The 205,793-nt window shown below is 38.5% G+C and overlaps 4 protein-coding genes across 9 annotated transcripts; 3 read left to right on the top strand and 1 right to left on the bottom strand.

Annotated features, from left to right (window-relative positions):
• The first annotated feature begins 12,014 nt into the window (after nt 1-12,014).
• On the top strand, nt 12,015-39,840 carry SLF2 (SMC5/6 complex localization factor 2). Of its 2 annotated transcripts, none has more exons than XM_034439958.3 (20): nt 12,015-12,238; nt 14,571-14,614; nt 16,687-17,264; nt 18,747-18,804; nt 21,033-21,862; nt 23,158-23,240; nt 24,878-24,982; nt 25,514-25,681; nt 25,767-25,869; nt 27,123-27,198; nt 27,956-28,115; nt 28,695-28,800; nt 29,139-29,315; nt 30,058-30,155; nt 30,263-30,347; nt 31,704-31,826; nt 33,081-33,158; nt 34,711-34,797; nt 36,921-36,989; nt 37,283-39,840. In XM_034439958.3, exons 1-20 carry the CDS (start codon nt 12,132-12,134, stop codon nt 37,316-37,318), a joined length of 3,171 nt encoding a protein of 1,056 aa, XP_034295849.2. In that variant the 5' UTR covers nt 12,015-12,131; the 3' UTR covers nt 37,319-39,840. The 2 variants fall into 2 exon arrangements, with proteins under 2 accessions (XP_034295849.2, XP_034295850.2); XM_034439959.3 differs by having other exon boundaries at nt 12,016-12,238; nt 16,687-17,156.
• Nucleotides 39,841-68,503: 28,663 nt separating this feature from the next.
• SEMA4G (semaphorin 4G) lies at nt 68,504-171,498 on the top strand. Of its 5 annotated transcripts, XM_060682936.2 has the most exons (17): nt 69,334-69,545; nt 107,722-107,807; nt 109,426-109,585; nt 116,151-116,395; nt 143,170-143,327; nt 147,456-147,518; nt 147,637-147,735; nt 153,688-153,781; nt 155,918-156,031; nt 156,332-156,498; nt 156,682-156,851; nt 160,319-160,463; nt 160,932-161,154; nt 162,006-162,121; nt 167,236-167,390; nt 169,613-169,674; nt 170,371-171,498. In XM_060682936.2, exons 4-17 carry the CDS (start codon nt 116,275-116,277, stop codon nt 171,216-171,218), a joined length of 2,535 nt encoding a protein of 844 aa, XP_060538919.1. In that variant the 5' UTR covers nt 69,334-69,545; nt 107,722-107,807; nt 109,426-109,585; nt 116,151-116,274; the 3' UTR covers nt 171,219-171,498. The 5 variants fall into 5 exon arrangements, with proteins under 5 accessions (XP_034295844.1, XP_034295845.1, XP_034295843.1 ...); XM_034439953.3 differs by lacking the exons at nt 69,334-69,545; nt 107,722-107,807 and adding an exon at nt 68,504-69,064; XM_034439954.3 differs by lacking the exons at nt 69,334-69,545; nt 107,722-107,807 and adding an exon at nt 68,737-69,064 and having other exon boundaries at nt 109,429-109,585.
• A 3,631-nt stretch (nt 171,499-175,129) lies between these two features.
• On the bottom strand, nt 175,130-178,248 carry MRPL43 (mitochondrial ribosomal protein L43). The gene is made up of 3 exons (XM_034439951.2): nt 178,115-178,248; nt 176,257-176,363; nt 175,130-175,606 (listed from the first exon to the last, which is right to left on the bottom strand). The coding sequence occupies exons 1-3, from the start codon at nt 178,243-178,245 to the stop codon at nt 175,380-175,382; spliced, it is 465 nt and encodes a 154-aa protein (XP_034295842.1). The 5' UTR covers nt 178,246-178,248; the 3' UTR covers nt 175,130-175,379.
• A 379-nt stretch (nt 178,249-178,627) lies between these two features.
• Nucleotides 178,628-184,900, top strand: TWNK (twinkle mtDNA helicase). Its single transcript, XM_034439950.3, has 5 exons — nt 178,628-180,414; nt 181,385-181,625; nt 182,875-182,982; nt 183,353-183,494; nt 183,617-184,900. Exons 1-5 carry the CDS (start codon nt 179,214-179,216, stop codon nt 183,944-183,946), a joined length of 2,022 nt encoding a protein of 673 aa, XP_034295841.2. The 5' UTR covers nt 178,628-179,213; the 3' UTR covers nt 183,947-184,900.
• Nucleotides 184,901-205,793: the final 20,893 nt, after the last annotated feature.

The raw sequence follows: 205,793 nt of genomic DNA, 5'->3' as shown, positions 1-205,793 counted from the left end.
GAGTTGGCCGCACAAGTTGTTGAAGATTCCTTTGGAATTTCTTTGGATCCAGACTTGGCAGCTCCTGTCCTCTGGCTAATGCCTGCCAGCCTAGATGTGCACATGGATAAGTATGTGTGTGTGTACACACACACAAATGTGTACGTACACACATACATACACCCATTGGTTGGATTAAAATAATTCCATCATTGGTTTACTGAAAATGTGAACGTGTACTAGCGCGCGCTCAAGACTTCCACACATACATGACTTTCGCTATGCGGCAAGGCTTGACTGAACAGCCTTTTGGGGCCTGCTCCCCTCCATCTCTGCTCTCCGGGGCAGCGGCTGCTTCTCTCCACACTGCTGGGAGAGCGTCTTGTGCAATTTAGCAGCTGTGAGCCATCGCTTTCCTCTAGGTCCCATCCAGAAAGCACTGCGGCTGAGAGAAACAGCATTCAACATGGCTGCTGCTTCTCTGTGCTGCAGCGCTTTCCGGATGGGACTTAGAGGAAAGTGGCTGCTCACAGCTGCTAAATTGCACAAGAAGCTCTCCCAGCAAGAGCAGCAGCGGAGAGAAGCAGCTGCCGACCCAGAGAGCACATGGAGCATCCCGTTGCGAACCGGTAGTAAAGATAAGTAGAACCCACCCCTGAATACACCCATGCATACACCCATGTGTATATATATTTCACGCACACATTGTAACCAGTAAAGTTTTGCTATTCTTAAATTCTCTGAGTCTCTATGTATTTGTTTTATGCCATTGAAAATGATTTCAATGTGGCTGTTTTCCAGGTCTGTGAGTATGGGTGAATAATCATAAGCTGAACCTGGGAACATACATGTAACACATGCTTTCCTAAAATGTAAAATTACTAGGAATTTTTCTGTAAATACATAGTGGGTGGGCTGCTTATGACTGGAGAAGCAGTCCTAAATGTATTTTGCTATCAAGACTTAATAGACTTTATAGATAAAAACAGCACTTTGAATTGTACTCAGAAGATCATAAAATCAGTACAGGATCTTGAGCACAAGATAAGAGGCTTTTGATGTTTATTTGCACATAACTGGGTCATCATTGTACCAATTGTAGCTTCCAGATGTTCTTCAAAGGCAGCTCCATCTAAAGCACATTACAGTGGTCTGCATTTGTGATGAGGAGGGCATGAGTTAGTTACAGTTCTAAAGTCCTCATGTACCAACTAGTGTACTGCCAAAGATGGGGGGGAAAACCCTGATTTTGCCTTCCTTCCGCTTACTGATCCAGCAGTACCTTTGAGTCCAGGAGGACCTCCAAATAATAGATTTCTCTTTTGAAAAGTAGCATAAAATATGAATCAGAGAAAGAAAAAAATGATGAGGTCATGGTGAACTTGTCCCCTCAGGCTCGTTTCTTCTTTCAATTCTCTCTGGGCATCTTTTTCTTCCATTGAAGAGAATCATGCCATTTCTCCCCAAAAATTTTTTCAGACTATTTTTTCCATCTAGGACAGTAGCAGAAAAATACTATCAGAATACTACTGTACTCTTTTCTTCCTCTCCAGACTGCAGTTTCCAGCAGCTGCTTTTCATTATTGAGGGTAGGAGGAAGAAAGCAGTGGAAAATAATCGAATTTTGTGGAAGATGGCCTTTGATTCCTAGACCAAAATCCTTGCGTTCTGATTCCTAAGGAGGCCCCTCAGCAGAAAACAGCAAAGTGATTTTTTTAAGAAAAAAGATCATACCCAGCTATTTAAAAAATCATTATGTTGCAGGCTGAGGAAGCCTCGAAAGGCTGAATAACATGTTACAGGTAATTGTAATTATAATAATTACAAACAACATTCTGCAAATCATTATGTTATGGGAAAAGTGATAAAGGCAAAGCTTTACAGGAAGTGTTTTACATGGAGCGTGATAGTCTGGCATTTTCTTCTTAATTACTCCTCTCCTCCCCTAAAGAACAACACTATTGGATTACAGCGTGTCATTAGATATATAGCTCTTTTATGAAATCATTTTAGTTCATTTTTTTCCAAATACAATCCAGCCTTTATATGAAAATAAGATGATTGCAACATAAAAGAGCCTTCACACACAGGAAGAAGAAATGATTGATCTTGTTTACTATCAGGATTATAAAGTTGGAACCTTTACAAGCAGCAGCAAGATGCAACGTGAAATTTGACAGTGTAATACTCTGTCAAGATCGTTTGTTATTTAATATTGCTGTATGCACTCTTTTCACTCTTACTGATTTTCTGAACAGAAGATTTTTTTCCCCATCTCTCTTTCCTGCCCCCATCTCCATTCCTTCTTAGCTTAACAGATGATTAAGAATTCTTAAGAACTGAAAAGATGGCTCATAACTTTGAGACATTTTGGAGACTCTTTATAAATGAATTGTCTGGTAGTGGAACCAGACTTATTTACTGCCAAAATGGCTAGCTCCCCCCACTCAACCCCCACCCTCTTCCGTTCTGGTCTGAGTTACAGTCAAGCTCTATATCTCAATCAAATTGGGCTGAATCCTAATTTCTGTGGGAAACCTCAGGATTTCTGCCAGTTCTTTGCCTTGCTACTGCCTACCCCATCACCATTTTCATTGATGTCTGCCTTTTCTTCCCACTTTCTAGCATTGCCAGTGTATTAACAAACTGATTCTAGCCAAGTTGGACTTCATTACATTTACAATGTGTTTTGACTTTTGTAATGTGCTTAATCTGTGATGCGGCTTTTGTAAACCATTCAAACAGAATTTGAACTGCTCCAAATGCTGTCGTGGAAGTTTTGGGGTTGGCCAGCTATTTAGAATGCTGTAGTTAGGGTCATACATACACGTATTAAATCCTAATGCAATTTGCTTAATTTGGACTGTGGCGGGTGAATCCAGTTTTGTGACTTACTCCATAAACCATGACTCATCACAGTATATGATCCTTGTCAGTATTATTAATGTGTATTAGTTGTGGGATCATTCTCACAGCCATATTAACATGCTTGAAGTAACAGAAAAAATATGATGGAATAATTTGTACTGCCTCAATGGCCAAGCTCAATTCTGCCTCAATAACAAGGCTTGTGAACCATGTTGTCTTACACCATTAACATGAAATAATTTAAGAAGAGTAGTTGGTAAATTCTCTTGGCTGTGTGTTTTCCTTGTTACAATGTCATTAGTTGGCAAGAAAAAAACAACCCTCCAATGCTTTCTTTAACATGTGGCTAAGAAGGGTTGGGTAAATATGGGCAGAGACATAATCCAATTTTCAAGTTGCCTAAATGACAGGTAACAAGAAGAAACCTGTTTATATACTGCATGGCTAGTGCTTTTCTTGAAGAACACAATTGGTAAGTGCTACAAGAATATGGCAGTACCAGTAATGAGAAGTCACAGCCAGCAGCATCCAGAAACAGTTCATGATATATACCGTATAAAATGTTGTTACAGTAGGCAAAATTGCCTGGCCACCAGCCCAACTAATAGAAGTATTAGAAAGTATAGTAATCCAAATTCCTTATCAGCAGAAGTAGCAGAAAGCTTGTAATATATGGGATAGAACAGCAGAGTCCAGCTGTCTTTCTCAGTTTACAGAAGCATTCTCTATAGACCCGTGATGGCGAATCTATGGCACCTGTGTCAGAGGTGGCATGCAGAGCCCTCTCTGTGGGCACGCATGGCGTTGCCAGCTGCTGTTCTAGGTTCCATTGCGCACATGCGCTCCAGCTGGCTCTGGCCAGCTGGTCTTCGCGCCTAGGTAGATGCATAAGGTAAAATAAGGAAAGGAGATCAAAAGTGATTCACAGTACATTCATTTTTTCTAAAATCCAAGAAGAAGGCATATTTGCATACACATAATGAATACATCCAAGGATTAGCTATTCTGGTTTTTTTAAAGAAGGTGTAATGTTCTCGTAAAAGAGTGATAAATTCCTCTTTATAAGTAACTCACACAATATTCACAAAGTTATTTCAGAGAGTTATGATCAGGCATTATGCAGGAAGATGCCACATATCTAGACTCTCTTTTGGCTTAGCCCAAAATGGCTATTGAGAAAATGCTCTGCAATTGGAGGAGATAAAGTATGCTCATATCAGCATCAAGTAATTAATGGAAGCTCCTGACCACATAATTTTCAATATTATCTATTGATTGTTTATATAGCAGTCTTCACCCTTAGTTCTCAGGCTCTTTGTAATGGTGAGTTCCCAGATTCAGGAGGTGGTTGTCTAAATAACCAGCTGAAAGCTCTTTCATTATCACTGAAAAATCTCACAACTTCTCCGATTCATAGAAAATAAATTAACAAGAAAGAAGTCTCCACCTTTGATGTACTTAGAGATATATTGATTGTAGATGGAAGCAGTATAGTTGCTGGTTTTTTGTATCTCATACTTTCCTTGTCAATAAATCTTGCTAAAGAGATTTAGTCTAATGGTATGCTTAGAACCATAAACATTGCTGGACATTCCTCCATCCAGGATCAAAGAACAGAAAAGCTGCAGTTTCATACAAAGCTACAAGTATAAGAGTGAGAAAATCTCCATCTTTACAGACAAATTAACTTATAGAAAGAAAAAATATCCACTTGCTAAGTCTTATTCTTCTAGAAGAATCTTATTTTCTGTGGTGGGATAGTCAAGAAATTAACACTCTCAGTACTCTACTCAGAAAAGAATCACTTTTGATTTGAGAAAGATGCAAAGACCCTGAATATGTTTCTCAAAGAGCAAGACAGTTCTTTTCTTTTTCACATTTCCTATTTTATTCTTCAACATCCAATTCACCAATTCACAACTATACACAGTCCACCTAGGATAAGACAAGACTGAGCATGTTTTCCCTTGGCAAAATCATTTTACCTCCTACATAACTGGCCTGATTTGTAAATACCTGGCCCACTTGAGTCTCCTGACCACTTTTTGATTATTTTAATTCTTCCATCTTGTTTTATCCTGTGCCTTCTGCCCTCTTTTTAGCTTTATTTTCTTCTACATAGTTACCATCCTTCTTTTCTCTTCTTTCACCTTTCTCCACCTTAAAGTTCAACTAATACAATTACTTTATGCTGTTGCCTCTTCTGTTCCTCAGCATTTTTTCTTATTTATTAGCAAGGAAATTTGGTGGTGGCTCCTAAGTTTGTGCACAGTACTGGCACAGTGCTAGATTGCCAGAGTCCATTGCTGGGCCCACGAGCTCCCTGAACTACAGCACCATTCTCTGCTTTTTTGATGGAACATGCTAGAAGTTGCCAGTTCTCTTGCCATGACAGCTTAAGAAGTATATATTACAGAGTTCTTTACTTTTTTTAAATGTTAATTTAATTTTCTAATTCCTTTTCCAGGTTTAACTTGTTTCACCAACTTTCCCTTTCCTTCTCCTCCTCAACACAATAAAATGATTGGATCAAATCCACTCACATTCAATTGCCAGTTGCCATCCTCTACCTCATAGTCATTGATCTGGCTATGGCTTCTTGTTGAATATTGCACCTATTCTTATATTTGATTTTATTATAAGCTTCCAGCAATTTATTTGGGAAACTAGCAATTGTATTTGATTAGTACTACTTAATTCATTCGTCAGTATTTTCTTGAGGAAATCAGTCACATTTCTCTACTTCAGTTATTCCCTTTATAGGTCACTCAAATCTCCAGGCGCCACCATTCTGAAAGTTTTCTCACTGTGCGGCATATATGAGAATCTGAATAGATCTTCCTTGACTCATTGTTAATATCTGCAGTGTGCATACAGAAGCAATCCATAGGAAACCAACATTCAGAAATTCTCACTTAAAATTTCTCCTTTCTTCCTGATCTTTACAACATTTAACAAAGACAGAGATCCCTCATCAGGACTTTTCTAGACTTGTTATTGTTATATTAAGCCTTCTTATGCATTACATCATAGACTTCCTTTAAGAGATCTCACTGCTAATTTGCAGCACTCATAGGTGGAGAAAGTTTTAAGAGTCATTAAAAAAATACCACTGGAACAGAAGGGCTACAGGTTATCTACCCAGAAAATAAAGGACAAAAAAGGGAAGGCAGAGAATACATACTGTGATACTTTCAAACATTTATTACCAGCAACAGCAAGTTTTGTGTAGTGGTTAAACTACCAACCTACAAACTAGGACACCATGAATTCTGGTCCTATCTTAGGCATGAAGGCAACTGGGTGACTTTGGGCCAGTCACACTCATTGCCTTTGGAAGAGGGCAATGGCAAACCACTTCTGAAATCTTAACATTTCAAGGACTTGTTCAGACAGTTGCCAGGAGTCAACACTGACTTGAAAATACAAAAACACAGAGAGAGAAATTCTAAGGCTTTATGCACTCAAGAATCATTTGAAGGATTTGTATTTTATGAAGGCTTTTTTAAAAATATAATATTAGAATGTCAAATTGAGCTTGACTTTACAATTACTGATCAGTTCAAGTTAGGTATGTTGCATTTTTTTAAAAAAAGAAATATTTTATTATAGATGGTGTTCAACATTTCAGAGCAGCAACTAAAATTATTAATAGAAGCATATTTATACAGTACTTATCCACTACTATCAGTTAAAACTACTAGTTTTCTCACACTAGAGGTGATATTGCTTTTCAGGCTTTCTTATTTATACATAGCTTAATACCACTCTCTAGTGGTTAAGCCAAGAGAAACAAAATGTATTACAGTACTTTTAAACAAAGTAAAACCACAAGTGACTTTCTCATGTTAACTAATGTTTTCTTCGCAAATTGACAAAATAAAATTAGTGTGCATATATCTTGTAGGAATAGGAATACTTAAGTATAGCTTTTTAACAAAAAGCTTTTTTTTTTTACAAAAGCTGTTTATAAAGCTTTTTTGCATGTAGTAACAATACCTAAACAGCCCTAGAGAGGAAACAAGCAAGGTAGTTTCACACATGCACAGTATACTATTAATAAGTATGTAGAACAAGCCATTTTATCTTTCACATGTAATGCTAATCAATAAATCCACAGTAAAAATGATGCTGCTAAGAAGGATCCCCTTAAAAACAAAGCTGCATTCTGCCATAGTTAACAGTTTTACAGTTGTTTCAAAATAAAAGCTCAAAACATTTTAGTTTTTATTTTAAATCCCCCACTGAAAATTATCCATTCAGCGCCAAACTAATGCATGAGTCACAGATTGTCCACTTCTGTCATAAAATACAGTTTTAATATATGTAGTGTAATGATTAGGGTCATATATTATGTTAAGTGAAAACCAAACAAAGTACGTGTCAGCCTCTATGACGCTTGCTTGCTATCGGCTGCCATAGTAACGGGGGGAGGGAAGTATAGGTATTTGAGCGGGGAAGCAAGCTGGTGGAGGTGTCTCATGATGTGACCGAAAAGGGAGGAAAAGGGAGGGATGCTCTCATCGTCTTCTGCGCAGCTGAATGGACTTGTTGACAGCCAGTGAAGATCAACGGTTCTGGCATACCAGATGGATGGGGCCATCTGAAGATGCACTTCACATGACACCATGGGGGGCTGGGGATTGGACATTTAGCCAGGGTCCTTGGGGAGAGGGATTTGGGAATACTTTCAATATGTAATTTTCGCACCTTATTTATTGTTTGTTTGTTTGTTTGTTTGTTTGTTTGTTTGTTTAAACTTCTATACTGCCCTTCTCCCGAAGGACTCAGGGCGGCGTACAGCCATATTAAAACAAACATATACTCACAAAATTTAAAAACAATTTAAAATAAATATATAAATTTGGCCCTTAAGTTAAAAGCTACAAAAACCCAATTTAAAATTCATTTTTTTAAGCCAGCCCGGCCTGTTGGAATAAAAGAGTCTTAAGGGCACAGCGAAAGGTACGTAGGTCGGGGATCATGCGAACTTCCAGGGGCAGTTCATTCCAGAGGGCAGGTGCCCCCACAGAGAAGGCTCTCCCCCTGGGTGTCGCCAGTCAACATTGTTTGGCCAACGGCACCCTGAAGAGTCGTATTGTGGGAGCGTATTGGCCGGTGGGAGGCTATCGGTGGCAGAAGGCGATCTCATATATACCCAGGTCCTAAGCCATGGAGCGCTTTAAAGGTGGTAACCAGCACCTTGAATCGCACCCAGAAGACCACCGGGAGCCAGTGCAGCTCATGCAGGAGAGGTGTTACATGGGTGCGCCGTGTCACCCCCATAATCACCCGCGCAGCCGCATTCTGGACCAGTTGGAGCCTCCGAGGGGAGCCCCATGTAGAGAGCATTACAGTAGTCCAGACGGGACGGGACGAGGCGTGAGTGACCGTGCGCAAGGCATCCCAGTCCAGAAAGGGACACAACTGGTGAATCAGGCGAACCTGATAGAAAGCTCCCCTGGCCACAGCCGTCATATGGTCTTCTAAAGTCAGCCGTGCATCCAGGAGAACACCCAAATTGCGAGCCCTCTCTGAGGGTGTCAAGATCTCGCCACCAATAGTCAGCGATGGAGCTAGCTGGCTATATCGGGACGCCAGAAACCACAGCCACTCAGATCTTGCGTTTCTTTCATTGCTATCAGTTCATACTCAATAATGAGTATGAACTGAGTAGTTTTACTACTACTTTAACTATTAGGCACCTAGAGTCATGTATGAGATGGGTGGCCATATAAAACAAACAAATGTCATTTGCTAATATGTCAGTTGGCTGTACATGTATTTATTTTTAATCAATATATGATCACCTTTGTAAATTATCAGATTGGACTCTCACTTAAATAGTGGCAGTGAAATGATACTAACAAAACATATTACAACTATAATTCAATGTGGGCAATATATAGTAGTTTGTTCTTTAGTTTATGGATTTAAAGTAACTAGAGTAGAATTTGTTGGTGGAGATTTTAAAGTTTTGTGCACATTTTTTGCTTGTGTAATATTTCCCTCCATAAATATTGGGAGTTAATATATTTGTTTAACACCCCTATTTGCAGCTCTGGTAATGTGACAAAAACACCATTGCAGGGCAAACTGTCTTTTGGAAATGTGTGAGATCATGATACCCACATGGGATGAAGTTTATGGTGTTTCAGCACAAAATTGCGTTCATCCAGGGGTGAAATGTAAAATTTGTTACTACCGGTTCTGTGGGCGTGGCTTGGTGGTGGCGGGTAATGTGACTGGGTGGGCATGGCCAACTTTTTTTAAAAAAACTTTTCAAAGCATTTTTTTCTACAACCTCTTCGGCCGAAGAGGTTGCAAAAAAATGCTTTGAAAAGCCTCTGCCGATCAGGCAACTCAGCTGGGATCATCAGAGGCTTTTCAAAGCATTTTTTTCTGCAATCTCTTCAGCTGAAGAGGTGGTAAAAAATGCTTTGAAAAGCTTCTGATGATCCCAGCTTAGCCGTACGATCATCAGAGGCTTTTTTTTTTTTAACTTTTAAAAGCATTTTTTCGGCGGAAGAGGTTGTAGAAAAAATGCTTTTAAAAGTAAAAATGATAGTGCGGCTCAGCTGGGCATGGTGGGGTGTGTGCAGGGATTTTTGCTACCGGTTCTCCGAACCACCTGCTGCCATCGCTACCGGAACAGGCGATCAGGTCTGAACCGGGAGCATTTCACCCCTGCTTTCATCAAATGAATCTTGACCACCCTCTTGGATGCCACTACTGGCCTACCTGCAGTATACAGTCAACCTAATTTTTTAAGAAGTAACTATTAGAGATTAATAAAGGAGAATATTATAAGTCAGGGTTGAAATGAGGGGCTCTTTGTGCTCTTTGAGCTTGGTTGTTTTCTTGCAGATATTTCATTGCCCAAACAGGTAACATCAGTGCACTGATATTAGAAATTAGTTGCCTCTTGCAGTAAAAAATTAGAATAATACTTGTTTTTTTAAAATCTTCTAAATTGAAATTAAGGTTTATAATATGTTATCTGGCAAATAAATATATAAGTTTGTTATTTTCAAACAGAGTAAGTGGGTCATTGAGATACCCGCAGGAAGTAAAAAGGAGTCTAATATTCTTATTACTGGCAAATAGCCTTTTAAAGCAGGGGAGGACAAGCTTTTTACATTCTACTTGAGGAGTAGAAGATGTACAGCCAGTTATTTCATTACGATGGCCAATTCATGATTGGCCCAATAAAATGCTGGATTTGTTTTCCCTAGTGCGAAGTAGCCAATTAACACACAATGAGGGAAACTGCAACCTGTTTATTCTGCACAGCACAAAGAGGTGTACTCTTGGGGACTTCATCACAAATCGAGAGCCTCCAGTTAGCATAGCTTTTATACATTTTTGGAAAACAAAGGTATATAAAATATTGTAATATTTGCAGGGCCATTTCTACAAATTAGCAAGCAATAGGCAACAAGCAGCAATGTATTCACATTCCTCTAGAGGTCCTTCTGTCCCTGCCTGATAAAGCTTCTAATTTAGTATGCAAACTTTCTAGCTAATTTATCTGCTACAAGAAAAGGGGAGTTTAGTGCATTCTAAGTTTATAATAAGAAGAGGGTCCAGTCTTGTTTCCATTGCTAGCCTCCTTCAGGATGGTTCAAGTTCTTTGATAAAGCTATCACAAAGCCTTCAAGGAATTTTAGGGCCAGGATGTGAGGCCCTGAAATGAGACGTTCTAAAGACAGAAAGTTTCTCAGCAAAATGGGGTTTCTGCAGCTAAAACTAGCTATATTAGTCCTACAATTACATCACTGCAGTGGGTAGAACTAGACTGTAGGCCCTTTTATGTGTTTTGAGTATTAAATTGGTAAAATACCCATTGTCCCTTTATATCCTTTAAAGTCTGGAAAAATTAGCCTGATGGACAGGGGTGTTGAGTATTTTTAACAGGTGAGGTTAGGCCTCCCCAATCTCCTAGAAATGCAAAAAGGGCCAAGACTTTTTATACCTATGCATTCCAGGGGAGTTCTAAAGCTATAAGTGCGGTAATGCAAGACTATATAAAGGCTGCACATTGTTACATACGTGGAAGCAAAGTCTTGTGTGGTTACGCGGGGCAAATTTGAATCTGTAATTCCTGCAGAGATAAATAATCTATTCTAGACTGCTAATCTAGCCAGCTATTTATTGTATTTCCATGCCACCCATGGCTGATGGCCACCCAGGGGATACGAAGCTGGACCTGAGATCATAACTGCTTGATTGAGAAAGGAGCCCATGGTATGCCCATTCAAGAACCACGCTGGGAGTCAGGTGGCCCTATAAATTTTAACATAAAAGTTTTTTGTGCCATCTCAGGCAACTGGATTAATTTAGGAATCCTTAAATTAGCATGTTGGGTGATAAAACTGTAGCCAGTGGCTGTCAATTCCTGTTACTGCTGCTATTCTGGTAATTTGGCAATAAATCTAATGACTCCTTGTGATTGCCCTGTTCTGCCGCTGTGCTTGCTATTTGGGATGGCACATTTACCCAACCTATAATTCAGGGTTGCGCTGCTGAGAGCCACAGAGGATGGACTTTGCAATACTTGAAAGATGGTTTTTGTAATACTGTGGCAGTGGCTAATTAACATGGGTTTTCTTGCATTTTAAATTTGCTTTTCAATTGTATTGCTGATAATTTCCCATAAGCCTTAACCAAGAAAAAAGCCTCCCTTTCCGAAACCAGGACTGGCAAGAGAGCATTTTCTTGTATTTTAAAAGTCCATCCTCTGTAGCTCTCACTGCTGAGAGGGAACAAAGCCCGTCTCGCCCCTCAATCGCTCCCCCTTCTCCCTCTCCCAACGCCGAGAGCGCGTGTACGCATGTGCGTGTTTTTTGTTTTTATTTTTGCCTTCTCCGGCGTGAATCTGAGAAGTCGGGCCGGCAGCGCGCGCTCTTCCGCCAGCCTATTGGAAGCGCTGCCACCGGAAAGCGCCAAGTTCTCCAACTTCAACCATTTGCCACTCCCGCTCCATAGAAACGCCCCGTTGAAAGCCAAGCCGGAGCTACGTAACGAGACGGAGTTCGAAGTTGGCTCGGAGTAACAACCAATCCGAAGAGCGCTCCGGCTTTTGGTGTTTTTTTATTCCTCGAGGTCGGCACGTGAACCGGAACGCCCTTCCTTGAGGTCGACCAATCCCGGTGCCGCCTCACGAACGCCACGCCCTCCTCCCCCCCCTCCCGCTCTCTCCCGCGGTGTTGTGCAATGGAGAAGCGAAAGCCCGGAAACTCTTACTCCGATCATCCCCGAAGCGGGCGGCTGTATTTGGAAACATGACCCAGAACTGTAATGGGAGCGACGGCTACACGCAATTTAGCGTTTCTGCGCGTTCTCCCAGCCAGCATCGCCAGTCGGTGGGCCGCGGGACCGCGGATACCAGGTACGTGCGAGTGACCGCTCCCCTTAAATAGCCCGCGAGGAGCTTGGGAAGCGGAAGGGTCAGCCGCGTTTCCAAAACTTGATGGGAGGGTGCTGATGCCGCGCTCGGGGAAGGGAACGTGTTGTTCGGTGGGTGCGTAATTCGCTCTGCCGGATAAAATGGACAAGATTCTTCTTAAAATGGGTCCTGGAGTGGCTTATGGGCTTCCCTCTAAAGCAGTGTTTCTCAACCTTGGTAGCTTGAAGATGGGTGGACTTCAACTCCCAGAATCCCCCAGCCAGCACTGCTGGCTGGGGGATTCTGGGAGTTGAAGTCCACCCATCTTCAAGCTACCAAGGTTGAGAAACACTGCTCTAAAGAAAAACGTCGTGTCGGAAATTTATTGCCTATCTTAATATCTTTTCATGTTATCTGACAGAATAAGATGTTCCAATCCTGAAAGAATGTGGGGTTGGGGGGAAGAGGGATAAAAACTTGGTTGGGATGATGCTTGCAAGGAATGGCTCTTTGCTTTTGCAGTTGGCCTTATCTGAGGAGAAACCATTTCTAGGGGAATAAATGGATAGTTGAAAGTTGAATACCAGCATTTATTTAGCGTATGGCAAATACATGGACTTATAGTGGTTCAAATATCAATGTCCAGTCAAGGACAGCAATAGGATAGCAACTAAAAGTAAGCACTGTTAGTATGTGGCCCCAGAAGTTTGCACATACTACAATCACCATATGGAAGAAGGGCAAGCAATGTGACCATAAAGGGGGAAAAATACAATATTTATTTCTAGGTCGTGTTCAAAATTCCTTTGTACTAAGTAGTTAAAAAGAAGTTCCATTTCTCACTATGTAGCACAAAAAGAAAATGGACTCTGGAAAAGAAGGTGCTCTCCTCCTGCAAAAGTATTGTGTTTCCTTTCTCTTTGGTTTGCCTTGAGATTATATGAAATATTTTCTGGATTTCAGAGGAGAAAAGGAATCCTTTTCACATTATGTAGCTAATCTGAAAATTGCCAAATATTGGATGATATTCTGAAAGGCAAACTTAATATTTTATAGTGCTTTAGAATTGACTGAGATATGAACAGGATGTCTGGGAAAGCTAGATGCTGAAATAAGGGTAGAAGGAAAATGCATTTTGGCATGATCAATGAGGAGAGTTTCCCAGGTTAGAGGAAGTTCAGAGGTGGGTTTTTTTTTTTTTTTTTTTTTACAGATTCAGAGCAGACTAAATCTTACCATAATAATTCTAAATTCTGTTATGATAAAAAGTATATTAATGGGAGGTAGAACCGCTGGACATAGCCACACAGCTTTTGGTATAACTTTGATGGTAGAATTTTGGCACTGTTGAAATGGAATGCCCTGCAAGTACTTCATTGGCACTATTAATATTTGAGGGAAATATAACCAATAAGGAGAGGACTGAAAGATACATTGATTCTTATTCTCAGGGAATTATTATATAGAAGAGCTAAGTTATAATAGGATTTGTCCGGTTTTGACTTAATGTAACAATATTTGATCCCGATCATGGATACACAACAGTTGAGAGACCAGCACATGTGGAGAAGCTAGGAAATGTTAAACATTTATACAGTACTTAAAAAAAAAAAGTGATTTATTCCTCATATCTTACCTTGTACATTTAGTTATTACGCCATAAACTCTCACTATGCTGCCAGGTAAAGCTTTGCTTTTTATTTTACACCTAGAACACAAACCTTTCTGTGAGGCTGTGCATATGTTGGTCCCTCAGCTGTCAAGCAGCTAGGAAACCACTAATCTGGAATATATCCTAAATTAAACTATTAGTGGCATTTAGAATATCTTCTTGTAATATAAGTTAGCATAGCATTTAAGCCATCTGATGAGGTGGGTTGTAATTAATACAGTTTAAGTCAGTTTAATTTTTGCTTAATACGTAGATTAGCAATAAAATAAATTATTATGATGGGTTATTAAAATCTTGTGTATTCCTAAAAATTTTATTCAGTTGTAAGCATGGAATCTCATATCACTGTTTTATTGTACAACGTTTTTTAGTGTGTGAGACAGTAGTAATGTTGCCATAATGTGATGTTCATTAGGAAAAGTGTCATTACTATACTTCAATTTTTACTATTGCTATTCTTACAACTGGTAGAAAGAAAACATTTTTAAAATTTGATAGAAACTCCGACTCAGGTATTGTTTGTTGACAATACATTTATATTAATAATGTAGCATCTAGGGTACATCTAGAAAGATCTGATTGAGAGAAAGAATTTACTGTATGTTTTAAAATGTCCTTTCTGAACATTGCTAAGTTTTTATTATGTTTGTTTTTTTATTATAGAAGCAAATGTATTACTGACTTTTTCAAACCAACTGTCAAACAAGGTAAGCAATGTTTCTTTTAATTTAGATATCTTTGTGGCTTTTTGTGTTGAGTGGCCTTTACATTTGATTTATATATAAATAAATGTATGTTAAAATTTTTATAAAGTTGTCCTCCAATGAAAAATCATATGCAGTTGTATACATTAACAAAATCAGAATTTCAAAAGTTGTGATTTAATGCGAGGAAATGTGATATATAGTGCCATGCTTCTTAGCTAGACAATGGAAGGGATAAAGTTCATAGCTAAAACAAATATGAAATATGGTAATGTTCTGTACTTGTTAATGAATGTTTACTGATTCATAGAGATTTTATGAACAACTGCATGTATCTCATAAAATGGACTAGAAATGAAGCCGGCTTAAGAAATATTTTTCCAGATTTAATCACTTTCCTTCACTTTGAGTGCTGTGATGTAGAGGTATTTGGTCTGGACTACTGTTATTATAGTCCCTTTTTGGTAGATTCTTCTGCTTCTCTCGTCCCAGGAATTACACGTTCCCCCTTTTGTGATCATATTTTCTGAGGACTGGTGAAAACAAATGATGGTTCTATTATTCTTCCTTAGTGGATCCGCTGACAATTGGGATGGAATTATGCTATTATATAGGCAGTTAAATTTCCAAATCTCAGTAACTTGAAGGAACTAAAACAATTTGGTAATAATAATGTATTGGAATAGCTGTCCCAAGATTGGAATATTACAATTACAACGTTTCTCCTTTAATCCACATTTCTTAATATTATCTACAACTGCCCTTGTCTTTGATCACTGACCATACTAGTTGAAGCTGATTGAATGTTGCCATCCAAAATAACAAGAGAAAATAAATTGCCTGAAAATAGGTCTACACTGATGGTAGTGTCCCTTATGTTTTTCCTATTGTTGAAATGCTGGGTTCTCTTACCTGCAAAGTATTTATTGGTATTACTGAGCAGTTAGTATTCTTACAGCTCAGTGATGGCTAACCTTTTTGCCATCGTGTGCCAGGAAAGGGGGGACCGCGGGGGGTGCGTGGCCACACTCATAATTCTATGCGCCCCATGCATGCGTGCATGATCCCCCCCTCGCTCCTGGCATGTGATGGCCCAGTAGGCCCGTTTTTCTTCCTCCCCAGGCTCCAGAGCCTTTCTAGGAGTCTGGGGAGGGCAAAAATGCCTTCCCCACCTCCACCCCCGCAAGGCCCTCCGGAGGCCAAAAACGGCCCGTTTGCCAACTTCTGGTGGGACTGGAAGGCCCATTTTTCTCCCCCCAGCCTCCAGAGCTTTTCTACGAACCTGGAAGTTGACAAACGGGCTGTTTTTGGCCCCAGAGGTCCTCCGGGGGGGTGGGGAAGGCCATTTTTGACCTCCCCAGGTCCTAGAAAGGTTCTGGAGCCTGGGGAGAGAGAAAAACAGGCCTTCCCCACCACCCCCTGAGGCCCTCTGGAGGCAGGAAACAGCCTGTTTCCCTACTTCTGATGGGCCGAGAAGGCCCAAAAATCAGCTGTGGAGCTGAGCTCGCGTGCCCACTGATATGGCACGCATGCCGTAGGTTCGCCATCACGGTTATAGCTGATACTTTTCTTGCTGTGAAATATAATTCAATTGTATGACTTAGACCAGGGCTGTCAAACCCGCGGGCCAGATGCATCACGTGCTGGTCATGCCCATGCCCGGTTTAGCAAAGGGGAAAAAAGTTGCGATATGTCACATGATAACAATGTGACAACACACGTTTGACACCCCTGACTTACACCGTAGGCAAACAACATTTTTTGACTCGAAGAACCCATTGCATGTTTTTGATTCTCTTGGAAAGATTTAATCTTACCTAAAGAGATTCCAAACAATGTTTTGGAAAGGATATTCCTCTCAAAAATCTAGTAGGTGGTGCAGTATTAACCTCTTGTTCAAATAATTTCACCCAAAGACATATATATTTCAATAAATATAAAAAAAATATTTAATTATCAATAGTCAGGGACTTATACTGGCCTTTGGAATATGACAATTGTGACATGCTTCATGAGATTCTAGAAATTGTGTATGATTAATCTGTTATTCATTTCTTTCACATGTATTAATGAAGATAGAACTGGGTTGTGCTCTCCAGAAAAAGGAAATGGACAAGCTGGACATACAGTGTCATGTGTAGACCATGTTAAAAAGAATACATCATCTTCAAAGCAAAATAGAAAGAAGAAATTGCCTTGTTCACCATCAGGCAGAAGCCCAATAATTGATGCTTTATTCCGAAAGGCTAAGTCAGAGAAAAACAACAGTTCAGAAAATGGTGTTTGCATGAAATTTAGTCATCCAAAACCTGTGGTTCGGAGACTGTTCATATCTAATGCCTTACCTGACGGTTCTTTCCTATTAAAAGATCATATTAACACAACAAATTTGGAAGGAAATGAGAACTATCCTGTTCAGACAAGAACACATTTAATAGATAATGATAGTAGACAACATAAAACAGAACATGAAGACCTAGACACAACCGGTTCAAGCTTGAATAAATGGTCTTCCACTTCAGGAAATAACAGTCTGAAGAGCCAGGTAACTCAGTGTCAAAAAACAATCTATTCCAGGTTGCCACAAGTCAGTCCAATTAGTTCTTCATCTCCGAAATCATTAGGAACTGTTGGCAGAAAGAGACAAAAGAAGGTGAAAAAAACTGCACCGTTGTTTCTGAAAATAAATCTTTAGAAATTATTTTTTTCTATTCATGTATATTTAAAGAATAATAACTGCAGAGCTTATTAATACAGGTAGTCCTTGACTTATAGCAACAACATTTAGGCCCATAGCGCTTTACAGCACTCTCTGGGATAGTTTTGCCGTATAGAAGCATTATTTGAATATTGCCTGCAACAATCTGGGTCCTCGTTTTACCAACCTTGGAAGGATAGAAGGTTGGGTCAACCTTGACCCCGTCAGGATTGAACTCTAGGCTGCACTTTAACCACTGCATCACCAGGGCTGAAACCGGTCACTTAGTTCAGAGTTATAGCAGATACTCCCCTCAAAATTACTTACCGCCTGGTTCCAAAATTATGGCCAATGTAGCGCCTCTGCAGTTGTTCACCCTTATGACTGGCTGTATAAATGCTGCAGCGCCCCCCACCCCATTTATTTCCTCCCTTTCTCCACCCCCACTGGGTCCCTGCAGGCCTTGGGTCTCCTTCCCACCTTCTCCTGCCCAACACCTTCCTCACCTTTTGAAGATCTCAGGAACTCGGGTTAGGGAAGAAGGATAGTTTGCTCCGTTCCTGGGCCACATGGTGTAATCCTGGAAGTACCCACCATGTTTTGGGCAGCCACATTGAATTGTGGGTACTCCAAAAGTAGCAGCTAATTCCAGGATTGCACCACACAGATCAGGAATGGAACAGCTTACTCTGCATGGCACAGTGCAGAAATGGCTGTCATTTTTTCTTTGACTTTAAAATAATTATCCTAATTTTATTAAGAAAGCGAGGGTTTAACCCAGTGTCCTAATGCAGGCTCTACTGCAGCTATGAGCTCATAGTTTCTTCTACAGCTCCTGGCCCTCAAAATCACAAATCCACCAGAAGAACTCTGCAATCTCCTTGTGAGGAGCAACCTTCTAGAGCTCAAGAGGGTGGTCTCTTGGCTTTTCCTTGTCTGGCTTAATGCCTGAGTGCTGGTCTTGGGCAAAATGTTGTCTCCACTCCTTTGAAGAGTCTTAACCTGCCATTTCCTCACCCAGAAGCCAAAAAAAGCTCTAAATGTTTATTAGGTTTTTAATTGTACTAAACCATAATGTAGTTGGGTTTTACATCACTGTGTTATGTGACAGTAGCAATTGTGACACAGGCTATCTTTAGCACAAATTCTGAACTTGGCCAATGTAATTATTTTCTGAGGAGAGAGGTGCTTCACTTTGATTGGTTTACTATAAATTGAAACTCCTTTCTACCTTTGAATCTGTTTAAATGTTTATCAGTTCTAAATTTATTACTTCTTCTAAGATGCTGTGATTCTGCAGGTGATATTTTAACTGCTTCAAATAAACAGTCATGGTACTGTTTAAGCCTGAAATGTCTGCTATACTGAAAAGATCTATATTCTGTAAAAGCTTACCTGTATATTCTAAAACCTTTTTCTGTATATTCTTATTTTAAGGGCATCAAAGATTTCTTAAGAAAAAATTCAAGCTCAGCTTCACTGGAATCTTCTTCAGGTACAAACAGCAACGTAAATGATGTAACATAAAATTTAAAAATATATATGCTATCTCATTACACCTTGGCTATTATTCAAATAAATTATATGGCCACCCCTCTTACAACAATGACTCAGGGCATCATATAAGAATTAAAGCAATGAGAACATCCATATGTAATCCACAAAGCCTGAAGTTAAAGGGAAAAAAACCCCTCATTCCAATCAAAGAATCCACATCAGAAGTAGATCTCACCTAACCACCAAATTTTAGGAGTAACAGCCAGGTCTTCAAAGCCTTGAGAAAGTTTAACACTGTCAGGACAATACAGTTTTTGGAGGGATGTTATTCCACAGGGCAGGTGCTGTCACAAAGAAGGCAACTCCTGGTTGCAATAGCATGGCACTGTGATGGAAAGAACCTGGAAGATGCTCTTTGCACAACTAGGGCTTTATAGGTGATAACCATCACCTTGAATTGCATTCAGATGGCTACTGAGAGTGCAGTTCATGAAACAGCAGTGCTATATAAATGTAGCAAGAAATGTCAAAACACGCCTGTGCTGCAGTTTTGTGGACCAGCTGCAGCTTCTGAATGCTTTTCAAGGGCAGCCCCATGTAAGATTTGTTTCAGAAATCCAGATGGAATATAACTAAGGTATGATTCACCATGACTAAGGCTTTTTTGGTTTGGGAATGGATGCAATTGTTGCACAAGATGAACCCACGCAAGGCTCCCCGCTCCCACCCACAGTTGCCACCTGTTCTTTAAATTGCCTATCAGATCAGCAGCTCCTGGCCCTCAAAGTCACATAAATTATATGCCAGGCAGAATTAAAGATGACAAGTCTCTGGAATCAGTGGGGGAAGGGGCTTTATATTCCGCAGCTATCCAGTCTTACTGGAGTTGAGACAAAGCCTTTTGTCCCCCACAGTCCTCGGGCACTGGGAAAGGTTCTTGGCAGCATTGCTTGGTTGGCCCATGGTGGAAATGTAAAACTGGGTATTATCAACATAGTAACCTCACCCAGCAGCTTCATGTAATATGTTAAGTAAGAGTGGGGAGAGGATAGATCCCTGAGGAGCTCCACAAAGCAGGGACCTCTAAGACTGACTGGAACCAGCCTTGAAGAACAGAGAAACAATATTAATATAGTGTCTCCTAATGCCCTGAGCCACCAAGAAAGATTCTGTGACTGATGGAAGGCCACTGTATTCCATTTGCAAAACAATTCTATACATAATTATTTGGAAGTAAATCCCATAGAATTAATTAATAAAAAAAGAAGGGCACTCTGTAGCAAGAGCTTCAATGTCATGCATGCCTTTTAGCTCCAAAATTCAGAGTTGCTTACATAACTTTTAAGCTATTATCTTGTTTACTATCCCATTATCTCTAGCTGACTGAACTTGCTAAAGGTCGTAATTTTAAAAACTGATACCTATTTTTCAGACTAAAAATATTTAAAATTATATTTTTGTGAAGATGTCATTTTAAATCCTAACTCCAAATTTATATATGCTATGAATGTTTAAAAAGCTACATTTATAAACCCAAGTATATTTACTTATTGCATTTTTGAACTGCCCATCTCACTCCTTGGGATGATTTCAGGTGGCTTACAGTATAATAGAAATATAGATTAAAACATATATTCATTGGTTCATCAGTTTCTTATATTTTTTGATGTTTCTAGTCTTCTTTTTACTCATTAAAAGAGCAAGAACTTACATACTTATAGAAGAGAATATATGTAGCTTAGGGTTGAACTGTGGAGTCCTTGGTGCTGTCTGAGCTTGGTTGTTTACTCAATTGGGTAATCTCTTCAGGGATTAGCATGTAAACAACCAAGCTCAGACAGCACCAAGGATTCCACAACATACAAACTTCTGACCTTGTAAGATATTGTTTTGTAACTCTCTTATCTCTCACATTTTTTGCTTAATCTTGAGCTATGAACTTTATTCATAGCTTAACATTTTTTAACATGCTATTCATAATTTATTAATTTCATAACAATAGTATTGAACTACTTTAGGGAAATAAATACAGTACCCAGTTCCTACAACATTTAATTTCCTGAGGTTGACCGCTTCAAAATGTATACTGCTTAACATTATACATTTTGTGTATGTGCATGCATACAAGAGGAGAGAATAATCACGTTCATTATTATTTTGACCATTTGAATAGTTAATAATGACAGGAATATACAGTGTAATCATCACTTTATTTTCATTTTACAGATGAGTCTTCTTCAGCACAAGCTTCGAAAAGTGTGTTTCGTTCAGGATTAAACTCTGATAAAACTATTGTTACAAAAAGCCAGCCCAGTCCAACAGCATATTCCAGTGCTACAACTTCATTTGGAATAGCTAACCATAAACATCCTAGAAAACGGAAAAAGATTTCATCAAAAACAAATGTGAAAAATTTACAGAATGTTCAGACGCTAAATAAACACAAACGTCGTAGTTCACGAATTTCCCATAGTACTAATTATTCAAAACACAGAATATCTGCTCACAAGAATTTCCAGCCAGCAGATATAGACTGGTCTAGCAGTAACTTGGCTATTTCAGTAGAAAAATCTGAAGCTGAAGAAAATGAAATTAAATCATATAAATACACTATAAGTAAAAATGACCAAATCCAAATTTCAGATACTAGCAAGAGGAAATTACAGACATCTACTCCTCTTATTTATTTAGAAACAAGAAGAAATAATGCTTCTACAGTTCCTTCAGAAAAAATTGCTGAGCCACTTGGATGTTCTTTGGGAGAGTGTGACAGTGTTGTCTCACTTGAAGATTATACTTGTGACACTATTCCTAATTCTTCATGTAATTTAAATAAATCTAACAATGAAGCGTATGAGTTAATTCAAAAATTAAAGAGCATTTCTGATAGTGATGCTGAGGCTTCTGATTGCAGTGTGGACAGTAGTGAAGAAGAGGCACTCATCCCTCTTGAAAAAATATTATACCAGAGTGTCAACCCAGCTGGAAAAAAGTCAGAAGAAGCTATGGATGAGGATGAAATAGCGAGCACAAATTCTACAACACATAATGCTTCTGTAAGTAATTGTCTTTGGTTAGAAAGTCTTATCTACTGCGATGACCATAGGTACAAATATCCTCAGGAAAACCAACTCTTTACTTGTACAGTTCCTAGCCCTACTTTTGTTGTTGTTAGTTGCGAAGTCGTGTCCGACCCATTGCGACCATGGACACCGTTCCTCCAGGCCTTCTTGTCCTCTACTATCCTCTGTTGTCCATTTAAGCTCATGCCTACTGCTTCAGTGACTCCGTATAGCCACCTCGTTCTCTGCTGTCTCCTTCTTCTTTTGCCGTCAATCTTTCTCAGCATTAGGCTCTTCTCCAGTGAGTCCTTTCTTCTCATTAGGTGGCCAAGGTATTTGAGTTAGCCCTATTTTTTAAAACTTTTAAATATTGGTATAATTTTACATGAAAAAAAATGCCAGAAAACCCTCATTATAATATGAAGATAGCATCTGTCTTTTTAATTGAATCTACTGTATATGCCGTATATTAGAAAGCCATTGCAAAAGGGAAGATATTTTCAAACACGAGTAGTTTTAGACATCTGAACATACAAAGTAATATTTGCCAGAAAATTGTTTCTCAATTGGTCTTGCTTGTGGTGAAAACTTTTGAAACTTTGTACTTGTACCTCATAGGAAAAAAAAAACCATATTGACTTATTCTTGTGATTAGCTCAGTCACTGTTTTTCAGTTAATAGGTTGCAGTCTATATGAGGACTTGTGACTAACAAACAATTTTTTTAAGAGATCATGTTTTTTCCCCTCTGATATTCCACTTATTACATTTGAGATACAGGTACTTCTTGATTTACAAACATTCATTTAGTGACGTTTAGTGAAGTTACAGTGGCATTGAAAAAAGTGACTTATGACTATTTTTCATGCTTATAATTATAAGCAGCATCCTTGTGGTCACAAGATCAAAATTTGGACACTGGCACATATTTAGGACAGCTGCAATGTCCCAGGGTCACTTGAACACCTTTTGTGAGCTGACAAGCAAAATCAGTGGGGAACCAGATTTGCATAATAACTGTCTAACTGAACAACTACAGTAATTCACTTAACAACTGTGGCAAGAAAGGTCGTAAAATGGGGCAAAACTCACTTAACAAATGTCTCACTTAACAACAGAAATTTTGGACTCAACTATCGTAAGTCCTTGACTTACGTAATTGATTTTCAGTGTGTCCTTCTAGCTCATTCAAGCGTTTTCTTGAATAAATATCTAATAAATGTGGATATTAAGTGTAATAGCTGTGATCTGAAAATATTTATATATGTTTTTCATGGACTTTTGCTTCAGCTTTCTAAAGCTTTTACTGAGCGTGGGGCCTCATACATGAATCATTTGGAGCATCTCCTGAAAGAGAAGGAAGAGTTAAGGAGGTATGCATACTTACCTTTCTGGTCCGTCCTCATTTATGCAATTACGTATTATTGTTTAGAACATATTTATAACTTGGCTGTTACTTGCATTTCATCTGCCTCTTGGCAAGTGAGCTAAGTTTTGCTTTTACATATATAATGAAAAAGTATTTAATTGTTAGATTAAAAAAGTTTTTTTAGAGGAAGGTGTAACTTGACTTCATGTAGGTATGAGAGAGCCTAGAAAGAGAGAAGAAAAACAGGGGCAAATGTAAAAACAGATAAATGTTGAAGGTTATTTTCAAGCAGACAGAGCAAGAGATAACCTTCCTCTTTATGGCTTTAGGACATTACAAAAGGGCAGTTAACAAATGTTTCCAACTTATTTCTTGGGACAGCTAATTAATGACTTAAAAAAAATAATAAAAGGACAGTAATAAAGATTTATCACTTGGGGGTGGAGGGCAGTGAAATTAGTAATAAACTAAAGCAAAGACTACCAGAATCTTAGTAGTAGTAATAAATAAAGTTTATAGGGTCCTGGGCATTCTGAGCCTGGTTGTTTGCAGACGTTTCATTACACAACTTGGTAACATCAGTGCTAATGAGGATGGGGTTGTAGCCCATACTCTCTGTTTATATGCAGTTCCCCGTTTATATACAGTAGCATGCCCTGCCAGTGTTAGTGATTATATGCTTTTTTTCCTTGTTATTCCTTGACTGGGATATTGTTTTCTGCTTGCTTGTTTGTCTGGTGTTAATCCCCGTCAAATCCCTCTCACTTGCACTGATGATATTACCTACTTGGTAATGAAACATCTGCATGCACACAACCAAGCTCAGAGAGCGCCAAGGACTCCCCAGTTCAACCCTGAGCTACATATATTATTCTATTTATTTATTATTTATTTATTTGTAAAATGTAATGGCTGCTCATCTTACCAGAGGATAACTGTCGCTGGTTTACAGTTATAAAAATATGTCTATACATACAATATATATACATTAAAACAAATTAAAACCAAACATTAAAATATAAGGACATGTGAGGAGGGGTGGTGGAGGGGGGGGTCTGTTGTTACTCAATCAACAACCTCCACTCTGCTATTCCCCCACTGGGCCCCCAAGCCAGCTGGCAGAGCCACGCTTTTAGGCCCTTACAAAAGGATATAGAAAGATTATCCATATCCCATCCATAAGGAAAGATGAGGTAATAGCTGCAGAAGTGATGTGTGAATAAAATAATGTTACGATTTGTTGTAGAAGCTGGTTAATGCAGTAATTTTCCCTTAAGAACAGTTTCCCAGTTTCTTTGTGTAGCCCACTCTCTCACCTTTCTATACTGAAAGTATCTCAGATTGTTTGTCCTACCACTTTAAAGCAGACAAGCCTGCTTTACTGTTTTCAGTAGAAAAGAACTGACGTTGAAATAAATCTTTCAGCACTTTTATTTTATTACCAGAAATGTCCTTACATCATGTTACAGTACATGCTTATAAATTAGATAGCCACATGGCTACCAGATTTTATTTTAAAATAAAATCAGGAGAAGTATCTTCGGTAATACTACTATCTTGCCATATAAACTTGCTGGAAAGTTTGTTTTTATAACCAGGGATCAAGATTCTTTTGAAAGAAATGTTATCTCTCTTTTTTAGGGTAGATGAATTAGAGAACCAATTACAGCACGTTAAAGAGATAGTTGGAATAAACTCTGAACCTGAAGATCAATCTACTGATGGTGAATTATCTGCTGAACATAGGTTGGTCCTCTGATTTCAGTTGCTAATTGCTTTCTCATGTTGTTACGGTTAGTTATATTCATACTGTTTGACATATTTATTAGTCATATTCATACTTTTTGTCATATTGACTTCTGTAATCTACTCCTTTTCTTAGCTTTCTAGTTATTTTAACGTTATACTTGTTTGGATACATTGTCATTTAGTATCTGTATTTATGTATCCTGCTCAGCCACGGTTTGATGTAATGTTTATCAACATCCTAAGCAAGATACATACATACATAAATACATAACTATGTTTTAATACAGTACATGAACTTAACATAACTCTGAGTTGCTCTGACTCCTAACGTTTTCCTCTTTTCATAGCAGCTGCTTTATAGGATATCCTAAAGTTAGCTAGAAAGGAGGTATAAAGGGATTGAACATGAGTTACATGCTGTTTAAATAAAAATCTCATCCAGGTCAATAAACTGAGGTGAATTAACATCCAAATTATTGTGCTTTAAATACTTTTTAGTGTATTTCCAGATATAATTTTGTCTTTCAGAGAATTTATAGAAAAATACTCATTCAGCCAGGATGCTATTCCCGACCAGCACCCTGGAGAAAACATATTTCAAATAGTGAATGCTGGGAAAATCTTCAGCCAGAATAATCTTGATTTGAGAAACTTTGGTTTTCATCCTCGAAATCTAATTGAAAATTATCTTCTTAGGTAAGAATGGATCCTTTAACATTTGAATGTATAGGCTAACTTTGAACATATCAGATCGAACCTTAATTTGTGGTTGTTTTTGCAGATCTGGAATAACACAGCAGCTTTTTGTAACTATTGAAGGCTTACTTGCATCTACTTACCATAATTCTCCTTGTCCCGTACCAATTTTAAAATGGATGTTTCAGGTACGTTATCTTTTATTTTGCCTTGGATGGATATAATTAAATACATAATGAGTATGAACTATCATTAGTTCACAACTTTAGCTTAGTTTTCTGCATTGCCTGTTTCCACTTTCTCATTCTTGACTGTTAGTTGGTAGAACTTGATCATTTGCCAAATACAGAAAAGTGGAGGTGGGTTTTTTAAACATTTTTATCCAGTATTCCTGCCATGTTGCGGTGTCAATAAGAATAGTATTAATGTATAGAATGAATATTCTCATTTCATTTTACTTCATTTAGAAAATAGTTATAAGATTATATTCAATAATGCTAAAAATTTATCTGACGTTTTGCATTTCACATTTTCAGTGTGCTTGCCTGTTGTTTTTCCCTTCTACTTCTTTAGGAGAATGTACTGTTTGTTTTTAACATGTTGGATGTAGGAATACCAAAAGTACTCCAGATCATTGGTTTTGTCTGAGAAGCTAGTCAGTTTAGTAATTATTTTATCCTTATTCCCACATCAAAAGGGGGTTCCATAAGGATATGTATAGCTTTTAGAAAAAGCTGTACTGCATTTGAACATAGTGTTTCAAGAAATCATTTGCTAAATTGTTTACAAATCACTATATTCTGTTATGAGGGATCAGGTGTCTCTTTTTTTTAAAAAAAATTAAAATACATTTGAAGATTTGAAGAATTATTAATGGCACAATGGCTGCAATAGACCTATGTACTCACAAAGGACAAAGTAAAAGTTGATACCAAACAACAAGTTTGCTTCTAGACAATACCACAAAATATCAATTTCAGAGAAAAAAAGGGTGATGTTTTGAGAAACACTGAATTCTCAAAAGCATACTAGTAAAATGTTCTTCTCAAACATGCGCAGCAAATTTAGAAGAAAAAATAATCTGTGAAGCATAGAACTGTCTTCCTTTCAAAAACCTCTAAAAAAGCAAAGACAGAACTTAGCTGGCTGGGAATGTTTCAGAGAAAATTTGCAGTCCTATTCCAGTGTTTCTCAACGTTGGCAAGTTGAAGATGGGTGGACTTCAACTCCCAGAATTCCACAGCTAACTTTGGTTGAGAAACACTGTCCTATTCTATTCTTCCAAAGAATTGGGGCAGGAGGAGGATCAGGTTGTAGCAGTTTCTTATGATACTCAAAGGCATCATGTTGCAATCCCAGTGTTACGAGCTGTTGTATTAGGTTCTAACTAAATCTGTAAAAAATGTTTTAATTTGCTAAATATGTTTTTTTTTTCAAACAGATGATGTCAATTCACTCAGATAGCACAGTTTCAAGAAAAATTTTGGATACGTTGATGCTATTAACAATTAGAAATTGTAAGTATTTGAATTAAAACTTGAGACTTTATAACCTTACTTGCTGCATAAATTATTCAAAAGAAACCTGATTAGATTCTGCTGTTACTTTAAACTGATTAAGATAAAAAAAAGTGATGTGAATTATAGGATTCCTATTCCAGATTGTGCCTTATAGCTTTACCAATATAATCAAAAGTATGTTAGTATATCTATATAGAAGCTGGAATTAAGTTGATGCAACTAATTGATAGCAAAACAGATTCAAGGAGGGGGCTTTAGAATATACAATTTAAAAGATATTCTGTGCAGATACAATATTTTCATCCATTTTCTCAGCTTTATAACATTGATTGTATCTCACCGGTTCAAAGTTGACTCAGCCTTCCATCCTTCCAAAGTCAGTAAAATGAGGATTCAGATTGTTGGGGGCAATATGACTCGGTAAGCCGCTTAGAGAGGGCTGGAAAGGACTGTGAAGCGGTACATAAGTCTAAGTGCTATTGTTATTCCTATTATAGATATTTGCCCTTCTGAATGTTATTATATAGAGCAGAAGTACAAGAACAATAGGAAGAATATGTAAAAAGTACAGTTTGGTTCAAGAAACATAACTGCTATAATTTCAAATGTATGTTGTAATCATATCACATTTGGTTATTTGTTAATTCTGTCTGCTTACTGAATAAAAAAATTACATGAATAAAAAAATTACATAGTTAAGTGAACTCCAGTTTCTCTAGCCTGAAGAGAAAATTATCATTTTTTATCTCTGCAGTTTCTGATAAGAATGACAAACAGAAGCCATGGATTCCATCATTATTTGATATAACAGCTGTGTTAATCAACATGGGTATTTCCTTCAGTGTGTTATTTCCTTTGCAACATTGTCAGCCTTGCTTTACTGAAAATGATATTATGAAAGTATTTAGCAAAAGGTAATAATCTGAAGTATGCAATCTTTAGGACCTGTCCAAAAATTTGTCACCAATTAATAATTTTTCATGTAAAGGGAAAATCTCTAATAATTTGGAATATTTCTATTAATTGCATTTAAGTAAATTAATTTTAATTAAATGTAAATGTGAATTAAGTCAGATTTAATTTGTGTCCTGGCCCACCCTACTTTTAGAAGTGGGTTTTCCAGCATGTCAGTCGAAGTCCAATTATGACCTTTGTGCTGAAAAAAAATCCCACTTTTGGTGTGTGTGCACACACACACAAAATTCCTCTTCTGTCGATGCAGCTCAGGCAAGACAAAAGGTTGAACAATCATGACTTAAGCCTTTGTTTTTGCGATTTTTCTAAAACTCAGATTGCCACGGGTCTGAAACTTGTTACAGTATGGTCCTCATCCCTACCACATTATGCAATAAAATTACTAGTTTTGAAATTTTAAAATACAGAATATTCTTTCTAGATTATCCCTTCATAATAGGTTACATGTGGGGATGAATATATGTAATTAAAAATATGTAATAAACTGTATGGAAACAAGTCTCTCTTTTTTTAACCAGGTCTGAAATGCATGTAACTGTGAATAAACAATCAAAAAGAGACATCTGTATAAACCCAACAGCTTTCTTTCTTATAATAGAGAGCAATCTTTGCAATATAGCAAAGGTAAGAATGGTGCTTTGTTTTTAAAAGTCCTCGGTTGAGTATAAGAATATGTCTTCTTAACTGAAAATCGTTAGTAGTAGCTGGAATTTTCCTTGCAAAAGTAGTTCAAGATGCACAGGAAAACATTTCTCTAAGACAGAGAAAATTAACAAGAATTTAATATAATAAAACGTGAAAGTTTTTGTTAAAAATCCTTTATATAATATATTGCTGCCTTTAAAAAGTTCACTAGAATCAAGGATACATTCAGAATGTACACACACAAATACTGCTTTTGAAATTGAAAATTAATATTGCTCAAAATATTTGAAGTCATTCTCTCTTTTTCTTTCCTTAAGTTTCTACGGCTGTGTATTAATGTGTGTCCAGAAGGTTACACAGACAGAGAAATATTTATATTGCTACTGCTATTATTTAAATTAAGTTTGGAAACGGAACTGAAGCAATTTCCACTAGTAGACTTGGAGTGCCTTATTATAAAATTGCTTGAAAGTGTCAGAAACTGGGATAACGAGGTAACTTAATTTGTGCTAATTTAATGCATTTTTAGAAGATCCAATTTTTAACATTATAAAAACTCTTAGTATCAATTAACCTTAGGGTTTCTTTAAATTACATGCTCTAATGCGTATGTATATACTGCCTGGTCACTTTGTGTTACCACAGTGGGCAAACCTGCCCAAAAGAAACAACAATTTATTTTTAGTAGTAAAAAATAATTTAGAAAGTGTTATGCAGACTGGATTTTTGTTTAATAACGAAAAAATCTAGAAATCAATAGAGATCTATAAAAGCTATAATTATTTTGATAGTCTGCAAAAGTGATGTTAAAAAAGTCTAAGGTAAAGGTTCCCCTTGCAAATACGTGCTATTTGTTCCCGACTCTAAAAAAGTCTCGTTTGATGTTAAGTGCAAATATAATCAGTGGGTTTAATTACGTTTTGTGGAACTGATATATCTAATAAAATATAGTTAAACCATTTACCAGTAACTGCTGTTAGATGCCTTAAATGGAAATATTTTTGCATAATGGGGGCATTTTAAGTTGTGGTGCTAATAGTCAACTTTTATCTTTTCAATAAATATGAAATATTAAGAAATATTAATGTTATAAGCCAATGCCTATAATCACATGCTATTAATAGTCTTTAAATATAATATTTATATGCATTGTCTAAGAATTGCATACACACTGATACTGAATTTAGCAATTGCTTTCAAATTCTATTAACAAATTTGTCTTTCTCTTTTAAAAAGATGTCCCAGTTATCCTTGGCAATAAGTTGTCTATCCAATCACCATCATAATCTGTTGTGGCTTGTTCAGTTTGTCCCCAATTGGACAACTCGTGGAAGGTAAACTTTAAGACAATACCACTTAGTATGCCTAACAGAATTAATGCCAAAAGCATCAAATTATAATTGCTCACATATTTATGTTTATGTTAACTTTATTCTTCTAGACAAATAAGACGACATCTTAGCTTGGTAATAATCTCAAAACTTCTTAAAAACCATGTGAAAATACCCAGTAGCCATGATCATCAGGTAGAGTATATATTCTTTCATTAGAACAATAGTTTGCTGGAGTTAAGACTTGTTTTCTCAGTGCAGGGAGTTTTTTAATTTCATTTTTTGAATTTGACTGTAAGTGCTTGCGTTGTTCTCCCCCCCCCCCTTTTTTTTTTTTTAATTTGATTTATATGCCGCCCTTCTCCGGAGGCTCAGGGTGGCGTACAATGCATTAAGCAATTCTCTTAAAGTCTTCTAGGAGTCTAACTCAGTTGCTTAAAAATGAGCATGTAGCCTTCTTGACATGCCATGGAGGTAGTTTATTTGGCCTTCTGGATGTTTTTTTTAACTTCCTAGGTTAGTCTGCAGCCCAGGGTTGAATCAGTGCATGGGTCTAATAAGCAGAGCATAAATTCACATTAGTAATCTCACCATCCTGCTAATTCATGTTCCTTCCATTTCTTTGTATGGATAAAAAAATTACTTCTCTTTCAATGGTGTGCAGCTTTCATGTACTTGAGAGCTGCACCCACTATTGCATAGCAAATTGAAAGTTACACCAGAAAATGGATGAGACATCATTTTATTTTTTATATTTTACATAATATATTTAATTTATATTCAATATTTGAATTTTCTAATCATTTAATTTCTCCTATCCTCAGTGTTATGGACTCCATTCTATATTCTGCAGCAAAATTCCTCCCCAAAGCTGCAGCTTATTATGCTATTATATAGAATGAGTGCAAGGTGTAAAAAGGCACAGCATTTAGAATGGGTCTCTGCAAAAGGCAGATATTATGGAGAAAGCCAAGTCAGCAATTTAGGCACACAAAATAATCAGGGAATAGATAGGGGAACTAGAGCTAGACAAAACAGTGGAAATGGTAGAAACAATGAGCAGAAAGTAAGCTAACAGAGGAAAATGTCAAGGACAGCTGTGCTAAGGGGGAGATAAGGTACCAAGTGGAACAGACATTGTCAGCTGCACCCAAATTTTTTGCTTGGCTAAATATGGCCCCAGCACTATATTTTTCATTCTTCTTTTATTTAAACTTGTAAACACAGTTTGTTCAAGGTTGATGTTTAAATTCTAATGTATCTTCTGGAGATTTTCAAAATTTAGATAAAGGGAAGTATAATCTTCATCTACTTTATTTCAATTCAGAACTGCTCATTTTGATATAGCTTGATTCCTCTTGCTGTGATAGTCCCTCCTATTTTATTCCTGGCATCAGGGTTTCAGAAGCTGCATGCATAAAGATTTTGAGAAAACTGCCTCCTACTCCTGCTGCTGCAGTGTTTTAGTTTCTAAAATGATTTAAGATAATTCTTCTCAAGGTTGAAAAAAACCCATAATGTGAACCATATTGCACTCTAATTCCCCAATAGATGTCACTACTGTGTAAGGAGCTAGTGAATATGAAACCTTCAGGTCTGTTAAAGAGGCTGTCAGAAACGTCAAGTCATCGTGATGGTATTACAGAGCCTTTTCTTTCTGAATCTGAGCACCAGGTAATATGTTTTTTTTAAGTAGGGTTAGACAAGATATACTATCTAAACTATATTTATGGTTATTGGTGATATAAGAGATGCTCATGTTTCATGAGGTCACATAACCAAGTTGCTATTCTATGTGCAGCAGAGTGAATATGAGTAATGTTAATGGACTCAATTTGAAAAAATTCCTTCGCTGAAAAGGAGTAATGTGTAAATGTTGATACTAAAAGCAAAGTTCTCTGATCTGATCGTGGTTAATCAAGAAGTTTCTTAGTTCCTCTTTTATTTACGGGAAAAGATTGCTTGGTGTGGAGGGGGGGAGTAAAAGATATATTGTTTAGTTCTGATTCTTGTAACCTTTTTTCTTTTACTTCAATAAAACCCGTTAAGAAAACTCTGTGTGATTCATGTTTGGGAAAAAGATTATTCTCCATTTGAGAACTTTGGCAACTGCCAAAGAGTCTGACATGCAAGTCCTAATGTGCAAGGAGCAGAGTGGCTGGCAATAGTGTGGGAACCCACAAGACGTATAGGGTTTTTTTTCTATGAATTCCTTCCTTTTTTTTTAATATAAACATACAGGTAATCCTTGACTTATGACCACTATTGAACCCAAAATTTCTGTTGCTAAGTAAGGCAGTTGTTAAGTGAGTTCCACCTCATTTTATGACTTTTTGCCACAGCTATTAAGCAAATCATTGCAGTTGTTAAGTAAATCATGCGGTTGTTAAGTGAATCTGGCTTCCCCCATTAACTTTGCTTATGGGAAGCCAGCTGGGAAAGTTAGAAATGATCAAATGACCCGGGACACTGCAACTGTCATAAATACATGCCAGTGGATAAGTACCTAAATTTTGATCACATGATCATGGAGATGCTGCAATGGTTACAAGCGTGAAAACTGGTCATAAGACACTTTTTTCAGTGCGGTTGTAACTTTGAACAATCACTAAAAGATTGGTAGTAAGTCGAGGATTACCTGTATTTTTTAAACATGTTTTAAGAACATAAATTTTCCTACACCATTTGCAGATGCTTGAGAGTTCGACATATAATGATACGTTTTCCCATACAATTGGCACTGATAACTTTCAAGTCTAATGCATGTTTAATGTGCAGTAAAAGAGAAATGTCTGGACTGTGTAAGCCTTATGAAGCACTTCAAAAGCTGAATTACCTAAAAAAAGCCTGGTGGGTTTCTTACCAAGAAACTTGGTAGCCTTTTAACTAACCATTTTTACTAAATGTTGCCTGCTTTTTTTTTTCTAGGCCTATTATCTGACTTATGTCCTCCTTCACTTGGTTAGGGAAGCTAGCAATTTTGAGCGTACAAGTTCCAATCAAAGAGTAAGTAATTTGCTCAAATTCTTTCATTAACATGTATGAGTTTTTTTTTTCCATCAACATACATGTACTGGGGGTTGAAAATCAATGAATTTTGACTAGTGTTCTATTATTCATATAAATAACAGATTCCCATTTCATACATGCTGCTATAATCTTTGATGATGAAGTTTCCATAGACAGTACTTTATTAAGTAAAAAATGACTTGTATAAAAGCTTTTTTATGAAAATTGGTGAAGATCCGGTTATGGATCTCCACCTAATACTGTATATGGAGTACTGAAAATATGGCCATAATTGCAACCCATTTTAGGACTTGAATTAAATTGCTTGTTGGGTTTTCTTCATACTTCCATAAAAATATAGTAGTGAAGTATCAGGCTGCAGTCACAGATCTTCTATTCTGTACTCCGTACTCACTAGCACTGATTATGTTACCTAGTTGTCTACAAACAAACAACCATGTTCAGAGAACACAAAAGGACCTCACAATTTCTAATGCAGCTATGGTAGCCTTGCAAATGATATGGCTGCTTTAATAATCCAAAAAGAAGTGCCTCTTAGATGCTTCCATATATTGGGTTATGTCCCTTTCAGATGTTTTTGGGAGCTCTGCTACTTGCTTTTCTCCAAGTCTGTTTGATTTCAGTTTTTAGGTAGAAGTTTTGGGAGAAATGATATTTCCTGTGGCTTGAAAAATTTAAATAATTTGACAGGAAATATTTACTGTTAATATTTATCAATATTATTTAGATTTATTTTTGCTTCCACTATGATGAAAAAGTTAGATATCATAAATGACTAACACCACAATATACTAGCTCAAACAGAAGACGCCTGCAGAAATTCTTGACTCCTTTCCTTATGTGGGCAGATAGGAACACAGTTCCAAAAGTAGTACATCCTATACTTTATGAGTAATATAAGAGAACTCAACTACAACGTCCAGTGTGATACATGCAAGTTAGTCCTCAACTTACAACCATTTGTTCAAAGTTACAACAGCACTGAAAAAAATGACTTATGACTGTTTTTCATACAATCATTGCAGCATCCCTGTGGTCACATGATCAAAACTCAGAGGCCTGGAAACTTACATGTATTTATGATGGTTACCGTGTCCTGGAGTCATGTGATCACTTTTTGCAACCTTCTGACAAGCAGAGTCAATGGGGAAGCCAGGTTCACTTACTAACTTAACAGCTGAGGTGATTCACATAACAACTGGCAAGGAAGGTTATAATTTCTTAGCAACAGAAAGTTTGAGCTCATTGTGGTTGTAAATTGAGGGTTACCTGTATTGGGGTAGACAGTTGTTTACCCAGCTGACTTCTAAGCCATTTAGGGTTGGGAATTTTTAGAAGTGGAAAGACAGAATAGAAATTCCTAAGTAATTTGTAATCATCTGTGACATGATTATATTGCAAAGCACTAAAAATGTGAAATATACTGCAGCTTTACAAATTTTGAACAAAATATTAATATTATTTACACTTATAAACTATAGCAACAATTGGTTGAAATAAGCTAACTAAATGTTTAATGTCCTTTTAGAAATGGCTGTTGAGACTCTGTAGCACCCTAGAAAAACATGTAAAGTGTGATATTAGGGAAGACGTCAGACTGTTTTACAGAACTAAGGTAAATTTGCATTTTCTTTTTTTTAATCCCGGAAGATATGCATTATAACCCAGAAGATATGCATTATAAGATATGCCTCTTATCTTTTAAAATTTCTCTTTACCATTATAACAGTTTACCTTGATCAGAGCAAACACATTCTTTGATTGTTCTTAACTGTGGGTTTTGAAGCCTTTGTACTAGTTCCTACTTTCTTAGGCATGACAGTAGAAATAAAAATCTAACGCATGAAGATGAAAAGTCTGGATATCCACAAGTAGGAAATTTTGTTTCTTTCTCGGATATCAAGTCTGGCTTCAGTCGATATTCAGAAAGTAAACAGTATATAACATGTATTTAGCGATATGTTTAGAATGTGTTATATTTGGAGGTGCCAGGAAGTTTTTCGCATTGGTTTTATGTTTTTTTTTTTTTTACTGGTTTTACTGTTTTAATATTGCTTGCAAGATTCCACAGATTATGCTATATAAAATGAGTGGTTATGTAAATCTTTCAAATAAATGTACATAAAATCTAAGAAGACAAGTTTGCAAATAGTTTCCTTCTATCTCATCCATATGAGAGAAAAAAAACACACCTTTGTATCAGAACATTGTGTTACTGGTTCCATTTATTAAGATATTAATGGAAAGGGTATTTAACAGAAATGTATCCAGAACATTAGAAGCAACACTTAATTTCACAAGGTACAGGAAGTCCTCAACTTAATGACAAGATATTGGAACCAGAGTTTCGCAATAAGTTACAACTTTAAGTAATAAAGTGTGACTGCATTGCTTAGTGATGGCAAGCTCTGCAATTCTGGTTGCCATTGTTAACCAAATCCCATTGTTATTAGGTAAGGCAACTTCCTGCTGGCTTGCTATGATCAAAGTCAATGAGGGAACTAGCAGGAAGTTTATTTATTTAATTTATTTATTTATTAATGGAACTTGTATGCTGCCCCATCTCCAATGGACTTGGGGCGGCTCACAACAATTAAAGCAAACAAACCATTAAAACAAAAATCCAGGTTAAAATTAACAAAGATTCAATAAAACCCAGTTAAAATTCTATTAAAACCCCCATCAGTCCAGGGCGGCCAGGTGAAATAGCCACGTTTTCAGGCCACGGCGGAAAGAGCAAAGGTCGGGGGCCACCCGGAGTTCCAGAGGGAGTTGATTCCAAAGGGTGGGTGCACCCACAGAGAAAGCTCTCTCCCTGGGGGTAGACAGCCGACACTGTCTGGCTGACAGCACCCTGAGTAGGCCCTCCCTGTGGGAACGCACAGGGCGATGGGAAGCTGTTGCTGGCTGCAGATGGTCTGCCAAATATCCCGGGCCTAAGCAAGTCCCAAGACAGATAAATGGCTGCTATTGGATGGAAGAGTGCCAGAATGCAGGGGAGGTACACAAGGATTTGGGGGAATGCATGAGAGGCACAACATGAGGCTGTGGGAAGGGATGCAGGAATGTAAGAGAGGGTTGGAGAAGGGTGTATGAGTGGGTGCGTGAGAGGTACAAGCCAGAGGATGGTGAGAAAAAGATGAGCAGGAAGGGTGCATGAATGGTTGGTGCAGCATGAACAAAGAGGGGCTGGAGAAAGATGGATGATGTGGCGAAGACTTACTCCAGCGATTTATGGTCTTCTATGCCAACTTTCTCATTAACTTTCTAGGGAGGTCAGCAGGAAGGATGCAAATGGCAATCATATGATCATGAGGCACTGTTAACAGGTCATAAGTGTGATTTGTTGCCAAGCACCCAGATCACAATCATGTGATCGCAGGGGTTCTGGGATGGCCAGAACACTGAGGACAGGTTGTAGCTGCCATTCATTCAGCACCATCCGTAGCTTTGAACAGCTACTGAATGAGTGGTCGCAGGTCAAGGTCTACCTGTAATTCATAATGCCAGCAACATTCTGTTAACTTGCAAGTGCTACTTTGCTTAAAGTCCTGGGCACAAGACTTGCCCTGCATTCTACTGTGGGATGGTTTGACTTTAAATTTGCAATAAAATTCTGTCCTTATTTCTTCCAAAGTAAGTCCTGTTATATTCCTAACCTACACTCCAAAGTAATGTAGGCCAGCAGCAATAATCATCACTTCATCTTCCAACCAATTCCTAATTTTCTGTCTCTAGGTAAAAGATTTAGTTGCTAGAACATACAGCAAATGGCAGCAAATGATACACAGTTCTCAGCTTATTCAGGTATGGTACAGTTATAATATATTTTCATATAGAATATTACATATTATCAGTTAATAATGGCATAGAAATAAAACTTTCTGGAAATAATTTTTTTGCCTCTTAAGAAGTAGACACAGTATAATAACTGGGGAATGGAGTAAAGGGATATGTAGTGTTGGATTTAGACCAATTAAGTTGATTTTAAAGCTGTGTTGGTAATGTCAATAATTTTCCACTAGTTAGTTTAGTATTTCAAATATATTTTAAATGTGTACATCTTTCCATCTAATTCCTTTGACAATCTTTTATTATAGGGTCAGATCCATGACTTTTGGGTCCCAGATACTTAAAAAATAGAGACTGGATGATCAAATGACCAACAAAATGAGTGGGAAGACTACACTATTGTCTAAGAAGAGGCATTCTTGTAAAGTGCACTTAACTCCCCCAATTACCTAATTGGGCAACTTTAGTAAACTATTTTTTAAAAGATCCATTTAACATTGAGAAAGTTGCTTCTTTCTACATGATAATAATATCTGATTTTTCTTAATTTAAATTGGACGAATACATTTTTAGAAAAATCAAGGTAGGATTATTTTGTCCTTTTTACAACAAATATGGTTCTTTCATTCCTACTGTGAAGCAGAATTTAAAAACCATCATTGGTGTTTGTTTTTAGTATTGAAAATGCTTCTCTGGGGACTTTACAATAGTATCAGTTATATGGATGTGACTTTTAACTTGCATTATTAGCATATCGAATATTAGCTTTTGAAATGGAAAGAAACAGTAATTTGATGGATGACACAAAAAATTACAGACCTATACAAATTGGAAAGCAAGTTGGAATTTATTCTGTTACGAGTTTATCTCCAAGTAAATTTGGATAGTCTGTAGCTTTATATTTATAATAAAGGGGTTAAGAAATCAGTCCTAGCAAGTCCATATTGTTCAAATGTTTAGGATTGCTGGTTGTTTTTACCTAACATTCAGGTATTCATAGATATCACATGCTAATAAATTGGTGCAATAATTTGGTCAATCTTTTTTATTAGAATTCCTCTGTTTATATCAGCAGTCCCCAACCTTTCCAGCTTGGCGGCCTGGTGCCACGGGTGCTTGTGCTTGCTTGCCCATGAAGCTCCACTTGCATGAGCAAGGGCGCTTGGTTTTGCTCGGGAAGCTCCAGTCAAGCACCGTCTGCTCTCGTGAGTGGAGCTTCACACACATGGACTTGCCCATTTATCCCACAGCCCAATTTTGAACGGGCCGTGGCCCAGGGGTTGGGTAACCCTAATTTATATAACTTTGGACTAAGTATATGTATTATTTTATGACATGAACATAAAATATATTGTCCATAAGTTTCAGTCTTAATATTAATATAAATATATGTGTGTGTGTGTAAATACCGTTTGTGTGCAGTTTTAAATCTGAAAACTTGCACTGCCATATCTGTAAATAAACAAAATTTTAGAAGCCATACAAATTAAATGCTTTAGAAATAGTATACATAAAATAGTTATATTTACATTTAAATCAAGGTACTCATGTCAAATAAAGAAATGGCAAAATAAATGGTATAATTTGCTATTATCTTAAATGTGCAATAAGCACCGATAAATCATTCAGGAATTTTATCTTTATTCAATAGATGGTGGTTTATGCCTCAGAAGTGTAAATCTGGTTCTGAATTTTAATGTTGAGAGTTTCATTAATTCCAATATAAAGTTTTAATGGAAAATGCTACTTTAGAAGGAATAAGTAAGGATATGTTGTTGTTGTTGTTGTTGTTGTTGTTATTCAGATGGGGTAGATTTTATTGTTTCTTCCTGCATTCTGTGCCTAGGGTACAAATAATTCCTGTGTGCAATTAGAAATAATTTCTGTTCTCATGAGATGCTGTACACTTCCTCTGCATTCTCTTGGCTGCAGCACCTTAGATTGCATTGAAGACTATTGTAGAAAGTGTAGTAACTGCCAAAAGGTGAATGCTTAGGAAGACAGCTATCCTAATAGAAACAGCCTGGTTATATCTGCATGATCATAAAGGCTTGGACAGAAACTTTTTTTCTTAAAATGTACTTTTGAATGACCTGTTGTGCCAAACTTTTAAAGAGAATACAGAAAATAACATTTCAGTCGCAATGTATATTGTGTATAGTATGTAATGTGTATATGTAATACACATGTACATTATGTATATTGTGTAATATCTATATATTATGTGAAGAAATATGATTTTATTTCTTTTTTATAGTTTTTCAAGAATGTTCAGATGAAACATCCAATTTAACCACTTTAAGTTCAAGAATAACATTTACATTAACATTGATTACATCTCTAAAATTTCACAGTAAATTGCAAACATGTCATCCTTAGTATATTCTAAAAAAACCAGATATAGTGAGGATAGAACCTCCCTTTTGCAAAAATAACATTTTAATTGTAGGGTCTTAATAGCATACGAGGCTAATTCATTCCTGTTGTTTATATGTGTTTATATTCTTAATTATTAAACAACAGGCATGTTAGTTCTTACAAACTCTGTAAGCGTAATCTCTCCAAAAAATGGTATTTATAGATCAGACTTCTCCAGCTATCCAAGTTCCTGGTATTCCTAATATTAAAATTCTGTTTTGTTTTGTCTTGAATGTGCATTTTTTTATTTAGGCTGCACAACCTAGTTTGAGATTTATACAGTATATGAATGTATTGCTTGAATGGAACTTAAGTTATAAAGTATTTAATTCTTGCTTTAACAAGGTGTGCGAACTAGGCTCTTATGTTTTTCACAAACCATGTATGTTCTAAGAAAAGTTAATCCAAAAAGTAGAGAACCATAAACCAATAAAAACACAATACATTAGCTATGGTTGTGCTTCAGTTTTCTTAACTTTGTTATCTTCATGTGTGTTGGACCTTAACTCCCATAATACTCATGTTATGAAAGACTAGTATAATATTCTGATTTCAAGTTAGAACTTATCTAAATAATACATTTAGGCTTTTGAACATAAAAATCAAAGAATAATTGTTGGACACTAATGCAAAATACTTCTAAAAGTTCAAAAGTACTGTTTTTTATAGGTATAATTGTATACTTTGTAATTGTACATAACATACTGAATCATAAATCAGCCAGGCATATTTTAGCTTAATGGATCCTGGACAAAGCTGAACAAGTAAATTGATTTAATGAGAGCGATGTTCCCAAACTTTCTTGGACTTTCCTGGGCATCCTTAGTATCTTTGTGGGACAGTTAGGACAATCACATTTATTAAGTACGGTAGTAACATAAACCCTAGGGTGCTGCAATGCAGTTTAGGAACTGCGCCAGTAAGATACCATGTTTCCCCGAAAATAAGACCCTGTCTTATATTTTTTTGAACCCCGAAATAAGTGCTTGGCCTTATTTTTGGGGAGGTCTTATTATTTTGGGGAGCAAGGAGCAAGATGGAGCTCCTCTTGACATTTTACCTGATTTCCAGCTCTGTCTTCCTAATCCTAACCAGAGGAAATGGCTGGAACTGGCTGCGCATGCGTTTCAATATTTTCAGGGAGGGCTTATTTTCAGGGAGGACTTATTTTAATGCATGTGCTCAAAAGCCCGATTGGGCTTTTAATCAGAGGATGTCTTATTTTCAGGGAAACAGGGTATGATTAAATTTAATCTTAATAGGTCCTATCAACAGCCCAAGTCAGCAATCAAATAAGAAAAATATAGCATTCTCTCACTCTGTTCCTTTTTCGAGGGCCTCTACATTATCACCAAAACCTTATGAGGACTCACACATAAGTCACTGGCATACATTCACCACCACCCCCAACCCCAAAGTTACTATTTGCTGTATCTAAAATGAAATAATTATGATAATATACCCACCTGCATTGGAAGGGTAATAACACTCACAGACTATTATTGACCTGCCTATAATAAGATCCAGTTTTTCAGTTTGGTTTCGGTTTAGTTTGGTTTATAATAAGATCCAGTTTAGTTTCCAGTTGGACATGCCTGGAAAGGGAAAACCTTTACCTTTATAATAAGATCTCAAGCTGGGAATCATTGATACCTGAACACCTGTAACATACTGTTACAGTAATCTAAAAAGTAAATTGTACATTTTGGGCCCAACCACCAAGATTGTAACAGAGTCAGCTACAAGATAAGCATTGATGATATTCTATAACTTTAAAATCCTGGCTGTTGCCCAGGCCTTGGGTAGAGTGTCCCAAGGAGCCCTATAGGTGATGATTGTGTCCAAGGGAGTGGGACACAGGATTTATTTGCTTGCTTTTTTTTTTTTTACTGTTTTCTTTATTTTTGATTTAAGCTGCCCAAATTTCAAATCAAATTTGTATTATAGCCATATACCAACATAGCTGCCAGAGTTGTTTTGGAGTCAGGCAGCCTCTCCATCTGATATTATGGAGACCAAGCTAATACAGAGAACAGTACTTCTCTAAATAATATACTACTGGAAGTATATAAATGAGGGTCTTTAATGGAGGCTATTCCTTCAATTCAGTACTCTCTCTTAGGCATATTTCCATTGTTGTTTTTATATAATAAGAGTTAAAATTAAGGAAAAGATTCATAAATTGAATACCGGAATATGTTAAAAAGCTATTGTGATCGAAGGATTTGTATCCAAGCATGCTGGCTGGGGAATTCTGGGAGTTGAGATCCACATATCTTAAAGTTGCCAAGGTTGAGAAACACTGTTTTAAATTGACCATAAATAGATCAGTATATGAATTCCAGCTACAAATGAGCTTTCTGGTAAGGCCATCTCTCTAAATATTGTACATTAAATTTCTTTTTGCTTAGCTTATTACTTTTTTAAAAAATTTAAACATGCCAGCAGTATATGCAAAATGAAATTTATTGCTGTTCTATTGAAGATTCCAAATTCAAGCGAGACTTTGGCAACCTGTCTTGATGGTTTTATTCCTTATTTCCATCTGATGCGCCTTTTTTCTGTTCATGTATTTGCAAATGTTAGTGCAACTTTAAATAATGTACATGAAACTACAATTCAGATTCTTATGCACCCTTGCTTAATATATTGATTGCAAAATGTGAATAATTTCCTTTCAGCCTCTCTTGAATCTAAACCTATAGAGCCAGAAAGTTTGCAAATGCATGGACAGAATTTATAGTGATGATTAGACCAGAATTCAGTGGATTTATCTAGCTATTAATATCAAAACTATTCTAGTTATTTCTTCTTAAAAAAAACCCTTATGGCTTTGAATTTTTCCCCCTGCATAATTATAGATGTCTCTTAATTATACAGCCAGTTAATTTTTATTTAATGCTGCTAGATATTTTGTTTTTACTAAGCAGTTTCTTGTTTGTGTTTGTACTGATGTAATATGTAATTAAAACTTTTTAAAACAAATGTACTATCAAGTCACTCTTGAAAGCTGGAAATAGCAATGTGCTGAAATTGAAATGGAAGAGGTTATGCTGTATCGTTATATAAGATAAGATTCAACGTTTTTAAAATTCTTTGTACTGGATTGTCAAAATTATGGAACATGAAACAATCACAAGTCCCCAAATTCATAAAAGTGAAACTGAGAACTTGGACTCAGCTTCTACTTGCCTCCAGAAGTTGTGGGTACTCCAACACTGGAGGCTTTTAAGAAGAGATTGGACAACCATTTGTCTGAAATGGTAGACGGTTTCCTGCCTGATCAGGGAGTTGGACTAGAAGACGTTCAGAGTCCCTTCCAGTTCTGTTAATCTATTATTCTGTTACTGTATAAGAACAGTTAGGAAGTTGGACAGGGTGTTCCTGATGGCCCAACTGTTCAGAGCTCAAATCTTGCTCTACTTTCTGAGATCTTTAAACTTTTGTTTTGCCTAGAGCACGGGTGTCAAACTTGCACCGTCACATTGCCATCACGTGATGTATTGTGACATTTTTCCCCATTCGCGGAGTTGGGGCGGGCATAGTCTGCACATGATGCATCCGGCCCGTGGGCTGCCAGTTTGACCCCCAGCCTAGAGCAACACAAAACCTTGTTTTGCCTGCACAACAGGTAGCCCACCAAGCATAGTGTGGCCCACCTTTTTTTAAAAAAGATAAATTTAGAACCATTGCAATTGCCAACTCCAGTGCTGGTGTGGCTCCACTAGCTACTGTATAAAACAACTCATCCGTGCAGCAATTATTTCTTGGTGGCCCAGAAAGATTTTTAATTTTCCAATGTGGCCGTTTCCCCTCTTGGTCTAGTGTATGCCCCCATGACACTGACTGAGCAGCATACAATAAAACCAACAATTAAAACATTATACAAAAGCCGTGTAACATAAATATATATATAAAAAAAGGAAATGAAAAGAAATGCATTGCAATATTATACATGATACAGCCAATGCATGGGCTCCCTATCGGCAGGGGATCCCCAGGCTTACTGAAAAAAACATGTTTTAAGAAATTTTTTGAAAAGTCAATAGAGTCTGAGCCAACCTCATTTTAAGGGGGATGATGTTCCACAAGGCGAGTCCCACAGCAGAAAAGACCTGTCTCCTGGATCCCATCAGATGGAAATCATTAGTGAATTGGAATCTGTAGCAAGTTCCTCCTACAAACCTGATGGGATACTGTACCTGATAGAATGTAATAGGGAGTGGCAGTTCCGAAATAACCTGGCCCCATGCCTTCTTGACCTTTAAAAGACAAACCCTTGGTTGCAAAGTTATTTTTTTCTTCACACTATGAATGGTCCCTAAGTGCGGACTACCTGTTACGTTAACTCTGTCTTTTGTAATTTATATTGTAATGTTCTAGTGTTGCACGTGAGGCGCCACCAGATGGTGGTATTGTTGATCTGTCACATTTTTCTTCTTTCCAACCCAAATGAACGCAGCAGATATTATGTAATTTCTAGGCTCCGTATTCTGTCCTTCACCTGTCTGTTAGCATGAGGACACACTAAATCATACAGTACTGGAGTAAATTGGATATGGGGAGAGAAGCCAGTTCAAGAAAGACTGAAAATGGGCCAGATTAGGTTGGGGGCTGCAGAAGAAGAAAAAAGTCTAGAAAATCTCCTGAGGGGAGATGGGACACAATTAAGCAGTACCTCAGAAGGTTGGTGTCTGCTCCATTCTAAGCTCTCCTCCCTTCTGTTTTTACATGCCTCAGGGCACAGCATATACAGTCTGCCTACTGCTTCCCAGTGCACACAAATACATGGATACCAATAGTGGGTTTCAAAACCTGGGGCTACTGGTTTGCTATTGGTAGTGCGTGGGTGCGCTCACTTTGTGAGTGTGCGGCACTTCTGTGCATGCACAGATTGTTCTTGATGATGTCTGGGTGGGTGGGTGGAGCTTCCCGCTGCCGCCACTACCAATTCGCGTGAACTGGGAGCAACCCACCACTGATGGATACTACAATAAAGATGTATACCCATGAAACATATTACTTCATTACAAAGAAGAAAATACAGTTTTCTATTCTATGATCACTGCTGGCAGGTGGTGGGAAGAATGCTGGAAGTTTTTACCTTGTGTTTTGTTCCAATCCAGTGGCATGTTGGAAAGAAACTACTTTGGGATTCTTTTTTTATTCATTTATTTATATCCTGCCTCTTATTATTTTCACAAATAACGCAAGGCTCTTATCCTTGATACCCATATCAAACTACTTTCCTCCTATTTTCCCCACAACAATCCTGTGAGGTGAGCTGGGCTGAGAGAGAGATACTGGCCTAAGGTTACCAACTTGTTTTCATGGCTAAAGCTGCACTTGAACTCACAGTCTTTTGCTTTCTAGCCTGGTGCCTTAACCACTAGACCAAATTATCTATCTATCCATCAACAAGATACATCTTGTAAACAGAACAGAATGAAACCAAATCACGGAGGGGGGGAGCAATACTGAATTTGAAAATGGGTCAGATCTTGCTAGAAGATGCAGAAAAAAACATTCTCCAAAGTTTCTTCAGTGTTGCTTATGAGAGAGTCAGTTGAATAGTGTTGGCAGCTGTTCTATCCTAAGTTCTCCACCCATAATCACACAATCCAAGGTCCAGGCAAGTTGGCCAGGGGGTACCACCCACTGAGACATCTTTCTATTTGTTTTTTAATTACTTTAATCTTGTTTATTTATTTTACCTTATCCAAAATGCTTGTTCCACAGTCCACTTGTTTTCTTACTAGAAGGATATTTCTTTTTTATGGATTTATTTTCAATTAGTTTTCATCCAGCCCATTATTACTAACAAACATTTCATGACATTAATATTTCCCTGACAGTAGATGAAAAGGCAAAAATGGACCCTTGCATATTGGTATTGGGGTATCCTAAATACCCTAATGAGCTTACCCAAAGGTTTCATTTAGGTGTTGAATAACATGGGATGTAAGAATGGATCCTGAGGAATATTGTGTACCAAAGTTCATAAACCAAACTTTTTATATCCAACTTCGCCACCTAAAACCAACTTCTGAAGAAGGATAGGAAGCATTTAGAAGCATTACTTTCTAAACATAAATCCCTATGAAGACGTGCAGAAGATTACGATGGTCAATGGTAATGAACACTGCTGAGAAAAGGACTGCTCCAGTCGTCTACTTCCCCACTCCACTAGACAGTTTAAAAATATCCTAGTGCAGAATCCAGAACTGAAACCAGAATGAGGGGTCCTTGAAGCTCTCTGAGCTTAGTTGTTTTCTTGCAGATGTTTCATGATCCAAATTAGATAACATCAGTGCTAGCTCATCAGTGCTAGCTCACTAGCACTTATGATGTTATCTAGTTTGGTAATGAAAACCCTGCAAGAAAACAAGTTCAGAGAGCACCAAAGACCCCTCATTTCCATAAACTATAAATATTCTCCTTTATTGAAACCAGAATGCAATAGATAACAGTTTAATCCAATTGATATCTGAATTAAAATGAAGGATTAAATAAATATATTAAGAATTTAAAACTTGGCAAAATAACTTTTTCTCAACTTCCTAAATGCTGGGAGAGTGTAGGCAAAGAGCATTTCTCCCGGGGTTATATTTCATAGCCTGGGAGCCATAAGGAAGGTGTTTTCTTGCAGAAGGGGCATTTCTGCTGAACTGAGTAACCAGGCAAGTACAAGGAGAGTCATCTTCAAATACAGCGGCTCCAGCATTTATGACTTAATCAATCAATCAATCTCAAAGCTTTGAACTCTGTCTGAGAGACAACTTGCAACCAGTGCAGTTTTTAAGTATAGGGATCATGTAATTCTTGTATCTTGCATTTGTCAACAACCTGGATGTTGCATTTGCACCAATTATAATTTCTGGACACTTTTTAAAAGTAAGTATGCTAACTGGGATTGCATCTCATAAAAGAGATTGGCCAGTAAGAACAGTGTTTGCAGTCAAAACTGCTTTATAGTGATTCCCTCTTTGTTTGCTTTATGTGCCTTCTTTGAGTTACTTCATGTACTTCAATTTGATTAGATGCTAAAGGCTGTCACTGCTTTCAATTCCTGAACTTTTTTTCTGCATTATGCTTTTCCTTAGAATTCAACTAGACCAGGAAGTTTGGCTTCTTTTCTAAATGCAATTCCCTAATCAAGTTGTTCTTTAAAAAAGATAAGCAGCAGTCTGAAGAAATCTTTGTGCAAATTGCTCTATTACTTTTATATATCTGCACACATATTTATACTGCATAAAACTAATCTCAAAAAAAATCTCTTGAGGTTTACCCAGAGTACATCTTGCTTACTTTTTTATGCCCTACCTCTAGTCCAGCCTCAGAGTAATTTAAGGATCATGTACACTTTGTTCAGAAGTCTAACTATTATTGAATCTTGTTATTTGTTCTTTTCCCTTTGACATCTGACAGGTAAAAGATTAATCCAGAAATGGATTGCTCTCAAATATTTCCGTTCATCCTTGTTCAACATTAACTTTGGTCCATTCTGATGTCTCTCTTAGTATCAGGAAGAGAATATAAAAGATCTGGAAAGCAACTTTAAATGTCTAGCCAAGTATCACTGCTTAGCTATCTTTTAACCTACTTCTATGCAAAATCCTGACAGTTTAGCTTGAGTTTTTGCCTCTATATAGCTGCAGTTAAAAGATTGGGGAATAATAGCTTGTTGTGCCCACAGTCTAATTCTCTGTATCTTTGTAGATGTCTACATAGTAATCACTGCTAAGCTTTAAACTAAGAATACACATCAGGAACCATGATCCATGCAGTATAAATGACTCAATGAAATTATAAGCTATTAATACTAAAAATTATTTTAATTAAAGTATCAATTCCTTATTTTAAATATAATTTATGAGTAATTAATGATAAACTGGAAAATCATGTTTTTAGTATTTTAGATCCTTTGTTTACTTATTTGCATTTTACTTTTTTATTCTTTTTACTTACTCTTTAACTTTCTTTGCTTATACTCTTCTCTAAAATGCCTAATTAAAAGAATAATAAAGAAACTGTCCACATAACCACCAGGAACAAGCTTTACCTGACAGATTCTTTACATTTTCAAGCTATATACAAATTATGAAACAATAGTGTTCTGTTTCTTATCCTCTCCAAAACCAACTAATTGTTCTAAGCCCACCATTTCCACCACAAAAAATTGCCCCCTTACATGCCCTATCATGTCAAGAGTGGCTCCTTCCTTAGCTTATTTGGCATAGGATTAAATTCTTTATTTTCTAGATACCTCTCAGTTCCACATTTTATAGAACATGCAGTAGTATAATAAAAATGCTGAGAAATCTAAACTCTAATCATTATTATTTCTGATACAGTTTCTTTAATATTTCCACCATGAGCACAAAATAACATCCACGATAGGCCCCAACCTATTTAGTCTTCACAGCAGCTCTGTATGTGTGAAAAAGGACAAAGAACAACTTTCAGATATCTGAATTTGGATGATTGATTGAACTAATTATTCTCCAGTGTAGAAGTATCTATTTTTGGAGAACAGATTTGTTCAGAGTGTGACATCATTTTCAAAAAGACTCTACCACATCAGTGGTTGTCTTAAACAATACATTAAGTCCTCAACGTACGACCACAACTGAGCCCAAAATTTCTGTTTCCTAAGTGAAACATTTGTTAAATGAGTTTTGTCCCGTTTTAGGATCTTTCTTGCCAGAGTTGTTAATTGAATCACTGCAGTTGTTAAATTAGTAACATGGTTGTTAAGTGAATCTGGCTTTCCCATTGACTTTGTTTGTCAGAAGATCACAAAAGGTGATCACATGATCCTAGGACACTGCAAGCTTCATAAATATGAGTCAGTTGCCAAACATCTGAATTTTGATCATGGGACCACAGGGGTGCTGCAATGGTCATAAGTGTGAAAAACAGTCATAAGTCATTTTTTTCAGTGCTGTTGTAACTTCACAGTCACTAAATAAACTGTTGTTAAATCGAGGACTACCTGTATTAACATACTCACATATATACATGTGATCTAAAGGCATGTGGCAATACCATATTTGATATGAGTGTTGTGACCTAGGCCCAAGTAGGTATTATCAGACGCAATCAGTTCTAAACAAACAGATTTTATTAGAACAGCTGAGAATTAACTCATTCTCAGCGTAGTCCAAACTAATTCAAAACAAATTCTTCATAACACAGTTCTTCGGCCTTATCACCAATCTTGGTCTACTTTGGCAACCTGCCAAAGGCTTTTATTGGCAAAAATTCAGAAGCAGGAGACGCCGACAAGAAATAAATGCAGCAAGACAAGAAACAAATATATCAATGTTGTTTTCCGACAAAGAGTCCAAGAGCAGTTGCTGATCTTTTAAGCCTTATGGGAGGGGCCAATCATCTCTTGGCCTTACTCCCGAGTCGTCCTTTTGCTTTAGCTGCTTGTGCCTGCTGGCAGCTCTTCTCATGCGTGCACTAGGAACAGGCTCCTGTTGCTCTGCCTCTCAACTTGGAAACCATACTGGCTTAGTCATTGCCTGGGCCAGCAAGAACTCTGTCTGTCAAGATGGTTCCTGGACATTATTTATTTATTTATTAAACTTATATGCCACTCATCTTGCAAGAGGTGACTCTAGGCCAGTGATGGCAAACCTCTAAGACACCGAGTGCCCAAACTGCATGTGCGCTATGCTGAAACTAAAAGGTGTGTGCACGTGTGCAAGCATGTGCATATGGGACAGGCATGAATGTGTGCATGCATGGACATGCGCAAATGTGTGTATGTATGGACATGTGTGAACATGCACATGTGCAGACATGCGCGGACATGCACATGTGCAGGCATGCATGGGCATGCACATGTGTGGACATGAACATGCGTGGACATGCATATGTGGACATGCACAGACATGCACATGTGCAAACATGCACAAACATGCGCATGCACAGACATTCACACATGTGCAGCAGAGACCTGAAGACCAGCTGGCTGGCAGGAGACAGGGCATCCTAAAACCAGCAGCGCAACAAGAGGTAAGATCTTTTTCTTTTGTGAGCTTCTATTTCATTGTTTGCAGAGAAACAGAAGCTCCCGAAAGAAACGCCACAGAGATCTGACCTGGGGAGACGGCGTGCGTGCCAGCAGAGAAGGCTCTGCATGCCACCTCTGGCACGCTTGCCATAGGTTCGTCATCATGGCTCTAGGCAATACATGGGCTACAGAGTGAAGCTGATCCTGCTAGCAAGCAGAGTGACCAGTGGTAAAATAACTAGGTGGTTCAGAAAAGTGGAAGAAATGGTCTGCTGAAGAAACTTGAGCACAGTCACAAAATAGACTTTTGAAATAGACCCTGAAACGATAAGATTTCCGAAGAAAATGTCTTATATTTGAATGAACACTTAGAAAAAAAGGATATCATCTTGCAAGAACTGGAAAAAAACAAGTATTGTTTGTTTGTTTCCTGTCTTTATTATTTTCACAAATAATTCAAGGTAACGAACATATCCAACACAACTTCCTCCTTTTATTTTCCCCAGAAGAGCAATTCTGTGAAGTGGATTCAGCTGAGAGAGAGAGAGTGACTGGCCCAAAATCATCCAGCTGGCTTTCATAGTAAAGGCAGGACTTGGACTCAACAGTCTCCTGCTGGTGCCTTAACCTGTATGCGAGTAATAAACTGACAGGAAGGTGGACATGAATGATTTGAGCAAAGCTGTGTGTCAACATCTTTGACCGGTAGCATTTGATTCTGATAGAAAACCAAATCCATAAGGATATCCTGTTGTTCAAAGATGGTGTACTTACTTATTCATGGGCACAATCTGCATTCAAGTCTTTTCTTGGCCTTGTTTCCAGTCTGATTTACAAGCCCGTAATTCTTTGCCAATCATGAAATGCAGCCACCTTGGAGATGGTGAAAGAGTTCCCTTTGTTTTGAGCAGTGCAGTGTAACAACATCAGTATTGCATTTCTGTTATAGGCTGGCTGAGAACAATTTTCCTTTGTATAGAACTCTGATCACATGTCATGGATCAGCAAGTAAAGGTGAGAAGAATAAAAATGCATCTCAGGTATCTCAGAGCAGTGTCCAGGAAAGGGTAAAAAGGAAATGGATTTCCCTTTGGAATTTTCTATTTTCTACAGTACCTTACTATGAAGAGTCTAGTTTAGCCTAGAAAGCAAAACATGTTTAGCAGAACGTGTTTAATTGAACATTCCTTCAATTCTGAGGAATCAAGGAAGTTTAATAAAGCTAATAAAAACAGGAAAATAGTTGTGGAAAATAATGATTTCTTACATCTAAAATGCATTTCTTTAGGAAATATTACATATAATCAAGCTACACAGACACATAAAGAAAGATGGAAAATCTAAAGAACTTCAGTGAGGATTTAATGAATGTTTCCAGGATGCTTAATCTAGTATATAATGTAGTATATATAATGGAATCTGATACATCTGGTATAGTTTTATTGCTGAACTTCAGAAGCAATAAAATGGATCTTCCAGGGACCCTACAAGATTTTTATGTGTCAGAGCTAGTGTAGTGATAAACCAAATCCGATAAAAATTGAAAATGTGGAAAAAAGTGAGAGAAATTGTATGTCAATAGTGCTATACTTTCTCAAATGTCCACTCTCATAAACATGAAATGGATCCAGTATGCACGGGAATCCAAAGACCAGGACTTCAGAATCCATTTAAAGTACAATCCTTAAATCCTTAAATCCTTAAATATAGAAGAAGTTGCTCACAGATTTCAGATTCACTGTGCTACCCAAGATTTTCCATTGAAAGCAAGCACTCAAAAGTTGGCAGACATTGCTCCCATTCTGAAATGCTATATCTACAAACTAAACTGTAAACCTTAGCTGTTTAAAACTGCTTAAACTCTATTTGTTAAATCAGAGAGAAAAAAGTTGTGGCATGGGTTGCACAGCCCACTCACTGCATAATTGCCCTCCCTACTGTTTTATTTTCTTATCTGCAGTCATTGCCCTTCTTTGCCTTACAAGTATGGATTTCACAATCTAAATTGTGAAAATCTGACTGACCAGATTATGCATCTCTTTGTTGTGTGTTGGACTTTTGTAGCTCAACTCTAAGAGCCCTATTGCAGAGTTCCAATGAAGGAAGTTAAAAAAGAATTTTCCAGTAACAGTAACTCTTAAAGGAAACTTATGTTGGCATCAGTTCTAATAAGATGTCACATATCACAAAGTGTATTTGGGGTTTTTCTTTTGTCTGCAAAGGATGCAAAACAAGCATGGAGTTAAAATATTACATTAGTTTGCTGGATACTATCATAGGAAATACTGTTCACTATCTTTATATTGGGGAAATTGCTTCTTTAACGGGGATTTGGTTCATCAAGATGTATAGATGTATATATGCATCAATTTATATTCTGACTTTTTCCCCGTTCAGTGCTCTGAGCAACCCTGGTGTGATGTTCAAATAGATGATTCCTAGTTCAACTGCTAGTTTACAAGATTTTATTTTGTAAATCAACAAACTCCATTTCTTGACAGTACAAAATCTTGAATAGAACCAGCTCTGCCCAGGCCTTGGCACTATTCCAAACTACTCTGTTGTAAAACAAGTTAAAAAACATGGGGGATGATTGCTGTTAAATTGTCTTGTGCTAGAAGTGACGCAGTAAAACAATGAATGGATTTAATAAAGTGGTTTCTCTGAAAGGAGTCTAGTGGATTTAATTGCAGCAATGCAAACAAGTAGGAGAGGGAGCAAACCTCCCCCGCAGATTCAAATAATGGTGTGTTGCAAGCTTGACAGCACAAGGTAGAAATGGTCTATTCCTGTAGTGCAAGGTAGGGCTGATAATAATTGCTATATTGTTCTACATTTGGAGGCAGCCAAAATAAAAGACTTCCTGGGCAAGATGTTAAAAAAAAAACCACAGCAGCATACCATAATGAATAACGTACTCAGTCATTTTCATATACTGATTAGGTTCATGCATTATACAGAAACCATTAGGTTGTTGTCGTTTGCTTAGTAATGTAAGAACCCAATCACTATTGTTTGTAAACTACAACATATGGTTTAGTGGCATTGGCCTATTCAATAAACTAGGATTAAAATAATAGCTTATCCAGATATATGAATTCAGCACTGAATTTCACAAATTTCTTCACTACTAACAATTTTTTAATAGTGGAATAGAAAGAAAGCAATAGTACTAAGATTTATATATCACTCTATAGTGTGCTTTCTCTCTGAGCAGTTTACAAATGTCAGTATATTGCCCCCAACTGGGTTTTCATTTTACCAACCTTGGAAGAATGGAAGGCCCATAGCTGTGGGCAGAGTTAGCCTGCAATACTGCATTCTAACTACTTTGCTACCTCTTTGTCCCAAACAGGACAATTAATAAATAGATTCATGCAAAGACAAGGATGAATTTTAAAGATTAAGAGCATATTGGAAAAGCAGCTTGTTCTCTTCTTAATATACAATTCTTCCCAGCCTAGTGCTCCTCAGTCATGTGGGATTTAACTTTCATCACATCAGTCTGGCTGTGTATTAGGGAAACTGAATTTTAATACATCTGGAAGATACACAGTTGAAGAAGGCTGCTGGACCTGATCTCAACAGAGACAGGAGTTTTTACAATTAGCTAAATTTATGGGGGGGGGATCTGCACTATTTAATTCTGCTTTGCACTTCACTGATAGGCAAGCACATCTGTGTATAACAGCAAAATCAGTCTTTCCAAAAGATTCTTGGTAATAAGTTTATACAAGGATTTAGGCTTGGAATGACTGCTGCAAAGATTATGGAATTAGAAAGAAAAAAACACATCAACAAAGTGAAATGATATGAAATTAGGAAGAAATACACATCTCAAATGAGGACAAACAATAATGTTGTCAAAGACCTGAGGAAACTGTAAATGTGATTGCTATGGAAGAGAAGGAAAGTAAGATAATTTATTTTATAGTACAAGTTTAGATAAATTCTAGAATGATTGCATACTAAAAGGAAATTATTGCACACTAAAAAGATACATTAGTAGTGAATAATTAAGTCTCCATAGTTAAGTGTACATAGTCACAGGAATATAATACACAGTTAACTAAAGCAGGAATAACAATGATTAGCAATTAAAGAATTAAATTCAACAAAACTAGAAGAGATAGCAGTGTTAAAAATAAATACCGAAACCACATTTAAAGCTAAATTTTAGCTAAAACAACTTTTAATGTTAACTTTAAAAAGACTGAGCAGCATGAAGATTTATCTCCTGCAGTGTAAAATTATAGTTAATTAAAAGCCATAGTAGCAAGAATGTTAATAATGTGTGGCTGTCATACCACTGCCTTTAAACAATTTTTTTTCTTTAAATAGAAACAAAGCAGAAATTCTATTTTCAAATAGAAATTTTGTTTAATAGTGAAACAAGATAATTAATACACTGATGAAAATAAATTGGACCCAATCCAGGGAAAGGTTAACAATCCAGGAAAATAAATGGGACTAATAATTCTATAAACCTTTCATAGCAGGTTTCATGTAAAAGTATGGCAATCTAGCAAAAATTGTAGGACTCTAGCATGATAGAGGTGCAAACTTTCAGATGTGAAATTTTGGGATCCAATCTGAGTTGGTCACCGGGACCAGAGATTTAGTCTTCCGAGCTTTCAGACTCATGCAACATTATCCTGGGTCATGTATGCTTGCCTTCATTTGTGTGAAATTTTAGTTTCTCAACAACATTGTAGACCTTACCATAATGTGCAGTTGACTATCATCAACATTTGAGAGTTTAAAATATGTATATATACACTAAGTTTAACATCATTAACTTTAATAAGTTGTCACTTTTTCCAACACCTGGTTTGGACCTGTGGTTTGGATTAACAATAATGAACATTAAAATCAGGATACATATATATGTTAACTTTAGTTAATATTATGTCTCATGTCTTTCTAGGCAAAAGCAAACTTAAATCTGCAATCAAGTATACATTCAAAGATATACTTCTACTCAGCGGAGAACTTACGAGCTGATCTCAATAGGAGTTGAAATCAGCACCTGCTCATAGTCTACACATAAAATTATGCTCAAAGAAGGATGTGCTACAAACATTTAGGCTCAAATGGCACCTGAGAGACATACACAGCCAGCTAGACTATTTCTTTCAGCAGAATGAACAGAGAGTAGAACATTTTTCTTTGTTCCAGATTTTTACACTGATCTGAGTTATACTATAATAAACATAGCAGTGGTAGCATTTCCATCACTACATAGTTGTCATAGACAGACAGACACAAAGATTTGTGAGTAACAGGCATTTTGTGACAACAGGCCCCTATGGTTATGTGATATTCAGAAACGGATCCAATAGGAATACATATGCTGCTTGTCTTTGTTTATATTTTTATATGTAATGCTTACTTTAAAATATATAAGAGTACCATTGCTCATGAAAAAGGAATGAGAGAAGGGTGTACCACTTACAGTAACATGTATTTTAATGAACCTAAATTGTTATCAGTTTTAACATCAGTTTGATCAACATTGTACATTATAATTTAAACAGTATCATAAACAAAGTGCTCCAAAGCCACCAAAGAATTTACAGTTTTGGGTCGTGAAGGAAATCCTCACTCAAAGTGATTAGTTGCCAGATTTCTTTTAAAGTGTTTTTTGTCCTCTGGCACAAATTGCCTAGATAATTTTAATTAAGAAAATGATAATTCTTTCCTTCTCTTCATAGATACTTTCATTCGTGGACTTGGGAAGGATGGAATAGGAATAAGGTGTAATTCCAAGATAGAAATTTAAAAAATCAATCCATCCCAAAGTGGACTCCACTTTTTCTGATCTGACAAGTCAGTAGGTCTTTATAATACTTTTGGTTCTTGTAGTTTGGTAAATCATCCTTTGACAATCTTGACTACTAGTCTTTAATTGACCATTGGGTTTACTTAACTTGGTTTAATAGTCTTGTACTTTGGTAATCTTTATCTGTTTATAAAGTTGTGATGGCAGAATTATTCTGATTATTACACAGTAATATGAAATGACGGCTGCCAGTTCTTTAGCTGGTGTTGGCTTTCATATGCATCAAGTTCTTCCCAAGAATTTAGGATGGCATGTATTGGCATAGTATATGTGCGGACCCAAGCAAGTCTTTTGAAATTGACAGATGGAAATTTGTCAAGGTGCAGATTTTCTAAGTGGTGTCCAAACTTTTTTGGCATGGCACATACCATGCTGATAACTACTGGGAACAACTATGGCTGATGTATTTCATAACCTTTCAGCTTCAATTTTGAAACTTTGAAATTTTTGTGATTTTCTCCAATTTTTTGTCTTCTGTTCTGCTATCTAGTATTGCCGCATCTATGATCCACACTTTCACTTTTTCAATCGCAGTTAAATCTGGTGTGTTGTGAGTCAAGAATTTATCAGTTTGTATTTGGAAATCTATTTTAATTTGCTCATTTTCAATTAATTTTTCAACTATCATATATGTTCCTATCAACTTTTCATGAGTGGCACTTGATAATCTTTACAGATATACCTATGAATCATTTTGGTGACTGTTTTGTTGTTGTTTATAATCAGTTTGTATGATCTTCTGGCATGAGCTGAATATATGATCTACTGTTTCTTCTGCTTCTTTGTATAATTTGCACTTTATTTGATGATTTTTCAATTCTTGCCTTGATTGCATTAGTTCAGAGGTTCCCAACCTTTTCTGTACCCCGCACCCCTAGAACACTTCTGATATACTCTTTCACCTTACAAAAGTAAATAATTATATGCATCTAATTATTCATATATACTATAATTTTGAAACTTCTAAACCCAAGTTTTCGCACCCCCTGGAATATTGTCTCGGACCCCCGGTTGGGAATCCCTGCATTAGTTTGAATAGCTTCCTCTTGAGAGCAGTCAAAATCAAAATTCCAGTTTCTTTTTTTTTTATTATTATTAAATGGGTTGATAGTCTGGCTCTTCCACTAAGAGCTGTCTGGAATGGGTGACCCTTCTGGTAGAATACACTACATCAACATAGCTCTTATCAGACCATCACAAGCCCTTTCCCTTGTAACTTCAAGGAGAGATTATTATTATTATTATTATTATTATTATTATTATTATTATGGTTGGTTGCACAATCAGATGTTTAAATTGGATTTGGCAAATGTCTATGGAGATTCTTAGTCATCCAGGTCATGGTTGTCCCAAAGGTCCTTTTTCAAGAGGCAACTGACTCTTTGAAAAACTTTCTGGTTTTTCTTTGAAGACATTTCAGTTCACATCCAAGAAGCTTCTTCAGCTCTGATTGGATGATGGAAAATGGAAGGATTTACCATATATTCCTTGCAGACAGCTGGTCATTTGCATTCTTTTTAGAGAGTCATTGAAGCCACTTGGAGGTTTATCTGTGTCCTCAGGGTTACCGGAGTAGTGCAAATATGTGTGGAAACTTCTTGGAACTGCTGCAAATTATTGAGAAAGACATCTATTGAGTCTTCCCCAATGACTGGGATGGACAGGTGTTTTTCTTTAATAATATTAAGGATAATGTCACAGGATGAAAGCTGTTCCAAGTAAAGCTGCTTTTTGTAATTGACTGATGGTCATTTTATCAATGGCAATGGTGTTCTAGTGATGCTACAAATATTTTGAATTGCTCCCCAGCTGCCTATTACTATTCCTACTACCTTTGCTTTCTTTTGTTTCAGTTATTATACTTTCTTAATATTATTTTTATTATTATTCATAAATCTGATTTACAATAGCATCTCTAAAATAACAGACTCATCTTAGATACATCAATGGGAGTCTTAGATCACAGATGTTCAATCTGTAGCCTGTATGCCATAGGGCAGGGGTGTCAAACTCATGGCCTCATCACGTGATATATGTGGACTTTTTCCCCTTCGCTAAATCAGGCGTGGGTGTGGCCAATGCGTGACGCATATGGCCCGAGGCCGAGAGTTTGACAGCCCTGCCATAGGGGATCTACTGGAGTGTGAGAGGCATAGTACCCAACATGCTGTTCAAAGGTTGGGTGGCCCCTATCACAATAAAACTTTCATCTTAGCCTTAGTTGTAGAAATGGCAATATTAATGCATAAGGCCAAATAGCATCATTTATAATATCTCCTCTAAATGATGGTTCACATAGGTGAGCTGTGTCACTGAGAGGACTGCAGATTTCTTGATTTTGTCTTACATTCACCCCAAGTTCTCATTTATTCAGTTACAGAGTATAACAATCTGAAGCTGCCTAAAGTTGTCTGGATTACATATCATAACCCAATCCTTCCTTCCTTCCTTAAACTGTTCCTGTATCAAAATTCATTGTATGAAACCAATTAGCCATAAAAATAAAAATCAATTACCTTGGGAGTCATCTATTTTTGAAATATAGCAGCTGGCAAAGAGAGAACACTTTACAATGTTCTTGTACATACAGCATGCCATCCTATATTACATGGAAAAATATTCTGCTCTAAAATCTGACTGTGGGTCAAAAGCATTGGTACAAGAAACAATAACCAGAGGCAGTGGAAGCAGGAAGAGCTGGCCTAGAAGAAAAGCCCATTTGTCTTCATTCCTGTCACCTGGAAGGCTGTGATTATCTGCTTGCAAAAATGGGGGTCATCTTTTCAAACTAGGGCAGTCCAGATTTGTTTGGACTTTAGGGCTCAGAAACCCCAGCAACTTGCCAGAGATTTTTGGAATTCAATACTGAACACAGCTGGGGGGGAGCTGCCATTTGGCGAAAGGTGAGTTTGGGCAGAAGTTAATACAGGAGGGGAAATAGGTGACCACAGCACACTGCAATATTTCCGGATGTAATATTCAGGAAAAGGATAAGAGATAAAACCTTATTGGTTCTTGGCAAATCTTGCTATACTAAGTGCAATTCCAGTCACATGAGGCTGGGGGGAGGGGGGGACAGAAAAAGGCAATTAAAATGACAGTGGGATCAGTTGGATCCCTTCCCCTTTAATGAAAGGTTACAATATCTGGAGCTTGAAAGAAAGCTTAAAAACAGTTGAGTAATGGGACCAAGATAGAGGTGAATATAATCATGCATATAAAGTGCCTGGAGAAATATTTCTCTATGTTTCAAGTAATACCCAACAGCAAGGTCATCCACTGATTCGAAGTAGCAGGAGATTCAAGGCAGGAAAAAAAAAAGCCCTTCTCCGTGTGCTGCACATAGTTGAACCCTGTACAGCGATATGATGATGGGTATAAATTGAGATGACTTTAAAAGAGGATCAAACAAATTCAAGGTGGCTAAAAGAATCAGCAATCTCAAATGGCAACGCTACCTGCTATTTCCAGAGTAGAGACTTATGAAAACCAATTGTTCGTTTCCAGCCTCTCAGTGAAAGAGAACAGTTGTTTTCACATATTAGATTGATCCCTATCAGCCATTTCCCCCAATAATTAGTTTTAGGTTTCTTTCCTGGTGAATTTTTAATCCTGAAAGGTTCAGTCATGATCCCTACTTGATCTTCAAGTGCTAATGTCTTCCAGAAAATTCCCTCATACTATATTGGGTTTTTTTAGAATAGAGTTTGGGATATTTTTCAAAGGAGTCTTTCTAAAACCACTCAAAATAGCATTCTCCCTTGGATTCACTTAACAAACCTAATGTTCAATGTGAATATTATTTTATATGTACAACAAGCCATCTTCTCAAGAGGCATTCAGCAAACTTCAATTTTATCAGTTCTTAGAAATGCTTGATTCCATGAAACACCACATTTCTTCTACTTTTGTCCATGATCATTTTTGAGTGCCTTTTAAAGGAGACCTTTAAAAAACCTTTCTGGTCTTATTTGCATAACATTGAATATCTAAGAAGACACTTTCAATCAAAGAAATGTTATACTATGTTTTGGTAATTAACTATTATTTATACAATCACTTAGCTATGTCATTTACATTTTAATAGACTTATTGATTTTAATTATAGTTGACTGCTGCACTACCTACGCTTTGTATTATTTGCCATGATTTATGGTTGAAACAATATATACATTTATTAATTCATGTTCAGTTAGCTTAGCATGTTCTCTAAAATAATGTATAAACATTTTGCCTGATTTAGGATAATTGTTATGTTCCTGTGTTGATAGATGTAATGCGATTAAAGCAGTGCTAGGATTCAAATAATTTAACAACCACTTCTCTGCCCTAATGATTTCTTCCAACAACCAGTTCACCAAGCTGCTCAGAAAGTTAACAAACGGTTCTCCCGAAGTGGTGTGAACTGGCTGAATCCCACCAGTGGATTAAAGTATGCAATAAGGAATCTACACCTCTTTGTAAATACCCCTCTTATTCTCTAAAATGAAAATTCTTTCTTGAAATCTCTCTTAAAGTACTTCTGGGATTTGCATCCACTCAGGGACTGGGCTGCTTCTTCTCCCTGTCTCCATGCCAGTAATCTCCAAAGTTTGAGAAATCTATTGGACTGATGCACAGATTTAAGAATCAGCAAGTCTTCTCTTCTGCCATCAACTTGCTAAGGATTCTTAGAAAACAACTTCATCCACAACACGAGAAATAATGGTACTAGCTTGTCTTCTAGAATAGATTTAAGAAACATAATTACAGTAGATACAGCATTGTACTCCTTGAATTCTTGAAAGATGCTTGCAAGTGTTAATATTATTGAACTTCATGGTAAAAATGATTTCTGTAGTGATGGAATATATTTTTTAAACTTAATGGAAAGAAGCCATTTTTCAGTCACTGACAGCCACATCCTCTATAGAAACAAATTCTGTGAGAATACCATGTTCCTGAGGAAATGTACCCTGCTAGTAAGGGAAATGAAACTTTAACAGTGCAATCCTGTATCTTTACCCTCAAGTAAATGTTGATTTTGTTGGCTTATCATGCAAAGACAAAATGAGGTTTGTTCAGTGGCTTATAAATCACTATGGTTTACAAAATCTGATTTATGATTTACATGCGCAAATCCAACCAAATGAGCTTTTTTAATAAACCATAGTTGTCTGAACCAGGAATCAACATGTTCTACAGTCTTAGATGATTTAAATAACTTTACTTTTGAATAGGCATGTATGAAATTGTATTTTCAGTTCTTTCTAATTTATTTATTTAATATTAAATTTATTTGCCACCCATCTTGCCATGGGGCCCCTCCAGGCAGCTTGCAACAGTAGAACGTAAAATTGTGAAAATGTAACTATGACAATAGTAAAACAAAGAAACAAAATAAATAATGCATTTTATGAATTATGAATTAAAAGATGGTTGGGTATGGAGTAGAATGTGCAGGGGGGAAGGTGGGATCTGCTATTAGTCTAATAACTACCTCCACTATTAGGGTTCCCCAGGCCAACCAGCAGAACCAAGTCTTCAAGCTCTTATGAAAGGACAGGATGGTACGGGCAGACTTCATTCCAGGGGTCAGGATGTTCCAAAGGGGTGGCACTAGGCAGAAAAGGCTCTTTGCTTGGATCCTGCTTGCCAGAATTCCTTAATTGACAGGATCTGCAGCAGGCCTCCTCTGCCAGCATGAATGGGATAGGCCTGTCCTACTAAGATGAGATGGCTCATCAAGTAAACTGGACCTATGCCATGGGGGTCATAGCCAACACCTTGAACTGCACTCAGAAGCAAACTGGCAGCCAGTGCAACTTGCAGAGCAGCAGTAACATGGGCCATTCTAGTGGTCCCAAAGACTGCTCTCACTGTAGCACTCTGCACTAGCTGAAGCTTCTGAATGTACTTCAGGGTAGCCCTATGTAGAGTGCCTTGCAGTAGTTCAGACAAGACGTGACTCAGACTAGTGACTGAATGCAAGGAGTCCTGATCAAGGAAACGCCACAGATGGCACACAAATTGAAGTGCACCTGTCTCTTGGTCATGCCTGGCACCTACTCGTTGAAAACTTGTTGCAAGTCTAGGAGAGCCCCTAAGTTGCAAACAGATCTAAACAGAGTAGTGCAATCCCACCCAAGACTAACAATCTCAAAGATTTGGATCTTGAAGCTCCATGCATGTCTAATGTCCTCTGTATTAGTGGCATTTGCTCTATATAACTGTATGTCCATTTCCCCCCAAATGATAAAAAATGACATCTTTTGACCTCATCTGATAAACCCTCCCTAGCTATTGAGCTACTGGATTTGGAAAATATCTAGCAATATACTGTTTTTTCCCATTTACTTTGTAAATTGCTTGCAATCAATATAAACTATTTGGCACTTTTGCCAATTAACTGGTTTTAAAAAAACAACTCATTGAAATAAATTGATAATACTCTGACATGACAGCAGAAATGTATTTCCATTATGCAACAATATTTTGCCTGTAATTTATCTACAACCCCTAAATGCGAATCCTTCTGAAGCCAATTTGGACTACTAAACTAAATTTTGCATACATTTTCATATATGTAACTCAGTCAATCTGAGCACTGTAATTTTAGCAAGATAAATATATCTGGAAATAAGTAGAGACACTGAAGGAACAATATTGAAATCACCATGGATTTCACTGAATTCATGAAAGGGCCTCCTTTGCAGGATGTCTTTCCTCTCTCAGAGGAAAGAATTTGTGATTCTGTAACTATCAGAATTCTAGATGGCTGTGATCTAAGGACAGTACACAAACTGTGAAATCCCCCCCTGCCTTGGGAAACATTGCTATTTATTTTGGGGGTGTACTGTGAAGATCATTCTGTGTCACATGCTATTTATTTGTTTGATTGCTTTAGAACATCCACAGTGTTCTTTTCCAGTAGAATAAATCCTACTGTGTAACATTCACAGATAGGGGTAAAAAAAACCTTACCCAGCTTCAGGAAGGCAGCCAGGTAATTTTGTTATTAGCTGGCTTCTATATAGCTGTCTGTCTATTGGCCTGCAGGAGGATTTTTTTTTAGTTCAAGAAAACAAACTGGTTTTTACATAAAGGGATTTTCATGCGCAATTAATTTACGTGCCTGACTACATCAAGCATTGTAGTCTGTGATGCAGAACTTCTGAGGCAGAGATTAGCTTCTTTAGTTATTTTTGCAATATTATTCTAATGGCGGGACCTCCTGTTCTACAATACTGGTCTTGTCTCATCAGAGAGCATGATTTACTTGCAGTGTTTGTTACAAACCACATTTATGGCAAAATGAGATCATACATGTAATGATGTCATGATTGAAATGATGCAAGTACGTAATTGTGTTAAAATGTCTGACACAAATACATAACTTACATGTGACATCATGATGCAATCATCATCATTTGCCTCTGTTCCCCACCGTGCAGCAGGTAGCTCTGGGCCCAAACTTGCTAATTTCCATTCCACATAAAACAGGAGTGAAGAAATTTAAGACAGATATTTTGTCTCTCTGTTACTATATAGCAGATTAAGTTTAGCTAGAAAATAAGTTGCTGCAGTAGTTATAGGCACCAAGCTAGAAACCAGAAGATTATAAAGCTGCCCGCAACTTCCCATAGTGGTTGTCACATACCTAAACTGTGAAGGGGTATGTATAAGTTGCAGATGGCCACAGATGGGCTGATGCAAACACCTCCCAAATCCCAACTGTACATTGTGTGGAGAGGCGCGTTCTGCATGCTGATTGTTTAATCTTACTTCCTGTTTTGTGCTTTGCTGTTTGAGTTCTCCCAGCCAGAACGTTAAAATTTGCAGATATATGAATGCAACAGCTATGCAACCATCTTTGAATGACAGATGCATATGTTCCCTCACATTCAGTGCTGGGGAAGTCTGCTCAGGTCACTATTAGACCTCTTGCAGTTTGCCTACCGAGCAAAGAGGTTGGCAGATGATACTGTCACTATGTCATTAGGCTACATCCTGCAACATTTTGAATCAATGGGGACCTATGCACAGGTCCTTTTTATGGACTCAGTGTTCAATACCATCATTCCAGAAATTCTCTACTCTAAATCAATACAGCTTACTGTACCTACTCATACTTTTAGGTGGATATTCAATTTTTTGACAGATAAGGAGCAACAGGTGAGGCTAGGGAAAATTACATCTAGTACCCGGGCAATAAGCACAGATTCCTCTCAGGGCTGTGTGCTCTCTTGGTTGCTCTTTTTTCTCTATACCAGTGATTGAACCTCAAGGGAACCTCTGTCAAAGTTCTGAAGTTTGCAGATGATTCACTGGCCTCATCTGAAATGGTGATGAGTCTGCAGATAGACATGAAGTTGAACAATTGGCCCTGTGCAGCCATAACAATCTAGAGCTGAATACTCTTAAAACTGTGGCTTGAGATGAGAGTGGATTTTTGGAGGAACCCTTCTATTTAACCACCTCTTACTATATTTGACAGCATAGTATCAGCAGTAGAATCCTTCAAATTTTGGGGTTCTATAATCCCCCAAGACTTGAAACAGACACTTAACATTAGAACCATCATTAAAAAGGCACAACAAAGACTGTTCTTCCTGCATCAACTCAGGAAATTCAGACTGCCCAGGGAGCTATTGATACAGTTTTACAAAGGAATTATTGAGTCTTGTCATTTGTACTTCTATAACTATCTGGTTTGATATAGCAACCAAGCAGAACAGATACAGACTCCAACAGATAGTGAAGACTGCAAAAAGAACAATGACAACTAGCCTGCCTTCCACAGAAGACCTGAATATTGTGAGGGTCAAAAGGAGGGCTGAGAAGATATCTGCAGACCCCTCACATCCTAGACATAAACCGCCTTGGGATGGTGCTACAAAGCATTGTAGACAAAGCAACTGGATACAGATACTCTTTTCCCCCCTCAGGCCATCACTCTTGCTGAATACCTAATTCTCACAGTGCTGTCTAATGTCTATGTGTATTTACCGATACTACCACATGGCTTTAGTATTATTATTTTTAATATCTTTCTCACTCCCCCCTCTTATTGGTATTATTATTATTATTATTATTATTATTATTATTATTATTATTATCTTCATCATCATCATCTTCATCATAATTCTGTTGCTTTGTATGTACACTGAGATTATAATCACACTAGGCCAAATAAAGTATTCAATTCAATACAATTCGCTCTCCAGGAGCCAATAAGCAAAGTCAATAGGGGAAGCTGGATACACAACTGCAATTACTCACCTAACAATGGTGGCACAAAAGATCATAAATTCAGGCATACCTCACTTAACAACTGCCTGTTTAGCCATTGTGGCCCCAGTTGGGATTTTCCAGACTACCTGTAGAAAAAAAGACCTACTCAGTTCTTCATTTCCTGACTGAAAAATAGGCTCTTTGTTGTTTATTAGTCATCTGTTAATTTGATCTGACCTGAAATCATTTTCCATGCAATGTGACCACTCAGTGACAGGAAGTATTTGGAATTACTGAAAGGTGCTTCGTTATACAGAAGCTTTCCCAAACCTTAAGTTTCAATAGTTTTGGTGGGTGAGTAATATTTTTCCTCAGCCCTGTTGGCAATTGAATTGTAGAATAACATCAACAAATACATACTTTTCTATATGTACATCCATATGTGCTGGGGAGTTTATTTTTGGAAATCTGATCATCCTAAAGCACACAAACTGCATTCGCTTGACCCTCTTTTAAAGAACTCAATATCCTCCTCTTTAGCGAAAGTTTCTCAGTTTGAATTAATAGTCATTTTACTTCCTTTAATCTGTGTTTAACTGTTTATATTTAACATTTCAATTGTTCACTACTTTAAGTGCCCTTGGGGCAGAAATTTAAGCACCATTGGATATAAATTAAATTAAACACACACACACCCCAACCATCATCACTTGAGTAAAATGTAGTTGGCTAGTTCGTTGTGTTGTGCAATACCGCCAATGACTGCAGAACAGTCAGGAAGGTGAATCAGAAAATCCTAGACACCTTCCGGATGCAGAGCATTGCCTCTTCCCTGCAAAAATTTTGTTGTAAATCATTGCTGAAGACGGAGGGAGTGACATGTAGCCTTCTGTTTGGAAAAGCCATTGGTTTAATTGGGGAAAAATACAGTTGAAGCTCTGTTTCTCTTGAGGGTAAAATGTAATTATAAAGTTCTGAACAAGAATATGCAGCTTCATATACATCAAAGAGTTAATTTCTTAAAGAATGCATCTAAAAGCTGATGGTGTGATTTCTGGTTTTCCAGGTACTGTGATGTGCGTTGGTAGCAGTTTTTTCCTCTGCCAAAACTCACCCACTTCCTTTCTGCACACAAATAAGTCAAGTACACTATGTGAATTCTAGGCTTCCAAGTACTTTAATTTTGTGCAGAAGGGAGCAAGAGGTTTAATGCTTTCTTTCTTTTCAATTTTCTGATGAAAAATGTCACCTCTTGACTTGCTCTTTGCTCAGAGTTGCCTTTTATAATACAATCTTTAGAAGCTAAATTAAACACGAGTGTGACCCAGGTCTCCTGTGACCCCCCCCCCCAGAACGCCCTTTTTGTGGCCTAGTGTTCCCATACTGTATATATTATGACTACCAAATGTAATAGGATAATGTACTCTGATACACCTAAAGAAACCTAGATCCAGAAAAAAAGATTGAATAGAATAAATTCTTTATTATGGTCATTGACCAGCAATAGACATACAATAAATTAAAAATAATACTGACATTAATGGTGAATATTAACATCCCTGTTATGAAAATACATGATCTCAAAATGTTAGGGTCACTCCCTAATTTACATGAGTGGGGAGCCGATAAGTATGTGGGTAAATGTATTTTTCTAATAATTGTTATAGATATCTCCCAAAAATTGGCCCCAGTTGACATCTATAATTCTGTAACCAATTTTTTTATTGTGGACATTGCAGCGACAAAGAATTTTGCCACTGCACACACGATAGCCGGGTTTGAGTCTTGGAGGAGAAAGCCTACATAAAAGTAATCTGCCCTCCCTGGCAATATCTCTAGTAAGGGGAGAATATATATTGACCTACATTCTCTGTATAACTCACAGGATGTGAGGGTGATCTGGCTGCGACATCTGTCACACCATTGATCGCCAGGGTTGATTCGGCTGATCTGGCTGGCTAGGTGGGTGTCCCCTTCCTCCCTCGCCGCTCCATGTGCGTCCCTCCCGAAGCTGCGCACTCAGTGGAAGAGGATGATCATCCCAGATAGAAGGAGTGTAGCAATCTTCTGTCAAGGGTATACAATAGCTGCGTTCCCCTGCTAGAACCTCCAAACAAAGATTGATAAAACATCTCTCATTACAGTTAGTCATCGGCTTCTCGCCATAATTGAGCCCAAAATTTATATTGCTAAGCAAAACAGTTGTTAAGTGAATTTTGCTGCATTTTACGACCTTTCTTGCCACAGTTGTTAAGGGAACCACTGCAGTTGTTGAGTTAGTAACACGGTTGTTAAGCGAATCTGCCTTCCCCATTGACTTTGCTTGTCAGAAGGTCGCAAAAGGAATCACGTGACCCTGGGACACTGCAACCATCATAAATATGAACCAGTTTTCAAGCATCTGAATTTTGATCACGTGATCATAGGGATGTTGTAATAGTCGTAAGTGTAAAAAATAGTCTTAAGTCACTTTTTCCAGTGTTGTTGTAACTTTAAACAGTCACTAAATGAATTCTTGTAAATCAAGGACTACCTATATGCAAAAATGCCTGCCTGTATTTTATGATGACCTGGACTTTCACCATAATGTCTTACCTTCTATTGTGTTGCAAATGTGTGGGTGGATGGAAAATCCCCTTCTGAACATGAAATCATTAACACCTGGTAAATGGGGAAATTAATCTGCTGCAAGTGATTTTGAATCTTTGGATCTCAGTGCATATGGCACAGAGCTCAGCACATAACTCATATGCTGGTAATCCTCTCCTCCAACACTCCTAGAGTGTCTAAAGTATTTTATAGAATCACTTAGAGCTCAATTGACTTTGAGGATCTTTTTTGTGGATTAAGAATTGTGAGCTCTTAACATATTCAGAAGGTTTGTAATTATAATTTTTAATTATTTTGTTTAAAATAATTTACTTTGTATCTTCCCAAAGTGAATTGTGGCACTAGAAAGAGGTTCTAGGGCTAAGAGATTTGGCTTGTTCATCAGATATGGCCTTATCCGAATTAGAAGATAAGGTAAAGGTAAAGGTTCCCCTTGCACATATATGCTAGTTGTTCCCGACTCTATGGGGCAGTGCTCGTCTTCGTTTCAAAGCCAAAGAGCCAGCGCTGTCCGAAGACGTCTCCGTGGTCATGTAGCCGGCATGACTAAACGCCAAAGGCACACAGAACGCTGCTACCTTCCTACCAAAGGTGGTCCCTATTTTTGTACTTGCATTTTTTTACATGCTTTCAAACTGCTAGGTTGGCAGAAGCTGGGATAAGTAACGGGAGCTCACCCCGTTACGCGGCACTAGGGATTCGAACCGCTGAACTGCCAACCTTTCAATCAACAAGCTCAGCATCTTAGCCACTGAGCCACCACATCCCTTGAATTAGAAGATAGGGGTATATTAATCCATGCCCTGATCACCACACAACTGGACAACTGAAATCGTAACTCCAACTTTGTATAGGGCTGCCTTTGAAGCTGATTCAGAAGCTACCCTTGATACAGAATGTAGTGATGGGCAGCCAATAAATTTAAACAAACGAATAATAGTGACCAGACCAGGGGTGAAATCCAGCAGGTTCTGAAAGGTTCTGGAGAACCAGTAGTGGAAATTTTGAGCAGTTCGGAGAACCGCCAAATACCACCTCTGGCTGGCCCCAGAATGGGGTGGGAATGGGGATTTTGCAATATCTTTCCCCCAGGAGTGGGGTGGGAATGGGGATTTTGCAGTATCCTTCCCCTGCCACGCCTCCCAAGCCACACCACGCCCACTAAGCCATGCCCACAGAACCGATAGTAAAAAAAAATTGGATTTCATCACTGGACCAGACTAACAGGGGAAAACCACAACTATAGAAAATCCCTACACACCTATGAGACACCTTTGTAAACACTACAGATTTCCTTTAAAGCCATATATGGCACAGCTCTCCCTCACGTAACAGATTGTGGGTTACAGTATGAATCTCCCTGATCTATGAGAGGAGGTGCTCAAGGCCCACCTTGGTGAGGTGAGGCGAGCAGACCTTCTCAGTGGTTGCCTATACAGTATGGAATATGCTGGTCCCAGAAACACATTGCTCCTGTCTCCTAGCATCGAAGCAAGGGCTAAAATTCTTCCTTTTAAGACAGTTTTATTGCCTAAGCCATGCTAGGGGGCAATTGTGCGGTTTGTTTTAAAATGTATTTATGATTGAATTTAATGGAGGCGATAGTGATGCTCCTTTGACATTGTACACCGCCCAAACCCTTTCTATTGGGCGGCGTAAAAATTGTTGGAATAAAACAAAGCAGAGAGAAAAAAAAATGCCTAACTCTAACGAAGTCTCCTCCGAATCCACGACCCGGAAGCTCGGGACCTTCGTTAAGGTTCGCCGCTAGCCTTCGGAGGGCAGCCGCCGTTGCCGCAGGAGCCCGCTAGATGGCGCCCCAGAGTCCTCCAGGGTTTTCATACCGGTTGCCCAGCTGCGGCTTCGCCTTGACGGGCCGCCGCTCACTCCGCACCGGCTCGGGTTGTGAGCGGCGGAGGAGCGGATCTGGGTCGAGCGGCGTGTGGGCCGAGAGGTAGACCTCCAGCTGCGGCCGGAGCTCAGGTGAGACAAGGGGGCTACTACCTCCTTGGCGGGTGAGGCGGAGCGGCGAAGCTCTGCGGTGGTGTGTTGCGCGCGTGTGTGGGTGTATAGTTGGAGGGATTTCGGAGTAAGAGGCGGGGGATGCGGAGAGTCCCCACGATATGCGCTGGTGTGTCGGCGGGGCGGAGTGTTGGGGGGGGGGGGCGCTGAGGTCTGCGATCTGGAGGTGGGCGGGTTTATACCTGGATGCAAGAAAAGGTCGGGGGCGGGGAAAAAAGCCGAGGAATATTGTAGATTTGGGGGGGGGGGTCCGCGCTAGTCACGTGTCACGATTAGGTGGTGGTGGGGATGTACGTCGGAACGTATGTGATGCTAGTCGGAGAAGACCCAAAGTATGGAATGTGCGTTTAAGACAAGGGATAAGCAGCCTGCTATTCTCCAGAGCCCAGGCTCTTTGGACTGCAACTCCTGTAAGCGCCAGCCAGCCCTGGCATTGTCAGAGGTAAGGAGGGTTATTCTGTACCTGGAGAGCCTCGGGTTGCTGTCTCCTTGCTGAAGACAAGAATAGGAAGGGAAATACCGTAGGAGGAACTGGAGCACTTGAGAGTTGGATGATATGTGGCTAATGTCCCCCCATGAGAAGGCACAACATTGACAAGACTTCCTGGGGAAAGGGGTCGCAGGCTAAGCTAGCAGTATATGAGCGGCAAGGGAATAAGCTGAGGCTGAGCCACTAGAGAGGCAGAATGTGGGACTCAGATACTAGATCTGAGTATGGCATTGGGTAAAACAAGAATGACACTGATTACTTAAGGGATAGACTTGTCCCGGGCATGGCAGCTCTTAGCATTACAGCTGAAGAAAAAAAAAACCGGCATACAGATAGAGCAGACTCCAAGAACAGAATAAAGTTGAGGCATGGATTGCATGGAAATCCAGCCAATGCATAGAAATAACTGAATCAGGAATCTATAGAAGGAGTTTGCACTACAGTTGATGCTTCTGCGCTGGAGAGCTTGACGAATTACAGAGGAGAGCAGTGGTCGGCAGAGTGACCAAATTACCCAAATATCAAAAAGCCTGTGCCTTGTGGAAGGTGTTTGTTTTGAAATACTATTTTGAAACTGAGGATGTGGAACTGCACTTTTCCGAAATCAGTTTTAAAAAAAAAAATCAGAAGGAAAAACTATCCTAAGTTCACTATTAGTCATTCATTAAGGCCTGCCAAAATGTGGCAAAGAGTTATATGCTCTTTTGTGAGATTTTGCTTCATCCTAATTTAGAGATTGCCCCAGCTGTTTTGTTTTTTGAAACTTGTAAAAATAAGTGTCTTGCATTTTGGTAAGAGCTGCGGCAGACTGAGTTGCTTCTTTAAAATATTAGAAACTTTATTAAGAAAGGGTTATCATTTTTACTGACATAATTAGAGGAAGTTGACAGTGATGTGTTTACTGTATATGCATCACCGGACAAATGTCACTTTACTTTCCCTACACAGGTGTGCATGGGTATGTTCATTGTTTATAGGCTAAACTATGACAGCCTGCCAGTGGATGCTTTCATTTGGAGTTCTGCACCAAACCTTAAATGGTTTCTTCCAGTTATGGTTCTAATGGATCTGATAATAGGGGGGTTTTCTCATTGGGTGTACCCACCTAATAAAATAAACACTTGAAATATTGTCATAAGTACATGGTTTTGTACTTACCTATTTAAAGCATTTATATGTTGGTCCTCATTTTAAAAAATCTGCACTGTTACATAACCTAATGAGGAAAACATCTTATGTGAAATGACCTTCAGATACTTAAAGAATAGGACAAACTGTCCTCTGAAGGCATAAGATGATATGAAAATTGGTAATGAACCCACCATTCCCTTTTAACTATGTAAGCTTCTGTGCTTACAATGAAGGTGGTTGAATGTCTGCTGCATAAACCTTTTTGTGATTTTTCAAAAGTGATTACTGTTGAATTTGCTTCCACAGAAAAGTGGATTTAGATTCTTACTATTTCATTTTATACTAATCAATATCCACAAATACATTTGTACTCTTTGACCCCAGTCACTAAAATTTCTGCCTATGCCAGTGATGTAGGATCCTGAATTGGTACATTTTTTTCTATCAGAAAGGTTACTAAAGTTAGTTTGTTGGGTTTACTTGATGGTTTATATCAGGGCTGTCAAACTCGCGGCCTGCGGGCCAGATGTGTCACACGCTGGCCATGCCCACGCCTGGTTTAGCGCAGGGGGAAAAAGTCTCGATATGTCATGTGACATCGCCGTGACGCCGTGGGTTTGACACCCCTGGTCTATATGTTTGTTTTTGAGGACAATGAATTGGAAAACTTCAGACTACTGCAGTTCTTTCACTAATATCAGCAGGAAGCTTGCAAGACACAAATAGGAATCCAGGACAAAGGAAGAAATGCATAAAATTACTACTAATGAAACTAATCTATTACGGCCAACTATGGAAAAGACAGATTATTTACTTCTGTTATTGTTGATTCTCTCTTTGTTCTTCCTTTTTAAGAACTGTCTCAAATGATATGCTAAATATTTTGCCTGTGCCTTACCAAACATATCCCCTATCTTGCCAGTTTTGCTGCAGGTCCTCTTCCTTCCTGTTGGCTGTGTATTAAACAAGTTTATGATGTAATGGATCTATTATCTTCCATTTGTGTAGAAGAAAGAGAAAAACACCTCATTTTCCCTCCTGTCTTTTTGTCTAAACTTGCAGTGCTGGGTTCTTGTGCAGTATTATCCTCCTTCTCTTACAAATCCATCTGAACCTTTTTCCTTTATAAATGTAATGGGTTCTTGTAATGGAGTGATTTATTTAGCCTTTTTTGGCAGACTGACTGTTGTAAGAAGAAACTACCAGAAGCACTCAGAATAATTGGTATAGTCATCTTTAAAGGTTTAGTAGTGAATAGTTGCATAAGCCCTAGCACCTTATTTTGGAGCACTGTATAGCAAAGATGTTCTACCAGTTTGGCAGTTTATGGCCTCTATTGCTATACAAACTGCCTTAAATATGATCTTCCAGTTACTCCAGGCATATCCTCTGAACTGGAACTAAATTGTCCACGAGTTCTTGGGTAAATTCATTATAGGATAGGAATACATAGTACCTTTCCTTATTTGACCGAACTGTAGCACAAACTTGCCTTGGCATTTTCTTTTTTCTGTTGTCTGCCACTAAAATCATCTTATCTGCAGTTCATGAGTACAGTTAAGTTGTCCTTGTTGTATAATTTAAAAGAGTATTTCCCCCTTATTCCAGCACCATCCAAGGGCAGCCCCAAGATTTTCCATTATCTTGGAATCATTAGTTAGCTGGCAGTGACTAGGTACAGAAATGTTGGGGGTAGGATAAGAAACAGGCAATAGAGAAAGCAATTTTAATGCTAGCATAGGTTGTTGTTTTTTTGCCATGTTAAGGATGGATAGTTACAAGCATACTAGATATTTGGAGAAGAGCACTCATTTTTGGCCAGTACGCAAGAAGGAGGGCATTTCTGCTTTATAATAACAAAGAGTATGACATATGCTGACTTGCAGTATTGAACACCTCCTGTTTTTGCATTTAGGGCAATACCACAGAATTGGGAGTATGACAAATCTTTCACCTTAGGGAATTGTTACAACTATCTTGTGAAACAAGGAAATTAGATAATTTTCCCTCAATAGCTAAGGGAGAGCAACTTATTTCTTTAGCAGTTAATTGAATGCTTGAACAAATGGATTCTAAGTTATATCCCTAAGAGAGATTGTTGCAATTCTTATTCCTTTTTTATATGTTTATATAAAACTGAATTTGATAGAAGTATTTATTCTATGAACATCATGTTTTAATTGTATATCAATAATGCAAGGACAGAAACACTATCTATCCAGGTATTTCCTTCTAAACAATTTTCTTCATCTAAAGTTAGAATATATATGTTGCAATCTTACCTCCAGTTACTTGGGAGTAAATTTCATTTAAGACAGTAAAACTTCTCAACAGACATGCAAAAATTAGCACTGTTCTCTCAATACGGTAGTATTGTTGCTTTAGAAAGACAGGAACTTGATTACTACTGAATAAGACTATTGATCCATCTAACCCAGTATTGGTAAAATGTCCAAATTGGTCTTTTGGGGTGTCCAGCCATACTTGGCATTCACCCAGATCTGAGCGTCCATGTTGGGGTATCAGTTAGGCCTACAGAGAGGAATATCTTTGTGGACTCCCCAAATTTAGCATCTTGAGTCTATAAGTCAGCTTCACTTTCCAGGCATGTCTCTCTCAGAATCAGCTGTAGAAAGCTGGAAGTGCTGTACCAGTTCTAGAACCTAAACACCATGGATCATTCCTGCTGGGAAGATAGATCCCATTATGACTTACCAAAACAGGCTCCAGAATAATCACCATGACATTCCTAAAATTTTGCTCAAAGATAAAACTAATTTAGACTCTATATTAATCCTAATCCCAATGTAGCCATTACAACATGCCTTCTGGTTCAGCCCTAAGATAATAAACATAATTCAGTCAAATCTGTTACATTCTACCTCTTCACAGGCAATCCAGTCAACCTGCACCCCTTTAACTTCTTAAGTGAATTGCAACATGAGAATCAAGAATCAATCACTGTTAGATTCTCATTTTACTATCTTAAATGAAATGTTTAAACAATGTTTAAAATTGATACCTAAAATTGTAATCTAAAGAGGGAAGTGCAAAAGAAAAGGGAGAAGTTCTTAGAGAAGTTCTTCCTAAGAAACTGTTTAATTGGCCCTCATCTTCCATGGCAGTTGATTTTTGAGGGCAGGAGTGGGTGAAGATAGGATGCTGGTTAGTATAGAAATCTACACTGCTGGTTTATCTCCAAGAGGCTGGAAAGACTTCCTCCTTTTTGTAGTTCTTCTCTTTGTTTTAAAGTTTAATACTTAGAGCAGTGTTTCTCAACCTTGGAAGCTTGAAGATGGGTGGACTTCAACTCCCAGAATCCCCCAGCCAGCGCTATCTTAGAGCATTTGACGGTTTCCCCTCCAATTGGTTCTTTCATTCCATTTCTCTATGGCCAAGACTGCTTGATGCCCTCTTTTCGTGACTTTCCATCTGTCTGAACCAATGACAAATTGAAGTTTTCTCACCCTGCAGGTCCTTTGGCAGACTGTGACAGCAGACTCTCACTTCTTTTTGGCTCTTTGTGGTTGGCTAAAAATGCTTGGATCCTGGGGTTCAAACTGCACCTGTTAACTGCAAGATCTGATAAGAGATGAAGGGGAGACAAAGAGGGGGGGTTGGGATTATCTAGGTCAGAGAGAGGAGTCTGAGCTCAAGTTTAGCATGGCTTCACTGTTATTTTCTATCATGGTGTTTCTGCCAAAAGCAAGATTCTTGGCTTATTTATCACCCTGACTGGCAGGGCTATTCAGGATTCAGGCAGGATCTTTTCTGGTAGTGAGTGGAGATGTTAGAATCTGAACTGACCTTCTGAATGCTGTTACTTCATAACTCGTTCTGCTATCTGAATGTCTACAAGGTTTCTTGCCAATAACCTCTGTCCAACCGATTCAGATTTTAATTGGTAACCCAGCAAAGGGTTCCAGTCTGAATAGGCTCCCCTATGGTTAATATTTGCTAAAATATAGATGGGAGATTTAATTATATCTCTCCATCATGTTACCTAATCCAGCCTAGAGGCTGTTTCTAAGAAATCCTTACTAGTAACACTGTAAATTTAAAAATCTATAAAAAAAGCGTACATATAGGCATTAATTTTTAAAGAAGATCAGTAATGATACAAGATTTTGACACAGAGTACTGAAGATTAGCCAACCTTTTGAAAACTCTAATGAATAGAAAAATATTTATAACTAATTTATTTATCCATAATTTTGTTCTTCTCTACACCTATTAATAATTATCTTGAAGCCATCTTCTTGTAATATAATCCTATTAGCTCTTCTACCAATTGTAATAGTAACATAAGTCAACAGGTTTGCAGATTGCTTCTAATAGCAGACTGAAATATGTTACCATATCATATGGACTAGTCAGCTTGGCACAATCTATAGTATTTGGCCCTGATCCTGAAGTTGATGAGAGTAAGTAGTCCAACATAGCTTAACAATATGAAATATCTGAGTGGGCTTAACTATTGGCATTGCTTTGGTCTTCATAATTCCTTCATTTTTTCATTTCCCTTGCACCCAGACTTTTCATCCAATTGGCTGTTGAAGATGCTTCAAATATATCACTTTCTCAAGTGCATTTTAAGGACCAGATTAACGTCAGTGCTAAATTATTTACAGTGCTTCCCTTTTTGATAAACTTTAAAGCAAAGTATAAATATACAAAATGCCGGGCATTTGCAATTTCTCATTATCACATTAGCTTTTTAACACTTCTGCCATAACACTTTTGTCATATCATTTCTTCCCACTTGCAAAATAACCGCACCCAGTATCTTTGGATTTTTCCAAAAAATCAGCTCAAACAACTGAAAAAACCGTATACAGTCCAATCAAAGAACCACCAAGACCATTCCCACCAACAGTGAAAGGGAAAGGCACTAGAATATACATTGAGCGCAAACTCACTCCCTACCAGCACTGATGATGTTACCTAGTTTGGGTAATGAAATGATTGGGGGGAAAAAACCCAAACAAGCTCAAAGAGACCAAGGAACCTTCATTTCCACACTGAGCTGCAAATATTTTGCTTTTCAGAGCCACATACAGCCATATATAAACACCAGCAGGAGTATAACTGGAAATCATAGAATCACATACTTAAAAAAGGGTAAAGGGTAAAGGAATCTCTGCAGATTTCACTCCACTAGCCATTACAGACTATTAGGGGCAGTGCTCATCTCCATTTCAAGGCTGTTGAGCCAGCGTTGTCGGAAGACATTTCCGTGGTCATGTAGCCAGCATCACATCATGGAGCATTGTTACCTCCCCACTGAAGTGGTACCTATTTATCTACTCGCATTTGCATGTTTCGAATTGCTAAATTGATAGGAGATGAGGCAGGAATAAGCGCTCACTCCATCATGCAGTGCTTGCGTATTGAACCTGGGGCTGTCAATGTTCTATCCAACAAGCCCAGCGACTTAACTATTGAGCCATCGTGCCAACTCATCATGCTGCTGCCACATTCTGCTCCAGGTTAAACCAAGATGTGCTCTTTTCATTTGAGGTATTCTGTTTCTGCTGAATTGTGACCAAACAGAAACATTGAAGGATAATTATATATAAATAATGAAATCCTACCCACTTGAAGTACTGAGTCCCCCAATGGTATGCTATTGAAAGATCAAGGGTAGACTTCAATAAAAAGAATTGCATGGCTATGCACTATAGAAAGGAAAGGAGCTTCTACTCTGCATTCTGAAAGAATTGTCATTCTATGAACTTAATTAGAAACTTCTGTAGAGGAAGATTCAACTGTGGTAACAGTGGAAGAATCAAACAATAATGAATATAGGAGATCTGTTACTATTCTCCAGGCCAATGTTCTCCATGTGTTCTTCTAAGAATAAAATCAAGAAGTAAAAAAAAAAAATCTGTTGTCATAATGGGTTAACCACACAAAGACTGGATAAATACCCATTTGATTACAGTTCAGAAGAAACGGCTATCATTATCTGGACTCTTGTCAGTCTGGTTTCAGACAAGGTTATAGGACCAAAAGAGTATCAATTGTGCTTGTGGATTAATTCTGGTGGGAGTGGGAGGAAGTAATACAGGTTGTTCTCCCTTACCAACATAAATGGGACCAGGAACTCATTTGCTAAGCAATGGAGTCATAAGTGCAACATCAAATGACTACAATGTTGGAGAGATCCCAAGCCAGAGAAAGAAGTCAAGCGAGGAATTCATCTGGAGTCATTATGTAGGCATAAGAGGGCATGGTCTGACATCCCCCACCCCCTTTGAATGCTGTGGATCCTTATCTAATCTGTCCCAGATGCAGACTGCTAGTCTGGGAAGATTTCTGTGTAATTAGTATGAGCAATAAAGTAGCTAATTGAACTCTTCACATCTGGATCTGGTTGTTTACATCTGACTGCAACAATTTACAATGGTAGTTACTGACTTCCACATTGACTTTGCTTGATGGAAGGCAGTAGTAAAGGTTATAAATGGTGATCACATGACCACAAGTTGCTACAATGTAATTGCAAGCTGGTTGTCAATTACCCAAATCACAATCACATGGCTGTAGGGATGTTGTAACGGTCACAGCTATGTGAGCCTAGGGTCCTTCTGGACTTGCAGCCCTTTTTTGAGGAACAAGTGACAATCATGACTTTTGCACTATTTGCCTTGTGTGCCAGTTGCACTTTTCTTGGACCGGGAAACTGTGCTCACTGTGAGTTGCACTTTAGTTATTTCCTAAATTGATTACTGCAGTGTACTGCACACAGTGCTGTTGTTGAGGAGCATTTGGAAGCTACAGCTGGTGCAGAATTTAGTGGTGTGAACAGTTATGAATGCACCTTGGTGTTCCATTGTTATAATTCTACTCAGGTAAGAATATCTGAACTGTTATTTTTAAGGGGAGTGCTTAAGGCAGCCAGGTTCAGTATTAGAAGGATGGGCCTTTATTAAAAGAAGCAACCTGTGACATCCAGATTGAGTACTCTCCATAGAGGTGGACATTAGCTCCTATGATTTCATGGCCAGCATCTCTATTGCTCAGAATTCTAAGAGTTAGTCTACATATCTAAAAGCTTAATTGCTACTTATAAATCAAAAACAAGTAAACAAAGTTCAGATTTGTCCATCCATAAGTTCTGAGAGAATTCAAATATAAAACTGTGGATTTTTGCAAGTAGAAATACGTTACATACCATAAAAACTACAGGAATAGGCATTTGTAGAGCTTATTGTTAATAACGTCAGGAAACTTTTCCAAACTAGAGATTCAAAAGAAGGAATGACTATCACATTGAATTTACACCTCTTACCCAAAAGTGTTACATTAAAGTCATGTATGAACCCAGCTTTTGTCAAGAACATGTGCCCTTTTTTAAAGCAGGGACTGTGCTTAATGTTTGCATATTTTATTTTATTATTTTATTTTATTGAGCTGTTCAATTTTCCCTAGGAACAATGGTTTTGAGTTGAGAAGTTCCCTTCAGTTTATGCCCGGAAAAACAACTCTGTGAATTAGTTTGGAATAAGAGACAAAATTATAGATCCAAATTCATCTAGGGAGTTTCCATAGTTGAGGCTGAATTTGAATAGGATGAGGATTGCAGTGACATAGTAATAATGCAAAGTGGACAGGCTTGATGCAAAATGTTCGTACTAGCAATTGTTTTGCTTGCCTTTTTTTTCCAACCTGTAGATAAGTTTATTATCCTCTGAGACAACTTGGTCTTATTGAGTGCACTGCCTTCCCAAATTGTACTGCTGGTAGTTTAGCAAGTATTGTCTACAAACACTGTAACATACAATCAAAAAATTGGGTCTTTAGTTGGAGCATCAGCCTAATAGGAATTTTAGTGGAAGAAAAGAAATGAATGGAGTGGAGTGGAATTTCTAAGTATGGATTCGTCATTTTAAAAAAACATAAAAATGAGAAATTGTTCTTAGTAGTGAAAGAATGGTAGTCCCCTCCCCACGTATTTAGACAAAAGCTTTACTTGTTGGTTATTTATTTATGCATGCAGATGTTTATCCTGACCCTGCATCACTGAGGATGGCTCATAACATTGTAAAAACATCATAATAAGACGCATTCATTAAAATAGGGAGGCAGAATCCATTGATAAAACAATCCTTAAATATATAAACTATTTAGCTAGTAGACATTGAAAAGAAACACCATCAAATGGTAAAAGACATCCAGATGGTTGGACCATCTGCTCCTTGTGCTGAGAGATCCATGGAATAGATTGTCATGAAAATCCTGTGAGATCATCATCAGAAGCATCAAAACATCCCTGCTGGATCAGACAAAAGTTTATCCAATGTAGCATTTTATGACACACCGAATTACATGGCAGCATTTGGGTGTATTTGGTATACCCACATGTATGGACAGAAGCTACTGTTGGTATGTAAGACATGCAGCTATCAACACTAACAGCCACCAGTAGGCTAATCTCTCACCCATTTGTCTAGTCTTCTTTTAAAATTAAATGGTGGTTTTCACCCCATCATAAATCAGGAAATTCCATAGTTTAACCCAAATTTTGTAAAGAAACAATAACTTAGATATTAACACTGTAAAAGATCCATGAAGCAGTGAGTTGTCTCCTGTCCAAAAAACCCTACTTTATGTTTCATGAATTTTTTGTCCCTGTAATATGGAGGAATACAACTACTTTCCTATGAATAAGTGCTAGGATCAGGTTCAAATGTTTCATTTTTTTTATACCTATGAAGCAAAATGATAGTTGTTTCATAGCTGTTTTAAATAATGGGGATATTATTTGGTGAAGAGGACAAGGGAAGGAAAAGTTACAATTCAGGACACTGTTATCCCTGTGTCACAACTTGTAAAAGGAATGTCCGGCCTGGCTCCCTTCAGGAGCCTTATTGCTTTGAATTTATTCAGAGTCCTGCAGCATCTGATGCATAGGGGTTACAGGGAGCACCCCACATGTGTGGCAGTGTGGAAAAGGTAAATGTAAAGCCAGTGGTGGGATTCAAGTAGTTTAACAACCGGTTCTCTGCCCTAATGATTTCTTCCAACAACCAGTTTGCCAAACTGCTCAGAAAGTTAACAACCGGTTCTCCCGAAGTGGTGCGAACTGGCTGAATCCCACCACTGCGTAAAGCCCACCTTCTTCATACTGCTGGTCTTTGAACCAGCTTCTCCATCGAAACCTGTTCTAAGTGGCTGCCCCAAAGAGATTAGTTTTCAATCACTGAAAATAGTCTTTCAAACCTGACTTCAGGTGAGGTCTTAAATCATAGGTTTTAGAAGTTTTGTTTCTGGGATGTGTCAGCAGCAATGCATTCAGCGTAGCTTTGAATGGAAAAAGAACTATACTTAACAGGAAGGGCTGGATAATGATTACCATAGCATCAAGGATGTAAACTGGTTAAATAATTTTTAGTTGATTAATATTCTGTGTCTAATCTATAATGGGTTATTCACTTTTGGATAATCCATTAGCTGAATTATCACACTTTAGTGATCTTGGCTCTGTCTCCTGTTAAGAGACAGGCAAGGTATAAATTCTTCCCCTTCCTTCAGAAGATACGTTATTTATAACAGCGTGGGATAATCCAGTGCCATTTTATCTGCTGAAAACATTGGGTTCCCTCTCTGCTGAGATACCAAAAAGTTTTTTTTAACCAGATTGTAATTTGGCAGTAATACGGCAGATGGGGGCAATTATTAAATATATGACTGAAAAAAATGTGAACCTATTGGAACCAATTAACTTTTTAAAAATTATTTTCTTTGTTTTCATTTTTAGTGATTCAAAATTCTTCTGTGATTTAAATGTCTTCAAGGATAACCTCATGTAGAACCTATTGCAATAATCTAATCGCAAGGTGACCAGGATATGAGTGATTTTCTGCAGGTCCTCCTAGTCAAGGAAAGGGCTCAACTGGCACACAAGATGAATCTATGCCAAGACCTTCTTGGCCATACTTGCCACATGCTCTTCAAGCTGCAAGTCCAGAAGGACTCCCAAGTTGTGTACCAGTTCAGCTCCATCCAAAACCAAAGGTGGTAATATTTCTGACTCAGGCAATCCAAACAGCCAGAGATACTCAGTATTATTTGCATTGAGTTGAATGTCTGCCCCATCTAGAAATGAACAACCTCCAGATACTGGGTCAATACATTGATAGCTTCACATGTGCCACTCAGGGTGGCAATGTAGAACTAGCTATCATCAGGATACTGATGATATCACAACTGGCATATGACCTCCCCAAGTGGTTTCATGTAGATGTTGAACAGGAGAGGGGCAAGTGTTAAACCCTAAAGTACCCCACTTCTGATGGGTTGCAGATGTGATCTCCCTGTCCCCCTATTAATACTGCCTGGAACCAATCACTGAGGAGGTGAACCACACTAGCCCAGTGCCTCCCATTCCTAATATCCACAGCCAGACCAGAAGAATACAGCAGTTGATAGTATTAAAAGTCACTAAATGATCAAAAAGCATCAGCTTCACCAAAGATCATCAGCAAACATGACCCATACAAATTCTCTATTGTATTGTGACCTGAAGCCACATTGAAATAGACCCAGATAATCCATTTCTCCTAAGAACTTCTGTAGCTGTTATCCAACCGTTTCCATAACCTTTATCAGAAAGGGAAGATTGGAAATTGGCTGATAATTCTCCAACAGTGAAAGGTCCAGCGATTATCTCTTGAGGGGGCATACCACTGCCTACTTCAATGCTGGTAAGACCATTTTGACTCTCAAAGAAATTGAAACATCACATAAACCCATTCTGTGGTCACCTCTCAGGCTGCTTTAATAATCCAGGAGGGCCAGGATCTCACAAAGAGGTGGGTGAATTAACAAACAAAAGGATATTGTTTACTTCCTCATAACAGAATCAAACTCAGTTGGGATAATATCAAAAGACTGTTCTGTGGGCAACTCATTAGAACTTTTCCAGTCAGAGTCCATCTCTGAGGGAATCTAACTGACTTTGTCTTCCAGATAGCATGAGAACTCCTCACTACAGCCCTGGGAATGGGCCTGAGGCGCAGGCCCCCGTGAGAGATAGCAGGTCACTCTAAACAGGGCCAGCAGAAAGTGCAAGGGTGGAGAAATAGAAACTTTTACCACCCTTATCACAATGTAGGCCTTAATATGTGCTCTTACTCATGTTTGATCAGATTAACTCTTTGGCTTTTTTCAGTTATACTCTATGCATTACTCTTGGTTTTTCATCCCTTGGAATTCTTCAGAAAACCAAGGAGCACCCTGAGTTTAGCACACAGAGAGAGACTGCATAGGAGCAATCTAGTCCAGGTCTTCCATCACATGCCTATTCCAGGCTCCAGCCAAGGTCTCAGGCAAAATGCTATAAAACTCTAAGGTCCCTCTGGGACCCAATAGAGTCCACCAATCACACTTAGATGTGTTTGAATGAAACAAGTAGTGTCAAAGTAACAGTATAGCCAATACATGAATAAATTACAATGGGTACAGATAATGAGCATCTTCTAAATGTGTTTGCAGTTGTGAGACTTCTATCTTTGTAATGACAGTACATTTGAGAATGGCTTGTAATTCCACAGGCAATTACAACTCCTAAGGCAAAAGTAGGTCTCTTATACTGTATAGTTTTCATTACAGCCTCTCTTAAGATGGAAGCATCTGTCTCATACAGAGGCTTTTATTATGTTTTTTTAATTATAGTGCAGGTCCCATCTTGGCCAATTTAATCTTTTGCGTTTCTCTGTCAAGAAAGATTCTCTTCTTTTGAAAATTTTGGATTAGTAACAGAATAAAATTTGAAAAGGAGAAATATATACCCAGTGGTGCTTGGTTATTGATGATTACTTATAATGGTGTATAAATATGGATCCAGGAGATCTCAAGGACCCATTTTTCCTCCGTCAATCCTGCCAGCTCCAAAAGCTGCTTTACTTGTATTTATTTAATTAATTAAAATTATAAGGCTTCCCAACTTTACAATAACTCTGGGCAACAAATAATAAAAAACAATAATAAAATACAGTTAAAACCCAGAAGTCTGGTAGGAGAGTGAACCATTAAAACACACACACACACACACAAACACACACATACACACACACATACACACACACACACATTCTAACACAAAACCTGGGAAAAGAGTTGTTTTTTAGGGTTCTTTTAAATATGGCCATGATAGGGGTTAGGCATATCTCAGGGATGGTGTTCCAGAGACCAGCGCTACAACGGTGAAGATATGCTTCCTAGGTCCCATCAGGTGTCATTGTTTAATGGGTGAGACCTGGGACATGCCAGCTCTGCCCAGTTATACAGCCAAAAACCACGAAAAAATTATATAGTCAAGAGCCACGAAAAACAGATGGCCTTTTAGATAATTAAGACTTGTATCACTTAAAATTAATAACCTGCACCTTGAATTGAACCCAGAAACTTATTTATAACTAGTGTGGCTCAGGAAGCAAAGGTGTTTGTCGTATATGCCAGCCCTCTCAGTTAAACCAGACAGGAAACAGGACTAGATGAACTAATTCTACTTCATTGTAAGACTACATTAACACAATCTTGTAAGTCTGAAGTCATAAACTTCCCACTGCCTTTTAACTGCTTGATCAATTTTGGTGGGTCCTTCCTTAAGTTTTTTTCTTTGACCATTAAGGTACTGAGCTCCTGCTTCTCTTGTCCTATTGCTTCCTAGACAGCATCTTTCCCCCTCTTTTTCCAAGGTCATTCACACATTTCATTACAGATGGGACTGACAAAGGCATGCTGGAAAAGTTGAAACTTCCAGAGCAGCCCCATGTAGGATGGATTGCAATAGTTCATATATGAAATGGCTGAGTATCTGAAAGGTCTCTGTAGGCGCTCAGTTGGAACAACAAGATGGGTTAATGCAAAGGCTTTTAATACTACAGCTACCACATGCTCCTCAAGTAGTAGCTCTGAGTCCAAAATGACCTCCAAGTTACACACTAGTACTGAAGAAGAAAGTGGAACCCCCCAGGATTAAGGATGAAATTTCCCTAACCACAAGGGATCCAAAGCCCATAGCCACTCGGTTTAGTGAAGATTAAGCTTTAGCCTGCTCCTCTCCATCCTATCCCCACAACCTTCAGACACTTTGAAAAGACCTTGACAACATTTATTTATTTATTTATTGGTTTGATTTATATGCCACCCTTCTCCGGAGACTCAGGGCGGCTTACAATGCGTTAAGCAATAGCCTTCGTACTTTTGTATATACCTGCTTAGTAGGGCTTTCGCCCCCCCTAAGCGGTGTTCTTTTTTATACAAAGTCAGTTTATTGCCCCCACAATCCTGGTCCTCATTTTACCTACCTCGAAAGGATGGAAGGCTGAGTCAACCTTGAGCCTGGTGAGATTTGAACTTGCAGTAATTGCAGGCAGCTGGTGCTATTTAACAGCACTTTAGTCTGCTGCGCCACCAAAGCTCTTTGCCTTGTTAACATTGCCTGGTTAATCCAAAATCAAGATGAATAATTTGGTATCATCTGCATGATCATAATCTGACATAAGACCCAGTGGCCTTATGTGAGACAGATGTTCAGAACTCTGATGTCCCACACCCTCCAGAGACGAGAACCCTGCAACATTGTACCTTCCAGTGGAAGGTACAATGGTTGGGGAATTCTGGCTTTGCTGATTGGGGAATTCTGGGAGTTGAAGTCCTCCAGACTTAAAGTTGCCAAGGTCGGAGACCCCTGATCTAGGGTACAGAAATCTAATATATACCACTTATGTAAAAGGATATTCCCAATTATATATGAGATTCACTGAAATAATGCTTCGAAAACACTTCATAAAATCGCCTGTAACTTTATATATTCCTAGTGTGACACCTTGTAATCAATAGTTGCTTACAGCGAAGTATGGATGGAGAAGCAATAAAATGTTTTATTTATTTCATTATGTAAGAAACTGCATATTTCAAACATTAAAAACTTGGGAAGTACTTCACTGTGAATTTTGTTTCATCTTATAAAATGTAATATCTCCAACAGAAAACAGATAGCTAAGCATAAAATGGGTGGTTTTGGATTTAAAATATATGTCGCACAAACATATGTAAGAAACACGTGTTTCAATAATAAGCTTTGTTTCAATATTCTTATAAACTAAGCTCCATAATGTTCTGACAGAGATTCTTTATTCAAGAAACGGTATGGGAGGGATGAAAACTTCACATTTCTTTCAGTGCAGAATTTAATATTGTAGCAACTTTAAGAAGACACAACTGCTAAGTTTAGTGAGATTCTGTTTGGTTGCAATGCATTTTTTAAAGTATTTTTTAGGAAATTTCAAAATGATAAGCTGGGGAAATATCAGGCTCTCGTTGTTTTGACTAGTATACAGTAATGTAATCCCTAGATTCTCCTACTATTATCTTCGCTCTGATTCACCAGCCATTATGGGCATCAGATACCACTGGAAAAGGTAGCACTTTACCTTCAGTGCTTCATATGCCCCACTGAAGCTTTATTCAACCTGATACCATCCAATTGCTTTGCCCTCCGATGCCTACTTCAGCCAGCCAGCATGCCCATTGTGGCTAATGACTATAGAAGTAGTTTAGTACATTTGGAGGGCACTAGGATGAAGAAGATGGTTAAGTCTAATTGTGATGCTAGAGGTTAAGCTGATACGGAGATGGAAGGCTGCTTTTGCTTTAGCTGTCAGCATGCTGCCAGAATTTGACCTACTTTCTGATGTCTCTGTCATTGTGCTCTGGCAGGTTCTACTTCCTAAGACTCAGTGATATATATTATTAAACTAACTTTACCTTGATGTGCTCCTTTTATGTATAATACTTCATTATTACATGCTAGACTGGTGGGACAAATGTTTCATATAAATCCCTGGATTTCTGGAGATTGAAATTCTATACAGCATCTGGTTTTCCAACAATACTAGATTTTACTCATTTTAAACTAAAATTAATTATTAATCTTCTGGTTAAAAAATTAAAAAGACACAGAAATCTTATACTGGCTGGGGTATTCATTGTTCCAGGAGAAAACTTCTCTTTCTTTCATGGATATTTTCTGAGCTTCATCCCTAACACTTTTCTCCTGAGTCATGGTTTTTGTCTTGTCATTATTTCTATCTCTTCTACTTAGAGGGTTCTTACGATAATAAAACGGAGAATCCTACCTTTTCTAGCTTCATTATACATAATGAAGAGGTTGCAAAAATGACTGTAAAGTAGGCAACATACTGCTGGCTAAATGTATGGCATGAAATGGCTTCTGGTTTGGTGTAACATAGAAATAAACTCCTTTAAATAATTGGGTATTGTTTCCAAGTAAATATGTGCGTTACATTTAGAATAGGTCTCCAATGCCTAAACCAGAGCTGTAATGCCAGCTTATTTGCTAAAGCATAAAAACCAGGTGTGTATGTGTGCAGTAATGTGTCAAGAAAAGGCTGCCCAAGGCCACGAGACAGAAAGTGCTATTGTATGTTTTCCCTAAGGACTTGTTCTTCCATATATTTTATTAACAAAACTCTGTGTAGTTGAACCTTTTGATGCTTCCCATTTTTGCATAGTTCAATTGCTAGTAATGGGGAAAAACTATGTAAACCATTAATACCTTGTCCCATAGCAGCTGGTAACGATGCACAAAGGCCTGCTTCAGTTTTCTCAAGTGATTTCTCCAAACGCTGTTGTGTTAGTTTCTAGAAACCCAATACTGTTTTTAAATGGATGATGGGACTCTTGGGATACTGAATCCAATGTCTTTCACTGTAAAGAAGCCAGATATGGAGCCCTCTCAAGATATTCTTCCCTTCTGCATATTTTAAATAGCCACCATAGTGCAGTTAGCAAACTTGTCAGTTCAGACAGAAATCTCTCACTTGAAATAAAATGTAAAGAAGGAAATGGCTTTTCAGAATTTTTCAGTCCGTCCGGGAACTTCTCAGGCATATTCTTGTTAACTTTGTGTTGAGTTGGCTTCCTGGATGTGTTTTTCCCATAGCTGTAGATTTTATTGGATGTTCCATTACACTCCCAGCTTCCAACCTAGTCAAGCATGCCTCCAATATGTATTCAGTTTAAAGAGACATGTAAGCAAAACCTTTGAACTTTATAACTTGGATTTTTGCGTGCTTTGCTAGCTCAGAGATTTGGTTAATGTTGTTTGGCTGATAGCTGATCTGCATCGTTAACATTCACATTGTACTTCTGTTTCAGTGGAGCACAAAATATGTTAATATGCAATTTGGCTAAAAAAGAGAAAAAGACTATAGTTTTTGGCATTGATATTGGCTTTAGAATTAATACTGATCAGGTCTGTTCTCTATCTAGTTAATCAGTTTGCTTCAAAAGACATATTTACTTTTAAAAGGACACTAATGTTTCAGTAATCTTTACATAACTCTTAAGACATAAGGGGATCGGTTTTCTAGATGAAAGTTAATTACGCAATCACTTGGCCTCTGGTCCAGTATTGTTTTCTCATATTTTCCTGTTTCTATCTTTTTATCTTATTTAAGGTTGTGTAAAGGAAAGAAAGACAGATTAATTAGCCAGTGCTTTTTGACTGATAATACTAGTACCCACAATGTGGAAAGGTCTCCCGGAATTTCTTGACACTTCTGGAATTAAGAAACATAAATCATTACTAAGATTGGAAAATTAAATTGTGGCTATTCCTTGAAATTTTGTTTGTCCTTACACCCCCTTATTTATTTTTAAGCACCATGCTATATACAATGTTTTTGTGCGGCTCTGTAATCAATCAGTCATCTCTCTGTCTATCAGCACTATGCTGTTTTTCAATCAAAAGTCCAATGTGCCTTACAGTAAGCAAAAATACAGTTAACAATGCATAGGGTGAAATAATACAGTGCATTAGAAACACTATGCTTAGCTAGTGAATAATCTGTGCAGTCATGGTTTACCTTTTCAGCAGGGATATCAAAAGAAAGACTATATTTTATGACTGTAGCTGCCAGATTTTGTTTTGGGTCTCTGCTGACACAGGTTTTGTTAATTTGCTTGCCAGGACAGAGTTAAAACATAAGAACCAGAAAAGTGGCTTTGTCCAGATGAAAAGAATTATTGAGTTTTCTTTTGGGAAGAGTTGTGTTAGGGAAGTGGATTCTTTGAGCCCTAATAAATGCTCTTAAAAGAAATAATTCATTCTTCAAAAGGAGGCAGAATAATAGGACAGGAGAATAACCTGAAGCATTTATGGAGGGAGTTAGATGTTGTATGTGCATATGAATTTATGATGCTCATAGACTACAGCTGGTGTTAGCAGGAATAATTGCTTGGCGTATGAGAAGGGTGTGTGTTTTAGGTTAATTATTTCAAGAATATAATTCCCTTCCTGCCCTTAGCTCTTCCCAGTAACTAACCTACATGTAACCTTCAGGGCAATTCCAATTTCCAGTAATTGTGTAATAACCTATGGAGAGGGGGAGTAGTGCGCAGTGACACTAAGTATCACTGCACTTTGGAGTAATATAACTAGAAACATAAGCTGAGGTTTTCTTTTCTTCTTTACTCCTTTACCAAGTAAGATAGGGACTTTCCAGTCTAAACCAAGACAAGTAGCTTACTTCCTGCCATTTCAATTCTCTGTGTTCACATTGTTAGCCAACATTAGCCCATTTTTTCATTTACAAAAAACATTTTTTTAAAATTTGTTCTCAGAGGCAAAATGCTGCTGATTGATCACCAGCAGTTGAGCATTTGGGAAGATGATACAATTGCAAGAGTGTCCAAGAGTAGACATTGTATTTTCACAGTCCCCTTGTTCAAGAAGAAGCCCAAGAACTGCCCTGCTGGCCCATTGTTGATCTTGCCCTCTATTCTGTTTTAAATGACAGAGAAAAGGAGCTTGCACTGATGTTGCTCTGCTCTTTGGTTAAACTTTAGTCAGTGTTTGCTTTTTGATAAGGGAGTGCTCTGGCCTGGTTCCTTTGGAAGTCAGAGCTAGCTGAGTGTTTTATCATCAGCCAATCACTTTCTATAGGAACAAACAAGTAGAGTAGCAAAGTTCAAAGCCTGTTTTCATTTTAGAGACCTAGTAACATTGGATGATTTTTAACGGCAAAGGGTGTGAGTGTGGCACACCCATGCAGTTTATATCAGTCTAGATATGCAAGGTACGTGGCAAATGCCATGATATTTTTTCATAGGTGATAAAGGTTTGCCAAATACAGTTTAGCCATTTTAATATGAATCTTAGAAACCATTTTCTCAAACTTAAAGAGATCTGTCTCTCTCTCTCTCTCTCTGTGTTCCTCCTCCCTCCAAATCTTAACATATTTTTGTTAATAGGCTAAGAATGCCAGGAGTTACAGTCCCATATTCAGTCCCTTACATTATGAGGTCAACAGGTTGCAAAAAGACATTTCAGCTTACATTTTCAGTTCCGCTGAGAAAGCAAACTACTTATGCGTACTAATAGAGAGATATATGATCCTTTAGCTGGGAGGAAAAAAGAAATAGATAACATGCAGAAAATAAAGTCGGAAATTTCCTAGGGCAGGAATGGGCAGAGTTCAGGCATGCTGGATTTACTTTTTTTGTTTAATAGAATCTGTAGTAGTAGCAGCCAAATCCAGAATAAAGACTCAGATGTGTTTTCAGCACTTCTTAATTTAGAACTTTGAAGGACAGTTCTAAAGAATTAAAGAATTAAAGTTGTAGCCTATCTATGAGGAAATCTACTCGTTCCCACTAAGTATAAGTATTATGGGTTCCAGTCAGAGGTGGTATTCAGCAGGTTGTGACCAGTTCTGGAGAATCGGTAGCAGAAATTTTGAGTAGTTTGGAGAACCGGTAGTAAAAATTCTGACTGGCCTCGCCCCCATCTATTCTCTGCCTCCCAAGTCCCAGCTGATTGGGAGGAAATGGGGATTTTGCAGTAACCTTCCCCTGGACTGGGGAGGGAATGGAGATTTTACAGTATCCTTCCCCCACCACGCCCACCAAGCCATGCCACGCCCACCAAGCCACACCCACAGAACCGGTAGTAAAAATTTTTGAAACCCACCACTGAATAGGAGTGAGAATAGGATTTGCTGCTTGTTTATTTGCAGCAGCTTGCCTTGCCAGTGAGGAGGAAACTACACTCCCATTCAAAACTATGAGTGCAAGAATTGCTTTAGATCCATATCAAGAATTATTATTGGTATTGGTGCCAATGTGGTAGCCATGTTCTTCGTTTGGAATGTTGACTTTTTAAATTTGGTTTTGCTTCAGGTCAGGTTATCCTTCCTTAGACAAAACTCAAGCTTGGAAATACAATACAAAAGATCTATAGTGTTGCTTTTATTAAATTCAATCATTTAAAATTTCCATTATTTCCTGGTCCTTAGTGCTTAGTGCTTTCCCCTAATGTTGGTCTCAAAGAGAAAAATCAAAATCCTAATGTCTTTGTTAAATAGTGCTTTGAATACCTCACCTAGTTTCCTTTGACATCTTCTGCAATCTGTCCTTCAGTCAGTCTGAGTAACAGTAGATTGCATTATGTTATATAGGCTTTCTTATTAAGGTTTTTTTCCAATTACCCTAGGGCCGTGATGGCGAACCTATGGCACACAGAGCCCTCTCTGTCGGCATGCGCACCAGCCAGCTGCTCTCTTCCAGGTTCCGGTGTGCACATGTACACATGTGTGCATGCTCATTTCAGCACTTGGTGCCGAAAAGGTTAACCATGACTGCCCTAGAGTTTGAATAGATTCTGGGCAGGCCAAAGACTGTTCTTTCATATGTGTTGCAGGTTACTGAAAACTCCATGAGGTCTGATAGCAGCAGCACCTGGGTACAGATTAACCTTTGTTTTTCCTTATGAGTTGAAAGAATGTCCTTTATGTCTCATAAAGAATTGCACATACCAAAGTTTAACTGTGCATGTACTTTCGCAACTAAAGGATAACTATTAACAAATGAGATCAGATTTAGATCATTCTTGTCTTTCCGGTTGCATTTCACAATTGACTCACACTTTTCACACAATTTTGGGCACAGTATAAATCACGGTACTCTTTTCAAAATGAGTATTGCACATTTGCTTCCTTTGTTTGCCCTTTTTAAGATAGGCAGCACATCACATCAAACCTGCACCTTGTTCCACTCTTGCATAGATAATTTTGGTTTCCCTTGGGATCCCTCTTTCCTTATTTTCTTATGTGTGATGAAAGCTCTATGTAGTGAACATACAGTCACATTTTTTAAAATAAAAATCATTTGAATCTTACGCTAGATACTTAGCCATCTGATCTATTTGGAAAAGAGACACCAAAAGGAAATACCATATTTCAAATTCTGAAGGGAGAAAATCTGAAAATACAGGAACATTTGGATCAATATGTGACAGAAATGTGACAATGCTTGTGCAAGTACAGGTTTAATCTTTATCTACTGCTTTTGATTGACATGATTCCTTTATATTGAATCTGACTATGTTCTGTTACCTTATGTAATAGAGACAGGGAATCAATGGCTTTTCAGTTGTTACTGAACTAAGGAAAGAGATTTGTGATACAGCTATCAGAATTACTGCCCCATCTCTTTTGTCAATTTCTTCATTGGCCACATTTCTTTTGTTTAAAATTGCTTTCAACATACTGTTTAGTGTAGTGGTTGAGTTGCTGAGGAACCAGGAGACTCTGAACTCTGTTTCCCCCTTAGGCATAGAAGCCAGCTGGGTGACTTTGGGCCAGTCACGCTTTGGGCCAGTCACGCTAAAAGTATGTATCTTGCCTTAGATTCATTTGTGATCCTGAGGAAAGATAATATTTTTAGCTTCCATATTGCATATTTATATTTCATTATATAATAACTTTTGGATGAATTATGAGGTATTGTTTGTTGAAAATGTAAAAAATGAAGACCAAATATGAATAACGGTATATTTGATTGAAGGATTCTTCAAGACTTTCTGATGATTTGTTAATTTTTCATCGGTGTTATTTTTTCTACTTGTAAATATCATAGAGCCAAAGACAGATGTACTTTAGTTTCATCAATGTGGCAGCTAACAACAGATATTGGCTTAATTACTTGTGTTGCACTATTCTATATCCTGGGGAAAAAGAACAATAAATCTGTGTTAAAATTAACTATAAAAGCTGTTGTATAATTTTTCCTGAAAATCTTTAATTCAAAAATAGTAAGTAAATAATCACAGATATATACCAATTTTATTACAAGCCTGCCATCCCAGTCCAAAAGATTTTGATTAATATAAAGCAGTTTAAGTGGGTAGAATACAATGCATGGATTGTTTCTATTGCTAGTTCTTAATTTTTAAAGACTTATACAAATTTAAAAATAATTCATTATTATAAAGGGGGTTCTAGGGCAACTCATCAAGTTTAAATTTGATTAAATTTCCCCAGCTTTTAAAAAACTTTCAAGAAAACCAGTTATATTCCATATAGAGTTTTGTGTAGCATTTCAATTTTTTTTCAGTGATATGGATATATGCTGCTTTTTTTAATGTTGTTTATGTTTTTGATTCTCATGAGTCTAAGAAGAAAATATTGCAGTTCTCTCATTTGAAATGGAACTGGAATTATTCTTCAGAATATTTTTAGCATTTACAAATTTTTCAGTATATAATCATCTCTCTTCTCATTCCTTGAATTAATTATATTTATTTTATACTGTATGCTTAAAATGTGAGTGTTCAAGGAGAATACTCTGGGAGAAGAAGAGAAGTATCTTGTACCTGGTGTTCTTTGGAATGCTGTGAAATTAAAACCTTGGATGGATCCAAATTATTTATTATTTTTAAAGGATCAGTTGATGGTATTTAAAACCTGTCATACCAACATTAAGGCTGCTCTGTTTTGAGTCAGGTGCTGTCTAGTGTAATCATTGTAGGCTTGCAATTAATTAAATTGTTCTGTGAAATCCCATATAGTGCTTCAGACTTCCAGAGAATCTGCAACTAGGAAGAGTTGGTTGATAGGATATTTATAGACATCCAGCACATGACAAGACTGAAGGACTCTTGGATGACACTGTATGAGGATGTTCAGCAACATTACTCTGTGTTTGTTTGGTAATATAGAATTCCTCACCTCCTCCCCCACTTTAGGTATATGTGTGTATAAAGATGATAGAGAGATGTACAGTATTTATCATGCTAGAGAGTAAAGCTTGAACTTTTAGCATCATTTTTATTTTTAAGAATTTTTTCTAGATCCCATATCACATGTAAGAGGCCTTCTTGAAGAACAAATTTGTTTGGAACGATGACTATCTAATCAGAAAAAAAATACAAAAGGAAACAGAGAGGTTAAGGTATTAATGATCTGTTGGGTGTCTGAAGGTTTTCTGTTTTGTTTGTGGTGGCTGGCTGTTCCCAGTAAGACCATCATTTTGTAAATATACATCTGCTTCTCCTGTGGCAGCAATTTCATGGGAACGTGCTCTCAAAAATTTCTAGTGGGTTCACTGTTCCCAAAGATAACCTACTATGAAATTACATATATATGTACTGTTGTATTTCACTTGGCTTTCTAGCTCTTGCTCAGAGAGTGGTGCCATCTGGTACACAATTCAGCTGTGGTCTTAGTTGCACCCTGGAATGAGAATGCGACAAAGACCTTTGATTGGATTGTGCCTCTGTGGACTGCCTGTGATTGTGGGTCCAATTGGGCTCCTTGGTTTACAGCAGGATGCAGGGAAATAAAAAGACATGGCCAACCGACCTCATGTATGACACTTTACTGGGACTTATTTTGTAGCGGTAAGCATGGCAAAGCATGCTTATTTCTTTGCTCTTATTGTGTCCATAGATCGCTGGCCAGCAGCTCTTTAGATCTACTAAAGGCATCTGTCAAATAAAGTCATCAACAGTCAGTTGCACACTGGGTTGTAGTATTGAGTGCAATAGAAGTACAGCATTGGTCGTGCTTGTGGATGAACTTTGGAGGGCTTGGAATGGGGGTGGTGGGGATCCTGGCTCTATCAATTATGGTATCTTGCTGGGTCTACTTTGCAGACTGGGGGCATTGTCTTTGGTAGCAGTCCTTTCTCCTTGACCAGTACCAGTCAGTGCTAGTAAGAGAAGAAAGGTTCAGCTCTAGGCCTCTACTATGTGGGGTGACTTTAGGACTTGGATCGCGCTCTCCTCTTATTTAATATGTATATTAAGCTTCTGGGAGAGGTCATCCACTGGCATAAGATTCAGTATTATCAGTGTGCTGATGGTACCCAATTATACATCTTTACACCATGTGGGGCAGGTGATGCTGTTCAAGTGCTGGTTTAGTGCTTGGAAGCTGTAAGAGCCTGGATGGGAAGAAACTGGCTGCAACTCAGTCCTAGTAAGAGAGAGTGGTTGTAGGTTTCTGTACCCCCAGGGTCAGGAGATATGAGATCTTTTACTCTGTATAGGATAACACTTTCTGCACATATGGTGTGCAGAAGATTGGTGTGCAATCTTCAACTCATGGCTGCTGCTGGAAGAGCAGGTGGCAGCCATGACCAGGGGAGGCCTTTGCACAAATTTATCTTGTGTGTCAATTGCACCCAATCACCATTCCTTAGACACCACCTGTTTTGGTTGCTGCAACACTCTACATGGGGTTGCCTTTAAAGGCCATCCAGAAGCTTTAACTGGTCCATTTTAAGTTCCCTGTGGTTCACCTGAGTAACACCATTGCTGTGTGAGCTGCACTGGTTTCCAGTTGCTTTCTCTATGCAATTCAAGATACTAATTATCACCTACATGGCAACAGTCAGGTTACTTGCTGGATCACCTGTCCCTGAGAATATCTGTCAATTCTACTAAAGTTAGATGGGTGGGCATGTTCCAGGTCCCCTCCCTTAAATGTTAACATCTGATGGGACTTGGAGGTGCCCTTTTGAGTGGCCACCCCAGCCCTCTGGAACAGCCTTCCATCTGAGATCCAAGAGTTCCCTTCCCTTTTAGCTTTCCAGAGTGCTGTAAAGATCCAGCTGTTCCCCTAAGCATTGGTCCAGGGTGGAGGTTGACCTGCAAGTATCATTGGTCTGCTGCCTGGAAGGAAAGTTATTTTTGTTTTTAGCTAATTTTTTATGGATTGTTGTGACCAACAAGAATCCTCATATGAGATAGATGGCTATATATGTCCTGTAAACAAATAAAAAAAAATGCTCCACATGAAGAACTATATACTTATTAGAGCTCTAATTATAGATAATGTGCTCTTTGGTTGGGGTAGTTTCTCTTATGTGGGAACAAGACTAGGCGTTCTGAGAGAGCCGCCAAATATTAATTGAAGTCTTACTTTGTATGTGCATTTTTTATTTAAAAAAAACAATGGTAACAGAATGAGACATGAGCTAGAACCCAAATGGTACTTTAAATATGCTTTTTAATTTGCTTTGATGTCTTTAACAAAATGTTTGTTTCAGGTTAAATAAAATTGGCAGCTACAGTAGCAACAGAAGCATACTATGTGTGCATGGCTTCCCAAAATGCTTTCGATAAGCACTTGCCATTTAAAGCTGTTTCCCTATCTGGGTTTTTTATTAATGTCATACAGCTTACCTGAAAGGAGGTAGGATGGTTTTTCCATTGGAGGGTTTCCCTGCTTTGGCTACAAAAATGAGTTTGGCTGAAATTTTTAACATATGCAGATACATGTAATCCTCAACTTGCAACTGTTTGTTTAGTGATTGTTCGAAGTTACAACGGCACTGAAAAAAGTGACTTATGACCACTTTTCACACTTATGACTCAGTAGTGAAATGTAAAATTTGTTACTACCGGTTCTGTGGGCGTGGCTTGGTGGGGAGGGTAATATGACTGAGTGGGCGTGGCCAACTTTTTTTGTTTGTTTTTTTTAACTTTTAAAACCATTTTTTCTGAAGAGGTTGTAAAAAAATGCTTTTAAAAGCCTCTGACGAGCCCAGCTGAGCCACACAATCATCAGAAGCTTTTTTTTTTACTTTTAAAAGCATTTTTTCAGCCAGAGGTTGTAGAAAAAATGCTTTTAAAAATAAAAAAAAGCCTCTGATGATTGCGCAGCTCAGCTGGGCAATGGGGGGGGCAGGGATTTTTGCTACCGGTTCTCCGAACCACCTACCTCCGGATCGCCTAGATCAGGTGATCCGGTCCGAACCGGGAGCATTTCACCCCTGTTATGACTGTTGCAGCATCCCCTTGGTCACATGATTTACATCCGGATGCTTGACATCTGGTTCATATTTATGACAGTTGCAGGGTCCCAGGATCAGGAGACCACCTTTTGTGACCTTCTGACAAGCAAAGTCAATGGGGAAGCCAGATTCACTTAACAACCTCATTACTAATTTAACAACTGCAATGATTCACTTAACAAATGTGGCAAAAAAAGTTGTAAAATGGGACAAAACTCACTTAAATTTCTCACTTAGCAACATGAATTCTGGGCTCAATTGTGGTAGTACGTCGAGGACTACCTGTAGTCTTCTGTAGTGATCTGTTGGAAAATAACTGTTTCAATTTTCCCTTTAGGAATGTTTTATGTTGCTTTGTTAAAAATGAATTGAGCAAGATGAATTGATGCCGTCAGAATGACCTATTTGAGTTAAAAATCTGGTTATGAAACAATGCATCTGATTGATGACTACTATACAGTAACTGAAATGCAGATGTAGTAATTATAGTGTTGGATTAGGAGGGGGATAGGAGTAGGAGGGGGATTAGGAGGTTCTGGTCCATTCTCAATCACAGAAGCAAATGGCCTTTTGATTGTTGTTATGCATAAATAGGGAGAGGGACTCTACATAAGCCATTTCCTATATAAATCAGGATATAAATCTAATAAATTCATTTATCTTGATATAAATCCCATTGAACTCAGTGGGACTATTACTGGAGTTGTAATCATTTTACATTGTGCCACTGTTAAGGTAAATATAATTAGTAATAAAACAAGTACATGTTTCTCATAACATATATTTTTAGTCCAAAGATCACACATTTGGATATTCTTTATTAATACATAAATAGATGCAGAACACAGTTTTATGGAATGATTGAATATAGGAGAAGAAAAAGATTTTTCAACAAATGGAATGGAAGTTGATATATTAATTAACATTTCACAGTCCATCTTTTCATCCTTAATGTTTCCTTTGCATGATGCGGCTGTGTACTGTTGTTGCTAAAGATATATGGCTTTGTTGCTGTCTTATTTTATAAACCAGGATGATTCAGGGAGCTGGTAAAAGAGACTGACCTGTAGACATATTGTTAATAACATGCCAAACCCTCATTTGTTAAGTGATAACTGATGGAATAAACCTCCTGGATGTCCTTGTTCTTTAAATCAGCAAGCAGAAACAGTTGTGTGTATTTTTTTTCCTTTAGAATTGCTCCCTATATTACATGGAGAGCTGTGTGTTTATGTTCAGTAGATTTTCTTCTTCTTCCCCTGTGGAATACTTGGATGTAGCTTTTCTCCATTGGACAGCATCTACCTCTGCTTTCTTCATGTTCTAAAAACAGTATTTTGGTTCATCACTTCCTAACGAGAGTAGATGTTAAGGAAGGCTTGATTTGCTCACTTCCCTTGCTTTTTGATACTGTCCTTTCAGCTAAGTAGGCAAAGCTTATGAAAAGGTGCCTGTGGCAATAGGATTAACTGCTGTGTTAAGAGAGGCCGATAATCAGATTTAGTTTTGGCATGTTGCCTATCAGTTTCCTATCATAAGTCCTATTGAATTACATAAGTATAAATTTAAGCTCATCTGGTTTGCACAGCTATTTGAGAAGTCCAAAACTGGCATGAAGACAGATGTTGCCATCTGCCTCAAGTGACAACAATGGTGGGGTGAGATGTGTGGCATTAAATTGGGTTAGGAAGAGTAATGCTGCTCTCAAGAAGTGAAGCATCATTTCAACTATGCATTAGATAACTTGATATCTTGGGACATTGATTAGGTACAAGGAGTCAGCAGTGTACTTGTGCAGCTTTCACTGTATTTTGTTTTCATTTACTCGTAAATAAAATATTGGCATATTTTAGAGTCGTAACAAATTTTCTTTATGAAGGCTCCTGATACATCCCACTCCCTGTTGATGTCACTAAGTAATGTGTATTAAACATAAATGCCTTATAGGAGAAATCTTTACACATACAATGTGCTTATGTTGGCTCAATGTGGGCCAAGATTCTATTTGATCACTATTCTAGTTCATACAAAGAATAGTGTGTATACATTTATACATGTGATTTATTTCCTCCTGTGGATAGGTAAACTCAAAAATAAAACTGTTTGCAGATTTGCATCATTTAAGTAATACGGGAGGGTTAGCTATAATCTCACATGATAAGAAATTTGGAATTAAAGATTGGGAGTCTGTTGGATGCTGCTGTGCTGCATAATACAGACTTAGTTTAGTTGTGGAATGGCATAATTTTCATGAATGGGAAGAGGTAATTTTTTAACTACCATATGGGAGAGCATTTCAAAGCTGATAAAATTGAAATAAATTCAGAAAATATTGTCTTTATCTGATTAAAAATACTTGAGTTGTCAAATAGAGACATCTGTTATTTCTTTGTTATGAAATATTGCTCTAGAATCTGTTGAATGTTACATAATTCATTACCAAATTTGCATAGTTTGCAACCAGTAGTAATGAGTTGCAAAAATTTCCAGGAGAGATTTGGCTTTGTATTCCAAGGAAAAAAAAGCTAAATCTGAGAAATGACTCTTTCAAAACTGCCACCTGCAGCTTTGTTTCTTTCCTGAAGCCAAATTTAGTCCAAAGTATTGTGTGTTAATTAACCTGCAATGGAGCAACCTGTGAGTTAGGAGGGGCTATTCCTATAAACCTCTCCTTTCCCGTTCAGCAGCTTCCTGTTTAACTTTTCAGACAATAGTTTCAGTTGATAATTTTGGCTGCTTTTACAGTTTATCTGAGAAATATTGGTCAGGTATGTTCGTTTCAGGTATGATATCATCATAAACATATTTTATAAGGAAAAACAACTGAAGGCCCCTCTGTCCAGTATTCTCTTTTCCCAATGAGTCATCACTTCCCTCTGAGAAGCCCTTAAGCAGGACTGAGGTAGAACAGTCTACGTTCTCTTTCTCCGCAATGAGTACTGTAATTACATGCATTCTGCCTCGAGTGATGTAAAGAACGAACATGAGGGAGAAATAAAGGCAATAGAAACCTGTGCGTGTGTGTTTGTGTGACTGGGGGGTGGGACCCCTCAAAATACTGGTTTCAATAAGGTTCTGGGTCAAATAGGAAGCTGGTGAACAACTGTATAGTATAATAAATCAAGAAAATGACTTGGAAGATCCAGAATAATCCAAGCAACACCGAAGAAAGATGAGATGCAACTAGTAAGTAGGAACACCTGCCACAAGAGTATCATTGCAATAGTGCAACTGACATTAACCAATACAACAACAATCTCCCCCACCAGAAATGTTTAGATTATAAAGTTATGAATTCCCATGAAATGAAAATGAAAAACTCTTGCTAACATTAATAAACAGTTGCAGAGCTAATCAATCATTGTTAAAAAAACTGAGCCTTCAAGTGGAAAAACCTGAGCGAATCCAAAAGCATGGAGACAAACGGGTTGGAACACAATAAAGAGCAGAAAGGACAATCAGGCTAAAAACAGCCATCTTCATCTTAACCATACTCAACTTGAGGCAATAGAGGACATTCAAGAATTACCGTATTTTTTGGAGTATAAGACGCACCTTTCCCCCCCTAAAAGGGGGTGAAAATTTACGTGGGTCTTATACACTGAATGTAGCCCCGCCCACCCACTGGTCCCCACCCTTTGGCAGCAGTTACCTTCTTGCAAGCAAACAGCAAGAAAAAACAGCTCCTTTCAGCTTCAGCACAGCCTAATTAGCACACGTTGATTGGATTGGCCTCCCAACTCTCAGCTGATTTGCTCTCAGCTGTTTTGTGCAGGGCTCTGCTGCTTGCTGCAAAGAGTTAAATTGCTGGAGCAGATTTTTTTTCCCTTGTGCTAATCAAGCTATGCTGAAAACGAAAATGAAAGTAAAGCAGGCTGTTTGCTGTTTGCTGCAACTAGGCAAAATTGCTCAGAGGCAGAGGCAGAGGGAGATTTCTTTTTCTTCTTTTCATCACCAAAAAAGGTAGGTGCATCTTATACTCTGGTGCATCTTATACTCTGGTGCGTCTTATACTCTGAAAAATACGGTAAGATATTTTGATACTGTTGACCATGTATTGCCCCCAAGAATCAGAAAACCTGATATTTTCAGCACAATAATTTTATCGAAGGACTGATCAGGAATGATAGTAATAAGGGGAAGAGAATAAATATAATCCATGATTAATCCCCAAGGGAATTCCCTTTAGGAAATCCCTGGCATTATAAGACTTTAACCACCAAGTGCATAGTCAGTAAATGTCAACCATCTCACAGGCTAAAAAAGCAAAGGAAACTTCAGGGACATCTTTTTTTACCGATTTATTGAAAATTCCATATGGGTATAGAACAGTAGTGGGTTGCCCCTGGTTCGGACCGATTCGCAAGAACCAGTAGTAAAACCGGTGGGAGGCTCCGCCCACTGACCCGGACATCATCATAGGTGATGTGCGCATGCAAATCGGTAGTAAAAGTAAGTAGAACCTACCCCTAGTACAGAATTGGAAAAGCCAATTCTAACAGTTTTGTGTGCAAACAGCATGGGAAAACCCTCCTTTCCCCCTTGGTCCTTCCACTGCCCATTTATCTAGCCAATCAGTACACTCGCTTTGTTTTGGGAACGGTCTCTCCTGCCTTCGACTTTCCCAGCCTACGGGTGCTGGATTTGTTTCAGGTTTCAAGTCGTCAGAATTTCATTCCTTCGCCCTCCCCAATATCTCCCACTGCATTCCAATGACTTCCCTCCCCCCTCTTGCTGTTACTGCCTGGTTGTGAGTGGGGTTGTGTAGTGACCCAACCCAACCCCATTACTGTGGTTCCTGACAGTAATGCTCAGGAATCATCATCCAAACAGCAGTAATTGGTGGTGAAGTATATCAAAGATACTGTACTCTCATTGTGAAAGAGCAGGGCAGAAATAAGGCACTGAGGTTTTAACCACTCATCATTCAGAACTCAAGATTGTGCTTTCTCGAGCTACCGTATCTGCTTGAAACCCTGATTGGTATGGATCTGGTTATAAAAAGGAAGCAAATGCAAACTGATAATTTGAACACGAAGATGGTTTCAGAGAGGGTTGCTTCAACGAAGGACAAAAAAAATTATACTTCAAGAGTCTTGAAAATTGTCAGTAGTTAAAGAACAATTCCCCAGTCAGATAAAACAAGACCGAAAAACAGGTAAAAGTGTAGGTGGCAGGGAGGAAAGGGATCAGCCAAAAGTGATAGTGTAAGAACAGTCCTGCCTAGTTTTTGGAATTTTTTCTCTGAGACAGGAGTGTATTGAAGTACTGTAGGAGTAGAAGACAGTTAAAAAAAAGGTGGAGGAGGAGAGCTGGTGGAAGAAAATAATGAACAGTGTTTGGCATTTTGTTAGAGAAGAATTCTCGTAATCCTTCAGCTGAAAGCACCTTCTCCAGCACAAGAGTAAATAGCACCAAAGAGCTGCTGAGTCCTGCCCTGAAAATGAATGGAGCATGAAAGAAGGCCTGCTTTGCTTCTGATGGGTGAGAAGAGGCATTTCCCAGACCTCTTTCTAGCCTTCTAACCAGACCTCTCCCTCTCTCTCTTTCTCCTCAGAATTGCAGATCTTCATGGTCGGTGTGGGGAGGCACATAGCATAGGTTTAGGCCCATCTTAAACCTGGATTGGAGTATTCCAATCCAGAGGAGTATTTTTGATATCAATGGTTTGACTACAGAAGTAAGATAAAGGAACAGCCATAGTAGATTCTATGGAACAGGAAGAGAGGGAGGCAAAGAAAGCAGAAAACCCCCTGAGAGATTTCTCTGAAAGTTTCTCTGAAAATGACTCACATATGAGATCCATGAATAATCACACAACATGCAGTACCTGTTAGGTGGAAGTTGAGATTGTATCCTGAATCTCAGTTCATTTATTTGTTTCATTTAAAAGCCTGTCTAGTATCGAAATATTGAGGAGGGGGACAGGAAAGCCCTTTGTTTTGATTATTTTCCCCACATCATATATCATTTACACATTTTCCTCATGATCCCTTAACTTGCTTTTTTTAAAAACTAAGAAATCCCAAGACTTTGCAGAATTTCTGTAGTCTGTCAATCAGTTTGGTTGTCGTATTATGACATATTTTTTCAGCATTCTTTCTCAGGTTGGTATAGTCCAAGATTGATTATGTTATAAATAGATACAAAGGCATTATGATATTGGAAGTTTTATTTTGGACTTCATTCCTAATTACCCTCAATGTGGAACTTTAGCTTTCTAAAGCAACTACACATTGAGTTGATTTTTTTTTCTTTAATTCCAAGATTCCTGCCTGACAATATCAGCACCAGTCCCTCAACGAATCTATGGTTAGCATTTTTGCCTCCTGCAGCATGGCAATAATTGGTTATATAAATTTTTAATTTTAACAGTAATTTATTCTTCTGTGCGGAAATATGCTTTTAGAGTTCTTTGTTGTCATTAGCGAATGTTACCATCTCCCTGCTCACATCTAATTCCATAACACTTATGAACTAGTAAACAAACGCTGGCTTCAGTAAAGCTCATGAAAGGGAGGGACGCTATTTACATTCTCCATTATGAGAACTTTCAATTTATTCTTGTTCTTGGCTTCCTATTCTTCATAAATTATTGATTCAGAAGATGAACTCTCTCTTATACCATGGCTACTTTGTTTGCTGATGTCTTTTTAAATGAGGTAGATCATCAAAGCAATTTCACATCTGAGCAGTTTTAAGAATCCTTTGATGGGCAGCATCGGGAATGGGCGGCTTGTTTGTTTTCAGCTTGTCAATTAGCTTTAAATGGAATTCCTTCTCTTGACACCATTCTTTCACTCAGCAGCTGAGATTCTGTTTCTAAAAATGTCTATTCAGGGAACAGAATCTTATCTTTTTTTTCTGCAGTGAAAACAAAAGGAAAGAATCCATTCAACTTCTCAGTCTCAAAATCCTTTCCCTTTCTATTATTATGCAATAGGTTAGCTGCTTCTACCAGCAGGTTCCCTGAATTGTGTTTACAGGCAGGACCTACAGAGTACAGTAGCTGTACACCAACTAAAAAAAACAAATGTTATGGTTTACCACAGTATATAAATCCGTCTCTTTAACAGTCTGTATTTTCAGCAGTAGAATATCATTGAACTTCAGTTCCAAGCAGCCCCATTATTACCATGGCTAATAATGATGGATGCCAGAAGTTATATTCTGACAACATCTGGAGGAACCCTAGTCCCCTGCCTTGGTTCTATGTAATGCTTATAGCCCATTTCTACTCATCTGAACAATCAAAAAACATAACTGGGCTTCTTCTCCAGAGGTTACTCTTCTCAAATACGAAACTGTTGGCCTCATTTGGCCACAGCAAGGAATTCATTCTTTGCTGATAGGAAACCAAAAATTGATGATACTTTGCTTTATAGTGCAATTATTTATGAGATGGTCCTTCCTTGATTCTGTTGCTTAGGCCAACAGTGCTATAATGACTTTCTGGACACAGTCATTTTTTAAAGTCCTAAATTGATGTAAAGAACTAAATATTGAAACAAATAAAAAGACCTTCACACTTTCTTCCAACCTTCGTCCATCTTCTTTATCATGGTCCACATTGGAGTAGCAATTGTCATCTATCTATTTTGACCATGCCTTCATGAATTATCTTCTATCAAGATAATTCCCACTGAGTAATCTGCTAGGGCTGCATGCCAGTGATAGGTAAATCATCCAACTGATATCTTACCACTTTTACTTTCTTTTTTGTTTCTGATCTTTGTTTCCTGTTTTCCCCTACACTATAAACTTTTGGGATTAACAGCTCTTGATGACATTCAGTACTATTATATATACTATCCTTTTAAATCATCTGATACATTTAACGTTTGCAGTAGTTGCAGTCTTCTGTAGAGCTATGTCCAGAAAGTGGTATTGAGAGATTGCTATTTGATAATGTGCTAGTTTTTGAACCAGGGTTCCATTTTGTCCCCATGCTATTGCTGAATATCTAAATGAAGGTACTGTTGGAAATCATTTGGAGTTTTTAAGAGTGGTGCCATCAATATACTGATGATGTCCAGTTCCTCTGTGTCATACCATCTAATTCCAAGGAAGCAATTAGTAATTATTTGTAAAGTTCAGATAATGTTGAAGGGCTAGAAGAGGGAAAACAAAAATAAATTAAGATCAGATAAAAGTACTGATGATCAATAAGAAACTGGACTTTGGGATGGAGGTTTAGACTTTTCAGGTAGGGATTGTACTTCCCTTAAAAGAGCAGGTTTATAGTCAGGAATAATGATTAGATCCTCAATTGTCACTGGAAGGCAGGTGGCAGCTATGGCAAGGAGCATATTTTTATAATTCCAGCTACTGTGCCAGCTTCTATTGTTCCTTGTTGGTTTGGAAATATATTCCTTTCTTGATCATATACCTTGTTGATACTTTAAAAAATGTCAGGAGCTAGCAAGATAGACAGTTAGCTGGTGCAAGATATGGGAATACCAGTGCTGAAGATTGGTTGCTTATTGTTTACTAGGCACAGTTTAAAATGTTCCTATGGACCTCTAAAGGGTTTAATGGTTTATAGCAAGCATGTCCAACCTGCGGCCCACAGGCTACGTGCAGCCCTGGACAGCTATTAATGTGACTCCACAAGATCATAAAGTAAACATTTAATGTTATTTATACACACACACACACATATATATATACACATTAATTATATATTTTATATGTGGCACAAGAAAATCCCTCTTCGCTCAATGAGGCCAGGCAAGCCAAAAAGTTGGACATGCCAGGTTTAGGGCCTAGCCTTTTGTATATCTATTAACCCTTTTGGTTCTAAGGTTTTCTGAAGGTTCCCCACTGTCAGAAACTTGTATATCTAGTATACAGGAAAAGGTCTTATCCTAGATTACTCCCAGGCTGTGGAATCCACTCCTCAGTAATTGCATTTGACTCCCACTCTTTCCTTTTGCCAGGCTTTTAATTGTTCATTGGTGACTACAATCATTTTTTATTATACAGTATTTATAAAAGCTTGTTTTAGTTTTCCACAGTTTGTTTCTGTTAGCTGAATGCTGAAATTGTCTGAAAAATTATAGTAGCCAATGAGTCAAGCCTTGGATTGCAGATTGCCTTGGGTTGCCTTAGAGAGCCAAGCTCAAAAGTATGCTTTTTTCATATTCTTCCCCTCTTATTTAATATGCCATCTATGCCATTGGATGAGAGCAATAGTGAAATCTTACTTGATTCTTTATACAAATTGAATTGCTTGAATCCAGATTTGAATTACATAACTTCTTAATCATTACTGTTAGGGTTTGACTAGATCACTCTATCTAATTCCTTTGCATATCAACTAGTTTATCACTTTTCACAAGTTAGTTTGGGGATCACCATATTGTAATAGTTATATTCTCATGACATTAGTTAAATGATAATTAATCTGTTACCATTTAGATGTATTGGTTTTACAATGTCCAGAATTCCTTTGGTCATGCTAGCCAGGAATTTCAAAAGTTGTCTTGGCAACACATCTGGAAGGCACCCAAATAGAAGTTTTCGTCTAGTACAACCTGCTTCTTATTTAAAGGCGGTGGGGGTTGGGTGAGGTTTGTCTTTTGCCTTTGGTTTCTTGAAAACATTAGAAAGAGAGTGAAGCTTTAGCAAATTTTTATCTAGAATTCTCTAGCGGTATATGTAACTTTAATAAGTTTGTTCATGACTGCTATATCACACCATTATGTAATCAAAAGCTTCAGCAAAGTTTTCTAGCTTTTAAGCTATGAATAACTTCTCAGCTTTTAGCTTGTTAATTAGAATTGCTTTAATATTGAAGAAAAAGATCTCTTTGCCATTTAAGTTTGCTTGCTTGGCTTTTTAATGAAATTTTAGCATTTTGCAAACAGTCATACTTTTTAAAGAAAGTTTTTCTAGTTCTGTCACATGGAAGACCAAACAGGGTCTTTCTATGACTCCAGTATTATGTCTTGTGCTTATTTAACTCAGGACATATAGAACCAAACACTTTTTATTTTCCACTTCACAGCTAAAAGCACCCCCACACACTTACATCTGCATATCTCTCTGTCCAGATTAGGTTCACACTGCAGAATAAATTGAGGCAGAGTGAATATCATGTACTGTATCTCCTTCTGCCTGATCTCTAAGATGCTACAGTTCCCACTGACTTACCATTCCAGAAAGGCAGTCTTCTGTCATCTCTTGGTGCCATTCCATTCAAGTGCCAGAGCTTCATTTAGTTCTCTTGTTTTGGGAGCTATCAGAGTGGTATATACAGTCCACTTTCCTTTAAGCATTCAGTGCAGAGAGATACCAATGTTTCAACAGTTCAGCCTCGCACGCGTGGTAAGAGGAGCTGCCCAGTGGGCATGCGCGCACCAGGAAACAAACTTTCAGTTTCGGGTGCTTGCATGCCCTGCCAGGTGACATGGCTCCATGTGCCACATATGGCACGTGTGCCATAGGTTCGCCATCACGGACTTACATATCACATCTGATTTGAAAAGAGTTACAGTTGCAGGGGGGAGCCCACCTCCAGCACTTCTCTGCCACCCCCTTGCCTCTTAGTGACCCCCTAAGTCATCCCTCTGCTCCCCAGGGGGCAGTATCGCCCACTTTGGGAACCACTGGTATAGAGCTTTAGATTACTTCCACCACCACCATCTTGGAAAAGGACAGCATTCCCGCCCCCTTTTTTAATACAATGTGCATACGGTCTGATGTTTCAATTACATTGACCAGTAGGAGGCATTGTGTGACTGTTTTTGTCCTTTTTGGAACTCCTCAGATGTGAGTAGATGTTATTTTATATACATTATATCATTGTTTGGGAAATTTACTTCTTTGAGGAATTTCTTCATGTTTTGAGAACCATATCTGGTTGTTTCTTACAAACCTTCATTTTGTGGTTTTCCACATTGCGTATACTATATTCTTTCAGAACAAAGTTTTCTTCTCTAGCTTGTTTGAGGGAGACTTGCATTGTATATTCTATTTTTTAAATTCACGACATCACACAAATACAGTACATGACATAAGGTGTGGATCTGTATCTACAGGAAGCAAACATCTACAACTAATGCATATGATAATAACATGGTAACACTGGTAACAATATATCACACTTCTCTCTGTATCCTGCTGCATTATAGTTCTTTTATTAAGATAGTACCCTGAGGCAGTCTGCTAAGAAACTACTTATAGTATACTTCCTGCATAACAAATACACTCTTCTTTTGTGCAGTCAGTATTTTTCTTGTGGATATGATTATATTGTTCAAATCAGATGCTTCCATATATTTTTGTTCATTTGGCAAGATTCTGATACATCTGCTTTCCATCTGGAATCCTTTTATAGCATAGTAGCATTTCTCAACCTTGACTACTTTAAGATGTTTCGGCTTCATATCCCAGAATTCCCCAGCCAGTATGCTATGAAGTCCACACATCTTGAAATAGCCAAGGTTGACAAATATTGGTGTAGAACTTCTCCAATAATCTATGCATTAAAGAATTGCCATAATTTAAGGGAAAAAATCGTAGTGTCTAAATTCTCTTTTCTTGGGTATTGCAAGTGAATCTTCAGTTCAATTTCCTTTAACTTTGCTCCTAACAATTATGTGGAGAAAATTAGTAGAATCAGAAGATAGTTAGGGGATTAGAAGGGAAATGTCAGCCCTCCCAGGTAAACCAGACTGGAAACACAATTTGATGAGCTAATTCTACTTTATTGTAAGGCTACATTTACAAAATCTTGCAAGTCTAAAAGTACTAACTTCCTGCTGCTACTTTTAACTGCATAATCCATTAGGGCAGGTGCTTCCTAAATTTCTTTCTTTGACTCTTAAGCCACTGGGAGCTTCTGCCTCTCTTTTCTGATTGTTGTTTGATTGTTTCTTAGGCAGCATCTCTTCCCCTTGTTCTCCAAGGTCATCCACACATTCCATTTCAGGAAGTGTTTTTGATCAGCTTCCGCTGAGATTCATGGTAAATAACTGTAAATATTTTTGAAGGAGTGGGGATGATATTGGTGACCAGAGGATTAATGTTGGCTGGCAAAATCTTTCTGATTGTGAGCTTGCCTATTTGCACTCTAGACAGCTGCTCCTTGAAACTGACGTTTTTGTAATTGACTCATGAGTTGAGCAGCTGAGAGTCCATCTAAGCTCATAGCCATAATATAGCCTATACAGTTGTAAAGCTGAACCTCTTTTATTACTCATTTAGGATCTAATTAACCTACAGTTAAAGATATTTTCTTTATGGCAGGATAAGGAAGGTTTTTTTGTGTATCACAAAGCAACAGAAAAAAAGGTTTTAAAGCAGGGCTGTCAAACTCACGGCCTGCAAGCTGGATGCATCATGTGCTGGCCACCGCCACGCCTGGTTTAGCAAAGGGAAAAAAGTTGCGATACGTCACGTGACGCTGCCATGACGATGCGAGTTTGACATACCTGTTTTAAAGACTTAAGAATTTCTTAAGCTTAGCAAGGAGATGATGTAAGAAAGTTTAAAACAGATAAAGGGGATAGTTATTCTGAAAGATTGCTTTTGAATAAATTGGAATTAAATTAGATAAATAACCAGGGCCTTCATGAGAGTGTGTTCTGGTTATTATTAAAAAGTGCAGGCAATTGGTGGAAATAAAAATAAAGATAAGCATAATATGAACCAAATCTATTGTTGACTGTAACTATAGAGATGTGGATTATATGCTGACTAATTACAGAGTGGCATTAGAGACTAAAGTATTAAAAGTACAGGGAGACAAAAGAGGAAAAGAGTGGGGAAAGCTTGCCTTTTCCTTTTCCCTTGTTTGCAACAGTTTTTCATTTGGATTATAATATAATGGCAAGAACTCAAAAAGTGGCAAAATGGGGGGGGGGGGAGAGAGGATTGTTAGAGCAATCTGCAGTGAGAAGAATTACATCATATTTTCTTCAGAAATTTTTTAAACTTGCCAGTAAATTAGCCAAACCATTGATAAATAAATTGATCCCAGTAGCTATGGAAAAAATAAAGGCTGAAAGACTTTTAATGATGTAAGAGGAGATGAAAGAGGATGTTAAGAAGATGGAAAACCCTATAAAATGAGTGTCTAGAGATGTAAAACAAGTTAATGCCAAAGTGGCGATTTTGGAGAGTAAGACAGAAGTTATAAACAAAAAATTGGAAAGAGAATTAGATAACCTGTCTCTGTTGAAATTGAGAGAGAAGGAATTTTGTTTGAGGCTTCTGATGAGGATATTAGAGAAAATATTAAAGTCTTGGCATTTTTTGAGCGGGGGATTCGGAAGTGGAAAATACAGAGGCAGAAATTGATAAAGTTTATAGAAAAAATTCAAGATTTCCAAAAATAAGAAATGTTCTAAGGTGCAATTTATCAATAAGAAGACAAAGGGATCAAGTTTTGCAGAAGGATTTTAATGCAAGACTGAAGATCAATAACTCAATATAAAGAAATTATATTGAAATTATATTGAAAAATAAAAAAAAATCCTATCAAAATTTTACTGATCACAAATAATAAAAATGGTATTTTTAAAACTGATAGAACCCATTTTGATGGGACAAATTGAAAAATGTAATTTTTCTTTTTCTACAGCAGAGGTTTTGATTAAATTCTGTTCAGAAGAGCAGAGAATTTCTAGAAAAATTCAAGGAAGAGAAGAGAAAATTCAAATGGAGGTGTCAGAGGAGACTACATAAAAACTTCAACAGGAAACTGAAAGTGATGGTACTGAATTAGATCTACACTTCTACAGGTATTGATTTTTTCTAAATGTTTGGCTTGATTATGGATTACAAATGTTTAACGTGGAATATAAATTGAGAAAATCCTCCTTAAAAGAGAAAAAAAGATTATTTGAAAAACATTAAAACACAAAACAATTTGCTTACAGGATTTATTAGGACATAAAATAATTGGTTTATGAAAATTTGGGTGAAGAATTTTTTTTTTTGGCAGGAACAAAAGAAAAGAAATAGAGTTGTTTTGTAAATTAATCCCCAATTAAAAATAGAACTTGTATTGACTGATTAGTATGGTAGATGTGCTAGAGTGGAAGTTAATTTGCATCAGGCTAAGACTTTTGGAAGACATTGGAATTCATGAATGATGTATTGTTCTGTAAATGATGTATGGAAAGATTAATAGTTTTCTTATAAAAACTGGTATTTGATAGGGAATTGGAATTGCACAATCTCCGCATAATTGGATAGAACTTCTGAGAAAAGCATTAAAATCACTCAAAGTAGTTTACCAAAAGGTTTTGTTTTTGTTTTGATTGACAATATATGGATATTGTCTGATCCATGGAAATGATATATGGAAAGAGCAAAATGTCAACTCCAGAGAATATACCTATTTTTCAGAAAGCTCCTTGTCAAGAATAGAAATTATCTTGATTTCAAAGAACTTGAATACTAAGGTTTCTAAATTAGAAATACTGCCAGATTTTTTTAGAGTATAATCTTGTGAGTTTGATTTAAAAAAGAAAATATATTGGTTTATAAAAGAAAATTCTTTCACATGGAGTGAAAGAATTTTCTTTTATAAACCAATATAAAGATAATATATACAGATATATAGATATATAATTACCGAAGTAGCTCTATTTTCAAAGTTCAAGCTCTATGACTTGATTTCATTGTATAGTTAGTTTATGTTTAGTTTGTTTAAACGTTCATGTCTGTATGTGTATGTTTGTCTATAATAAAAAAATTAAAAAAAAGAAAAAAAAGAAAATTCTTTCACATGGAGGCTACATGAAATGTTGTTACAGAAAGAAGTAATGGAGGATTGCAAAAAGATATTAGAAGATTTCTGTTAACATATACTTTAGGTACAGGAACCAATTTAAGAATGGTTTGAGATACAAGTAAAGCTTTTGCTAGAGATTATTTTAACCTCTTATAAAAAATGAATTAATATCTAAAGAAGCAAAGACTTCAGAGTTCATTGGTGGTTGTCCAGTGTTTTTTAAATATCTGATAATTACTTCCAAAATGCAATATGGAAGCAATAACGTCAACTTGTCTTAGAAGGTCATTAAAAATATATTTCTTAAATCAATTTTGATATTAAAAATACCAAGTATTAATAGCAAGAATTAAAGTGCAAAGCTACATCAGAATTTTATTCCTTCTCCATTGTAGGGGAGGCAGCATCCAGGAATGGGTTGTCCTCGTCTGTCAGCCAATAAGACTGAGTCTGTTAAAGCTGCGAGGACACGCCTTCTGCCAACGGTCCCCAGCTTTTGACTTGGTTTTGGTCAAAGACAGACATGGTTTTGTTAGCTGACCCATTCTTGGATAGCTTCTTCACCTTTCTTATAAATTACCAATCTACAAATCAATTACCATCTTTGACAGTCGAAACTGTCAGCCTGCTCCCAGCTTTGGCTGGTGGAGCCAGCTTTCCCAGTGTGAAAGGCTTTTAGCCTGATACCGCTGAAGGCTGAGTCTCAGCCACCGGCAAGCCAGACGATGGAGAGTTCCTGGCAGGGCAGCAAGCAGACCAACTTAATGCCGCTAACCCTTGGGCTGCACTGGACTCGACGATTGGCACTAAACTGATTTCCGGCTATTGCGAGTGACTTGTTGATGGCCGAGGGAGCACCGGCCAGCAGGAGCGCCCGGGATCGTCGAAGAGTGAGTCCAGCACCAAAGGGCGACTGCCCAGATAGCCCAGCCTTGGCCTTCGGGTTCAAAAGGCACCTGAGTCCCTGCCCAGTTTCCGAACAAACTCTGCAAGGAGCGCAAAGTTCTTGCCATGCTAGATCACAGCAGGGCCGTTTCAGGCTAGCTGTTGAATTTAAAATAGCTTAGGAAGCTGCAGCTGCTGCCAATAGAGAGGGGAACGCTGCGGGCAGCATGGATCTGGATCTCTTGACCCCTGGGGAGACAGATTTGGTGGGACCCTCTGGAGAGAGGCCCGTGGGCAAGAGAGCTGTGGCAAAGCCTCCCAAACACTGTGGAACCTCCAAAAGGGCCTCTAAGGCCTCAGAGTTAAAAGCGGCGAGGAGGCAGAAGGCTATCGATCAGGAGATCAAAAAAGCCTTAAAAAGGGCAGAATGTCAGAGGGAATTACCTCAGTGGGCCCCAGATAGGGAAGTCAGTTCCCGCCTTTTCCCCTCACAGCCATTAGAGCCGCAGGAAGACTTTGACAGCTGGCCTGACTTGCCAGATGGTGCCAGCGAGCAACTAGGAGCTAGTTTGGCTGGCAACAAGCCTTTGCTAATCTTAGTCTCTCAGGGTCCTCAGAGAAGTTCTGCCTGGCAATAGCCCGTCAGTCACAAACCAGCAAGCATAGAGGCTACTTTTACACTGATGGCTGCTGGAATCAGATCAGAGCAGGTGCCTACAAGAATGGAGGACGTAATTTCGGAGGCCATAATTGAAGGCATAGCTGCTGGACTGCAGCAGGGCCAGAGAGCTGCTTCTCTGCATTCTGGTTGCCCCTTGCCACCAGCCTTTCCCCCAGGGAATTTTCTGCAGAACAGGGGTTCTATTCACATAGTCCTTCTCATCTTTCCTCTGTGTCTGGAGAAGAGACAAGCAAAGATCTGGACTTATCTGAGGATGAGGGGTTACTACCGGAGCAGCCATCATTCTCTGGTCTATTCTGGCCTGCTGTTTTCAAAGCAAGAAAATCCACCAATATGGCGCTCACCCCATCCTCTTTGGACCCTGTTCCAGGACCCTCTGATTCTACAGGCTCCTTATTTTCCGAGCAAATCAATGAGGCGGAGGTGGTATCCTCCCCTCGTCTATTTCTGGATGTAGTAAAATGCCAGTGGACCGCAGCAGCAACTGGGCCTAACCCTGGTTCACTGGACAAGCAGCTGTATAACATTGGGCCTGAATTATCAAAGGCACTGTTGTTGCCTTCAGTAGACACTCCTGTAGCCATTCTGGCTGTGCAGACCGTGCTTCCTGAGGCCTCAAAGGAAGCTCTCAGACCCAAAGATAGGAGGTCAGAGCATGCCTTGAGAAGGACACACCAGGTGGTGCCTGGACCGTTAAGGCTGCCACGTCAGCCTCTTTCTTTAACCAAGTGTCTCTCATATGGCTTAAGCAGTTATAGGATAGAATCCCAATGGGAGATACCAGAGCCCACCAGGATTTGAACAAGTTACAGGCGGCTCTGGAGTTCTCCGCTGATGCGACACTGAATGCCACAAGGTTTGCGTCAAAGACCATCACCTCCAATATGACCTCCAGGAGACTTCTGTGGCTCTGCCAGTGGCAGGCGGATGCCAAGCACAAGTGGAGATTGGTCTCTGCTCTATTCTCTGGAGAGCGGCTTTTCAGAGACTCCCTGGATCCACTGCTGGTGGAGACACGTGACAAACATAAGGTCCTTCCATCTTTTTCACGGTGGACAGGTTCCCATCCGCCAGCTTATTTCCACCGCCAGGCCTTCCCAGGGTCAGAAGGCGAATTTGGGCTATCTCAGCCACAACACCCCTTCCAGCAGAAGCAGGAACAACAGCCAGATAGGGCGTGGAGGTATAGACCATTCCCCCCACACAAATGGCTCTTTGGAAGGGGAGGAAGCCGTCCTTTCAGACACCAATGATAATTCCAGCAAGGGCTCTCCCATTGGGGGAGGGCTGGCATTGTTTGCCAGGCAATGGGAGAGTGTTACTATGGGTGCATGGGTCCTGGAGATGGTCTGGTCAGGCCTCTCCTTAGAGTTCCTCTCCACACCCCTAAGGTTTTTCATTAGCTGCCCTGTCTCAGGAAACAGCATCAAACGTGGTCTCATGGAACCTGCTATCCAACATTTTTTGGATATCCAAGCTATCCAACCGATTCCGGAGACCCAATGCGGAATAGGTTTTTATTCCATCTTCTTTGTAATTCCAAAAGCTTCGGGGGGGGGAGGGCAATTCTGGATCTCAAAAGACTGAACCACTGTATTGTGTACAAGCGGTTGAAGATGCATTCGCTTCAGTCCATTTTGGACAGCGTCAGGGAGAGCGACTTCCTCACTTCAATTGACCTCTTCATGTCCCCATTTCTCAAGACCATAGACAGTATCTCTGTTTCTGTTACAAGGCCCGGCATTATCAGTATAGGGCCTTGTCCTTTGGCCTGTCATCAGCGCCCAGGGCATTCACCAAATTGCTAGCTGCCTTGGCAGCACACCTCCAGGCTGTTCCCGTGTGCGTCCAGTGCTATCTGGACGATATCCTGATTCAGTCTACCTCTGAATCCCAGGCGCATAGGGATCTAGGAGTCACCATCCAGGTACTTCAGGAGCATGGGTTTTCAATTAATATCAGCAAGAGTCATTTGATACCGACTACCCGGTTGCTGCATTTGGGGGCGGAGATAGACACCATGGAGTGCAGGGTGTATCTCTCTCAGGAGCGATAGGCGAGTATAAAGGATCTGGTGTGCTGCGTCCGGAGGTGTTCCCCTGTCAATACTTTTGCAGTTTCTGGGGAAGATGGTGTCCTGCATTTCAGTTGTGCCTTGGGCATGTTTACACGCCAGGGCACTCCAATGGTTCCTTCTCCCCTTGCAAAGGGCAGGCAGGAGCAATTTACCATCCAAGGTTAGACTTACACAGGACGTAGTCCGTTCCCTGATATGGTGGGATTCCAGGGCAATTACTAGAGGTTGCCTTTTCAAGGAACTGGAGTCACTGACGGTGACGACAGATGCTAGCCTTTTTGGCTGGGGACCATATCTCCTGGCCCAGGGCCAGTGGTTGCAGGCAGACCTGACCCACAATATAAACTGACTGGAACTCAGGGCAGTCCATCTGGCTCTACAACAGTTCCAGGACATCGTGGCCGGTAGGCACGTGCTAATTCAGACAGATAATGTAGCCATTAAGGCACATATCAACAAACAAGGGGGTGCCCAATCTAAGGCCCTTATGAAAGAAGCTGAAAGACTCTGTCTTTGGGTGGAGAAGCTCCATTTGTCCCTGAGGGCAGAGCACACTGCAGGGGCCTCCAATGTACTGGCGGATTGCCTCAGCAGGGCCACAATTGATCATGCAGAGTGGCGTCTGCATCCAAATTTATTTCAGGAGCTGACGGAGCGCTTTGGCAGACCAGCCATGGATCTCTTCGCAACTCCGGACAACGCCCAGCTGACAAGGTTTTTTGCAAGGTTTGCAGTTCCGGGTGCAGAAGGGGTCGATGTGCTTCACAGCCCCTGGCCGTGAGAGTTCCTGTATACCAAGTATTAATAGCAAGAATTGAAATGCAGAGCAACATCAGAATTTTATTCCTTTTCTAAGAATAAATCTGAAACTAAATAAACAATGACTATTTTTGTGGGTTTGTATTAAAGCACAAATGATATAATACATAAAAATGCAAAAATTTAAATGTATCTTTTCAGTATTTTCACCTAAGCAATTTCCATGTTTGTATTTAGGCATTTTTGTCATATATAAGATGCTTAAAAGAGTTGTTTACAACTAGCTTTTCCTCCAAATTTTTTAATTTATATAATATCAATTATTTAATAATTCAGCTATATTTTCTAACTGAAACTATTATAATCTCACTGCAGAGCTTATCCCCAGAGGATCCACGGCATTTGATCTATTTGTTTGTGGCATTGGGATTTAATGAGGGCAGTTTTCAAATTTAGGAAAGTAAAATAGTTTTTAAAATGTCTTGCTAGGGCTATGATGTCAATGGCTTTTCAGAGCAGCAAGCCAGTTTTCCACACATGACAGATTGGTTGACAACAGAACAATTATTGTCTGAAATGATGGGGAAAAATATAAGACAAAACTGAGGCTTAATACAGGATATAAGGTGAGGCAGGGATGTGGAACAGTTCGACAGGGATGTACTGTAGAAATTGCTTGATCTACAGGAACAGTGACCATATGTCCTTAATGATAAAGGACAGTCCTTCATTTCCTTTCAGTCTCTCTGTCTATTTTTAGTTTTTGCCCTTGAATTTTCATTTGTAAAGGAAAGTTATAAACCTAAACAATTTTCTTATTCTTATGAAACACTTTCAGATTTGCCCCCTTTTCAGATTTGTCCTTTATTTCTTACATGAAAATATGGTAACTGTTTACAGTCATATGGAAGCCAAGGGTAAATCATGCAAAGTACTCAGACTGTATTTTGTATATCTCTCCATTTTGGGGGAAACTTGAAGGACACATTCAATTTGCCGTGCAGCTCCACAGATTTAGGCTGAATGAAGTTCACCTTTTAAAAGATACGGGTTAAATTCATAGCAAATGTCTGACTTGAAAGATGGTGTAGGTTAGACAGTTATATTAGTGCTGGAATATTGCATTATTATTATTTTTTAAAAAGCTTTTATTTTTTATTTCAGGGTTTTCTTTGCAACCTGTGATGCCACATGTAGAGTCAACAGGAAACTTTTCCAACAATCGAAGGCAAACTTGTAGAAAAGGGCTGTCTTGCCCTGTGAGCAGCAGCCTTGGTTGACCAGGAAAATGAAAGAGAATGTGCTGTTTTATCTGATGGGTCTCTCTGTGGCCACAATAATGGGATATCCTTCCAGGTTGTCTTCCGCAGATTTGGATGCCACCCCCCGTATAACAATTGTCTATAACGGTAAAGGAAATCTCCGGTTTTCTGGAATTAATATGACATGCTAATTTGGATGCATCTTGAATGCATATGAAGAATAATGTGTAGGGTATATGCGTGGGGTGTGTGTGTTTATGTTTGTGAATATTCAAAATGCATGCCTACTCCATGTTTTGTATAAGCAAATTTCTGGATTCTCTCTCTTCTACATTTTCTGTGACATTTTCAAGGCTAACACATTTAATTTTGTAGACACGTTGTAACCGCCTGTTGGTGAGGGTATTTAAAAAAAGAAAGAAAAATGATGGCTTGCTATAAATTATGAAGTTCATGGAATTCAGTGTACTTCAATTATTGATCTCTATGTTCTTTTCACAGCCTGTTTTCTTGAAGTTGGGCAGGAGGATTGATAGTCTGGGGGGGACCCTTTAGTTCAGATTATTCTACAGTAAACACATTCTAATATGAAGCAAATGTTTCAAGGCAATCTGTGTAAATCGTGTTCCAAACATTTTTGTGGCAGACATTCTAGTATCTTGAAATATGCAGCATGACTGTTTTGAAATTTTCAAATCTTTTGAAAGAATTGTTGGCAAAAATTTACTTCTTCCAAGATCCAAATCTGGCCTCCTCTAAAATGGGATATTGGTTAGTCAGTTTTGATTATAAGAAGTTAACCAAGTTAAATCTTATCTCTATATACCAATCAGAGATCCATGTATAGAGTGAATGAAATAAATGAATTATTAAGCATTTATTCCATAGTTTCTTGAATTTTGCTAATAGGGCAGAGCAGGGGTCAGCAACCTGCTGCTCCGGAGCTGCATGCGATTCTTTGGGCCCTCTGCTGTGGCTCCTGTCAGGTGATCCCACCACTGGCTGGCCCTCCCCTCCCAGTCACTCCTTGCCTGGCCTGAGAAGGTAAGGGCAACAGCAGGGGATGGAGAAGCGGCCAGGGCAGAGACAGAGAGAGACAGAGAGAGATACAGAGAGAGAGGGAGGGGGGAGAGAGGGAGGGAGGGAGGGAGGGGAGAGAGGGATATGTCAAAAGGATTTTGTGGTTCCCGATGTTTTTTAACAACTGGTTCTCTGCCCTAATAACTGGCTGGGTAGGCATGGCTGAGGGGTGTGTGTCATGTGACTGGTGGAAGTGAGTGACACCGAGTTGGCCACGCCCACCCAGGTTTTGTGGCTCCCGGTGTTTTCTTTTCTGTGGGAAACGGGTCCAAATGGCTCCTTGAGTATTTAAGGTTGCAGACCTCTGGGGTAAAGCTAATAGAGCTATTTACAGGTATGTGCTTCATTTATGATTTTAATGCTAAAGTGATGATAGTTGCATCCAGTATTGCACTAGCTGTGTAGTTTCTGATTTTTGATTCCAATTATGGTGTCCTCACTTGATTTTTTGGTGGTAGAATTGTGAATTGCTACCCTGGATCCCGGAACATTCACAATTCTGTGATACTGTAACTTAATAGATTTCTGAGTTAATACCAAAGAGATACCATCGTTGGTTTTGTAAGGCTGGAAACAATGAGGGACTGTTGTACACTGGTGATTTGCATGAGTTAGATAAGCCATTAATATTAATGTGGAGAGAGTGCACTATGTTGTGAATGAATGATATAATAATGGCAATGTGCTGATTCCTTTCATCTGTTATACTTAATGGTGCTGTAAACTGGACTGTAGGAAAACCCAAAATATTAAAACTATCAGTTTTATTACCTTCAGTGAAATGTATTGTTCCATCTTGAAATAATTAATCATACTTTGGATAGGCTCCAACCTATGCAGTCCAAAGCAGGTGATTTATTGTCAAGGACCTCACTTCTGCCCAACCAAAGGATACCAGATTGGGAAACTCTTCCCTAAATAAACCACGGATACTGGCTTGTTCAACCATTCATGGATTATTTTAGAGAGAGTTTATAGCAAAAGAAAGGCTCCCTTTTGAGAGGCCCCAGTTAGGTTTGTTTCCCTTAGAATTGTTCCTTATTTTACTATGGAACAGAAAGGGAGAGGAAATCCTGCTTTAAGAGCTGTGTGAGAGCTGCCACTGATGATTACATGCCAGGTTGAAGCTGTCAGCACTGCTATCTTTCGCCTCAACATGCATGTCTGATTATATCAACATCTTGGTGTAAATCCCCAGGCTCCACTTTCCTGGGAATCTGCATGTATTAGAAACGCATGATCAGAAGTTCCTTCATGACGGCAAGGGAAAGGGGGAAGAATTCTATTTGATTTGCATGAGCTGCCTTGCCCACAGCTGTGTTTCACGTTGGCTGCCTCTGGGTAGTTACCTGGCTTGGAAGACTTAATTTGTCAATTCCAACCACAGAATAATGCTAAAACTTTGAATAATCTCTGTCCTTTCCTGTTTAAGAGAACAAATAGCAAACTGAGGCCAATCAACAGTCCCTTAGATCAGGTCACAGAAGCAAAAAACAATGAGTCCAAAGGACAAGAGCACAGACTAAAACAGTAGCTACTCCAGAGGTCAGCAAATAAGCCAGGACCCAAGTTTAACAGCAGTATAAACTACTGGCATTGTTCAAAAATGCTGTGAGTTCAATCACAAAGGAGACTAGGTTCAAGCACTGGAAAATCAAGAGTGCTGCAATACAGAATAAGTAGCCTCAGAGCTTCGTGAACCTGCAAATGAATTCTACATCCACTAGAACACTTTTGGGTAATTAGTGATAGATTAGAAAGAGCTTCCAAGAGTTTTAGGCAGGGTACTAGCCTTAGAAAAAACTTAACAGTTTTAAAACCAAGCAGCTAATCTCTCCCTTAAAAAATATTCAGAAAAAATTGGTGGGCAGGGATTCATTTTGCATTATTGCCATATCCCACTATAACCCATAAATGTTAACTACAGCTTCCACCACATGAGATTGCTTTCTTCCACCATTTCTGTTACAACATATCATATTTTTCGGACTATAAGATGCTCCAGACTATAAGACGCATCCAACTTTTGGGGAGGAAAGCAAGGGGAAAAAAATCTGCCTCTGCCTCCCAGCAATTTGCCTCCTTGCAGCAAACAGCAAACAGCCTGGTCAGTTTCAATACAGCCTGATTTAGCACAAACAGCTGATTGGCAGTTGGATCTGCCTTCTGGAATACTGCCTATCAGCTGTTCCAGGCTGCAGGGATTGCCACCGCCCATTGCCACTGTTGCTGCCCATCACCGCTGCTGCCTATCGCCACCTCTGCATGCCCCATTTTTGTCCTCCGCACACCCCATTTTTGTCCTTCTTGCGCCCCATTTTTGATATCTGCACGTTCCATTTTTGGCCCATTCCAGGCAGCGGTGGAACAGGCCAAAAATGGGATGTGCAGAGGCCGAAAGTGAAACATATGCAGGTGGTGATGGGCAGCGACGTGGGCAATGGGCAGTGACGATCCCCGCAGCTTGGAACAGCTGATAGGTGGTATTCCGGGAGGCAGATCCAACCACCAATCAGCTGCTTGTGCTAAATCAGGCTGTGCTGAATCTGACCAGGCTGTTTGCTGTTTGCTGCAAGGAGGCAAATTGCTGGGAGGCAGAGGCCGAAGGGTGGGGGCCAGTGGGTGGACGGGGCTTCGGCAACATTCGCTGTATAAGATGCACAGACATTTCCACCCAGTTTTTTTTGGGTGGGGGGAAGTGCATCTTATACACCATAAAATACGGTACACTGATATACTGGCTGGGTTTGCCGAAAGCCGTGATGGCACAATGGTTAGAGTGCAATATTGCAGGCTAAATCTGCATTCTCACTGCCAAGAGTTTGATTTTTACTGGTTCAAGGTTGACTCAGCTGTCCATCCTTCTGAGGTCAGTAAAATGAGGACCCAGATTGTTGGGGGAAATATGCTGATTCTGTAACCCACTTAGAGGGGGCTGTAAAGTACTATGAAGCTGTATATAAGTCTAAGTGCTATTGTTATTATTCAACTAGGCTAACATGGGTTTGAATAGTTGGTGATCTAACATGTTGTAGTTACAGTTTCATTGTATTGCATTATTTAGGCAATAAAATTAAGCCACGACCATTTGCTATAGGGACAAAGGATTCATGGATTTACCATGTTTCCCCCAAAATACGATCTACTCCGAAAGTAAGTCCTAGCTTGATTTTATACATGCACACAATATAAGCCCTACCCCCAAAGTAAGCCCTAATTAAGACCCCGCCCACTCCAGGGTGCACGGGTAAAAATTAGGGTGGGGATGGGGTGCGGAGCTGCCCTACTACTTACCTTCGGACAGTTGCAGCCAGGCCTCACACACTCCGACACCTATCATGCCGGTCCATTTCTTCTGCAGCCGGCAAGGCGGCAAGGCTTTCCTGAAGGCCTCTCCAGCGCACAAGTGAGGTAAGTGGACAACATCCCCCCCCCCAAAAAATAAGACCTGGTGTCTTTTTTGGTGGTAAAAAATTATAAAACAGGGTCTTATTTTCAGGAAAACGGTATGTTAATCTAGGTTGCATGTCACGTGTGAACACAACCATAATTCCAAAGTTTGTTTTGAAATGAAGACTGTGCCCCCAAGGCTTCATTCATTGCCATCAAGGCTATCCAGCCAGAAGGGTGTGCAGGATCAAGGGCTTGTGTTGGGGGAGCCCTTCCTTGCAGCCAAAATATCATGCAGTTCTCTGTCTATAAACTTCAGTCCTGAACTGCCTGCAATCTCAAAGGTTCAGAAGGACTTGCTACGCTGGGTAAAGTATCGCAGAGGGTGGGCCAGGCACAACCTCATGTGCAGGTCCTGGACTTTATGGCCCTTTGAACTCTGTCTCATTATAGTTAATTCCTTCAAGGAATGTATGGCACCAGTGAAAATGCTACTATCATTTGATGCTGGTTTTGCTGAACCTGCTGAATTCAGGATTTTCAGTATGGGCAATTAATTGCAATTGTTTTTGTCTGTGCATTCAACTTCCAAGATGGAACTGGCATGCAGACTTATATTATCAAATAGAGGTACCAGGGAAGCATTTTTCATTCTAGCGTTAAAGAAACAGCAAGTGGGGAACAATGAATTTGCTGAGAAGATAGGAAAAATGTGGGTTTTTTGAGATTTTTTTGACATATGCTAAGGTAGTTAAAAAGGTTGGGAAAATGGAAGCACTGGAGGTGAGGAAATCATCCATGGGAAAGGGATAAGGAAAAATGCAAACCCCAAACATTTCCTGCCTCTCTGGCCACAGATCTTTTATTCCTCAGCTTTCAACAGTTATCTGAATGCTTTCATGTATTCCTCTGTTTTTGTGAGGTCTATATGGTTAATGGAAAACAATGAATGAAATACAGTAGTATTTTAGTCTCAGAACTTTCTCTGGGTCTTGAATGTTTTGCCAGAAGCTTCAATATTAAAAGCAAAGAGAAATATATGAAGAAATAGACAATGCCAGGGCCAACATGCCTTTGATTATATTTAACGTACATTTACATTTAGCTGAAGCGTATTTAATTAAATACAATGAATATGTATAATTATTATACTAAATAAGTACAGAATAGTATTTACCTTTTGTTACATTAAAAATTCCAATCTGAAGAGACATTCTAACTATAGAAAGCCCCTGGCACTGCAATTAAGACTTCTGTATAAAATCCTATCTCTCTATGTCTATAGTATGTGATTGGGTTTACAGTGTTAAGCAAGAAATGTGATTTAGTAGTAAATACTAATTCTAGCCTGCAGATAATATTTTTAATCATGCTATCATATAAGTACTATATATCAGATCATATTCAGCAGATTCCAGTGAATTTTGGAAGATAAAACAGAATTGTGGAGATAAAGCAGTGGTAAATTTGATATGTGTGCGTGTAAATTGTTCTTTAAAAAATTGTGTCCACCATCTTGAAAAAGAAAATGAAAGCTCCTCTTAATAGAATAACAACAGAATAACAGAATTGGAAGGGATCTTGGAGGTCTTCTAGTCCAATCCCTTGCTCAAGCAGGAAACCGTATACCATTTCAGACCAATCGTTGTCCAACTTCTTCTTTAAAACCTCCACTGTTGGAGCATCCACAACTTCTGGAGGCAAGTGGTTCCACTGAAATCTGCACAATTTACATCCAGTCTCCAGTCTTCCCTTCGTAGGAAAAAATATTGAGAAATGATAAAAGGGTTATCTATGGAAGTTAGAACTGGATTATATGGATCCCTTTCAGTCCAGTGCCTGGCTTTGGATATGAGATTGAAATGGCTGTGGCTGCTTTTTTGAATGATATATATCAGGAGTTGCATAGAAGGAGTGTATCCCTTCATGTTCTACTATACTACTGAGTGAGATTGAGTGCTTTTAACCATGGAATCCTTCCGTACTACCTCTGAGAGTTGGTGAAACTATTCCTTTTCATGATAGGCTACTCATGATTATGACTCTGCTGTCTCTAGTAGTTATATTTTATTACACTTATGTGAACATTTTATCTCCTTTATGATTTCAGCTTTTTTATGTTTACAACATATTTTTATTTTATGAGCCATATAGAGTCTCTCACTATAGCACTCAAGTACTGTAAAATAAATGTTACAGCTTATATGGTTATACACATCTGAAATGGTTTTGAAACCTAGTTCCACAGTGACAACATAAATAAATACTGTATATGACAAGGGCCAAGTGGTCTGCTGCTGAAACTAGAGGATAACTGAAGATTGAGAAAAGTAGTGATCATTGGCCGGTTTTGTTAGTGGAATCTTGGATTTTCTAATGGTGTTTTAGTTAGAATTGAATTGGTCTCTAAGGAGCTGCTCTGAATAAATAACAGACTATTTCCTAAAACAGCATCTCATTCATCTATAATTGCTATACTGAATAGGGCAGAAGTTCTGTCCCTTTTCTTCCTCTGAATTGTTGCTGTTCTCAACCTTCTCAGTGGATGTTGCTCATAAGGAAATGACGGCTCATATTCGTGATGTTTGACAGTTTTTACATCAGGGTGTTCCACTAGATTCAGAAGTTACCGGTACTACAAATATATCAGTTGGCTTGAGATTCAACGGAAAGTTTGGCATAATCTCCATGCAATAATCCTGTAAATATTAAACTGTCAGGATCCAAATTATGTATTTTCAGATTAGTATGTAAGATGCTTCTGACTCACTGGTGTTCCACATGCTTCAATCATGCTGCAGTGGCATAGAATTCATTCTTGTTGAGGTAATGTTGCTCTAATATATGCATCTTACATTGAAATTGGTTGTGCTCTTGACTATCGGCCATGCTATTTTTTTCCCTAACATATTTACCTATGGCAATGCTGATCAGGTTTTGAACTTTTTTTGTGGTAAATACAAGATGGTCATTCTTTGTAGTACTACCTTGAAAGAACAATAGAGAAAGCAAAAGAATTAGGCAAGATGAAAGTAAGGAAGTGCAAAGCAACTACCCAGGCATAGGAATGCCTGTTACAGGAGAGACCATGCAGGGACATAGTCTGAGTTCAAAATTGCAATAAGGCATTATAAATAGTAGTGATACTGATAAGAGCAATAGGAGTTGGGATCGTGTTGTTTATGGAATCTAGCTCCTTGAAGCACCCATTGGTAACTCATGTAGGTTGCTGCTGCTGCTCGCTCTGTTAAAGTCATCTGGCATATTACTTCCCAGTCTTTTCTTTTATGTGGACCATTACATCATAACTGGATGCTTGGGAGAAACAAAAATTGTATCATTGCTCCTCAAGGTAGCAAAGGCTTGTTGTAATACGTTGCAGATTTTGAAACACTTTTTTGGCACAGGTATCCATCAAGACAGAAGCAAATTATTGCAATGTAGCATTTCATCAATATTGTGTCCTCCAATAGTAGACTTGGTGTCGTCCTTAGTTTCAGAACCACACTCAAACAGAAGGACTGTCTTCCAGTAGGGTTAATGATAAAAGAGTAGTTTCAGTAGAATGCTATAATCAGATTAATTGCTTGTAATGAAATACCCAAACTGGCAAAAAAACAAAGAAAACGTGCTAACTGGAGAATTTTAGAAGTTGGAGTCCATACATCTTAAAGTTGCTAAGGTTGAGAAACTGTTCTGGAGGCCAACAAGGGCCATATGATGAGGCTGTGGTTTTAGCACAAGAGGTGTAGACCAAATTTGATGTCTTTTTGGAGTGGGTTTAAGAATAGGGATGGGAGCAATAAGCTTCCTGGAAACAAACCACTCCTGTCCGAGATCTGAAAAACAGACCAAAAATGGTGCTATTTTGTTGTTAAATTTTGCCATGGTGGTCTCAGAATTCTGGTGGCAGCTGTATAGAGCCCACATGTTGTCTATTTTAGGATTTACGCATGGTTTATTCAATTATGGTTTCGTTCATAAACTCTGCTGCTGGGTTCATGCAACATACTGAATTGCAAACCATAGTTCATTATAGATTTACTCTCACTTTAAGCCAATAACAAGCAAAACACATTTTGGCTAAAAGTATTGTGTGTGTGGAGAATATTACCGGTATTAAATGTATTGTTGTGATTTACCACTGAATTTACTTAATGCCATACATTGCCCAAATATCAGAATTTCATTTGTAATATTAGTACTGCTCAGGAGCTATGTTGAAATCCCTGTTTAGTGTTTATTATAAGAAGAAGGAAGTTTTGAAATGTTGTGTCCTTCGAAGTTTAATGTAGCTGACCTGAAAGAAGAGACTGAAATGATAGCAATAAAACATGTCAACATATTTATAGCTGCTCTCGTTCAAGTATACAAGGCTAACATAAAATTCTTCCTGGCAAGCAGTTTGTGCTTGCAGCTTCTCTTTGGATGAAGTTTTTAAGATCTTGAACATCAAAAATAACCTGTTCTTCAGTTTCAGAGTCAGTTTCTTACCCCAGGGTTTTTTTATCCTACAACACTGAAATTCTTTTAAAGTGTGAAGAAATAAGACATCCACTCAGTCATAATCCTCTATAACAAGTGACAATGGATGGTCTAAGTCCAGGTCATTAAATTGCCTGCCTAGATTTTGGAATGGCTGTTCTTACTGGAGTAATACTATAGCATTCAAAATGTGTGCTGAATATGTGCAGATAAGACTGCAGTGGCTAACATTGCATTGGGAGATGGCAGCTTTCTCCACCTCATATACCTGCATATTAGTTGGACTGAAACTGTTACAATTCCTCAGCCAATGTGGAAGGTGGGATTTATGGGGTTTTATTTCTCAGATTTAAAAAAAAAAATCCAACATTTTCTTAAGATCCAAATAGGCTTATTTTTGATGTTAAATTCAAATAGGAGGCATTCAACATGCAGAGACAACACATATGAAATTTCTGTCAAATTGTAGCAGAGATAAAGTGTTGAGAAGATTGCAAGAAAATGTATGAAATGATAAGGTTAAAAACTACTTTGTAGCTTCTCTAGGTAAACAGCTGTTGATTCCTGTGATAATGGTTGATTCCTGTGATAATGGTGCCATCAGCCAAACAGTGCAGGCTGGTGACCCCTAGGGTGAGGGCCTTCTCTGTGGGGGCACCTACCCTCTGGAATCAATTGCCTCCAGAGATAAGGAGAATCCAAGACCTCAGTGCCTTCCGCCGAGCCCTTAAAACCTTCCTTTTCCAGCAACCCGGGCTGGCCTAATTTTTTAAGTGTTTTTAAGTGTTTTGTTTATTGTTTTTAATTAATGGGGCCAAATTTATATATATATATTTTAACTGTATTTTAATATTTGTACTTGATGTTTTCACTTGGCTGTTCACCACCCTGAGTCCTCAGGGAGAAGGGCGGTATACAAATTCAAAATAAAATAAAAAAATAAAAAAATAAAAAATAATATCTTGATAATGGAGAATCCTAGGAAGGCCACTAAACGCACAGCAGCTTGGGATATCTTCAGATCATGTTGTTTCAAGGCTTGGCTAATTACCACTGGATTTAGGATGGTCACAATCATTACTATACCAGAAGGAATTTGTTAGGCAGGATAAATTAAAGAATCGTTGTTCTTTCGAATATTAGGAAAATTCATTGTAGCCCACAAATGTTACCTTTATAAAGGTTGAGAAAACAATTCACTATATTATCTTAAGTGATTGAAATTAATAACAGCTTTTTTCTTTGTAGTAAAAGGCCTAGTTGGTGCTTCTTGAAACAGAAAAATATTGATTCCTGACAGTGATTTGACCAGTGGCACTTTCTCTGCATTCAGCCTATTCGTATTATTAGTTAGCTGTTTTAAATCTCTTCAGTGTGATTATTGGAATGTAAAAATGTGCATCCTTGCTGGCAATCAAGTAAGAAAAAAACGCTGAGCCTTTGGCTGTTCCTTATATTTTGGGGTAGCTGCATACTAGAATGTTCATTCAACACATTGGTAATGCCACAAAGCCGAAAGTCTATAGAGCTGTGGTTATTCCTTCTTTTCTATATGGATCTGAGTCCTGGACTCTGTACAAACGGACTCTGGTAAATGAAACAGCTGGAGGAATTTCACATGTGCGCTCTCCCACTCCGTGCTCAGCATTCATAGGCAAGACCATGTCTCTAGCCTGGAAGTTTTGGGTTGCAGAGAGTCCACCAGCATTGAGTCCCTAATTATCAGAGCCAAGATGAGAAGGATGGGTGGATGACTGCCATATGCCTCACCAGTTGCTGTACACTGTACTGGAGTCTGGGAACAGACCTTAAGGTCCACCACCCAAGTATTACAAAGAACTACAATGCTGATCCGGCCCTCGAAGAAATCCAGTTTGACACCCCTGTCATAGACTTTAAAAATGTATCATTGTGTACAACTCTTGCTGTTCACTTTTTAGAATTATTAGTAAATGTAATCCAGGAGACTGCAAACTTTTGTTGCTATCTTCTTTTGGGTCATAGCCAGTTCCTGGTGACTCTGTAGATAAAAGTTATCCAAATTGCCCTGTCACTTGCCAGAGTATTTCTGTAGCATCCAGGTGTTTTTTCCCCCTTATTTACCTACTTTATGGCTCGTTGGCCTCTTCTCTTTCTGGTGATCTTGCCCAGCATTATTATCTTTTCCATAAATGCATCATCCCCTGTGATATATCCAAAATATTACAGCTTTTATTTCATGATCCTTTTTGCCAGTGAGCACTTTGTTTTGAGTTTCTCTAGTATCAAACAATTGGGTCTCCTAGTTGTCCAAGGAATCTGAAACAGCCTTCTCCAATGCTATAGCTAAAAGGAGTTGATTTTCCTCTTGCTCTTACATAAAATCCATCCTTTGCTTGCATACATTATAAAAGGGAATAGCATTGAGTTGATCATTCTAACTTTTTTCTTGATTGAAATGTTGCTTATTGGAAGTGACTAGATGTAGAGCCAACTTTGTTGTTGAAATAATGTGTTAGCCACTTACAACCCATTTTCTTTATAGAAGTCTTATCTATCATATTGCGTTATTATTTCTAGTCCAAATTTTCCAAACATTTTCAGTGAAAGTTCCTCTCCAATTTTCCATTAAAGTCATTGAAAGAACATCCCAAAAGTTTGTAATACTTGATTAATTATGGGACAATAACTTTGGCTAAAGATTGTATATAAATCCAGGAAATATTTCAACACTGCCGATATGGTCTAGGACTCTAGGACAAATCCACAGGAAAGAAATAATCAATGAAACTAGATGAATTTCTTATGCTTTATTTTGGGATAGGCAGACTTGTTCTCCATAAGCTCCCTATAATAGCTAAATTTGCCCCTGATAATTGCTAGCTGAGTTTGGACTAATGTTACCTGTATTCAGTTGAAGACTATAGGTTTTGTTTTAACTTCCATCTCTCAGTTTATATAAAGAAAGTTTCGGTATGTTCTAATTTTCAATGACATTCAAATGAAGTAGGTTATGGGTAAAACAAAAATGATACAGCAAGCCCTAGTTTTACTCAGGGGTATATCCTGCAGGGACATGCAGATGACTCATTTAATCCTTATTTATGCATCATCTATATCATCAATTGCTAGCCTTCCCAAACTATTGCTGTTGTAGTAGCAGAGGAGGGGAAACCCATCTATCAGTGCTCTTTGCTGATATGCTTATGTGGGCAATTTTCTGGAGGTAACTTCCATTTTGAATTGCAAATCCAAATGTGGTTCTTGTGGCTGCTCTTTGGGAAAGAAATCTTGGAGGCCCTCAATATAATAAATTGGTTACAAGGAATTGGTATGAAATAAGTTTTAAGTCATAGTTAGGAATAAATTACTGGAACAATTATACTTGACATGTTGAAAATAATCCATAGCTACAGAACATGAAATAGCTGGAAGAAAGGAATACTGGTACATTTGGGATTGACAATTGTCAAATCAACACAAGGCAGCAACACATTTGAGCTGAAGAATGCTTAAGTTTGTAGGTTTATTAAATAAGCTTTCCTGAAAGACTGGCAAATAATGTATAGCATTTACTGTAACTTGTGCTATGAACAGTTCTCAGTATATTGTAATAAACTGGCTTACTAAGTATATATAACTGCTGACATGAATTGTTGTGAGTACCTGTTGTGATATATGGTTAAAAAATAAAATTGCAGCAGAAGAATTGGTAAAGGAATTCATACACAATAGAAATCGAATAAAGTAATTGTTTAACTTTTGGGGTTACAATCTTCTTCTAGAAATCTACAAAGTTCCTTTGAAATAAGAATTAGACTTTAACAAATTTAGAACACAACATCCTAAGGTTTAGTAATACAATGAAACTATAAATTCCGCAGTGGTTAGAATGCAGTATTGCAGGCTAATTCTACTGACTGCCAGCAGTTCGGCAGTTTGCGTCTCACCAGCTCAAGGTTGACTCAGCCTTTTATTTTTCCGAGGTCGGTGAAATGAGGACCCAGATTGGGGGCAATATGCTGACTCTGTAAACTGCTTAGAGAGGGCTATAAGGCAATATATAATTCTAAGTGCTATTAGCAATAGCAATAAACAACTGATCCCCAAAACAACTTTCAACTTTAAGATTGAAATATTTCCCCCCCCCCGATCTGGAAACACTGACAGTTGTGCAAATAAAACTGTTCTGATTTTTTTTTCAAATAAATGCTTGATTTGTAAGAACCTATTCTTGTAACCTATTGCCCACATTCAAGTTGCTTAATTCTTCGTAGTGTGCTAGTTATCACGGGATGCTTATGGCATTACCTACTAGTCCAGGGGTGTCAAACTTGATTTCATTGAGGGCCACATCAGGGTTGTGTTTGACCTTGGGGGTTGGAGTGGGCGTGGCCAGGGTGGGCATGGCCAGCTCAACATCACTTGTGTTGGGGCACCTGTGGGGGCCCAAGCACTCTGCCAGTGAAAACAGGCTCCCGAGCTCCGTTTTCGGCTGCAACAGCCTCCTGCAACCCTTCTGTCAGCAAAAATAAAGCTCAGGAAGTTATAGAAATAATGAATGTGTGTACATTGATTATAGCAACATGATCTCTGTGAGGAACCCTTTTCTTTTTCTTCTGTTCTCTGAAATGTGGACGATGTGTCATTGCTTTGGTGTTCAGTAGTGCCTATTTCCTGCTTTTAGTAATGGGTGAAAGGCAGCACAAATATTCAACGCACCTGAAATAAAATGAAAACAATACTCTTAATCCTTCTTAGAAAAGAAAGGCAGATTTGCTAAATCGCTAAATTGAAGTAGAGACCAGAACCAAGCCACGGCTAGAAGGAGCTTCTCCTGTGAAGAATAACACTCTAATATGACTCAGGTGTCTTCTGGGTAATATATTTCTTCAACCCAGCAGCGTTTATACTGACCAAGGTGCCATAATGTTCTGACCTTCCCCAACATAAAGCTATTCAGATGTCATGATGAAAGGTTAGACAGAACAAATTGATGAATCCTTGAGTGCTCTGAGTTATGCAAAAGAAGTTAGATTTTCAACCAGTACAAAGGGAAAGGATACATAGTAAAAGTGATCAGAGTGAAAACTTCCGCAGAGGGAAATTTTCTTTTCCATGCTGTGATTCAGAGCAAACTAAGAGATTGTAAAACCAGTCTGACAAGAGATTTCTCTGAACGTTAATCACCCCTACCTTGCACTATACAAATATGAGAAAGTCCTGGGAAAAGTTTGCCTGAACACTGTAAGTGTTGAACATAGTTCCATAGTGAAAAGCATTATGTGGAAATTATGTTTAACAGAAGAGGAAAAAGAGAGTTGATGGATTGTGATAAAAGGTGATAATAAACTCCTGCCCTATTGGGCCAGGTAGAGAAACTTTTAATCATTGGTGCTTTATTCATATGACAGAATAAATTGCGAATTAGTCAACCACAATTTAGGCTAGGATGCTGTATGAACCTATCTTTGGTGATTAATTTGGAGATACCATATGACTTGCCAATCACTAGATGATCATTAAAGGGCAACAAAGATATAGAATTTTCAGTATCTAATAATTGTCTGGATTTTTGTAGCTCAGTTAGTAGCCACAGTTGGTATGATTCAATGTGTTATACTAAGATATTGCTATGTCAGGTATGTCAGTGTTTTTTAAAAAACAAAGTTTAATTCTGGAGATATTTTTTAACTGTTCTTGTTATAATCAAGATTCCATCAAAAATTCTTCCACTTCTTTGGCACCTGTCAGAGATTATTTTCCTAAGGGTAATTGAAGTGATGGCAGAAATTACTTTCATCACATTTATGAGGATAGATCTAAGGATCTCCAGAAATAAATCTGCCATGTATTAATTATTCTTTCCAAATGGAACATACATCCTTTGCTTCTGGAAAAAAAAACAACCCTACAATAATAGCTGAAGCTGGTTCAAGACAAAAAAAACCCTGAAATCTACAATAAAGTTTCTATCAAGATCAATCCAACTGATAAAAAATAAGCTTGCAATTTTTCAGGTCCCAAGATAAAAATCAGAAAGAAAAAGAAAAACCCAGAATAGGACTATTATGTTGTAGAGGGAATGTACTAGGTTGTTGTGGATAGTCAATGTTAATGGTACTTCCAGCATGTAGAGGTAAAAAATAATGTGCCACCTCCAGAAATTCTGTTAAAACAGGAAAGCGATTACTCCTCACTTAAGTTTGGATTGGTGAGGAATTTGAATAAAAAAAAATATGTGGCCTTTCCCCATGGCTGAGTTGACATGTTCTCCATCTGCCCTCAAGTTGGCAGAAAAACTATTCTGCCATGAAATCAGCCCTTCTCATGGGTGATCCTTATCCTGCCTTAGCTGCCTGTGTTTTAATTCACCTGAATTCCTTCCAATATAGTAGCAGATGATAAATTAAGACTGAGTTTACTCACTATGAGGCTATTCTTGGGTGCTTTGAGAATAAGGGGGAGAAATACAATTTTAACACTGGTGCATCTGTGGATGATTTAAGCTTGTTTCTCATGAGCTTAGTATGAAGGGAAGGCAACATCATGGGAACATGTAGAAAAAAGAGGTCACCATGGTTAAGTACAGGTAAGAAAAGACCCTTGGGTTTTTTTGATAGGGTAAATTTGTGCCCCATTCCGTGATATTTTCTGAGGCAATTTGTAGTTGCAAAATATTGTATAAATCAATGCATTTGCTATAACATTTTCTCAAGAAGGTAGTTCTGCTCAGTGAAGGCCCCCACCTCTGCTCTCTTTTAGAGAAGAAAGCAACCTCTTTTCCATTCCTTTCATGTTGTGGGATTGTTCTCTAAAAAACTAACACTGCCAGCTGCATTGCATGCCCTGGGTGATTTATGAATCCCTTTGTTCTGGCTAACCAATACACTAGAAGCTTTTAACTTGCCCTGTAGCCATGTTCCTCCTTCGCTGTAGGCAGAGGGCAGTGATAACTGTATTTGTCTTTTCATATGAGGCATACTTGCCTTTACATTAAGTTCCCCTGAGGCTCAAAAGGATGTGTGCCTATGCTGCTTTTTCAAAAGGCTGAGTGAAAAGATTAGCAGAATGACATTGACTCATGCCTGCTGCAGCTCAGTACCATCCTTGAAAAAAATACAAGAAAACAATCTATTCTGTTCCACTTTCTTGTGCTGAGAGTATGCATGCTTAGGAACTGCACAGAGCTCTTCAGATACTCATAAGATACTCATAAGAAAGATGGCAGTAAAATATTTCCTAGGAAAATATTCACCAGTGTGTTCAATAGTTTGTTAGCAATAGGTTAAGAAATAGTTATTTTTGTGGGTGTTCTAAATCTAAACTATAGAAAGGGATAATTTCTGAAAGGGATATATACAGTAAATACAGGCAGTGCAGGGTAGACTGCCTTGTTTAGTGATGCTTAGAAGTTGCAACAGTGATGGAAAAATAACTTTATTGACCAATCCTTGCATTTGTGATCTTTGCAGGTATGTAATGAGAAGAAAAGCTGAAATAAATCCATAAGCACTGTCATGGTTTGACTACGTCACTGCTCTGCATATTGACCAATTTGCCAGTCCCAATTGTGGTTGCTAAATGAAGACTACCTGCATGTGGAAGCAGACATACTAATTACTCAGAAAATAGATAATTATTTTTTCCCCATTTTCCTTTGTTATCCTTGCTATTATTAATGATAAAAGAAAACCCCTTTTAAATGGTGGTGGATGTAGCCCTCTATATCCTTCCTTCTCACCTCACACTCTGAATTAACATATTTTGACTTCTCTTCTGCAAAATTGCCTTTTCTAATTGGGTACTATCAGTAAGGTTGATTAAGCTTTGGGGAAGCTTTACTAACAGTAAAAAAATATTTAAAGATATTTCACTTTATATCAGATCACACAGTTGATAGAGGGAAGTTCAGAGCAGTGAGGCATTTATAGAGATACAAGTTGATTAGCAACCTTGCTTAATTGCTATCTATTTTTTCATCTTGCTGAAATGCCATCTGGGTTTAATTTTTGCATGAGACCGTATACAGCTAATGTCACCTGAGGCTAAGCCGCTTGCTGTTTCTGAAAGTGAAATAAAATAGGTAATCAAACAGTGTGTATAATTTGTACTTTGGTCCTATACACTTTCACTGGAAGTTAATTCAGCTTAGATTGGTCAGCTTTTTTCAGTGTCAGGGTTTTGTGTGCACTAGGATAGCTTATAAAAATATAAATAACTGTCTTTATCCCTTATGTATGCAAAACTCTCATACAAGAAAGCATATAATTTCTGTTTTATACAAATAGAAGAAAAGCTACTTTAGTCTGTGGCTAAACTAGGATTTTACCTAGCTTCCAACTGAACTATTTATTGTATATCAAGACATATTTTTCATATAGAGCAGCTGCATCTTGGGGATTTATTTGCAAGGGAGAATCCTTGTGGCCCTTTACTGCATATTATCCGTTGCATATTACTAGCTGTAGAAATGGACAAATACCTTGTAGTATTGGCCTTCCAGCACACCAAGAAAATACCAGTCAGATTACTGGAACCAGTGGTGGGATTCAAAAATTCTTACTACCAGTTCTGTGGGCATGGCTTGGTGGGCGTGGCATGGCTTGGTGGGTGTAGCTTGGTGGGCGTGGCAGGGGTAGGATACTGTACTGTTCCCTCCCCACTCCAGGGGAAGGTTACTGCAAAATCCCCATTTCCTCCCAATCAGCTGGGACTCAGGAGGCAGAGAATAGTTGGGGGCGGGGCCTGTGAGAGGTGGTATTTACCGGTTCTCCGAACTACTCAAAATTTCTGCTACCAGTTCTTCAGAACTGGTCAGAACCTGCTGAATACCACCTCTGACTGGAACCCATAATACTTCATGGCTTTGCCCAAGGGTTAGAGCAGAGTATGGCCTACTTAGGAAGAAGGAGAGTAGCACCTCTTGCTGGTCTCTTATATACGCAAGTATTAAACTTGCAGACACAAGAGATAGGGAAGTATATATCTGTCAAAATATATATTTATGATACATAGGAACAAATACCAAATATATTCTTTTGAATTATTAAATCAGCTTTTTAAACCACCTGGCTGCATCTGTGTCTGAAATATATAAAAGAAAGCAAGCTGGCACTTCATGCAGACATACTGTAGGTGAAGATAACCAAGAGAACTTAAGCCAATGGAAAAGCCTTGCAAAAGGCACCACTGCTTAAATATAAAGAAAAAAGATGCTAGGGGGTCCCTCTTCATACTGAAACACCCTCCTTTTGAAAGATTTCCACCACCCTAGTAGGAACCATCCCATTGACAACAGATAAAGGGGATGGCAGGTTGCTTACTGATCCATAGGTACCTTGTAGGTGGCTATGCCCCCTGTGACAGTCATTTTGTGATTGGGAAGACTGCAGAAGCTGTTTTTTTCTTTTTTGAGAGGGCGAACAAGTTTTCAAAATTGCAAATGTGCCACCAGTTCTAAGAATGTTGGAAACCAACCAATCCTCATTCTCAAGGTACCTTAAAATTCTTGTTAATTCTTTTCAGCCATTGTAGTGAGGTGACAAATAATAATACATCTACTGCAGATTTTTCTAATTCAGGAGGCTTCCTGGCTAGCTTTGCTGAAATAACCTCATGGGAAGTGTTCTCTTATATTGACCTTGTTTCAAAATTGTGCATATTTGGGTCAGGAGCATTGAAAATGAGTCAATTGATCCAATCAACTAACCACAGGGGAGTTAAAAGTAGCCCCAAAATAGAATTGCTATTGCCCAGGATTAAATTCCTTCGAGTCAGCTGTGTTGGGAGAATGTCGAATCAAATTAGTCATATTTTGTATATATAGTGTTCCCAGAAAAATTGTTGGAGAAAAGTAATAGTTGAAAAAACAAGTGTCTCCATTACAGAACTCACTGCCAAGGCCTGGCACTATATAACAACCTTCCAAGCACTGATTGAATGCAATATCCACTCTGCATCTCCCTACCTGCTCAATAGGAAAGGGTCTAGTGATGTCATGAAACCTTGCTAATATTCTCCTTCTCCAAGAAATCTTGGGACACCAGGTACTTCCTCAATAAAACATGGGAGTTGTGTTGGCCCAAAATTATGGTTTTTGACCCAGTTTTATTCTGGGTTGTCAAAACTGCTGGCAGGAAAATGTACTTGACTGGTTAGGTATGTTAAAAGAACAGCACCTGTATCTTCCCTCTGAAATTAATTGAAGCAGGGGAAGCAGGTAAATAGATTTCTGGAAAAGTGATGGTTCAGTGAAAGATAGAACTTTGTAAGTGATGAGTGGATCAAGGAGCTGTGTGGTAAAGTGAGACAGCTGGCTTTCTTGCTGGTTTTGAGGAAGTTAACTTTCTGTCTCTACCAGTTTGGGAAGTAGGGGAGCTACCCAGCTAAGCTCAAACCCACTTCACCCCACAGGTCCTCAATCAATCTATTCAGCAGCTGCAGGGAATTGCTAGCAGCTGCCAGCTAGCTCTGCTCTCTCTGCCTGCTCCACTTCCAGCTTAAAGAAAAGAATTGGGGCTGTCAACATAGGTAATGAAAATGCAATACATTCTAAATGAATCCTGAAAGTATTGGTGGTTCTTATTGGTTTAAGTGGAAAACACTACTATCATGGCCAACTACAACCTAAGGATATATTCTGCATGGCTGAAGATGAGATGAAGGCAGTCTTTTGGGGATGTGGCAGAATAAAGATGTCATGAGGGGACACCTGCAAATGGCAAAAATATTGGCCTGAATTTCAATCTTGATTCCCCAGCATTGTCTGTGTTGTGGTTACTGACATTCATATTGGCATATTTTATAATTAATACCGGTATCCAGTAGACATTAAATGGCCCTGAGTTCTAAGAAATACAGTTTTATGCACACATGCAAATTTCTCCCAAGTTTTTTTTTTTTTTAATGAAACGTATTGCAGAACATTTGGTAATGGAATGATGAACCTGATCAACAGATTTAGTAAGCTTGGAAACCTTGAGAAGAATGGTACGAAACAAGTGAGAAAGCAGCCGAGAAAGGGCATCTAGCAGAAAGCCATCCAATGTGAATGTCACCTTTCTTCATGGCATCTCAAGAGACCCCTAAGGTTAATTGCTGGCCTTGAATCATGTTCTCTTTCACAATTAGAACTAACGTTCTCTTGGGTGAAAGGAATGTTAGTGCTACAATTCTCTCTGCTGAGACTCATCCTGAAGCTCTGCATTGTTGTTCACCAATGACATTTCAAAGGCAGGTATCTGCCATCTGTTACTGATCTGATCCCTCTTTGTTAGGGCTGCAGCACAACAAGGTGTCTCTCTCTCTCTCCAGTGTTTGAGCTTTGTTTAGAAAATGTATTTTCTCTAGGAAAGCAGGTGACATCATCAAGGTACAGAGATGTATTATGTAGCAATTTGGTGCATTAAGTGCCTTTTCTATTTATGTGTCATTTGCATTTGCCATAATAGTACATGCACATAAGCAGAATTGGTATTATCATAAGCAACATGTCATTTGGGGCACTTTCTTAAATTAGTACCCTTCTCATATGTTAGACCAGTTTTTAGAATTTCTATGCAAAATGATCAAAGGCCATGTCAACTTAGAATTGTTAACATGTGATTGAATTTATCTGAAAGCTATCAGATTGGAAAGAGTGCAGAATCTTAGAACATGATTTCTATAAAGGCTGCATCTAGATGGTATATAGGGTTTCCTGCCTGGGCAGGGAGTTGGACTAGAAGACCTCCAGGATCCCTTCCAACTCTGTTGTCCTGTCCTGCCCTGCCCTGCCCTGCCCTGCCCTGCCCTGCCCTGTTCTGTAGATTAGTGATGGGAAACTATGACCTTGCAGACGTTTCTGAATTCTAGTCACTATTACTGCTAGCACTGGATACTTTGGCTGCAGCTGCTGAGAGTTGTAAAATAATAGAATCTGGAAGCCACAAATTCCTCATTTCTGAATTAGATGTATCTAGTTTTTATATATCTTTGAAAGATATATATTATTTCATTATATATATTGAATATTGGATATTATTTATATTTATATATATCTCCATTATTTCAAAGTGGTCTGAATTCCATATTCTAGATATGCTGGTGAACTAATACATGCCATCCAATAACTAATTTCCAATATTTTGTGCAAGGTTATCTTGCTTGCCCAAATAGTTTCTTATGTTCCTCATTACAGTATAAGTATCACAAATTATGTATTGGTGGGAGATATGGAAAAGTTCTCCTTTTCCAATAAATACTGTTTACATTTATGAAAGATGATTATGAAATGAATTTTTGGAAATACTTGGAAAGCTCACAGATGGAAGCTAGTCTGGAGAATTGTTTTTTAAAACCTCCCTGATTTCAAACTATTTCCTAGACTGCCAGTGCTGGTATGAGCTGCTTTCTGACAAGAGCCTGAGAAGGAGGTTACATTAGATGATATAAATAGCACATTATGCAGGTAGCTGGCTCCCAAAGGTCTTTGTGTCCCAATCAAGATGATTGTTTCTATTTCATTTCTCTCAAGGGGTTTTTCTTTCCTTTCTTAGAAGGGGAGGCCAAGATGATTGTTGAAAGGTATTACTGAATATAGCTTTACATCTAGAATTGAACAAAATGGTTCAGTTATAAGACAAGCAAGATTTGTGCCTGTAGTTCTCACATATGTTTTCAGTTCTTCTATAAAAGCAGTTGGTATGCAGACACTTTACTGTTTTCTGTCAAAAAGAGGTGTTTTTGTTAAAAGCAATATAATATCACTAGAAGAAGTTAAATCTATTTTGCTTTGCAAGTTAGAGATAAAATCATTTGGGTTTTACCTTAGTATATTTTATATTGTTTAATGTTTCTTCTGATGCTATCCTAGGAAATGGAGATTTATTTTCTAAGGCAGTCATACACTGATTGTTTTCTACCTTTCATTCACTCATCCACCCCCTGAAAGTTTCTGAAACTCACATTTCCAATTGAAAAACACAATCTTGATAAGAAGGAAGAACCATCTCTTGATTAGTTTTAATTCATATAGTAGAGAATAACATTCTTAACCTAACACCCTGAAGATGCATAGAACGATAACCCATCACTGCAGCCAGCATGGTAACATGCTGATTGAATATGGCATGGGAATTGTAGCTCCACCTGAAAAGTTCCAAGTTTTGAAAGGCTGCCATAAAACCATAACACCTTTGAGGGTCTAAGCTAAAATTCAGTGGGTATGCTACCCAACTATGGCTGGAGATAATGGATTTATAGCCTAAGCCATCAGGAAGAGTTCAATTGGGAAAGCTGAAATGTAGAAGGTCATGAGCATATGTGTGTACTCAGACAAATTCATATTCTTCAAATTGTGACTTTTTTATTTATTTATTTTATTTGTCAAGCATGTATAAGATAACAGATATAAGTATAAACATGAATACAGGAAATGGATACGAATAAATGGGGGACAGTAGGACAGGGATGGTAGGCACATTGGTGCACTTATGCACGCCCCTACAGCCCTCTTAGGAATGGGGCAAGGTCAACTTTAAGGGCTACTCCTAACACCTTTTAAAATGAAGTTTCATAATGACTTCAGCTTGAGGGAGCTTATTTCTAAAATTATTTCTAGAACATATTCTAGAAAGTTGCTTAGTCCTTGTTTCTCTTTTCTACCTATTGTCTTGAATATTGATCGAAGTTTGGTTGGCTGAGTGTTTTTTGTTCTAGAATTTAACTTTACATATTAATTAAACTCCTGTTTCTCAATTGTTGAAAAAATGTTTCTCATTTTTGTTTGTTCCTCTGAAACTTCACCTATTTTAAGAGTACCTGCAGAAGAATACTGCGCTGTCTGGCACTCAGAACCTGATAATCTAAATCACATTCTTATTGGTTCTTAATCTAAGTATTGTCCCTACATTAGTACTGGGTCTTAGATTTCTATCTTATGGATTTTTTTTTTCTCTGAAGACAGGAAAGTGAGGTATCTCAAGATGAACAGATGCTGCAGCATGGTTAGCATTGATCTAGAATTCATAGCTTATCTTCAGAAGTCAGAAACACCACATTGGATCAAGTGAAGCTGCTTCATAATAGCTGGCTTCACAATTTACACTAATTAGTAAACCATAGTTGAGTGATTTCACATGTGTGTGCTAAGTCATAAACCATAGTTTGCATGCCATTATTAGGTGAATTCACAGAGCATATTAGAAAAAAATAAAGCAGTGTAGGTAGGAAAAAAAGAAATGTTAAAAGAATCAAAATCTACTAAAGATTGACATCATTCTGCTAGGAAAAAATATTAATATCTGTCTTGGGCAAAGGTTGCTATGGTTACATGATACAACTGGTGGCAGAACAAAATCCACAGAACTGATTGAGATCAATTGGGGAAACTTAAGAATCAACTAAAAATATTGAGGGTTAAAATTTTAACTATTAAAATTAGATAACCAAAAAAGACCAAATCAACATGACTTCTGGACTTCTTTCCAAGTTCTTAATAGCAACTAAGTAACTGGGACGAGTTTGAAATGCGCAGTCAACAATTTTCTGGCATACTGCCTAGTAGAGGAATTTTTCAAGATTTTTGCTTTTTTCTATATTTAATCTATTTTATTGACTTCCCCCCTCTACAATAAATCTCATCCAGTTCAGTTTAAACATTCATTATGGTAACTGACTGGCAGGTGGAGAGATCAGCATTTTCACATAATTTCTCCTCAACACTATTTGGTGGGAAGGATTAAAAATTACAATCGGTTAATTTTTAGCCATGAGTAAAATTGGGATCATTGCACTGGGAAAATCAATATCAAGGCAAGCTTTGATAGCTTAATGTTAAATAAAGCTTTGGTAAAAGACCAGCTTTGTCATATTCTCCCTCCAGAAAATGGTAAACAACCATAGCTTTTGCCTGTCATTAGTTATCAGCTCCTTTTTAACAATTTCTGTTCCATCTAGTAAAAGAAAACAGTATTATTAGAAGTGCCATATTTAGGCTACAAACCTCCAGATTATTACTGTATAGCAGCAAAGATAAAACTCTTTGCTTCTATCTAGTGGTCATCTAGTGGTAATTTTGCAGACAAATTGTAACAGTCTAAATACTAGTAACTTTACAGCAATTACTGGTTTTAAATGTGGGTTTTTTGTACCATATTTTTTTTCTTATTGGATTGTAAGGCTGTCAGCAAGTGAAGTTTTATTTTTTATTGATTTTATGAATCCTACTGCAAGACCCACTTTTTTTTTTAATGAATAAATAAATGAGGTGTTTATTTAAATTGATGTTATAATTAAGTCATGTCACTTTTAAAATGGGTCTCATGCTAAGCCAATAATATAGATGGTTTGAAGTTTTGTACAGGTAGTTCTTGATTTACGACCACAATTGAGCACAAAATTTCTGTTGCTAAGTGAAACAGTTGTTAGGTGAATTTTGCCCCATTTTACGACCTTTTGTGCCACAGTTGTTAAGTAAATCACTGCAGTTGTTAAGTTAGTAACATGGTTGTTAAGTGAATCTGGCTTCCCCAGGGATTTCGCTTGTCAGAAGGTCGCAAAAGATGAGCACATGACCCCAGGACACTGCAACCATCATAAATATGAGTCAGTTGCCAAGCATCTGAATTTTTACCACATGACACTGGGGATGCTGCAATGGTCGTAAGTGTGAAAAATGCTTATAATTCACTTTTTTCAGTGCCGTTGTAACTTCCAGCAGTAACTAAATGAATTGTTGTAAATTGAGGACCACCTGTATTATTTTCAAGCTAGCCATCATGGATTAGTCAACAAATCATTGTTAATAAGTATAAGTATAATTTTATTTCTATACCGCCCTTCTCCCGAAGGACTCAGGGCGGTGTACAGCCTATTTAAAATAAAATAATAATGGGTCAACCTGCTTAAAATTGAGTTCTATAAGTTTTAACAGAATTGACTCCTGATTAAGGATATATATAGAGTAACTATTAAAGGTAGCCAAACTGCAACACTCTAGCAACATATCAATATCAAACTTACGGGCTTTGACTTTGTGTAAAAACAAATCATTTTAAAGTCTATGATTTTTTAAATCACAATTTCTCTTAATTCAGAGCTTAGAATGTTCATGTATTATTTCATATATCCTGTCTTTCTACTTGGAGTTCAAGGCAGCACACATATTAGCCTCCTCTGTTATTATCCTCGCAGCAATCCTGTGAAGTAAGTTATGCTGCAAAATAATAAGTGACCTCCATTCCTTTGTTATGTATAATCGCATATTCAGATTTTTTTTTAATCATTGTAAAGTGTTTCTTTAGAAAACAGCGAAGCATATGAAAACCTGCATGGTTTCTTTATGCTGCAACCGTGTAACCAATTTCTTAGCAGCAGGCACAGTACTGTGCCACAGACGTGTATAAGATTGCACTTTTAGTGATTGAGATCATCTAGCTAGGAAACAACATATTTATGGGGAGACTGAAATAACTCAAATAATTGTGATCAACAGCCCATCCTGGATGATGATGTTTTCCTTTCAAAGACTTTAGGTGGAAAGCTTTTACTTGTTTACAGACATTCACCTATTAATCCACAACAGATCACACCCGAGACATGAGACTCAAATTCAGCTTCAGACCTAGATGCCAGCTCTTTCATCTTTTCTGGTGGTTTTATCATCAAATCCAAGAACATTTCCACGTTAGGGAACTGATGATATATGCAGAAATGGCAACATTCAAAGACCAAAAAGAACATTCCCTTGAACATGCTATCACTAATAGAGCAGAGGAATGAAAAAGATCCATTTCGATTACAAAACAGTTGATTTACAATTTATTAGAAAATTTAGCACCATTTCTTACAGATTAAACAGCAGCCTTTAATCACAGTTAACCAGCTCATTAATGCAAGGATGTTTGTGTCACACCTAACTACAGTATCACATTGTTAACAGCCGTTGTCTACTTTGTCTCTCACCTCTCTTTCCACTATTCCCCTTCCTTTCATTCTACCCCCACCCCAGCAGCTCTTGTTTAAGTATATTTGTGTCTTGTTTGCCTGTCTGTGTCTATAATGCTGCTTTCTTAGGGCTCAGTGCATTGATCTGCAAAACCCTAAGGAGTAATAAATGTATTAATTGCTGTGGCACCACAAATTTTTTTTGCTGCAAAAACTTAATAGGTTAACCAGTCAATATCTCTTTGAAGCTTTGTTGTACTTGAAGGTTTATAAGCTTTTTCCTTTCAGTGACACAGACATGAAGTGGAGAGGAACCATTGTTAAGGGAAAAAAAGTACAAAATCAGTAAAGTTGTTTAAAAAACACATAAATTGAAACGTTTGTGAGCCATAATTCTTGAGTTTGGTGAGCATCTATGTGAGATGAGTCATCAGTACCTTTTTTTTTTTATTGTGTTAAGATGTTGGATACTTGCTGAATGATCTGAGGTTCTTGGAAAAGCTTATTTGGAGGAATGGCTCCAATAGTACCTGTACTTAAAAAAAAATCAATACTTGCTTGTGATGTCTTGTAGCTTTATTCGATGCTTAAGATAATTGTTCATAATTGCATCAGGAAAAATATCGGGTCATTATGGCTGTCCAGAATACAGAGAAATTCTGCTTCCTGGAACCTGATATTTTTTTATTGAATAAACCCATGGTGCAACAACTTGAAATTGACAGGTAGACCCTATGGGAGATAAGTGGTCACTCAGATTACTGGCTCTATGCTGGGTTGACCTTTAGGTTAGGTCATAACCAGCACCTTGAATCACGCCTGGAAGTAAACTGGCAACTAATCTAGATTTGTTAACATCATATCTAAAAATCTGTTTGAAAGATGTTATGCATATTTTGAATAGCAATGTAAGAATTAATTTGCTTGCTCCATAGTAATTCATGCCTCATTGGTTTACTTCAGTCCAGCAATATAATATCCAGGATATTAATAACACTTTAAGGTCTCAAATGTCTCTATGTTCTTGTTTATAGAAGTTCTTTCTTTTGTCTCCCTAGCTTTGAAATATGCAAGGCGTTTTAGCAGCAGTACCCAGAATTACACCACCCTCTTGCTGGAAGAGGAGAAGGGAATTCTGTATGTGGGAGCCAGGGGGGCAATCTTCTCCTTAAGTTCCAGCAACATCTCTGATATCACTGATGGCTCCTATCAGAAAGTAAGTCTTCATCTTATCCAGTTGCCATGCCTGCTGCCTTTTCCCTTGGTAAATGCACAGTGTGTGTGTGTGTGTGTGTGTGTGTGTATGTGTGTGTGTAGTTTTTTTACAATAATAATTATTAAATATTTTAATGTAAGTAAAAAATGAACATGATTTTGTATAGAAATTAAAACAGACTAAAAGATAAATAAGTAGAAAAGGCAATACAGGTAGGAAAAAGAAAAAATTTAAAGAGGTGGCTTCCTATCTTCTTTACAGCATTTGCAAATAACTTCATTATATCTCCTCCCTTTTTAAAGTTCTCTTCTTCCCATTTTCAACTCCTTTTAATCAGCAAATCCATAAATCACCAATTAAGTTTGTCATGCATGATAAAATACCCTTTCATATTTTTCACATTTCCAACATCGATTAACAGTATCGTTAGATACAGTGGTGGGTTTCAATTTTTTTTACTGCCGGTTCTGTGGGTGTGGCTTGGTGGGCATGGCATTCCTTGGTGGGCGTGGCTTGGTTGGCATGGCAGGGGAAGGATACTGTAAAATCTCCATTCCCACCCCACTCCAGGGGAAGGTTACTGTAAAATCCCCATTTCCTCCCAATCAGTTGGGACTCGGGAGGCAGAGAATAGATGGGAGTGGGGCCAGTCACAGGTGGTATTTACCAGTTCTCCGAACTACTCAAAATTTCCGCTACCGGTTCTCCAGAACTGGTCAGGACCTGCTGAAACCCACCTCTGGTTAGATGTCTTTGATATTGTCTTTGGAGTCATATACCAATGACAGATCATTTTATAAAAGTTCTCTTTTAAGTTGCAACACAATTTGAATTTTAGTCTTTTTTATCCACATTTCCTCCCACTGGCCTAGCTGTATGTTATAACCAAAGTCCTTAGCCCATTTTGCCGTGCACTCTTTAACTTGGTCGTCTTCTATTTCAAATCTTAGCAAAGGTTTATACATTTTAGCAATAACATATTCATCATTTGTACATAATTCAATTTCAGATTATTATGTAGTTCAATACCAATTAGCCTGTTATCCATATTAAATCTGTCTCCGAATTGTGAGCATGAAAACCATTGGAAACTAAATCCCTGTAGGTCAGTTGTTTTCCTTTATTTCATCTCAAGTTCTGCATTTTTCAGTACTAACAAATCCTGGTAAGTTAACCATTCATCTTTGCCTGTTTTTTTTTCTATATAATGTTTCTTATGCCAAAGCCAATTCTGTAAAGATATTTTCAGCACTGCCAGGGATTGTATCTATTCCATATTCTTAATATTGAAACCTACATTAATTTTAACTATCATACCATAGAAAGCCATGTCTCGAAGCCTCAGGTTGTGTTCTTCGAATTCTAATATTTTCTTATTTCTAAACAGCACTCACTCTTTATCCAAACCAGTTAGCAGGCTAAAAACTACAATTTAAAATCATGCAGCCGTAATCCTTTTTCCTTTAAATAAAGTATTTTATTTAAATATAAAATATTTTATATTTAAATTTGGTTTCTTCCCCATCATACGAATCTAGATGTATTTTTTGCAATTGTTTAAAAGGTGCATCATTGGTCAAAACAGGTGTTGTTTGAAATAATATCATTCTGGTTGGTACATTCATTTTTATCACAGAAATTCTCGCAAACAGCGATAAATGTAGCTTTTCCAATCTTAACAAATCTTTTTTAATTTCATTACATACTTTAACATACTTTTTTGAAATAACATATGATTCATATTAGAGATAGTAAGAACAGATACTTTACATTTTTCTCAATCTAAAAAAAAGTTTTGCCATCAATTGTTTTTGTTCTTCCATCTTTATATTTTTGTTAACATCTTCATTTTTATTGTTAATTTTAATATATCAATATATCAAATTCCTTTAATTTTTTCATTAATATCTGTACTCCTTCTGTAGGATTTTTCAAAATTAAAATCAAATCATATTGAAGTGCTCTTACTTTGTATACTTCTTTTAAACCTTCACTTCAATGATTCTCTCATCATGTGTTATGTTTTAAGAACTGCAAGATTTAGAATAATCCCAATGGAGAAACATGTGTCCTTGCGTTGTCACTTTTGGTATCTCACAGGGTTTTGTCTGTTCCCCATTAACTATTTGTGCCCTTTGTAACATATATATCAATTCCACCAAGTTAATAACATTTTCTCCAAAGCTTTTCTCTTCTAGGATTTTAAACAAAAACGTCCAGTTCAAATTGTCAAATGCTTTTTCCACATCAGGGAAAATCAACAGCTTGTTTTTCATTATGCTGCTCCAAGTATTCCTATCTGCCAAAAACACCTCTGATATTGCCACTTAATTGTCTTTTAGGTAGAAAGCCACATTGATCTTCATGAATAAAATCTTGCAAGTCATTTTCTATCCTTTCAGCTTTGCTGCTCAGTCACTAAGTTTTGTCTGACTCTTCACAATCCCCCCACACACACAATTCTCCCTCCCCCCCCCCCACTGGAGTCTGGATTCTGCCCAAACCCATGCTCAGCATGTCAATAACACTGTCTAACCATCTCATCCTCTGCCATTCCCGACTCTTCAGGACTCTTTTCCTTCATCAGGATCTTTTCCAATGAATCCTCTCTTCTCATTTGGTGGCCAAAGTATTTGAGTATTTAAGCTAGAAAGATGTAAATATAACCATTATTCAGGAAAGATTTTGGTCAAGATTTTTCAATAAAATCAAGTATGGACCCTCTGCGGGAATTAATGCTATATTTGCATCTGTTTAGCTGTTTGGTATCTTTAATAAATGGATGTTGTTAAGGAATCTATACAGATAATTTCAGAGAGAAAGGGATACAGCTGTGGACCAAGCTCTATTTGGCTTGTCAGCTATTCTTCAAACAGACTCAAGCGCAATGCATACACATCACAATTCATACTTCAGAAAGGTTGAGTACTTTATTTTTTAGATTTTCTTCAGCTTTTTATTGCCTGAAATATTTTTTCTTTCAATTTAAATTTGAAATCTGCATTGAGAAGGGAGGTATCCATGACTGATTTAGAGTTGGCCAATCAAACCTGTGCAATTCACTTTCTGCTTTAACTAGGAACAGATTCCCTTCCTTTCTCTCTAAATTTAGGTTAGAGGAGAAAGATATTTGTAGGAAACAGATGCAGATAATTATTTTCCCTGGCCTTTTTAGAATATATTATTTCTTTTTTATTATAGTCACATGGCAATAAATAGATAACTAAGATGCAATGTCTGTATAATACATGGCCTATATTATGTCAGAATATTGTCACAGAAAGGCTGCTTTCAGAAGGAAATAGATATTGGGGGGTAATCTGGATTCTGCAACCCACATGAACTTGAGATTTCATTTATCTTGTTTATTCACAAAGTAGGGGAATAGCTGGGTTCTTTACTGAATATCTTTTGTTTTGTTTTTTAAAGTATGTAACTGTTATTGGAAATTTTAAACTGTCTATAGTAGGCAAAATATATATTACAAACATAGATTGAAATATTAGAAAAAGTTTTGTGGACAATTTAAAATACAGGAAGAAAGGAAAGCAAGAATGAAAAGTTTATGCTCAAAGGGCTGTCAAGAGCCACTCAAATCATATGGTTGAAGTACATCATGAATTTCAGGCCAAAGCATTGTAAACAGTGAAATCACTTAGAAAGCCAGACTGTACATTGTGGCTTAGCATGATATATGACCAGGTCAGGGTCAAAATGGCAGGTCATTAGTCTAGAAATAATATAGTTGTACTCTTATTTGGAGCCTTTATACTTACTTCTCTGCTCTCTATTTATTCAATATGAGAAAGTAGCTCCTGAAGGCACTCCCTCTAATAATGATAATAAGCTATTTTTTCCATTCCTTCACTTGACTGTTCCCTTTATGTAGCAAAAGCTAAAACTCTCATTTCAGTCAAGGACTTTTAAAAATAAATGGGCTACAAAACTCTCTAGTATTCTCCTGCTTTATATTTAGTTAAATCCACTTAGTTTGTACAAGACCAAATATGAACTCTAAACCGGTTTTGTGAGCTTCATGGAATTTGTTTTTTAATGTCATAATTAACCCCTGTTTCCTGTGCTGGGTTGCCTGAAAGAATAATGAACTCATTTTCTGTTACTTTGCAGTTAAATTGGGAAGCATCTCCCGAGAAGCAAGCAGAATGCTTGAAAAAAGGCAAAAACAACAAGGTGGGTGCATTGCCTTTGCCTCTTTCTGGGTGTGTTACTTAGCTTGTTTGAACCTTTAATGAATGAGAAAATGTATGAGAAATCTTATGAAAATTATGCTCTTGCTTCCTTTTTGCAGACAGAGTGTTACAATCACGTCAAGCTTTTGCAGAGGCTAAATTCAACCCATCTGTATGCCTGTGGTACATATGCCTTCCACCCACTCTGTGCTTACATCGTAAGTAAAAGTGGGTGTAAGGGTGGTTTTCACCAATGCTCTGGGCTTTCATTTTACTTACTGGCGGTGAAGTGAGGGTGATATTAAGATCATAATTAAATAATTAACTCTGACAAATTTAAAGAAATTATTATTAACTGGTTTCTGTCCTTTCCACTCGTTCCCATCAACAGCTTTTTGATACAGAATTGGATGTAGGTATATTCTATTTACAGGCAGGTATCTGGGATAATAATTCAGTCTGCAGTCCTGGCTCTTCTATTGGTAATTCCTGCCAAGGAATGAAAAGATCTGGAGGATAAGAATCTATTTCTTTGGCTTGCTATGATGAAGGCAGAACATGCCAATTTTTCCCTGCACTCTTTTTTGCTGATTTTCAGGAACCAGTTGACTTTAGACTAATATTTTGAGGAACATTCTTTTAATTTTGTTCATATAAAACCAACTTTTGCCAAACTCAAGCTTTCTGTGTGTTAAATTACAATTGCAATAATTCTTATCCAGTTGTCCATGAAAGTCACCAAGATGGTGAAATCTAGTTATTTTCCCTAAAGAATACAGGAAAATAAAAATAAATATGCCTTTATAAAGTCTCTGTAAATTCATGTTTACATTAATTTCTTTAATATTGGAATGCCTCCTGTTATTTGGAGACCAGAAAAAAATATTGAGGTAGGATCTGGGAGACTTTGGTTCAGATCTCCCTGAAACTTACCTTGGACATATCATAATATTCCAGCCTAGCTTATCTCAAAATGTTATTAACTGAGTCATATATATTCTTGGATTTTTCGAGGAACAACAGGAATCAACATCTGTAATTTTAGATATATACTTGATAGTACTCAAATAAAGGAGATTTTGTTGGTAAAAATAATGGTTCAATAGCTCTTTTATGCAATGGAGAGCAAAGTGGGGATGAAGGCCTGTTCAGCTGCTTCTTGTTATGTTGGATCCATTGTTCTTCAAGCTGGTACATCTGTTGCAGATAAATGGTACTTTCTCTACATTCAAATTACAATTGGCTATAGTTTGGAAATTACTGTATATTTTCTCTCTAACTACTGAACCAATTGAAGTAGGTCATGTAATAAGATGTCACTAGTGATAGGATTTCTTGTTTCTATTGTTGGAACAATAGAAACAACCAATTTCTACTATTGGTTCTACTATATAATTTCACATTCCATCATGTGAAGGAAAAAATATCAACCTTTGCTTTTTTAAGTATTATTTAATGCCAGATATAATGCTTATTTAGCTTTAATATCTATGTTATTGATACTGATCTCTGTATTCAATATATGGATTCAAAATATCTATAATATTGCATTCAAAGGACTCCCTGAATGTACTGAATAATTACAGTTTCATTAAAAACAATACAACAGATTGATTTATTATGAAATTAAAAAGGAATGGCTCTTGACTTCTCAAATATAGAAAATAAATTGAATGCATTTCTAAATCCAGAGTTTTATGAGACCCCCCAAGAGATAGGGCCAGGTTTAGACAAATCTCTTTGGATACTGCATTTCAAAGAACAAGAAAGGTTACTGATACGAATTGATAAAGCTTTGTTACACCTCCCTCTGCCTCTATTTTTAACTACCAGTTTCAGAAGCGGATTTAATAGATACTGTCAAATTGATCTTCGTAGGTTTCACAAAAAGAAAAGAACGAAAAATCATAATCCCTTAAAACTAAGATGAGTTTTATCCTTTTCCATCTTTTGTTTTCATATTGATCTATAAAATCTGTTTTAAAGTATAATACAACAAGGATGAGGGATGATCTAGTCTTTGTAACATCATCCCTCCACAATAATCCTTATGAAACCTCTACAATAAGTGGCAGATTTGAGTGCTGCAAGATAGGATGGTGTACATATTTGTATTTCATTTTTATTAGTGAAATATAGTAAGCCAAAAATGTGATGCATAATAGTGATTAAAATAAACTAAAATATAAAGAGAACAGAAGAAAGAAAATAAATTATATTATCTTAGTATAAAACTAACATAAATTTAGACCCCATAATCTACAAGATATACAGCAGTTGGCACAATTGTTAAAAGATGTCAGATTATTATTTTTGAGAAATAAAAGCTCTTGTTAGTTAGAGTTTGAGAAACAAAAATGAGAGAATAACTGCTTCAGTCTCTAAGTAATTACATTTAGGATGAAAGTTCTTCCTGTTGTTTGAATATTACATTTAAGGTTTGAAGCACATACTTTCAAATTTGCTGAGCAGCGATCTATTGTATTTTTTTTGTTCCTTTTATTCCTCCATTCATGTGAAATATGATGCTTTTATAAATCATTTGGTTGGATTACATGTTATCCTTGGGGGATCAGAACAACTGCAACTTCTATTTTTATTACCATTTTGCATCTATTTTTACTTTCTTGTCTCTTGCTATACTAACTACTATGCTTCTTTCTTGTTATGTTTAATTCCGTGCATTGTGTCAGTTCCATACATTTATCTTTTAAAAAGCTCCCTATGAATAAAGGGAACTTCCATACCACTAGCATTTTTATTCTTTTAGACCATTGCATTCATAGGCAATCTTAGAATAATTCACATCTTTCTTCTACACCACTTTCAAGAAATCAACCTCAGTCCATCCAAATCTCACTGTCTTATGTGGCACTGGGGAGAAAAATTGCAGACCAGCCATTTATAAAGAAAGTATCCTAATGCCTGATGATGATTGACAAGCACCTCCAATTGCTTAGTTGCCTTATCTGTGGTAGGGTAAGGTAGGGTGGAATGCAGTGGGGTTGAAGTGAAGTGGGGAGGAAAGGGAAAGGAAAGGAAGCTAAATCTTAAAGCTAAGATTGTTTCCATTAGTGCTTATGTTTCAGGGTAAATATTTTCCCCTCTATGCCTGTTGGATCAAGAATGAGAGAAGCACAGATAAAAGAAAATGGTTATTTGTTTTTCCAGATCTTTTAAATTTTGTGTTTTCATTTATTTTCTGTTTTTGTTTTCCAGAAATTTCTGGAAATGTATCTATTAGTAACTATTATACTCTAAATCAGGGGTCCCCAAACTTGGCAGCTTTAAGACTTGTGGACTTCAACTCCCAGAATTCTCCAGCCAGCATAGCTATGCTGCCAAGTTTGAAGACCTCTGGTTTAAATTGTTACTTTAGAACTAAAGGGACAGTCTTTTTTGGACCGGAGAGCGCTCTCTCTCTCTCTCTCTCTCTCTCTCTCTCTCTCTCTCTCTCTCTCTCTCTCTCTCTCTCTCTCTCTCTCTCTCTCTGTCTCTCTCTCTGTCTCTCTCTCTCTCTCTCTCTCTCTCTCTGTCTCTCTGTCTCTCTGTCTCTGTCTTTGGACTGTGTTTTTCTGCTTTACAGTGTTTTATTTTAAAATAGTGGTTGATTATTCCATGCTGTTATCAGTCATGGTAAAAGAATGTCATTCAGTAGTTTGGTGTAAAGTATGTTAAGTCAGTAGGTCAAGATAAAATAGTAAATCTGCCACAACATAAGATTTGGATATATTGAGAGTGGTATAGGCATTTGGTGCTCTGCATCAGAGCTAGGTCACTTTCATTCCACATATACCGAGTGTGGCTCGTCCTCAGGCCAAGTAGCTAATGCTGATTAGTTAATGCTTAATGCTAATTGAGGCCAGCCATCTGGTTCAAAGGGAGGACATCAGTGTTTTTCCTCAAAATCAGCATGATGATTCTAAACCCCTGGACTAGGAAATAGGCAATCATTCAATTTCCAATTATATTTTTGTAATTGATTCAACTGCCATTACTTTTAAAAACAATTTTGATATTGGGTTGGGCAGGAGAGAGGAATAAAGGAGCAGATCCATAATTTGAGGATCCTCCTGGGTTCATGGCTCCTGCTGGATATGTGGGTGGAATCTTATTTAGGACAGGACGCTTACCATCTGATTAGACTACTGCAAGATACTCTACATGGGGCCGCCCTTAAAAAAAAAATCCTGAATCCATGCTTGGTGCAAACTGCTCATGGGTACTTGCCACTAAGTGCATATTAAACTCATTCTGCAAATTCTGGACCGGCTTTCTATTTTATTTTATTTTTTCTGGTTGCAATTTAAAATGCAGTTTTTAACCAGTAAAGCAATTCACAGCTTGGCTACTTGTAGGACTGCATCTCCCCACTAGAGTCAGACCAAACCTTGGGAGCATTGGGGGTTGCCCCTCTAGAATATCTTGCCATTGGAGATTCACTTTCCAGTTACCTGCCTTCTGGAAAAAGCTAAAGACAAAATTTTCCAGAGGGCTTTTGGAGTCTGATCTGCTACATTATCCTGGAAAATTTAAGTCATTGCAATTTATTTGTTTCTGATATTATACTTTTGTTATTGTGAACTACTGAGCGTCTTTTTTGTGATTGTGGCAGGATATACATTTGATAAATAAATATGTGGAAAAACTGGGGGTGAAAGTATCTGCCTCTTGTGAAAAATGTTAATGGAAGCAGGAAAAATATATTTATTGACCAGTAGAAATTACACTGGATTCACCTATTATGGTAAACTTATTATGCAACCATTTCACGGCCAAGAACCTTTGTGTGGCATCCTGGGGTGGAGGGAGGACATACTCCAAAAGATAGAACCAGATCTAAAGTAAGCTTTTGTTTCATTAACATTTAATCAAAATTAAATATAATCAATAGGAGGACTGGAGGCTAAAACATATAAAGAATGGTTGCTGGAACTGGGTATGTCTAGTTTAATGAAAAGAAGGACTAGGGGAGACATGATAGCAGTGCTCCAATATCTCAGGGGATGCCGCAAAGAAGAGGAAGTCAAGCTATTCTCCAACGCACCTGAGGGTAGGACAAGAAGCAATGGGTGGAAACTAATCAAGGAGAGAAGCAACCTAGAACTAAGGAGAAATTTCCTGACAGAACAATTAATCAGTGGAGCAACTTGCTTCCAGAAGTTGTGAATGTTTCAGTGCTGGAAGTTTTTAAGAAGAGATTGGATAACCATTTGTCTGAAGTGATGTAGGGTTTCCTGCCTAATCAGGGGATTGGACTAGAAGACCTCCAAGGTCCCTTCCAACTCTGTTATTCTGTTCTATTCTATTCTATTCTATTCTATTCTATTCTATTCTATTCTATTCTATTCTATTCTATTCTATTCTATTCTATTCATTATATTCTTATTGTATATAACATGATTTCTCTGTTGTGTCACATTAACTGGCTCTCTCAGCCTAACCTACTGCACAAGGTTGTTATTGGGGAAATAGTAGGAAGAAGGAGTATTATGTATGTTTGCCACATTGAATTGGTAGGATAAAAATCCAACAAATAAACATTTTTTTAAAAAAATTTGATTTATATGCCACCCTTCTCCGGAGACTCAGGGCGGCTTACAATGCGCTAAGCAATAGCCTTAGTCTTGTGATTTGAAGCAATATTTATTATTTGTTGATTTCTCACCTTGATATACTGCCAGAATCCAAACTGTTGAAGGTCATTTACTTGGGTGAAGTTGTATCCAAGCTTTTGGGGGAGGAGCACTTGCAGGCCAGGGACCTCAGGTACTGCAGTTCTGTGCTAAACCACAATTGTATGTACTAACCAAACTGCCACCATGCACATGTTCTGCAGAGAGAAAAGTAATCTCAGTTCTGGAAAATGCTGATCTTTTTAGCCTACCAGAAAGATAGTGAGCTACCCACATTGATTATGATTAACTGGAAGTATGGGTATTGTAAAAGGGCAATGAGTATGTGGAAGAATGGGAGTCTTTGTTCCAAAGGGCACCTTGCAGCTTTTTAGGAGAGTGAGCATACAATTGATTAGAAGGAATCCCTTCCTGTCTTCTATCTTGCTCCCAGAACATGAAGTGCTGTATTTGCTTCCACAGTGGGATAATGAAGCTCCAAGGCAGAGTTTTGTGTCTTAAGAATGATTTGTGTCTTCTGTTCATCTTCTGCAGGATACCAACAAATTCGTGTTACCCTCTCACTTTGAGGAAGGGAAAGAAAAATGCCCTTATGATCCTTCTCATGGCTATACAGGCCTCATTGTGGGTATGTAGTTCCATTCTCACCAACCCTTTCCCATGCTGCAACTTGAATTCAGAATGGGCAGAGTGAGAAATTCCTCTCTGAAATGTCTGTGGAGTGTCTGCATGGAGCTTCAAAGGAATGCATCACCAGTGATTGCTTGAGGGTCTAATGTATCTCTGTCCCCTGCACTTAGTCTTGTGATGCAAAGCATAAACAGAATAATAACATTTGAAGGAATCTTGGAACTTTTCTAGTCCGACCCCTGCTCAAGCAGGAGGTCCTATACCTTTCCAGACAAATGGCTGTCCAGTCTCTTCTTGAAAACCTCCACTGATGTTTGTCCTGCAATCTGCAACTCTTACACTACAAAAACATATGGACTTCACAATTCGACCAGGGTGAAGCAATAGACACAATTTATATAGAGTTCTGTAAAGCCTTTGATTCAGTAGTACATGACAACTACTTCTAAAACTAAAATCTTATGGCATTTCCGGATCCCTGCATAAGTAGATAACTGCATTCCTATCAAACAGATAACAAGTAGTCAAAATAGGGAATGCCCTATCAAACCTTGCACCTGTTAACAGCGGTGTCCACCAAGGAAGCATTTTACGACCCACACTCTTTATACTTTACATAAATGACCTTTGCAATCATATTATAAGCAGCTGCATTCTCTTCGCTGATGATGTAAAACTATTCAACACCACCAACAATGCTACCCTACAAAAAGACCTTGACTATCTGTCAGAATGGTCAAACAATTGGCAATCTCAACCATCAAATGCTCTGTCTTACACATTGGCAAAAAAAATCAAAACACAAAATACAAGCTGGGCAGATACGACCTAGTAGATGACCCTCACTCTGTCAAGGACCTTGAAGTACTCATCTCAAACGATCTAAATACCAGAGCTCACTGTAACAGCATTGCCAAAAAGGCATTAACCTAATCTTGCGTAGCTTCTTCTCCGGTAATTTCAAACTGCAAACTAGGGCATACAAAACTTTTGCTAGACCAATTCTTGAATACAGCTCATCTGTCTGGAACCTGCACTGCAAATTGGACGTTAATACAATCAAATGAGTCCAGCGTTATTTCACAAGTCCAGCGTTATTTCACGTCCTCCACTCCTCTGCTCACAACAGAATACCTTATGCCACCAGACTTAAAATTTCGGGCTTAGACAACTTAGAACTTCACCGTCTTCAGTCTGACCTAAGCATAGTATATAAAATTATCTGCCACAATGTCCTACCTGTCAATGAATACTTCAGCTTCAACCACAACAATACACAAGCACACAATAGATACAAACTTATGGTAAAATGCACCAAACTTGATTACAGAAAATACGACTTCAGTAACAGAGTTATTAATGCCTGGAATGCACTACCTGACTCTCTGGTTTCTTCCCCAAACCCCCAAAACTTTACCCTTAAACTGTCTACTGTTGACCTCACCCCATTCCTAAGAGGTCTTTAAGGGGCATGCATTAAGCGCACCAGTGTGCCTACGGTCCCTGTCCTAATGATTCCTTTTATTCGTATCCATTTCATGTATTCATAATTATGTTTATACTTATACAGTACCTGTTATCTAATACATCCTTGACAAAAATAAAAAAAAATAAAATGTGGTTTGATGCAGCTGCTGGTATCAGAAAACAAAGCCCAGCTGTCCATTCAGTGCCCACCTCAGGCGGGGAGTCAGATAAACACCTCCCCTCTTTGGTGAGGGTGATTGAATCCCCTTTTTAAAGAGTGTTCCCAGTTTTGTCATTTATGCTACCTTTATTCTTGGGGAGGAGGGGGATTGATTGTTGTTCCTCTGTTTTTAAATGTTCTTAATAATTTGTAAACCAATCAAACTTGCTTGGAGGGAGGCAATCTATAAATATATTTTCATGCTTGTTTGTTTATTATAGAAATGTCATGGGTGAGTCAAGCTTGGGTTATTTCTTGAAAAATCCTTCTATGTCTAACCATATTAAAACTGCCATGTCCTTGGCACACTGCAGTGGTTCTAACAGATCTGGAAGAAATAGAGGAGCGCTTATATATATATAAAAAAGAAGGTAGATAATATACTGTAATAAACAAATCTATTAGGATCAACATGTCCTTATTGCTTTTGCTGCATTTGTTTCCCAGATGGCGGTTTATATACAGCAACACGCTATGAATTCCGCAGCCTACCAGACATCCGACGCAACCGGCACCAGCGGGTTCTGAGGACTGAGGAATCCCCCTTGCATTGGCTGAATGGTAGGTCCTACAGCCATAGCTCAGGTCTTTTGTTCCTCACCCTCCTAGATAGTAAAAGCAATCTTGCATTTACGTGGGTCAGCCTTTGTATGTCTGAATTGTAGCCTACTTCTGTTCCCCAGAAAATGACAGCCAGCCACTTGAGCTGTCTTCTGGAAAATTCAAGGTATGAACTGCCTCACTTCCTTGAAAGACTCAAGGCTCATGACTGTTGACCTGCCCTGTGTAAGCAGCAGCAGCCTTAGATACTTTTCTAAGACCGTGCTAACCTTTCCCTTTCTCTTTCTCTTTCTCTTGCAGATGCAGAATTTGTGGCTTCTGTGTTGGTCAGGGAGAGCACAAGGAGCTCTGTGGGAGATGATGACAAAATCTACTATTTCTTCACTGAACGTGCTGGAGAGGAGAGCACATCAATATTCGAGAAGACCCAGGTGCCCAGAGTAGCTCGAGTAGCTCGAGTGTGTAAGGTAAAATAAATGGTCTGTTGTGAATATACACTTGCACTAATGAAGGCATTTGGAGGGTTGGTTCAGGCTACTATGCAAATGAAATAAAGGCTATGGACACCTCTGAGTCATCCCCATAATTTGGTCAAAAACATTAAGGTGAGGAAAGGATTTATTTAACCTGGCTCTCTTCTTTTGTTCCAGAATGATCTGGGTGGCAAGAAGATTCTCCAGAGAAAATGGACATCCTTCATGAAAGCAAGGCTGGTCTGCTACATCCCTTACTATGAAGTACTGAAAGATGTTGCCAGTCTGGATGGTGGTAACTGGACCAGCACTGTCTTCTATGCAACATTCATCTTATCGGCCCAATGGTGAGCCAAGCATTTTTATACTGTTGAATTCTGTATAGTTTTGGGACCAGATAATTTATAAGGTTGGGGAAAATTTGGAATGTTGAGAACATGGGAGATGCAGAACAATGAACTTATTGTTAGGGTTCATGGCATTTTATCTGAAGAGAATATCCTAAAACCATCTTTACAGTTGTTAATTGGTAAGGCTCTTGTAATCTGTCTTACATGTAATTTCTCTGCATATCTGCATAACCTCTTTGTCTTCCTTTATTCTTTCTCCCCCCTCAGTCTCATTTCAGTTTTAACCCTACACCCCTATAGCCACTCAATATATCTGTTGAAAAGATCAGTTGTTCACAGAAGCTTAAGCCTTTTAATACATGTTGTTAATTTGAAAAGTTGCCTACAGACTTCTGGTTTTTAACCATCCAGTGTACCTTTATGTTGAAAAAAAATATGCTTTGCTCTGCACCATATCAGTTTTTGACATACTCATTTTTAATTAAAACATTCTGTCTTAAGGACAGTGGAAGAGGAAAGCTGTTAGACACCAAAGGAGGTATGTGAAGGCACAGGGGTGCTCACCAGTGGTCAGTTGCTACCGGTTCGTCCCGGATCAGCCGAACTGGTAGCGGCGGCAGGAGGCTCTGCCCACTCACCCGGACGTCTCTGTGCATGCGCAGAAGCATCACTTGCGCAAACGCGCCCATGCCCACAAGCAAACCAGCAGCGGCCAAAATTGAAACCCACTACTGGTGCTCACATGTGCTATATTGGTTACCTCTGAGATAATTGTACAAGAAAGAGGTGTTGGAATGTGTCATAAACGACACTTCGAATGATGTGATCCATCAACTTTACCAAAGGGCAAGCAGAATGCTTAGGAGTGTTTAGGGAACAGTACAGAAACCCGACAGGAAATGCCATGGGACTCTGAGTATTGGGTCAAGTTTAATCTACCTGTTGTGCTGGAGAACTTGTATCCTTTACCATATAGCGAATAATGTAGAGAAGTCCTCATGCAAGAGAAATTGATAATATATGCCTGAATGTTTTAGGAAATATTTGCACACCTGGTATAAATTAGTTCAGCCTAAGTTCCAAGCCAACAGATACAGACTCAACCCACTTTTGAAAGAATTCTAGATAGTGTATGTTGTATTCACAAACACATTAAACCACTGAGAAAATCATCTGATGTTGATAGGGGAAAAATTGAATTCCTAATCTTTTCAGGAGCTCTTGAGCTAACTCCTCTTGCCTTCAGATACTTCTTGAACCTTTTTTTCTTAAACACTGATGCAGCAGGACCCTTCTTCTTCTAGCACTGGTCACCCTAGGCCCGTGATGGCGAACCTATGGCACACAGAGCCCTCTCTGTGGGCATGCGCGCCATCACTAACGGGGTCCAGCACACACATGCACGCCGGCCAGCTGGTCTTTGTGCGCACTCCAGTTTCAGCACTCGGTGCCGAAAAGGTTAACCATCACTATTCTAGGCATTTTATAGTGGCCAAGACAGGCAGATTCTTTAAGTAAAAACAATCCTCATTCCATTAACAGCTGTGAGTGGATAGAGAAACACAAAAGACTTCTTGGTTGTTATTACCAGTACAGTCATCTGTCCTTATAAATGTTTTGGTTTGTAATTGGTACAACAACCAGCCAGAATTGCTGTGGGTGTTTTATGAAAGAAATTCTTCTGGGTGACTAGCTGTGGTATAGATTAATGCAGAAGGCAGTAGTGATTGGAAGGAAAAATCACACCAATATTTTGGCAAGATCCCTTTGGTGCAACTGGGGACAAAGTCTGTAGTTTACCATATGGGCTGTACTACAACAACAGTTGCATGTTTCTTTTTCTTCTTATTTTTGAACTAAGCCAAGGCCAGCTTTTTGCATGTTTCTCTTAATGATACTGTGAATTTTTACAAGTTCTCCTCAGTTAATTAGCACCTTTGTGCTTTTGTAATATTTGTCAGCTTTGAAGTCTGCATTTATAGCAAATGCCACCCATGAAGCTACATCCCCATTGTGAAAGGACTGCATATCAAATGTATTTATTAATAATCGGCCCATGCCATTGATTTCAAAGAAGCATTTGGAATGTACAAGATGTTTTTTGTGCAATCCTTTCAAATGTATAAGACTTACTTTTATCTTCAAAAATAAATCAGATCAATCTTGTGCATCTTCAACTGTTTTCCCTCCCATGGATCAGTATAGTTGAATTGTGGAATTTGTTGTTAGGTATCAGGATGGCCCAAGGAATCTAGAAATTTTTTTAAAGGAGACAAGACAATTTGGGGAGGGGGGGCTACCGGTGGCAATTAATCTTAGTGATTACTTGCTACTTCCATAATTGTGTGATACAGATAGCTGGGTGAAATGAGTCCTTAGCCTGATACTTCTGTGTTAAGATTCCAAGGTTTCACCATCCTCTTATACTGCACCTTCCCTGTTCCCTTGTCTTTTATGAGAGTTAGGCCTTAAGGAAGACTAATGGGCTGTATTCAACCCACGGCCTAGTAGATTCACTGCCACTTCTCTATGTGTTCCATTTTTTTTTGACCCAGGAAGTGGCAGCAAATAATTGATAAGCACAAATATGAAGAAATGGTGGCTTTGTTCTTCAGAGCATGATAAGGAATGTCAAAACTTCAGATTCTTTATAATGTCCTAGATTATGACAGGAAGTCATCAAATTCAGTTATTAAGTGAAAAGGCTAGCTACGTGAAAGAGACTGAGCCAACTCCAAAGAATGGTACACTTAAAGAACTTGGCGTACAATCTGTGTTCTAAAACCAGACATTCATAAGATCAAGATAGCATACCAAGACCAATGGCAAGCTTCAGAGACCCTGTGATGAAGTACTTCCTGGCAGGTTAGCAACAATGATGGGATACAGCATAAAGAATCTGACAATGTTGTTATGAGTTATAAGATGTTAAAATAGCAACATTGTAGCTGGGTATGATCAAAGCAACAACTAATATAGATTAAACATGCTCTGTGATTTGTAAACCACTATTTATATAGTTCAGCATGTTGTATGAAAGTCCATTGGATTATTAAATATTGTTAAGTACAGCGTGATTTGGCCTATTGTGAAAAGGCAACCTATATGAAAAACACTCTGGGAGTTTTAGTGGCATCAATAGTGTAGTAACAAAATCTTGTTGATATTTTTAGACCCTGTCAGTTGCCTGATTGTGTTTGGTGCTATTGATAAATTTTCAGATTACTGACATCCTCTGCCAGACAAGTTGCCTCTAAACCCCAGTGAATCTTTGTATCTTGCTGCCATGCTGATGACAATTTCTTGGAAGCCGAACAAATATAAAAATGAAGACGACCAATTGTTTGACTGCAGAAAGATTGCATGTCAGTCCTAAGGGAATGTAATCCTTCACAGAAGTTACCTTCTCTTGGTTTGTGATCCTTGAAATTTAGGTTTTCCCACCATTTTCCTATATTTTCCAGGAGGAGCATAGAGGTGTCTGCTGTTTGCCGATACAACATTTCAGAGGTGCGAGCAGCTTTTGAAGGGGCATACATGGAATACCAAGACTCCTCCCGCAAGTGGTCCCAGTACACCGGGGATGTACCAGAGCCACGGCCAGGATCAGTGAGTTATATTCATCTGTATCTCATCTTCATGTTTATCAGATGAACTCTACAGGAGTTACATGTACTCCCTTGTCATAAGCGATCCAAAGATCTAGGGTGAAATACTGTAGATATGGGAACTCTCTGTGATACTTTACAGAGGAGTTATGCCTTTTTTTAAAACTGTAAATAAATGATCAAAAAGGGTAGGCTGAGTATATGGGGAAGTTATATGGGAATACATTTAAATCTTTGCTGCAGTTTGAAGGCATCCAAGTCCGTCAGAAGGCTTTAATTTGTATGCTTTAGCTCTTTATGTAACCTTTGAAAACTTAATTCCTCTGGTTGGTTTGGATTATGCTGCCAACATTTATAATTGATAATGATGAGAAGTGGACTAAAACATAACTGGAAGGAACCAAGTTAAAGAAAGGAATATTAAGCTTTTGATCTGGTGGGGCCAATTATAACAGTTTCCTCTCTGCAGTGCATTACCAATCGTGCTCGCAAAAGAGGTTACAACTCCTCCCAGGATCTGCCCAACGGTGTGCTGGATTTTATCAAGCTTCATCCACTGATGTATGATGAGGTGAAACCTACAGATAGAGTCCCTCTGCTAATAAAGAAAAATGTGGTCTACACCCAAGTTGCAGTAGACAGAGTACAAGCCCTGGATGGGCATATGTATGACATCCTCTTTTTGGGAACAGGTAATTGAAGTTAAATTCATCATGCATGTATGTTTGCGTGCACTCTAACAACTCAAGAGACTTTCAGTTGTTAGCTCCTTTCTTAACTATATGCAAGAAAGACTAATCATAATTTTCTTTATTCTTATAAATTTTCCAAACCTCTATCTTCTTTATAACACAGAACTTGGCTTCCCTAAAACTAAGCTATCTCAATATCATTCAGTTATGGTTGACTTGACATACCAGTGCTGTATTTTTCCGTATAGCACTTTATAGATTACCTCCCTCTGCGTTGCTTTTGGAGGAAGCCCATCCATCCCTTCCCTGCAAACAAAGAATTCGCCCTTTTTTTGTTTCCAATTTCTCCTGCTCCTTCCCCGTGTTTTCAACTTAATAGTTCTAGATTAAAAAGAGACACAGATTTAACCCATAAAGAAGAATGGGAATTTTGTTCTAGAAAGGGGTAGGTGACATCATGGACACACAGTTCTGGGTAGTATTTAGAATGCTCTTAAATCAGAAATATAATTCTCAGTAGTCGGAATGGGTGGACCAGGCAAATCTTTGATTTGTAGTGGTTGTTATAAATGACCACTTGAAATCTGATTTCCTCCAGAAGTCTTCAATTCTTAGAATTTCAGTGCTAAGATATTCTGATGACGCAGATTTAGGAATTCCACCCTGCAACACAGACTAGATCTACATTATTAAAGTGTATGTTTGCTCCATTTCAATATGGAATTGGATAGATACCTCATTTCCTAATCAGGATCAGGATAAAACCACATCCTACAACAGGGTCTTAATAATGAGTTTGTAAAGTTAATTCTTCTTGTTGCTCCATTAAAAAATTAACTACCTCTGAATAGGTAATGGATGGATTCACAAGGCTGTTGTCATTGGCTCCACGGTCCATATCACAGAGGAGATGCAGGTCTTCAAGAACCCCCAACCTGTCGAGAACATCGTCATTTCCAAGCAACAGGTATAAACAGTTGTACACCTGCCCCCAATACCATTAAATACAGCTCTTTAAATTACACTTCTCCCAGTGAAAAGACATGCAATACAAAAATAAACTAATTTGAATAGTTGTATCCAAATTTAAGAATCAAACCAAGACAATATGAATTAATCACCAACTTTTGCCTAGTTTCTCTTTAGCTGGTCTCCATGTCCACAACAGGCTGGAAGATAAAATAACTGATAGAGATATTTTACCGGTTATTTTTAAGAATGATTTTCTAACTCGCTTTATTTTATTTCTCTTTTAATTTATTTTTAGCTTGCTTTTCATTATTAAATGAATTCCAAGACCCACTAATTAGACCCTAGAGCAAAATGTACTGAATTTTAAAAAGGATGAATATTTTAGACTTTTATAGTTTATTTTCAGCTTCTTAACTGAATTCTTTCCAGCAGTAGTCCACTCATGGTAACCTTGAACTTCCTTTATTTCTCTCATGTAATTCAGGCGTGAAAAAAACCCAGTTTTGTTGTTATCATTATACAACTGAGAAATAAAAACCAATCACCCAGCATCCAGATTTAGTTTCTGTCTGCCACTAGCATTAAAACATAATGTTGTAATTTGAAACAAAGGTAGGCTGTCCTCAAGCCTTGCCTTCCATAAAATAAAAGAATAAAAATACAACTACAGTAGTGGAAACATGTTGTGGATGAAGGTTTTACTAGTGGTGGTACCGCTCCTAGGTAAAAAAAAATTGCCTTGATGCTATTTATTTGTCCTTTCTGTTAGCTATTTGGTCCACCCAGTGTAGTAACTACCACTTGTCCAAGGACTAATCATATGGCTGTCCTTTGACAATTGTTTGGAGCTTGCTATTCTAGTTCCTTTGTGAGGATATTTGCTTCCCACTTTGCATGGTTTCTTTCCGAGGTTCTAAATGTCCCCTAAATCTTTCAAGCCTGGCTCTGTTGTTTTTTTTTTACTTGACATTTTTCATTAGATGCTTTAATAACTGTTGGAAAGGAGGTCAACACAGGAGTATTAGAACAGAATAGAATTCTTTTTTTAAAAAAAAATTTGATTTATATGCTGCCCTTCTCCAGAGACTCAGGGCGGCTTACAATGTGTTAAGCAATAACCTTCATACTTTTGTATATTTATACAAAGTCAGTTTATTACCCCCACAATCTGGGTCCTCATTTTGCCTACCTTAGAAAGGATGGAAGGCTGAGTCAACCTTGAGCCTGGTTAGATTTGAACTTGCAGTAATTGTAGGCAGCTGGTGTTAATAACAGTCTGCTTTAGTCTGCTGCGCCACCAGGCTCCTTTATTGGCCAAGTGTGATTGGACACACAAGGAATTTGTCTTGGTGCATACGCTCTCAGTGTACATAAAAGAAAAGATACATTCGTCAAGAATCATAAGGTACAACACTTAATGATAGTCATAGGGTACAAATAAGCAATCAAATCATATTAGGAAACAGTCAATATAAATCGTAAGGATACCAGCAACAAGGTTACAGTCATACAGTCATAAGCGGAAGGAGATGGGTGATAGGAATGATGACAAGATTAATAGTAGTGCAGACTTAGTAAATAGTTTGACAGTGTTGAGAGAATTATTTGTTTAGCAGAGTGATGGCATTCGGGGAAAAACGGTTCTTGTGTCTAGTTGTTCTGATGTGCAGTTGTTTTATAGCGTCGTTTTGAGGGTAGGAGTTGAAACAGTTTATGTCCAGGATGCGAGTTTTAGTTAGGAAGTCAATACATTAGCATTTCTCCGGTTGAATTTCTCTGTTCCTATCAGACAAAAAAGTGCTGACTCTGTTTTAGCTTTATCCCAAGTTTAATCTAGATCAGGAGAGGGAAACTATGGCCCTTCTATGACTTGTGGACTTCAACTCCCAGAATTACTGAGCTAGCCATAAAAGGGCCATGATTTCCCATCCCTGTTCTAAATGCTACAATTGATTTATGGCCAAATGCGAGAAGCTGCAGGAGGGAATAATGTTTAATCTGTATAATAGCCTTCTTCATTCTGGTTCTCTCTCCATGAACTGGATTACTCTTCATCTTCATTCAGCATGGGTATGAAGTGTTGGCATACAACACATCTGGAGGATATGGGATAGGCTGTGTTAAAACTTAAGTTATTAGTTTTATAAGCATAACGTAGCTAGACTACAAAAATCCAGGGGAAATTAGATGGCAGCAAAGAAACAGAATTTTCTTTATGTCTTTGCTATCATCTAGTGTTCATTTGGAGTTTTTCAGCCCAAGTATGATATTGATATTGGAGACCTACTTCTTCATACTAGGATAGTAGAGAGTTGATAGAATAATAGTCTTGGTTCATGTTGACTAAATTATATATATAAAAGTGAAACCACTCACACATTAATCACAAAATCTCCAGAACCTTAAAGCCTACAAACTTGAAATTTGCCACATATGTTCCTCTTGGCTTCTAGGTGCTAAGAAAGGATTTTTCGAAATGACAATCAGAGCATTAGTATTTCCTATATTATTATTAACACGCTCTGATGCTAAGGAGTTCCAGTCCCCCTCCCCACCTCAAAAGAAATCTGTTCCAAATGCAAAACACAAGCAGAGGAGTTTCACTTTCAGTTTTACTTTCACAGCAGCAAGCAGCTTTACTACAGAACAGTTGAGCTAAGCCACACCCAGCCTCCTTCCTGTCTCCTTCTTGCTCACACAGCAAATACTGTTTGAGTTTCCAAACAGCCCTCAACTCTCTCACACACTGACAGGATGCTAGCCAGATGAATACCGATGGTTGCTGCGGCCTGGGACATTCCCCCTCCCCCTCTGTTCCAACTGCCAGTTTCATTATATTAACACACTCTGATGCTACGGAGTTACACATTCTACATTAAGTTTCAGGTGCAAGTGTCAAATTTATCAAGCCCGAGCACATAGTTTCGTTGTGAAGCACGGGCGTCCAGCTAGTAATAAATAAATGTGAAATAAATGGCTGCATGGATAATGCCAGCATTGTGTTCTGTTTCATTGCTTCCATCTGGTGGAAAACTCTGATGTTGCAGCCAAGACAACAAAGAGTGTCCTTTTTTGGGGATCATAATCCTCCCCAGCAGAAACACAAAATATTATTCTGAGATAGAAGTATTCTGTTGATGAAAGAAGGATAAAGTAGTTAGAGAGATCCGAGGCAGAATCATTTTACCAACTATTGGTAAATAATGTTCATGACATTTGTTCATATAGCACACCTACACAAGAATAACCTTAATTTATTTCATTAACCCATATTGCATGGGTTCACATGACACAATATCCATAGAGGCTGACTTTGTATCATATACTAAGACAAAAAGTGCTTGCCTAGTTTGTGCCTTATGTGTAATGTAAACAGTCATTGGTTTTGCTTCCACATGTTTAACTAGATTCATGGATGTTTGTTATGGAAACAACAAAGAAGGGTCAGTTGACTGATTGAACTAAGGGAGGGGAGGTAAATATACCACCAAACCACCCAAAACTTGCATAAACAAATTCCACCCAGCTGTACCATGGGGATATAAAAAAAAGTTAGTTGCCCGGTTTTACTTCCCTGGTTCTCCAGGGACATGATCTGAAGAGGAAAGAGTGGCTGAAAAAGCAAGCCTCTCCATTATAGTGCCACTGCCAAGGCCTGGCAGCACATAATAATATATCTCAGACAGTGATAAATTGCAGCAACCCAATTATACCTAGTGCCTTCTGCATGACTGATGGGAAGGACATGTTAGATAGTAAAGCTATGCTAGAATTCTCCGGGTGCAAGGACTGATGGAAACTGATTAATTCCTGGCAGGTATTTTGTATTCACCAAATAGATACTTTTAGTTCAAATAGCATCACTATTTCCAAAAGCACCAGTAAGAAAGATCTAATATAGGAAAGATCTAGTAAGAAAGATCTAACATAGGACCCGGGTACCTTCGAGACCGTCTTCTGCCACCAATAGCCTCCCACCGACCAATCCGCTCCCACAGAGAGGGTCTCCTCAGGGTGCCATCAGCCAAGTTATGTCGGCTGGTGACACCCAGGGGGAGGGCCTTCTCTGTGGGAGCCCCAGCCCTGTGGAATGAACTGCCCCCAGAAATACGTAAGATCTCCGACCTCCGGGTGTTTTGCTGCGCACTGAAGACCCTGTTGTTCCACCAGGCCGGGCTATCAATATAATAATTTTAAATTGGGGTATTTTAAATTTTTGGGGTTTTAAACCGGCCAAATCTATTTAATTATTTTAATTTTTAATCATTGTTGTGTCTTGTGTTTTTAAATTGGCTGTACACGCCCTGAGTCCTTCGGGAGAAGGGCGGTATAGAAATATTATTATTATTATTATTATTATTATTATTATTATTATTATTATTATTATTATTATTATTATTAAAGTCAGTGACTAACTGGACTCTTTGTATTGTGGAAACAGGGTCACACTTTGTTTTCTTTTACTTGCCATCACCTAATAATGGCTATCTATCTCTATTCTATATCTCTATATCTACCTAGATGGGAAGAAGAAGTGGTCAGGGCATTAAGGGTGCTTCCAGATTGCAGTTCTAGTAAAGGAACAAAAAATGTTTGGGCAACTGTTGATTTCCATTCACATGCTTAATCTGGTTATTGAACTAGCTCATTGAAACTTAAACAAGTGTTACCTTAACCAAGCTGGTGAAAAAAAAAACAGCTGCTGGTTCTTTAATTGAACTAATTAAACATTAAATATTTTAAAAATGTTTTGTGGAAATAAAAACAGGCTGGGGCACTGGGAGGAAAAGAGTCAGTTGCGTTATCCGAACCCCTTATACATTTTTGTGAATGATTCTGGCATGACAGAAGCTCCATCAGGAAGCCCTCTCTGTGTTATCCTAGTGAGTGTCGGTGGAAGTTTCAGTGGTAAAGAGTCCTGACCATGTTTTAACATTTCCCCTCTTCCATGTCTTAAGCCAGGCCTTGGAATGCCACACCTTAAGCTGCCATTTATCTGTGATTTGGCAAAATCAATACCTTCCCTTAGGGTAGGGATGGGAAAACCATGACAGATACATTCATCAAAAATAGTATGTGGGATTGGTACTAAGCATCCTTTTTTTGCAGAGGTACGTATACGTTGGGGCACAGAGTGGCGTCTTGCAGTTACCACTGTCTACTTGTTCACAATACATCTCCTGCTTCAGTTGTATCCTGGCCCGAGATCCATATTGTGCCTGGGATGGCAAGAGCTGCCGAGAAGTAGCTGATATTCTGGACAGGTATGAAAATAATTGTTCTGACCTAGGCTCCCTTAAAAAGCAGGACGCAGGAATTGGTCCCAGTAAAACCTCTTTTATTTACACGACTGTGAATTACTTTCGTTCACAGTCAGCAAGGTTTGTCCAAACAGTTTTTCAAAGGAATATTTATCAACACATCTTAACTCATTTGGCAAGCTGCCATGTAACTTGTTTCCAAACGCAAAGTAAGGCAAAACTTGGCACAGAGTCTCTTACAGTCATGAACACAACTTTCCACTCTTGAAACTACTGAACAAATGAATTGTTTCCTGCAAAAGCCCCCTCTCCATTCGCTCCTCTTTTGTTTCCTATGGGAGGGGCCAATTATCTCCAAGGTGTGGCTTTACTCCCAAGTCGACCCTGCTTTCTGAGTTGTTCTTGTCTTCTGGCAGCTCTGCACATGCGCACACTGGGAATGGGCTCCAGCTGTTTCTCTGCCTCACTGCTGTCTATCTCCCTCTCTGCCTCCGAAGCAGAGCCCTCGTCCGAGCTTTCCCCAGCCCCCAGGATTGGCCCATGTTCCTCCCCAACCTCCTCACTGTCTGACTCTGCTGCCAGTTCCTCTGGCCACCAGCAGGCCACAACAATTATGATTGTGAAGAAGAAAATATAGCTTCAGGATTCCTGTCTCTAACTGAGATCAGATTATTTTTTGAGGATCTGCTGCAGCTTCTGTAAACGTCCTATTTATTAGATCAGTAGAGTCACATTAGATCTGAAGTATGCGTTCTCTGTCCATTTCATTCAAAAGAGGACATCCAGTAGGATTCTCTTGCTTTGGTGTTTGTTAAAATTTGGCTCATATTGAGAGCCAGTTGTAACTTTCAAGCAACAACAGTAAAGGACATAGTTGAAAAAAAGTAAAAGTATATTTATTTCTATGGTTGATCACACTGTGACCAAAGAAAACAAACCCAAGGGGAACAGAAAGGAGCATTAGTTGTCTTCTCCAAAGAACTGGGCAAAAGACCAGGCCTTCAAGCTGCTTTGAAATACCAATAAGATGGAAGTTGTTTGAATTTGGTGTGTGTGTGTGTGTGTGTGTGTGAGAACCAGGGGTGAAATGCTCCCGGTTCAGACCGGATTGCCCGATCCGGTAGCGATGGAGGTGGGTGGTTCGGAGAACCAGTAGCAAAAATCCCTGCTCCCCACCCCCATTGCTCAGCTGAGCCGCGTAATCATCAGAGGCTTTTTTTTAATTTTTAAAAGCATTTTTTCTACAACCTCTTTCGCCGAAAAAATGCTTTTAAAAGTTTTTTTTTTTTAAAAAAAGCCTCTGATGATTGTGCGGCTCAGCTGGGATCGTCAGAGGCTAAAAAAAAAAAAGAAAGCCTCTCCCGATCAGTCAAGTCAGCTGGGATCGTCAGAGGCTTTAAAAGCACTTTTTTTACAATCTCTTCAGCCGAAGAGGTTGTAGAAAAAAATGGTTTTAAAAGTAAAAAAAAAAAAAAGTTGGCCACGCCCACTCAGTCATATTACCCCCACCACCACCAAGCAACGGCCACAGAACCGGTAGTAACAAATTTTACATTTCACCACTGGGAAGAACCTCATTCTAGAGAGTGTTACTACATAAAGGTACTCTTCTGGACTCTGATAAGAGGCATTGTTTAATCAGTGGAACCTAGAGCATACCAACCCAATCTCAGCTATAGAGTATATTTCTATTACTATGTACAAGCATATTAAAAGCTTCCAAAAATTAACAGCTCAAAAATGCAAGGCAGCTACTCATGAAACATAATTAAACAGATTTATATAAATATCTTTATTTCTTTAAATAAATATGTCTTATCCATTACTGTATAAAAAAACACTGTGAAAGTTTAGGATCAGTTTAGGTGTCCCCAGATAATGCATTCCTGAGAATCAGTATCTCGTGTACAAAAGCTTAGCTTCATCTAAGCTCGGAAGAGTTTTTTATTTTATGCTGTTATTATGTGCTGTCTGAGTATTTAGGTCTCTGTAGAGTGACTGCACATTACATTCTGAGATGAAATAAGAAATGTTGGTAAGAAGTACAGTTTTTCTTATTGTGCATGTTGAAGTGCTGAGCAAACGAGTATTTATATAAGTATGTATTAAAGAATCTGCATACAGCCAAAGAAATTTCATGTGAAGTTTGTTGAATATTGCAGAGATTAAGAATCTTCTTGCTGCTGTGTTTCCTAACTGATCAGAGTCCTGCTTATTTTTACCAGATCTCTGTTGATTCAGGATGTGCTGCATGGCAACATGGGCTGCTGGAATGATTCTGTGCAGGGTAAGTTTGTCAGTCCCTTCCCTCCTTGGTCCCCTCTCCTTCTTAGTAGTTGAAAGAATGATTACGCAGAAGAGATAAACTGCTTCCTAATTCTTTTGGACAGAAAGAGGAGCAGATTCCTTTTCTTCTCCTTTTGTAGACGTAGTGTTCCTAGGAAACCAAATATAACCAGTATAAATTTGTATGCAATAATAAAATAAGTACCCAATTATCCATGCACAAATTGTAGCTCATATTAAGGCAATCTGCATATAATTCTTAGCTTTATGAGTTTGTTCTGCTTTCAAAAATAATTTCCTGAAAGCAAGTTCAGTGATGGGATAGAAGAAGATAGAAATGGCAAGTAGCTTAGCCTCATGGGCATAGAAGAACACAGCCATTGGAAAGAGCTTTTGGATGAAGCAGTTGTGATAATTCCTGACCTGAGTTTAAATATGTGGATCTCTGCAAATTCTGTTCCCAGATTGTCTTTTCTTTCCTAAAAAAGTTAATTTGGTTAATTTGTTTTTAAACCACATTTTCAGAGTTTTGAAGTTTTCATTCTCAACCTGAGCACTTGGCATCTTACCTCTTTCAGACTGAGAGTCCCAAACCCCTCTTCCCTACTATTAAAGTGACACTGTGTGCTGACCCTGAATTATTACAACAGATGTTGGATAATGAGAGAGTTCTTGTCTGTTATTGTGTCTCTTACAGCTGTGTTTGTGCAGAAGAACCGGACAGTGCTGCATGGTGGTGATGTGCTCTTGCCTTGTGAACAGACATCCAACTTGGCACGGGCGACTTGGATGGTGAACGGCACCAAAGTGTTTGCAGAGGATGGGCAAGGACACTTCCGCTTAGGCGTAGATGGATTGTTGGTGACAGACACACAGCTTGAATACAGTGGGGAATACCAATGCTACGCTGAGGAGAATGGCCTGCAGACCTTGCTAGCCACCTATACTCTAACTGTGCTGCCCAAAGAACTGGGGCCACAGTCGCCCGGAACTCCAACCCTCCCATCTTGGCATTTGGCCAGAGATGATGATGGGAATGTGAACTTTATCTACATTGTGATCATTACAGTGCTGAGTGGATTATGCTTCGTGCTCATGATTGTGCTTTTCTATGTCTGCTGCTTGCAGAGGCGTAGAGGCAAATATCAGCTGGGGGGTCCCCAACCATCAAGTGTAGAACTGCAGACTGTTTCTTCAAATTGCCTGAGCAAAGGAAGGCAGGATGAAGAGGAGCTGAGCACCTATCCAGATGGCTGCCTTCAGATCATCCCCGGAGAAGCCACTACCTTGTCACTGTCACCCAAAGTGACACCTCTGGCCCTCCCCCCTCCCCCTCCCCCTCTCCCTGCTGAGTTCACCAATGGCATTTCAACATTGCCCAACATGCTACGCAAAATGAATGGCAACAGCTACATGCTCCTGCGACAGAATGAGGAGCCATGTACTTCACCGCTGTACAACTCTTTCACTGAGGAGCTGAGCAAAATTCTGGAGAAGCGGAAACACACCCAGTTGGTAGAAAAACTGGATGAGAGCTCTGTGTAAGGGGGAGAGAGAGTCCATGTGCTGAACTATTCTCTCTTGCCACTGCACAATTCTGCCTCCTCAGGCCAAAAGAACCAGTGTTAGGACTCAGCAACTACCTCCGGAGTGGGCCTCCGGAGCCGCCAGAGACTCCGCACTCATTTCTTTTATCTTACTGTTGTCTTTTTTGTTGTTGCTGCTGTTGATTGTTTTGTTTTTCAATTGCTGTAAACAAAGAAATCTGTTTAAATGGGAATTATATTTATATAAAAGGCTGATCAATAAACGGGGGCCACAGAGATGTGTTGGGTTTGTCTGGTTGTCTCCTACTTCCTTCCATCATGAGGCATCTCTGAATCCTGCCAGCCAAGGGTCTTAAGGAAGAAACAAAGGCTTAATTATGATTTCAAGAAGTTGGTAGCTAAATTTTGATAAAACCCTCTAAACCACAATTTACAGTCAAATTACCTTTATGTATTTCTTTTTTTTTAATGTGAAAATTGCACTTAAATTGTTTTTAAGGTGAATTGCGATCATGAATGGTGATAGATGAATCCTCCTTAAACATGATTTACCATGAATAACTTCAAGCATTATTGTTGTTCTCTATTTTACATACAGTTTATATTCATAGTTATTAACTATGTCAGCATAGTGAATGGATAGGTCATCTCTGATCTTCCTCTCAGTAGACTAGCCAACAAGGCCAGGAGAGAGGTACTGAGTGTGGTAATTCAGCTACGTCTAGGGGGCTGTAGGGTGCTCCCAGCCAATAGCAGCTAGGGACAAACCTGGCATTTACATTCTAATGGCCATGAAGTACATTAAAACAAACTTTATGTTTATTAAAGGTACCTTACAAGTTTTGAATGCCACCTGCTGGGACAGGGTAAAAGGTCAAAAATGAACAATCATTTGTCTCAGAGCTACCTGGATAAATTTGGATTACAGTACTTGTTTACTTATCTATATGAACTCTCTTCTGTTTTCTTCAAAGTTTTGTGTTTCTTTTTCTCTGACAATAGATCTCATGCATAGAAAAATGTGTAAATTTTAAATTTAATGTGGTGCAAGAATAGATGTTTAGATCTTGGTATTAGGCCGTATCTTTTCTAAAATCTACTAGAGAGAATATTTTCTCGATTGGATTTAGTATAGTGAGAGAAAGAGTTGACATTTGCCAAAGCAAATTAGACAAAGCTGCTTATGCCTTATTTAGAGCTGAAGTTTATTTTATTTACCCCATTGGGTTAATATGATGCTCTGCTTGATGGAGACTCAAAGTGGTTTACAAAATCCTCATCAGTAAAATGATAAAAAAAAATTACACCAGACTGACAAAAGATGAAACATTTTTATTCATGGATCGCATTTAGGTACCACCCATCTCATTCTCAACAGGACAATGAATTAGAACTGCAGTAGAATGTTCACCAAAGAAATAAATATCAACAAGTGCTACAGCAAAGGATCTTCACAATATTCCAGCCACCTTGAATTCCTAAGACATCGCAACATGGTATGCTCTAAATGTGATGGCTGTAAGCCTCAAGAAACCATTCCCTGTACTTGCTATAAACATGAGGTTGTATTCCAACACATCTAGAGGGATGTGAAAGACTTTCTCAAAACTATCCAAAAGTCATCTAGAGCTGCCTTTGTTCTAACAGGAATGAGGATCTGCATTATGGAGTGAGAAAAGAAGAATTTGCTAATGAAAAAGTGATTTCAATGGCAGAAAGGAACATTTTATTTTCAATTTTGATCAAATTAATCTGAATCAGAAATAATTTCTCACTCCAGATCACTCACATTAATGGTATGTAGACATGGGCCGCTAATGTAGGGTATTGTTAGGATTTCTAAAACAGCAATATGAGCATTGAAGAATACTGTTTTCTGATAATCATGTTTTTGATGGTCTTTTCTAACATTAGGAAATCTGTGTTTTTTTTTCTGCATAGCATTTGAACTTAGATACTTCAATATATGATGTAATTTACTTGCTCCAGCTATGTTTTAAGATACCACTAAGAAACTCATTAATAGCTCATTTTCTTTAGATCACTCAAAAATTGCTTAAGGTATTTGTGGACCATTTTAAACTTTTCTGTTATGTTAATGATAATGTATACAGCTAAAGGACATTCAAAGATATTTTTGTACTGCAACTTTGTCAAAGACCATCTGAATGAAATCTTAACAATCAGCCTAAAGATCTCAGCATATCCAAAACACTGACAGCAAAAGTTGCTCTCTTTTGAGTGTAGTTTCCATGATGGAGAAATGTCAAGATTCAAAATGTTTTCACTTCTGTTGCAGCTACAATGGATGATATGTTACCATCCTGCAACTTAACCAGGAAGTATTGCTACCTTTCTTTTACAAAAAATAAAAATACCTCCTTTCCTCTTTTTTCCTTTCTGTATGAGCTGAATTCTTCTCTTCAAGAACTTTGAAAGTACTTCTTTCAAATTGACAATAATCCTTTCAAAATGAGCCCACCGAACTCTGTATTGCATTCTAAAGTACTATGTCATAGATTTACCATAAGCATATTGGCATTTTGTTGTCTTTAATATACCCTACTGATCCCCCCATTGCTTTTTCATTCTTCTATCTGCAGCCTTAAGTTCACCCCCTTCCAACCTCCATCCACTTCACAATCTACTCAGATTCTCTGTTGATAGTGAGGAATTTTCGTCCCCTTATAAAAGAAGGGGATCTGCATATACTCAACTAAGCATTTCAAGAAATCCTTTTGGAATTATTCACAGTCCTGCTCATTAGTGAATAATTTTATGCCAACAGCAGACCATTACTTGATCTGGTAGAAATGATGGGTTATCTGGCATCTAAAAGATGTATCAAATATGAGTCTGTACATTTCATGTTTCTGTAATCGCACTGATACTTTTTAAACTTCTTAATAAAAAGGTTTTAACTGCTAATTTAGATTTGATAATACATGGTAGCCTTTCAGGAGAAAAAAACAAATAATATTGACTGACATTTTCCTTAGTAAACATATATTAAAAATGAGGAATTTCGTAAAAGACAAATTTTCTATTGAAAATTCATTCTATAATCTGAATAGACTGAGGCCAATATAAAATACAAATTTGTTTCACCAGCTGAATATTATGCTCAAATTGGAGATAAATTGCAACCATGTCAAGATATACAGTATATTGAAGCAAGTGTATATTGAACTCTCACAAATATGTAAGTTCAGTTTCACTTTAGCTCTGAAAGTCAGCTGGGTGACTTTGGGCTAGTCATTCTCTCAGCCCAACCCACTTCACAGGGTTGTTTTTGGGGAAAATAGGAGGAAAAATGTTATGTTCATCACTTTTAGTTATTTCTAAAAATACGGGATATACTGTACATATATAAACTTATCTAGCAATGACCCCTTCTCTTCCCATGTGAAGTCTATTTAGGCTTCTGTACAAAATGTTTTGCACAAGCCTTCTTTCAAATAGCCTAGTCCAAATTATACTTGATTTTAAAAATACTAAGCAGCATTGTGTATTTCACCTGGAAACAAATTGTCGGTGCAAAACTTTTAGCCTAGATATTCTTTGAATCTTTTCAGATTTTCCAGGCTTTGGGTACTATTTTCTAAATCATGCAAAAAGCAGGCCCTATGTATAGTGTTATATAAATCAAGCCTAGGAGTTACTGGTGTATATACTACAGTCACTTTTTTTAAGGAAAGGACACAGTTGGTCTGTTAACCGGAGTTAATAAAAAACATGCTGCAATCTGAGAAAGCCGGAAAAGAGTGATCAAAACAGGATGATTTCCTTCTTTGGAACCATGAACTCCTTACAAAAAGCCTCTCTGTATTTTAAAACTAATAGTTATGTAGGGAGGAAAGACTGCAAGCTTCCCACATCTGGTCTAAAGAAATGACGAGCCAAAGAAAATTAGGTTTCATCCTTTATTTTCAGTAAGAATTAAACTGCAAAGTACAATGGGAAGAAGGCTACTAGCATAACCATGCAGGCCTACAACTACCCAATAGTAGAATTTACTTAGAAATAGTTCAGTTTGCAACCACAAGTCAGTCATTTCCCTTCAGTACTCACTTTCTTAGGTAAGGAAGGAAGCAAATAAAGATTTCCTCTGTGCAGGAGATGTCACACTCATAAATGTCACAGGGTATACAGCATAGCTTTATTTTTCCAGTGACTGGAGTCTGGCTCCTATGGTTTGCACATTCAGCATGCTGGGCTTATTTGTGAAAGGATGCCACTGGCCTTGGATACTAGGGTTATCTGTATGGAAAGGTTTTCGGATACGAATGATTTCTAGGCCAGACTGGTTGGCCATCTTTTGGATGATATCTGCAATCTCTTCTGCAGTCTTGCTGGTTAAAGGCTCCTCCTTCACAGTTCCATTCACTAGAAAGAAAATTTGTTTAAAAACTTGTTCCATTTTAGAAGACACAATTGTCTAGATAGCTTGGGCTTCCAATTCCCCAATCTCTGTAATTTTATGTTTTAATGATGTAAACTAGCTTGTTCAGGATTTCCAATGAAGATATAGTCATTTCTACTTAATTATTCTATCAAGATGCTATGAGACTGCAGCTTGCAATATTTTTCCTTGCAGGGTCAAAAGACCTGCTGCCTTAGAATACTAGAAGCTCCAATCTCAATACATCTGGGGACTGTCATAATGGGGATAGTTTTAGATAGAATATAGTTATAGATAGAAGTCAAGTTTTTATTGCTGTTTTGCAAGAAAATGAAGGTCTCTGTGCTTACATAATCTTATTAAAAGAACACCCATGTGAGTGATTTATTCATTTTGTTTTCCATATTTACAATCTTTCTGTTCATACTGGTTTAACATAACACTCACATTTTCACTGAAACAATTAGATCACGCCAACTGAAAAGGTTTGGTTAAATAGAAAACAATCCTATGTTTTAAGAGGGAGCTGAGCACATCTCCTAATTAAGTCTTAAGAGCAGATTTCTTGGTTAATGGCAGTAAAAAACAGATTATTCTCTATTTGGTTTTATTCAGTATTACATTCCATACTCACAGAATTCAGCAACCAATGTGGGGATCCTGCAGTTCTTTGGGTTCACATAAACCACAATCCCAGGGTTCTGCCTTGCAAAATCCACTATCTTTTCTTCAACATATTCTCTACAACCAGACAAAAAATATCTGCATTGAGGTGTTTTAAAAAATATACTTAAATCAAGTGAGGGATTACACTGCTGAAGGAATGAAGTGTACTTGGACACAGAACTTTTCTATAAAATTATTTTGATTGGGGAATCCCCTTAGGACAAAAGTCCAAGTCTAGCACTTCTTTTCCAAAATAGGTGGAAGTAAGCATTTCCAAATGTTTTGCATTCAATGATGCCAAGGAGGGAGACCCAAGTGATATTATGCATCTCATGCTATTACAGTACAAATGAATGAAATTATATAAATACCTTTATTTGTTAAACATGTACCAGGGTTTGAAGTAAGCATTCCACAAACCTTAACACTGCAAATAATCTACTGAATATTAAACTGTCTAGCCTTTATTTGTGAATTCTAACTACAATTGTTCAATCCTACCTTTACAGAAAGTACTTTTAATTGCTGTCTGAAAATAGTTTAGATTGGGTCAAATGAAGAACAGAATATAGCAATATTGCCTGGTTCTATTACATCCTTGGGATCAAAGGGATTACTTTGGATGGTAATATTAAATAAAAAATAGGGTAAAGATAAAGGTTCCCCTCACACATATGTGCTAGTCGTTCCCGACCCTACGGGGCAGTGCTCATCTCCGTTTCAAAGCCGAAGAGCCAGTGCTGTCTGAAGACGTCTCCGTGGTCATGTGACTGGCATGACTAAACGCCAAAGGCGCATGGAACGCTGTTATCTTCCCACCAAAGGTGGTCCCTATTTTTCTACTTGCATTTTTTACGTGCTTTCGAACTGCTAGGTTGGCAGAAGCTGGGACAAGTAACAGGAGCTCACCTCATTATGTGGCACTAGGGATTCAAACTGCTGAACTACTGATTTTTCGATCAACAAGCTCAGCGTCTTAGCCACCATTATTCCCTAAATCAAAAATAGGGAGGGAGAAAAGCAAGAGCTGCAATACAAGTGAAATCCATATACAATTAACTGGAGTCATGGCTCAGCCATTGTGGCACAAAAGGGAGGCCAAATTCCCCTTCTTGTTCCTAAGAATCTAGGAGTAAATGTCAAACATTGGGAAGGAGGAAACAAATAACAGAGTTGGAAGGGACCTTGGAGGTTTTCTAGTCCAACCCCCTGCTCAGGGAAGAAACCCTATACCATTCCAGTCAAATGGTTGTCCAATCTCTTCTTATAAAACCTCCAATGTTAGAGTACCCACAAGTTCTGGAGGCAAATCGTTCCACTGATTAATTGTTCTCACTGTCAGGAAATTTCTCCTTAGTTCTTGGTTGCTTTTCTCCTTGATTAGTTTCCATCCATGGCTTCTTGTTCTGTCTTCTGTTGCTTTGGAAAATAGGTTGACCCCCCTCTCCTTTGTGGCAGCCGCTCAAATATTGGAACCCTGCTGTCATGTCTCCCCTGGTCCTTCTTTTCACTAGATTAAACATACCCAAGTCCTGCAACCGTCCTTCATATTTTAGCCCCCAGTTCCCTAATCCAGGGGTGGGCAAATGTGGTCCTTTTACAACCTGTGGACTTCAACTCCCAGAATTCCTGAGACAGCCAAGCTGTCTCAGGAATTCTGGGAGTTGAAGTTCACAGGTTGTAAAAGGGCCACATTTGCCCACCCCTGCCCTAATCCTCTTTCTTGTCTCGCTTAACACCTGAGCTGCTTAACCATGAATTCGGACGGCTCCGAAGCTTGCAGAGACACGACCGGCCCGCCTGCTGCAAAGCCTCTCTCTCCCCACCTGGCGCCCAGCGAGTTGGACATGTGCTGGCTGACCGTCAGGGTGATGCGCTGCAGCTGACACACGTAGCGGCCCACGCCGTTCCGCAGGACGCTGGCCAAGAAGCGGCTCGAGGTCCCCCGGCCGGTCATCGTCGTTGGCGACGCGACGCGTACCGGAAACTCAGAAGCGGAACAGGAAGTGAAGCAGGAAGCAACACGGAATCGGCGCCGCTCTAGCGTACAGTCTCTCTGCGCCCATGGAATGGCAAAGGCTTTTAAAGCCGCCTCCCCCTTTTTCTGCAAGATAAGAACTCGCAAAGAAATGTAGAGATATTATTCCAGGCTTTTCCGTCGCAGGAGTTGTTGCCTGGCCTGTTGCCTCCGGTTTATTCTCGCAAGAGAGAGAGGGGTGGGGGGCGGTAAATCATTGGGTCTATTTAATCATCTATTTAAAATTTGCAATGTAGACCCAGTTTGTGCGATGCACCAACAGGAATCGCCAGGAAGGGTTTGCATGCACGGCTGCAAAAATGGCCCAGATACCAGCAGCTCTCACTCTTGGTTGCCGCCCTCGAATTTCTGCAATTTGGGCCTGAAAGGCAACGAGACGAGAAGGAAGGGTGTATATTAGTTTTATTTTATTTATTTTATATCTCTATGGAGGGAAATCCGTATGTTCCGCCAAGTTAGTTTCCGGGGTGGTTCCCGTCCCTCCCCCGCAGCCGCTCTCGGAAGCGATGGTTTTAAAGGAAGGTCGTGGCGCGCTTTCTGCAGCTGCACGTGGGCAGCCGATGCCCTGATGCGGGGGCCGAGCTGTGCGGTCAGGCTCTGGACGGAGGGGAGGTTTTGTAGACAGCCTTGGCCGGAGAGCGGCGGGAACCGGGATGGGGGCTTGCATCGCAAATGCACCGCAAACTGGAAGGAGGGCAGCGGCATAGGAGGGTCTTGCGATATCAGAAAGGCTTCTCGGAGGGTGGGAAGCTTTTCTGCAGGAGAAGAAAAGGCGCTTCCCGCGGGGCAGTTCGGGCATTTAAGAGACGGCACTGCAGGGTCGTAGAGCGAGGAGGTCCCGACCTATGAGGCTGCTGAGAGGACGGGGGTCCCAGACGTAGGAAAAAATGTTTTCGGTGACGTCACGGCTCCTTTTGCGTCCCCGGCGCCTTCCAGGTAAATGGGTGCTTTTTGGAAGCTCTCCTTGTAAGCACTACAAGCAGGAAAAGCTTCCACCGGTGCAGGACCCGATTCCTCCTGCCTCGGTCACAGAGATCCGGCAGTACCTCAAAGCGCAGAAAATCCCCTTTCACGATGGCTACAGTTGCATTCATGTGCCCAGTGTTTTTGTGGGGGATAAACAGCAGCACCGCCATAGTTACAGCCTCTTTATTGATAAGACTACGGGCCAGTTTATCTGCACGGCCACCCTGGTAGAAGGTAATTGGCAAGACTTCCAGGCCAACGTAGAGCTGCAGGATAAAGGACTGACGTTAAGCGACAGACACAGGATTAATGAGCAAAATGACCAAACTGGAAAGGATGCTAGACACATATGGGACCGAGCCTTGCCTCTCTGGCAATTGCTGGATGAACAGGAGACAAAAGAAGTCAAGGCTACATTTGGCATTTCCAGCGTGTCGAATACCACTCTCAAACACTTTGGGGTGCGTTTTCTTCGGACTGCTCAAGCATTGGTCTTCCCATGGTTCAGTCCTTCTGGCACCAGCTTGAAGGGATTGAAGCTCCTCAGAGTTGACCACCAAGGAGACAAAGTACACCATGTGGAGAATATGTTGCCTCGTCCCAATGCCTATCACAATCTCTTTGGCTTGCCTCTGATCAGTCGGCGTGATACAGAAGTGGTGTTGACTGGCCGAGAGTTGGATGCTCTGGTGTTGCATCAAGTGACTGGTTTGCCCACCTTGGCTTTGCCTCGTGGGATTTCTTGTCTTCCCCCAGCCTTACTTCCCTACTTAGAACAATTTAAAAGGATCACTTTATGGTTAGGAGAGGATCTCCGGTCCTGGGAATCTGCTAAACATTTTGCACGTAAGCTGAATCCTAAGCGTTGTTATTTGGTGCGACCTAGTGACCAGCAGCTTCGACCTTTAGAGGCTTTTAGCAGTGGTATGAACCTTACCAAGATTCTACGCTCAGCTTTGCCAGCTGGCCACAAATCTATAATTTCGTTTTGTCAACTGCGGGAAGAGGTGTATGGGGAGCTGGTCAATGTAGATCAGGTAGCTGGAGTCAAATGGGCTCGTTTCCCAGAACTAAGCAAACTTCTCAAAGGCCACCGCAAAGGAGAACTCACTGTTTTCACAGGTGTGTGTATATTTTATTTATGTATTTATTTATATCCTGCTTTTATTATTTTTATAAATAAGGCAGCAATATATTGCTGTTTCCCTTTCATCCTTTCTCCACCAGCATATGTAATCATTAAAATATTTTCTACAATATTCTTGAGCTGTTTGTCAGATTTTGGCTTACTTGTCAGACATAGCTTATGATTTGAAAACCAGTTTCCCACAAGCTTCTCATGATTTTCTGCTTCCATACAAAATTTTTGTCTGGAGAAGCACAATTTACTTAATAGAAGTGATGATTACTAGAAAGAAAAGGGAAGAGGTATTGGAGATGTTTAAAAGAAACTTAACTTATTTTCTGTGCTGCATTTTCTTAAGTTAAATTGTGCATGTTTCCAATTCTGGCAAAAATGAAGATGAAAGTAAATGAAATTCTGACTTACTGCAATACTGTGATTCTGTATGCACTGTTCAGCAGAAGTGTGTATGGGAGATTTGATATTTGTCTCCAAGCATGATTTTTATTACATTATTAAATCTAGAACAGGGGTGTCAAACTCGATTTCATTGAGGGCTGCATCAGGGTTGTTTGACCTCGTGGGTGCCGGGGGGGGGCATGGCCAGCTTGATGTCACTCGTGTCAGGGGTGCCTGTGCTCTGCCAGTGAAAACGGGTTCCCGAGCTCCGTTTTCGGCTGCGACAACCTCCTGCAACCCTCTGCCAGTGAAAACACATCAGTTTGACATCCCTGATTTAGAAGTACTATTATAATGGGTAAGTGGGATGTTACAATCAATGGGGAAAATATTATGTTGTGACATAGTTCTCCATTTGCATTTCTTATCCACAGAGAACCTACAGAGTAGCCAATGTAGCTACCCATCAAAGGAAAGGGCATGTCAGTTTGTTCGAGGTGAAACCAGATTCTACATAAGTTGGATCAAACTGCTTTTCTTACTAATTGTGCCTTTGTCTTTCTGGATCAGGTCCAACAGGCAGTGGGAAGACCACTTTCATAAGTGAATATGCCCTGGATCTCTGCATGCAAGGGGTTAATACATTATGGGGGAGCTTTGAGATCCATAATGTGCGTTTGGCCAAGATCATGCTTACTCAATTTGCCATGGAAAAACTGGATGAGCAACTGGAAAAATACGATGAGTGGGCAGACAAGTTTGAGGATCTTCCACTTCATTTCATGACCTTCTATGGACAACAGAACATCAAGTAAAATTTGGGGTAGCACTTTCTACTTTGCATATCATGGGTTATAGGGGTGGTATTCACTTACTTTCCCTACCGGTTTGCAAATGTGAGTGTGTATGCGTCCATGCAAGTGCCCGGCCTTCTGTGCATGAGCTTTGCTGGCATGTGCGCCTTCCGCGCATGTGCCCGGCCTCAAAAACGCACCTAAATAGAATGGCATAGAGCCGGGGCAGGTGGGCGGGGCCAGCCATGATTTCTGCTACCGGTCCGAACCGGCTGAATACCACCTCTGATGGGTTATTGCTTTTTTATGAGAGAGTAGAAGTGAAACAGTGCTATAATTAATGTAATGCTGAGTTTACAGTCTTAGTTCTGTTTAATTAGCAGCAAATAGATATAATTCAGAAAGAAATTCAGTGGTACCTCGGTATTGTTAATTGGTTCTGGGAGGCTCAACAAGTACTAAAAACGAGAGCCAAGCAAACTACCATGTGACCCTTTGTTTTTCAGCCTGGAAGGACTTTCTGTCTCTCCTTTTTCCTATGTCAGTGACCTGCCCAGCATGGCCAACTTTCTGTCCATTCTCTGCAGCCATCCCCCTTTTCCTATCACAGCATGTTGAGTACCAAGCAATGAGTACTGGGACAATATTTTCGCATCAAATTCATTGAGTACCAAATTTGATGAGTTTCGAAGCAGTCAAGTACCAAAGTACCACTGTATAAGTATCCTTGAAAAAATATGTTGCAATATTTAGAAGTAAGGCCAAAATAAGACTACATTAACTAGCTCTATATAACGTTAGTCTGGGAAAATCCAGAGATATTCCAGCACAGGTTGAGGGGAAAGTGTTACAAAGCACCCCTTGCCTACCAAATATTGAGACTGGTCTCAAATTATACACTATTTTACATTAAGGCAATTGGTTCCCCTTAAATATGCAATATCATGTGATTTTCTTTACTGTAGGACACAAATTGTATATTGCAATGTGTAAATGAATGTTTCAGAGAAGTTCTTTAGCTCCATTCATTGTTGATTGCTATTAATGAAATTACCATAATTTTTCCTGGGATTCTGAGGGTTTTAAGATACCTTATTTAGTCATTAACTTTATAAATGCATTTGTTACTCTGAATTAATTGAGACTGCGGACATGTTTTAATCTGCAGCAAATGTTTAAAAACGCCTTATTTGAACATCCCTAGGTAGGAATGGCAGAGTAAATTAACCTCTACATGTGTGTAACTTTAATATTTTTTTCATGCAGGACAGTAATTGATACCATGCTCCATGCTGTGTACATGTATGATATTACTCATGTTGTCATTGATAATCTCCAGTTTATGATGGGCCAGGAGCAACTCAGTGTAGACAGGTAATCCTCTCATTTCATGTTTCCTTAGCATAGAATCACGGTTTATAACATTGTTCCTTTTCTTTTGCTCTGTCCACTACGTTTTGCAAGCTGCGTTGAGAGCCATGAGAAGAGCATGTGCAAATCCCACAATCCTGTTTCCAGTTGCTTATTTATAGATAAACATTTGCTCAGGATCATTATGCCTGTTCTGACCTAAATTGACATAGCTTTTAATGCCATAATGTTTCAGGGTGTGTTAAATATCTGCTTTGTACCCTCTTGTCAAGTTAGCACTATTTGTTCACCGAGAAAGAAAAACACATTTTTTCAGATATTCACTAGCTTTTACAGCAAAGTGTATTATTTATACTGCCCTATTGCTGTCTAGGCTTGCTCTCCAAGACTACATTGTGGGTACCTTCCGAAAATTTGCTACAGACAACAACTGCCATGTAACACTGATCATTCACCCTCGGAAGGAAGATGAAGACAGAGAGCTGCAAACATCTTCCATTTTTGGATCTGCAAAGGTAAATCCTTCTTGATAAAAGTTTTTCCAAGGAACTAGACAGATACCTAGTCATCCACCCAATCGATCCTTCTGTCTGCCCTGTTCTAATCATAGTGTTATTTTTCTTTCTCTCTGTTGTAGGCCAGCCAGGAGGCTGACAATGTGTTGATCCTGCAGGATAGGAAATTAACAACAGGACCAGGCAGGCGCTACTTACAGATCTCCAAGAATCGCTTTGATGGAGATGTGGGAATATTTCCCCTGGAATTCAGCAAAACTTGCCTTACGTTCTCTAACCCTGTCAAAAGCAAAACTAGAGTAAAGAAGGTAAAAGAGGATACCGAGGAGCCAGTCCAAAAACCTGTAGCAGCTGCTGGGGAAGTTCCGAAGAAGCAAAGATCCCAGAAACAATCCAATAAGAGCACAAAACCTGCCTTAAATGTATCACCTGATGGACCCAACAAGCCATGAGGAATTGAATTTTATTCAGAAAGGATTTGCAGCCAGCAGAATCACTATGGTTCATTTGATTATAGGAATAATCAGTCCAGCCACATAGCCATTGGTCAGGTTCTTCTTTCTGTGTTGCAGCTCTGTTGCGTTGGAACCAGTTGCAGGAGATATCTGTGAATGGTAGCAGGGTTTATAGCACTGTTTACTATTAAGAAATAATCTGAAAAGAAACTTGGATTATTTCCCCATGCCATCCAGAACAGAGAGCAGGTCCAGTGTGTACAGCTGAAAGGCTCAGCTGCACATATAGTGGGGTATGTGCGAGAAAGGAGTTGTGTTTGTGTTAAGAGATAGATAATGTCTACTTGCAACAAGGAATGAATAATACAGCTGCAAGGAACACTAATGTATGTAAGTTGTCTCCTGCATTTGCTGTATGTACATGGGGATACAGTCAAGGTTCCCTGCAAGCTATTGTGATAAATCATGGCGTGGAATCACAAATGCTGATTGAATCCTCTAGTACTATACACAATAACGGTTGGAAAAATTAAAAATTTGCAATAGAAACTTTTTTCCCCCTGATCTGGAGAACTGAGTGATGACATTAGAAAGATGAAAAGGGAGATGCACATACCCATGTACCTGTAAGGGGGCTATGGAAAAACCATTTAAAAAAGTAATGCAGCTTTATTCAAAAAGCATTGCTATACCTTTAATGATTTCCACATTGATTTTAGTTTTATATAGATTTCTCCCAGCTTTATTTTGTGACTCAGCCTTCCAGTTTCAGCGGTTCACTGTAGGAAATTTACATTCAATTTATTTCCTGCTTAGGAAAACTTGTATTGAAAAGGAGACTTATGAGTGTTTTGTTACCATTGTACAAGAAAAGGAAAACATTGTTTTTAAAATGATAAATGAGCATGGTAAAAGACTTTAATAGGAAAATAAAGAGTTTTATTCTGTCAAGTTCAGATTTAGTATTTGTGAGATTCTGGGGAGGATGCCTTATTCATTGTAGACTGAGACTTGATATGACATCTTTAGGTTATGTCATTCTTTCTTAGTCTGGTTCACTCCAGTGCTAGAAGTGCAAAACTACAAAGTTTTGGGTTTGCTGTAAATATTTTTCAAACAAATGCAGTATAATGCATCATTTATTTCACTTTAAACATTTTCATTGGCAGAAGTGTGATATTCCTTCTGTTCTCCACCAGAGGTCAGCTTGACTTGAACTTGTCTGTTCAAACTGAGGGCATTTCTTCTGATTTCCATGCTAACACATACATTCATTTTGACAGGCTCAAAAATTGAAGACAGTGATACATTTTTTAAGGAATGCTTACAGTATAGATAAGATTCTTTAAAGATATACTAATAAATACTGAATTTCTCTCTAATCCTTTCAGCTGCAAGAATAATATTTCAGGAAATATTTTTACATTTTCAAGGGTTTCTTGCTTAATATCACAACATCTGTTGCTTCTCCTGTTCTCACTAATTTTAACCCCTGCAACAATAATCCTTTGAGTTAAATTGGATTGTTGGCTCAAAGAGGGCAGGAACGAGACATAAAAATGAGTTCTGGGTGCTCTTTGACTTGGTTGTTTGCTTGCAGATGTTTCATAACTCGACTAGGTAACATCATTGGACACAAACCTAATTCAGCACCAAGAACTTCAAACCCTGAGCTACAAATACTTTCTTCTTTGGAACATAAAACTAAATCTTGATCCAATAACATTTCATACTAAATCCATAATTCAATATTCTGAAAACCCAGCCTTCAAATTCTTTCAGGTTGATTCATGCATCATGATAAACTATGTTTTCATAATTTGGAATAAATCAGAATATGCTGGGTTTACACATTAGTTAATAACCACTGTTTACAGAGTGCAATGGCTGAGCTGACACATGACACCAAGCAATAACCAACTTCCTGCTGTGGCTTAATAATCATGTGGAAATCCAGGTGATTTGAAACTCCTGACCACTCAGTTATGGCCTACAAGCACCTCTGTCCACAGGCAGTCAGAAAAGGGAGAGATGACTCTTCCCAGAGTTCAGAACCAATTGTTCCTCAAAAGCTTTCAAATCACACAGAATTACAATTTGTTTGGATGTTTCACACTTCTATAAGTTTTTCCTGCTTTTCTATTTCAGACCATGCTTATTCATATCATGTTTGCATGCGATTCATTACCTTACAGCTCTATGAACTACATGGTTTAATTAAATGTATGTTGCATATGAAGTTCACTCTAAGAATTGAGCATTGGATTATACGTTGCTTGCAAAAGGGGTGTTAAATGGTTCTGTTATCACCGAGATGAAGTTTGATTATTAGAGTGATAAGAAATATAAAGTGTCTAAAACAAGTGGCATGGAATTCATAAGGCTTATTTTCTAATACACAGGGAATTTCAGGTATTTCTTTACCTTTCCCATCCTTAAACAGGCAGTATCCAGCTTTTCTAGAAATGGAAAGTTAACAAGGGTCGTACAGTATTTCAATAAGCATGTTCATGCATACAATACTGTACATAAAATCACTTGGTTGTAAAGTAAATTACCACTACAAGTTTTATAGGAGTGTTTCAGAGCCATATTCCTGTCCTTCCATGCAGAATCAGTGTTGTTCTGTGGCAGCAGGAGGTCCTGGTTTCTACCAGTTCCTAACCATCTTGTCTGGGCTGGCTATACTGGTTTAGAAGTGGCCCTTTAATTAATTGGAGCTCTTCTCATTAATGACCTGCATCCCTCAAGCAAAGCCCTTCTGTACCAAATCTGGCAAAACTAGTTTAACCTATAACATGTTGGTCAGTATTTGACTTTATTCATAGATCATGCTAAGTCAAAGTTTGCCTAAGTCAAAGTTTGCATACTCTATAATCTACTGAGGGTTAGGTCTGTAGAGCATTTCACAGTTTAGTGTGGTGTATGAACCTGGCCTTTAAATATATATGTAGGTCACCTGATGGCCATAATTGGCATGGATATAGTTTTTTGAGCAAGTCATAACTGGGGGGCTTTATGTGCCATATAGTTGCAAGCCATGGCCATAAAGTTTCAATTCACAAAACGTGCTATACCAAAATTCAGCAGCCACATTGCAATTTGCCATGTGGCATCTCAACTTTTTTTAAAAAAATGTTATTGATTTTTAAAGTTGTTTAAATTTATCTAAATGATGAAAGGCCAGATGTAAACTTTCAAGGTTTAATTCAATGTGTCAGTTAGGACATCTAAAGCCCTAGATATCAGGGTGCCAGGTTATTTGTGGGACGGTCTCTCCCTGGTTAGTTCCACCCATCCCATCAGGTCTGATAGGAGGGGCATGTTGTGGATACTGTAAACTAAAGAGCTTCATCTGACAGAACCCAGGAGGAGAGCTTTTCTGCCATGGCACCCACCCTTAGAATGGGTGGGTGCCATTTACCCCAAGATGACATTGACCCCAAACTGTTGCCCTCCCAGAAGGTCCTTAAAACCTGGTTTTGTCATTGAGCCTGGGGATCCTATGGAAGTATAGAGCTTGCAAAATAGTTACAAGATTCATAGGTTTTGAAATGCACTCTCGCGTGGGTTTTTTTTTTTTTTTTTTGGTTCTATTTATAGATGTTTAACTTTCAAATTATATTTTAACAATTTTGGCTTTTTGTTTTGATAGTTTCGTTTTTGTTCTTTTAATTGTATGTGCCGTCTGGACTTATATCTGAAATGGGAGGTTATATAAATATAAATGTATATTTATAAATGTAATAAATCGGTAGGAACATCGATGATCTTTTTGGCAAAAGAAAAATTGAACATGTTTCTGCCCCCTCGTGATCCTGAGAAAACTTTAGGAGAGCTACAGACGGAGGAGAAAAAAAAGGGTGCTGGGGAAGTCTGCAGCTGCCTCTTGGCTCTGTTGTCCTAACCGCAGACATGGGGAGTTTTCTCACAGACAGCTGGATGCAGTTCAGCTTCAGGCAGCAGCAGGAGGAGGAGGGCTAACTTAGAGGATCAAATTCCTAGCTGCTATTCTCTTTTTTATCTTTAATTCTCTCTCCTAGTGATCCTCCTCCCAGGCCTGCAATAACTATCTGAAAGGTTTACCTAACTGGCAAATTGATTCTTAAAGGGAATCCAACAGTTTCCTCACTCTCCTTTAAGACCGGTTACAAAAGAATTTCTTGCACCAAACCCAAGAACAAGTTAGGCTTGAGTGGGGAAGAAGGAATGTTGGCCAGTAGAGGAAAATGCCTGCACATAGGTGGTGGAGGCAACAGGGAAAAAAACTGCTTACTGTTCTGGGCAAGAAACTCAGCCAACAGCATCAAATTGCCAAGTGTGAAAAAGGCCAGCAACAAAGAGGTAGCTTTGCTTTACTTTTTGCAATCCCAGCACATCCCATTGTATTGTGCAAGGTCTGTAGCACTAACCAAGTCTCAGCCCCTTTCTTGTTCAGCTCTTTTGCTCATTATTTAAATGTCTTTATCACCTACATCACAACGGGAAACTATATTCCCAGGAATTTCAGCCAAGATGGCCAATTGGAAGATATACTGGGAACTGCAGTTCAGAGACACTTGGAGGGCCCCAAGAAAACCTATTTGAAACACAGGCTATGTTTTCAGATTACACACTGTGGAATAAAGTATTATGGCTTACTTCACTCGAACTGTAGTTTATAAATCACAAAATAGATTCACATATCACACAAAGATGAAACCAAAGAAACCACATCACTAAGCTGAGAACCTATAGCAGTGATGGCTAACCTTTTTGCCATCGTGTGCCAAAAGCTGGAGGAGTGCGGGGTGGTCGCACATGTGCGTGCCCACACCCATAATTCTATGCACCCTGCCCCCCGCATGCATGTGTGTGTGACCCCCCATGCTCCCCCTGCTTTTGGCATGTGATGGCCTAGTGGGCCTGGTAGGTCTGTTTTTTGCCCTCCTCAGGCTCCAGAGGCTTTCTAGGAGCCTGGGGAGGGCAAAAACAGCCTTCCCACCTCCCCGGAGGCCCTCCAGAGGCCGGAAACAGCCCATTTGCCGACTTCCGTTGGGCCCAGAAGGGCCAAAAATCAGCTGGCCAGCGCACGCATGAGTGCTGGAGCTGAGCTAGGGCAACACTCATGTGCCCACCAATATGGCTCCACGTGCCACCTGTGGCACGCGTGCCATAGGTTCGCCATCACGGACCTATAGCATTTGATCTGAAACCTCCAGCTCCAATTATGACACAATATGTTAAGGCCAGGGTCTTATGTGTGTGCCACAAAAGTTAAAATAGAGAAAAGAAGGACTAGGAAGGACATGATAGCAGTATTCCAGTATTTGAGAGCTTGCCATAAAGATGAGGGGGGTCAATTTATTTTCCAAAGCACCAGAGGGCAGGACAAGAAACAATGGATGGAAACTAATCAAGGAGAGAAGCAATCTGGAATTAAGGAGAAACTTCCTAACAGTGAGAACAATTAAACCGTGTAACAGCTTGCCTTCAGACGTTGTGGGTGCTTCATCACCGGAGGTTTTTAAGAAGAGACTGAACAGTCACTGGTCTGAAATGGCATAGGATCTCCTGTTTGAGCAGGGGGCTGGACTAGAAGACCTCCAAGGATCCTTCCAGCTCTATTCTGATTCTGAAAGGTATCCATGGGGTGCTTTGGTGTACCCAGGCAATCTGGTGTAAAAAACTAGGAGTACCAGCTTCCAGAGTCCATTTCCAAGAATGTCTCTAGGCCTCATTAAATGATGGGTATCTAGAATTAGCACTTTTCAGAAGGTGTAGCTCTCTGCTCAGAAAAAGAACAATAGCAAGCATACATAATACAGAGCATCTTTTTTTTTATTGAAAATTTTTACAAAAAGTTTACATATTCCCCCCCCTTCCCTACCTCAACCTCCCCCCTCCTCTTCCCAGAACAAATTACAGGGTATAAACTTCAACAATCATAATCAATCCTAGTCTAAACAATTATGACATTCCACATCTCTTGTTCCTTCAATTCCCTGTAATACAGAGCATCTTGTAGAAAGTGGATTGGGGATATGAAGCTAGAGGAGATAGCAGGGACATCCTGATAAACTTTGCCTTGTATGTGATAACTCTCTTATGGTGTACATTTTATGAATGGGTAAGCTTTCCAATATCTATCTTCTGATAGCTGCCACAACATATTTTCAAAGTGTAAAACGTGCCCACCAACCCACAGGGTTCCATTACCAGGCTTATTGATATCACATCGTTATAATATCACCACACAAATAGCAATAGCACTTAGACTTATATACTGATGCACAATGCTTTAGAGCCCTCTCTAAGCAGTTTACAGAGCCAGCATATTGCCCCCAACAATCTGGGTCCTCATTTTACTGACTTCGGAAGGATGGAAGGCAGAGTCAACTTTCAGCCTTCTGACTGAGTCAGCCGGTGGGAATCAAACTGCTGGCAGTGAACAGTGAACAGTGATCCTTACACTTCCCTCTCACCATCCATGCCTCCATTGTGATTATTATCTTGACTACATATCAGAAGACTTTATATTCTTTTCAGAATGCATGAAAATCTATATTGAATGGACCATATTCAGCTCAGCTTTCATTAATCAGAGATACAAATGAGTGTGAGTGGCCATGGCATTTAGGAATCCTGTTGTATAAATGAGGAAGGAACACTTTTGGCTTCTTTTGTGTCCTGTAATATTGTAGCAGTTCACACATTGGGCTAAGCCACTATTTCAGTATGGTTCATTGAATAAACCACAGTTACCTGGGTTTGCACAATACTAAAAACCATTAACTACTACTCATAAACCACAGTGCCTTGATTTACACTTAGCAAACTAAGGCCAAATCGAAGAAACCACATTATGACTTCTGTACAAAGCTAGCTTTTTCTTTGCGGTTGCCACCAATCATGGGAGAACATGACTCCTGGCTACTGACAGTGTGTTTCCCATAATGCTGCAAAATTATGAGGTGCAGTCAAAAATGGTGACTATCAAGCACGATCATGAAAGCCAGTTTCTCTTGCTGCCTGCGTAGGAGTGCCCAAATGAAAGTGAGTGCCCAACGATAAGCATGCCAATCAATCTGTGAAAGAACAAGTGAGACTGCCATTCAAACATTAACAGCATCATGAAACATTTTTTCCTGCAGCTCTTTTCTCACTACAAATGTAACATCAATTCTGTGGAGTTATATAAAATGGTGATTTGAGAAATATGTTTATGTTACACAGTGTTTATGGCAGGGGAGTCAAATTCGCGTCATCACGGTGGCATCATGTGATGTATAGGGACTTTTTCCCTCTTCGCTAAACCTGGCGGGGGCAGGGCCAGCACATGATGCACCTGACCCACAGGCTACAAGTTTGACACCCATGGTTTATGGTGTTGGCTTGTGGCTGAAAACATTCCTGACCAGCCAAGAAAGTTACTAGAGTACTCTGGTCACCACTAGTTCTCAACTTAACCTGATGTGTCCCCATGTATGCTGCTCTAAGCAGTCTGGCTAAAACTATTTTTTTATATTCATTTATTAAAATGTAAGCTGGTGTATGTGATAAATTCTACTTTTCTGAAAGCATTAACTAAAATAAGGAATGAAGTAGAGCTGGAGTCCAAAAGAAATATCTGTTACTTGATTCACCAAAGAGAACTTCCTAAGACTAATGGGCTACTCTCTCTTCAGGTAGCAAATCAGTCATGCTAATTCATTGTCCTAATTAATTATCATCATAACTTCTCATTCTATAATATTCATCTCATGGAAATGAATTATAGCTTTCTGTTTCTTCCCTCTTACATCATTCCTTTTTAAATTAAAACTACAGGTTGTCCTCGCCTTATAACCATTGTTTAGTGACTGCTCAAAGTTACAATGGCACTGAAAAAGCTGATTTATGATCGTTTTTCACACTTATGATTATTGCAGCATCCCCATGGTCCCATGATCAAAATTTGGGCACTCAGCAACCGGCATGTATATATGAAGTTGCACTGTCCCAGGTAGTCCTTGAGTTACAATCACAATTGAGCCCAAAATTTCCATTGCTAAGCAAGGGGGTTTTGGCCCCAGGGGTGAAATGCTCCCGGTTCGGACTGGATCGCCTGATCCGGTAGCGATGGCGGCGGGTGGTTCGGAGAACCGGTAGAAAAAATCCCTGCACCCCCTCCCCCGCCACCATGCTCAGGTGAGCCCAACAATCATCAGAGGCTTTTTTTTTTTAACTTTTAAAAGCATTTTTTCTACAACCTCTTCTGATGAAAAAATGCTTTTAAAAGTTAAAAAAAAAAGCCTCTGATGATCGCGCGGCTCAGCTGGGATCATCAGAGGCTTTTAAAAGCATTTTTTTCTGCAACCTCTTGGCCGAAGAGGTGGTAAAAAAAATGCTTTGAAAAGTCTCTGAGGATCCCAGCTGAGTTTCCTGATCGGCAGAGAGGCATTTTCTAAAGAGCCTCTCTGATGATCCCAGCTGAGTTCCTGATGGGCAGAGAGGCTTTTCAAAACATTAGAAAAAATGCTTTGAAAAGTTAAAAAAAAAAAAAAGTTGGCCACGCCCACCCAGTCACATTACCCCACCACCAAGCCACACCCACAGAACTGGTAGTAACAAATTTTATGTTTCACCCGTTTGGCCCCATTTTACAAACGGTGATCACATTTGTAAAATGGGACTAAACTGCCACTCCCACCCTTAACAACTGCCTTTCTTAGCAATGGAAATTTTGGGCTCAGTTGTGATAGTTAAGTTGAGGGCTACCTGTATAATACCACCAATTATTCTAAAAAATGTACATCTATTTCAGTGACATTGATCCAGTTGCTTAAAATCAGAATAAAAATTAATAATTGATTAGTGTATAATTATAATTTACAAGGTAGAGATGATCAGTGGCTAATGGAAAGGTCAGCCATATGTAACACTCCTAGCTTGTAGGTTATCTGATTTCACACAGAGGCAATTTTACTGAATTCAGTAGGACTTTGAGGTTTTCCCCACTACTGGTAAAAAAAAATACCATCCACCCCGCCCACCCCCATCTTGAGTTAGTGGTTGAAAACCTATTACCAGCATGAAAATTACTGCCCTATTGTTGACTTCTCTGTTGCATTTGCTCTGAGTTGTGATCAGGTGATGCTGAGTTGAGTTTGTCTATTGTGTAAAGTCAAAGAGACTGATTTGCTACCCTCCCTTTTCTGGCTGGAAAAACACTTACTAGTTTTGCTGTCTCAGCAGGAACTGGGTTAAGGTGGCTGCAGCCCTCTGACATCTCTACATTTCTTCCTTGGTCCCTTCTCTTATATGAATTCTGCTACGAAAATAGCTTCTACAATCGATGATGCTCTTTTGGGGAAGCAATGGGATGGGAGGTTGGCATCGCTCACCCAGAGTAGTTGGGTGTTGGGTGTTTTTTAAATCTATATAAATATCTCACTATTTCATTATTTCAGCCTTGCACCGAATTGGTCAGAGTCATAAAGTATTCAGACTGCTTCTAGCTAAGTAGCTGAGTACCATTACAGAGTTGTGAGGAACCCTTGGCTCAGCACACTTCCTTAGGTAGATGGTAGCAGGATGGAGCTGAATAGAGAGGCATGCCTGCATCAACCTGTGAAGAAGAATATTCCTGTTTAGAGTGTTGCAGTCCAAAGATGGAGGAAAGAAGATGCCCTTGGTTTTATTTTTGCTCTAACAAAGATAAATTATATTTTTAATCTTTTTTTCCCCTAGCATTTTCCCCAACTGGCTTTCATGCCTAAACAGGACTAAAATTCACTATTTCCTGGATTCTAGCCTGGTACCTTAACCTCTAGACACAACTGGCTCTATTACAAGTTAGCAACCAGCATGTATGTGTATTTCTCACTAGAATGAAGGTAAGAAGTCTCTGCACTTTTAAAAGCTGCTTTAGTTTTATGCATGAACTTGTCTTATTACTGCTAAAGTGAGAAACAAAATTGTGCTAAAATGCGAAAGATAAAAATTATGCATTATAATATGGTTGGCTCTTCTCTAGATCTCCTCATTTTCAAGATTTGCAAAAGGTTTGGTGAGTGCATTTGGTTGAAAATATTTACAGAACTCCCAGAATGGGAAAACTGGTTAAAGCAATTTCCTAACTGTAAGCATTCTGCAACTTCATCCAGAAGTCATTCCAAATGTTTGTGTTGAGCATGCAAAGGAAGCACCCAAGTCTGCAAAGTCCTTTATTGGCACAGCTCAAATATATGTGGATGTCCTTCCTCTACTCTTATGCAAAGTGTTTTTTTACAGGCATTTTAGAAAATACCAACTAAGGGGAAATGAAGGATTGTAGCTTAGAACAAACACAGTAAATACTTTGTAGAAAGTTATTAAGATAACTAAGACCAAGAATTTGTTTAATGGAAGAACTAAATTTGTTTTCACACAAAAATCTAGATTGATTTTCCTTTCAAGCTTTTTAAAATTTAAGCCCAATATTAAAATGGGGAAAGGAGCATTACTGCTGCTATTAAGCAGTTGGAAGCTGAGGTCTATTAAAGCCATCCATAAATCTACTGTACTTGACTCTGCTCTAGTTTTTATGCCCTCTGCCCAGAGGAGGATGCATGCTATTTTTAAAACCTTTATTGAAAATCAAAAAGTTCTTCTGAAGCATTTAGATTTTAGTGCTATTGTGTAGTTTATTTATTTATTTATTTATTTATTTATTTATTTATTTATTTGTATAGTCATTTGCATGTTACCTGATTGCAACACGGGAAGCAAAGTATTCTTATGTTTTTGTAATTATAATCAGCTAAACATATAATTACAACGCCATCAGTGCTTGTTTCCATAACTGGATTTTTTTCATACTGAAGTCCCTAAGAAAGAAAATTGCTTTTACAGCTTTCCTAAATGTTAACAGGTTGGGGGCCATTTTGACTTCAGGATGCTAAAGCTGGTACAGAGTGAGAGGGTTGCTACTTTGCAGGCCATCTCCTTCTTCTCAAGTGGTAGGTATCTGGTTAAAAAAAAAAAAGGAGTACAGGTAGTCCTCAACTTACGACCACAATTGAGCCCAAAATGTATGTTGCTAAGTGAAAAATTTATTATGTGAATTTTGCCCCCATTTTACGACTTTTCTCACCACATTTGTTAGTTGTTAATTAGTAACACGGCTGTTAAATAAATCTGGTTTCCCCATTGATTTTGTTTGTCAGAAGGTTGCAAAAGGGGATTACATGACCTCGGGACACTACAACCGTCATAAACGTGAGTCAGTTGTCAAGCATCCAAATGTAAATCACATGACCATGGGGATGCTGCAATGATCAAAAATGTGAAAAATGGTCATAAGTCAATTTTTTTCAGTGCCATTATAACATTGAGTAGTCACTAAGCAAATTATTGTAAATTGAGGACTACCTGTATAATAGCTATTTGCCACTATAAGGCAAGGGGTGTTATAGGTTAGACAAGCACCATTAATTGGATCCACCAATTATGCAGCTCTGCAGCAAAGTTTTTACTCTGCTAAGCCAATTAGCATCGATCAACAGCTGAGTAACAGCATTCTGTGACAGCTCTACTTTCTTAGGTATCTTCAAAGAACAAATTGCAGTATTATAACTAAGAGATGACAAGGACATGATTCTTCAGCATCACCACCAGTTTCCAGGAAATATTGCTTCTGGCAGAGGCACTTCTTTAACAGGAACCATGAATCTAGGGATAACCTAGATTGTACACTTGCTCCTTCAAGGGATATACATCATCAAGAATGACACATGGAACATCCATGATACCTGACGGTCTCTGTAATAACACCAACTCCATCTTGCTGAGATGCAGTCTCAATCTGTTTCAGTTGCTAAGAGCCTCCAATCACTGTGTTAGGATTCTTGCCACATCTCTTGCTGGGATGAAAATATATAACTTGATGATATCTCACCTCACACCAGTGGATGATCTCTTATAGTGGCTTCACATAGATATTACAGAATAGGGGTGAGAGCCAAACTCTGGGCTTTGCCATTCTTCCCACTGCAGTACTAAATAAAACTGCCCATTCTGAAAGGAGCAGAACTATAAATAATGCTCTTGATTCTCAACCTTCAGAGGCAGTCCAAGAAGATACTATGGTCAATGGTAACAAACGTCACTGAGAATTTAAAAAGTTTAGGAGAGATGAACCACTCCTATTCAGGCTTCACCTTAGGTCATCCATAAGAGTAATTAATGCAGTTTACATCCCATGCTTAGACCTCAATTGGAAAGGATCTAGATAACTTGCTTCATCCACAACCATGTGTAGTTGATCCCACCTCTTCCCTACGTAATAAGAAAAGGCTGACAACAGGATAGTGATTAAGATGGCAGGGTTAGGTCATTTCTTCTTGGGGAGATAGTTTGCAATCACCACCTTCAATGGCTAGTCTCTGTAGGGCACATTTCCCATTTCCCATACCAACCTCATCATTCCCTTCTGGCTGCAGATAAAAGGCAAGAGGAACACAGAATTATAGGTGGTATTACTTATCCCACAGAGGACTCTTGTCTGCTTCTTCAAATGTCACAATTTGAAATAGTCTCAAATGACATTGCAACTGCAAGACATTACCTCTGGTCCTCTCATGAGAACATATACATCCATCATCCAACTCTGCTTGAATATGAGTGATTTTGTCAGCAAAATGCCTGGCACTCTGTCCATAGCAGGGTTTTGCAATCCAGTAGTCCCCAAGGGGGAATGAGTCACATTAAATAAGGCGGATGGGCAGAATTTTACAGCAAGATGTGTGCAGAGCAGTACTGATGCGCTTCAGTCCTCTTTCCTCCATGGTGTAGGTTCAAACCTGAGAAGTCATCTTGACTTTTTGTCTTTTGTTAGCATTACTCCAGGCATTTCCTTCTATTTAAACATTTTTTGAAGTACAAATGGCCTTGTTCACCAGATTGTTATGAGAATGAAATGGAATATCTTCATGTACATTGTCCTGATTGTAAAAGGCATCCGGCACAAACCACTTGTCCTCCCTCATTCCCCTGTGGACACCCACTCAGAGGAAGGTCAGGATGCAGATATGACATAAAAACAGAAACAAGCTATTGTAAACCTGAATGTCTGTTCTGTTCATTTCAGTTGTATGCACTTTAGAAATAGGAAAAAGGTTTTTCAATGGTAATGAAGGCAATTCCTTAATCTGCCACAGAGATATAGCTTGGGGTTAGGCCAATTGCCTTCCTTGTCTTATTAACTGCAGACATATTCATGGCTGATCGGTTTGCCATGCCTAAGTGGAGTTTTGTATTGTGGATTCACAGAGAGAATTGCCTAACACTTTGGGAGAGTGAGCCTAACCACACGCCCCTCTCTGTACTCTGGTGCTGCCTCAGCATTCTCTCCTAAAGCAGCACTCTGTTTAAATATTAAGCATCTTGGCTGAAATATTAAACATTCTGACTCTTCCACAATCAGTGCTAGGCTGGACACAGTGAAAGTGGAGACAGGGCATTGTGCCAGATGTCTTGATGGCATTGACTGTCTCTACACAAACAATCCTATATTGGGGGTGGAAGAGTCAATTCCCCACATAGAAAACACTTTTTAAAGACATACCAAATAGATAGTTTAGCCTATTTTAAATATTCATTTTCATTTGTTCAAAGGACAAGCCAAGAAACCATTTATCCATCCATTGGATTTAAATCCTGCTTCTTTCTTTAAAGGAGTGTGTTTGTGTGTTTATTGTTTGTAAGCTGCCTAGAGTCACTGAAAGTGAGTGGGCAGCCATATACATTCTCTAAATAAATAAATAAAATGGGTGGTGGTATGTGTCTTTCTCAATCTCAGATCCACTACCAGAGGCCTGGGAGTTTGAGAGTTCAGTGCAATATCTTAGCTGCTGCTATCACTGGACTCTTCTGGGCCGACAGCTCTAATGTTCTTGCTGGAATCTGTTGGAACCACTCTCACAGCTTAGGAATCACATTCCTGTGTGCTCCTACCACCACTGGGACCTCTTTGGCCTTTACTTTCTACATTTTCTATAGTTCTTTCTTCAGGTCCCAGTATTTCTCTGGCTTATCATGCCTCTTACTAATATTGTTGTCAGGGTTTGGACCACTGAGCCTGGTGGTGCAGTGGACTAAGTGCTGTTAAAGTAGCACTTAATTGCCAGCTGCCTGCAATTACTGCAAGTTCAAATCTCACCAGGCTCAAGGTTGACTCAGCCTTCCATCCTTTTGAGGTAGGTAAAATGAGGACCCAGATTGTGGGGGCAATAAGCTGACTTTGTATAAAAAAGAACACTGCTTAGGGCAGGCCGAAAGCCCTACTAAGCAGGTATATACAAAAGTATGAAGGCTATTGCTTAATGCATTGTAAGCCGCCCTGAGTCTCCGGAGAAGGGCGGAATATAAATTGAACTAATAAATAATAAATAAATATACTGTGCAGACGTTCCTATACACAGTGCCAGTTACTTGGGTCTGACAATCAGTGTATGTGTTTCTGTTTGTATCTTACAACCTGCACTATGTGTTGGGTTATCTCTGAGATTTTCCTGTACAATCTGCACCTCAAATCCTATCCAATGTGGTAGACTTTTGATTCCATGGATCTAGTGCTTCAAAATCATGTGATATTTGAATCTTCAGTTATTATTATAGCTGTAGAGCGTCTCTGTCATTTTTCACTGCAGTAAAAAATGCCTTGATAACAATTTCTAGAGGACATATCATGACTTCACCCCTAACTCCTTCTCAGCCAGTCAGGGAGGCAGCTTGAAGTTGCTTTGGCTGTTTCAGTTTTAAAGCAGTGGTGAAATCCAATTTTTTTTACTACCAGTTCTGTGGGCATGGCTTGGTAGGCATGGCAGGGGAAGGATTGCAAAATCTCCATTCCCATCCCACTCCAGGGGAAGCACATTGCAAAATCTCCATTCCCACCCCACTCTGGGGCCAGCCAGAGGTGGTATTTGCCGGTTCTCCGAACTGCTCAAAATTTCCGCTACCGATTCTCCAGAACCTGTCAGAACCTGCTGGATTTCACCCCTGTTTTAAAGTAGCGTTCTTCATCTTCTTCCAAGATACAAATCTTGCTGTATGAACAATCTGAAACCCTTGTTTGCCAAGGTAATTCAGCCAGGAACTGGGATCTGTCCAGCTCCCATTGACCTTAGCTTGCTTCAGGTAGGTTCCCTCCTCTCCTATCACTAGGCACTGCTCTAGATGGCTATTTTGGCCTGTCCTGATGGCGTGACAAATAACTAGTTTCTGCAGATGCTTCTGCCAGTGTAATGCTTGAATGAGCATGATGTGATCTTTCTGCTACTTCTGCCAAGAAATGATTTCATATGGCTATACTTTCTCCTTATTAGTTGTAATGGACAAGTCATTTGTGCCCACATACCCCATGCGTTTCTTCTGGGTGTGTCAGTAATTGCCATTCTTTTGCAGCACTAAACATCTGGGATATGTGGAAATTGGACCGAAATTGGCAATAGCAATGCTATTTCCTCATTTCAGCTGAGCGACAGGTCAGAAGTGCAGCAGAGGCAAGGGACTGAATCAAATGTTGCCCCTGATCATAATCACTCACTATTGATAATGACATGCCCTTGCAGCCGTCATACATTGTTTCTCCCCATTTCATCTGATGCCCCTCTATTGTGTGTGCAACCAATCAACTGGGCTGTCCTAAAATTATAATGACAGTGCCCTTTATATAGTGTTCTAATGAGACAATCAACACATTCCATCTCAGGGCTTATATGTTTTTGTGAAGATGAATTTTATAATTATACTGTGATGAAACCATCATTGGATTGCATTATGTGTTCAGTTAGAAAACCTGTGCCCTTTAATACATTGTTTTCAAATAAGCAAACATTTATCTTGTATAACCAAAGTTCAAAACTGTTGCAAAGTGTTTAAGAAGCTAGAGTTCCTTTAAAAAAAGAACCTGCAATTATTATACAGAGAGCAATTTTGCCCAAAAAGAAAGCATAAGCTTAAATGACTTTTCTTCTGTTTATTCTTTTTTGTAATACCAGTGCTTCAGTCCGCCATCTTTACTGAGCACCATATTGGTTTTTGTGATGAAAGAGTTAAAAAGGCAAAACTCTAACTGCAAGGCTGCTCTGAAACCCAGTACAAGATCTCCATTCTTTAGCAGCTCAGAAGAGAGAAGGAAAGCTAGGAGAGTGGGGATTGGAAGGAGACGTTCATAATGGGAAATTAGTCTGCCTTGCCTCTAACCTTGTGAGGCATCTCTGTTGGCAATTGCAAAATAAAAGTTGTGTGATTTGAGCTGTATCATTGAGCTAGAAGAAACTGCATCATCTGCCCAATATTGACATTGATATGGAATCACTTGCAGGTAGCACCAGATCAAGAGTCTCACCAGGAAAATCCCATCAGTGTATCTCCACTTAATAGGTTTTTTTAATGTTCTGGAGGACATTTAATATTTTAATTAGTTCTGGGGAGATCCAGAAATCTTTCTTCAAGTTCTCAAAACTGAAGTATGGAAAAAAAACAACACCCTACCACTAAATCTGGGGGGGGGGAAGCATTTCTCTTACACTAAATTACTCTACTGCTCTTTTAATTAGTTTTAATGTGGTTATTTTGTAGCTGTATGGGCCCCCTTTTAGTAACATTCATATTAGATTATAATCACGTTTCCATTCAATCCAGTTACGGTCCCACAAGTTTCTACCAATGCATTAGTGCCAAATTAAAGAAAGCAGAATGATAAACAGGTTATATGTAAGCACAACTGTAATTTTTTTGATTAAAATCATATCTTTTTAAAAATCTTATTTGCAGTGTCCATTTCATGTTTATAAACCTGCAATAATATTTTCCTCTGTCCGCTTGTAATTCCCAAATCAGACTTTTCAGTCTCTTTTAAACTCACTTTTCAAGTACATGCACTATTTGATTTTATACAAGTCACACAAATGTTTATTTTGTAGCTTAAGGGCTCCCAAAGTAAAACCTCTGCTGACTCATGAACTCTTTGTACAGTTGCTACACTAGCTAAAAGCACCACACTCAATCTTCAACACAATCAACTTTGGAGTTGAACCAAATGTTTTCCTGCTGTTTTCTCTTACTAACAATGTATAGGGTCACTTAATCAGAGCTGCAATTATGCATTCTGCTTTGACAATTGTGTGTACTGTTCTAACATCAGCTGTGTCTGAATTTTTTGCAGAATAGTACCAACAGCAAATGGTTTTGTAGATGTTTTTGTTGTTGTAGATGTTTTTGTAAACCTGGTCTTGATACATTTGAGAATTATTTCATTTCCTTGATTTTTACTGTGCTCCTCTCCTTTTAAATCCTAATAAGCCAAAACAGATTGATTGCCATAAAACCCCCAACTATATTCTTTCTTGGGAAAACTTGCTGAATGCTTTCATTTTTGCAAAGCAGAAGCATACCTTTACCCTTTGGGCTGGAAGACCAGTGTTAAACATCCTTTAAATAAGTCAAACATCTGTTCCTCATGATTTTGAAAAAAAAATAAAATAAAATTCCTGGCAAATTAAAAATGTGCTGTGGAACATTTCAAGTAAAAATTCATTAAAATCTTTCAATTGTGCAAAATTGCTGTGGGGGCAGTGGAAGCATCTTTTCTTTTTGCATAGATTTCCTATGTAAATGTTGAAATTTTGTAAAGTAGCATTTAACCATATGTTCCTTGAGCAGATAACCTTTGGACTATGTTCTCCAATTTCAAACTTGTGTGGTTTTCATTTCCACACAATGATCATAATCTCCAATTTGAAAACTATACTTTTCATTGGTAATTTTCCAAGGCATTCTATATATAACTAAAGAACAGTAGTGAAATCTAATATACTAACATTACTTGGTAATGTCTAATTGGAGCTATTAGTGGCATGGCTTACTTGCAACATTAAATGTGATCACATGAGAAATTTAATAGTACATCAATGTGTGTTGTTTCTACATCTTCACCAAGGAGATACTAGTCTGTAGTCAATTCACAGTTGGACAATATTCATGGGTCTTCTCTCTGGATTTCTTCTGCAAGTGATCTTTGGCATGTCATCCTATCATTCTACCCAGTGGTGTGTTTCAATTTTTTTTACTACCGGTTCTATGGGCGTGGCTTCATGGGCATGGCAGGGGAAGAATACTGCAAAATCCCCATTTCCTCCTGATCAGATGGGACTCCGGAGGTAGAGAATAGATGGGGGCAGGGCCAGTCAGAATTTTTACTACCGGTTCTCCGAACTACTCAAAATTTCCACTACTGGTTCTCCAGAACTGGTCAGAATCTGCTGAAATCTACCTCTGATCCTACCTGCCACTATAAAATAAACCAGTACAGGTTGTTTCCTTCAGTTTGGAGGATAAGTTTTGCTCTCTATCCTGATCCTGTGCCTCTTGAGGTGTACACAGTTGTTTTCAGAATACAATAAGTATCATTTCAAAAAGAATGGTGTTAGGAATGGCATGACAAAAAATGAAAATTTAGAAAGCAATGCCTAATTTTGTGTACATCAATTAGTTTATTTTAGAATGCTTGGAAGCACATTTTGGTAAAAAACTATGTAACTTCCAAGAAGTTTAAAAAAAAAATACTACAGAGAGTGATAACAGGATGCCACTCTTGAAACTGTTTGTCCTTGTGAACTGTACTCACAAGGACACAACCATGCTAAAATCCATATTAGAGATCTGTTATCTGGAAGATGTATTTTATTTATTTTCCCCTAATGTCTTTAAAAGATCTTTTTAGTGAAAAGACTTAATTGGGTTAAACTGTGCTATAAACACAGGAGACAATATGTTACAAAAGAAAATAAAGGAACCTTAGCCTATGATTATTGAGTAATGTCAAGGGAATTGCCTGTGTGGATTTTTAGGTGAGAATTGGTAAGAGAAGGGAGATGCTGGCCTTTTGCTTTTCTTTCAAGAAGGCTCTAATGCAGTGGTTCTCAACCTTCCTAATGCCACGACCCTACTGGTTCTGTGGGCGTGGCTTGGTGTGTGTGTGGGGTAATGTGACTGGGTGGGCGTGGCCAACTTTTTTTTTCTTTTAAAAGCATTTTTTCTATAACCTTAAGAGGTTGCAGAAAAAAAATGCTTTTGGAAGCCTCTGACAATCAGGCAACTCAGCTGGGATCGCCAGAGGCTTTTAAAGACATTTTTTTTTCTACAACCTCTTTGGCCGAAGAGGTTGCAGAAAAAAAATGCTTTTGGAAGCCTCTGATGATCCCAGCTGAGCAGCGCGATCGGACCCGCCTGGAGACGGAAAGAGGAACGGTGTCTCGGTTCCTAAAACCATCGAAAATATGTGTTTTCCAATGGTCTTAGGTGACCCCTGTGAAAGGCTCGTTCAACCCCCAAAGGGGTCATGACCCACAGGTTGAGAACCACTGCTCTACTGCTTCTTCTGCATGTGAAAGAAAGAGGACAACCAGCAGTAAGGTGGGGTATCAACAGTAGAGCTGAAAGACCAGATTAGGGACAGATCAAGGGTGGGTTCTACATTTTTTTACTACCGGTTCTGTGGGCGTGGCTTATTTTGTGGGTGTGGCTTGGTGGGGGGTAATGTGACTGGGCGAGCGTGGCCAACTTTTTTTTTTTTTTACTTTTAAAAGCATTTTTTCTACAACCTTAAGAGGTTGCAAAAAAAAAAAATGCTTCTAAAAGCCTCTGACGATTAGGCAACTCAGCTGGGATCTCCAGAGGCTTTTAAAGGCATTTTTTCCCCTACAACCTCTTCAGCTGAAGAGGTTGTAGAAAAAATGCTTTTAAAAGTAAAAAAAAAAAGCCTCTGATGAGGTGGGCGGGGTAAGCAAGCAGCGACTGGGCCGGGGACCTGTTCAGGGGCATGGCCAGCCAATGTTATTACCGGTTCTCCGAACTACTATAAATTTTTACTACCTGTTCTTGCAAACCGGCGTGAACCGGGAGCAACCCACCACTGGGACAGATCATGATGGAGAAAATCTATCTATGTGGTCAGTAAGAATTGATAATGACAAATAAATCAACTGATCACTTTCTTTCCTAGCAATTTTGTCCTCCTCCCAATGGTCTCCAAACCAATTGGTTCTCAACAGAAATGGTAGAAATAAAGCACATTAGATCCCCTTAATCAAATATTTTTTCAGACATGTTGCATTAAAATCCCCAGTGCCCTCATTTAGCAGGTAATAGGCTTGTGGCTGGGAAGATGGGAACCATAGATTAAGCTGTTTGGAATGACAGAATTCAATCAAGAATTTGGGCCCAGTTTCAGAATTGAGATCATGGCACATTTCACATTAAAATAATCCTTCTGACTAGTGTTTTTCCTACAGGATTAGCAACTCAAAAGCAGAGGAGAAAAAGGCAGTATTTGCATTAACAACTTAAAAGGAAATTCTCCTTTGGGAATATTGCAAATCAAATAGGTAGAGATGCTACCTGTATATGCTAATACTGTACAGCTAGCTTAATGCATTTTGTTCACAGTTCATTTAGTCACCATTCAAAGTTACAACGGCAGTGAAAAAATGACTTATAACCATTTTTCACAATTACAATTCATATTTATGATAGTTGCTGTGTCCCAAGGTCATATGATCACCTTTTGCGACCTTCTGACAAGCAAAGTCAATGGGGAAGCCAGATTCACTTAACAACCAGATTACTAATTTATCAACTGCAGTGATTAACTTACAACCTTTCTTGCTGCCATTGTTAAAATGGGGCAAAACTCACTCAACAAAGTCTCACTTAACAACAGAAATTTTGGGCTCAATTGTGGTTGTAAGTCGAGGACTATAATATTTACTTACCTAAACTGAAAAACAGACCACAAACAGGCAAAAGAGCAGTCAGAGAGGGATCAACTTCTGTCTTCCTGATGGCTTCCCCACTGACTTTGCTTGTGGGAAGTTAGCAGGGAGTATTGGAAATCATGTCCATGTGACTGCAGGGATGCTGCAACCTTTCACAATAAAACTGTTCTGGTATCATGAAAATTTCAATTCCACAGGAGTAATGGGTCCCAGCTTTTTACACATTTTTTTAATTAGCAGATTTGAGATGCCTAGCTTCAAAAATGGTTGCAGTATAATGCATTGTTTGGGCTAACCTGATGGTACAAACAAATGAACAGATAAATACAATAAGAATTTTAATAGCGTATAGATAGCAGGTTTATATTGGAAGAAAAAAGAAAACATCATTTTAACATTGGTTTCACTAACAGAAAGTTGGGTGGGAGGTTCGGCTACAACATGGTATAAGATGTCAAACTGATAGTTATTGAGTAATTAAAAATCAGGCAGTAAAAAGCTTGATAATTATGATAAGTACTTTGTGCATATGTGTGCACTGCTAGGGAAGACAGATATCAGAAAGGGTAAGTCTCTTTAAATAGGTGAATGCTAGTGGGTTTTTAAAAATACAATGAATTAATTGGAGCCTGGTACAAGAAAAAAAATAAAAAAAGAATTAATCTCATCTGTGTCAGGGAAACAGGAAGAGGGCTGTCCATGTGTTGTTCACACATAAACACACACTGACTCCATGACTCCAATGCAGCCTGTGGGGTTGCTTGATTTATGTGCTTTTGCAGAAACAGGCAAAGCAAGGATCTCAGCCCCACCTCTCATAGAAGAGGCTGGGAACTTGCTTCCACTTTGCTGAGAAATTATGTTTTTTTATGATTCTGCATTTCTACACTTTTGAAATAAGTGTGCAATTTTTTTTTGGTAAAGGGTAAAAATAGACATTATTTAATGGAAGTATGTGCTCCTCAAAAGAGTCGAATGGAGTACAAAAACAGGCTTCTGCTCACTCTCCAACAAAGGAAGTTAACTCCTGTCTTGCAGGCAACACAGGAAACTGGCTTGAG

The sequence above is a fragment of the Pantherophis guttatus genome, chromosome 6 (genome assembly GCF_059756535.1).
Source record: "Pantherophis guttatus breed Tessera chromosome 6, ASM5975653v1, whole genome shotgun sequence".
In the NCBI taxonomy this organism is placed as follows: domain Eukaryota; kingdom Metazoa; phylum Chordata; class Lepidosauria; order Squamata; family Colubridae; genus Pantherophis; species Pantherophis guttatus.
Note: the sequence above shows the minus strand (reverse complement) of the source record. Positions and strands in the feature narration are given on the sequence as shown.

Coding starts and splice junctions, on each gene's coding strand:
- SEMA4G (XM_034439953.3), top strand. CDS start 116,275: ATGAAAGAGAATGTGCTGTTTTATCTGATGGGTCTCTCTGTGGCCACA. Junction 153,782..155,917: donor CTATACAGGCCTCATTGTGG/GTATGTAGTTCC, acceptor TTTGTTTCCCAG/ATGGCGGTTTATATACAGCA. Junction 156,852..160,318: donor TTCATCTTATCGGCCCAATG/GTGAGCCAAGCA, acceptor TATATTTTCCAG/GAGGAGCATAGAGGTGTCTG.
- MRPL43 (XM_034439951.2), bottom strand. CDS start 178,245: ATGACCGGCCGGGGGACCTCGAGCCGCTTCTTGGCCAGCGTCCTGCGG. Junction 176,364..178,114: donor TCCAACTCGCTGGGCGCCAG/GTGGGGAGAGAG, acceptor GTCTGGTTGTAG/AGAATATGTTGAAGAAAAGA. Junction 175,607..176,256: donor CACATTGGTTGCTGAATTCT/GTGAGTATGGAA, acceptor TTTTCTTTCTAG/TGAATGGAACTGTGAAGGAG.
- TWNK (XM_034439950.3), top strand. CDS start 179,214: ATGTTTTCGGTGACGTCACGGCTCCTTTTGCGTCCCCGGCGCCTTCCA. Junction 181,626..182,874: donor TATGGACAACAGAACATCAA/GTAAAATTTGGG, acceptor TTTTTCATGCAG/GACAGTAATTGATACCATGC. Junction 182,983..183,352: donor GAGCAACTCAGTGTAGACAG/GTAATCCTCTCA, acceptor ATTGCTGTCTAG/GCTTGCTCTCCAAGACTACA.
- SLF2 (XM_034439958.3), top strand. CDS start 12,132: ATGACCCAGAACTGTAATGGGAGCGACGGCTACACGCAATTTAGCGTT. Junction 25,870..27,122: donor TTTTAAAATGGATGTTTCAG/GTACGTTATCTT, acceptor TTTTTCAAACAG/ATGATGTCAATTCACTCAGA. Junction 31,827..33,080: donor TTTCTGAATCTGAGCACCAG/GTAATATGTTTT, acceptor TTTTTTTTCTAG/GCCTATTATCTGACTTATGT.